Source organism: Xenopus tropicalis, chromosome 2 (genome assembly GCF_000004195.4).
Source record: "Xenopus tropicalis strain Nigerian chromosome 2, UCB_Xtro_10.0, whole genome shotgun sequence".
In the NCBI taxonomy this organism is placed as follows: Eukaryota; Metazoa; Chordata; class Amphibia; order Anura; family Pipidae; genus Xenopus; species Xenopus tropicalis.
Window position 1 is genome coordinate 94,848,596 of NC_030678.2, and position 223,047 is coordinate 95,071,642.

General features: G+C 38.1%; 2 protein-coding genes across 7 annotated transcripts; both read left to right on the plus strand.

Annotated features, from left to right (window-relative positions):
- Positions 1-958: 958 nt before the first annotated feature.
- nhs (NHS actin remodeling regulator) lies at positions 959-118,677 on the plus strand. Of its 3 annotated transcripts, XM_002934358.5 has the most exons (9): positions 960-1,826; positions 99,815-99,967; positions 102,551-102,681; positions 104,088-104,150; positions 108,037-108,226; positions 110,960-111,091; positions 111,826-114,723; positions 115,912-116,035; positions 117,005-118,677. In XM_002934358.5, exons 1-9 carry the CDS (start codon positions 1,400-1,402, stop codon positions 117,570-117,572), a joined length of 4,686 nt encoding a protein of 1,561 aa, XP_002934404.2. In that variant the 5' UTR covers positions 960-1,399; the 3' UTR covers positions 117,573-118,677. The 3 variants fall into 3 exon arrangements, with proteins under 3 accessions (XP_017947089.1, XP_002934404.2, XP_031752822.1); XM_018091600.2 differs by lacking the exon at positions 104,088-104,150 and having other exon boundaries at positions 959-1,826; XM_031896962.1 differs by lacking the exons at positions 960-1,826; positions 99,815-99,967; positions 102,551-102,681; positions 104,088-104,150 and adding an exon at positions 104,267-106,975.
- Positions 118,678-138,028: 19,351 nt separating this feature from the next.
- Positions 138,029-162,476, plus strand: bend2 (BEN domain containing 2). 4 transcript variants are annotated; one of them, XM_002934349.5, is made up of 12 exons: positions 138,029-138,231; positions 141,880-142,002; positions 143,699-143,847; positions 145,780-145,851; positions 153,706-153,780; positions 154,126-154,227; positions 154,401-154,917; positions 156,608-156,796; positions 158,160-158,275; positions 159,138-159,390; positions 160,238-160,441; positions 161,882-162,476. In XM_002934349.5, the coding sequence occupies exons 1-12, from the start codon at positions 138,219-138,221 to the stop codon at positions 162,019-162,021; spliced, it is 1,953 nt and encodes a 650-aa protein (XP_002934395.1). In that variant the 5' UTR covers positions 138,029-138,218; the 3' UTR covers positions 162,022-162,476. The 4 variants fall into 4 exon arrangements, with proteins under 4 accessions (XP_002934395.1, XP_004911717.1, XP_012812942.1 ...); XM_012957488.3 differs by lacking the exon at positions 138,029-138,231 and adding an exon at positions 138,470-138,686; XM_004911660.4 differs by lacking the exon at positions 141,880-142,002 and having other exon boundaries at positions 138,030-138,231.
- Positions 162,477-223,047: the final 60,571 nt, after the last annotated feature.

Sequence of the window (223,047 nt, forward strand, 5' to 3'; positions counted from 1 at the left end):
GCTTTATTGAAAGTGGAAACCCACTGCAATATACAGTATTTATTGTCTTTAACAGTGAAGAGACTTTCAGACTCTCAGGGTAGAATGCATTTTGCTTATGTTGAAGCCAGGGCAGAAAATATGCATTGGGAGTTTGGAACCACAGAACTGTGAGGTTTAATGGACTTATCAGGAGTGGCGTCATACCTTTGACTAAAGCCTTAAATCAATTCAAAACCCTTTTTCAATTTCCAATACCCTGAAATATTTTTTTTAAAAGGATCCAACATCAATTGCAAAAAAGTTATGTTTATAAAGATATAGTAACCATATATGTTAAAGACCAACTGAAGTTAGATCCCAATATTTTATTTAAAAAGGTACACTTATGGGTGAGTGGCTAGTATTATAACAATAAGTTACTGTTAATATCCTCCACAAATCAACGTGTAGACCTATGAACCACAATTAGTAAGTAGTAGCTATAAACTGTTTAAAAAAACCCCAATAATTTTGGTTTGAATTAAATGTTTAGTGTATACTATCAGGCAAGGACGCCTTTGCACACCGCACCCAGATGTGCACCCCCTGACAGACTATATGACTTTTGACGAAAACCTGTTCAACAGTAGCTGGAATGCTACTGCAGGTATGCAAGTCTGATGTAAAACATTTACATCTCTCAGTATTTATAGAATTTTGACTACTGTAACTAAGATCATTTTCTGGTCTTTGAGGCAAGGAATTCACAGTAGATTCGCTTTCTGCCCAAAGTCAGCCCTAGATACGGGCTATGGCAATAGGGTTTGTGAAATTGCTGAATGGCAATTTGCTGCAGCACATCTTGCAATGAAATTGGGTCCTTCAGTGACTCCATGTGGTTAAAAAAGGCAGCAGCGTCTTGTGTGAAAAATCCTGATTCCTCCCCTTGCCTCCTCAGCACCTCCTCCCATCCCTTTCTGATTCCTCCTCTCTATTCAAACAACTCGCTGAATTCCTGCCTCCTGGTTTTCAGTCTGCCTCACTGTGGCATGGTGAAAGCAGAGAGAGGCAGAGAAAAGCTCTCCAAAAAGCAACTGGATGAACAGAGGGAAGCGAGGATCCAGGGAGGCGGTGCAGGGCTGCAGCACTTCCAAAGTCAGAGCTGCACATTGTCCCACATGGAGTGGAAACCATGGATATAACAATCATCAGCTACCAACAATTAGGAACTGCAAGGCATTAAAGGGAAAGCAGTGGATTGAAATATGAAACAGGGATAAGACCTGCCCAGGAGTGGCACACTGCTCTGTGGATTGCAGCAGTAATTTGCTTTCCATTTTGGAGAGGATTATCTTTTTTCGTGGAATTTTAATGTGGTTTTCTTAGGATTGGATAGCCAAGGCTTTATTGTGCACTGACGTGAAGGGGGGGATCTGCAATGCCCTTTGCCAAGAGGATTGTTGAGCCCCAGTGGCTGTGCAGGCATGCCATCACCCTTCAAGAGGGTAGCTGCTGCCGGGATCAGGGAGAAGAGCACAGGCAGCAGCACCCCCGGGGCAACTCCAGGGAAGAATTGTCAGGGGTGGTGGCACCTTCAGTGCAGGTGCCCTCTGATGAAAGGGAAACAGTGCCCGGTGATGGAAAAGATAAAGATGTGGCGCCACTGGATTTGGGCGCATTCAACAACGTCGCCTTGTCACGGATTTTGCGTCAGTTGTCGGACATGGCCCGGCATGCCTGCTCCCTTTTCCATGAGATTGAGGTGGATATACAGGTGATCGGTCGGCGGGTGAGAACATTGCAAGGGAAAATCAGCAATGTCCAGCAGGTTGTGACCAGTCTGGATCCAAAACAGGAGACAGTCCGTGAGTACCAGCTCTGTGATGTGCTATCAATGTCCTGCAATAGTCAGCAGCATCACCCAGCCTTTCCTTTCTGTGCATGACTAGAGAGCAAAGCAGTATTAGGCAGGCCATGCCTGCACAGTAGGGGGATTTTTGTATAAACAATCAATTGTAGTGAAGATGTTAATTTCCTTTTTCTCCCCTTCCAACCTCACTACATTGATAGCATGGCTTATCTTATGCTAATAGGTGCCCAAATGTGTCATTATCCCTCTCCAGCAGACAGCTAGGAAAGGCAGAGAAAATCTGCATTGCTACTCCGGCAGCAAAAGGAGTCAACAGCTGGTGTATGCAATGGGCAAGGAGGGGGAGGGGTGGGCTTTTTTTGTTATTTAAAACTTGTCCTTTTTTTTTCTTTGTCAAAAAAGCAAAAACAGATGAGATTTTTCAGGTGCAATTTGATGATAATTATAAAAAAGTTGAAAAGGGAAAGTGGGTATTCCCAAGCACATCAATTTGGAATTCCCACCCTACTAGCTCTTTGCAGTAGTCAGAGCTTGCAGCATTTACATTACAGTTGTGTTTAGTGTAATAATGCCTGCAGACTTGCAAATATGATAAAATATGATGATCATGAACGCCTGTGTTTATGTGTGCACATACTGTATGCCCATAACACCATAAAGATATTTCTAGGGGTTGAACGCCAAGATGAAGACACAATAAGAAATAGGCTAGCTTGCCCAAATCCTGCACAAAATCCCTGATCCAGCAGTACCCAGTACAGGGCAGTAATGATGTGCTTAGTGCTATGAGAGAGGATGATGGTAGTGTTGCCATGCTAGGTGTGCAGAGCTGCTGCCCTCGTGTTACTCGTATCTCTCTGCAGTATCTGGCGTCTGCCTACTTATACGTACATATGCCTTGCCAGTCGTATTTACCCATGCATAGAATATGCCCAGCATAGGGCGAGTACTACAATTGCCAGATTTGATTTGTACTTTACAACGTTGATTTTGAAATCAGCCAGCTGAAGTAACCACTTCCATACCAGACTGGAGAGCTCATCTGACCTCTGCTAGTTAGACTTTATTATAGCCTGTATCAAATGAACCAGAGCTGTCTCGTGACCCAGCACACCACCTGCTCTCTCATTCTCACATACATTCACAGTGTCACATAATACAGCTATGGTGCTAAAAAGATCTATTATCCTGCGCGTAGTATGTTTTAGGGGCACCCTTTGTCATCATATTGTTGGGACTAAGAGCAGTTTGCGCAACCTGACCCATTTCGTGTTGTTGTACTGAGCTGATGTCAGTGGTTTGTGACTTACATAAGGAGCTTTTCCTTGGCTTCTGATATTACGTATACACTGGGCAGATGCTGTGAACTGAAATCTCAGCAACACTAAGGCAGCAGCGCTAAATGATCATTCATGCTCCTAAGCAACAGGAAGGAAGAAGGTATGGTTTACATGATGATAGGCTGCTGATAGCCAATCAGAAATCGTTGCAATTATGGTAATTTTGATATTAAAAGCAGTAGCTGGACAATACAACATTTTGGTTATTATGGAGAATAATGAAAGAATAGCCCAATGTGGTTTACATTTGGTCACGTTTGTTACATAAGGGTACTGTTAATGACCTGAAAATGATTTAACACCGTCATTTGGGAGAGATACCTTTTGAGATATTTGCTGGCTATGCTTGCAGGTGACCTGAATAATGATTATTCTGTTTCAAGACTGCATTCAGATGCTTAGTACTGCTATCACTGGCTAAACGCAAAGACAGGAAGGATTATGGGAGAACAAACAACACCCTATTGAGGCTTTGCTTGTCTAGTCTCTGGTTCCTCTTCACCAGGATAGCCTTTGTATGAGGAATATCTGCTGCAGATTTAAGGCTAAGGTCCTTAATGGGGGAAACAGGCGTTTGCCTTCCTGTGCCACTTTAGCATGACCTTGGATAAGTTATGTAAGCTGGTTTTGTGTGGCTGCCTTGCATTGCAGTAGAAATGACTGCCCTCATTACATGAGTTTCTAGTATAGCTGAAATGTGGGGGCCATTACACTTGCCCCTGGGCAGACAAGCATGGAATGCTGTGACATCAGCAGGTCACTACTGATAACTGATTACAGTCTAAGGTTAAGACTGATTATAACTTACAAAACTATACAGCAAGCTTGCCAAAACTGTCCAGCAGTCCAGATCTTAGGGTCTGTTTCCCAGCATTCCTTGTAGACGGATTAAATAATAGGCATAGATAATGTTTTTTAATAAGCTTATTTCAATTAAAAACACATATATCAGTTCCTAAATATATGGACCGTTACCTCAAAAAATGTATGGCTTATCTGTTAACCATTTAACTACCACCTGGGCCAACAAGTTACAGAATGCAAATAAAGTAGATTTGTATGGGAATAAAAGTCTGTGACTCAGGGGAACCTCGGCTTGACTCTCAGCAGATAACTGCTGCATCATCTTCTTGTGGCCTCTGATTAATCAGCAGGTTAATCTACCTGTGCCTCAGGCACCAGAAACTTAGACTGCAAGCTCCTTGGGGCAGGAAATCATTGTGCCTGGAAACTTGTTTTAAGGTGAGCTGTCAGAAACAAAATGTAAGATAAGTTTTATCTCATGGAAATAAGGATTTTCTTTTAATATAATCAGTAAAATGAAGTTATTCCCCCTGTACCTGTGTCTCTTCATGCAGGAGTTGAAGTCAGATTCGGACAGTTAAGGTGGCCATACATGGGCAGATTTCAGCTGCCAATTCAGGTCCTTCAGACCAATTCAGCAGCTTATCTGACTGTGTATGGGCACCCCCGATGGGCCTACTCGAGCAACATCTGGCCTAAAATTATCCCACATCTGCTGAACGGGGCTTTATGTTAGACACCCCTTCTTTTATTTTAGGGCTAGGATGCCTTTAAAAATCTGTTGTCATGTCTGAGGTTGAAGTTAAACATCTTTTAAGTATTGCACAACAGCCTTTTGTGCAATGAGGAAGAATGAAAAATATAAACAGTGTGAAAATACTGAGTGGAATGTAGTTTCCTACTGACTCGCCGCACAACAAGCACCGTGCCCAGTACATAAAAAGAACCTGAGAGATGCTGAGCAGTGCAGAAGGTCAAAGAGCACTTTTTTCTGCACACGCCCTACTCTGTTTTTTTTTCCACTTAGCATGTGGGACATTTCATTTCAGAGCCTCCAAGCCCAGATTTTCTCATACATCTATCTCCTTCCAAAAATAAGATATGGCTCTATTGTTCCCAGCTGCATCAACATATCCAGCTCCGAGGCAGCACATTCACAGACAGCTTTGATTTATTTTCAAATACATTTAAAAATTACTTTTTAAAAAGAATTCTACGGGATTTTTCTTGTTTTTTTCACTAGGGTGGGGTATAGAGCTGGAGATGGAATTAGTCCATTTACTGCACACAAGGGCTGTGCACGTTACCTAAATTGTTATCCAGGGATGTCTTTATAATTGGCATTCAAAACATCGTTTAGAGAGTGTTTAATTAACACTTTACAGAGTGTTGTTTTTGTAAACTGAGTTGCATTAGTTAAAGCGCTGGAAAAGTAATTTTATATGGTTGGGAAGCATATGTTCCCATGCTATGTTACTGTCGAATCTGAGGCAACTTTGGAGGATGAAAAAAATGTTTAAATATACTGGCAATGCACATCTAAATGTGCTAACCTTATCTAGGCTTTGTGTGTGAGGTGAGTGAGGGTTAATTGCGAGGAACATCAGGCTTACCTCTTAGCTGTGCCATTATTTCTGGAATAGTCCCAAATTATCAACCAAAAAATTATGTGGGTTTCACCAGGGAGCTAGGGAAGGGGTCATTCACCTGGAGAGGAATACTGTGGATTAGGGCATGAACTGACCACATTAATAGCGTTGGCACAAACTACTTGAATTTTCACACTGGGCAGGTATGTTGTGAGGGAATATGTGATCAATGTGCCCTCTAGTTTACTAACCTACTGCAGTGGAAGATCTCCATTCATACTAACGGTTCGTATTGTAGGAAATTACATAGTGAAAAACCAAGGGACAGCTTGCAAAGGTGTCTTCTGGGTACTCCTTATAAACTTAACTATAGGGTGATGGGCACCTTAAATTGGAAGCTTTACTGGGGCAGGCACTGATGCATAATCTCTGTAAAGCATTGTGGGAAAAAATGGCACAATACAAATTAATCATTTTAAGTAGTTGTGCTTCTTTAGTTTGCAAACCTGGCAAACCCACTTAGGCAAGGTCAGATAGGTGTGTCGGAACATTGCAAGATAACTTGGTCACCTTTCTTTATACTCCTCTTTAAATGCTCGGAGCACAATTTTATAACTACTAAAACTGGCTACTCATAATGTGAAATGATTCAGGTATAAAGTAGTTTTTATGTTGGAATTTAGACAAATATTATATGCCTTTCTTAAACACACACACATAGCAGCAGTTAGCAAATAGAGAGAACACCTGACACTTATGAGAGAGAGCAGTGCCTATACTGCTCGAAACTCCAATGCCGTTGGACCATGGGTTTAAGGTATATGCGTAAGACACCAAGTGAAAGATGTACACACATAAATGTGACTGACTGCATGGTCTAATGGAAATGACACGTTGGGGCTGCTTGGGTTCTTTCAGCGCTGCTTTTTCTTACATAGCCGAAAAACAGGACACCAATGCATCCAAAACTATCCCTCCATAAACTTGTATTAAAAGTGCAGTAGTGACTTTGGGTATTTTTTGACAATGTTTCATAAAGGTGTGGGATGCTTTGTTAAGCTGCTCCATATGTGTCTGTAGCATTCTGCTAACTTCAGATTTAGTTAAATCTTTAGCCCTCTAGCCGCTAAATGTCAGCCATTGCTGGAGGGCAATGGTTTAGGCATTCCTGTTAAATGACTTTAGTGATTATAAACCAAAACACAAACAAGCCCATCCCCCCACCATAAAAAACTAAATGTAAAAGTAAATGATGATTTTTTAAATGTCTTTAGTAACCTAAGTCTAGATTTTACCAAATTATATGGCTAAAAATCTATTCATGTTGATTGGTTAGACTTGCAGACTCACAGCAGGGGCCATGTACAGCATTTGTTGTAGTTAACATTTGCTGGAATAGACACCTGTGCCTGCAAGTCATGAATAAAAGAAAAGCATGGGCTTTTTGGTTGGAGGCCCCCTGGGGTTCCTCGCACTGTTTATTTGTCTTGACAAATGTCTTTCATTCTAAGTTTTAACCATAGTTGCTAATTAATGGGTACTGGCAAAGGAAATCCAGAACTTGTTTTTAAAGTTCAAAATTTGTTAAAAAATATTTATTATTATTATTTCCATTTCTGTTTTGTAAGTAAATAAATTATTTACCAAGAAGCCAACTATGAATCATTCACTTTAGGATTGTCGCCAACATACCTTAAGCCAATGGACTGTACCTTGTGGCTCAGTAATTAATTAACTTATCTGAAGGGGTTTGCAGTAATTCATCTAGATGCTTATCTTACTCAGCCCCCAAAACCTAATGCAAAGAAAGTTCACTTTGACCACACCAATCTGTACTTTCCTTGGAGGCTGGTCTGTTTTTTTAAAGGCGTCAAAAATGGCACATGTGATGGCTCAGACTAACCATTTGCAGCTAGAGCAGAGTAAATAAAAACAGTGGAATGTGGCGCTTGCCACACTAGTGTTTCAAAGACAAAAGGGCAAGAGCAAGAGCGTGTCAGAATTCTACAGAAAAGAAAAGATGGAAAAACAAACAGGGGAAGGACTTGAGGATTAAACTCTGTCAGTAGTTTATCACTGAAAAATCACCACTCCTAATTATTTTGTTCTATATTACCATTACTGGGCCAAAGGGGGGATTAGTAAATAACAAAGGAGAACTTTAAAGGGAAAACAAATATCTGGGTAAGAAGGTAAACAAGAATATATTAATCAATTAGAAAGGACCCAAGCATCTAGCAAAGAGTGCTGTTAGGCCTAACCCTGCTAAAAATACTCATGATTTCTTAAGGCAATTCACAATACTTTCTTAGGCTAATGTTTTACTAATCACTCAAAATGGAACAATTAAGTAAACTAAGTAAAGCTGGCCATATATGTATAGATATGCTTGTTTGGTCAGGTGGTCAAACAAGCAGAACTTTAGGCAGGTGGTAGGGCACATTTGTCTGATGTGTTCTTTTCCCTGACAGGCCAATCGTGGCCAAGTTAACAAACCAATGACTACCTATGTTTGGGCATGCAAGACTCATGCAAGTATGTGTCAGGCGTTCAGCAGACAGACAAGCTCAACAATGTCTCCGACTGAATGCAGTGAAACCTGGACATCTAGGGCTCACAGTCACTTGGACATACATAGTGTCATGTAGTGTCATGTCACATGAATCAGGGTAAAACACCTTATAAAGATATTAAACGTCACCTTGCGGTTTCTAGAACACTATAGAAGCACTTTTATTGTTGCCATTTGGCAGGAGAAGGTTATTTTATCCCATGTTGTTACATTTATCTGTTGTGCAGTTTTCAGGGAAGGCCAATATAGAAAGTTAACTAAATAAAAGAATAAGACAGATTTGCCAGCATGATTAGCAGTTTACTGCTTACCATCAAGAAACATGTAATCATAAATCAAGTAGAAGAGGCATGGTGGGTGTTTCAACAAAGGACATACATACAGCATTTACTTTATTCAACTGTATTAGGAGTAAGGAGAAAGCTATTATAAATAAATATTCACTTTGTCATTTTTTCTTTCATGTTGTTCAGGACATTCATGCACCTGGGCAACCACAAAATGCCCCCTAATTTTACTAAAAATGTTTTCTTGTACTATGTAGCTCCTGTTTGAAATACTTCAACTGCTAGCTGAGTCCCTAGGGCATAGTATTCGTGGGTCTGACTTCTCTAAACCCACAGATAGTGTGCATAATGATAGAATGTGACATCTGGCATTGGACTGGTTGTTTGATGTACTGAAGGTTAATTCTGCATTACATGGGTGAATAGTAAGAGTCACTGGCCATATCTTACTAGAAAATATAGACATACTGAAGTCAGGAGAGTGTGTAATGCAATTATTTGTTCTTTTTTAAAATATAGGACAGTTATGGGACCTTTTATCCAGAATGCTCTGGACCTGGGGCTTTACAGATAAGGATTATATATATCTTAGTTGGGAGAAAGTTCAAATGACTGTTGTATTATTATTATTTTTATTATTATAAGAGAAAAAAAGGAAATTATTTGATTAAAATGAGAGATGGCCTACCTGCCATTCGAAGCTGGATAATGGGTTTACAGATAACAGATGCCATACCTGTACTTTCATTGGCACTGGATCTAACAAAAGTGAAACAAACTCCCATGGGCCATATACTGTGGAATTAAAAAAAACATTATATGGGGAGTTAGGAAATATTTTCTTTGTACTGATTTTTTTAATATATTCTTTATAATGATTTTAACATTTTTAACATACAAGTAAGTCATCTTAGCTTACTCGGACTAAAGCAAAATAACAGATTTGCATCCATAGTACATATCAAAATAGAGCTACAGGAAATTTTTACATTTAAGTAATAATGTACCAATAAGCTTATGACTTTGTATGTAAATGTATAGTAAGCTATAATGCTATGCTATAATGCTATGCAAACAAAGAGATTCTGTTAATGAGCGTATGAAAGCAAAAGTATATTTAGGTCTATATGGCTGCAGATATGAGTTATAATACTGTATTAAGGATATTCAAAAATGAAACAATACGTGTATGTAGAAAAAAGAGAGAATAAAAAAAGGAAAATAAAACAACACTCACTCAGCTGGCCCATTTTCTTCAATAATATACATTCAGAAAAAAAAGGAAGGGAAATAAATATACATTAAGCTCCTAGTCCAGTTACAGTGCTTTATATTGGTCAGATTCTAGAAATACTACCCAGGCAGCCAAGGTTTCTGATTTGTACTGATTTTATTGTTGAATAAAACCAAGGTACCAAGCCAAAAGTTATTGTTCTGTAAACCAAAGCAAGCATTCTCCATAATATATTGGCCACATATGGTTGCCAATCCTTTCAGGCAGGGGATTTATGTTCACTTTGGCTGTCTTGTTGATTAAGGATGGGGCACACCAAATTTCCCAATATTACCCTTATTGTTGCATGGTATTTCCTGCATGCACAGAATCAACTTGTCTGTCATTATATGTATAATATTTAAAATAAATGACTAATTAAAAGGATAGCTCTTGCTACCTCTCTGAATTAATAAAAATATGGGATAAATAAGGCCCCTTCGGCACATTAGAAAAACTAAATGTAAGCTTTAAACTCTCTCTTTAACACATTTAAAGTGTATTGTATGTACACTTGGTTGGTTCAACATCCCCTGTAACTATTTTCCAATAAAAATGTATGTAATGTTTCCATTAAGTTTAGTTTAACAGTTCTGGCACAGCCTCACTTTAATTATGTGCATTTTGTTCATGGGAAACCTACAGAGCATTTCCACAAATTAGTGACTGAGATTCAAGCGTCTGGCTTGAGAGCGGCATTAGCTATCTTAGTGGTTTACACTAATGCTCCCAGTTTTATGGCAAACCTTTGTTAAGTTTATGCTCCGTTCAATCTTGTGATGTATATTTTTGCAGAGGACGTGAGAACTGTAATCACCGTAAAAATAATAAGAGCAGAAGGAATGTGGAAATGGGAAGATTTATCAAGTGGCGACAACTTTTATTGGCCGTGTGCTCTCTCTCAGTGAAGTTGGCGTGGTCATGATGGAATGAACTTGCTATGAACTTGAGAGAGAGATGTCGGCTTAGCACTTGTACTTTTTACGTTTGGAGCACGCTATGTCTTCCTGTAGTTGTTGAATGGGCAGTAGAGCTGTTATAAGACACACATATATTTTTTGTAAACTTATTGGTTTCTTTTTTTTCCTCCTGTCAACGTGGAAGTTATGGGACTCTGTCAGATCTGCCCTAAGTCTTAAGGCACACCTAATGATCTTTGGTACTTTGAGTTTGCAACAGTTCCAGTGCTTGCCATCAAAATGATGTTTGTGCATGATATTTTTTTTGCTGTGCCTATTGGTGCTGAGGCAATCCTGGAATTACAACTGCATTCAATGCAGTACCTGCACTTGTGCTCGATTCCTCAGAAGTGGTGGGGCATATGCACTGGTCCTGAGCTCAACTGCACCCAAAGGTAATGAGCATGTTTAGAAGCAAGTAACCTTAATGAATGGTGTCAATGCACACAATTGCTTCCATTTTAGTGCAACCACACCGCTACTGTGTTCATAAATGAGCCCTTATGTTTCTCACCCTTGCCCTGATTTCCTATGTGTGCCTATTAGTGGCCAGTCTGAAGGGTCACCCATTTACCACTGAAATCAGGGCTTTCTATTAAATATGCAGCCTGGCTTATATTTAGGACGAGGGCACACAGTACATATATATATATGCTTCTCTCAGTCCGAATCAAGGCTGTATCAAGGCTCACTTGTATCAAGGCTCACTTGTTTCTTAGGGCTAGGGCACATGGTGTGTGTATCTGTGTTTTTCAGCCAGGCTGAGAGAAGTGGATCTGCTTGCCTATGCTCCTCTGTGTGCCTGCATTAAAAACTATGGCAACTGCCCCAGTGTGGGCATCAGGTAGGATTGCTTTGGGTTACTGGGCAAAACATTATGCTTGGAAAATTCTCCCCGAAGTTATTCCTAATATCTTGTATATGGGAGGAATCGAGAGCTGAGAGGTGTGACCATTACTTCATATATGCATTGTTTCTTTAGGCTAGAGGAAGCAAAGTTTCTGTTCTTGTCATACTTACTAGTCAAGAGCTTGTCATTCATCATGGGAAGCAGTGCAGGAACTGATAATTCCAAATAAAACTACTTCATCCACTTGCCCTCAAACAACAAATGAAGTGTAGATTTACTCCTATATTTATATGAATAGCTGTTCAAACTGATACTAAAAAAAAACAATTCATGTTTAATTAACATGCCCTTTTAAGCAACAGGGTTTTTCACATGAGAAACCATATTACCCAGGTTATTTTTTTATGTATAGTACCAAAATTTTTAAGGGAAATGTGCACCCTTGCTATTATTCTGTGTAGTAAAAGCCTGTGTCAAAGCCTTTTTTTGTCTGTGATCCAGATTAAATGTGAAATTCTGCCTGCCTACCCACAACTGTTTAATTACCAAATCTTCCTATAATTATTATTATCTGTTGCAAAAGAATATTTTACTGCATTACAAAGGATCATTGTGCCCCATCCTGAACACCATGAAGACCCAACCTTGGGTACCATCCTATAGGTTAAAAAACACTACTGTACAGTTTTGTTTTATTATAATGGAAAAGCAACAAGTATTACAAAAGAAAATCTACAAACTGTTTTACAACCTACAAAATCAGTTTGCATACTTTAGCACTTTGTCTTTAAATGCATAATTACCACCAAATGGTGCCCTTGATGTTAGAAGGCATTGGAGTGTTGTGGCAGTCTGCTGAAATGGGATCTGTTTGGATAGGATTTGACAGTATCTTTGCACAGTGGTGCGGTTGTTTAAATCATTGAGCTTTGACCTTATAAAAATCTGTGTTTCAAATCATATGCAATCTCCATGTAATCGATGTTCCCCAGAGCTCCAAGACTGACTCTTTTGGAATTGTTAGAACCATTAGTTATTCGCTGTCTTTCAATGATCAGAGGTTTTGAAGACTTGTGGCTCTTTGCATAAAAATCAGAGAGCTCTTATATGGTTATTTATCTTTTTTCAAAGAATAAAATCAAGGGTCCGTCAAGCTATCTGGATTAGGTTTCTTGTGGTACAAGCATGGTGCCCCTTGCTAATACAGAAATGTGAGTTCTCTATTTATAATATCCATGTTATGGTTCCTGTGATGAGAAAAAGCAGTGTGCTCACTAGTAGACTACTATTTAATAGTAGGTTAAATCTTGTGAGGTGAGCAGAGCATTGCTTGTAGGCGGTGGTACATTAGCAAATGGAAAGCCCCAACCTGTATTAGAATACAAATTAACCTGTGTTGACTATTTCATAGTGGAATGAAATACAGGTCAATATGTCAGATTACAGCATGATAGCATCAGATAAATTGCTTAGATAAAAACAGAAAAAACACTTTAATAGAATGACTTTAAACCAGATATTTGCATTAGAAAAATTAGTATTATTAACTTTAAGCATTCCAATGTTGTTCCCCTATGGAATGTATAGACACTAGCTAAAGCTCTCCATGCACAGAATGTCCATTTATAAGGGTTGGGAGGTCTTGGGTAGAAATTTTAATGAAATATTTTGTGCTTCTGGTTGATATAAGTTGGTCTTTCAAGACTGAAATTTGGTCTGTAGTGCCTTCCATCAGGGCATGAGTGAGAAGACTGGCTGACATAGAGAGCTTTTCTCACAGCTGAAAAAAGCAGATCATTGTAATCTGGCTTGTTTGTGTGTCCATCTTAAATAATATACTGGTTCAACTGGACAATTAATAGCAGTATATCATTATGTATACAGCTCTAATGCCACCATAAACCTCTCGGTATAATATACAGCTTGCATGCTCACTGAAGCCACTCCCAAGGAAGGAGAAATATCTTACGAGAAAGAGGGAATCAGAATTATTATATTTACAATTATGTACACCACTATGCACTGATAGATTGTCAGCAATTTTAAAGGGAAAACTTGGTTATTTTAGAACTTAGGTGTAGAAATAAAACAATTGTATGTTGAATTGACATCAGTTAATGATCACATGTATAAAATAGTTAATTAGTATTTGCCTGGCTAATGCTTGCCATACGTTGTCTGAGTTCTCTGATATCTGGAGAATCAGTTTAATGACTTGGTGGAAGTCACACATGACATGAACTTCCAGGTCAGTCAATGACCCATATACATAAATTTATGTTAATCACAAGCCACGAGTTACCCTCTGTCTTTTGAATTAATGTTATAGTGACCCACAGCAAATAGCAGGGTTTTGCTTGCCTTTAGAAGTATCAGACATCAAAACATCCAATGTGCCATATCCCTTAAAAATGTTTCCTAACAGAACTTTGAGTCCACAAATCAGTTCAAACAAATTCACCTCTAGGCAAATTATTATCAGGTGCTTTCAGAGTTTAATTTTTATGGGGGGTCAAACTTAGAAACAGAGCAGCCCTTTTTTCTTATTTGTATTCAAAAGAAGATATATTATTGCAGCAGCCAGTTAATTCAGGCAGATCGGCCACCCAAGCTGCACTGAGTGTGTATCTGACCCCAGCCAAGGGAGGAAAGTGCAAGATAAACATATATCCTCCCTTACTGAGCCATTTAAAGACTGCTGATTTTATTTTGCATTTATGCAACCTGAAGCACAGTATGGAAAAGGGACATTTTAGTTTTTAGGACCGAACAATAGTGATGACCAAATCTGACCCAACAAATCTCAAAACGGCAAAAATTTGTGAAATGGTTTAAAGTCAATGGATGATTTTTGCAGCACTTTTTTTGATACTGTGTTTTTTTTTACTGCATGACCTTTTTTTGCAGCCATTTGAGTCTACGGGCATTTTTTTTTGCTCTGAAACCTGCCAAAAGATTTTGTTCATCACTACAGTGAACCACACTACAAATTGCTACCAGAAATTACACATAATTTGACCTTAAGTCACAAAATATTCCTTCAGACTGTAAGCACTTGTCACTTATTCCATTTCTATTCTGTAACCCTTGTTTGTCATTGTAAGATCCCTGTATTTCATAAATTCATGTAAAGTGCTGTGGAACTTGCAGGCTCTGTGTAAAAATAATATTATGATGATTTATGCAGTACATCAAATATACTTTCATGTATAAGTGTGCATTGTTTGTGATAGATTACATCTGTATCAGTTTATAAATGAGTAAGATATAATGCATGCAGTTTGATCAGTATGTATCTCTAAATATTATTTTGATTATGATTATTTTCTAATGTATAAAGCACCAGCAATGGGAAGCAGAAAAGCATTGGAATTTATTATCTATCACCTTGCAATGGTCTAGTGCAGTTATCTGAAACCAAATGTTGGGCAGAATCCTATGGCCACTGCTGATTTTCAGGTCAGAATTGTTATTATCCTTTATTTATAGCACTGACATAGTCACAAAGAATAGTAGAGCATACAGTCTAAGGACCACTGCATACATCTCACACACTGGGGTCAGATTCATCAGAAGTCAATTACCCTGCATGTATGTTTTTGGACTGCAAGAGGGAACCCACACAGACAGCAGCTAGTGCTCTGGTCAAAATCAAACTAAGGACCACAGTGCTGAAAGGCTCAAAGTGTTAACCACCGAGCCACTGTGCCCCCTATAATTTTATGTAAATCATCCATGTTTGCATTTTTTGTGACTCCCATTAACCTAAATGGCATGGTATGTTTTTATATAAATAAACAATATAAAAACGAGGTGGTCAAAACTCGCTTTTCTGTCTTTGATTATGGCGGCTTCAATTCTATCTGTCTTTACCAGTCTGTAGGACTATATGGAGAGTGAGGTGGTCAAAATCTGGACCAGACTTTATTGTCCCAAATGAAAACCAAGGTTGAACATTGCTACCCTCTTTCCTTCTCATTAAAACTCTCAGGTGATGGCTGACATAAGATGCTGAGAGTTGTAGTTTGCTGCAGCCTCAGGGCTTATAGCAACTTAAATTCCTTGCTCAAACTAAAATCTTCTATTATGGGAATTTATAAGCAAAAATGTTAATGCCTGGAGTCTCTGTATCTTTCTTTGGAACAATAATAGTGATTCATCTCGTCTGGGGAATTTCCAGTACTGACTGGGATGCATTATTAGTAAATGCAAAATATCACTGTGTTTACAATTCCTGCTGTCATCTTCCCAACATACAGTATACGCTCCATATTTAGTAACAGTAGTAGTTCCCAGACTCCTACCCCCAGCCAGCTTGACAGACCTGTTTCTGTCACTCATACAGAGGCTTCTTATTTTTTGGCAAAGCAATTTTTTATTTTCGGATAACAGAAACAGTGAGTAGGTAAGAAAAATACATTATTTATAATACAAGCATTTCCAGCAGGTAGCTTTTCTAGATCTGAACATGTATTGACATTCACCTAAGATTTTTCAATTTTTAATGCAGATGTTTGCAGTGAAAGCCTTATTATAATAGACGGTATTCAATGCCCCAATACTAAATATAGGGGGGCAATGTTTGTGAAATTCTACAGTTTCCATATTTTTCTATACACTCTTTTAAAACACTAGTTAACTTATTCATACTGTATATATGAGTGGAGCTGCAAATACTTCAACTGCTTCCAATTAGGTCTTGCTCCATAGAGAGATGTCGGTGACTTTGAATGCATGGATGAAGTTTCTTTAAATGCAATATGTTATGAACCTTAGCACTGGGCCATGCTGGCTGGACACCCTAGGCAACACAATCAAAAAGACAAGATATCAATACAGGTTGCAAGGAGGAAATTACACCAAACACAATATGTTATAAACATTGCTGGGCCAAGCCATCCAGACTCTCTAGGCAACCTGGCTGGCCACCTCTCCCCCAGACATATGCGACTAAATGCACACATCCACATGTTGACAGGGTGGGAGGGGTCACTAATGAGTGGGCAGTGGGGGAATGGGGGCCTGGAGTAGGGGTGTGCAAAAGAATAGATATGGGCTCTCCCCTCCCCCAAACTATTGTGCCCTAAGCAGATGCCTCTTCTGCCTGCCTCTAGTTCCAGCCTTGATAAACATTACAGGTAAGGATACTAGTTGGGTATTTCCTTTATTATTTCTTTTGCATACAAGAGCAATAAGAAAACGAATATTATTAAGGAAGCCATAGGGAAGGAGACTATGAATGACATAAATATAGATATGTATCCCACCTCTTAGTAATCAAAGGGAGATATAAAACCTGTAGTGGATGTAGTTCGGGTGGCCTTTCCGCTTTCATAATTAAGTTGTAGCATCACCATAGTCATTATTGCAGCCAGCCCTGATTTGGCATGGTTGCCTGTTCCTCCATAACAGGACAAAGCATTTTTTGACTTAGTCCCTTATCCCTAGTCTAAATCCGATGTGCGTGAGAGATCTTGCTTACTTTTCTAAAGCTTCAGTGGATCAGCATAATAGCTTGAACTGATGAATAAAGAAATCCTAAATTAAGCTTGTTTATGTGACGTCCTTGGTCTTCTAATTACCAGGATGAATCTTTGTCTATGCCTGGCTCCAGTGTTATCTTCCAGAAAAGAGATAAGTCAAACTTAAATCTAAAAATGAGTACTTTTGAACTATGTATTTAAATCTTATGTAACATATTTACTATTGTAGTAGTATGTAGTTTGCATGACATTTAGGTATTAATTGTCTGTTAAATACAACTACAATGTAGTAGAAACCAAACTTGTAGATAGAATTCATCCAAGCTGATTTCCAGTTGTGCCTTTATATAAACGGTGTGTGTTTACCACGTGCATTTGCTAATTACAGTCCTATGATCTGTGAGGATCCTGGCTATGTTGTTATTTCTGACTGAAAAGATAAGGTGTGCATGGGATGTAAATTTGGCTTAATGCGAGAGTACTCTGCAGAATGTTACGCTTTGTAGTTACCAAATATTTACTCTGCGTCGCTCAGTCCTGCGCTAATGCAGCATTTCACAGAAATCCCAAAGACATTACAACGTGGTCCGAAAGTGCAGCAGAATTTTGACATCTTGACTAATAACATTTGAAAGATGTTTTTCAATTAGTCTGGAAGACAGGGGAAAAACACCCAAGTCAGCTTTGTACTACAGAACTAGCACTGTCTGCTAATGCTGAAGCTGAAGATGACGGGTGAATGTAGCTTTATTATTCTGCTAGTTTATTGCTGAACAGAGCTTAGAATCTGCTTATGAGCAAGAGTGGGGTGCTGATAACAGCAGCCGTGTTAAAGTATGAAGGCCCATGAAGGTGCTCCTTTTTATAAGACAGATTGTTACAAAGATTCTTTCTGCCAGCATCCATTCAGATATGTATCCAATAAAAAAACTAATATGCTCCAAAACTTGCCAGTTCAAATATATGTCATATGTCATGAATTATTCCAGAAACATAAAAACATAAATCCTCTTCGATGGGGAAAACTTGTTTGGGGAAAAATGTTTTCTATGTCCTTCACCGACAGTGATGTACTCCTATATTCTTTTTTATAGGGCATTAATGTTACCTATATAATGCAGGGGAGCCAAGACTTTACTGATTACCACATTATGTTTTACTCCCAACAGATGTTACGCTAGCACATAATGTAAAATCATTGCATTTCACTGATAATAACACCCATTTCTAGTCATCATTTGAAACATACCAACATACACCAGTACCAACATATTCTGAAGTGCAGTTCAGTGAATGACAGTATTCATTGAACATATGTAGAACAATACAAAGAAAAAAACAATACCTGTTACAATAAATCAAGATGGCCCTGTCCAACAGATCTTACAATCTAAATGTAGATCACATTGTTCCTTTTGGGCACTCCTAATGTAATGGCATGTCCTTGGTGCCTAATTATTAGTGAACCAATGGTTATATTAAACACTGGTGAACAAGTGCACCAATCTGTCATTGCCTAAAAGTATCCTGTTGCATTGGTTTTATTATAGGACACAGCCAATGCTGGGATAGTTCAGAAACTTTATTTTACTAAAGAGAGCAACAAATAGCTCAGTATAAGTTTTATTCCTTGTTCAGTTTAAATTTTATAACTACAAGTATTAGCAGAAAATCCAGAATGCTTGGCTCCTAAAAGTTTTGAGTAAGACTCATACCTTTGAGTAAGACTCATACCTTAAGTCTGCTAAAAAAAACCTTACAAAAAATCCAATCCAACATGGTGCATAGTTTCCATTTATTCCAAGGTACTGAAAAATCATTAGAAAAATATGTTTGCTCACAATGGACACTATGGGTAATGGCATTCCTTATTTCACAGCTTTCTGAATATATTTCCAAATAATAAACCCCTGTACAAAAATAATCTTTCATTGAAAGGAATTTTGTATAGCAATGCCTGCGAACCTTTGCAATAGGTGTGTGCAGTGTATATCCTCCATTCTTCAAATGGTCTTTTACTGCCTTCAAATAAAATGTGCACTTCAAAAGAGGTATTTATGAGCCCATTTAATGCAGTTACCTGACACTGAATGTGTGTAAATTGAAATTGAAATTCTGGGTAAGCAATTGCTTTGCATCATCCAACCAGTTTTATATCAAAGACTCTTTGGGGGCCCCTTCTAGGATTTGATTCATGAATGAGCCCTGGAGACCTTATTATGCACTTTATAAAAACTCCAGGGCCCTGCTTGAAGAGAGAGAGTTGGGTTTTTACAGAAACATTAGGGCAATGACAGACAGACCAAGCATTACCATCTTGTAAATAATGTCATGGTATGTTACAACATAGATATATATGTGTGGACCGCATTCATTTAAAAAGGGTGTATAAACTAGCCTACAGATACTCTCAACCATATTGCTTTCTCTGTATGGGAATGAAGTACATTTGCCAATTAAGCCACTGTCCTAGGATCACACAAATTTGACCTAGGAAGTGAGCTAGTCTTTCCTGTTTCCAGGTCACTGTTTTACCCATTTAATTAACTCTTTACAGCTAATGTTACATATACATATTACTACAGTGTTGTCTGCAGAATATACCCCAATTTAGAATGACTACCCCAGCATTTATTTTACAATGAAGGTTTGCAGAATTGCAATTAAATGTGCACACATGAGCCTACATCACCATGAATTTAGAAAGAAAGTTATCTTTAGATGACCAGAAACATTCCATTTCATTAAAAAGAGTGGTGTAACCCAAAACTTACAACTATCTGTTTCAACTGATTTGTTTATGTATTAAAAAAAACTTTGTGTATGTTTTATTCTAGGTGACTTTAGGCTACGGCCACATGGGGCTAATTCTAGGCCTGTGGAAATCCACTCTAGCTTTTCCATGTGCCTGCATCTGGAGCCACTGCATAGGGATGGGTGCGGGCACATGGAAAGGCTGTTTGGAGCATAGGGGCTGATTTTCAGCCTGTGTTTATCCACAGGCTGAGAATCACCCCAATATATGTTACATATATATATACATATACAACCATTACTTCCCACGAGTAAATAAATCTCCATTATCTAGATTTTTAAGCTCTACAGGGATCCAAAATTCTTCATATAAAATCAAATCAAATGTGTTTCAAATGTGTTTGAAACAAAAATCAAGAATATCAAATGTGTTTTGCTTTACAATTGTATCTGCTTTTGTAAGGTGTGTTATTGTTTCACCACTCACAGGAATTTACCCCAGGGTGGTTCATTGGAGGCATGCAGGGGGGAGGTATCTATCTTATGATCAGGAATATTTATGAGAGAGGACTTGTGTTGTCTTTTTTGGGTGTTCGTATATTTATACTACTTATGTGATAATGGCCTTAAAGCATCCAGTTCATTTAAATGTTTTGCTTGAGACAGAAGATCTGAAATAGGACTTTGTTTTTTTAGCTGGGGCTCCATGTGAGGGTTTCGTCTGTAGGCAAAGCAAGGCCATGAACCCACACAGATCATTTCAATTTTTATCATTTTAATCAATGTTGTGCATTATATAGTGTACTTGAACTAGGTAATTATGTCTTTTTAAAGAGGTCAGAGGCAGTAAAATAGTAGAGCTCCATCTGTTTTAAACTACAATTCCCATCACAGATGGCTGCAGTCTAGCACCAGCTAAAAAGCCATAGGTCAGCCTCCAGAGAGGTTTGATAAATGGAATAATAATAATGTTTCTCATCAAACAAAGGGTGTCCTTATAGCTGACCACTAGAGTTTCCATTGTGGATGTTGGACTAAGCCCAATATGTGAAGTCAGGATGTTTTGTTTCCCAGTTATAATTACATTTCTCACATTACTAGAATTTCAGTATTTTTTTTTACAGGGGAGACAAAATCACAAAGGTGTGACTAACAAAACAACCTTTTGTCAATGTCCTGACCTTATCATTGCATAACATAATGAGCTAGGATAACCCTTCTTTTTTGCATTTTGATGTCTTTTTCTGTATATTGTACTTTCTGAGAACCTAAATCACAAATGTTACAGAACAACCTGACTGCATGGTCCCATAGGTTTGCTCTCCCTCTATATGTCTCTCTAGAAGGGACTCGCTGATCGAAGTTCAGAGCAAAAACTTTTTTAAATCATATCCAGGCAACATTCTTGCTGAAAATGCCTGGAGGATCAAAACTCACTGAAGTGTTCCATGATCTTAATTCAAGATTTTGCACTGAACATAGATTTGTGTATGCCTTTTTTTGGATATATATATTTTATTGGTAAGCACCTAGATTGCATGATGTCCAAAGAAAAAAATAGGGCATCATGCTGAGAATACACTATTAAAAGCATTAAGATTGAACATGATGAACTAATGTCTTTTATAACTCTAACTCACTACACAATATCTAGCAGAATTAAGTCTAATACAACTGGACTTTTCTGAGTTTTCTTGAAAACATTTCACCACTCATTCGTGGCTTCTTCAGTTCAGTTTGGAGTGGTGAAACGTTTTCAAGAAAACTCAGAAAAGTCCAGTTGCTTTAGACTTAATTCTACTAGATACTGTATGTTATGACCTGGATGAATGAGAATCTAGTCTAACTCACTATGTTACTAAACATATAGTCAATACAAACTCTGTATAACAGGCTTCTGTTAAACAATGGTACAGGTATGCGATTTGTTATCCGGAAACCCCGTATCCATCAAGCTCCAAATTACCACAAACCCATCTCCTTTTAAATCAAATAATTAGAATTTAAAAAATGGTTTTCTTTTTCTCTGTAGTAATAAAACTGTACCTTGTACTTGATCCTTACTATGATATAATTAATCCTTATTGGAGGCAAAACAATTTTATTGGGTTTATTAAATATTTAAATTATATTTAATAGACTAAAGTTATGGAGATCCAAATTACAGAAAGATGCCTTATCTGGAAAACCCCAGGTCCCGAGCATTCTGGATAACAGGTCCCATACATTTAGATGTTTGCCACTATGATACGTTCCTGAAATGAGGTGAAAAACACAGTTTGCAGAGCTTAACAGTAAGAAAGGGAACAGCTGCTATATGTGCTACCATTTCTCAGTTCCCATGCACATTAACTGATTGTATTTTGGTTCATAGGAAGGAAACTGGTTTTGTTACAATGTTTATTTAATTCTTCACATTTTCTGATAGTTTAACAAAAACAGTAATGTAATGCTTCAGCGACGTGCCTCAATAGACTAAGACAACTGTATGCTTTACTAAATGCCAAGGCTTTTACATTTTTCCTCCACAATCCTCAGAGTTAAAGAGCTTGCGTGATAGCATTACAGAAAGTTTGATAAGAAGAAGAGCTGAGAAAATCAATCCTATGGTACAGCAATAAGGCACAAATACAATCTGCACCCACACTAAATCAAACAAATTTTTAGCAAGAAACCCAGTTTCCTGTTTTCCTGGCACCTAACATAAATGTGCCTGAATGCAGTACATTTTACTGTATCTCTACCAGCTATGATGGAGGCTTGGAGATATGGCCTTTGGCATTTCATTCTAAATGGGAGATTGTCAGGGAGACTACATTACGGATGCAGCAGCTTCAGTGTCATTCTTGCCCCTAATTAGTTGTGCTTGGTTGGGCATGTGTATCTCTGGGCTCAAATCATGTGTCTATAAACAGCTTTTAAAAGTTCATTGCTACAGCAACAGGAAGATGCAAAAGAAAATGTGTTTAAGACATGTGCAATCTAGTTCGGAGAACTCACATCAGCTTTAATGAATAAATTAACTTGCTGATGGAACTTGAGGTTGAATGGGAACATGACGTTGTGTTTTTCTTGCTGGTTGCTCAGTTAGCCAACTTCAGAGGTGGCCACTGGTAAGTAGTTGATTAGTGATTGATTAACCACCAAACTGCACTGTGCCATGAAAGTCTGCTTGTGCTTGTGCAGCTTCACAGTTTTCTTTGTAAAACCCCTGGGCATGTCAAGTAATATTCTTTGGCAACTGGTTGTGCTAAAGCCTAATGTGTAAGGGGCCATTGTTGTCCGGTGTATTATGGACAGATTGTCCATGCCAGTTCTAATGACCCTGACTATATTGTTGTATTTTATTAATTCTAGTTTATAGCCAACATTAAACATTAAAAAATGACTTGCAGTTGGTCAGTTTTTAGAACCCCATTATTAGGTCCATATATATATATATTCCCATCATGCCTTACATTTGCCTTTTTTTAATCTATAAATAACCTTAGGGGAGTGAGCAGGTTGTCTAGGAATTATTTTTGGCTTGTCTGAATCAGTTTGTGGATGAAGGTGCTAGAGTCACCATAGGTGCTTTTCATATTAGCAAAAGATGAAGAAAGTTTTCTGTTCCCTGTCCCCTGCAATTATCATCATCAAGGAACAGAAGGCAGAGTAAAGCTAATGGGCATGTTACATAAAAAGTTTTTGCTCATCTCATTGACTTGTTTCAGCTTGCCATGGAAGCTGCACATTACATATGTGTAAGATGACATAAGGCTAAATTGAATGATATACTTTTCTTACATAATTTGTGTATATAGTATGCGTTATTAATATTTATTAGTGTTTCCAGTTTCCCTGTGGCACATTACATGAATGCTAGGACTGTGAACTGACAAAGGATTGGCCTGTTGGATCAAGTATCTGTTCTGTCAAGATTCCGTTTGTATTTTAGCAAGAGTTTTTATTGTCTCACTAACAATTTTGCTTACATTTTCTAACTGGTGCCAAACTAATCAAAACTAAGTGCCGATGGGTTGCTTTGGGCAACTGCACACGTGCAACATAGCACTGATGTTAGTAAACCATTCAACCATTGCCGATACAATTTGTGCCTACGCTGCTAATGCAGGCAAACCATAATATTACACAATCCTCCTTCTCTGATATGTAAAACTTGGACTGCTGTGCTTTTTCTTACCGGAATGAGATGTGTGCTTCCAGCAAAGCCTTCTTTTAGGGCATGCTCAAACATATGTTCCCCAGGAGGGGCCTGTCTTACAGACCTGTTTCCCAGACTCAAAGACAAGGTCCAGATGTTTTTATGGTACAAGGAGGCCTGGAGTGCAATAAAAATATATAACACTGAGAATGCCAAAATGTCACTAGGATCTGAGGAATTTGCTTATTTGACATTAACACAATACACTGTAATAATGGGAATAATTTTGGCTACAAGAATTACTGTTGTAAGAATTCCTAATTAAAAAATAAAAGCACAGCTGGTTTAGTGTTTTGAGAGTTATAGTTCCTAAACAGGTGGATGGATACAGGTTGCAGATCTCTACACTGAGCATAGGACAGCATCTAGCAGAATGATTCCACAGGATAGATGCTTCCAGTAAGGGAAAATCTGCTTGGTAGGTTGCTGATTTTAACCATTCCATGCAAAGTTTGAGTCAAGTGTATTATGCTGCTAAACAACTAAATTTGTGCAAAATCATAGTAAGGTAACTACTTCCTTCACCTTAATCTATACCGAGACCCCTGTCACACTCAGGTTGCTACTTGACATGTCATCATTCTTTCTGCTAACCAGCTGTGATTTCTTCAGATTCTGTTGTCCTAAAACATATCTTGTATGTGGTGCAGACATTCTTCATTTTGTTGTTCCCTGCTGGTTGTATTTACATGATTGTGGGTGAGGAATGACTGGTTGCAAGCAGCCAGTAATACTACTTTATTGATACATAGTGCTTACTCAAGCAGAACAAATGTGTGGCCATGAGTGTCAGGTGATTTTAGGCTTTTCTGTCTGTATCTAAATAACATTGTCTGCAAGGTATTTGCATGTCCTTGGGAACACAATAATCAGTAAAACAGTTGACACACAGTGCTAGATTGTAAAACCCTTGGTTCTAAATTGTTCTTTCCATAAAATGATAAAAACAGACTGTATTAATGGCATTTGGCACCAGGCTGGTTGCTCAAGTGCCTGCTGCTTTTGTGCCTTTGTATACTCATTTTCATGTTTTCGACTTCATGTTTGTCTCCCTGTTTTGCAACAGTTTTATTATCATTGTTAATAAATATATATCGCCCACACTATGTCTTGCTATAATCTATAAAAATGTTACATGAAGAAACCAAAACAAATTATACATATAACAGTGCTTTCCTGTACCTCATAGTGATCACTTGTAGCTCCAAGGATGAGAGCCCTGTGCATACAATAAGCTGTGTCTTCATAATTTCTTCAACAATGTAAGTGTAAAAATATGGAATTAAAAAAACAGTAGTGCATGTTTCACTTTGGCAAAAAAACACAAATTTACACCAAGTCCCCAAGTCATGGTTTATAAGGCACTAAGTTTGCCATAGCAACCAATCAGCAGGTAGAATTTACTGGTCACCTGTTTAAAAGCAAACATCTTATTGGTTGATATGGGTTACTGCTACCAGGCAAACCTAGTACCTTGTATTACATATGGGGGTAAGAATATAAATTAAGAATATATTCCATTAATCCACGCAGACGAACTGTAATTATTTAGGGAGCCATAGCATTTTAGTTAAGACATTGCGCTGCTATGCTAACCTCTGAGCTCTGCTTATGATTAAGTGTGAAAAATCATATTATGACTTTCTTTTGGAGTTTAGTGTTTTTTCAATGTTTATATTGTTTGTATATTAATGAATTTCAGTTTTAAGTCACTTGGATTCATTTTTAACCACTGGCTGCATCTGTTGCTTGAACTTGATTTAACATTGCTCCGGGCCCTCTGATTTTGGATAAATCCTCATTTGTCTTTTTTTGTGGTTTATAGCACATTTGATTGGAAGCTTGAGGCCTTGAAGATGTAAGAATAGCTATACCAAATCTGTACCACTGTATTAAATAGATTAGATATTTTATATAAATAAGGGGCTATTATTTCTCACCACGGAGTTAAGGTCCTTATTTGTGCTAATAACTCATACTTAACTGTATTAAACCCCCCTCTTCTGCTGCCCATGTAAGACATAGTTAAGTAGTTACATTGGGTTGAAAAAAGACCTTCAAGTTCAACCCTTCCAAGGGAACCCAGCACACACAAACCTATACTGACCTACTGTATCTATACACTCACACATAAACCATATATACCAACATCAGTACTAACTGTTGATATTAGTATCACAGTAGCCTTGGATATTCTGCTTGTTCAAGAACTCATCCAATCTGATCTCAAAGGCATTAACAGAATCTGCCATCACAACATCACTAGGAAGGGCATTCCACAACCTCACATGAGCTTGCAGTGTACTCCATCACCAATAAGTGAGGCTTTTGAAAATGTACCTCTGGAGCATTTGTATCACTCCTGCTTGGGAGCTTCTCCTGTTAACTAAGTAATAATGGTAACATAGAAAGTTGTTTATTAGGAACAGAGCTTTCTATAGGGAGGGTTGAATTCCAGCGACTGTTAAGGTCCCCATACATGGGCCGATTCTAGCTGCCGATATCGGTCCCTTAGATCGATTCGGCAGCTAATCGGCCCGTGTATGGGCACTACCGACGGGCCTGCCCGACCGATATCTGGCCTGAAATCAGCCAGATCTCGATCGGGCAGGTTAGAAAATATAGTCAGATTGGGGACCGCATCGACTCGTTGATGCGGTCCCGGACCGACTTTGCCTATGCCTATCAGTATAACGATCGAATTAGCATGGATTCTCCCGATGTCGCCCACCCGTAGGTGAGGGATATCGGTAGAAGATCCGCTCGCTTGGCCACATCGCCAAGCGAGCGGATCTTAAGGTGTTTGGGCACCTTAAGCCCAGAAACTAGTCAGATCAATATATTGCTGTTGATTTTTAGAGTTGGAAATTACAAGAAACTGCCCCTGAACTTCCCAAGCTTTAATTAATGAGCAGCAATCTCAGAAAAGGTGGCAAGGTTTACATTTTGCTTAGTTGTAAAATAACAGATTACCACTTGCTTTGATTACCCTCTATGTGCCTCCGAGCCTGGGCTGGAGCAGATTGCAATGTTTATCAAAGGCTTCGGGCTCCCTTGTTTTTAAAATGCCATGGGTGGTAATCATGTATATCGTAAATTCAAGGGAGGACAAAAAAAACCTTCAGAATGTCAAGTACAAATATACTATATTTAATCTAAAGGGGTGACATATTGAACAGGTTCTTGGTTATCAGTAGCTTTAGGTTCACTCAAATTCTTTCTTTCTTAATTTAGCCCAGTATAGCATAGATTTCTTTATTTCTACATTTGTATTGTTTCTGCCTAAGTGAAACATGCTTGAACAGATTTACTGCATTTCCCTACAAGGGCATCAGTTTATGCAGCATTAGATTTTTTTTCATAGTTGCTCTCAGAAAAGACAGTAATTACAAAGGTTGGAAACAGCTGTTATTTAAATATAACACAGTCATCTAACCACATAAAGGGGTTTTTGTGGGAATTGACATATTTATGGGAACTATTGCCGTGTATTGTCTCATGTCTGCAAGCTACTGCCATTTACATGAGCTGGTCTTGGTGGATGGTGTAAGCTACTAATGCATAACATGTACACTCTGAGATAAAACAAAGCATCTCGCACCCACAGCCACTCCTATTTTCCCTCATTTAAATGTATCTGTTATAATTGGCACATTCATGCCAATTCCCAGCCTTTGTAAAGTGCAGAACTTCTTATTATATTGTTATATAATATTACCTTAAATTGTTCAGTGAAGTAAGGCCCCTACCTTCTATGTCCAATAATAAGTGGCACTTAATATTTGAAATTGTATTTATTTATTTTAAAATATTTGCTCTCCCTGTCTGTACTATTAGGGGCATATTTATTATAGTGTATAAGCTAACATCGCTCTTGATGTTGCCCATAGCAACCAATCAGATGTTTGCTTTTGTTTTCTAAAGTGTAGGTGACTGTTCAATTCTAATTGCTAATGTTGGCTTACACACTATAATGTATTGTAAAAATATACAGCTCAGCATATACAAGTAGCATATATATAAATATATATATAATATATATACCAGATGCTTTATATTCGTTAACTTTGTATATAATGTAAAAAAACAATTGGATATGTGAATTTGGCTAAGTAGTGACATGATTACAGTATGTTCATATCATCAATGCATATTTGACACCTCTTTGTTGGCATTATCCACTGGTAAGTGTTCATTTGATGAAAACCCATCATATATTTTTCAACAATGATGCCTACAAGGAATTATATTATAATATTTGGGGATACTATAGATAACTTCCGTTAACTTTCTTTAATAATTATAAAGAATGGCTCCAGAAGCTGTAAAGAAGAAGCTCTGTTACTGCCACCCTATACAGCTAGATCTATGGCTTGTAGCTGAACTGGCTGTACTACCAAAATCACTCCCTGCACTGGTCCATACTCTGGACTGTGTTTCATAGTGCCTACCCTGATAATGTTGATTCAAGGTAATGGGCTCTTGTTTTGTGTGTTAGTGTGTGTTTTATTACAGTAGACTTGACTATTGTGCATGATATGGCCTTTATTCCACACTATACTGAACCAGGCCACCAAAGATTCAGTCTAAAGGAGATAGTGGCCATCTCAGAGTATTGTCCACACTGGGATTCCAGCTACTGAGCAGGAGCTGTCTGCTATGGTGTATCTGATGTTTACTTGTGTACATAGAAATTAGATTCAGGGGCACATGTCTAGTGTGACTATGTCTCATAGTATGAATTCCAATGGTAAAACTTATGAATCACATCACTGCTGGAATTTGCCTTCTTTTGGTTTTTACTGATTGCTATTCATGCTGACACTAATGCTAAAGATATTTTCAGTATATTTGTCACCCACATGTAACACAGATTTCTCTGAGTAAAAGTCTAGAAGGGAGATTGACGGTTGCCTGTAGCCTGGAGACTGCCCCCCAAAACCTCTTGTTAGTTCAGCACTCATATTGCCCTGATTTGGATATACTTTTTTACTGGTGTTTATTTTGCTTTGGTTTCCAGTGAACACTTTTAAACTGAACATGAATTAAAGGGTTCAAAATCCAGGAAAAGGAAAGAATTCAAAGTAGTGGGCCAAAGGCTTTGTCTCTGTTAATAACGAAACACACTCCAAAAGGGAGTCCATCAGTTCTGTCAAATAGGGTTTTTCTTGGCCAATTTCTCTGAAGGTTTAATATAACTCTTTTGTACTAAGAGCTAGAAAGCCTAACTGAACAGAATAGTTCTGATTTATTTCCTTTTCCATTTGGTGCAAAAGGTTTGAGGCCTAAGAAAAATACATGAAGCAATTCAACAAAATACAAGAAAATATTGCATTGCTGGCAGATTGGTACCGCTTATAGTCTGAGAGGAAGTGAATGTACAAACAGGCATTATATTGGAAATGAGATATTGGATTTACATTTTTTAAAAGGCACTCTGTACTGATTCATGATTAAAAACACATTTAATTTTGTGGCCAATGCAGTTCTGCCCATTCGCAAACTCATATGATTCAGCTCATATTTCCTAGGTAGGCTAGTTTTGCTATTTAATGAGCACATGTGAGTCCCATTATTTCACGGGCTCTAGCATTTATTTTGCAGATATCTTGGGAAATCAGTAAAACTTTTTTATTTGTGTATCTCACATGATGAGGTGCAGGTGTATTAAAAGAACAACATTTCTGAGTGAAATGCCAATATCCTGGCACCACTATTAGACATATGTCAGTGGAACTGCAATTCATACTTGCACTTTTGAAACAAAACAAAAAAAACCCCATAATCATCATTCTTATATTTATAAATAGCCAATAACATAGTTTGCAGTCATAACTAAAATCCTTCTCCTGGTTGGCTCTAAAGTTTAATAAGTGCAAAAAAACCCAAAACTGTAATAATTGGACATCTAAAAGCTTGCAAGTAAATGGGAGTAAATGGGCAACTCAAAAAATTCAAGGTATTCAAGTTTTTTATTTGAACAAGTTTTCCTTATTAATGAATAAGCTAGCATTTGATATGTGAGTTTATTAGATTTAGAAAAACAAACTTGGATTCACAAAGTCGAAAACTGATAAATAAACCCATTGGATTCACAAGCTCACCAACAACCTACCCCCAACCCCCACAAACTAAATATTGTTGCGGCAGGGAGGCATGCCGCCCCCTACATTTCTGCCGCCTTAGGCACGGGCCTTTGTGGCCTCTCCACAAATTCGGGCCTGAGCATTTGCGTATGTTTGCTTTGAGTGCCTCTCTATTTCACACTGTGTGCAAACATACTAATTAAGTTGTGCAGACTATTTTGATATGATCAATCAAAGATTTGGGGATTAAATTATTAAAAGAGTGTAATGTAAATGGTTTACATACATCTGCCCCCTTTGCCCTCTGTGCACTATTGTAAACCTCTGCCAGATATGGGTCTTAAGAGTTTACTAAGCGGCTCACTAATTACTAATTATTTGTAAGCCGTGTCCATTATAGTACCTAGTTTGTCAGTTGCTTAGAATGCTGGTCTGGTGTAGCTACTAAAGAAAAATGCTTAGGTCAGATGTGCAGGGTGAATTGTGCAGGAAGCACCCATACACCACCTTCTGTGATGGTGAGGAAATAGGAAGCAAGGCACAAGCAAAGCACACATGGAATGCTTAATCATGAAGAAAAAGTATGAATGGAGAGCTAAGTGCTAAATTAAATGAGCCATGTCAAAGTCAAACTATTGGGCTCTTGTGAAACTTCCTAAGAAGATATGTTTTTCAGGAAGCTTACAGCCTCAGTTGCCCTGTAGGCGAACAAAGCAGCAGGCATCTGCAAAGAAACAGAAGCAGTAGCCACAGTGATTGGCAGTCTCTGCCTTCAATGAAACAACGTGTTATTCCTTTAGACCTCTTTCAACTTGTAAATACCTGCTTCTAATTTTTATCCCCTGAAATTTTTGCTGTAGAAGGGTAAAGCAGCGCATGCTATTTAATATAATATGAATTAAAGCCATCCTTTAGGCATTGCATGTAGAAAGCTAATATGTTGCATGTTTTCTAATTCTGACTGCTGTCAGTTACATAGTTACATAGTTACATAGTTACATAGGGTTGAAAAAAGACCAGTGTCCATCAAGTTCAACCCATCCAAGTAAACCCAGCACACTTAACCCACACCTACCAATCTATACACTCACATACATCAATATATATACAACCACTAGTACTAACTGTAGATATTAGTATCACAATAGCCTTGGATATTCTGATTGATCAAGAACTCATCCAGGCCCCTCTTAAAGGCATTAACAGAATCTGCCATTACCACATCACTAGGAAGGGCATTCCATAACCTCACTGCCCTCACCGTGAGGGCAGTGAGTGCTGGCAATATATTAATACTGTATGTTTAATGTGCATGAATATGGTTCCAAGCATAATGTAATATACTATAGTGCGTATCACATTGTAATGTGCTGGCCAAATAAATAATTTGGGGAATCTACAAAGTGTTACATCCAGGCAAAGAGCCTTCAATCCAGTAAATTCTGTGCAAGACCACGCAACAGATGTGTATTATCTGAAGTGAAATTCTGGGAAGTTTCTAGGCTCAGAGCCATGTCTTAGGGATTAAAAGGGCACCTTTCCAACGGCATTAATGAGAAAAACACAAGCCTGTATATGTCTTTATATATATATATATATATATATATATATGTACACACACGCCCATGCATACACACATGCACAAAGATTTGCTTCTCTTTAATTGCCTTTCTTATAACAGTTCAGAAGATATATAAACACTAAACACCCAACTGTCATGAGAATAGAAACAGATGATACATTTTCTTTTTAGTGATTTAAGTAGTCAGGGAAATGATTCAACTTGTTCTAGAAGTCGGGACAAAAAGTCACCATTTAACTTTATTTAGATATGAATTAACAGCTCTGGCCATGAACCAAAAAATAAAAATATTTAAATTCTAAGGTTATTATCTTTTATTTATATTGCACTGACATATCCTGCAACCCTTTGGAAAGATTATACATCATTCACATCAGTCCCTGCCCCAGTGCAGCTTAAACGGGTGGTTCACCTTCAAGTTAACTTTTAGTATGTTGTAGAATTGCCTATTCCTAGCAACTTTTTAATTGGTCTTCATTTTTATTTTTTATAGTTTTTTTTTTATTTATTTGCCTTCTTCTGTATGTTTCCAGTTTTAAGATGGGGGTCACTGATCCTGGCAGCCAAAAAATATTGTTCAGTGAGGCTACAATTTTTTTTATTACTTATGTTTCTATTCAGACCCATTTTTTATTCATCATCCAGTGTCTCAAACACTGGCTCGTTGCTAGGGAAAATTGGACCCTAACAACCAGATATCTGCCAAAATTCTAAACTAGAGAGCTGCTAAACAAAAATGAAATCATTTTAAAACCACAACAGATAAAAAATCAAGACCAATTGCAAATTGTCTCATAATATCACCGTCTACATCACACTAAAAGATAATTAAAAAGTTGAGCTAGGGTATAGGGTCCCTATCACTATCACACACACTATGGTCAGTTTTATCAGGAACCAGTTAACCAGTCTTTATGTTTCTGGGATACCTTAAGGAACCCATACAGATATGGGAAGAATGTGTATTACATTTGTGAATTATTAAAGCATTTTTTCTGTAAAGGCCTGCATAATAAGTTAATTATATACACTGTATAAAAATGAGAAACCTAATGAAATGTCCAGAGTGAATCAGGGTAATGGTCAAGTGAACTGATTTTTGAGGTATGCATCTATTTATTAGAGAAGGAATGGCAAATCTTTTCCATAAGTCTGAGCATTTGCTGGTCCCAGTATACTGTCTGTATTTATGCTCTTAACTGATATCTATATAGAGATGCAGTTGAATATTGCAAGCACCATACGTCTTTGCCCCACAAAGCTTACACTCTAAGCTTGACATGAAAAAATAATGAACTGTTCCAAGCCCTAAGCAGCTGACAGAAGAATTACTTTCAGGCCTCTATGATTTATAGTCATGTAACGTAACCCATAACGCCTAATTTCTACTTTCATGTAGATATATGTACCTGTAAATAATATACAAACAGTCAAGCATCATCTTTGATTACAGCCGAAATGCATGGGTATGTGAAGAGCTGATTGATGGACATTCCAAATTTTGTGAGATAATATTAGGTAACACAATGTAACTTGTCGACTCTACTTGAACAATGGCATTGTATAGTAACTGCATGTATTTTCCTATACATTTATTTCTGTTGTCATAACATGTGGCCCATGAATTCCTTTGGCCTCTTTTCTTTTTGTTTGATCAATCATCACCAAAAGCCACAGTCTGTAAAACAAACCTTCTCCCTGCTGGTATAAAGCTTTATTGCACATGCTCATGTTCCTTCCATTAATTATATCACTTAGCAATAATGACATACATCCAGCCGTGCTGAAAGGCTTCGCGTTGCATTTCACGATTCTGGCTTTGGTGCTGTGCATGGGTTGAACAGTTTGTGGATGATTTGAATGTTAAAGCAGATTCCTAAAATGGGAGTAGCTGTCTAGTTCCTGGGAAAAGGCATCTCTAGCCAAAGATGGAATGCTTCCTTGCTTGCTCCAGACACTCTGAGCAGAAGAATCCAATGCACAGCAGGCTAAATAGCTCACTAGGGTCAGTCAGGGCCAATTAATAGGCTTCTTGCAACATTCAAAAGTGAGAGAAAGAACAGGCTGGAGTGGTTTCTGGCTCTCCAAATACTATAGTCTGTACAGGGAAACTTGAAGAGCAAATTCAAAAGCAGAATTATTATAATACCCTGTCTCTAGGTACTTCATGGGCCATGATTAAAAGCTCATGAATGATGTCACTACCAAATGCTGCTCTGTAGCAGTGTGTCATGGGCGAGGTTTCCAGTAAGAATAGAATAAACAAAATTCAATTATATATACAATAATAAGAAGATGATTTTGAAATCTTTAATTAACAATGTAATTAACTTTTTGCTTTGACTTTGTTGATAGATTACTTTTAACAACTAAAATGTAGTGTCCTGTAAATAAATAACCCTAATGTGCATGCATTAAAAAAAAAATTCTAATATATGGAAAAGTGTTTGTTCACCAGCCTTGGTATTAAAGGTTGGTGAAAGCTACTTGGAGAAAATGGGTCTTGCACAAAGGAAACTTTTCGTTTTCTCTTGTCTGCTGCTTTATTTCAATATACACCATTCCATTTTTCTTCTCTGTCCTCTTCTGAGGGCTTATGGGATTGCAGAAATGGAGCATATAATGTTTCTGAACTTATTTACAGAATATTGCCCAAGGCTCTTCTGCAGTACCAGAACGGATTCAAGGCTTTGATGCATGGTTACAAAAGAAAGTTCAGTCACAGTCATTTCCCTCTGCTTTGCCTGTACTTTGGGTTTGAAGTTGTTCAGCTATGTATCTTTTAACGTAACAAGCTCTTGTGTAGAAAAAAAGGAAAATTTCACACATCATAAAATGACTGTGCTTTTTTTTTTTAAATACTATGTAGCAAAAATATGTTCTCACTTCCCCTACATGTTTAGAACAAGTTCCAGCAGTCTGTTATCTTCTTTCCAGGAATCATAATGAATGAGAAAATGCATTTTTACACACTGACAGTGTCCGACTAAGGATCCTGGGGCACACCATACACATAGATGCACCCCTAGCTGCTGCCATGCATCACCCATTATATACATGGTTGATCAGAGCACCTCAACAAATGAATGAATGAAGCTTTTAGCCCAAATAAATGCACAGAGAATAGCACAGTACCAACATCTTTAGGCCCTTTGCCACGCCTTTGGCTATAAATTACCCAGACTGGGGCCCACTGGGCTTTTTAGGAGATCCAGTCGGGCCAGTCCATTCCCTCATACTGAGACAGCAGGCCTCAAACAAGTGCTATAATGTCACAGTGTTATAGCACTAACCACGTTGGTGTTTGATATTAACTTTTGACTTAGGAGTTGTTATAAATAGTCTACAGTAACCAATCAGCTGGCATCATATACTGGTCAGCTGTGTAAAAACAAACCTCTGATTGGAGTCTGTGGGTTACTAGACCTGGGCAAACATTGCAATTTATCACCCGATTAGAGCCCCACAGCAAGTCAGGTTGCCATTATATGTATGTTAAAATAACTACCATACACTTACAAATGCTATCATCCTTTTTAATATCTTTCACATGTAGCAGACTAGCAGACTGTCAAATGTTACAACATATTTTATTTTTTTTTAAATATATGCAACTTGTACTTTAGCATTACTATAGCTTTCAGTGTACAAACAGAAAAAATATCAAGGAAACTATAAAAATAGCTGGAAATGAGTGAAATCAGGTTAGTGATATTAGCAAGTGCAGAGATATAATAATGTTTAGGCAGTAACTGCTGTACAACTCCAGTCATGCAAAATTTCTTGTGGAGAGAAAGTTTGTCTGATCTTGGTATTAATAGTGTTTTTAGATTAATCTATGGGTTGAATGAGGGGCCTCAATAGAGTCTTTATACCCAATGTCCTGAGCTTATGCAAGAGTGTGTTATAATTGTTCCTTTTGTATGTTTTTGCTGAATCCCACCAGCTGTCAGCTTGCAATAAAGTTAAGTCCGAGTCAATAGCTCCCAATGGGATGACAAGTAGGTTGTGTACAGTTGAATAGGATGCTGTGAGCCCTCCATTGATCCTTCTGGCGTGGGTCTGGATTTAGGCCATAACTACACAATAAATAAGGGATAATGCTGTTCCTGTTAGAGAGGCTGAGGCACAGGCATTTGTGTGCAGAAGCCAGACAAACAGTTGCAGAACTAGACAGATTTGCCCAGTACAGCTTATTTGTTTAATCTAAGAATGATAATCGCATGCAGGACTGGAAAAACCAGTTTTCCTTAATAAAGTATTAGCTTTTCTTCTCATTAGTGTGGTGCATATGTGAGTACTGTGCTCCCTGATTATAGCGGAAACATTATTTCAGTATCCCTTATCACAGCACCATGATTGAAAATGATTTCTGAACAAACATATATTGTGCTTTTATTCCAAAATGTCCAGGGCCATTGTGTCACTTCGGGTGCAGGCATATGGAGCGGATTTTGGCTGCATTTAACTGCAGGCTGAGAATCAGTCTTGTGTGGCATTAGCCTTAGGGGGAAAATTTATTAAAAATCGTGATTTCTTCCGGGAAGTTGCAGCAAAAATGGAGGAGTTTTTCAAAACAACCTTTTGAGACAGCAGTAACTACTGCAAGAATGTGCTAACTGTGAGAATGAATATGCCCTACAAAAAGTTATACTGAGGGACAGAATTATATAAATATATAAATTACTACTTTCACTTTTTCCTCAGCTTCTTACTGCCATTACTTTCTTACAGCTTTGGCCATATGCCCACTTTCCACTTTCTTCTAGCTACCTGTTGTTAGAATTTTATGTGAAATTTCAACTTCTGTGTATTTGGATTACCAAGTTGGCTTCGTTGATGTGACTTGATTTAGTGAGTAGTTAAAGCCTTTAAAACAAGGTATTTTCCTGTATCCGCTGGAACACTGTGAGAAATGTGGCTCATGAAAATTAGGTTTGCTTTAATGCAAAGCTGAGCACTGACTATAACAGCTACCTATTCTCATAACCAGAAGGTTTCATTTTATTTTACACACAAGGTTTAGTCACTGGTTGGCACAGCAAACGTCTATATTTATTGCCTTTATACACATAGACACAATATATCTATATATCTAAACATACACAAAACTCCAACTGAACTGTGAGCAGTATAAATCACTTACTAGAGCGGATTATACACTATATGACCAAATGTACAATAATCTTCCTTTTAAATCACATGTTCCCCGAGTCTGTTATTGTTCAAAGGGAGAACCCTCCTTGGTTTCAGAAACAGACTTTGAACATGCAGGTAAAATAATGTTTTGAACAAAAAAATAAAACAAAACAAAATGTCCACATTAAGCAAGATTCTGGGGAGTTCTTTTTTTTTTTTTTATAAAAATTTTATTTTGATTTTCATTACTTGTTGGGTTCAATTATTCATCATTATCTGGCGGCACATCCTTATTCTACAAATATCATATAATCCTCATATATCTATATATATTTATCATATATGACAATTATGTCTTGTTTATCTGAATACATCTCGACGTAACAGACAAAGCAAACATGTCTGGCTTATAGCCTTTAAATGGTCTTTGTTCCCCATGTATGTGTAGTGAAGTGAACAAAAGAAAACATCTAGTAAACTTGTGCACATATTCCAGGAAAGTTAAATAGAGAAAGTTATCGCTGAACAAACAGTGCAGTAGATCTCAGGCAGCACCTGCACTTCTGTCTTGCCTTTTATTGTAATCTAAAACCTGTGAAAGGGTGGTGTATGGTTCTGGGTGTCATAAGGTTCAGTTCATTTTCTATAAACCCAAGGAAAGCTAAAGGGGGGTAATACTGTGGTAAATCACCCCTATGCAATGTTTGTCTTTCCCCTCTACTATTGATCGCTGAACATGTCATGCCTCTACTGTCATCTCTTTAGATAGTGTTGAGGTGGCGTGTCCATAAAAATGGAGGTAAGTTTCCTCATAGGTATATCTGTGTAGAGAAAGGGAACATTAGTAAAATATATGGAAGTAATATCCCCTCTACGTTAAGGATAATCAAATATACAAAGGAAATGACATGACAATATAAAGGCACAAAGCCACAGAGCCAGTTCTTTGATACAGGTCATAGAAGTCAAGGGTGTCTTTTAGTTTAAGTATGGTGCACATATTATTTTATAAGATAAGTTTATAACATGCTATATTTTTACTTTTTCAGTACAATTCTACCACTAAAATCTTACTCTTCAGTTTTACTTTTCTGTTCACAGTACACCACAGAGTAAAGATAAAAGGATATCTGTGATTTGAAATTGCTTTTATCATAAAGGACACTACAAAAAAAAACATGTTTTCCTTTAACCCGTGGCCTTGTTTTACTTTAATGGAATACCAAATGATAGGAAACAGGACATATTGGCATGGAGCAGGATAAAAGCATGTCATAGGCAGCCGGCCCCAATGGCTATGCACTACATATAGTCAATAAATTCAGCTTGTCATACAATGCATTTATTTAAGTAGAAAAGTGTCCAGGGAGTGTTTGCTTTTAGGTTTAACATCTTGATCTGCTTGGCTTCAAAATCACCTCATTTACTAGAAGATAATAACAATAGCAAGGCAATAAAGGCATATGGAAATGATTGGGTGTTGGTCTTGAGCAAAATATGCACTCGGACAAAGTCCCTCCATCCATCAGGTGCTGTGAGAATGGGTAGGTGAGAGTGAAAGGAGCAGGGTGAATGGTTACCATAATGATAAGAGTAATTTGATATTACAGGTAAGCAATCAAGCCAAGCCTGCATATTGTATAGATCTAGTTTGTAAACACATTTTGTAGTTGGTAAACATGCAATGACTGAAGCTTTATTTCAGTTAGATAGAAAAAAGGAAAGCATTATGAGGTTTATAATCATTTATACAAAATGTAGTAAAAAAAGGGCTGTAGTTGATATATAAGCTATTCTTATGATGGCAGATACAGATACATGTACAGTATGCTGCATTTCCTACCATCACAGTACTTAAAAGGATACCATCATCCTTCTGCAGTGCTTTGCTTCTCCTGGTGTGTCTTCTTGTGTATCATGAGAGGAAGTAGCAAAGCCATTGGATGCCCCTGTCTTGTATATAGGAGCTTTGTGTTAATAAATGAGCATGCTACTGCATACTGACTTGGTATTGTAGGTGTTGTAGGGAAGAGGATGCTGCAGTGCAACATTTATGGAATATTTTATAAGAAGATCATAGGAAAGGAAGGCATGTATAACTGCACCTTTCATTAAGCGATAGCATCATGGTTAGCATTTTATTTTTTTCAAAATTATATATATTTTATTAAAATACTTTAAATTTGCAAAATACTGCACTATTGTGCAACTATACAGTTCAAATCTGTTCTAACAAGGTGGGGAGCAGCACAGTCCTAATATATGAGCAGTAACTAAAGAAATATCAGTAAGGAGAGGACTTGACATACTTTTAAATATAATGTACTGTTAGGCTACACTTGTAAAAATGTTTTCTTTGCTTCAGGAGTTGAAATATATTTTATAGAAGTAAGTGCCTTTGCAGCTGTTGCGGTTGGCATGCTGGGTTTGGTTTTGATAATTCATTTTATGTTGTTTTCTTACTGAAGTTGTAAGATTTGTATAAACACAGAGAGGTAACATCTTATTTATGGTTGTCTGCTCCTAAAATTTGGATGCAGTTAAACTAGCCACACACACCATTTTTTAACATAGTTTGATCAATCTCCAGCCAAACTATATGATTTTCTATGTATGTGTGGGCCACCGTCCTAACCAACCTCCGTTGTGATTGCACCACAGTTGATCTACTGAAGCAGAAAATTGGCCTGAGCGCTGAATTGATTTGGCATATGTACTGAAAGTCAGTCAGTCATATAAGCACCATTTGCCTATTAACATGTGAGACAACTGGTTGGATAACATTCTCCTTGCCTATGTCTGCTCAGCTTTTGGGGGGCTCTTTTTATTTACGGTTCCTCACATTGCAGAAATATTTTTTTTTGTATCATTAGTAGACAAAATGTAAAGAATTAATTTGACTTGTCATTTAAATTATTCCTGCATTTTACCATGTAAATAATTTTTACAGTATTTGCTGATTTTACTATAGTTGTTTATCTGCTCTGATGTCTTCAGAGATCATTGAACTGTAGTTTTAATATACCCTACCAATTAAGGCTTATTTATTATAAGTATGCATTAATTAAAGCCCTATTAACTTAGCATGCATCTACTTGCTCTCCCCTAGGAGAAGGAACTTGCTGCTTTGCTGTCTTAGTAGCATGGGATATTTGCAGGGAGCATTGTATTTATTATCTACCTTGAGCAGATGTTAAGTATACGACAATTGGTAGTATTTCTAGTCACCTACTTTCTAGCTTTTACCCCACCTAGTAAACTATCCAGGGTCAGAGCATAGTCCCAAATCAATATATATCCTAGTAGTTTTATCAAAACTACAACTAGTTTCTACTGTGTGTGCTATACAAATTCTTTCTTTGGGAGATATAGGAGTGTGTCTTTTATTGTAATATAATAGCTGCTTTACAAATATGTTCTGCAGTCTTTGGGACCACCACATATGTATCCTTTTTTTCTGGTTAAATTGTATGTTGAGCCTTCAGACTCCTTGGTTGCAGCTGTTCCTCATTATTAAGTTGCGGTAATGATTATGCAGAATGAAGTGATTTCTCAATTAGTTTTTTATGTGCCACCATGAGATAACTGGGGGCTAATTACCCTTGACAATGTATTTGTTGGTTTACCCCACAAATCATGGCAAATTAAAGTATTCACATGTAAATGTCTAGATTCTGTGTGTCCATAAAAATAAACTATGTTATGAGTTTTTTTTAGCAATTTGGGATTTTGGTACCAACTGTATTTGTAAAGGGAGGGGAACAACCCTTTCCCCTTCTTTTCCATAAATATTTCTTGACATTGTAAGTTGTTGCGTAAAGTCTTTTTCCCTATTAAAACATCAATAGTTATTTGACACTCTGCTTTCCAGAGAATCTATGCACCCAAAGTCCCAGAATCAATGATTTCAATATGGAAGAAGGCAAGGGAAGGGTTGAATGTCCCTGTCATCCTCAGTCATTAATCATTAAATTCTCCTATTCTGAGGAACCAGGAATATCTGTGTAAAAAAACATAAATATAAATTTGTTTTTGGAAGTTCAGATAGTGTTTAATGACAAATAAATGAACTCATGTGAAAGGGGGGTATTTTTTTCCTTTAAGCTGGCCACATAAGTGTGGTCTAGTAGTCAGGATAGCGCAGCCATAGCAAGCATTTCTTTTACCATAGTTTGGTCAGCTTCATGCTTGCACATTTTATACTTAATATGTAAAAGCACAAAGAGGACAAACTAATAACACCATGCTCTACTGGCTGCTCTACTGGCTTCCCTACTCATGACAGGGTTAATTTAGTTAACAAATAATCTTCGTCCCTGCCCAAAGGACTCGTGTTTTGTTTTTTTGTCAAGTACTTTTCTTGAGAAATATGTCAACAATGTGTAAAATGGCTCCTTAAGAAACAATATGGTTAATAGGGCCTGGGTGGAGCAGTGCTTTCTGTTAGTCTAAGTGATGTAAACATTTTCCCATGATTTGCTTTTGATTTTAGGTTGTATTTTATTTCCCTTCTGAACAGTTTCTTGGAACATGAAAACAAAATGTGGGTTATATGAGAAGATAACTGGTTATTATTGGGTTTTCCCAGACCTGAATCATCAGAAGATATTTCTCTGTGGGGAATATGATTATAGATTTGTTTAGCTTCATTGCTGTTTCTAAGTATTCTGACAAAGTAAAATTACTATGTTTAAGCATTCTGCCTCTGTTCCATCATTTAGCTAGAACTTCCATCCACTGTTTACTATTCATAAGGGGGTATAAAAGTCAAAGTTTACCATCTACTAACCGATAGGAACCAACAAGCAATTACTTGCCAGTTTTAAGAAAACATCTGATTGGTTGCTATGAGTTACTAGACCTGGTACAAATGTTTGAATTGTATTAGCTACCCTATTTACAATGGGAGCACTAAATAGATAAAGTGGGCAATATCTTAGGGAGATGTCAGAGGGGGCACTTCACTGCCCGGCAAGAAATCTCCTCTCCTGTGGGCAATCAAGGTCCTGACAATACCTGCCCCTTCACTTCTGTTTGAATTGCTGCATGTAAAATACATTACATTATTCTTCAGCAGGCTAGAAGGCCTCCTGGCGCTAGTCAACAGTCAATCAAAGTGCTGCTATTGCAACCTCCTGTTTAGTTTGTCTTACCTATCTAGATTCAAAACACAGTAGTAGAGAGCAATAGCCTAGTAGACTGACTAGTAACTGCTCTGCAACCTATTTGTGGTGTAAGGATGCCCTTACCCCTTTTTTGGAGAGACTTTATATTTGCTGTCAATGCATAAACACAGGATTTTAAACAGGCCTGAAATAAGAGCTGCACCAACAGACCTGCAAGTTTTTTTCCATAAGGGTAACTAATTTTCTGCATAAAAGGCGCATGACTTAAATATGTATATCTTATCTAGGAAAATATTTGAAAGAAACTCTAGAATCAGTAATCCTTACTCTAATGCTAATGCTTTATTACCATGAGCATTTTACAGAACTGAGACAGCACATGGACTATTAAACAACGGGGAAGGCTTAAAACAGTCCTGGTCTCCATTCTTTGTAACAAAGGCTACAGTATCATTAGTTTAGGAATCCCAATAAATCAGAGAGACTCTTGGCAGTATCGCCTTCACCTTTGTTGCTTGCCCCAAAAAACAATATGCCAGTTGGAGTTACACTACAGAGCAGATTCCCACGGTCTAGTCAATATGACATGCCATGGTTCTGGATGACCTCTCTCTGTTCTGTTGAAGATTTATAAGCGCAAGAGGAATGTTTGAAAAGCACTGATGGAAGCTTGTGGTGTGACACCAGATACTGTACTAGACAGAAATGTCTGTTTATTACTAAACAGGTGAATATATTCAAGAGACCAAAAAAAGAATGTTTACAAGACTATAAAAAGCTCCAGCCACGTTTCTATGCGCTTTTTGATCATGTGCTCAGAACAAAAATTTACATTTATTCATTCATTGAGGAGATATTTAAGCTCTTTTGGGCAGGGCTCTCTTCACCTCTTGTATCGGTTACTGATTGCTTTATATGTTACTCTGTATGTCCAATATATGAAACCCACTTATTGTACAGCGCTGCGGAATATGTTGGCGCTTTATAAATAAATGTTAATAATAATAATATTTATTTATTGAGATAATATTCATTCATGGTTAGTTGTGGGCCACAACTCTAATCAATTATATATTACTTCTATTATATAACAATGCTAAATATTTCTAATGTTTATTACCGAAAATGCAAATTACTGTCTTAATTATATTGCTATCTAGGTTGGGATACACTGAACTATATCTGTGAGCCTTCCTTGATGATGCTATAGCTACTAATTACAAGCTCTACCTCCATCCTCTTGTGTCTTTGATTCTTAACTTGTTGCAACTGTTACTGTATCTTGTATTTATTGTATACTTTGTATTTATCTATTATTATCTTAAAAAACCCCTGTATTTATTAATGTATTCTACTGTACAGCGCTGCGTACATAAGCTTTATAAATAAAGATATACATGCTGAGGCTGGGCTCCACTGGGCTGCTTAGTTTCAGAGCTTCTGTCAGTATCAGAACCCACACATATACATTAACACATATTAAGATAGTATGTTGTAGAACAGTTCTATAGCAAATTTGGTTGGATATAGGAAATTATGTATAAACAATCTCCAAATGAAACACCAACACACTTCATAAATCAAAGTATAATAAAATCAAAAAGGCTGAAAGGTGGAGAAAATAAAAGATGTATTAAAGACATCCTATAATCATAGACTTTCCCTTCTTGAAATATTTTGATTATGCAAGGAATGGGGTTATTTCCCAGAGTCACTGCACTCCAGTCATCTCTGCCATATACATTACTGCTAATGTGAAAGTAAGAGTCAATACAATTGATGACTCCAACTCTTTAAGTCAAAGACTAGGAGTTACAGGGACCTACTATTTCCCGTAGACCTGTATTTCCTGTAGACATCCTTCAAACCCTTGTTGAAAATTATCTGTGCACATTTATTGAAATAGTCTACAGTCTGGCCCTAGAGTTGCCATGTGGCTAGTATTTTACCAGTAAAAATGATGCTTGATGCAAATTCAATTAATAGGGAAGATGGTTAAAAATGTAGAAAGGTATTTTTTTTTTCTGGAAAATGTGGCAATCTTAACTGCCCCCCTACTGAGACATCAATACTTCTGCCCCCTGGCCACCCAATGCAACTGGATGTGCTGTGTCTATTCAGACAGTCTGCAGTGCTGGGCAGTGGTATACTTCTCCTGTGATAGATGATAGATCTGTTCCTTGATAAGTCAGGAATGGCAGGAAAGCCACACAAGGGAGTAATTGTTTATGCAATTCCACAGGGGAAAGATAATTATACAGTATGCTTATATATTTAAACTAATTATCCTGTAAGGGCAAAAATGTCACCAGCTGAATGGGGTAAAAGTATTTATATCAATATATATGTATTTGTATAGATAGTTCACCTTTTAACTAAAAGCATATAGGCCATGTAGAACGGCACACCCAAGAATCTGGCGAAATCCATTGTTTATTCCTCAACCACTCCGTCAGTGTTTGTTTACTTCCTGTCACTTATGCGACAATGCCAGCAAGCAATCCTTCTTGACCGGGGTGGGGGGGGGACCCCTACATCAATTTAAATGGCATTTAAACCCTTTTTATGTGTACACACTTGCATGTGCCTTGTGCTACTCCAATGTAAGGGTAACCTTTAATGGTAAAATATGACCATTTGAAAAAAGAACCTCCTTGCATCCTAGCAACAGATCAATTACGCCCCTTCCCCCTTTCAGGTTTTATAGAAAACCATGGTGTAAATGATCCAGAGCCTGGAGGTTTTTCACATCACACCCTTCACCCTTTGCGTTCAATAGAGGATCATAAATCACAATAGCAAATAAAAACCTAGGGCAGTGGTAAGCAAGGCACACCAAAGAATGTAAATATGTGCAGCCTGACCCATCTAAAAGTTTTCTTTTAAGACAGTTGTATCCAGAGCAGCAATAAACTGATTTCTTCTTAACATCACTTAATGCTGGTACACATCCACTATTCTGTTTAATAGCTCTGTTAACAGCGTTTAGCAATTCAACTCATGCATGTTCATTGTGCTTCTCTCCCCCTCCTGATCAATACTTTGAAGGTCAATGTGAGTGCTGTAAATAAAACGTTGTTTTCAACAATATACATGTAAATATGTAGTCCTGTCCTCTATGAACATGCCTATGGGTACAAAAGTCATAGCTTTCAATCCATGGGCTTTTCTTTAGAAAATCACTTGTTGATATTCTTATTTCTCTTTCCCAGTTGGCAACATTATATGGTACCTGTGATTTTAAAATAGTCAATACCTCACTTTTTCCAGCGGGACATGGGTTTGTGCTGGGTGCAGCTATTCACTGGCACAGTTTAGAGGATACAATTAGAGCTTTAAACAACTTTTATTATATGTATTAAGCACAGGCTTGTGCCCTTGGTATCATGACATATGTTATTCATCAGCAAATTTGAGATAAAGGTATTCCTGGACTAAAAACAATACCGCAGAATATAAAAACAAAGCTTTGAGCAAATGCTATTTATGAAGCATCATTATCTGACATTAAGAGAATAAAAATGTCTTCTCCTGCTTTATAGGTGTGCATACAGTGGTGTTGGAGGAAAAGCCAATAAAATATAACAGGAATGCAGTGCTTGTGTTGCCAGATTTGTGGAAGCACTGGTGTTTGGCACAATTACAACCTATTTGCTAGATTTATATCTGTTAGTAGTGTTAATGATCTCCAGTGCTAGAGTCTTGTATTTATCTGCCCACAAAAGGCGGAAAAGCTTATGTTTGGGGTTGGTAATGAGCCATTCCTGGGAAAAGCATGTGTCATCAATCTGAGATAGCATCTCACAGCACTATGTTAAGTGCTGATAGCCAAGTGTCCTATCTACCATAACATCTCATGCTACAGCATATGGGTAGCATCTCCTGACCTGAACAGCATTCCTTTCAGTTCTTAATATGAAGGGCTACAATGTAGGTGCATTGCTGGATTAGTTTTGTTATTCCTACTCAAAGTGCCAACATAATCCTACAGAACTGAACAACACAAGGGAATATACATATTACATACAGAAGGTAAAGAGGTCCTACACATTAAAAGAATATATTTTGTTTTCAACCTTCTGTAGTATAAGTAATATTACAGTATTGCAAACACAGCATTAAAAAGAGGATAAACAGAATTTTCTTATGTTGCAAGAATGGTAGGTACATAGTAAATACATAGTAAAGTACATTTCTTCATTTTTGCCTTTTGAAATATTATTAATATAGGCATATAGGCATCAATTCACACAGCTTTACAAAGTAAAGGTTTACAAATACACGACCAAACAGTTAACATATACAAACATTTCTCTGAAAATGGTTCACAGTTACATTTTGATATAGGGGGAGGGCCCTGCTCTCAAGAGCTTACATTCTAAGAGGGTGAGCGATAGAGACATAAGGTGAGGGTAACCAGTGTGGCGGTAGAGTTCCTGTTGTTTTGTAAAGTGATGGAAAGTACAGAGTAAGATGGTAACCAGTGGTTAGTGAGCGTGTGAGCAAAAAGATGGGAGGTTTAGTGGGTTATCTAGTTGCCGAGGGCTTAGATTATAGGTTTGAATGAAAAGGTGACCATTTAAAAGCATGGAGACTCTAAAAGTGGCACGGGGTGTTCCAGAGGATCGGTGCAGCAAGTGAGAAGTCCTGGATGTGAGAGAAAGTAATGAGTGAGGAGGAGGTCATGAGCAGACTGAAGGTTACGGGGGGGGGGAAGTTGTACTTGGGAGTTAGGGTGGTTATACAGGTTAGTTAGGCACTGGTGAGTACTTTGTAGGTAAGTACAAGAACCTTAAATTGAATTGTATCTTCCCTTTATTCCTTTATAATCAGTGTCAGAGTGGGTCGAGGGGGGTTGCATTGCTAGTGCAGAGTATAATAACTCTCTCTGCACTAAAAGAGCCAAAATTCTGGTTTAACAACTGAAGTTTTGGCTCTCAAAGTTACCAGGATTGGCTTATTGCCACCTGGGGTGAAATTCTCAAATTGTTTTATGACTGCAGCACCCTTGAGTAAAATGTGGGAAATACTATAATGCATTGCTCAACTGCAGCAATATACCAGTGACAACATTGTTTAAATATTGGTGCCACTGCTGCGCTCAGAAGCAGTCAAATCAACTTGTTTCCAAGGGGTACTTTGTGGGATGCAGCCTTTTTACCACTGATAGAGCCCTAACACTCTGTGCCTCTATTATATCAGCTTGTGACTCCCTGAGCAAAAGTTGTAAAAGACAGCTCTATCACTAGCCAGCTTTCATGTGCAGATAAGCAGTTTTATAATCCCCCAGAAAACCCTGTCAAATCTTGTGTTAAAATATGACCTGTTATGGCTCACGTATTTGTAATGGACTTTCTTATCTGAAGTATTTTAGGCATTTTTTAAAAGATCTTTCCAATTAGTCACTTTTCCACAAGTGGTGATTTAGTTAATTATGTAAATCATCTTGGGAGGTCAATTATCCCTCTAAAATATACATCACGCTGGATGTCATGCTCTTTGTTTGGGGGTGGAGAGGGTCTCCTTGTTCACCAACCCCCTATTGTACACAGTTCTGTATAAGGTCATGCAAAGTTGTCATTTATACAAGTGACCCCTGGCTTTTTAATGGAGTGTCCAGGACAGAGGAAGAAGACGTTTCACATCAAGAAAGATTTTTAACTTTTACATTTGAACATACAAAAAATATGGTTAAATGTAGGGAAACTAAACTTTAATATGAGTATTTGAGTAAACTGTAAAATAGTTTAAATATTGTTGAGAAATTATACTTTGCCTTCGAGGAAGTAATAGTGTAAAAACTTTGAACAAAACAATATTGCCTTCAAACAAAACTCAGTTCTTTGTTGTCCATTTAAAACAACAATCCCAGTCTGAAAGGTAAACACTTTAACTATGGGCAACACTATCTTTAGATACAGCTATGAAAACAGTCTGCTTCCTTCAGGTTATGTCATTCCTTTGTTATTATCTCCTGTATCTAATATAACAAAGCAACAATCTCCCACTGATAGAGATAAGACCTCTTTTCCTATAGTGCTGATATTCTCTTGTCTGTAGTGTCTGGAGTTTGTAAAAAATCCCATGATGATATATTTATATATAGTACATAAAAATTTATAGGGAATAATGTCCCCCCCATTGTAAAATATAAAGGCTTTTGATACAGGTCATGGAACTCTGACCTCAAATTTACAATAGAGGGTACATTATTTTTTATAATACACAAGTTTAGTGAGTCAGTAGTGATCATGGCTTATAACATCACTAAGTACCATTTAAAAAAATATAATTTACAAAATATGTAGGGCACTTGTTACCTATATATTTTCATCTACACCTTGCATTGATAGCCTTTGTGGTAGTACCAACATGTCCACTACTCATGTCCTTCTATTCCCTGGAACTACATATCAAATGAAAATAAAATATTTAGCTTCTTATGTTAGTTAAATATGTATGTTAAGGGCTGTGGCAGACCCACCAGTGAAAGTTTAAATCACTGGTGGGATGGCATACGCGGTGCCGCGATTTCCCCCGAAATTGCGGGAGTTGCCTTGCGGGCAGATAAGTCGCCCGCGACAAGGGGGCTAGTCTCCCCATGTGCCACAGACCTTAAGAAGCTGTCATATTACCATTGTAAAAAGAACAAAGTGGGACAGCTAGAAGCTTGAAAATACAGAGAGACAGGAGGGGAATTTCCTCAGTATAAACAACTGTACAAGACCCTTTATTCCAACTTGAAGAGTGCCAAAATATAAAATGAAAGAGGTTTGGTTGTAAGAAGTAAAGTTTGCCTTGGTCGGTCTCATTATTGTAACTGAAAAAGACATATTCAATGATACTTCAAGTTATGTATGGTTACATCAATAAATTATACAGTTGTTAATCAAGTATAATTCTTATGAGTCATTTTTTAGGGGGAAGGAAAAAAAGGGTGGGGGGGGGTGGGAGGGAGGGTTGTGCAAGTCGGGGTCTTGTTTTCTCAAAGTCCCGACTTGCTGGAAGGTAGAAAATGAAAGTAAAAAAATTGATAAAAAGGAGAAAATTAGTGTTATAGTTGGCTGAACTGAAACCAAACCAAACCGGGTGGGGTGCCTCTCTTAACTCCTCTCCGGGATCCGAGTTTGACTACATGAATAATTTATTCAACCAATTTGGTATTCATGTCTCCCTTAAACTTATTACTAGTAGTTTGCTCTTGTCCACCCAAGGGTAATGTCACACCAGTTTATTTGTCTAAGATATAATAATAGAGTATTGGGCAATATGTAATAATGGTAATCATCTTTTGTGTGGATTTTTGTGCACAAATGTGATATTTTGGTTGCCAGTATTTTGAGGTGACAGCTTTATTCAGTGTGATTCTACTTTACCTTTATTTTGAAAAAGTAACAGCAAAACAGATATTTCGCCTGGAGAGAACATACCACTTGTTTTTTTTTTCATACCGATGCTCCCATACTCAAGGTGTGAAACAGTATACCAAGATGATGGCCCAAATCTCAGGGTTTCCTGGGTTCATATTCTCAAGATTTTATGGAAATATGAAAGTTCAAACTGTAAGAGGGTAAAAACAAGTCATTCAAGTCATGTTTGGTTGCAAGCAGATCCCACACCCAACACCTATGTAATTTAACACAACTGGCTTTTTAGGATCTGTGTTAAACAGGTTTGCCCTTGAGTTTAATTTGTGGGAGAGAAGAAAAAACATTTTTTTTTTACTTTGCCTGAAACACAGTTCTCATCTTTCTCTCAGAGCAAATGATAGCTCCACAGGGAATCCTGGTATGAATTCACATATCCCTGTCTGGTACACTCTAAGATAACCTTTACCCAGCCTTTTCCTAATCCGTTGTATGCTGTAGCAGGCACTCCATTGAGAACTCCCCCATGGGGTTTTGGATTGCTGTGATACCTTCCAGAGAGCCAGGGGATTCTGGTTAAATTAACTCTGCTGCCTAGTGCTCTATATCGTTTGTTTTTGTTATAAGTGTTAGGAAATGTTAATTTACCTAGGCTTTGTATGGGAAAAGAAAGCAGAAATTAATAGACCACCTACCATCAGGGTTCATTCTGCCATTACTAGGTTTGTAGAAACAGATTCAGAGCAGAAGTCTCAAAGCCTGTGATGGAAAGATTTAATATTTTCTGCCTTTTAAAAATTCAAGCCATCCATTGTTTAATTTTATGGTGGCTCGGTGGTTAGTACTGCAGTTTTAGGTTTTTAATTTTGATCAATGGGCACTATCTGCCAGGAGTTTGTATATTCTCCCTGTGTTGGTGTAGTTTTCTTTCCAAACTCTTAAAAAAAATATAAGGTAAACTTTAACTGTAAGCTCTACTGAGAAAGAGATCAACACTGTACATTTGTAAACCAAGAGCAATTTGAGTTCTGAATATGGGCAATGAGTACTGTGGATATTGTACTGAAGAATCTACATCTACATCTGCCGCATGATAATGTGTATAGTGGTACTGCAATAATGTCCAGTATTTGGGGTGAACACATTAGTAGCTGAGGTCTAAAAAAGAATTCTGCATGCAGTGCTAATTGCATAGCAGCCATCTGTAAACCAGATAAATCTAAATAATTTCACTAATTGCAGACAGGCACCTTTAGTTATGGTGAGGAGAGTTACGCTTTTATAATTGCACTGATGAGAAGAAACTGTGGAGATGTTTAGTCTTTCAACGAAAAAGCCACCTGCTGTGTTTTAGCTTGTGTGCTTGTGCAAGGAATGGAATGCCAAAGCCTAAAGTGGATTAAACGTCTTGTTTTAATCTTAGCTCTAAGTTTACCCAGCCAAATATGAATTGTAGGTATGTGGGGTTCGAGGTTTGTTGGTGCTATATAAATAAAGAATAATAATATAGTGTTTGCACAAATTATCATTGCATTGAATTCAAAGCTTCTCTGAGTCTGTTTGCCAACTGTAAAAAGGCCTTATCAATTCTAAATTCTTGGGGGCCCATCCATAAATCGTATCAAGCTTTGCAATAATGATTCAGGCGTCTACAGTGACCTCATAAAACTTCAAATAATTTAAGAAGGCTAAATTATATCATAGTTAGCTGAGTCTCATGACTGCTGATTGTAAATTTTACACATCAAATGATTTCAGTTCAGCTAGTCAGGAACATATGCATATGTACTTTCCAAGTGTCCCCCTTTACATACTATTGTTGTTTGCAGAAATAAGAAAAAGGGTTGTATTGAAATTCCAACAGACAGTGCCCCCTTGATCGATCAGTTAATATTGGATGTGCTTTTATGGCTGTATATGCACTTAGCAGCATTTAAGCTTGTTTCACACTAATGTGACGCAAATACTGTGCTTCTGCATGCTTATAACCATATAGTTGTGCTAAGAACCATTGAATTTGTCCTGCATTTTCTGCCCCTGATAACACTGTGGAACCTAGAGCTACTGCTGCCCTGAACGTGACACCAATTGTCAGCGGCGAGGGGGAAGCACATGATGCAATTGCGCCCAAAGCATTAAAATGCAATTGCACTTGCCCTTTATTGGCAAGTCAGACACAGTTGTACTAAAAAATTTCAGGAGTCAGGATTGTGCTATGGTGTCAAAATTACACGTACACATGATTTTTCAGCTTCAAGTACAATGTGCCTATTGATGCTGCTTCCACTTTAAATGTGTCATGCAAGGTTCTCCAGCATCAGTAGCCATACTTGCACACAATTTACGATAAGAGGCAGGATAGCACCAGTGAGTGCAACTACCTTTAATAAATGGCACGAAATTGAGTAACAACTGTATCAATTTTTGCACAACCACAACTGTGGTTTTAACTGAGCCCTATTGGCTGTTGTGAAGAAGATCATCAGTAGCCAATCACCAAGCCAGTCATTTTGGTATTTACTTTGGCTAACTATTCAGACAGTTGCGGTATAAATGTTTGTAGAAAGACATAATAACCCAAGTTTATTATGTTTATTACCTAAAACATCATGTTACCCCACTTAATGAGAAATATATCTCTCTACACGTGTGGCTGATTTGCCTCATAGCAGCAGAGTTTTACCAGACACGTCACAGTGATCCAGTCAGGGCTGTATTTATTTCGGCTGGCTATGTCAAAATATACATTAGGGGATAAAATGTAAAAAATGTTGAGAATAATTGGTGTTGTAGTTTAACAAGAACTAGGCAGCCACATGGAGAAATAATTGGCAGTTCCTTTAGAGAAACAGTCTAAAAATGATGGGATTTGGGGCTTAGCTGGAGCTAGAAAGGCGCAGGCTGTGTATATACATCTGTCTTTGGTGAAGCTGTTGGCTGGCATGGATGGGATTTTTATATACCAAACTAATGATAAGCTGCATTTTCTTTAATAATATGTTTTCTGTCCAACTGGCATTCTCATAACTGGAGAGGTTGGACAGCTCAACATTAATATATCCATGATTTTTGTGGAAATATGGATGTAATTATAAAGTTTTTTGACCATAAGAAACTCATCTCTGCCCCAGTCCCAGGATTTTATTCTGTACTTGTGGTAAGCTTTCCTTGCTTTAAACAAATAGAAAGAATGATGAATATAGTACCTTCCAACTGTCCTCAGTGTGGTTTGGCAGTGCCAAATTCCAATGTCCAAAGGGGAGATGATCTACCAGTAGGGAAAGAGTGTTAGATCAGTAGACACTGTACCGAGAGAAGAGAGACCAAAATCATATTATTTTCTCATAATAAAAATTGGAGCTAGGAAAATGGAAAGAGAGTCAGTGATGCGTTAGGATAATGAATATAGAGGAAAGGTCCACAGATTTTAAGAACTATCATATTTCATGCCTTTTATAAAGAATAATGAGGTGGTCTGCTGTAGTACTTGCATTTTATACCCATTACTTTTTAACAGGGAAAATCCTGCTGAAATACAAAGTGCACCACTGACACACTTGGCTATCCCACCCATAGATTTGATAGGCTAGTCAGTGGTATTGTTCCATGGGTCAGCTTATGATCCCAAATATGCAGTTAATTTGCTTACTGGTTGGTCTGTTTTATTTTTTGCAGGCTTCAGTTTACTATGCAATACATCAGAATATTCCCATAACATTTAAGAGTAAACCACAAAGGCCCTTTTTCATATCCAATTGACACTAAATGCCCCAATGAAGCACCCTTTTGATCCTATATAATCATGCCTCTCTTTTGTGCCATGAGAAATTAGAGGCCTTGATTCTTTGATATTCTAAGTTTCATGTTTGAGAACAGAATGTTTGAAAATGTCAGGATGTTTATTGCAAGCGGAATAACAACACAAGGCACTAGACTAGGCTAACCAGTGCTGTGAGCAACTGCAAATCTCTATTTCTAATAGTTTCCCTGTGTTTTTATGTTTTCAGTGTTTAACAGTGGAAATGACATTAATCTGTTTAAATTATATCACTCTTCTTTATTTTATATATTTATGTCTATACTTAAAACTGTACAGTCACTGCAACTGAATGGACAAATATGAATTAAAAAAATAAATTAAAAGTTATTAAAAATTAAAGTTATGCTAATTGCTCCAGTATAGTTGGAATCTTCAATTCCGGAACATATAATACTTTAAATTGTTCCTTTATAAAATGTACTTGGTTAGGAAACGACTGGCAAACTGTCCCTCCTATAGAAGATGTTAGGACCCAGAGGGATAACTTCCCCTATCATTTGGAAATTCCTTACTTAATAATGCCCTCTATTTCTAAGTCCCAGTATCTTTATCCATAGTTACATGGTTGGGATGGTTTATTTCCCATGACTACTTCATGTAGTACAGGTATGGGACCTGTTATCCAGAAAGCTTGGGACGTTGAATTTTCTGAATAATTTGAATCTCCATACTTTTCTTTCTAAGTCTACTATAAAATAATTTAAACATTAGATAAACCCAATAACGTTGCCTCCAGTAAGGATTAATTAGATCTTAGTTGGGATCAAGCCATTTAAGATGGCCATTGCTATGATTTACAAATATTTGCTGTCAGATTAAATTAGCTCCCATGCCTTACATCATTTATTTTTCTACTTACCAGATATAATCTACCTCTAATCTGCCGCTTTTCCATAGATGAAGCAGTATGTTATGCTAAACTTGAGTCCCATTACATAATACAGGATCTCTGCTGCATGAGTGACTCGGCAGGGTTGAAAGTGCTGGACAGAAAAAACCCACAACCTTATCAAAAGGGCAATCACTCACGCATCTATAGTGGTGTGAAGGCTTTCCCTGGGGGTAAGCTAAATACGGCTACTACTCGGCTCCACACATGCCAACCAAACACTGAGTGCACTTTTCAAAGGTGAAATGGAGGACAAAGTGGCTCGTGCCTTAACTGCGACCACAAGACTTGCCGGAATAGTTACTTCACCTTCTCCCCCCCCCCCCCCAATAGTTTTCAATCTACATGTTATTGTGGCACATGAGTTGCACTGCTGATCGAAGACAGAGATGTTGTACAGGAAATTGCTTGATGAAAAGTCTTACAGTGAACCTAATATAGTACAGGTGTTCTCCGAGTCTGCGCTTTTATACTCACTATAAATTGCCAGAGCATAGTCTGTTTACCAGGTTATTTACAGGCTGAATGTTGAATAAATTGAAGTGGATGCAAAATTACACACCTGATTATTTCTTTTTTTTATTAAGTGCTTTGTTAGTTTTACTGATATAGAGCAGTGGTTCCCAAACTGTGTGCTGGCTTCCTTGCCAAGCTTTCATATATTTATAAACTTTGTAAGCTAAGGGGGCCCAAGTAAATGTTCAATCACAAAGAGGGGCCCAGCTGAAATATTAGAACTGGTTGAATTATAACTTCAAAACATGGCAGAATGTGCATTTTTTTTATTAAAGCAGGCACTTATTTCACTGCACGGGGATATGCTTCTTCTATTTCTGGATATGTTGGACTTAGGCCCAGATTTTTGGCAAGGCCCAAAGGGCCGGGCCAAGGGCAGCAGGACTTCAGGGGCAGCATGCTGCCTAGCTGCATCTAAATTGAGTCCAGAGCATGGAGGAAATGTAGGAGACCTGCGCACAGATCCCCAGTGATCCACACCCGACAATGGAAATTTGCACATGTCTGCGCAAGAAGGGGAGGGGTGACATGCCGAGACAGGGGCCTAGGGGTCCCAATATGCAAATCTGGGCCTGGACTTGGACTGTTATATACTATAATATTAAATATTGAGCGCAAATAGCTACAAGCCTCTAAGCTCTGTTTTGCTATTTGAATGGAACATGCCCATGTGGGTGGAAGCAAGTAGGCATCCTCCCCTTCCTTTGCCTACCCCTACTTTGCAAGTCATTTGCAAGAACAAGTAAGAGAGCGGAAGGAAATGCAGCTTGCATGGAGGCCCTGTCCTTACGTGCCTGCCTTACCCTCTCTCATTCAGAGAGCAACAAGAGAAATTTTTGTTCAATGAGCACTAAGCCCACCTTAGGGGCAATCTTGCACCCCTTTGTGCTCTTGAACTTGCACCCCTTGGGGTTGCAATTATCATTTAAATTATAATTCAAAAAAGTATTACACTACTCAAGGGTGTGGATTAGAGCAGTTTTGTGGTAAGGTCACAATTGTGAATCAACATCAGCCCCCACTTTTAGACTTCCCTCCCTTTCTCTAACCCAGCGTTTTTCAACCACTGTTCCGCGGCACACTAGTGTGCTGCGAGATGTCGCCTGGTGTGCCGTAGGCAGGGCACCAATGTACTAGGGGGGCACTGCTCTTGGCACCAATGTACTAGGGGGGCACTGCTGCTGGGCACCAATGTACTAGGGGGCACTGCTGCTGGGCACAGAGTTAAATTTTTTAACATTTTCTAATGGTGGTGTGCCTCGTGATTTTTTTCATGAAACAAGTGTGCCTTTGCCCAAAAAAGGTTGAAAAACACTGCTCTAACCCAACATACATGAGGGGCCTAATGCTTGCTGAGGCATCATGGGAGTAGGGTAAAAAAAAGCCTGCAAGCCTCAGTAATTATTCTAACAGGCATTTGGACCAAAAGCATCATATAACGTGGCAGTACATTCCACCATGTGGCTTGACAAGACTGCCAGTCTCAAGGTTTGCCTGCAAGAGTCGGTATTTATTTTTATATTTGATCTAATCATATAGCCTTCCTATAAAATTCCATAAGACTTGGGCTGAACTCTCTATAGCACCATAATAGGTAAAGAGTTAACATGCAATAAGGACATAGAAGTTGTGAGAATTTATACTCTGCAAGGTGGATAAGCAATATTTAACTTCCTTTATTATAATTCTTTCCTATTCTTTGTCTTCAAATTCTGGAATCATAGCAGCCGCTTGCTGTTACTTTTGGTCTGTGATTAAATACTAAAAATATGACACATCCCCAGGCTGCCAAGAAAGAGTTCAAAATCCATAAAAATGATTCAGTGCTTGAAAGTGAATTACCTGTTGCCATGCATACATTCATGCTAGCGTAATGGTATTCCAAATGTCATATTATTAAGTGAAGAAAAGTGAGCACTTCCAAACACATGCAGTTTGTCTAGAGAAATAATTTCCTTGTGCATGCTTGAGAAATAAGTTTTAAGGTGGTCTAGAGCATTAGCTTTATTGAAAATCTTTATATACTGAATGTGTTCCAGAAGGTTTATTTATTTTAAGACGTAAGGAGGATGTTTAAACATGAACTGCATGCCTGGGTGAAGGATCAATATAAAGTGCACTTACAGAAAAGCTGTAGCAACAGAACTTTGCTTGTGGCACATGTTACATAGTTACATAGTTACATAGGGTTGAAAAAAGACCAGTGTCCATCAAGTTCAACCCATCCAAGTAAACCCAGCACACCTAACCCACACCTACCAATCTATACACTCACATACATAAACTATAAATACAACCACTAGTACTAACTGTAGATATTAGTATCACAATAGCCTTGGATATTCTGATTGTTCAAGAACTCATCCAGGCCCCTCTTAAAGGCATTAACAGAATCTGCCATTACCACATCACTAGGAAGGGCATTCCATAACCTCACTGCCCTCACCGTGTGTGTTTGTGAAGAATTGTACACTAACACAGGGGGTCATATACAAAGTGCATGGGTATAGGCAAAGTGAAAAGAACAGTCACAATCTCCCCACCCTGAATTCCTGAATATGTGCAGTTGTCTGTGCTCCAAAATGAAGCACAGTGACCCACGTGTGACTCATGAATACAGTGTTGCAGCACTGCATTCATGAAGCGTGGAGGAAGGTACATAAGGTCTGGTGCAGGACTGGTTCCTGCTGGTGTGATGATTACCCCCTCCCTCCAAAACGTTTTTCACGGGAGCGAAAAGGTTTAAAATTTTAAGAAAATGTAATTGCAATTTTTAAATGAATTGAAAAAATACATTATTTCTAGGTTATGCATCCAAGAGTAATTCAGCAGACGTAACAACAGGTATGGGTTGGGTGAAAGGTCTGCTGATCAAAATGTAACATGGTAGTAAAAAATCTATGTAAAATACTGATAGCCTACACACTCAGATGATGTCAAAAGGATTATGAGGATTTGGGGATGTTTTGTTGAACTGAAGGACAGCAATAGTACAATGACAAGCATAGTGAGACTGAGATACAGACTGATTATTTGGTTAAGCATTTTCCCTGAAACATCAGTCAGGGACACAAAAGGAAAGCTGCCACTAGCACATTAATAGAGGTGAGCTAAGATCACAGTACATCACTGCCATGGAAAAAGCAATGAAAAAAATGCCAGGAAAATTATCATCCTCTGCCCTAGACAACAGAATTAGAAGGGTTTATACTCGCTAAACAACTATAATAAGCACCCTTTCTTATTTACAAGAAATAGTTAGCTTGTGCATTCAAAGCATGAGAAATATATATTCAAATTACTACTCAGGGAGCAATTGCAGGGAGCAATCTTGGCTGGAAAGGCTAGACAGGTAAATTATAGGCCTCGGAAAACCAAAAACGTTCTTTTTTTCCATTTGGTAAGTACCATTATTTAAATGTAAAACACATACAATTCTTATAAATGAAGTTAGAGAAATTTAAACCCATATAACATATTTGTATGCATGTAGAAGTATAACATTATATAGGGTTAATATAACACAACAAATATCTGAGAATACTAATCCTTCAGAGTTATTTTCTCCTGACGATCTTCTTACAGTCTCCCGGCTGAATATGAAACTTCACAACACTAAAACAGATCAGCGCGTATGGCAACAGAGAAACCAGGAACTAATAAAGTAGTAATTTCAATCACTTAAACTGGCACCCAGTGTTATAAGTAAAAAATATTTAGAGGTGTATTTGCCCTTTAAATCCTAGAATAGTGCATAAATTCAGATGTGTTTAGGTTCATGCAATATGAAGACACTGATGTTCAATCCAATAACCTCCACCATTCGGCAGAAGTGCTTGCTTATAGACCAATGGTCCTAAATATTGCCTGTAGTAATCAATCAAGTGGTCTCTCACTACTTCCAATGTGTCTGAAGATTTCATTAAAAAGTATAGAAAGCCTAATGGTATAATATTGTTTGATGTGAATCAAATTTAAAACCTTATATTGTACTGACATTTAGTTTCTTGAGATCAGTCACATATAAGTATATTAAGTCGCAGAGTCCCAGTTCAATTCCAGAGGAGGATCTTGCTGGCATGTATGTACCCCCCTGTGGTTCTGTGTGTGACTGGATGTGACATCACCCCCACCTGATGCATTTCGCTGGACGAATCAGCTTCCTCAGACTAATAAACAGAAGCGAGTCGGGCTCCACCTCACCAGTCCTATAACTTTTTTGGGAGCACAGGCTGCTATGGAGTCTTGTACTTACCCACTGTACTTACCTACTGCAGGTAATAAAGACAGGGCTGCCTTGGGCCACTGGGACTGGACTGTGCACCTAATGTGTGATGTAGAGCGCAGTAAGACCCACAAGATCTTTTTCAGATGCTGCACTAGTGCTAGTCTCTAGTATTCTCTATATTTTCAATTTGGATAAAGATTTAAGAATTAAAGAGAAAAAAATTAGGCTTGATCAAAAGTAAGCGAGTGTTCTGGCGATCCTAATCAGACATTGGCCTCACTGGGCGGACTTTATTCCTAAAGCGAATGCTATATGCAATTGGCATAGCCACAGAAAGAGATCGCTTTCAATGGCAGAACTATTTTCTGGAAAGTGTTTATTTCTTTGTAAGGCTGCATCTATGAATACTTCAGTAGGGTCTCTATAAAACAAATATTTTCTTTGTGTGTGGCACCACAGAGAAAAGGCTGACACCCTATTAATTCCAGCAGATTTTGGTTAAAGTTTCATTACGGGCTATATTTACTCAGGTGCTACGGGGTCACCATTATCACACCTTAAAGCTCAGTAGAGGAAACTTTAATGCGGTTTCAATTATATAAAAATGACATCTGAAAGGCTGCACTAAATCTATTCCTTTGTACCATATCCCATAATCCTTTGCTTTCATTTTTTTTTTGCCTCTGCAGTAAGGAAAGCAAAAATAATGTTATTTTATGTTTAATGTAACAGCCAAGAACAATAAGAATAAAGTAGCTTCAAATATAATCTGCATGGCTATGCACTAAAGAAGTTCTGAGGCCAAAAAAAACAAATTTACTTTTATGGTTTAAATAGAAAAAGAACAAAGATATTTATGTAAACCTTGAAGATGAATATGTAAAAGCTTTCACAAGTTAATAACATGTCAGAAATATGACATGCTGTGTGCTGGGTTTTTATTTAGCAGGCTTTCATACTCTGACCTCCTTTGTGGGCCAAATTACAAAGGCAATGAAGGGTACATTTTTGACCTCTCAAATAAGTTGGTATGTGAGCAATAAAGTAATTATATGAAGGTAGATGTTATTAACCCTAATTATCTCGTTAAATGGCTTGTAGCTCCTCTTATAAAAATATACAAAAATGAAAGTGTTGTAGAGCTTTTTCAGGTGACTGAATTAAATGACCTGCAATTTCTGAGTGAAAAAGTACACATTTATTGAAGATATATTATAGGAACACAGATTTACATGGTTTTAGTTGTTGTACCTCTTCTTTTTTACCATATTAAGGTATACTTGGGGTGGCTTGTGCTACTTTCAGAACCTTATGCTGGCCAGACCCAAACAATAACAATTATTGTATGATATAGTGGGATCTGTGTCACCAGTGATGGGTGTGGTTTAAATTAATTCAAATTGCTGTAAGGAAATGCCACATACTTTTTGTCATATAGTGTATGAATTTCTCAGGGACCATCCTGTCATCCACAAGGACATCAACAGGTACTTTTGGGGGCTCATCTCACGTGATATTCCATGTTACCACAAATCATAAGATATCAGATTTCCTTGATGAAACTGAGCACAACAGCAAGTATATATGATTGCAACATTATAACAAAATGTTATAATGTTATCTTCTCTCTAGGTCCTGATTTCTAGTAAGCATTGAGCACAGAGCATGCTTTCTTTTGGTTCTGTGTTCTTAGCATAGCAATTTGCCACTTTGTGTTATGTATAATCATAATCATATTGGTCATTCTAACTGAAGCACAAGTGTAGGTTAGCTGCAATAAAGAACCTTGGCGTCTTCAAAGTTCTGCATTACTAATAGTACCTCAGCCAAACCATATATTAGTATTCAGTAACCTCTGGAATCCTCCTCCTTAACAACTTACTTTGGGCCAAGATTGTCAACTCTTGGTTTAAACGGCTGCCAAGTTTCTGAAAACATTTTACTGAGGTTTTTCTTAAACCTTATAGCTAACAGAGACAGTGAGAAGGTAAACCAAAAGAACAGAGCCTGCCAAGGTTTAGACTTGGGAGTATCCAAACAAGAGTGAATGTGAGCAGCCCTGAGAAGGAAGTGTTCCGAGATTCTAACTTTTTTTCTGGGGGCAGCATATTTAGGAGAGTTCTCAGCATATGGCCATAAGAAATCTATATACTGTACATATATAAACTTCATAGAAAAAGCAGCTCCAGCCACACCGTCTATCCAAGCTGCACTCCCATATGCTTCTGATGGCATCTTAGTATTGGAGTGCTGGTTCTTTAGGAAAAATTCAAAACAAAAAGTGAGCCACATCTCCAAATATCTCTTAAAACTGCGTCCTTTATTTAGGCTATTAAAATGTATGCAAAGGTCAGGTAAACATCACCTGATGCGTTTTGGACCTTCTTGGTCCTTACTCATTGGCAATAGGCTCACTTTTTGCCTATATATATATATATATATACTGTATAACATTAACACTTTAACAAAAGATCAAAAGATAAATGTTATCTCATGTTTTCTCTATTTCTGGATAAATATTTCATTAAAATGGTGACAAAGTATGTTCCTGGATATGGTACAAGAAAACATTCTGCAGAGGCACATCAAAATACACTGACAGGCCAAGTTTAAAAAATCACAGATAAAAAGGTTAATGGTTTCATAACAATGGAATAGCACACAGTAAATACTCAATTCCAGGCAAACTACAGCAACCCCTCAGTTTGATGTTAGGCCAGGTATGTGTCAAGCATAAATATAATAAGAACATTTTTGTGTGTGTTCTTGTTTTTTTGCTTTGCCCAAATGAAACATTTTGGCCGGGTAGTTTTGCTGATCACAGCTAAACTGACAGACTGCATTACTTGATATAGGGTGCCATAATAAATTATGACAATGAAATAACCTACACAATTTTATAAAGTTATATATTTTAATTTCCCAAGCATATTCACAGTGTGACATATATGGGTGGCAATACTTACTGGATCAAGATTTATATTACCATTGATGTGGTTAAGGTGAGGTGCAGGCATAGTAAGGGAATAACAGGATTGCTTCAGGTTCATTGTAAATTGTGTATATACATAGAAGCATTATAAACATTTTTCCAGACTGCATTAGTATCTAAATACTGAACCGCTTTAGGTACATACAATATTACAGTAAAGCTTAAAAATAAGTCTCAAACATACTATTACAAATATATAGTAGGTGCAGTTTTAAGGCTTGGATTCATAGTATCATCATATAAAGATGCAAACTGCAAGCTTGTACAAGTGATGCCAATTTGATCATCATTATACGCTTTAAACAGCTTTATCTATTATTTTCCTCTTTGTATGGCATAGTACTTGGTCAAGGTCAGTTTTGGCAGGAAACATAGCATGGGTCAGTTTGGGGCTTCCTTTTCCTACCAGCTGTCAGGTTGATTCTGCTTACAGATTGCCTTTGGGAAGACGTCTCTGTAATGGTTGTATCTGTGTTGGCTTCTTCCCTAGAGACTGATGCACTATGGCAGGATGCTTCCACTTTCCTCTTCTTGAGAAGAACATATTTTGATTAACAGAGGAAGTTGAAAGTAGTGATCATTTCTATTTTCCTTGTGTTAAGCTTCTTAGAGATTTCAAAATGACTAAACCTTGTGAACTTTTCTTGTAACTGGAGCGGCAGAGCACAAAAAAACAGATGAAGGACATTTATGAAGAGAAACTGAACTTAGGGCCCCCATTATTATATTCTTTATTTATAGAGCACTAACATATTTCACAATGCTTTACAGAAATTATAAATTATTCACATCAGGGGCCAATTACTTGCATGTATCTTTTTGGCGTGGCAGAGAAAATCAACACAGACATGGGGAGAACATACAAACTCCTTGCAGTAAGTTTCCTGGCTAGAATCAATCCTAGGACACCAGTACTACAAGGCAGCACATAAGAAATTATAGGGCTCCATACTAATTTGTCATTGCCCACCACTTAGAGGCCTGGGATACTAGCTGACTTGGGTTTCCATTTAAATATAATCGTTCTCTGAATAGACCAAATCCCTGGCTTTGCCCCCTGATCTGCCCCATAAATGCTCCATAATCCAGACCATTCTGTGGCAAGCCCCTCCAACTTTACATCTCTCCAGACCACCACCCCCCATTAGATTAGATTAGATTATTTCTAATACAGCAGAATACCAGGGATATAAGTCAGCAATGACTACAAATGGCTAGATATAAATAAATACCTGATAAACAATCTATCATTTAATGTTCTGGGCGTTAAATAAAGTGAGTTTCAAAAGGGGCTAAATTACTTCTGATAACTAAGAAAACCAATCAGAGAGTAGACTCACCATGTCATCTGTTAATTAATAAGCTGTAGAATTTTCTGCCCCAGCTCCGACTGTTATATGATTTAATTATCTTCATGCCAGCAGTAAGTAACATACACTCAATTAATAACTGAAATAGTAATGCATAAAAGAATTTACAGGATTCTATCAGCTGAGGCCTAGGGAGATCTTTTAATTAATCATTAATGTAGGGATTTCTTATTTAACTTGGGAATGTAAATATCTTTAATTACTGGATTTCTTTTCTACAAATTTTGACTTCAGATCTTAAGGTGGCCTTATACTATAAGATCCCCTAATTTGGCAAGGTCACCAAATGAGCAGATCTCAGAGTGGGCAATATCAGAGTGATCCAATCCCCAATCTAATGGGAAAGTTAAACCTGCTGCGGAATCGGTCTGTAGGACCCAAATAGGCAGCTTAAATCTGCCTATGTATTGCATCAGCTTTACCTTGTAAATTATATTTTTTTTATTTAAAGGTGGCTATAATTTAAACAATGTGGAAGGGGTTGTTTATTAGAGGGTAAAGATAATGCACCTGAGGCATGCTTGTCTCTGGCTAGCAGGTTCTCAAACCTTTATGTGACACTGACAGTATGTTACAGTATGACCAATTCTTAGCAACTTTTTAATTGGTCCTCATGAATTTTTTATATACTTTTTGAATTATTTGTCTTCTGATTCTTTACAGCTTTTAAATGGGGGGGGGGGGGGGGTCATTGAACCGGGTAGTCCATAAACTTCTGCTTTGTGAGGTTACAATTTTATTGTTTTTGTTATTTTTATTACATATCTTTATTTATATTCCAGTCTCGCATTGAAAACAGTGCCTGGTTGCTAGGATAATTTGGACCCTAGCAACCCGATTACTGCTGAAATTACAAACTGAAGAGGAGCTAAACAAAAAAAGCTGCATAATTGAAAAACCACAAATGATAAAAAAGTAAAAGTTCATACTAAATCCATTCTCAATGTAATACAAATACTATTTGTTGGATATACTACAGCCTATAAATTTAAGGTGTCAATGTAAAAAGAGTGGGCCCAGTGTCAAACAAGATTATTCCTAATTCATTTGAGATAGAACAAAAGAAAGAGAAAGATAGGCTTTTATAGCAGGGCTTGGGAACAGAAAGGCAGCTGACCTTAAGCTGGCCATACACGTGGCGATCTGACGATGTTTCGTACGACCATCGGTCGCACGAAACATCGTCAGATCCGCCACACACCATTCAGGGCTGAATCGGCAGGTAAGGAGGTAGAAACAATAGGATTTCTACCTCCTTCTGCCGATTCAGCTCTGAAGGGAGAATTTTGGTCAGGCGCCTTCTATGGCGCCCGATCAAAATTTTCTAACCTGGCCGATCGACGAGCCGACCGATTTCAGCAGCTTCCTGCGACATCGGTCGGCTCGCTGACATACCATACACGCACCGATTATCGTAAGAAACGAGGTTTCGTACGATAATATCGGTGCGTGTATGGCCACCTTTAAGAAAAACATTACAGTGTGATATGGATCAGTGTTAACTCACGAGATGTTAGTTAATAAGCCCCAGTCAATACATAGCAAAGAGAATATTGACTAAAGTATCACTGCTTTGGTGGGGCACTGTGCCACAGAGTAGCTGTCATTACAGTAAAACTTTCCCATGTCCCCTTTGTAATATATATGTCAGTTAGCTATTATACATTGAACTCTATTCCAACTGCATTATAAAATTATGCATAACATTAAGAACACAAAAATGTGTAGTATTGACACATTTGCTTTCTTATTATTACAGCCAATTGCCTCACTAATAATTTCTTAACTAATTGACTTCATATGTAATGGTAGGGAGCCAAAGGCTAAAGCAGGATTAGGAACTCCTAAGAATATAGCTTTGATGTGGCTGAAATCCTATTAAAGTTTAGACAGTGGAAGATGGTTGAGGGAAAGCTAGATCTCATCCATAAACACCACATATGGGAAACCTCAACTGAGAGAAAATAAGATCCCTTGTTTACAGCCTGCTTCATGAGCCACAAAATCTGTCAGTAAATGCACCATCATTATAACAAATGGGTTAAAGCCAGGTGACTGCTGTAGGACATTCAGTTACTATTTCATTGTGTGCACTAAATATATTCACAGAATACTATGGGTTAAATGGAGGTGAATATGGATGGATCCTCCTCTTCCTGTGGGTATTTAAACACTTGTTTGTATTTGTACTAATAGGCTTGATAAAGGGCTGGATTGAAGCCTGAAACGTTGCCTTTGGCACTTGAGTAAAGATTCACATTTTTCAAAACAACCGGAGTGCTGCTGTTTTCATTATTTTTGCTGTAGGACATTCAGTTATTATTTAGAATGCTAAACGCATTCTGCTCTGTTTTTCTGGTAAGGATGCAATTCACAATTCATTTCATAATGCTTTGGTTTAAACTATAGCTTTCTGTATCACCATATTCTATTGATGCACATAGATAAATTTGCAGCCTTCTAATCCAACCCAGACAATGGCAGTAAGCCAAAAACCTGCTTACGTTTTGCAGGACTGCGGGGAAATCCCGCCTGACTTCCAAATGTGCCTTTGCAGAGCATGCCAATAGCAATCGCATATTTAATGCCTTTTTACACTTTATGCCCCTTTTTTTTGCAAAAGGCAAGTGAAGGTTTCAAGTGAAATACTAAATGGGACCTTCCAAAGAATAGGAAATATGTGTGTTTTGCTTCCATGAAGTGATACAATGACAATGTATATAGGATTCTATATATTGCCTAAAAGTTTTAACTCTGTCGCTACTTGTGTGGCTTGTGCTCCCCAAACAGACTACACAATAAGGAAAACACACAGACAGCACAGTAAAAGAAATAAACGTGTCACAGAGGCTAGTAACAAACAAAACATCTGGACATTGTCAGTGGATAGGATGAAATGCATACTTACATAGAAATGCATGCTTGTACAGAAATGATCCATTATTATGTTTGAGATATACAGATGCCAAATCATTTTCTTCATTATTAAACAATGCAGGGTGTCTGATTTAGCTGTCGATCCCTATCAGTACTTGAGTTAAGGACTAAAACAGAACTAGTTCAATATGCAGATGCTAAACAATGGAGCATTTCTAAGGAGCATTTCAAATCCTGTATAAAAATTCTTAAATACCAATAACCACACCATAGAAATGAGTGATGCTTTAACAAGATAAAAATGAATCTGTTATTTTTCAAGTAGACCTTATATAAATATGCCCATAAGTAGACCTCTTTGTTAATCTTTTTGTTTCAACATCTTTAACAACATAGGAACAAATAGCTGTAAATATTTTCTGGCCCACCAACCATGATTCAGTCTATGAAACTAGCTATTAAAAAAAGATAAAATAAACTAAATTGCAAAACATCATACATAAAATTTCTAATATTTAGTTATGCCACACAATGCAGTGTGATAACAGTTGCCTAGTCTCTTGGCAGAGTAAAGGACTTTATAGACATTATAGGGCTCAAGTCGTAACATGAACAGTTTGTCTTGATCCAGTAACCCATAGCATCCAACCAGCAGTTAGGTTTCACTGATGACTCTGGTGAAAACTCAATAGCAATTAATTTGTTGCTGTAGGCTACTGACTTCATCAAACTTTAACTTTATTACCAAGTGCGAAAATATTGTGGATCTAGAAAAACTGCTCCCATTTAACTGATTGTGAATGTTCTTGTGCAGTTGAGTAAACTTTCCTGGCATTACAACTAAAGAATAGAGATGTAGCAAACATCGCCGAAAATGTTCGCGAACCCGTTCGTGGACTTTCGCCAAAACTCGCGAATATTTGCGAACTTTGCGAACCCCATAGACTTCAATGGGAAGGCGAACTTTAAAACCTAGAAAAGCCATTTCTGGCCAGAAAACTGATTTTAAAGTTGTTTAAAGGGTGCCACGACCTGGGCAGTGGCATGCAGGAGGGGGATCAAGCAAAAATTTCTCTGAAAAATACTTTGTAAAAAAAACACCAAAAAAAAACGCACAAAAAAAACGCAAAAAAATAACGCCAAAAAAAACCGCCAAAAAATAACGCCAAAAAAAAAAACCGCAAGCTATTCCTATGTATATGCATAGGCGATAAAACGCGGCAGAAAAACCAAGGCGAAAAAACGCGGCGCCAAAAAAAAACGCGGCAAACCCAAAGTGGCGAACATCGGCAAAAGTCCGCGAATTTTCGTGAACGCGAACACCCGATGTTCGCGCGAATTAGTTCGCCGGCGAACAGTTCGCTACATCTCTACTAAAGAAGCACAAAACAATAAGGGTTAACTGAACAGATAAAATATCCCTAAACGGAATGCTTTTAGTATCACATTACATTATGTAATAATATGTATAGAGCCAATAGTCTCTCAATCATGTGCTGAATCTAGCATGCATGCTAATCTGGAACAAAAACAGCAAGGTACTAAGGAGGTTATGTAATAAAAGACACTAAGCTTGCCCAGGAGCAGTAACCCATAGCAACCAATTAGCAGGGAGCAGTTACTAGTCACCTGTTTAAATGCCAACATTTTATTGGTTGCTATGGATTACTGCTCCTGGGCAAACTTAGTGCCTTTGATTACATATGGGGGTAACAAAGTCACTAAATTGCACCAATGCAGTTATCTATAGCTATCAATATTAGCTTTATTTTTCACTCCTAGTAGACTGATTAAAAGTAACTGACGATTGGTTGATACTGGCAGTTGCACCTTAATAAATCAGTCCCACTGTGTTTTACATGTTTTCTTTGATATTTGAGAACCGCTGAGCTCAGGCTTTCGGATGTGTTTTACTGGCTTTTAAGTTAAAGAGGTGAGACTATTTAACAGTGAACACATTAACTTCATTTTGACTTTAACTTGCTAACCACAATACAGTAAGGAAACATCTTAATACCAGACTACACAAGTGTTAGTTTTATTACCTTAAAAAGTTTTTTTCTAATTAGGAGAGACTCTGGAGCCAATAAACAATAGCATATACAGTATAAGTAGAATGCATTTTTATGTCAAATTATCTTAAAAGCATACTGAAGTAAAAAGGGTTTTATGGTCTTTAGTGCCTATAATCTGGCAGATATTATAGTATTATAGTATTTAACAAGCCCATAGGTATCTGGTTTTCTTTGGAATCAGTTAATGTGCCCAGGATATCCATGAAGAAACATGGCCAAACACTAGCCAATTACTGTAATTAATTAATGGTGGCAATTAAAGAACTAAAGAAGAATTAAAGAAGGGGGAAATTGTTTCCCCCACCAGAGATGCAGGTTAATAGAGCCAGAACTCTCATTTGGGAAAACAATACAATTTTACCAAAAAATACTGCTATCAAGCAACAATTTCCCTACGATTGGTGGCCCTTTAGGGGTGGTTCAACTTTAAGTTAACTTATAGTATGTCATAGAATAGCCAATTCAAAGCAACTGTTTAATTTGTATTTCTAATTTACTTTTTTATAGTTTTTTAATTATTTGCCTTTTTCTTCTGACACTTTCAAATGGGGGTCACTGACCCCGGCAGCCAAAAAAACTATTGCTCAGTCGGCTACAATTTTATAGTTATACAATATTATAGTTATTGTTACTTTTACTACTTATCTTCTATTCAGTACCTCTCCTGTTCATATTCCAGACTCTTAATTTAAACCACTCCCTGGTTGCTAAAGTAATTTGGACCCTAGCAACCAGATAGTTGCTGAAATTCCAAACTAGAGAGTTGCTGAACAAAAAGTAAAATAATTAAAAAAAACACAAATAATAAAAAATGAAGACCAATTTCAAATTGTCTCAGAATCTGACTCTCTACACCATACTAAAAGTTAACTCAAAGGTGAAAAACCCCTTTCAGTTAATAGATGTTTAAATGAATGCATACATGTTCTACAGAACCCATAGAAAATAATGAACACGTAGCTCATTAGAAGGTAGGTTGTTGTTTGAAAACCAACATCTGATTGGATGGTATATTTCACTAAACCTTGGAAAACTTTGCACCTTTTATTATAACACCATGTTAAAATACATGCACATTACAGATTATGTCCAGTTCTACTATAAATGTTGTGCCCCCCCCCCCCCCGAATCCCACTTTTTTTAAACTGAGGATGGTAAGATAAAGACATATAAAAATGTTTTGGTTTAATTTTATCAAATAAAGAGTTATGAGTCAATCAGCATTGTAAATTCCCTTTCAATTACAGGGGACAGAAGCTCCTGTTCTGTCTCTAGTTACTTTATATTGCAATTTAGACCTGTTATCACTTTTGTTTACATGGCTGGTTGGCAGCTTTCCATTTCTTAATTGTTAGATGTTTATTTACTGCTGTAAATCGAGAGTCTCCTGCTAACTAGGCTTCATGAAGTATAATTTGCTCCTTAACATGTTAAACCTCATTACTCCTATATATAGTGTATCAGTATAAAACTGCAGGACTGAATGTAACTGTGTTAAATTGAATCATCCAGCAGTTCCATCTAAAGGACCCAATACCTTTGTGCTTAAACATATTTTCCCCAAGCTCTCTATTTTCAGGAGTCACCCATGACACACAGACCTTTTGGTGGTTTGTGGTACAATGGGTCTCTATTTTTGGGCTGATGCAAATATAAACCAGTTTGGAAAAAAATTGTTGCTATACACTGCATATTTGGTAAAGGGGAAGGCCCTATTGCATTACTTATAGATCTGAATTGGAGCTGTCATTCATGCCTTAATGTTATCCATGTGGCTGAACGTCCTTCTTTTCTCTCAAACAGCAGAAATCCTGCTATGCCTTGTTAAGGATTGCCTCTATACACAATAGCAATCCAAATACTGAAGACTGGCCACTGGTGAGGAACCTTTGCTAGTAGCTTGGCATAATGCATACCACAGGCTTGCAAGGATCCTCTGCATTACTAGAAGTGGCACCTTGTATGTATGTACTGTATAAGCACTACTAGGATACGTAGTGCTGTACAATATTACAATATAGAAAAGTACACACAAAGAGACAAACATAATAAAGAACTTAATACATAAATAATAACAAATATGCAGAGATTAAGTTCCATGTGCCAAGAAGGAGGCCCTTGCCCTGCAGAGCTTATTTAACCAAGAATGCATTAACAGTGGGCACAGATTTTTTCTAAAACCCGCTGTATACAAGAATGTACCCCTAGGGGCAGATTTATCATAATGTGAGTTTAGAGCTTAATACATGAGAACACACCCATGTTCTATTCATTCCCATGGGACTTTTAGAAGGGTATTTATCAATGGGTGAATTTAGAACTCACAATTTGATAAATAAGCTTCTAAAAATCCCATAGGAATGAATAGAACATGGGTGAGTTCTTATGTATTAAGCTCTAAACTCACATTATGATAAATTTGCCCCCTAGAGTTACAAACTGTTAAGCTGTATGCATATTTTGTAGATTTTTTTTTTTAGAAAAACAGAAACACTTGAAAACGTTATTTCACAAAATGCCAAGTCTGTTAAATTCAGTTATTGTTTTGTTCTATTTTTCTGGTTACTTTATCAATTAGTCAGCTATCAAAAGAGAAAAATATTACATAAAACACAAGTTGTTTCCACTTTCCTCTTGCCCTGCAGCTCACTCTGACCCCTGGTTCCCACACTAGAATACAATTGTGTGAAGCTCTTAAGAAGAAAATAATAAAGAAGCTTCCTAAATTGGTGTATGGTGCTTACAAACAAAGCCCCCCCCCGGCTGAATCAGTTCTGAATAGGATTTTGTGTTCCCAGCCCAACATGTTTTGCCTATATTCTAGGCTATAGATATCCTCCTCTCATTGGGCTTTGCAGTAATTGCAGCTTCTGGGTTCTTTCTAGATGAACCTTTAATTAGAGCTTCTTCTAAAACTGCTATGTTTACGAACAGTTGGGAACTAGTCCATAATAAAGGAGTCAGACAAATGTTAGGGTACAGAAATCATGGGCTTATGGGCGTTATGGTGCAAAGTAAATTAATTAAGTGCTCACATTGTTGAGATAAGAATGTTAAGACATCATTAAAACTCAGTAGTAATAAATGGCAGCATTAAATTGGGGATACTGTGGGACTTATTTGCGAAAATCTTTCTGCACATGCTAAGCAAACCCTGGAAGTAACGCCTCCTCAGGACATGTGTTACTTCCAGTTCTAATGTATCCCCGTGGCCCATACCTTACACCTTGCAATGTGGCAGCTAAAATTTCAGGGAACATTAGGACTTAATGAATTAAAAACTATTCTTTGTTAATAGTATTAAGGCATGTGCAAAATTGCATATTATTGCACTTTGCACTTGTGTTTGTGTTAACAAATGAGCTATTACTCGTTACCTTTAAAGGGAGCTTAAAAGTAGCTATTAATAATCAATACTAAGCAGCTGCATTTGATGTACCTGATACTAGTAGTCTGCAATTTGCCGTGAAATTTTTAAGCTAAGGCATATGTCTACAACCTATTAAATCAAGATGTAATTTATGGCCATTTGTTAAAAAAAACCCTTACTTCCAATGACACATGAAATTGTATCATAGCGATGACAACACTGTTGTTAGTCTATTAAAAAGCTGCTGTTTTACCAGGGCTCTGAGATTCCCTGGCCTGCATAAACCTGTGCCCTGGTGAAACAGGATATCCTTATTGTAATATTTAAAAAGCAGCATGCTATAAACCCTGTGCTTTCAAGTTTGTCAATGGGGATTCCAGACAGTGCTTTGCCATCCTCCTAAAGGTCTTTGGAACATATGATTGTTTATGGATTTATGAGGAACACTTTTCCTTGTTTGCTAGTTTATTTGTTAACTTGCAGAACCTGCTAGAGCTATTTTTTTAAGTGTTACCCAGCTAAAGGCTATCAGAGATCCTGAGAGGTGTAGCTCAGCCATTGCTCAAAGCCGAAAGAAGGGTTTGATTTCGAAGTGAACCCTATTTCTAATTGTGCAGTTTTTTGTTTATAAGCAACATTTAACCCTGCAGAGGCACAGTAAAACTGTGAAACTGAACACATAAGGTATCACCATATTTGTATTCCCAAATTGTATGACTGAGACTTACAGCTTCTGTCGAGCCTGCGTTTCAAAAGAAATTTGTTATTTTGACTTTGAAGCAAATTTCTTCCTGTTTTGTCTTTGGCAATCGCAGACTGTCTACCTTCGTCAGTAATGAAAAGCAGAGCCCCTTTCACAGACTGATTTTTCCAAAAGTGCTTACAGCATTGTATCATATCAGTTATGATTCCTTTAAAATAATGTGTTTATCCTTCTAAAATGGTTCTATTTTTACACAGCACCATCCACATAATTGTTCAGGCAATGTGTGTCCCCAAGGCATAGGGGAGGAAAAAATGCATCGCTGTCTTTAAACTGAGCCTAGACCAATCTACTTTTTTATTACAAATGAACATAATTTATATCTCACAAACCATATGACATTGAAGGTTTTGAAGGTGAATGCTGCAACAGCACATACATAAATATTCATAAAGAGTTACCCAGCTTTACCCCAACCAGCCATATAGGTTTAGAAAGTTTGATGTACCTAGGAAAAATGGGCTTATTTCAGATATATTTAGCTCTTATGAGTTGCTAAAACAGGTACTGATACATTTATGATACTTGACAGTTTATATAGATGAACTGTGTTTATACAGTTTAGGGTTCATATCCTGATCCGTTACTGCTCACTTCATAAGCACTAGGGCCAAGAGGGAATGCTGCACTCTCCACCAAGCACTCAGTGCAAAAAGCAGAGTCAGGGGGCACAGGACAGCCCTGTCTTTACAACTAAGTGCTGTTGTGTCCTGCAATTTGTCTTGTAGGCCTCAGTTGTGTTTTTTGTTCTTTGAATTGCCAGCGCCGTGACTGTAGTTGAACAAGTATTATGTGGCATTATCTAGTATACACAGTGTTCAAACTTATGTTTCCTAAAGCTTACATTGGAAGAATCATTCTGGAGCGCAATATGTTTTTCCTTATTGTTGAGCTTCTGTGTGCCAAACTCTATGCCAGGTTTATTGCTGGCAGACAGTTCTAAAACAGTTCTAAGAAATGTTTGACTTTCATTTACGAATGAAAATGTATTACTATTACATGTGCCAATACTGCTCATAAGGTCATATTTATGACACAACTAAGTGGGAATACTCCAAAAAATACACACTAAATACTCCAAAACCCACTGTATTTGTGTGTATGAAGAATGTCAGTATAATTTAAATCATCTACTTTACAGCTATGGACATTGTGGCAAAGGCTTAAATAAGTGGGCTGCTGGGGTTGCAACTGTAACCCGGGCCTTGAGTCCAATAGGACTCCTACACAGTGGCGCAACTAAGAAGCGGGACTCAGGAGGGCCAATAAGGACCAGCATAGCAGTTAGGGTCAGACCTGTGTGCGAACACATAGGTCATGTGTTTGGTTGTGTCCCTAAGCATGTACAGTGGTGTGAAAAACTATTTGCCCCCTTCCTGGTTTCTTATTCTTTTGCATGTTTGTCACACAAAATGTTTCTGATCATCAAACACATTTAACTATTAGTCAAAGATAACACAAGTAAACACAAAATGCAGTTTTTAAATGAGGGTTTTTATTATTTAGGGAGAAAAAAAATCCAAACCTACATGGCCCTGTGTGAAAAAGTAATTGCCCCCTGAACCTAATAACTGGTTGGGCCACCCTTAGCAGCAATAACTGCAATCAAGCGTTTGCGATAACTTGCAACGAGTCTTTTACAGCGCTCTGGAGGAATTTTGGCCCACTCATCTTTGCAGAATTGTTGTAATTCAGCTTTATTTGAGGGTTTTCTAGCATGAACCGCCTTTTTAAGGTCATGCCACAACATCTCAATAGGATTCAGGTCAGGACTTTGACTAGGCCACTCCAAAGTCTTCATTTTGTTTTTCTTCAGCCATTCAGAGGTGGATTTGCTGGTGTGTTTTGGGTCATTGTCCTGCTGCAGCACCCAAGATCGCTTCAGCTTGAGTTGACAAACAGATGGCCGGACATTCTCCTTCGGGATTTTTTAGTAGACAGTAGAATTCATGGTTCCATCTAACACAGCAAGCCTTCCAGGTCCTGAAGCAGCAAAACAACCCCAGACCATCACACTACCACCACCATATTTTACTGTTGGTATGATGTTCTTTTTCTGAAATACTGTGTTACTTTTACGCCAGATGTAACAGGACATGCACCTTCCAAAAAGTTCAACTTTTGTCTCGTCGGTCCACAAGGTATTTTCCCAAAAGTCTTGGCAATCATTGAGATGTTTTTTAGCAAAATTGAGACGAGCCTTAATGTTCTTTTTGCTTAAAAGTGGTTTGCGCCTTGGAAATCTGCCATGCAGGCCGTTTTTGCCCAGTCTCTTTCTTATGGTGGAGTCGTGAACACTGACCTTAATTGAGGCAAGTGAGGTCTGCAGTTCTTTAGATGTTGTCCTGGGGTCTTTTGTGGCCTCTCCGATGAGTTGTCTCTGCGCTCTTGGAGTAATTTTGGTCGGCCGGCCACTCCTGGGAAGGTACACCACTGTTCCATGTTTTTGCCATTTGTGGATAATGGCTCTCACTGTGGTTCGCTGGAGTCCCAAAGCTTTAGAAATGGCTTTATAACCTTTACCAGACTGATAGATCTCAATTACTTTTGTTCTCATTTGTTCCTCAATTTCTTTGGATCTTGGCATGATGTCTAGCTTTTGAGGTGCTTTTGGTCTACTTCTCTGTGTCAGGTAGCTCCTATTTAAGTGATTTCTTGATTGAAACAGGTGTGGCAGTAATCAGGCCTGGGGGTGACTACAGAAATTGATATTGAAATTGAAAATTGAAATTGATAAACCACAGTTAAGTTATTTTTTAACAAGGGGGGCAATCACTTTTTCACACAGGGCCATGTAGATTTGGAGTTTTTTTTCTCCCTTAATAACGTAAACCTTCATTTAAAAACTGCATTTTGTGTTCAATTATTTTATCTTTGACTAATAGTTAACGGTTTTTGATGAGCAGAAACATTTAAGTGTGACAAACATGCAAAAGAATAAGAAATTAGGAAGGGGGCAAATAGTTTTTCACACCACTGTACATGGAGTTTAGTGGCCAGTTTCACAAGACATATATTGGTAAATACTTCTATGAAAATACTTGCTTATAAATATGAAACATGTATTTTTCTAGACTGTTGTGAAAAAATAAATTGGTACTGATTTCTGTTCATATTTGATATGGAACAAGAAACCCATTGATTTTAAAGTGTTCAAGCAAACTTGTTGCTAATTCTTTGTAGTTAGGAGTGTCGAGTGGCTGTAATGTACTAGAAGAAATGCCTTTTGTTTTGTTTTTTTCTTACTTATTCCTTTTTGTTAATAATAAAAACAGCTTGTCAGAGAAATCCAGTTAATGAGGTTAAGGTTAACAGCTATTAGCTCTGATCTTTTTTTCCTTGGTACTTTAATCAGAGAAAGGAAGCCATATTGAAACATGAACCAAAGGTCATAGATCAGAGGTCAGAACCTTAAGCTTGGGACTAATAACCCAGGTGTAACTAAGGATGCTAGTTAAAAACAGTTGTCACCATGTAAACCAAAAATATAGTCTGAATTTATCCAGCTGACATTAGAAGGACAGGTTTCATGGTGTTATGTATATTCTCTGAAATATGAGCAAATGTAGGATATTTTTCTGCTGATATTATTCTATCCATGTCTGTGCAAGAAGCCAAATTATAACCGGGACCTTAGATTGCAAGCTCTGCTGGGGCAGGGACTGATAAGTGCTGTGTAAATGTGGCGGCACTATATAAACACCAGGAAAAAGAAATAATAATAGGCTTATGGGATGAGGTAACTATGGGATGAGGTAACTAAGGTCAGAAGACAATAGAGTTTGATTTAAGGCTGACACAAACAAACAAAAAGAAGGGGAGGCAAAGCAAGTGGAACAGAATGGTTGTACATTTACCTCTCAATATTTCCATTGGGCAAATATGAGGGATAATTAAAATATGCAAGTACAGGTATGGGATCCCTTATCCGGAAACCCGTTATCCAGAAAGTTCCAAATTACAGAAAGCCCATCTCCCATAGACTCCATTATAAGCAAATAATTCTAATTTTTAAAAATGATTTCCTTTTTCTCTGTAATAATAAAACAGTACCTTGTACTTGATCCCAAATAAGTTATAATTAATCCTTATTGGAGGCAAAACAATCCTATTGGGTTTAATTAATATTCAAATGATTTTTAGCAGACTTAAGTTATGGAGATCCAAATTACGGAAAGATCCCTTATCTGGAAATACCCAGGTCCCGAGCATTCGGGATAACAGGTCCCATACCTGTGTATTGGTGACCAATCAGCATACCTAGAGCCAGGGAGGTGGATCTCCTAGAAAAGCATTTTGGTTTAGGAGGGACATTCTTATTCCTATGCAAAGCAGAGGGAATTCTGGGAAGGAAGCCCAGCATTGCACCTAAAATTCCCATTTACATGAAATACCCTTAAGACTGAACCTCACCCACTGGATTTGAGTATATCAGAATGAATAAGGCATTTTATAAGATACATTTCTTTTTCTTTTCTACAATCTAATATTGTTTATTCCTTGACAATCCTTTTACTTTTGCTAAGTGCCATATGTTTGCAAACCCTTCAGCTGTTCTCACAATTTCCTGAGACCCTGGCATCCAAATGTAGGGTACTGAAAATATGGTACACTGGAGCAAGCTTTATTGCTTTTATTTTCTTTTGTGCCCTATGTTTTCCCATAAATATCCAGGTTTAATGGCTAATTATATGTTTACACAGGGCTTTTTAAAAGAGACAATTTGATTAATTACGTTCCCGTAGGGGAGCTTAACTAAGCAGTGTTCTGAGTCAGAACATTTTTGCCCTCTGCTGGTAATTATTATAATCTGCATTGCTTTGCTGCTCTGGTCAAAAAAGCTTACCATATAATATATTGTATTTATTATCTCCACTAAAGGGGTTAAAAAAATATCACCATGCTATTTTACTGCATGTTTCACTTATTAGTGAAAAACATTTTATTGCTTTGTGACTATATGAATAAAATGCCTTTGATTTTATTTGGTCCATTTTTAGAAATTCTAAGACAGACCATGATTTTCTGTTTTGTTGCATGGTTTGCATAATTTTCTATCTTTACTTTTAACTCTGATAACAGTCTGGTAGTGTTTTGCACGGATGTTCACATTTTCAGTGCTTGACCTGTGCTTTTCAGATTTCAGTATGAAACTGATTAAGTAACCTCAAGCTATGCCACAGATGTTTGTTCTGTAACAGCTTATTGAGAACATAAAGTATCTCAGCTCTCCCTGTGCAGGTGGTGCCTGGTGCTTTGACAAGCTCAAACACCAGCAGATGCCCAGACTGAGTGGAAATAATCACGCAGGAACTGTTAATGAACCTTAACCATATGGTCAACCTCTGTATAAGGCCATCGAAAACCTTACAATTACTAAGTGAGGAAGACTTCCTGTCCCTTCTTGGGCCTTGTAATCCTAATCACACAGTTAATTTAATACCAACTACACATTAATTAACCAGATACACAAACAAATGAAATATTTGATCTATGTTAAGTTTACTAAATTATATGAAGGTTAACTGCCACTTTAGAAATTAGTTGCAGCAGTATGCAGACCTGGGTAATAAGTAGGGATGCACTGAATCCGGGATTCGGTTAGGTCTTTGGCCAGTTTTGGCTGAATTCACGGTCCTGGCTGAACCGAATCCGAATCCTAATTGTCATAAATTAGCAAATGCTAATTAGCATCCGGAAGGGTTAATTCCTGGGGGGAAAAAACATTTTAGCCGTGCGTGCAGCTTCCCGATTTGGATTCAGCTAAACCCAAAAAAGTGGGTTCGGTGCATCCCTAGTAATAAGCAAAAGGAGCATATAGCCAGAATCCACCAACTACCTTTTCAACTGCAATAACTTGTAAATACTGTATCTCCAGAAAGTGAGTTTCTACAACACATCTTTCAATATATACTTCTTAAAGAAAGCACCAAGCACCTGCAGGGAGGGATGGGTAAAATGTTCTCCCTCCTAGTATCATGTGTTATTTACATAGCTCTTTGCAAAGAATGTTTAATCATTCACTTTAGTCCCAGCTCCAGTGGTGCTTACAATCTACTTCCCTAACTGCATATAAACCCTTGAGGCGATTTCATCAGAAGCCAGTTAACCTTTGGACTGTAAGAAGCAGCTCATCCAGACTCAGTGTTAATATGACAAACCCTACATAGTACCTTGGACAGAAAAGGACCCAAGACACCAGTAGCAGAAGGCAACAAGTCGGTGCCATTGAACCATACCTGGATTTACTAACAGACAGGCCTAATTTATCTCTGTGTTATTGTTCTCAAGTGTGTGATAGAAGTTTAGAGCAGAGTAGTCTTAAACTATGGGACTGCCCACCAGGCTGACAAATAACTGGGGGACCCAACAGGGAGCCATACAATAAAATGTAGGATAAGGCCAATAAGGTAAATATCTGTAATAAATATTGACTTACTGAGCTTCATATTTTTGGAAGATAATGATAAAGAGAATGTTTTCATATATTAGTATCCTGCTTGTGAGTTATAGGGTGACCCTGACCAACAAATGCACCACAAAAAAGAAGTATAATGGAAACACCACTGGGGTAATGTAATAAAAGACACTAAACATGCCCAGGAGCAGTATCCCATAGCAACCAATTTGCAGGTAGCATTTACTGATCGCCTGTTTAAAAACAAACTTATTGGTTGCTATGGGTTACTGCTCCTGGGCATATTTAGTGTCTTTTATTACATATGGGGGTATGTGTGGGGCATATGTGTATTAGCCCTTAAATATTTTTAGTCCTTAAAGATTACCTAATAATGATCAATGATCACCCCTGTGGACATGTTGGTGAATGTCTTGCTTGTATTAGATGTTGGCATAAGTGCCCATTTATGATAATTTAACTAGCAATTATTACTTAGTAATGATTATTTTATGCTTGGCTAGTTACATATTGGGATTCAAAAACAAATCTTATAATAAATCAATATAAAGGCAAGGCTAGTTCTGCAAAACTGAGATATTACATTGCTGGGGAGGATTATAGATCAAAGAAATGCCAGGCAGTAGTTCCCTGATGAAAGCTACTCAACTCAAAGCCATTTCTTTAAATTTCATTTTGGGGAATTACAGACCTAAGACTTACACCCACTTACCATCTGTTCTTTAGCTGACTTATCCTGTCCAGACCAAAGTAGCACAAGGAAAAGTCCATTGTTATGCAAATATATACTGTGATGTGTGTGTATATGTGAGAGAGATATAATTAACCCAACGAGTACCAGCAAGTTATGTGAAGCTGTAAAAACTAAAGACTGCCACAGATTATTAATCAGGGCTAACAGAAGCTGTGAATTGTGAAAAGGTCTGCCAAGTCTGATACAGCAGGTGTTACTAGTGTCTATATTGTGCTTAAGCTGGAGGTTTTGTTTATTCTATGTCAGTATTATGTTTCAGCATTATTATTATTTTATTATTAACATTTATTTATAAAGCGCCAACATATTCCGCAGCGCTGTACAATAAGTGGGTTTCATACATTGGACATACAGAGTAACATATAAAGCAATCAATAACCGATACAAGAGGTGAAGAGGGCCCTGCCCAAAAGAGCTTATAATCTACAAGGAGAAAGGGTTGAGACACAGGGTGTGGGAATGGGCATGGCCAGAATTTTGAGAGGTGTGGCACAGGTTATTGCTTTTAACAGCACACTGAGGTTCTCTAAATAAATGCGTTTTTAGAGATCTCTTGAAGGCAGAGAGATTGGGAGAAAGTCTGATAGTTTGTGGGAGCGAATTCCAGAGAAGGGGGGCAGCCCTTGCAAAGTCTTGAATACGAGCGTGTGAGGAGGGAATGAGAGAGGAGTTAAGGAGCAGGTCAGTAGAGGAGTGTAACAATCGGGTTGGATGGTACCTAGAGATGAGTTCAGAGATGTAGGGTGGGGCAGAGTTATGAACTGCTTTGAATGTAAGAGTCATTAGTTTGAATTTTATCCTGGATGGTAGGAAAAGCCAGTGCAGGGATTGGCAGAGTGGCATGGCAGAGGAGGAGCGGTTGGAGAGGTGTATGAGCCTGGCAGCAGTATTCATTATGGACTGGAGTGGGGACAGTCTTTGGAGGGGAAGGCCAATTTGTGCAGTATTTTTCTTACAATAGTTGCCATGTTTCCTTACTCAAGCAAAATCAAACCTTCATCTATATTGTTCTTATATAAGTTCTTATATTGAATATTTATTAAATGTTTAAATAGATATTTTCTTTTACATTCATATCTTCTTATTGGAGCAACCGTGAATTGATCAGCATTTGGTCAAGTGTAGCTGGCATCCTATAAGGGCTGTGCAGGTATAGAGCATGCACTGGGCAAAAGCTATGCGGTGGGGGGCAGACCGTCAGAGAGGTGCATGGAGGTAAAGGAGGCATGGTAGGAGATCTACAATGTTATTGTCACAGGGTTGCTCTAGCTCCTGTCACACACAGCAGCAATACAGTTTCAGAAGCTAAAGCAGAGCAGGCCAGTTTTCATATGTGTATCATGTGCATTTTTTTATATTGGTTTATCACTGAGATAATCAGGAACATTTGAGTTTTGGAAAATAACATTTATTCTTATTATGCCATGTTTAAGGAACAAGTACCCTTAAGAAGGATATATGTACTTCCTCACAAACTTTCCATGACAGTATATAATTGTTTTAATTTTTACTACACAAATATCATGCAACAGGCAGAGATGGGCACAGAACAGCATCTTTCCCCTCCTTAAGAGAAAACAGAGCAAGCCAAGCACACCTATTGCTATGGATCAAAGACTACACAATACTGGCAGGGACAACAACTGTGAAAATTACTAGAGCTTTTTCCTACATGTGCAAGGGAGGGCAGGCATTTAATGACTGTATGATGCGGTGGATCTGCAAATGTTTGAAGAAGAGAAATGGGTTAGGTATGGGCTAGTTGAGCTGTACCATTTCTAAATCATATACTAAAATTTCAGGTCAGGTAAGCCTTTAGTCTAGTGAGTTCAATGTAGTAGGGCTAAAAGAAAGAAATCACTGAGGGTTTTAGTTCCCTTGCAGCATAGTATACATTGCATGGAATCAGGTCAGAATCACATAAGAGAGGGCCCTACAAATGCATCTGGGGAGTGGGGGTGCATAAACCAGGGATGCCAAATTTGTAGCCCTCCAGCTATTGTTGCTTCACAAAACTCGCAGCAATACAGCATCCAAAGGCAATTGGAGGGCTACAATTCCTTACTTGCTTTACTGTGATTATGTATTTATTAAAGACATTTTGGGGTTGCATCAGATTAGCCTTTTCTACCATATAAAGCATATGCACCTAAACAGACATTACCTGAACACTTTATCCCCATTCTGTGCTGAGCAAGCCAGACAGTGGCTGTTGTTTAGCATCAATCATTTATGTGCACGGTGCTTCAGGGCACAACATTAAGGAAACACACATTCCCAGTAAACCTGACGATGGCATTTCACCCAGCTTTTTACTCTGTGGAATAAAACAGGTCAGTTGTAAATATTAACTGAAGCGCTTGGCTACTCTCCAAAACTGACATGGCCTATTTAAGATTAATTTTCTAAAAAGAGACGTGGTTTCACGCTACTAAATAAAGAACATGTAGTTTAAGGCATGTATTATTTTTGTCTAACACCTCACTTTAAGAATATATAGAAAAAAATACTCTTTTTGAGGATATATTTAATAAATGCATTAGAAAATTGCATACATTTGCTTTTTGCTGGCACTAGTCTGCAATGAATTAGGTGCAAGTCATATGTACATAACTACAAGGGAGCCCTAACAAGAACACCTTGCAGCAAAACAGGTGCACCCAGAATTTTAGCACAAGGCACAAGTATGGATATGTGTTTATAGATTCAAGTATCTTTTTGAATAGCAAAAGTGCTTTGCGTCTGTGCTTGTGTTAGTAAATGAGTTTCACAATAGTGGAACTGCTATTACATTAACGGCAAAAATTAGAGGATGCAGGCCAGATTTTTAAAATAAATATTGCAAAATGATACAACCAGCAAAAAAAAGACTCTATTACTGATCTTAGCTTTGCTTAAAGGGGTGGTTCACCTTCAGGTTAACTTTTAGTATGTTATAGAAAGGCCTATATTTAGCAACTTTTCAATTGGTCTTCATTTTTTATTTTGTGTAGTTTTTTTTTTTGCCTCCCTCTTTTGATTCCAAAAAACTGCTCCACTGTGAGGCTACAGTTATTTTTATTGTTACTTTTTATTACTTATCCTTCTATCTTGCTCTATTCATATACCTTTTTCTCTTTCAACCACTGCCTTGTTGCTAGGTTAAACTGGTCCCTAGCAACCAGACAGCTGCAGAAATTTCAAACTAGAGAGCTGCTGAAAAAATGCTAAATAATTTTAAAAAATTGCAAATAAAAAATGAAAACCAATTGCAAATTGTCTCAGAATAGCACTCTCTACATCATAATAAAGTTTATTTAAAGGTGAACAACCCCTTCGAGGCTGAAATGCCAGCGCAAGGCACATATCAATTTACACAAGAGCTAGCCAAATAGACTATATGTGTAGGGCTCTATATTATACATCATGATGTAAATCATAAATCCCTTTTACATAGCCTAGTAATCTGTGTTATTGCCACAAAATTGCAGATATGTAGTTATGTTTGAAGTAATAGTGTTGATATACATTGCATGACACAAATGTATAATGATACATTTAGGACACATACAAAAGCCTTGAGGCATTTGCATTGTAAGGAATCTTTCAGGATAGGCCTTCTTAGTTAGTATCACATTATTCAACATAATAGTCATTTTATGTAAAAGCAGAAAAAGCTGAATGGATTCTCATTCTTTGTTCTCAACGTTAATGGAAAAGGTGGCATATAACCAGCACTGTGAGCTACTTTTCACTAATGGACTTGGTAGCAATGGAGAATGTTATCCATTAGCCTGTACACAAATTAAAGCTTTCCTGCTTCATTAAATCTGACATTTTGTTGTTGACAGATTCTATTGTAGTTCGTTTACTTGGTAGCAGTTTATAAAAACATTATTTTATCACTACCACCCACACAGTACAGTTCCTTCCAAACCTTATACATTTACTAAATAACCAAATTCTGTAAAGCAAATAGTGAGTTATAAGGCAAGTATACTACAGAGATACATCATCATCCTTAAGTGAACATGATGTCTGTACAGAGCATATTTTATAATAAAATAAATGACAGGCCTTAATTGAAGGGCATGATTTATCAGTCTCAGGCCACCAGGAAGTGTGTGTTTGTGTGGCTTAGGTCACACAGTGTGTCTGTGTAGGTTTTGGTGACTATTACAGTTGGAGGTATAACTCAGTGGGCCTCAACCTTTTTTACACCAAGGACCGGTTTCAAGCAAGACAATTTTTCCAAGGACCAGGAGTGTGGGGGGGTGGGAGGGGGTGGCGCAAATAGTGCATAGTATATAATTTAATTATTACATATAAAATGTAAATGTAATTATTTAATTTTATATTATGAGCTTTATTTTTATTATTACTACATTATAAAATATAATACAGCTAATCATAATACAAAATCTGTAGGAGACCTGAGCTTGTTTCCCTAAAACTAGATGTGCCCATCCCCTTTGCTCTTATTACTCCTACCTAAGTGGTGACATCCCCTGCCGGTTAGTATGGAGCTTTAAGTACTTTGGTCCTTGTCACAATCAGTAGAAAGCTCCCTGGGCTTTGCATAGCTGTTGTCATGGCTGTGTAACACATCGGAGAGTTGGGACCAGAGGTTGCCCTATTCAGCACAGCCCGCGGCCCGGCGGTTGGGGACCCCTGGTATAACTCATATAATTTTTTGTACATGTTAATGATCTTGGGAAGGGTTTTCTTTAGGTAGTTTAAAACTGTCTACAGTATTCTGTAGTCATCTTAAACAGGATGCTTATAAACACAGAAGGGACACTATCATTGAACTGATTGGTGATTTGCACTCAAAGCACTTTAGAAAATTCCATTCTCCCATCATTTCTCTACTGACCCCATGGTTCCCTACTGAACCTACAAAGTACAGCAGTGAGTTAATAGTGCTCTGTGATTGACTGTAAAAGCTCTGGGATTATCACTCAGTACTCTGATTTACCATTCTGTTGGACTGCAAGAGATTAGAAAAAACAAATTCTTGGGATAAACCATCTGGATGTCTGGCAGGGGTTTCACTAAGGCTAGCAGATGTTTAGATATATAGATAAAATGCCAGTTGCCACAGGAAAATTCTCTTGACCGCTTTTTTCATTTAGAACAGTTCAGATTTGCTTTGCATAGACCGAATCCCAGAATTTGTGCATATTATGGGCAAAACAGAAGATGTCTGTATCAAAATGCTTTCCACAAAGATATAGCTGAGATCTCTGCTATGGATTTTGGTTGCTGTTTGCTAAGGAATAGAGGTAACACAATTTTTCTATACCTTACTTTAGTGTTTTGTTAGAATGACGATAGATATTGAACAGAAAAACATTTATGCCATAGTATATGATAGCTAAAAGCAGTGTATATAAATGTTTTATAATTCAACAACAACAAATACAGGATAGTTTTTATGGGGTATTTTGCTAGCATTTTACTGACTGTTATAACAAGTATTTAAAAAAACACACACACTGCAAAAACAGAAATGTAATATATTAACATCTTGAAGGATGACATTTTTCTTTTTACTGATCCTTGCAATATTTGGGGGCTATAAATAACTTGGTAGTCTAGGCTTTTTGTATTATTCTATCTAGTATAGCTATGATTTCTTTAACCAAGTTCAGATTCCTGTAGTAATATAGGATGCATACTACGTACAGTAGAAGTATATTGCCAATCTAGTGTTTGTAATATGGGTGCTGTTAGCCAAGGTGGATTGTAACTAACCACATATAGTAATCATCTTTGGCAAAGGCTTGTTAGCAAATATACTGGGGCTTCTCCTTTCAATGCCCTCTTGCTTTGTCTCATTGCTTTGCTTACGTTTATATGTCTAGTTTTTATTCATGCCAAAGAGGTCATTTGCCAAGGCACAGGTACAAAGTATTATTTTTAGATGCAAATAACAGAGTTGTGTCTGCTGCAACTGCATGTTGTGCCAAAACCAATGCTATTGCACATGTGCATTTTGTTAGTATCTAATTTACTAATAGCAAGCCTGTTTTACTAATAGCAACCTGCTATGGGTACCCTGGAATTAGCTCTGCTGACTCCTTCACTGCCTACCCATACAGTCTGAACTATGACAAATTTTGTGCTGAAGAATCAAGCTTTCAATTGAAGTTCTTACATTATAGAGTAATATTTGAATTTGGGCAGCTGTTTCTTTCAGTTCTAGACCCCTGTGCTAATAGCAATTATACAAGTGAATACATACACTTATGCTGAAGTACATCAACTAAACTTGCATTTATTTCTAAGACTTTTAAAGCAGTTACTTTACTTTATATCTTCACTACATTGATATTTAACCCCAAAGAACATGGCTTTATGAATTGGCTGTATGATGTCACAGGATGCAGGCCTAACTATCGCTTTGCACATTCTACTTAAATGAGTCACAGGAACATCAAAAACATATGACATAAAAGAAACATGAATGAAGGTCTCAGATCTAGAGGATAATTAAAGACATAACAATTTTAATGTGATAATGCAGCAAAACCTTTTAGTGTATCACATTTCTGACAGAACTATTTGTCTCCCTGCAGCATGCATTTACCTTTGATGGAAGTTGAACATGGTACTGGCTGTTGATGTGGTCTTATCTACTTAATTCCTTAAATTCCTTTTTAAACAGGTGCTGAACAAGTCAACAAAGTAATATAAATAGACTAGGGAACTACTCAAGGCAAGAGAACATTTAGTCTAAGGTCTATGGAACATGTAACATGTAGCTGATTAATACTTCTCTGTGCAGATGAATGAAAACCACCTGTAACCACTAGGAACACTATCAAATGTACCAGTAAAAAGCTGCACAGATGGGTATCCAGCTTTTCTCCACCAGCTGAAATACACAGTGCCATCATATCATTACAAATTGAACTGGAAAAGGGTAAAATCATAAAATAAACTCAGAGTCAAGTGGAAAATGAAAATGTTTCAAAGTAGATTTTCCATATAAAATGTTATCTTATTATTACTAGTGTAAAGAGGATGACGGAAAACTCAATAGCAAGCTTAAAAATAAGGGGACAAAAGAGTGTGAATAACATTAATAGAGTGTAATTGCTGGATCTGACAACTTAACACACACTCAGTCAGGAAATTGGTCTGGGAGCAGTAAGAATGTGTGGGCCTCACACTGCAGGGTATCATTTCTTTATGTGATATAGTAGCTGTAATCCTAAAACAGAAATTATATTTTGTCTGGTTTGTGAGACAAAAATCCATGATTCAGCATCTCTGACTCTCTGCAGATTTGTGGCAAACCGCAAAGATTAAGTCAGAGCAAAATGAAAATAAACAACAATATAAATGGAACGTGCCACCAGAAACAGCTCTGAATATATATACATTTTATTTATTAATCTATATATCGCATGTGTCTATTTGATACAACTTTCACTATAGCACCAGAACACATACTGTATTTATACAAAATTAAGGATCTTCCAAATATTCCAGACAGTTGTTGTACATAAAGATTCTTTATTGGCCATGCAGGGACCTACATGGATGCTTATGGTGGGGCCTATAAGAAAACTTTGTATGATACTGGCAATGTTCTACAGTTCAAATGGTTTGATTTATAAGATACATTTTATGCTACTACAATTCAACTTGCACTTACAATAATCTGCCATTGTTGATTTATGACTAAAATTAGGCTAAAATATAATTCATTCATTACTCAGCATCTTTTAGATCCCACTTTGATTACAGTGTGATTACTAACAAAGTGCAATGATTAATATTCTATGTCCATTTAACCGAAATGAAGCTGGCCATACAAAAACTCAGTTTTCCAAATGACCTTTGCAGTTTGGTTGCTTGCATGTCAGGCCAAACTTGGCCAGTTTGCTTATTGGGCTCTGGGGCTACTTAATGCAAAGAACAGATATGTACTAACATTGTATAGAAATCTACAAAACTGATTTGTTATGAAGAAAAGCTGTGCCATGTCTTTATTCTGGCCATTGAACTCCTCTTAGCATATCCAGCATATCAAATCCTATACATTAAAAATAAATCTGGCATGGAATAAAGGCAGAACAGGAATCAAGGTGAGGAGTTAAAGAACATTTAGGGATGACTGTGGGGTGAATATAACTTGTATGTTACAATTAAACTGTAGGAGAGATTTAAAAACACCTGAAAGCCTAAGGCTATTATTATGATCTAATATCCTGAATATGCACTTTAGAGAATCCACAGACAATACCACCCCTGAGTCTGTAATCCCAGACTTTATATCTGTTTCATACAATGGCTTAGAATATCAAAATAATGAAAAATGAATATTGGCAAGAATCAAGCGCATTGCAAAAATAGGGCAGCTACATAATAAAAAAAAAGATTTAATGGTGTGACAGCAATAGTGATTTAACTGTTCTGTAAAAATAAATAGACACCCTTAATTTAAGGCAATGTGCAAAGTACATTACGGTGTGCATGCCAAAATGGCAATATTTTCTAATTAACTGAGAGTAAGTCTGTAGCGCCCATTGGTGCAATCTGCTATGGGAAACCTCTAGGGTGACAGTAGCTCTGGCACTCCCCAGTTTCAATAGATGCACCATTTATCAGAAGAGATTGTAACCACTTAGATTGTAAGCTCTACGGGGCAGGGACCTCCTTCCTACTATGTCTCATACCACATGGCACTTATTCCCTGTGCATTTATATATTGTACAGCGCTGCGTACCCTTGTGGCGCTTTATAAATAAAGTTATACATACATACATACATACATACATACAAGAGGCAGAAAAGATACTTTGATGCTTAGTGCAACACACCCGCACCCAGTATTGTTTGTGTATTCTCTAAAACCAGTGCATATTCATGATATTAGATCATAATAATTGCCTTGGGCTTTACTTACAAATGTTCCTTTCTATCGTGGCAATTCAGCATAATGTTGCACCCACCCATGACCAGTAGTGCATCTAAGCAGTACATTGCAGGGAATCTTCATATGCAGGAGCAGTACACTGTTAGTGTATTAGTGCCCCTGCATCCCCACAGAACAGTGTATTGGTTCAGCAGCCTGTCCCTAGCCTTAGGACCACAGTCACGGAAGACAAAGGGGGTGTAAGGTGATAGATTTAAAACTGAGCATGCTGTATATTCACAATAATTTCCCAGCTACTGAAGCTCTGGGCCCAGCACCCTTGGGAATACAGTTGGACTATTTTCAGCCTTCAGGAAATAAAGGACAGTCAGCAGTAGCATACTATTAAGAAGTGGACGCGCATACATTTGGAAACGAGAGTGGCTATACAGAAAGCCCCCCTGACACCCAGGCCCAACGTGACCACAGGGTCTGCTTCCTCTATAGTTACACCACTGATAGTCAGTGCTTTGGTTCTACGGTATTCAGAACAGAAAAGCTTGATTTTCAAAGGCTTAGAAAAAGTACCAATAAAGTGTGTGTGGCTTTAGACTATGTTTTTTTATGTGGCATAGATTACAGCTGGCCCATTTGACGAAAGAGCTGAGGTTTTTAGACTCAGACCAACATAACAACTTAAAGTATAGACCGCATGGGGAAAATTAAAAGCATAAAATGCCTGGCTCCCACACGCTGCTCTTTCTGACTGCCTTTGACATGCCAAGCGCCTGAATTCTCTGATCACTGGGAAGCTGGACAGAGCTTTAAACAACACGGGGACATTCCACAGCTTCACTTCTGGCCTTAGAAGGAAGCAGATCATTTCCAAGTCTGTCTGGAGGCAGTACAGAGAAATCTGTGTCCATGCTACTGTATTCTTCAAAGATGGACAGCTGCTGAAAAATCAAGGGAATCTGAAACCATTCCATCTGGCACAGTCCTTATTTTAGTACATATCTGTCTAAATTGCTTTTGTTCATTGCACGATATGAAGCTACTAAGCTACTTTTCTGATGAGTCATAGTAAAAGTTATTTTTCAGAATAAGTTTATTTCTTAACCTAAGAAATGCAAGTTTTTAATTGCTTACTTTAAGGTAAAGTCAACCTGCTGCATTTTAGCTGTTGAGGTGGGTGCAGGAGGGTTGAGCCAGCTTGTAAAATAGATGGGGTTGCAATAAAAAGGGGAACAGATAGGAGGTATAGATGAGTAGGCATGGTTAAGTTATTGTAAGGATAGAAGAGAGCAGATTGGGGCCTCATCCATGGCTGGTAAAATACCAGCCATGTGACAACCCTTATGTTAGCCTCCCATTTATGCAGTAACCTCTTGAAAACCTCAGGGGTGTTTTTGTTATGAGGCTAGTTGAAAAACGTACTGAAAATGTATTTACTTCCATACACTATTTAAGTGGGTCATCATTAGACAAACTCTCTCTTTTCTCTCCTCACCCACCCTGTGTCAGCTGTGTCTGCCACAGTGGGTGTGCATTTACCTTGGTTGTCAAAGCTTCTTGGCCTGCTCTGTAAGTAAAGGCTAGTAATAACAGTATATATTAAAATAAAAAGGCACCAGCATACTCTGCAGTACTATACATTGAACTGGGAGAAAATGCAAACCAAATAATTGGTAACAATGTAACAAGTATAAATAACACAAGAAATGAACTGCAATTTTCCTTCCATGAACATGCCATACAGAAAATATAAGCATAATGCTAATTAGTCCTTAGCAATCTTTTTGCCTAGCACCCCTACGCCATAGAATCAGCTTTTATAAATGAGGAACAGCCATATAGGTGCAAGGATGCCCTTTACTTATTAAGTGCCATAAATTATTTTGCATCAGCTATAAAAGCAGATTGCCCATGTCACACTCCCATTGACACACATGTATTTTGTATGTGGCTTTACAGTGGAATGCAGTCTCAAATGCTGACAGCTATATGTAGCAACTGCCACATAAATCCCTGGCATGATAAATAACTAATTAGGTATCTGTTAGCAATGGCTGGAGTGAAGACTGCATTCTGTGCATTCTGGTGATGTTTCACTAGGTAAAATTGTAAATAGGGAGTCTGTTATCTAGTTTCTTACTCATTACAGTAAATCAGCAACCTGGGTTAATGAACGTATAATTTCTTGTAAGAATGTACACATTGTACTTCTAATTTTTTTAATCAGTAAAATATGTTCAATAGCTGTACCTTTATTTTTCTTTCCTCAAACTGAATGATGTTCATTGGTAAACATGTTTATGGCAGATGTTTGGTAGCCATCCACAGCTTCCATTTTGAGATTTTATTGGGTACACTGTGAACATTTTGTGGGGGTCATATGTTTTTAATGCTTTTCAATAGGATCAAAAGAGAGAATTTAAGAATTAGATTAATAGTCATCTATTTCAGAGCAAAAAAACAATTTTACATATGCGAAAGAAACAAGAATCTGCCTAGCAGTCAAGTGTTCCAGATAGACTGGATAGAGGATAAACACACTAAGAAATTGTTTGAGGTTTTGGATTTTAAAACTAAACCTGTGAATTCTAGGACATGGTTTGGTACTTTGAGAGACAGGTAACAGGCGATCCTTCAATTATGATACATTAATATGGCTGTAAAAAGGCAATGTAAGTCATACCACTAAAGGAAAAGATTCATTTAAAAAAATTACACCTTCTGTGGTCAGCTACAAGCTCTCAATAGTATGCATTACAATGGTTCAACAATATAACAAAAAAAGTATGCTTGGTAAGCTCAATATAGCAAGACAGATACCATAGACTAGACATGGCATCACATTTAATCAGTCTCTAATTGTTACTTCAAATTAAATCTCATGCTAACAACAAGGTACCTTTCTAGCACAAATAAATGAATACAACCCTGAGTGTTTCAATGCAGCCAGATATCCTTGCTAAGCAGAACCTCCTGTGTGAAATAAATAAATAAATATATATATATATATATATATATATCTTCAATGCTGCAACAGGCACTCACGAAAAAGCAAACAACATTGCCTGGGTGCAGACCAAAAGTAGCAGTAATGTATACAAAAATGAAAGGTACCGCACTCACAGGACTTAAGAAGATCAAAGTTTTGAGAAAGGCTGCAGTGGCAGCCGAAACGTTAGATACAACTCTGTAAGTAAAATAAAACTTTGATCTTCTTAAGTCCTGTGAGTGCGGTACCTTTCATTTTTATATATATATATATATATATCTCTATACACACATTACAGAAACATAACCCTTCTAATTATACTGTATTGTCTCCAGGAGTGATTATTAAATGCTCAGCAAAGGCTCAATTGACTATTTATGTCCTTTCTTGCTGAGTGACCCAAGGGTGATACCATGCCTATTTCAAAAGGTTGTTTTATAGAATCAAGTCAACATACTACAGTTGCACATAATCATTGTGGCACATTTTCATTACATTAAGCATTAATTGAGAAAAGTGCACTCTACAATAAACCAAAGGGAAATAATGTGCATGGTATAAACAATAATTAATTAGCATATGGAAAAATAGAACTTGGTGAAATCAAAGTACAAGTACAACTTGTTTAGCTGTGCTCCATCCCTAAGTATTTTGTTAGGCATGAGAATACTCCTCACAGTCCTATTATGTGCCATTAATGTTCATTCATTATAGAATTCAGTGGCAAGGTGCAATTTGTTGGATATCCTTTTTTCTGCATGATAACTTAATTATACCTTTATTATAACCTGTAAAAGAAGGGTAATTTAGCAGGAAAAGCAGTTTGTAAAACATTTCAACTTTGCTTCAGATTTGTGCCAGCTCAGTTTTAGATCCTTGTAAAACCCACACAAATGACAAAGCAGCTAAAAATCCCTGTGCTGATACTGGTAAATGGCTGAGCTGTTATGCAAAAGCTCTTGGGTAGCAGCTACTTCAAAGTTACTGCCTTTATTTTGGCCTTTTAATATGTTGTTAATTACAATAAATAAGACTTTTTGTGCAGCATAGCCTATGCAAATATTTACTAAATATTTATAGATAAATAACACTTGGGGGCAGATTTATCAAAATGTGAGTTTAGAGCTTAATACATACAAACTCACCCATGTTCTATTTATTCCTATCGGATTCTAAGAAGTGTATTTATCAAATGGTGAACTTTAACCAATTAATATATAAACTTCTACAAATACATTAGTAATGAATAGAACATGGGTGAGTTTTATATGTTAAAAGTGTAAAAGTGTAAAAAACTAACTAAAATATAATGTGCTGCTGCCCTGCACTGGTAAAAGTTGTGTGTTTACTTCAGAAAGTCTTCTATAATTTATATAAATAAGCTGCTGTGTAGCCATGGGGGCAGCCATTCAAAGGAGAAAAGGCACAGGCACATAGCAGAAAACAGATAAAACACTATTGTATTCTACAGAACTTATCTGTTATCTGCAATGTAACCTGTGCCTTTTCTCCTTTTTTCCAGCTTGAGTGGCTGCCCCCGTGGCTACACAGCAGCTTATTATATAAATTATAGTAGTGTTACTGTAGCAAACACACCAATTTTACCAGTGCAGGGCAACAGTGCATTATATTTTCATTACTTTAAAGCTCTTTTATTTTTTGGTGTTACTGTTCCTTTAAAAAGGCTGCATTTGATTTGCCCTCTCTAAACAGAAGCATTATTTTGCTGCCTGTTAGCTCTTTTTGTTACCTATTTTAACCCTTATGCTGCTGTGAACTGTAGAGGCCTACTTTTATATTATGGAAGGCAATGGGAGGCTTACTATGCAAACGTCACTGGTACTGGGGAAGACTAGAGATGACTTGTACTAAGACATTATGAGCAAGGACAGAGGTTAGAAATTAATGGATGAGGGTCTCCTTAGCAACCAGCTGCCCAGCAGGCTTTGGTGTGTAGAAAGCAGCTCCTCCTCTGTGCGTCTGCAGGCTCCAGCAAGCGCAGCTCTGAGTCAGAGGTGACATTTATTTTTAGACTCCTCTCCTCGTCAGCAGCAGCAGCAGCAGCAGGAAGAATGAACGACTCTCCTTTGAGGGGAGGGTGTTACTAACGTGTGTGGGAAGAGCTTTTATTTCTACTCTACTGGTTGTAGAGTGCTACTGAATTTCATTAAGCAGAGAAGTGTCATTTAGTATGTATTTGTATATACAGATATGTGTGTATGTGTTCATGTAATATCAAATAAACAAGGGATAGACAGCTATTTGTTAAACCCTTGCCCCAATGTTGGCTTTCCTATTTACACTACAAGCAGTGGCATAAGTAGAAGAAACAGCAAAATCTTTTTATTGCCCACCTAAGCTTTGGAAATAGGACATTACAGCTTGTCAGTGCCCTCCTGTGCCCCCCAGCAGTGGCAAGGCCTGCTTTCTTTATTGTTATGCCCCTGGTTACAAGAGCAGGTGGTATTCTCTTTGTTAGACAAGTGATTTTGTAATGCTTAACAAGGACTAATACCATGCCACCCAATGATCATTCTTTCAGGTTCTTAAAAGCTGTGCTGTACACAGAAACTGTTTATAAAGCTTATCTATCACATCATCACCCACAGTGATGTTCCATTTAGATTAATGGCACCATTAGCTGAATATGCTAGGAATTTGCATTTACGACAGCTTAAACTGGCAGCATGAGATCTCAGGTGTCAAGGATTGAAGGAAACAAACATACTTGCTTTTTTTTTTACCCTTGTTTAGCACAGAAACAGATTAATATACCCTTTACTCTCTGGGCATTTTCTGTGTGATTAAAATTACTTGCTTCATGAACTAGAGGTTTTTATTTTTTCTCTATGAAAGAGCTCTCAAAAAAGCCTATATGTACATAAAGATATTGGAATATATTTAATAACAAACATTCTATTGTATAACAAAAGATGTTTTCAGATGTAAGAGAATATTATACATGACATTGATAGGATTCCTATTACTCAGATTCTGTGTAGCCAGGTAGAGACCCCTTAGACCAGGGTACGCAAGAATCAAAGGGGCTGATTTACTAAGACACGAATTCCGACCGAATTGGAAAAATTTCGATTGGAAAACGAACATTTTGCGACTTTTTCGTATTTTTTGCGATTTTTTTCGGCGCCTTTACGACTTTTCGGAAATTATCGCGACTTTTTCGTTACCAATACGATTTGCGCGAAAAAACGCGAGTTTTTCGTAGCCATTCCGAAAGTTGCGATTTTTTCGTAGCGTTAAACTTGCGCGAAAAGTTGCGCTTTTTTCGTAGCGTTAAAACTTAAAAGGCGCGATGTTTTGCGCAAGTTTTAACACTACGAAAAAATCGAAACTTTTTGCGCAACTTTTTGCGCAAGTTTTAACGCTACGAAAAAAATCGCAACTTTCGGAATGGCTACGAAAAACTCGCGTTTTTCCGCAAAAATCGTATTGGTAACGAAAAAGTCGCGATAATTTTCCGAAAAAATCGCAAAATACCGATCATTACGAAAAAAACGCAATCGGACGCATTCGGCCCGTTCGTGAGTAAGTAAATGGGCCCCAAAGAGTTTAAAAGGCGATGCTTTCACTCAGACATTCTAGAATTCTTTGGTGGCACACAATGGTGATAGTCATGGTGGTGAGGGGTAGGAATTTGATTTTCCCATTATTATTATTAACATTTATTTATAAAGCGCTAACATTGCTTTTAATCTATAAAAATGACCTTACTGTAGCTACAGAAGGAATGGACAATTATTTTGGCTTGTTCTGTTTCCATATGCTGTGCTTGTGCAACTATTGTAATACCCTGTATTTTGAGCTGATCTGGTAGGCCTTGTAAATGTTATGCTACATTGAAATTTGATTTATATTTAACTGGAAGCAAAACAAAGAAAGCAGGTCTCCACTTGGCAGCATTTAACACAGAAGAAAATAGGCTGCACACAGATTTATGTCTGGTACCTCAAAGCCCAGTTCTTTCCTACATTTCTTATTTTACAAATTCGGACTAAACACTTTTTCTCTATTAAGACACTAACAGTAGAGGCACAATAATTTCTGATGAAATAAACTAGTTATAAATATACATGCAGACCCACATCTGTGTGCACACATGTTCATGCACTCTGGGTCTACCTGATATCGTCTTCGGCAGGGCATTCAATCTTTTTCTTCTCCATTTAGACAGCAATCCTAGTTTGATTATAATCTGTTAATTCACTGGAAATAATACAAGGCTTGTTGCTGGGATACAGATGATTGTAGGTTATGAGGATGTGTCTGTAATTTGAATACTAATTGCCGGCTGTGGTTTATCTGGACTCTTCCAATAGGCTCTGATGACATGAGTAATCGAAGGCTTGTTTTCATGCTACTTTTCTGGTAGGTGACAAAGATGTAGCCTCTGTTTTTATGAATTAAGCTGGGACATACTAATCAATTACAGCAAAGATATATGCCTTGCTTTGCTATGCAGACTTCCAGAATGGATTGGATAACATTCTTATCAGGTCATTGCACAAAGGGCATGCTTTACTCCTCAACTTTAGTGCAAACACAACTGAAGTTGATTTTTGTAATGATGATTACCAGATATAAATCTCCCCATTGTGGCAAAAACAACCCCTTGTGTTATTTTGATTCCATTACAAAGCACCATATAATTCCTTTACATATGTATATTGTTTAGCAAAGAGAAGTTGTTAAATATTAAAAATGTCAGTGATATGATCAATGTAATGTAAACAGGAATTTTGCAGGCATTGGTTTATTTACCCAACCTTCATAATTCACCTTCCAAATCTTTTTTAACTACAATTGTTTTAAAAAAACATAAAAAATAGTTACTTTTAGTTGCACTCTGTTTTGTGTATTTTATTACCATTTTCCTATTTTGAAGATACATTTGCTTCATTTTTTTCTGATATCTCCCAGCAGCAGCTCTGTAAGGCAAGTTACGTTTTGTTTTTTGTTTGTTTAATTTACATCACTTCTCTGAAATATCAGTGGAATGTCAGCAACAAATTAATTATTTATAACAGTTGACTACAGCAAAGCTCTGGGAGCATGCTCAGTGGGGCTGAAATTATTTCTTAGGCAATAAATCCAGATGTTAAGTGCATTGCTAGCAGCTAGCAGCAGAGGTGATGCAAGGATTGGCCTATTGGCCACATTAGTTACCTGACAGTAGTTATTACAAACTGGCTGTGCAGCTAGTGTAGAAAAAAATATTTAATTTAACAGTTTATAAGATTAGGAGAAGTCTTCATTGCCAGGCTACAGGCCTCTGAGTCTAGCAAAAACTTTCATGTTGGATATGCCTGTTGTTTGATGGAAAAATGTGACTTGAGTTTGTAACAAGCAGTCTGGATTGAGTTTAATATGTCGCCTACCAATAAAATGTTTCTCTCCCCTCCATTAGTAACATCTCTAGTTTTGCTTTAGTGCTTAGTAAGCTGCATGCTTGAATGCATTTCCTGCTGAGGAGTTGCATTGTGCTGAGGAAAACTCCCAAGCTGAGCATGCATTATTGAAAGCCTCTGATTTTTAAATTAATAGCCAAGCATGGAGTGTTCTTCCGTGCTCCCTGTCACATTGCATTAGAAAAGACAGGATAGCACTGGAGTTGTGAAGCACATGGGGCAAAGGAAGAGGCTTAAAAAGAAATGACATTGCTGCTAGGGGTTTTGTTTTGAAGAAAAAATGCCATTTGGACCCATTTGAAAAATGGACCAAACTGATAAAATTATTTGCTACGAAAAGCCTTCAGTCTGTATAAGAACCATAGAGAAGCACTCCCTAAACTAATGTCGCAACCTGCCTGGGTGCTGGTAAAAATGTTAAATAGAAAAGTATAGGATATATATAAATCAAAAGAAATATAACAAATACAAATACATTTTATTGAAAAGCCAAGGACATTAGATCCGGTCCCTCACAGTGACCTTCATCAGGAGCCTATATATATATATAAAATATAATTCATCACATCACAGTATTCGTGAAAAAATATTTATTAAGCCAATGTTTTGGTCTCTACAGAGACTTTTTTCTCGACAGGTTTAATAAATATTGTTTTTATATATATATCTACACATCAGAAATATATATATATGGTATAAATATATATATCACATGATCAAAATTGCTATAAATATAGATCATATTTAGAGTTCAGGGGTGTCAAATGTCCAAGGAATTTTATTTTTCAAATTGCTAGACTGCATCTAAATAAGAGTAACTGCTTTCAGGAAAAAATGGTGTTGAAACATCACAAATAAGCATAAAGCTAACCAGACCCAGCTGTGGGGGAAATCCTGAAAATACAGCAAAATAAATAGAGCATAAAGAGCCTTGGCCTCTGTAACGTAATTATTAGAATGAACATGCCTGAATGAGCTAAGAAGCAACTCTACCTTCCAGAATTCTAATACACTTGAAGCACAGCAGGCTACAGTGAACTGATGCCTTTACTAACAGGACAAACCTTATCATTGTATTGGAAATTATTATACTATAGGTATGGGGCCTGTTATCCAGGATGCTCAGGACCTGGGGTTTTTCGGATAAGAGGTCTTCCCATAATTTGGATCTCCAAGGCAATTTATATATTTTATATATATATATATATATATATATATATATATATATATATTAATTATATCTTAGTTGGGATAAAGTACAAGCTACTGTTTTATTATTACAGAGAAATTCAAAAATTAGAATTATTTGCTTGGAGTCTCTCATAGATCTCCTATAACCTTCCTGAATTCCAGAACTTTCTGCATAACATGTTTCCAGATAACAGATCCCATACCTGTACCATGCGCAATGATATATTTATTCTACTTTTGTTTTTATGAAGATGAAGCAGAAATAAAAGGATAAAGGTATTAATCGGGGCATAGTTCAATCCAATACTATTTGTGCTTGCATTGCTATCATCACAGTTACCATCTCTACATTTTTTTTGAGCTCTATCACTAATATCAGCAGTGTCGGACTGGCCCACCAGGATACCGGAAAAAATCCCGGTTGGCCCAGGTGTCAGTGGGTCCTCCTGCTCCTCCCCATTTGGCCTGTTTCAAAGTCATTCCTTATTTCTGAATGGGAACAAAGAGGAGAATTAGATGGAAAAATAGATACTAGCATGTAAATAAAAAAGACTAGGAGAATAATAGTTTGGAGAGTGGGCCTAGAGTCTAAGGTTTTCTGGTGGGCCCCTGGGGTCCCAGTCCGACACTAAATATCAGCCAATGTGTCTTTATTGCAAGAACGTTAAAGTACTGGATCTGGGTGAAAAAGTATACAATGTACAAGGACAACAGGGATCTGTGGTGTTATAGACAAGAGAAACATACATAGTAAGAGTCAATTTAACTTCAAGGTGCCTGCTAAGTGCAGCATATTCTTTAAAGATATGGCTGGGCAGTCCTAAAAAAAAGGAATTAGCCACCCCAAACTTCCCTCCCTTGGGTGTTAATGAGGCATGATAGTTAGAGAAAGCCAGAATGGATTAGTATAATAATTGACATGTCACACTGTAATGCAGGAAAAGTTAATCCGTTTCAACTTTCAAATATGCTGAGGTGATCGTGACCATTTTACACTGAACACAAGAACAAAGCGTTGGTTAATTGTTTACAACTCAAAAAGCAAAGGACGCAGTGGGGTGAAACAAGCATAAAATGTTCAGGGATGTAATATCTAAGCAGTGAAGTAAGCAATAAAAAGGCTCACTACAGGGATGTCCATCACACAGAATGTAAGTTAAATATACAGTATATATATCTACAGTCCACAGATATATGTATGTGGCTGTGAGGCTGGAGGGCAATGCATGCAAAAATGCAAACTGGCTGGCTTGTTTTGTTATTGGCTCTGGTAGTGGCATTCTAAACCAGCAGAGAAAAAAACAGAAAACATAAACACATAAGGGCATGAAGCAGAAATGTCTATGACTTCCCTAGCATACTGCATTTGATTCCTAACTTGCACTTGCAATTCAATTTATGCTACATAATAAAGCCTAACTCATTCAAGCTCACTTAATTATCACCAAATGAGAATGATGAAACTGAATGGTAAACACTATCATTTATCAATATCATGTATTCTTCATACAACCTGTCAACTGGCACCTGCAAGTAGAATGGATTTACATATTTACCATGCCGACCATATCAGTAATAGGTAGAAAGAAACAGAAATTAAACAATATTTTTCCATCTTATTTAACTTGTTTACATTTGCCATGTTGAACATATTTTGCTGTAGGAGTAATGTAGAAGCAATAATTCAGAAAAACCATTCTCCCATATGTTTAGTCTGGGCAATTTATGAGACAAACCAACTGGAGATATGACTATGAAGATTTTCAGTGTAATATTTATAAAAATAATAAAAATGTTATAAAAATAAAAAAGTATCTGTCATATAAATATATTAATCATTGTTATGATCCAATAGTTTATGTTATTTGCAAAAGCATAGTCTCATTATTACTCAAGGATTAGGCATTGCAGAAGACTTTTTTCATTGAAAAGAATTTCTTTATGGTTGCCCTGACAAGTCAAGTATGGAAAAGGTGCCAGAATATCTATACCATGCTATACCATTATTTTGTCTTTTATCTTTGCAGCGGTCTCAAACCTGGATGAAGAAAGCAAACTGGAAGTGTACTACAAGGCCAACTGGCACCAGCAGAGGAATATTTTCCTGCCAAACACGAGGCCCCCGTGTGTGGAAGAGTTGCACCGCCATGCCAAGCAGAGTCTGCGTTCAATACGGAGAGGTAAGATATATTACACACATGCGTCATTATTACTAAAGTATTTGGGTTATGAAGTACTGTTTCCCTCTTCTGTGTCCTTTATATATACAGGTCCTTTTAAAAAAATTAGCATATTGTGATAAAGTTCATTATTTTCTGTAATATACTGATAAACATTAGACTTTCATATATTTTAGATTCATTACACACAACTGAAGTAGTTCAAGCCTTTTATTGTTTTAATATTGATGATTGTGGCATACAGCTCATGAAAACCCAAAATTCCTATCTCAAAAAATTAGCATATTTCATCCGACCAATAAAAGAAAAGTGTTTTTAATACAAAAAAAGTCAACCTTCAAATAATTATGTTCAGTTATGCACTCAATACTTGGTCGGGAATCCTTTTGCAGAAATGACTGCTTCAATGTGGCGTGGCATGGAGGCAATCAGCCTGTGGCACTGCTGAGGTGTTATGGAGGCCAAGGATGCTTTGATAGCGGCCTTAAACTCATCCAGAGTGTTGGGTCTTGTGTCTCTCAACTTTCTCTTCACAATATCCCACAGATTCTCTATGGGGTTCAGGTCAGGAGAGTTGGCAGGCCAATTGAGCACAGTAATACCATGGTCAGTAAACCATTTACCAGTGGTTTTGGCACTGTGAGCAGGTGCCAGGTCGTGCTGAAAAATGAAATCTTCATCTCCATAAAGCTTTTCAGCAGATGGAAGCATGAAGTGCTCCAAAATCTCCTGATAGCTAGCTGCATTGACCCTGCCCTTGATAAAACACAGTGGACCAACACCAGCAGCTGACATGGCACCCCAGACCATCACTGACTGTGGGTACTTGACACTGGACTTCAGGCATTATGGCATTTCCCTCTCCCCAGTCTTCCTCTAGACTCTGGCACCTTGATTTCCGAATGACATACTTTGGACCACTGAGCAACAGTCCAGTGCTGCTTCTCTGTAGCCCAGGTCAGGTGCTTCTGCCGCTGTTTCTGGTTCAAAAGTGGCTTGACCTGGGGAATGCGGCACCTGTAGCCCATTTCCTGCACACGCCTGTACACAGTGGCTCTGGATGTTTCTACTCCAGACTCAGTCCACTGCTTCCGCAGGTCCCCCAAGGTCAGGAATCGGTTCTTCTCCACAATCTTCCTGTGTCTTACCCTCTTGCTTGAGGGTGTCAATGATGGCCTTCTGGACAGCAGTCAGGTCGGCAGTCTTACCCATGATTGCGGTTTTGAGTAATGAACCAGGCTGGGAGTTTTTAAAAGCCTCAGGAATCTTTTGCAGGTGTTTAGAGTTAATTAGTTGATTCAGATGATTAGGTTAATAGCTCGTTTAGAGAACCTTTTCATGATATGCTAATTTTTTGAGATAGGAATTTTGGGTTTTCATGAGCTGTATGCCACAATCATCAATATTAAAACAAGAAAAAGCTTGAACTACTTAAGTTGTGTGTAATGAATCTAAAATATATGAAAGTCTAATGTTTATCAGTACATTACAGAAAATAATGAACTTTATCACAATATGCTAATTTTTTGAAAAGGACCTGTACAACCGACAAGCAGTTAGGCAACACAAGAGGATTTTCTTATGTTTATTAAACTGACTCAAGTTCAAAGCAAGGGCTTATATTATTAAAGGTTATTAATATACCCACATCTTTTTCTGAATCACTTTCATTTTCACCCATTTGTAGAAAAGCATACAAAACCTGTACCTTCTGATTTCTGTTTGTCTAATATATTCCTTAATTATAAATTAAATAATTAACTTTATTACATAGAATGTAAATCAAAGAATATGTTGCAACACAATCATAATCAAAAGGTACTGTGGATAAAATATTGCCAATAAGACGATGGCCACCAGATGTCACCCATGCACTCCAATTTATAAAACCACACACAACTATTAAAATGATTACATTTATTGTATACATTTCCCCTCTGTGAATTATTAATATGGCTCATTGGTAGGAATTGGTATGCATCAATTAGTTATTGTGAGGAGTAATTCATAATGATATTTTTCCCCTTATCCCACTGTTCTGCAGTTGCTAAAGATCAGGATGACACTATTAAATGGCAACGTGATAGTCCAAATAAACTTAAGAAATAAAACTGTCTTAAAGTAAGGTAGAGTTTAGTGTTATAGGAGTAACCTTAGGCAGGTCCCTGCATTAAATAAATAATGGAAAAGACATAATTATAGTTTCCAAGTAAATAAGCCTTTGGCTGTTATGAGTGTTTTTTTCCAGCTGAATGAGGCATATAAGGCATTGCTTCTTACTTACAATTCTCAGATGGTGTCTATACACTAGGAATTAGATGTATTATAAATAATAAAGTGCAAGTCATTTGAAAGAGATAAATAAAGCTTTTCTGCCATCTTGTGGAAAACAGTATAATGGACATTTTAGGAAACAGAAGATAATTGTCAAGTGCCAAGGACAAAAAACTGGGAAGTCTGCAACCAGTAAAAATGTTTTCTTATTCCTAAAAGTTTTTTAACATTGCTCATATATATTACATGCAAAGTTTGACATTTTTGACTTTGGACTGTATTAAATTCATTTCTCTCTTTGACTAACAGAGCAACGGATCCGGGCAGATAATAGAGAAAGAAGGTTTCAGGGCTCGATATTTACAGCCCCACCGCTTCCCACATACCCAGCAGTTCACAGTTTGAAGAGACGAGAAGTCAAAGAGCACCATATTGTACAAGTAAGCCTTTGGTTATAGGTTTTCAACAATTATATATTGTAGTTAGTCATACAAGCACAATATCCTTGGATGGGCAGATATTTCTTGAAAGGGGCGGTATACCCCCTTGTTCAACATGAGCTGAATGAATAGTGCTTGTGCTGAACCTACTTTTTTTACCTTTTGTTTTAATCACAAGAAAGTCTATGGTTTTTGTTATTTCTTCAGCTATAAACAGTAGCTATATATAAAGGGTAAAACTGGTCCTTGTTGGTCCTTGTGGGGTATATAATTAGATTCCGAGTGCACAAATAATCCCCTTGCATAATGGACTCCTGCTTATCTTTGAATTAAAACAGTTACAACAAAGGGAGGGGGTTATTTGCAGGTAGTCTAATTATCTACCTCACAAGGACAAAGCATGCTTTTTTTCTGCCCTCTTGCCAGCATATACTATCACTGAAGGTCCCCATACACTATAAGATCCGCTCGCTTGGCGATGTCGCCAAGCGAGCGGATCTTTACCCGATATCCCCACCTACGGGTGGGCGATATCGGGTAGCAAGTTGCTTTAAAAAAAATAATCCGATCGTTTGGCCCCAGGGCCATGGGGCAGTCGCGGCCATGGGGCAGTCGGTTCGGGGACCGCATCAACGAGCCGATGCGGTCCCCGATCCGACTGGATTTTCTAACCTGGCCGATCGATATCTGGCCAATTTCAGGCCAGATATCGGTGGGCCAGGCCGCTCATTTCTGTCCATACAGGGGCCGATTAGCTGCCGAATCGGTCCAAGGGACCAATATCGGCAGCTTCTATTGGCCCGTGTATGGGGGCCTTAAGGGTCTAGTTTCCACAAGGCAGATTGTCAGCCTGCATATAAGTGCATACAGTATGCCAGTCCACAGAACTGCTTGTTTCTATGAACTAGATGTTTAGCCTGATACAAACAATACATATCAAAGAAAACTTAAATCTATATAACACAGTTTACTGTGCATCAGTGTTTTTCAGAGGTAAACATGAATAGCAGACAATGTGAGTTCTATAAAAGCAAAGGCTATGGAATATATTTAGAATTACTAATCTATTATTTAAATTTTCTGCATTGTAAGGAATTTTATGACATAATTTATAGATATCATTTATACAATGCATTTAATTCATGGAATTGAAAGTATGTAGTACAGCATTTCTCAATATTTTCATTTGCCCTGGGCAACCCCAGAACCTCAGGGACCTGGACTGAGCTTGCCACTGATCATTACAACTCCATAGACTAGTAGCTGAAAAACACTGCACATTATTTTACTTACAGTTTGTCAGTCATTTTTATTTTAACATTGCCATCATACATGTGAGTAGTATACTTCACCATTTTTTTCATGTTTGCATGTTTTAATGTATTTTCCACATTTAATGTTCTTAGTTTAACAGAACCCGTTCGCACTCCCCCACTGAATGTTGCCATTTGACCCCATGGAGTAGAAAGGTATTGAAAACCAAGCAAAATTAATTGTTGCTCTGTCTAACTATTATTACTAAAACAATCTATCCTTTTCTGTACATAACCTATACCTTTATTTTCTTTTCTTAATTCTTCTTTCTTAATTCAGCACTTTACTTTCATATTAATAAACAAAGCAAGAATGCTTTAAGTATAGATTGAGGCTATAATCAATGTTGCCATCAAGGCCCTATCTGTAGTAACTTTGTATTAGGCAGTATTTTAGCAGGGGCAGCAATAACCTGCCCCTGTTTGCTCTAAGCAGAATTTTCACTCTTTGCACTAGTGAACTGATCCCAAAAAAAATAGATGAGTGTGGCGGGAAGCATTAAGCAAAAGGGCCAAAAGCACCCATGATTTCCATGCTTTAAAGGCACAGTATACCCTCCTGTTCAGCTTGTGCCAAACATACTGTTTGCCAATTGTTTATGAAGATTTCTATCAATCCAGGTCATGATATACAGAAGTAAGTCTAAAGCAACATTTCACACGCATCAGAGTGGCTTCATCAGTTGTTTTAATCATAAAAAATGCATTTATTGTGTTATATGTGTTTATTTCTTGAACTAAACATGGCAAACAGGGAAACCAAAGTTACTCCATGTTTATTTCTTGTGAGGTAGATAAATTAGCAATACACAGAGATAATGCCCTGCATAATGGACTCCTGCTAACAAATGGAGGGGGTTGTATACTAGAAATCCAATTACTTACAATCCAATCCAAGCATGGAGTGGCTGCAATTTTCTTGTTTATGCTTTTTGGCACAAAAAATAGCAAAAACTATGAATTTTGTTAAAACAATAAACAACAATTGTACAAGCCATATTCAGTGACCTTATGCTAAACCAAGGGGTATACTACTTTGAACCACTTTGAACCACTATAGTCCAACCAATCATTAGCAGTCTAATGCAGCTATTGGTGGGATCAGTCCAGGATTCGGCAATCCAGTTAAAAAAAATAAATATACAGAAAAACATTAACACTAGTCTTTGCTCCTAAAATACATTAAAATACATATTAAGATATGTTACCATTGTAAAGTAATTTAAAGTAAAGATTATTTAATTGTAAATGTGTATCATTCAGGAAAGGGGTTCAGAAATGAAAGCATACAGAATACAACTAGTGCTAATGCATTTACTTTAAAAGCTGCCCATAACAAATTTTGGTGTGAGCCCCAAGAAAGACCTGGAATGACTGTATGTTGATGTCATTCAGTTCTTAGTACATTATTCAGTTGTGTAGATAATTATGAAGGATTTTGTTAAAATGAACTGTTTTTTAAAAATGAAATATGCATTTAGAAGTTGAATATGCCTATAAATCTGATCCTCATGTCAACATGATACAGCCACCCTCCCCCTCTAATCTCCGGGGCCAAGAGCACAGTATAAAATACCTAGATATTACTATTACATTGCATACAATGTGGGAAATAGATCAGGATGCAAACAGCACTGAACTGCAACGTATAATGAACACATACATAAATAAATCAAAAAGGTCCAGCTACCACTGGAACCCATGTCACCGATATTGTTACTATTTAATATGTAAATGAAAAACCGATAAATAAAGAGATTATAAAAAAAAAGGTCCAGCTACATGCCTTCACTTACACCCAAGCTGCTGAATGTAATAGGCTATAGGTTATGTGTCAACTGACCCCACATTTTGATCATTAAAAACTTGATGACACACTTTCAGAAATGTAAACAAATTAGTTGAAGACAATTCATAAGCAATGATAATGAATTTCCTCTCACCAAACGAGACCATGGGTGGCTATTCACTGGCCATTCCTGTGTATGGAATTTAACATATCACCCTGTTGACAAAACAGATGAATACTGCAAGGAGGGACTTTCATTTTATAGTCACCATTTTATTGTTCCATTTGTTCAGGCTGCCAGCTTGAATGAGCAGGAACTAAAGAGGAGCTACGGCACTGGTCGACATGGTGCATGATGATGGCAGAAGAAATTTTTAAACATGCTGAACAGCTAATGCCTGGTTCGGATTATTTGGTCAGCATATTTGTACCAAAAATTGTATCATATGGCCACCTTAAATTGTACACGTATGGCCACCTTAACTTTTAAAATCACGCTGCCTTAGTTTGCCATACACATGGAGACCAAGCCAAACTGTTTTTTCATTTATTTTTTTGGCTGTTCACACTCACCAACCTCAGTGAGTTGAATTTGAACCAACATAAAGCAAAGTGATTGAGCAGACTCTAGGGTTGATCAACCCATAGAGAACGATTGAGGGGTTACAAAGCTTTTTCAGACAATACATACAACAGAGACTGAAACAGCATTTGAAGCCTCGTTTTTATAGAAACTGAAAGAAGCATGTAAAACAGGCTACAGATGGAAGCACTGGAAGCTCAAAATACTTATGCTTGAATATATGTATATACATCATCACCTTACGTTTACATTGCCTTACAATGTACTACAAAGGTATTTATACTGACTATGTATAAGTAAAGCTTATTTTTGCAGATACACTTACTCATTCATTGACCAGCAGTCTATTGTTATTCAGGGAAGGAACTGGCAACAAAATAGAGCCTTTCCCCCCTAGAAGCATGCAGAAAACTTTCTTTCCTACATGTTACCTAGGAAACAAAGTCTTTTGTGCTTCATGTTGGTATGAGCTATTCATGTCTGCTGGGAAATGAACACAAAAGCTGCAAATATAGAAAGAAAAAAGATCTAGACTTTGTTCAGCAAAGTTACATTTCAAATGCCTTTTTATTTGGAATATCTTTTCTATGACCAGAAAATGCTGAAGAGGTAAGAACCACAATTCACTTTTCTTTTTAATTTGCTTCGGGAGATAATGTTGAGGGTAGCCATGATTGCCAGGATGCCAAAAAAAAGAATACTAGCGTTATGGTACTAAAAAACAAACCTACCACATGCTAAATGGCAAGATGTCCTAAATGTGACAGAAGGCAGTGTAAGAAGAAGGCAAAACCATCAATTTTTTACTTAGGTGGGGTGAAGCTTCCATAGCACTGGAACAGAATACATTCTGTTGTTTATTTCCTTTAGGGTAGCTTTTTTGGGTGTGAATGGTTAAGCTGCTTTCTATTTAACAATGGCAAACAAGGAAGACATTGCAGGATATAGCTCAACCTCTCCTACAGGCTAAATGTGTCTTTTTCTGCCTTCTATTTTTTCCTTGTGTATTTGTTTTTCTACTGGCTAATTTTCCATGCTTAACCACTAACAAAATTGTGCTGAATCATGTCACTGTGTGCTGTTATTTTCAGATCTGTGTAAACAAGATGTATCAGTGCAAATATGTTAAACATATGCCCTGTTAGCTGTTGAACTCCAGCTCACAGAACCCCTTAGCAAATAAATCAAAGTATGATGGGAGTTGTAGTTCAGCAATAGCTAGAGAGACAGCATCTTAGACATTATTCCAGATTAAATTACGATTCTTAAATATTGGTAGAGCACCGCTGACAAAAATGTAACTTGGAAAAGATTAGAACAAATATTTCATTAAATCTGTGTTGATGTGTGGTGCAAGAATCTGCTGAACAAAATGAGTGCATTTTGTATTTCATAAATAATTCACTTGAGATTTCTCAGCTTCAGGCTAGACTTCAAAAAAACTAGAACACATCGATGTTAGCCCTTTGATGGGCGCAGAGATTATTTATTAAGACATTCAAAGCACAATGCTGCTTCCAAGAAAATATTGCTACTGAAGTCACCCCCACCTTTTTTCTTTATTATTTCATGCGCTAGTGTTAGTGGATTAGATGTGTGCAGCTTTTTAAGCCAAAAGCACTGTTAGATCCTGAAGACCTTTTTTTTAATGAAATGTGTTTGTTATACAGGCTCATCCACCTCAGGAGGAAGATGATATCACTTTAGGACAAAGGCCGAAAAACCCTATTCCCAATGTTCCATCTACACTGGATAAGCAAACCAACTGGAACAAGGCTTTACCTCTCCCCACTCCTGAGGAGAAGATGAAACAGGAGTCCCAAGTGATTACTTCTTGCATTATACCCATCAATGTTACTGGTATAGTACAGACATTACATCTTCATTTTATTTTATATATATATATATATATATATATGTGTGTGTGTGTGTGTGTGTATAATACGTATAAAAACAGTTATGCAGTATTAATGTGGCAGTGCTATGATTGTGCATAATTCAAGGGTATTCTATATCTTATTTAACAAATATACATTTTATTGGTTTGCCTTAACAAGAAGGGATATTAGGGAATACCCTGCTTAGGCATTCTTCATGGTTCCTAAGGGATGATTACCACTTAGACATTAAGGGGCAGATTTTTCAAAATGTAAGATTAGAGTTCACCATAGAAAAATTTACCCAGCATATGTATCAAATGGTGAACTCTAACTTTCACCCACTGATAAGTTCTGATAAATTTTTAGGAATTAATAGGTGATGTTTTTAGTTATAAGCTCTACTCTCACATTTTGATAAATCTGTCCCTAGTATGTTGTTACATTGAATTGCTTCAGGTGACACAAGCAATATAGCATCTCCATAGTCATATGTCAAAGAATAGACATGTTTCATACATACAGTATGTAGTACCCTGAAACACAACACACTGCATGAAGGAAAAACTTACACTGAAAATAGTGGTGAGTGGAATGAGGAAAAAGTTGTGATGGCATCAAAAAACTTTTTGTGAATTTTTCAGCAGTTTCACAAGTTTTTCAGCAACGGGACAGATTCAATCATCACTAATTGAAATAAACCTTACTAATGAATAAAAGATTTTTCATATTAGATATTGGAGCATAAGCCACTTTCCAATATGCATTTACTGAATATTTTTAGTGGCTTTAGTTATTTGTAAATAGAATTGCAGTTGAAAGAAGTGCTTATCTCTGCTGTCTTTTCTCTGGATTTGACAATGTTACAGAAGTCAGTTCCCCTCCAGGTCTTTTAATATGCTGGTTTGCAAGATTGTCTGGGTCAGAGCCAGGAATTCAGAGAATGCATACAATTAGAAAAATCCATACCAATTTACATTATATAACTTTAAAACCACAAAAAATGTATAATTAATGTATATTAGAAAGTTGCTTAGAATTATACTTTCTATCATTCTGCATAAACAGTTTTTCGGAGGAGTCTGACTTGCATAAAAAGCAACCGAGGGCACACACAATTGTAGATTATAAGTCTCTAACACACTAGAGTTATTTATAGATTGCTTACTACATATAGAATAAAATTCAGGATGTTACTATTAGTTGAATTATTTTATTTTCAATTTGGATTTTTATGACATGATATGTAAATTTGAGTTGTTATTTGCAACAAAATGCCTAAATGCAACACTGAAAAAAAAAAAACAAAAGCACTCTTTGAGAGGAGAAATAATAGATAGTTAGTGTAGAAAATCATCTGATCGTCACATGGAAGACTGATCCAGTACTACACTATTTGGATGGTAAATTTACTGATCTATAAAACAGTTTGGTCCCAAAGAACAATTCTACTTACATTTATTCCAAGGTACGTGTTACCACTACCGTCTATGTACTGTGAAAAGATTTTTCATAATTTCCTTTCACACTATCCAAAACACAGGCAACATAAGCAGGGCTAAAGCCTTTCCATGCACAGCTCACAGCCTGCTAAAAAAATGCCAGCTCAAGATTTGCACAGGAGACTGAGTTAGTTACTGAACATAACAATGTATTTCTGTCTTACATAGTGATAAACCAAATCTAAGATATGTACTTTGTCTAGAATAGGAAATATGATTTACCATTGCTTTTAACAGTAATTCACTATTGTTATTTAGAAATGTTCATCATATATATTTCTATTTATGTATATATATTTTAAATTATCTTTGTGAAAGAACATGAACATTTATTGTATATGTTTCTGTGAAATGTATGTATGTATGTGTGCCTACCATCAATGCAGTGTAGGTGAGCACTTAGCACTATATTCACCTCACAAATTGTGCCTGCTTGTATACTATTCACTTACTGGCGCACACCTTTGGCTGCACATATTTGCATCTGATAGGTGCAGGCTCAATTATGAGAGCTTGCTGAAAGAAAATGGTACAGTTGTGGATTGTGCTTTAATTACCTTTTAACAAAAACAGTACTGTTTTTGTCATATGAAAATGGTCACTGGGTTGAACTGGGTTCAGGTTGGGTTCAGGTTGTTTAATACATACACCCTTTAAAGAGAATGTCAAACATGAGGGCAAAGTGTTTCAAGTATACTGAATATTCATTCACTACATTCTTGTATGTATACAAATGAACAAGTGCTGTCAGTCTTGCTTACTTCTGCCTAGGCGTTCTTTATGGACCTCACCAACTATAAATTAATAAAGAGTGCTAAACAGATGATGTCATTCTAGAGAAATCAATCAACAGTGCAACAGATGGCCCGGTCAGTTTGGCATCAAATGCAAAAATGCAGTGAAGGAATGTGAAGTGTGCAGCTATCTTTAATTCAGTCTATAGCGCTGGACTCTGACCTGGATTCTCATTTGGTTTCAAATCCTTGCACAGGTCACTCCATCTTAGAAACTTACAAGACAGATACAAGAAAGGGCTATTATATTAGTAGGGTTTATTTTTACATAAATTCAGTTCATCTGATGTTGTATAGTTAGTATATAGATCTATGTATAAAGTGACGTAGATTGAGTAGTATATGAAATTATACCAATGATGATAAATTGGTAGAAAGAAATCTATGCAAACAATAACAACAATTTTCTGACGGTTACAGGGGTTGGATTTGATAGAGAGGCGAGCATACGCTGTTCACTTGTTCATTCACAATCTGTACTGCAGCGTAGACGGAAACTGAGAAGAAGGAAAACTATATCAGGAATTCCCAGAAGAGTTCAACAAGAAATAGGTTTGCCTTGCTTCAATATTTAATATTTATTGTTGTGTAGAAGTTTATTGTAAAAAATACATCTTACTCTATCAGTCTTTATGTATTTATACCTCCTGATTTAACTTTAACAGCATTTGTCATCATTTCCACTCCTGTAATACAACTGCTCCTGTCCTCCTCAATCTAAAATAGTAGCGTGTCCAAAATGTAAATAAACACAATATGGTAAAATAAAAATAGGGTCAAATAAAATAAAGTTATAAAGAATTAAAAAGAAAATATTGAAAATAAAAAAACAAAAAGAAGACTGGTAAGTAAAGAAAAAGAGGCAGGAAGAATACGTATATAATCATCACATAAAGCTAGCTACTTTGGGACATGGTTTCTGCATTTGGGTTGGCATTAGAGGTAGGGTCTGTAATATTAGCAACAATGTTATGGTTGTTCATCTCTAATACCTTCCCCCAAGGCAATTTTTATGCACAGCTTCAGTCTCAAATAAATGCTTCATGTGTGACCCCCAACCTTAGCCTTAAATAATAAACAGATACAGATATACAGCCAAATATATAGAGTTGCACACTGCTATAGTTATTCATTAGTAAACACAGGAAAAATGGGTAAAATGCCATACCTTGGCAAATTGGAAATCGTTTTTGTAAACAAAATTTATTTTAAACAATGCCCAAATGAGTACTTACTTTTTAAAATTTATGATGAAAAAACTTCTTTTTCTTATATGTGTATTGCAGATTCTGATGAATCCCCAGTTGCAAGAGAGCGTAATGTTATAGTTCACACCAACCCTGAACTTGCCAGCTCTGCAAACAGGAGATCTGGTACACGTGATACAGAGTGCCAAACAGATGATATACTCATTACTGCTCCATCTCGTAGAAGAATTAGAGCTCAAAGGGGCCAGGGAGTTGCAGCATCTCTCTCTCATTCTGCTGGTAACATTGCAGCCCTAACAGAGAGTGGTGACCAGATGTTTAAAACCACAGTATCCAGTCGCATTCGATCAAGGAGTCTTCCTAGAGAAGGTGTTAGAGCAAGCAATGATCATGATTGTTGCACACAGTCATCAACATATGAAGAAGACTGCTATATGCCCTGCACTGAGAGGACACTAAAGAAGGATAAAGACAGATTAACTAGTCAGGAGTCTCCAGACCACCAGCCATTAGGCTTATCCTATTCCCAACACCGACACAGCCCGCCGTTAAATTTGAATGAAAGGGGGAGATCAAGGCTATCAAGAATGGCAGATTCAGGGAGCTGTGATATCTCTTCAAATTCAGATACATTTGGAAGCCCTGTTCACTCAATTTCAGCAGCAGGTGTGTTGTTGAGCACACACATTGATCAAAAAGATGACCATCAGTCGTCTAGTGGAAACTGGAGCGGAAGTAGCTCAACCTGTCCCTCCCAGACATCAGAAACAATCCCTCCAGCTGCATCTCCTCCACTAACTGGTTCTTCCCACTGTGATTCTGAATTATCCTTGAACACAGCTCCCCACGCTGGTGAAGATTCTAATGTTTTTATGATTGAACAATACAGTGATGACCACATAGATAGCATAAGAGGTCACAGAGCCAGTTCCTTTACATCTACAGTTGCTGACCTGCTTGACGATCCAAACAACAGTAATACTAGTGACAGCGAATGGAATTACCTTCACCATCACCATGATGCATCATGTCATCAAGATTTTAGTCCACCGCACTTAAAGACAGATCGCCTAGCATGCCCTAGTTTTACCAGTATGGGCACTTATGACAGTTTTCTTGAAAAACCTGCATCTGAAAAAGCAGATTCAGTTTCATATTATTCTGTAGACACTGAAGGATATTATACCTCCATGCATTTTGACTGTGGTCTGAATACTAGTAGGAGTTATATTTGTAACTATGCACCAACAGGGTCAGAAAGTGATCAAGGTCCTGGTGTTTCTTCTGTGAATACCGATAATCCTTGGCAGTGTTATATGGATCAAGGCAATGAAGGAAACCAGAACATCTCATTTAAGAAACCAAAGGCAAAGCCTACACCACCAAAACGTTGTTCATCTTTAAGGAAATCTGACAACAACACAGATATTCCTGAGAAGAAAGAACCAAAGATAGTATGTGGTCAGCAAGTGAATCACTCTTCCAGGGAAATGAAGCTGCCACTTGAGATTTCTAATGTTCCTTTAAGAGTGGAAAACTTTGCTACACAACATCAACAGGAAATACCATGGGCTAACCAGGATGACACTGAGTTAAAGAACACTCAATTTTTAACCACAGATATTACTTCTTTTAAAGATGAGAGTGGAGAGCAGTCTCACTATGCAGATCTGTGGCTCCTCAATGACTTGAAAACAAGTGATCCTTATAGGTCATTATCAAACTCAAGCACTGCCACAGGTACTACAGTTATAGAATGCATTAAGTCACCAGAAAGTTCAGAGTCACAGACATCACAGTCTGAATCCAGAGCAACGTCGCCATCTCTTCCTTCTGTGGAAAATGAGTTCAAGTTGTCTTCTCCAGAAAAGCTTGCTGGCTTAGCATCACCATCAAGTGGTTACTCTAGCCAGTCAGAAACCCCTACATCCTCCTTTCCCATACCTTTCTTTTCTGGGCCCCTGTCACCTGGTGGTAGCAAACGAAAGCCAAAAGTTCCAGAAAGAAAATCGTCCTTGCAACATCCTTCTGCAAAATGTGGAAGAGAACTGGAGCTTCCAACTATACCTCCGACCCATCTTGACCTAAGTGCTCTTCATGTTTTACATAAACCATTACCTTACAGACCACAGATGCATGCTTTCAGTCATAATAATCAGAATATGTCAGAAGATCAGATTGACTCAAATTCTTCACCAGCTCTTGCCATAACACCATCTGTACTTAAATCTGTCCATCTCAGATCTGTCAACAAGCAACATAAAAAGTCAAAGCAAAGAGAAACCTGTAATCTTGTGTGCTTGCAGGATCCTACAATAACAGTGGATACCTATACCCCAGAAAAGGCAATTGTGACATCAGCCAGAAAATCAATTTTGCGTCAGTTTTCTACAGAGGAAACCATCCTACCATATAAGGATTCCTCACCAGTTGACACCAGTCCAGAAAGTATGTTTTTTGACAAGTGTGCACTATTCACTGGTCATGGAATATACAGAGAAGAGAAAGGTACAAATATATTTGGAGTCACTAAAGAACCTTGGACTAATGAAATTGTGCAAGAAACTGTGTTTTTAGTACAGCCAGAGACCACAACAACAACTTTTCAAGAGTACTACGAGAAAAAGAACTGTGGCCATGCTCAAGATGATCAACTTAAGATGACACCAGACTTACATATACAGGATGATGTAATGACTATACCAGAGCCTGTAACAGGAACAACTACTGGGTACACATTGCAAGACAATGCTGCTGGGACATCTTTAATGCCTAACTATGAGCCAGACTTGAGCAACAATGATAAAGTGCCTGGAAACACTCTCAGCTTTGAATCAGAGCTCCCCACTGTATATTCACTCAGCGATGAATGTCCAGAGCAGGAATCTGAATCTGTATCAGGAATTCCAACCAAAAGTGCCTCAGCGGACAAAATTAATGATTCATCTGACAACATGGAAGACACCTTCTGCAAAGGTATAATTATTGTATTATCAAAATTTAACCGTAAATACACTAAAATCAAAGGGAATGATTTACTATTGGTCAGTACTTTGGGTCTGTTGTGTTAATCCCCATTTGCAGCTTGCATCAGAGATTCACAATTCAGCAGGAATTAGGCATGCCACTGAGCTCTAACATTCCATCCCTCTTCAAAAAATGAACCAGCCCAGGCTACTGTTTTCTGAGCACTGCACCACCATATTTTTAATTTCCCCAGGTGTCCTCTGTGGCAAGAGGAGAGCATATGTCCAGTACATCTTGGAAAATTTTCTGTACTGCACATGCACTTGCCAAGCATTTACAAGACTGTGGTATTAATTCATACCAAAGAGTCAACAGATAAATTGGCCTAAGACACACCTACCCTTTAATTAAAATCAACCCCCAGAAGAGAAATCACCAGAAAAGAAAGCTATACTCTCCTTTTCTCTAAACAAACTTACTTTTTCAAGACCCCTTAAGACTCATTTACACAATGACACAAATATCACAATGGCAACCTCAAAGTTGGTGGTAGCTCAAGGGTTCCCAAAGCAGTCAATTGATGCAGCATACTTGCACCTAGAATCATGTGCATAAGTCATTTTGATGGCAAGCACTGGTAGAAACACCAGACAACACCTCCTGGTGGAAGAGTGATGCTGGAAGTAGAGAAAGGCTGCTAAATTGTGTATAAAAATATCATCTTTTTATTGTGTGCATAAAGGAGCTCCTCTAAGGGCTCTGGCACACGGGGAGATTAGTCGCCCGCGACAAAACTCCCTGTTCGCAGGCGACTAATCTCCCCGAGTTGCCGCCAGTTGCCATCCCACCGGCGACAATGTAAGTCGCCGGTGGGATGGCACACGTGGCGGCGCGATTTCGGGAAATCGCCAAAGTTGCCACGCGAGGCTTTTTCGGCGATTTCCCGAAATCGCGCCGCCGCGTGTGCCATCCCACCGGCGACTTATATTGTCGCCGGTGGGATGGCAACTCGGGGAGATTAGTCGCCCGCGAACAGGGAGTTTTGTCGCGAGCGACTAATCTCCCCGTGTGCCAGAGCCCTAAATTAGCCCACTTCTAATCTCCTTATTTCTTTTAAGTAGACTGCCTTTAAGATAACCATTAGGTACCAGTTTTTACATTTGAATTATGCAATTTTGCTTTGTTTTCCTCACACAGAATCATCTCAGAGTGAGGACTACCTAATTTCACCAATGAGTGAGGACTCGGCAGACACAGATGATGTGTTTGTGTCCCCTAACAAACCTCGTACAACAGAGGATCTTTTTGCAGCCATTCACAGGTGACTTACATTTCTGAAATATTCATCCAGATATTAGCTACATTTAAAATTAAATATGTGGCTCTCCAGCAATCTTAATTGATACCCATTTGATTTATAACATTTTTAAAAAGCATTGTGTTTTCTTCCTCCTAGAAGGGTACATATGTCAATTTAATGTGAAAGGAGATTATCTCTCATTAAGGGTTTCCCTAAAAATATATAGTATATTCTAGTCATAAATAATAACAAAACAATAAACAAAACAATTCCATATCTATTTTAAATACCCACAGACATCAAAGGAGAGGAATTAAAAAATATAAACCAAGTGGTAAAGTTGCTACTTAGGGGCAGGTTGGGAAAATTCCTTTCTTTTCACACTGAAACACCAGTTAAAGGTTGGTATATGTTCCTAGCATTTGACAGCTTTGATCACATTGGTGAAAATTCAATGGTGAAGTGGGGAACAACAATTTTGATAAATTTGCCCATAAACTTTCTTTTTAGGTAACCATACATATAGCAAACTCACATCTTAAAAGGGAAGCAACAATAACATTTCATTTAATATTTTATCTGTCTTAACATTACAAGAAATTAAGTTCCAAGAGTAAGGTAAAGCTGGCAGATTTTTTTTGACCTAACTTCTTACCAGCCAAATTTCAGACTGGAATCTGTTTGCAATCTAGAAGATTATGTTGATAGATTTTTGCTAGTAAGCAATCAGCTTTGACACCAGTTTTTTTCTATTTGTCCACTAGTTCAAGTCACTGCCAAATAAGCAGACAATTTGGTTACCATGTTTGCCAATATTTTGGCCTGTTTGGTTGCTAAGCTTTAAATGCCAAAAATGTTGATCTACGCAACTAGTTACTTATTATAACAAGGTATTTTATTTGAGCATTAATATGGTTGTTTGACTGATTTCTGGTTCTAATTTATTAGCACATCCTGACATAATTTTTTGATATTTTCTACCTTATACAGATCCAAACGAAAAGTACTTGGAAGAAAAGAAGCTGGGGACAACTCTGTGAAAAACAAATCAAAACCAATAACTGGGAGCAGTGGGGCCTCTGCTAGCTCTCAAAAGTCTCCTGGTCTCATCTATAGGAGTGCTAAAAAATCCAATACATCCAATGAAGAATTTAAGTTGCTGCTTTTGAAAAAGGGCAGCAGGTCAGATACCAGCTACCGCATGTCTGCTACTGAGATTCTGAAGAGTCCAGTAACACCTAAATCCCTTGGTGATCTAGCACTTGACTCCTCATCAAGCTCTGAAGAGGGTGGTCAGTTATCACCTGGAAGTGATGCATTTTCGCCTTTATCCCCTTGTTCTCCTCGTGTTATATCTGAGGGGTTTTCTCCAAAAAGTGGAACTATGTCTGCTGCCTCAAGAGTGGGAAGGTCCAGAGTGCCTCCTGCTGCAAGCAGCAGCCGTTACAGTGTCAGGTGCCGTTTTTACAATGCTCCAATGCAGGCCATATCAGAAGGAGAAACAGAAAACTCGGATGGTAGCCCTCATGATGACAGGTCCTCTCAGAGCTCAATGTAGGAGATATATTTCCTGCCTTGCGTTATATTTTTGCCAGCCCACATTGATTATAGTACAATATTCCTCATTGAAAATATTAAACATAACATGTCCCAGAATTATTTGGGAAAACACAGGTTAATGGTATGTACTGCTTTTCCACCAGAATTCTGTTTTCTGATGAACTATTTCATTTGCCACATATAAGAGTGATTGAAGAATCTGGATCAGACAACAAACTGCCAAAGGCACATAAATAATCACATCAAGGATTTAAGAAAACTAGTGAGCAAACAACAGCAACAAATAGACTGTGATTATATTAGTGCAATTATTTGTCAACTAAAAATCCCACCAATAAGATCACATTCTGTTTTAATAACTTTTTTTAACTTCAGATACTTGGTATTAACTACATATATAAATCCACTTTAAGGGAGTGAACAAGAAAAATATTATTATGGAAACAATGCTTATATAAGTGTAAAAACATATATTGCTAAAGTGCTTCCCTGAAAATCAAATAGATTGAAAACAGTAAATAAACCTTGAATATACATATTTTTGTACAAATTCAGGAAAAAAAAACTAATGTGGATTTTAAAGAAGCTAAGATAAAAACTGTAAATACCATATTTTTGATAAACTGTAAATAGGAATATGTAATTTAAAGTGTATATGCAGCCAATAAATAAGGCATTAGAATTTCTAAAGAGTGTTTACTCTACCAGTGCTATATAACCTGTTAAAGCACTAAAAACGTTAAACAAAACAAACAAAAAAAGTTAATGTTGATGAAAATGAATGATAAATGAATTGTATTCTGTGAATACCACTGTCATAATCCGCATCACAGTAAATCATGCCCATTACTAACAAAGAATTATTATGAGCCTCAAATTTGTTTTTGTAAAGTTTCAGAAAACTGTGGCCTGCTTTTTAAGGTGTTAATATATAAAACATATTTGACAGTACTGTAACATTGTCTTTTCATTTAAAATCATGTTGCTGCTTAACAAAAACAAGCAGAATACCAATGCAGTGCCATCATGGATGTTTTAAGCACTTCCTTGCTATCTAGTAGTAAATGATGTCAAAATAAAGTGATTAATCCCTGTGAAAACAACTGATAATCAAATACAACTTATTTATTGGTGATCTGCCCACCACACAAGTGGGAGGCCAAATTGCACTGATCCTGCACATACCACAGAGGGACTATGGTAGAATGCTGGCAATCAACCCTTACATGCACTAATGAGAAGTACTGGCAGATCAAATTTTCAATCCAGATAAACTACCTGAAACCCTGATGGGAAAGGGCAACGGTTTGCCAAAATTCCACCTAACATGCACCAACAAATGGTAAAGAAATGTAGGTAAAACATCATTGTTTAAAGCTTAAGCATGTGTAACAGCTTTTAGTATAAGGTGAACGCAAAAGGACTGATTTTAAAGGGGACCTGTCACCCAGACATAAAAACTATATAACTATGAAAGTAATTTGCAAATTAAACATGAAACACAAATTATTTTTTTATAAAGGTATTTAAAAATCCCAGCTGTCAATCATATACTGGCAAGCAGGCAAACATTTTCACTTTCCATTCTGCATTTCCTAGATGTCACTGCACTTCTCTCATTCCCCCACCCTCCTCATGGTCTAATATTTTGTATCTTGTGCAAGTTATTAGGCATCAGGTCTCTATTGTAGCACATAAACAAGATTTTGGGTTGATACACAGCTTGTCTGCACAAAATGGCAACTGTCTGCTTGCTGTGCATAGGAATATTGAAGGAAACAAGATTTAAAAAAATTATATAGTGTTACTAAAGTTTATTTTGCTTGCCATACTCTATAGAAAAGTATTTGGAATTATTTCTTAGGGTGACAGGTCCCCTTTAAGGGCAATGGCATACAAAAACGTTGTCACCTATGGGAAATCATGCAGTATAGAGGGAAGATTTTTAGTGCAATTATGTGATTGAAGCAGTTTATACACGTGGATTCCTGTGTCCTGTAATGTACAAGTTTGGACACTTTGTTGACCACAGGGAGTGCAAATACTACTGGGTAACAAAGTGGCGTGTGTTCAGAAGCAGCAACTGTATTACTGTCTGTGTGAGCACACATCTGTGCAGCCTTTTTGTTAATATAAAAAGTTGTCAATAGAACAAATATGAAGATCCTCTTTCACCTGTTCTGTGTCAATAGGCGCTTTTGGATATACAATTTTTTATACATAATATATGTAACAGACATATGGACACATATATTTATGTATAAAAACTATGTGTGCCTCTTATTGATCAGTCTTAGGTTAGGCTCATGTAGCTGGGTTCAGGTACACTGGCGTCTGATAAAAACTGGATGACACAAGGATACAGAATGAGGTAATGTGATCCGTGATGCACTAAAGCCATGAAAGGAAAATCAAATGGGGTGACATGATATAATTTTCTGACAAGATTAGCACTAAAGTTCACCATTTTTAAAATACCACAAGGTTGAAAATACAGCTGAAAAAGCCAAAGTGGGTTAGCCATGTCTGAACTGAGATTTAAAATAAGCCCTGGCATTTCAAGTATAATGAGATGAAGAGTCCCCCACTGGGCTATTAAAGAGTGACTGCTTATGGCATTTGCCAGATTATACAGATGGCCAGTCCAGGCTTAGCTTTACATAAGAGGAAGTTTAAGATCTCAAGGTAGCTAACATCTGGGCAGTGGCTCCTGAAGGCTACTTTTTATTTATTTTTATTAAGTATTAATAAATGAATTCCAGAGAGGATGGTGATTTTAAGAGTGCATACATAACTGGAAGTAGAGATAGATTTTAGGAACAACCTCTAGAAGTGCCATTAAATTAAAGAAAAGCTGTGATACACTGCTAAGAGCACAACTGAATTAAAAGATGCACATAAAAACACTTACGATAATACACAGGTAACTTTTTAAAATACCCAGTAAACCTTAAAACATACAAAAGGAATTTTACAACACTAAAAATATATAACTGTATACCAGCACAGTTGCCTTCATGTATAAGAAACTGTTGCTCATAAAGTTGTTATAATATGTGGGTTATGCTAACAAACATCTGCTTGACTGAAACTGATGCACAGAATTTTAGCCCCTATTTTTACTAAAAGATATTTCAAATTGTGGTTTATAACAAAATGTTTCATGTTTTCCACAACTTAATTTTCTTTCAGTTCATGCCAGCACAATCAAAAGAAATCAGCAGTGAGGAATCCACTGAGAAGCCCTCAGTATAAACAAATTCCTCCAGCCTCCAAATGCAGCCTGTTAGGCTGTAAGTCTAAAGCCACACCATGCGTATGGCGTATATTTTTGACAAGCCGAAAAACGCATGCCTGCACCCAAAGGTATGGAATACGCTCAGGTGCACGCACATGTAGTTGAAATACGCATAAAAATGCGACACTTTGGAGCGTATTTTCAGCAAGCTGTTTTCAGCTTGCCAAAAAATATACGTCATATACATGATGTGGCTATAGCCTTACAGCCTAACAGGCTGCAGTTGGAGGCTGGAGGAATTTGTTTATACTGAGGGCTTCTCAGTGGATTGCGCTGGCATGAACCGAAAGAAGATTGTGACTTTTAATTTCAGATTTTGCCCTGTTTAATTTAAGAAATAACACTTTTTCTAATTAACACAATAGGCAAAAAGTATGTTCATCACAAGGCCTACTTATTGAGCTAATGCTTAAAAAGCATTACAAATAAAATACATTTTCCCATGTTTAAACAAACTGAACACTCTACTACAGCTTTCTACAGCTGTGTGTTTTAGCCAGCTATTACACACTAAACAGAAATTTGGTGCATTTAAGGAAGGCTGAGTAGGCCACACTATGAAGTGCCACACTTTTGCAATAAAGCATTTGGTTGTTTGTTCTTAAAGAATTATCAGCTGTTAAATACTGCTGAAAAGGTTATTTTAACAGCACAGTTAATATTGTGTAGGTTAAGCAATATTATGAGGGCGCAAAAAGGCTGCCTAATACATAATTTACTTTCAGAACTCCTGGAAACTGGAGGAGAGGTTTGTTTTAATGATCCAACTAAATTTTGCAAAAGGATAAATGTAATTTCGCTTAAGTAACAGTACATTTGCATGTAAATATTGCAGCTGTGAAAAATCCAAATTCTCATAACACAATTTTTTCAAATAATATCAGCCTGTATTTTCTTAACTGTAATTAGAGTATCAAAAATTCAAACGTGTCTGCTTGCAAAAAATGTTGATATTTTGATGATGATAACTAATTGCTTAAGAAAGTGTAGCAGTTTGTTTAAAGCAGTTAAATAAATAATGATTGGAAGGCCATGAATGTGCACTTGGCAAGTAATAGCAGTGACATCTGACATCATTGAAATCTGATTTTCTTGATATCTGTCTTTTGCGTGTCCTAGAAAGTTGTTGTAATTTGCACTTTAATGAAGGTTAAGGCCTGTGGCATAAAAAGCATAGAAGGAATACTGACAAATGTTTACATTTCATAGGTTAATAGAATAGAAACACATGAAAGCAAAATGTAAGTTACGAAGGTGGTAATTAAAGGTTTAACACAGAAAAAACATTTTATGGTAATAGAAAAGATATATAAGGAGCTATTTATACAGACATGTCTACAAGGAAAAAAAATTAGCATCAGTGGAAAATTTCATGCATAGCTACAATTAAGTTAGCTGTATGACTAACAACTGCATACAGTATAAAACCAAACTACAAACAGTATAAACCAATCCTATTCATAGTATAAAGTATATAAAAGCAATGATCTGTGGTCACCCTAAGCTATTTAAGTCAGCAAAGCCACAATAATCGATTAACAGTTACACCACATTCAATTCTGCAGGCAAAAACTTTAATAAGCTTTTGATCCTTAATTAAAAAATAGAACAAAGTTACTTAATTTCAGTGATGTGTCTGAGAATGTATGTGTCGTTGTGAATTCAGCTTTATAAGTGTTTTAAGGAATGTGCTGTAATGCCGAGGAAGTTTTCTTCTTATTGTGTTGCATACAATGTAGTGTCCATCTATGAGTTTGTTTGGAATTAAATGAGGAGGGTTGGGTGGTGTTCTCAAAATCATTAAGGATTGTGGATCCCTGTACTGAATTTATTGTTTCCAAATTTGTCTTTATATTTAAAACATAGCACAATCAATTGCACACTAGTTGTGGATTTCATTGCAAATGAGTTGGCAAGTAGCTGATCTTTCACATCAAGATTGCTCTTAAAGTGTTAGTTATTAGTAAAAATATAAAAGTTTTTTCCAAAATGGTCACTTAAATGTATATAAAATTATTGAAATAATGTGGCTTTGACTTGACTCAATAGGGTAGATTTATCAAAATGTGAGATTAGACCTTACCACAGAAATAGTCACCCACTTTCTATTAATTCTTATGGGATTTTTAGAAGCATATTTATCAATGAGTGAACTCTAAGGGGCCCATTTACTAACAATCATATTATTCCCCCCAAGATTTGGGGTATTTTTTTCGTTAAAAAAGCACATTTTTCACCATTTATTATGAGACAAAATCACGAATGTAAAAATACGCCATCTAAAACCTGTCAAGGTCATTTCAATGTCAATCTGAGCTGTCCTAGGCAATACTTTAACAATCCACATTTTTAAGTTGTGCTGTTTTAAAAAGTGAGTTTACTCATGGTAGAAAAAATCTAAAATTACAAAAATTCTAAAATTGATAAATGGGCCTCTGACCGATAAATACGCTTCCAAAAATTTTATTGGAATTATTAGAAAGTAGGTGAATTTTTCTGTGGTGAGCTCTAATCTCACATTTTGATAAATTGGCCCCACTGTGTAAGACTTGATAAAGGTTTTTAATTTATTTAATAGTTAAGGTTTACATGTCCTTCTTAAGACCTTCTGCCAAATCTTACAGCAAATAAGTAATTCCATATAAAAAGGATATCCGACCTGTGGTTCTCCAGCTGTTAACAAACTACAAAATCCAGCAGCCACACAATGTGCAATTAACTCTTTTTAGTGCAGTACTCCAGCAGGCTATTACTTACCAGCAGGCTGGTGGATGCTTGTACTATTGTCAATAGAGTTTAAGTGCATGCAAAATAGCACCCTGTTTTGCTGGTGGATTGCTGACGGTAGTGAGCGTAAGTTGACAATTTCAGAAATGGCACAGAATTTTTAATGGATTATATTTAGGAGTGTTCTTATTTCTATGAGATGAAACATTATTTGCCTATGACAACTCCCGTTGACTTCTATAGAAACTCTCAAGCTTTAACATGGCAAATTTTTACATTAGAGCTTTTTTGCACTTAATAATACCAGACATTCGAGTTTTTGAACCATAACTTGAATTCAGGTTTTTTAAGCACAAAAAAACTGGAATGGAGAAAAAAAATCAAACTCGACCGTTGATAAATCGCCCCCTAAATTTTCATTTTTACAATAGTTCCCCTTTAAGGACGGTAAGCAATTCCAATTGCAATATCACAAATACTGTATTATATTACCTTATGAAGACAATATTATAATAATGAATGAATCCCAATGTACTCACAGTTTTTTTTCTAGTTCTCATGGAACAAGCAAGAAAAAAAATGGGTGCAGTAATAGACCCTTTTCAACTATGGAACATAATAGATATACAATTCATATAATTACTACATTACACATAAATTTAGATAGTTGGTGAATTTCATGAAGTCAAATTCTTAAGTCAAATGTCTCTTAAATCAATGTAAATATAGTCATACATATAAAATATTTCATTTTCATGGACAATTTAAGCTACTCTGACAAAATATATTTACCTTTTTTGAAAATATTTTTATAAAGTAGCAATATAATCCACAGTGCTATACATTGGAATAGAAGAAAACCGTACAACAAACACAATCAAACCACAAAACAGTGAAATGAGCATAAACAAACCAAGATATAAGTGTGGATGGTCCTGCCTATAAGACTCATTGTTCAATGTTTTCGTCTCCTGGTATTTTAGCAAGAGAATACAGCACCATTACTGGTGATTTTTAGCCTGCAAATGCTCACTTGCCTAAAAAACAACAGCACTGACATTTCCTCTTGTAAGCTAATAGGCAATGTTAGTTTCAGGGTATTCTTCATTGGCTTAAATAGTTGTGTGTAGACAATGGCCAATGTACCATCAGCTTAATACCTTAAAATTTAGGGAGTCATATATAAAGCTTCTAATTAAAAAAATTTTGAATACATGATTTACTTAGCAATACATCTCTGTAAGGTTTACTTTTAAGATCACAATTAGCAATTCTTTATACAATTCAATAAAAAGCTTTTAATCACCTTAACCAGTAGTTTTTACTTGATAATTAAATATTTTTTTATCATAGAGTGTGTTGGACTGCTAAAATCTTTCAGCTGCTCCCTTGTTTTGTATGCTTTAAACTGGCTAAAATGGACTGATGCCCTCAGGCAGCCCAAGAGGCTACTCAGTGGCAATTAGGACTATGGATGGCCTTTCTGTAGGTGTTATCCATACATATTTGTTGTCTTAAAACATATATGGTTATTTTGGTTCTAGACTCACAGAGAAAAGTAAATGGACAGCTAACAATTCCAGCTTTTAAGTGGACAACAAAATTTGTTTCATTGTGCCTTTTGATTAATTACTTGCAGCATACATTATGCCATGATTGTGAGCCTGAATCCCAAACTGACAATCACAGTGTTTACCATGAAACGATTGTTCATATACAGTATGATAGTTAAACTAGCTGAAAAATGTTCACTTATATTTTCACTCATATATCAATAAAGTACTTCCATTCTGCTACTTATGGCACTGTGAATACACAAATATAACTCACTTATGCAGCAAACCAATTTTGTATGGCCTTGTAGAAAAGAAGATGTATCCTATTGTATCCTATTACACTATCTGAAAATGTGTTTGGTTCCTGCATTTCAAATAACAGAACAACAGCAGTGGCATTAAAATGTTGATTCACAGTGATTCAGAGCATTTATAACACAGGGTAATGTTTCCTTTGGGCAGGTTTAAAAAGTGCACTGTAGAAACTTGCTTGGCAGCATTATATATTCAGTTATTTACTGATCGTTTTAATTAAAAAATCACGGTATAACCTATTTGGTTATTCTGGCATTAGAAAAGTCACGAAAACTGATAAAAAAGTTGGTGGGCTAAGTGCCCGCATGTAGTGCCATGATCATTTTTGCATGTGAGATATCTGGAAATATTACGACATTTAAATAAAAGCTTTTTGTACTATAGCTTCTACCTAATTGTGCTGAAATGGTCTCAGAAACCCATACTGATAAATACTACCACAAAATTTCACATAATCACTACACAGCTTTAAGAATGTCCTTATTTATAGTTATCCTCATTACTACTTTTTAAAGATATTAGAAGTGACAGGTATTCATTCGGTGACCCCACAAAATAATGAGGCCACGCACCTCCTTAAAAAGCAAGTATATTTTCTGATATAAAACACATTGTATTCAGTGACAAAAGTGAAATATTTAATAAATATATCTATTCAGTGACATACTTAAATACTCACCTGCATTTCCATTTATACCCTGATGTTATACACTCTGATTTCAAAGCTTTATCTTACAGAACTGGCACCTCTTTTTTGTACAAAAGAGTTGGGCACTTGGTTTCTTACTGTAGCAATATGGAGGAACCATAATGTTTCGGCTGCAGAGGTGTTGCAACACACAGTATGCACAGTGTAAAAGAGCTACATATGCAGAATTATAGCAGAGATACCAGTAAAGAAAGGAAAAATTATACTTTGAGATAGCAAATATTGATGTGGATAACCTAAATAGGCCACTATGTTACAATCTAACATGGAGCATACAATTTATAACAGTTTTGTTTACAGCAGCTTGCAGCTGTGCAATATACATATAAAGTATGTCATTGTATTTATTGTTTACTCAAGGAGTACTACTAAACCTTGCTAGATGAATCCATGCTTATGTTCCTTGTGCCTGGTCCAACCACATTATAAAAAAATGTAGCATGAAATAGTAAAGTAAGTAAATCTTGAGTATAGTTGCAGAACTAAAAGCTATTCAACCCACTAAAAATCACAGATACCACTAGTTTTATACAATTAATGAGCTTATATTGTTATGTAGTGATGTAGGCAAAGTGTCCCACATCACAGTTCATCATGCTGCACTAGACAAGTGAAAGCTGCTGATTAAATTTTATGGGCTGGTAAAGAACGGCATACTTTGCCTATGTGTCAACAACCTGGAGTTACAAAACTGGCCAAACTGCCCACAAGCAGGCAGCAATGACATTCAGTAAATGTTATCATTCAGTGCCCTCAGGCAATCAGTAAAACCAACTGATTAATATTTTACTAACACTCAGTAACTTTATTTAAAAGGTTATAATATCATCCTTCCAAACTAAGGTTCTGTTTGCACTGACGTAATATTTTTATTAAAAAACTAGATTTTTTCTCTTCTTGTTTTTCTTTTTTTAAGTTCATATTTAAGCATGTAGCTAAAAGGAAATCATGAATACAAGTGTATTTTATACTATAACCTTTGTAGTATGACAGACTGTTGCTTTGGTTACTGTAGTGGCAAATAATCTTAACCTTTTTTTTGCCAAGTTAATCAGCATTGCATTGTGATACAATGTGCTGATGGCCTTTCAGCAACTAATCATGAAAGGATTATTTTGCAGTCACTGCTATAAAGAATTATGTGCTGCAAAATAACAAACAACAAACTGTGGTCAGAGTATTATTAATTGTGGTAACAATACTCGGCAGAAAAAAACAATGGTTAATGGGCTTGCATCCATTTTGTATTTTTGTAATATCTGTAAATATTGACTTTTTAAATTTAAATTGTTGCAAATATGATTTCTTTTGTAAAATGTTTTCAGAGTTTACATGAATTCTAAGCCTTTGTATATTTTAGAGCTGTGCAACACTTTAAGTCTTGTATTTATTTTTTAGTAAAATGGTGACAATTTCTTTTGTGAACCCCTCTAAAATGTGTCAAAGAAGTTTGAGTTCATGGAAAGTGTGTACAGAAGCTGCAAATAAACGTGACTGCAATTAAACCAGGTGTTTGGTATTGTATTCATTTCATGATATTCATCGTTAGAGGTAAAATAAATTCAGTATATAACACCTAATATCCCTTACTGTGCGCCAGAATGCATATATATAAATACATTTTTCCTGAATAAAACAATAGGCAGGAACTATGTTTAGCACTAGCCCTATTCATTGCATTTATGTTGAACAATGGAGTATACTGTCCCTTTACAAGGATCAATACCAGAAAACAGTTTTTTGCTTTATGAAAAAAAATCACATACATTTTTGTAAGCAAGACATCGTCATTTTATTATAATTTGGTCCCTGGACGTGTGACAATTATCCAATATATAGGAAAAATCTAAATAGTATGTACACTTTAGACCAGGGTTGGGCAAACATTTTTGCTCAGGGGCCACATTGACTTTTAAAATTTGACAGACGGGTTGGGTCTCCGCTCATCAGTCCCCTAAGTTTTGTGTTGAGGCGCTTACATGCAGTCTTGACGCCAAGTATCGCTTGATAAGACTTGCGGAGTCAGGATTTTCTGTAAGACAGAAGCATGAGGTTTGCTGTTAACTTTTCTGAAGGCATGAGTAGCGATCTGGGACTGGGACTCTGTTAGGAAAAGCGAGACACACCAATCGTCAGCAGGCCAGACGTGGCCCGCGGGCCATAGTTTGCCCACCCCTGCTTCAGACAAACATTTTCAGAGGCAAATTTATCACCTGTGCATTAACAGTGTGCACAGAGCATTTTAAAAGAAAAGTCTTAGGTGCTACGTTCGTATAGAGCAACAGACAATGGTCTGTGCCTGTCCAAACACAGACAAAGCACTTCTTGTACTACAGGTATAGGAGCTGGTATACAGAATGCTGGGGTTTACCGGATAAGGTGTCTTCCGGTAATTTCCATTACTGTGCCTTAAGTCTAATAAAACATAATGATCTTTTGCTGGAATCAAGTAATACGACTGTTTTATTATTACAGACAAAAAGAAAATGTAAAAAACATTGAATTACTTGCTTAAAATGGAGTCTGTGGGAAATATCCTTCCCATGATTCAGATTTAATTTATTTCTAATGCAGCTATCTAGATTGGGCAAGTGGATTCCTGGTTTGCTATTATATTCATTTTAGATTCTTTCCTTTTGCCTTCAGTCATTTATTAAATTGCACTTAAAAGAGAAGCAAAGTAGAAAATTGGTATAATTATCACTGAAATTATTTTTTCATTAGTAAAGCAGTACACCAAAGCTTAACAAAGAGTGTCTCCCTGGAAGGACAAGTAGCATGAAAAAATTGAGTCACTCATTGAACCACCACCCCCCCCCCCCCCCAGTTTCTCCTTCCCCTGTATGTTGTTTCCATAGCTCTTCCACAAATAAAACACCACATGACAATGCAACAATTTTATTAAAGCATTTATTAAAGTCTTACAAACCTCTTAACGGAGAAGGAAAGGTAAAAACTAAGTAAGTTAAATATAAGAAAGGTCTATGTAAATACAGTCAAAAACACTTACAGAACTGCTGCTCTGAGTCCTCAGTGGAAAGAAACACCACATTTCTTTCATTTTATTCTGTATACATGATCTTCTGTGTCAGATTTCCTGCTCTCAGAAAAATCCTTCAGAGAATGGCACGAGTCTGCTCAGTTTGCTCCCCTCTCCACCTCCCATATCTGCTCTCTCCCTTCCCCTTTCTGCTGTAATCTGAGCTACCAGCAGCCAGAGCTGCAGCACTGAAGTTACTGGGACCAAACAAAAATGGCAGGTGCTATCTTAAACAGAGGGAGCTTAAATGGCTGTTTACTTAGGTATGGTTAAGCATTCTGCAGAATAAATATAGCATTATGATACTAGGGAAGCCCTAGTGATGCTAGTCACATACTGCTTCTCTTCTTTAACAAATGCACCACATTACCATTTTGTTCTGCTGGCCCAAGCAGCCTCTGCATATACTGAAGCTGGCTGCATGTAAAGTACAAAAATCTGTATTGTGCATGTGCTTGCTCAATTGAACAATAGGGAGGTAAGGCACATACAAGAAAAGTGCCCTGGGCCAATGAACCTTTTGAAGAGGCACACTGACCCAGGATAAGAATATTCTACCTATATTGCAAAATATCCAAGCTGTCCAAAAAAGTCACCCCTGGTCTGCCCAGTCATATATTAATCTCTACCTGATTTATTAAGGAATCTACTATTTCATTATGCAAATTTACAAGAACTACATATATCTGCAACTTGCTTTTCCAAGGTTAAAACTCCAAAACAGATGGGAGCTACAACATGGCGTAGATACTCCCACTACACTCACTAACATATGAATAACAAGAGGGTGCACTCCAGTACAGGATAATTATCATTTAAAAGCTTAATCTGGAAAACAGAGAATACATATAAGTTTACTAAGGCACATCTTCAAAACTATAAAGGACATGTCAACCCCAAAAATATTTTTTTGCCTAATAAAAGAAAACAATTCTAAGTAACTTTCCAATATCAATTTGTTAGAAATTATTAGTGCTTTAAAAGTTATTTGTAAATATAGTTGCTATAGAAAGCAGCATTTGCTGAACTCCTGGTTGTTACTTTTTAAACAATGTTGAAAGTGCTCCTCCAGTCAGACAGGTCTGGCGTTTGTTATATTTTGCCACCAGGGCAGAGAATAGAAAGGACAGGCAAACACTGCTTTTAAATTGTATATATACAAATATGAAAAAACCATTACAAATATGTAATGAATGTATATTGCAAAGTTGATTAGAATTAAGTTTTCTTTTATTAGGCAAAAAATAATTTTTGGGGTTTAAGTGCATATCAAAGAGGCATCAAAAAACAGAAATAAAACCAATTAAAACACATTCTAAGAAGTAAATCTGCTGAGAGTACACCAGCATAATAAACAAAGTCACATTGTTAGCTATATTCTACATTGTATATACTCAACAACAGGTCCGAACTGGAATATAAAATAGGCCCTGGCATTCCTAGTAAACAGAGGCCCGAACAGTCCTCCACTAGCCCAATAAATAATGATTGTCTATGGCATCTTAAGCAGCCAGTCTAGACAGTGCTGAAATGCCTCATGAAAACACTGAGGGACTGTGGGAGCCAGCCGGGGCTCAATTCCCTCCAGCACATGAGAAACTTGCTCAGCTACTGGGCGGGAAAGAAAGACTCATTACTCACCACCTCCCCTTATGTCTGTCAGCTGTCTCTGCAGCAGCGTCTCACCCCTGCAACAAGGAGCGGCATCTCCCTCCCCCCCTCCCTGTTTAAGTGCATTTAGCTAGGGAACTATAGGCCTGTAATTTTGCTCAATTTACAAGTTTTATGTTTTCTTTTCAGGTTCTATTTATTGTGATAGTCCTTGGCCATTTAATTTCTGGTGTTGTTTGGTGGTTTCCACATGCCCACTGCGTTTGCAGTGGCCGGCATTCTTTATAAAACAGCTGAAAAGTTTGTTGTGATGTTTGGTAAAGTTTGAAATACATGGCAAGGACTATTTCTGATGTTGGACTCTTTAATAAAGCTGTGGCCGAACTCCACCCACAAAACGGTGTCAGTGTGTTTTTCTTGTGTCATGTGGTTATATTTGGGGATAAGGTTGGAAGGGAGGGAATAAGTCTCCGTAGTCTGGCATATGCCAAAATACACAGATTGCCAATATGGGCCTGCTCAACATCAAAACTGCTATAACTAACAGAATAAGTGCTTATCAACTTAGACATCAGGTCAAAATAAAGTCACAGTCCATAATCAGAGAGAGTGGTATCTAGCTAATTCTGATGCTTTAGCCATTCTCCATTAAGCACATGATATTAGACCAAGTTACAGAGCATGCATAAAAGAAGAGAAATACTCAGCACTTCTTGTGGTCTTCGTAAAGTGTGTATAATCTGTGTTGATTGTGAGCAGCCTCTTCTCAACGACTCCCCTTTGACTGGGTATTCAAAGATCTCCAAACAATGTGCATTGGAAGCGCATAAAAATAAAGAACATGAAATTATGGTGTAATATTTCTTAAAATAAATAAATAAATAAAACACCCACAAGTGCAAGCTTGAAAAATGTGACTATAAATAAATTAATTAATTAATTTTGTCCACCAGTGAGAAATGGTGAGCTGATGCACTCACCAGATGTAAAATACAGCAAGGCAAAGTAAATCTCCAGATTCTTGATGGTAGTGATAAAGTGGGCAACTCAAATTATGATAAAATGAGAGAAAACAAACATAGTGCAATACTATTTATTATAAATAAAACCTGCCCATATACAGGATACTCACAGGATTGTAGTACAAATCAGCAAAAGCAAGAACAAGCTCTCCGCGTTTTGCGTGATTCCGTCACGCTTCCTCAGGAGCCGGATCATAATGCCCCCTGATACCATAATGTACTTATATACCTGTTTAATTGACTTAATTAAACAGGTGCCCTTCAACCCTAAGCAAATACTCGGTTTGTCAATACGGCCCCATACTTTGGAAGGGGCTAGCATGTTGTTAAGTGTTCTCGATTTTTTAAAATGTACATATGGTTTACCTGTGATGGAGTCTTTTAATACTGGGTCAATTTTTAGCACATTCCGATGGCTACATATGATATTTTTAATGTTATGGGCCGCCACATTGTATTTAGTGAAGAATTTGAACCCAAAAGATGATTGTTTAGATGTGGGTTTATTCCTCAACGAACTAGCCCTATTGACCAACAAAGTGGACTCTTTCGCCTCTGAGATCTACGTATGATTATATCCTTTCTCTGAAAATCTTTTCTCTAGGGTGGCACATTCTTTTTAAAAATCCTCGTTTTTACAGCAGTTCCTTTTGGCCCTTAGAAATTGTCCCTGAGGTAAATTCCTAATGCAGACGTTATGATGACTACTTGATGCATGTAAAAGTCCATTGCGATCAGTCGGTTTGCAGAATAATTTAGTTTCTATTGTATTACCCTCTTTAAATAAAGTTAGGTCCAAATAATTAATAGTATGTTCCTTTATCTCAGCCGTGAATCGGAGATTATGTGTGTTATTATTGATGTGCATAATAAATTTCTCTCGGCCCATCCCAAATGAGAAGTAAATCATCAATATAGCATGTGTAGAAAACAATGTGCTCACGAAATCTATGTGATCCCCATATATATTCATCCTCCCATCCCGCCATATACAAATTGGCATAAGAGGGGGCAAATTTGCTACCCATGGCGGTGCCCTGTTTTTGTAAGAAGAAAACCTCATTAAAAATGAAGTATTTGTCCGTGAGAATGAAAGATATGCCATCTACAATTAAGTTTTGGAGGGACTCTGTGATGTCGCTGGCAGAAAGTAATTTGTCTCTGATAGCATTAATGCCCTTACTATGTACTGTATACAGGTGTATAAGGATGCAACATCACATGTTACCTACAAATAAAAATCTTTCCAAAATATTTTTTGTAGTTTGTTAATTAAATCCCTGGTGTCCTTTAGATAAGCTTTTTGTTTAACCACAATATCTTGTAGATGATAATCCACAAATTCAGACAGAGGACTGGTGAGTGAATCTATACCTGATATGATGGGTCTCCCAGGTGGAGTATGGGAATCCTTATGGATTTTCGATAAAAGATAATAAAGAGCTATCCGTGGGTGGGTGGGTGGTCATAAGAAATTTAGCTTCATTCTCCTGTAAGGTGCCTGCCCTTTTGGCATCTGTAATGAAACGGTTTAATTCCTTAACAAATATAGGGGTGGGGTCAGCAGTAAGTTTTTCATAGGTGTCAACATCCTCAAGGATTCTCCAAGCTTCGGACATATAATCCTCCCTATTTTGGATGACAATACCACCCCCCCTTATCGGCCTGTTTGATGATTATAGAGTGATCACCCATCAGGGACTGTAAAGAATCTCTCTCATAGCATGTTAGATTATTTTTTTTGACAAATAGGTTGTCAAAATCATGTTGCACTAATGTTTGATACAGTTTGATATGATCCCCTTGTGATTCTCTAGGGAAATAGTTAGACTTTTTGTAACACTTAAAACTATTTCTAATGATATCGCCTCCCATACTGGGTTGTAAAAGCGCATCTTCACTAGATCTCCTTAACAAACTGTGTCTTTTGACGTATACATTTTTGTAAATCAATGTGTATAATTCAAACTTATTAGGATGACTACTTGGGGCAAATTTTAGTTCTTTGTTCAATACTCTGATTTCATTAGGTGTAAGTGTTCTGGAAGAAAGGTTGTAAATAGCAGACTGATCTATTTCATGAAGTTTCTTTTTCTGTATCCTCTGTCCAGCACAGGTTCCTCGATATGATCCATACCTCTCTTTATGTCCCTCGGTACAGGGAAAAGATGAAAATCCCTAGATTCACTCCTGGGGGTGGATGTATCACTGCTGGCCCCCCTATGGGGTGGATTGGGTATGGGTCGTTCTAAGGAACTGAGTGGACCGAATCGGTTGGTGGAAATAGGTGGTATACGTGGTTGTGAAATTTGGGGTCTCCCTAAGTTGACCTTAGGGTGATTAGATGAAGCCCTGTGATGACTTCTGAATGTCCTATTATTAAGTGGACTCCCAGATGATGTTTTTTTATGAGTGGACCTATTGTATTTACCCCCTTCATAATCTTTATAATCACGTGCTAATTTACTCTTTTTCCTATTAATCAATGTTTTTTCATGAGACTCACACAGTGATATGATATTGAGATTCAACTTCTTACAGGCCTCGTCCTCACTGTGTACAGTGAGTGTGTCCTGTAAATCAGAAATCTCCTTACCAACTTTGGCTAAACGCCTTTCCCTATAACTAATAAGGATATCCATTAGTTTAAATGAGCAGTCATTAAGTGTAATCTCCCATTCAGTGGTTAATTCACTGTCCCCATACATATTAGATGGTTTATCAACCCTCAAACCCCTAGGGATGATTTTATTCGCCAAATAATGGTGCATGTATTTTCTATCATACCAATCATTGACTTCTTTAATTAACAACCTCTCTAGTTGTTTGAGCATATCTAGGGGCTCCCCACTCTCTTACAGAGCATGCATAGTGGCTGCTCTTAGCAGTTAAGCATCACATAAAGCAACATACTTTCTCAAGCATGGCGTTATAGAAGAATAATAAGAAATTATTCATAAAGAATTTTATCTCCATATAAACACAGAAATTACTCAATAAAATAACTCTAATAAGTGTATATATATAATCCGTGCAATCAAAATATAGATTCTTGGACCGTATAGTATAAATATCATTCCACCATAGAGACCATTATTACTATGACTACTGGGAAATATAGACCATTTAGTAACAGTGCAAAAATATCCTAGTGAATTATTTTCAATAGTGAAAATGTATTTTTAAGTGTTATATCTGCTTAACTATAACCCACTGAATATTATAAATCAAATAACAATGTTCTTCCTTGATACAATGTCATTTGTCCTTTAAACCTTTCACTGCCAGCCATTTTGGTCAAAGCGGAACTTGTATTGCCAGACAGTTTTTGAACATTTTTTCACTTTAGGGGCTTTTCCTGCTCCAAAGTACCAAGCTGTAAAGCTTTCCTACGTTTGCAGATTTTTATGACATTTGAGAAAATCACATAAAAATGTTGCAATTTGCTGCATTTATCTCTCACAATTTCTTAATAAAGATCAGATAAAGGCAAATCACCCCAAATAGGAACACCTAAGTTCTACTGAACAGTTTGATGCCCAATATGCATAGATATACCAAAGTCTGTGGTATAAACTGACTCCAAAATGAAAATAACGCATATGGATTTCTCGCCTGCCAACAGCTTTTGCACACAGAGCCCCCTGTCAGTGTATTATGTGCCGTAACCCCCCTAACTATACAGAGACCCCCAGAAAACCGTATATTTTTGGAAAGTACACATTCTGATTGATTCAAAATAGGTAAAGTTATCTTTGTACACCAAAGTTACACACGGCAAAGCTACGCTAAAAACAGATCAGGAACACTTATACAGGGATAAAAATGCAATAAAACCACAAAAATTGTGCAAATCAGTGAAACGACAAAATAAGTCACACGACAGTGTAAATAGTGGTCAGAATATCTGATCCAATAGTCATGCTGTCAAAATAAACAGTTTTTAGGGAAAAGAAACTAAAAACAAAGTGGTAAAATGAAAAAAAAAGTGTATGTGTGTACATGTGTAAAAGTTGTGTGACAGTGTGTAAGTGTGTATATAAGTGTGCAAAATGAAAGAGAAAAAAAAAAGAAAAACTGCTAAATTGTGTGCTGTAAGTGTGTGTTAAACTGTGTAAGTGCAAAAAAAAAAACATCTTACCTGTCCTGAAGCAGGACTGAGAGAAGACGTCAGGTACATGTTTACAAACAAGGAGACACAAAATTCTGTGTTTCTTTTGATAGAGTGCAGCTTTTCTGTGAGTGCTTATGGCTGTATTTACATAGACCTTTCTGATAAAGCTTACTTAGTTTTTACCTTTCCTTCTCCTTTAAGGATAACGTCCCATCATCTTAACCTAATAGTAATTTGAATCAGTTAATCTAAATAAATAATTTAGTTAAACTAGAACATGAAATTGGCCAGTGCAAAAATGAAAGTTGTGCTCACCACTATCTGAATAAGGCAGGGAGGAGGTGCAATGAGGATGTGACTACAACATTTGCAATACTTGCCATCAAATTGCCATCTATAGCTTTGAATGCCAATACCTTTAATTAATGTTCTAAATTGTGCAATGACTGCATCCAGTTTTCAATATATTGTCATAAATGAGCCCTTTAAAGTTGTGTCCAAAACACAAAACTTAAGGCTTGGGCTATAATTCAAAATTGCCCCTGACATTTCAAATACACAGAGGCCCAAACAATGCCAACCAGCCCAGAAAAAATAAGTGACTGCCCATAGCATCTTAAATCAGTCCCCATGGCATCTTATATCAGTCCCCATGGCATCTTATATCAGTCCCCATGGCATCTTATATCAGTCCCCATGGCATCTTATATCAGTCCCCATGGCATCTTATATCAGTCCCCATGGCATCTTATAGCAGTCCCCATGGCATCTTATAGCAGTCCCCATGGCATCTTATAGCAGTCCCCATGGCATCTTATAGCAGTCCCCATGGCATCTTATAGCAGTCCCCATGGCATCTTATAGCAGTCCCCATGGCATCTTATAGCAGTCCCCATGGCATCTTATAGCAGTCCCCATAGCATCTTATAGCAGTCCCCATGGCATCTTATAGCAGTCCCCATGGCATCTTATATCAGTCCCCATGGCATCTTATAGCAGTCCCCATAGCATCTTATAGCAGTCCCCATGGCATCTTATATCAGTCCCCATGGCATCTTATATCAGTCCCCATGGCATCTTATAGCAGTCCCCATGGCATCTTATAGAAGTCCCCATGGCATCTTATAGCAGTCCCCATGGCATCTTATAGCAGTCCCCATGGCATCTTATATCAGTCCCCATGGCATCTTATATCAGTCCCCATGGCATCTTATAGCAGTCCCCATGGCATCTTATAGCAGTCCCCATAGCATCTTATAGCAGTCCCCATGGCATCTTATATCAGTCCCCATGGCATCTTATATAAGTCCCCATGGCATCTTATAGCAGTCCCTGTGGCATTTGCCAGAATGACAACACATTGGATCCACATTATGTACCAACTACTACATACCTCCCGACATTTTGAAAATGGAAAGAGGGACAAAACTAAATGCTGCGCACAGCGCGGCAAATTTTTTTGCCATGTTGATTTTACGACCACGCCCCCTAAATAGCACTCCCATTTGACTAAATTTGACAGGTTATTTAAAGTTTGAACACATTTCTGGGGGTTTTGGGGTCTTGTTTTATGTTATTACAGTTTTGCTCAAAAAGGTGAAATTGCCCTTTAAGCTGCAAGTCTCAGATCCCCCAAGAGACCTGTTTAGCTTATTAGTTACAACTGTATCTTTTTACCTTTCTGGGCTCTCTGCCAAAAGCCCACTTATTTAATTAAAAGTGAGAAACAATGTTTCTAAGAGCAGGTGCTGTTTGTTAAGATTTCTGGGCTCTCTGCCAAAAGCTACTTTTAGTTCAATTTGTATCTTTTTTAGCTTCAGTGCAGGAGATCAAAGGGAAATGAGGGACTTTTCAGTAAGAATCCGGGACTGGGGTTTAGCTGTCAAAAGAAAATCAGGAAAGTTGGGAGGTATGTAAGATGTTTCATGGGAGTGCACTGCCAGTCAGCAGGAATACTATCTGCGTGCTTCCTACGTCCTCTTAATGGGAGTAACTCACTTCCGCTACTTTTAATAAACATCCGGTGCAAAACAGCCCATAACAGTGAGTTGAGCACCGCTACCTGATCACCATTTATAAATATAAACTGTAGCAAAATCTCATTCCTTCTTTCCAAAGCGATATCCAATGTATTTTTTTTAGCCTTCACTCTGGACACGCCCCCTTTTCTGTACGTTTCGCGCTTGCGTGGTGGGACACAAAACACTGGGAAACGTGTGTGCATTAGAAAGCGTTCGTGGAGTTCTATCAACATGAATGAGGAAGGTAAACAGTTTAATATTGACTTGTAGCCTTGGCACCAGGGACAGGCACAAAGCAAACGCTAAAACCCAGGAAATTGGAGGTGAAATACCTAACATTTAACTAAAGAGTCCGGAAACGGCAAGTAGTGTTCTCAAACGCCATTGAATTCTCCCCCACGTGATTAGTTGTCGGGCTATGGCGTTTGTTTGATTGGTTGGGGCGGTGCCGCTAGTTATGGCGTCTGCGTCTTCTCCCGTTTTTCGTTCTTGTCATAATGGCGTTACGTTTGCAAAGGTTGATTGGATTTGCCGGGATGGTGATGCCGTTTGGCGTGTTCCCAGTTTAATCAAACAGAAAGTTTATAAGTCCATGATGGTACAAGGTGTTTTAGCACATATATTCATAGATGGCAGCTGGCTAACTAAACACTCTCCTTGGCTTTCCTGTTTCATTTAACACTAGCAAACTGTGCAACGGTAAAGTATATACTGTGGTGACTGATGAATATCTTCATGCCTGAGAGATTTTTAATTAAGAAAAGTCGTAATACCATCTGGTGCAAATATGTTACCAAAAGTTAATTCTAACAATTCTATTTATTAATAGTGCAATGGCAGCAATGCCAACTAAGCCTGTGGCAACAGGGCAATAATGACAATCCTTCCTGTTTTGTTTTCTTTTTAAACCTAATTTCTCTTCACACAACTGTGAATAAAGTCTTAAATATGCCTGCAGGGGATAACTGGCACCCTAATGACATGGGTGTAACACTTGTTTGGCTAGGATATGGCAAAACCCAGGCTAGTAATTGGTACAGAGCATGTGTTACATGCGACCTTAATACACAGGAGTGGGCCTCCGCTAAGTGGGAGGTATTAATGGAGCTGAGGGTGTAGTTGAACTACAACTAGATAAGCTTGTGTGGTGCAGATAGAATAATGGACGCCAGAAAGGTTCTTGCTGATGAACTATAGTACAGATTTATTGGACAAGCACAACTTAAATAGTGCAGCAGGGTATATACTCACAGACACAACAGTATAGCACTATGTCACAATGGATAGTAGCAGATGTGACACTTAGGAACAGTATAACCCACTTGGAGGATGTGCAGAGTATTAGCTGGATACCTGAGATGAAGACCTTTCAGTAGGGAGTGTTCCAGTCGACTATGGTCCAGGGGCACAGCACCTAACCTGGTACCTGCGTCTAAACCGGTCCCTAAAGAACGACAACAGAGCCGGGGTAGGCTAAACCCTTTACAACTCCTTGATGGGGCTATTAACTGCCCTTTCTAAATAGACCAACTATGCTCACCACTCCTAGAGGGTGCTATTAATAAGACTGACTGTTCTGACTTTACCTCGTTCACGGGGCCCTGTCCCCGACTTATCACTAGGGTAGGGTCCCCTAGGGCACAAAATGGCTTCTGGGCCTATGTCCGGTCCAGGCTCAGTTGGAGCTCTGCTCAGGACACAGCATGCAGCCAAAAGAGGAAAACACTCCTCCTTGCAAGACACTATATAGTCTTCAAGGGGAGTGGTCAACCTGGGCTAAACCTATTGGGAATAGCTAAACAACTGTAACCTGAGTATAGAGGGCTCTGCCCTATAACAGTACAGATAAGATTAGATAGGGAAGTAAAGCCATAGGGAGCTTAACCCTATGGGTCCCTACATGGGGTTGGCTTACATCTTTCTAAAGATTCCACTCAAGCATTTTCCAGCTCAACAATGGGACAAAATTTGCTTGGGATCACCTTCCATTAAGGAGTCAAGAAGGTTTATTTGGAAAGCAAGCGCAAAGTGAAAACTTCAGACATAAATCGCCATGTTAGTTGACCACAGTGCAGTGTTTTTTTCCTAGTACACTAGTGCCATGCAAACAAGCATCTGTTTAAGTAAACTGCATGCCAATTGCAACATACATTTTTCTGAGCCTCCAATTTACTGCACTCAAGTTGTGTATGTAGATGCAGCCCCTTTAGAGCAGTGATCCCCAACCAGTGGCTCGTGAGCAGCATGTTGCTCCCAGTGTCCTCAAAGCAGGTGCTTATTTTTTTAATTCCTGGCTTTTGGGCAAGTTTTGGTTGCATAGAAACAAGATGTACTACCAAATAAAGCCTCCTGTAAGCTGATAGTGTGCATAGAGGCTACCTAATAGCCAATCTTAGCCCTTATTTGGCACCTCCATGAACTTTTATGGGCTTGTGTTGCTCCCCAAGTCTTTTTACATTTGACTGTGGCTCACGTGCTAGAAAGGTTGGAGACCCCTGCTTTAGAATTTTAGCATGTAAAAAGGAATGTAACATCATAAGACACCATAGTTTCTTCTGTGCCCAGTAGTAACCCATGGGAGTTCTGGATATGATGCTCTATATTTCTAACCAAAGGGGATGTTGGCTTGGTATTTTGCCTCGTTGTAGGTCAATTAGTTAATGCTGCTGATAATTGGTCTGAGGGGCCCCTTTCTTGTGTAGTCATGAAGTCCATATATACACAAAGAGGTTTCACCAGGGTAGAGCCGGAGATACATGCTTTTGCTTTTTGTGGTGGTCTATGACCTTTTTGTTGTAATTGTTTGTTGGTACCTTCTTAGAGCTTCATATGTGGTGTTGTCGCTCAGAAGTGTAGTCACTTTTGCACTGTAGTCTGATGTACAACTGTGTATATTTCTTTATCAGTGGGCAAGTTGGTGATATTCAAGTCTTTTTTTGAGAGATGTCACAGCCTTCTTTTCCTGTAATGTCAGGTTTGATGGAGGTTGTTGGGCACTTGCTAGGGCTACAGACACTAATATAATTAACACGTTACCTCTATGAGGTCTCTGACCCCATACTGGTTATGCTAAACAGATTATGCTGATTGGAGCAAGATGCCAGGGCATTTAACTCCAAAAAGATCTTTGTACAAGTGATCCTGAATTGAGAATACCAGTCAGATGACTAGCGAATCATCTTCAGGAAAACAAAATTAATATGTTGATTTGACTTATTACTATAAATATACATTGACCTTGATAAATGGGAATCTTCACAAAGTTTAATGATCCGCTCTCTGGTGTATTAGTCTAGTTGCTCAATAATCCAGGGGCATACTCTGAACTGATAACATTTCTCAGCAGCATGTGTAGTATGTGTGTCAGTTTTAAGGGCTGCCTTTAAATAAACTCAGAAATTATTCCCAGCAGGGCAAAAGATATGAAATGCATCAACTAATCAATTAGAATAGTTTACAGAGTCGGTCACCCCCTCCCTTTCAAAAACTTTAAACTTCAGTATTAGAGTAACAGTCACAAAATACAAAACAACTGAAAATCTCTTTATTTCTGGTGTACCGTCTGAAAACAACTGAACTGAGCAACCTCTATTCTTGGGCTTATTATTTTTTTACACCTACAGTGCACACACCTATAATTATGGCATCTGTCATTCTGAATACTTTGGACCTGGGTTTTTTTTTTTAAAGTAAAAATTGTCACTGAGGATTCAGAAGTAATGTAAAGGGTACAGAGATTACACTGGATTGGGGCCAGAGCCGTAATAACAAGGAAGCCTAGATTGTTTCTTAGCTTTTCATTTGAGTGTAAATAATAGTGTTAATATGTGTACACATTTAATGATTACCATTTTGCAAGTTGTGCTTGATTAATGCACATATTGCTTTGTAGGTGATTTGAATTTTAAAATGGAAGTGGACTATGATGAGGAGCCAGTGGTTATTAAAAACAGCTCAGCTGCTGGTGCTCAAAGTGAAATGTTTACTTTGCCAATAGAAGAGATCCATCAAGAGGGTAATGAAATTTGTTATTCGCCATATGGTATTGCATTTTTCTCTGGCATTACTTTCATTATTTTATATTTATCTTTATCTAGCTTTCTTAACTATACAATCTGTAAAACATTTCTTGTTTAGAAATACAAGCAGGTACATTGGTCAAGTTTTTATGTGCAGCAGTGACTCAGATGTATATATACAGGCTCTGTTAAACATTCTCTATTGTTTTGCTCACCAAAAAAATATCTTTCAAATGAAAAGGTTCATGAGTTAACGGTACTAGCACACCAGGAGATTTGGCATCTGCGATCAGTCTTTGCTACCATGGGTGACTTATCTTCCCACTAACAATAATGTAAGTTGCTGGTGGGAAAACATATGCATGCTTTGTATTCCCGAAATCGTTTGAAGCTTCCTTGTGAGGCAGCGCCTGCAGTAGCAAAGATATATCATGGGTGACCAATGTCCTAGTATGCCAGTGCCCTGTCTTTGGTCCACAAGGCATTTGACCACTGTAGAGCTCTCTCAAGAAACCACTGTGGTAAAATCTAATGAATGGAATCACTTTGCTTGTGAAAGAAGCAGGTGATTTCTGGCTGGAATCAGTCTAGAATTTTGAAGTAAGCCATTAAGAGTGGTCCACACGTCACAATGATTCAGCCTTCCCAAACAAATCAATAGGAAAGGTATTCCCTTATCTTTTTAATGGGAAACTGACAGTCAAAGGAGAGCACTTGGCAATCAAAATGCCACGTTTGCAGTAATACTAAAGATTCAATAATACATTTCCTGATAAGGTCACTAGTTGGTCACTGCAGTACATTATTGTCAAAAATATCATTCAGTATCCAATAACTTTGGATATTAGTGTTGCTTATTTAAATATAAAACTATCTAACTATATGTCTTTCCCTTTGACTTTAATGCCAGTTGCTTTTTCCAATTTGTTTAGGTGGATTTTAGCCAAAAAGTGCACAATGGTGCCAACTTCTGTTGATTTAAATGGCAGTTGCCTGCCACCACTTGTTCAGGTGGATTTCAACCTGAAAATTCACACTTGGCACTTTACTTTATACGTCATTGGTGCATGACATGCATTTGCCAACATTTTTCAGCCCTTCACAGGCATGCATTCTCATGTATTTCTACAACTTCAAGGGCATGCATTCATGAGCATTTTTACAACACTTGAAATGTTAGCCCCTGATGTGCTAATGTAACTAAACACATACGCCAAGTTTGCTGCTCCCTGAACTAATTTATTTGATTTCTAAAGACAGTCATGCAGAGTTTGACCTGGGGTCTTTACATCAGGTATATATTGTGTGATTTGACCATTAAGAGATATTTACTACAATGCCATGCTTATAAAAGGTAGTGGCAAATTGGAAAGACTGACTGCAGTCCAGTTGTATCTACTATTTCACATGTGTGGGAAAACAAAATTTATAATACAGTGATGTCATACAGAAATAAAGGCTGTGGTTATATTGGGAGTGCTGTGAGGGCCGTTAATGCCCTGAATTAGGGCAGCTACAAAAAACTTATGACCACCTGAAAATATTTCTGACTGATTGTCCAGATTGTCCAACTGCTCTTGGGTGTCTTTTGCATTATAAATTCTGATAATGGTTAACACAACAATGATCTGTGGATTCTGATTTTCCTTTATGATATCTTTATAAAATGAAAAAATATATTTTTATTTTTAGAGAATGATTGCCTGCCATGTTTATCAAGATCTGCAGTAACCCATAATCAGCATGCCAATTTTAAGACCGAAGGCAATATAACTGAAGAAATGGAATATGAATTTCCTCATAAAAGGAGGAGAACTGCACCAATGACATCAAACAATTTAGTATGTATTTTGAACAGCAGGCTTGCAAATTTAATTTTTATGCAAATTTTAGGGTAGGTTCTTCTCCGTTACTTGCTTTGGTATGCTTCTTATATTGGAAATCATGTTATTTGCTTTTAAATATGCAATGCCAATATGGCCTTTACTTTACATAATGGGGCCGATTCACTAAAGTGCGATAAAAATTATCGCATGCTTTTTTGCGGTAAATAAGTCGCGATAATTAGCGTGCGATTCACCATAGTATTATCGCGTGCATTAAGTCGCCATTTTCGCTTGCGGTATATTTCGCGCTAGTTTTAACGCATGCGTTAATTTCCGCGCTGAAAAGAATACGATCGCATGATTCACTATCACTTAGGCGCGCTAAATATCGCATTCGGCTATGCGAAAATTAACACCTACTACAGGCAGGCGAAAAATTATAGAAAAGTACAGTAAATGAGTTTTTGCCAATAAAATATGACTTACAGTGTTATTTATTCAAGTATGTGTCTTTTTACTCAATTTTACTAAAGTCTTGGCATGTATGGAATTTCACTACTAATATACAGTACTATAGCGGTAAAAATTTAGTCGCCAAAATATACAGTACAATAGTGGTAAATATTTAGTCGCGATATTATACAGTACAATAGCGGTAAATCTTTAGTCGCACAAAATACATTGCTAGGTATAATAATTATAGAAAAGTACAGTAAATGAGCTTTTGCCAATAAAATATGGACTTTGCAGTGCTATTTATTCAAGTATGTGTTTCCCCTAGAGTGACGCAGCCGCCAGTTTGCAGGGAAATGGTGATTTTTAATACAGTAATTTTACGAAAGTATTGGCGTGTATGGCTAACATGGCGTGCGTTCATTTGCACAACATTTATATGCGGCTACAAGTGATGAAATGTTTCGCCAGGCATGGATTCGCAGTGAATTTTTGGACGTGCGGCGAATTGTTCCGCAGCAAATTTTTTCATGCGTTTCGCAAAACAATCCACCAATGGCAAAACGCATAAAAAAATTCGCCACGCGAAAATTCCCGCACATCCAAAAATTGACACAGGCTTCAAAAAATAATAGTCGCGGGCAACAATTTTTTTGCCCGCACAACATTTTTGCCGTTTCGGGGATCTTTCAAAATTAGTACTTAGCGTATTTTCTGCCAAGTGTGATAACTCTAGCACTTATTTTTTTTTCTTACTTATATTTTTATTGGTTTTTGGTTTTTTTTTTTTTGCAAATAAACATTTATACAGCACCTCTCTAGCACTCTGTGCTCTCGAAGGGCAAAATGTCGCCAGTTTTATGCTGCCGATTGTCGCGTGCGTAATGTCGCGACAATTAGCGCATGTGATAAATAGCGTGCATGCGAAAAATACCGCGCACGCTATTTATTGCGACAAAAGTATCGCATGAAATACCACGCGTAAAATAGCGCAAGTATGCTTATAGTGAATCATGCGAAAAGTCGCGGAAATTAAGACGCGATAAAATTTTTAACGCACACTATAAATAGCGCACGTTTTATCGCACTTTAGTGAATTGGCCCCAATATGTTTTATTCTTATTGTAGTCTAGCTGACTAAGAAAGATTTTAAAAAGCATACCAAGAATGTCAGAAGCATCTGAGTTTTAGAACTGTTATTTTACGTAGCTAGACTAGTTTAAATGAAATATAATATTGCTGTTCAGTTACTGTATATTAGGGCTTATTTACTAATACAGATGCTTACTTGCACAAGTGCAGTTGGCAGCTGTAATTGCTTTCATTTCCATTTCATAGTAAACTGTTAAGAACTAATTGCTGGTTAGCTGCTATTGGCAACTGCGCTTAGGCAATTTATTACTTATACTAGTAAATCAGCCACATTCTCTGTTATCAAAAATCCATGCATCATTTTCTGAATCTTGGAGCCTTTTTTATACTATATCTTTACAGATGAGCATCCAGGATCAGGATTATGATGATGACCCGAATATAATATATGATTATGAAGCAGCGTATGATGCTGTAAGTAGTATTTGTTCATAACAAATTTTTAAGCAGTATTGTAATTGATATTTTAAGGTGGAGCTTCCTTACAAATAGAAATAAACCATACTGCAATGGGACATTATATTTTGTTCAGTTAGGGGAGACTTACCCCTGCCTTTTAGGCAATGGCACAATGGCAATGTGTCATGTGTAGGAAATCATCAGTCCCACAGGCAGGCCTGGATCTGTGAGAAAGCCACAAAGGCCTGTGCCTAGGGCAGTGCGATTTTAGAAGCAATATGCCACCCAGCTGCACTTGTTTTTTCCTGGAGCACTGAGGACGTAGTTTAAAGGAGACATTTTATATAAAGTTCATATTCAGTTATAATATTCATCCTCCCTCAAAATGTGAAATGATGCAGAAAGAAAGATGTTTTGAAAACATTTTACCTCCTAAAACTGTCATTATATGAGAGCTGCATACACAACCTCTCAAGTCTGAAGCCAGAGTGAAATGAAACATGGGAGTTGCTTCAGTCTCCCACAGGAAGTGGTCACAGCACTGACTGACGGGTGGGGGGGGGAGAGATGCGAGTAGAGCAGGAACCAACTGCCTGTGACATTGCAAAGCCCCACCCACTCTATGCATATTCACTGCACTTTAAGTAGGTCTGCCTTGTTGCTGAAGTCTATCTGAAGAGTCTAAACCGGAAGCTGGCAAAAGGTCTGGGTAAGAGCACAGTTTTCTCTGGCAGGTGTCTGTGGGACACAGGGGCCTTGGGGTATAGCATCCACCAGCAGGAGCAGGACACTAGAAAGTGGAAGAAGAGGAAGCCAGCCCCTCCTCCCTGCTGCTATACCCCCTTGCACTTCCTGCTAACATCAGTTTTTTCTAGTGTGCCTCAAGGAGACAGAACCTTTTTTCTTCCTCCCGGATTTATTCAGACATTGAGAGATTACTCAGCAGCCAGACTAAGTCTGGCACCGGGGGCTGACCTTTGGACCTCCATGAGGGGGAATCCTGATAGGGCTTCCCCCTTCGTGGGACAAAAGGCTATGGGGCCACTAAGCCTTCCTGGAAGCGGGCCACAGCAGATTCCCTGCCCCCGCTACACAGGTGCATAAGCTGCCCAGATACCTTACCAAGTACCTTCCAGGGTCGGTTGCTGCTTGCCTGCCTATCCTCCCCTCAGTAGCTCTCCCTCAACTTCCCTCCCGACAGCATACCTTCCTACTGCGGCTCTGCGCTCCCCATGCGTTCCACGCCATTTTGTTTTCAGGAGCGGGCTTTTCCCTTACAAAATTGCGCGAGATTTCGCCTCCTCTTCTGCGTGCTTCCCGTCGCGCCATTTAACTCTACCCTCCCCGGCCGCGCAGACCACGCTGATCTTCCCGGACCTCAAGGGACTTCACAGCGATCGCCATCCTAAAGGGTGACACTGTGTCCCACAGCTCCACTAGCAGAGCGACCACAGTAAGAGGGAAGGAGGAAGTTAGGAGAGAGTTATCCCTAGGGAGGGAGGGTACCCAGGTGGGTCCCTACAGGACTATTCAGGTCTCAGGCTCAGCACAATTAGCCACTACAAAGGCAGATTCTGTTATTAAAAATAAAGAAGTTACGAAAAAAAAAAAAAGATTTTCATTCTTTCTCTGCTTTAGTCAGTCTATCTACCCTGACTACCCTTAAGGGCAGCGCTTCTCCATAGCACAGACCCTAATTACCTGTTCTACTGTTGGCTGACTGTACTGCCACAGAAAATTACTCATTGTCCAGCGCTACACTCCTAGCATGGCAGAGGGCAATTCGGACGGCCCCTTCTCCAGGGGGGCCCCTTCCTCCTCCAGGGTCAAATACCTGGCATGCGCTAAATGCTGCAAACGCCTACCCTCAGGTAGGAAGGAGCCCTTGTGCTCCTCCTGTTCGAAACCTCCCCCAGTGGCCTCTTCCCAGGTCCAGGAATTGCCAGCCTCCGCTTCCTCTGAGCGTCCAAGCCTGCCACCCAATGTCCCTGCTACTGGAGGCTCCCACTCCGGCCTCTACATCCGCGGCAGAACCACCCCAGTGGGCCCTTCAGCTCTCCACGGGAATCTCTAAACTGGCTGAATGCCTGGGCAAGCTACTAGATAAGCTGGACCAAGACTGCACCAAGGTGCGTTCCACGCACCTCAAATGCCCGAATCCTCATCAGTCAGAGGATTACTCTGACCCTGAATCACCACACGCAACAGCGGACTGGGAACACTATTCGCTTAGCGAGGGCGAGATCTCATCAGATGAGGCCGCAGATGCGGAAGAACCTTCCCAACACTCAACGGAAGCCATAGATTCCTTGATTTCAGAGGTCATCTCCTACTTGGACCTTAAGGCCCCAGACTCCAGCCAGGAATCTTCTCAGTCACTGTTTAAGCGACAAAAGAAGTCATCAGCCGTTTTTCTCTCCCATCAACAACTGGACCAGATCATCCAGTCAGAATGGGACCATCCCGAAAAGTGGTTTCAAGCCAACTGCCGCTTCCAGCAATTCTACCCCTTTCCACAGGAATTCCGAGAGAGGCTCGCCACTACTCCCTCTATTGATGCTCCGGTGTCCAGACTCTCCAAGAACATGGCTCTCTCTGTTCTGGATTCCTCATCCTTCACAGACCCCATGGTTAAGAAGCTAGAAGGCTTTCTTAGATCCATCTTCACATGTGCGGGTGAGAGCATGAGACCGGTTTTAGCCGTGGCCTGGGTCTCCCGAGCTACCCAGTCCTGGACGGACATGCTCATTGAAGCCATCAATTCCGGTACCCCTCGACATGAACTAGCAACTATGGCCGCACAGATCAAGAGCGCCAGTGATTACCTATGCGAAGCCTCTCTGGATGCGACCCAAGCAATTAGCCGCACGTCAGCCCTCTCAGTGGCCACTTGCGGATCCTTATGGCTAAAGATGTGGTCGGCAGACCTTTCCTCCAAAAAGTCCCTCACTATTCTACCATTCAAAGGGAAGCTTCTCTTGGGCCCGGAGCTGGATAAGATTATCATCCAAGCCACGGGGGAAAAAGCACCCTCCTCCCACAGCCCAAGAATCATACTCCACGTCCTCCTCAAGAGATTTCTCCTCACAGGGCCCCTCCAACAGACCCCGGTTCCAGAACCGGTCAAAATATTTCTGGCAGAACAAGCGCCCACAGTCCAAGCCTGCAGATAAGTCCTCATCGCAATGACTATCCATCGGCATAACAGGATCCGGTAGGGGGGCGACTGCAGCTCTTCCTGGACACCTGGTTACAACTCACCTCAGACCCATGGGTCCACAAGCTCATCTCTTTGGGTTATCGCCTAGAATTCTCCTCAGCACCTCCAGCCCGATTCTTCATGTCTCAACTGCCGGCAGAACCCCGTAAACAAGAGGCCCTCCTGCCCATCGTCCAAGGCCTCCTCGAGGACAAGGTGATTGTACCAGTGCCAGCAAACAACATATTCCGAGTTTTCTACTCCAACCTCTTCATCGCCCCCGAAAAAGGACAGATCCCTCAGACCTGTCTTAGACCTAAAGCACCTCAACACCTTTCTCCGCCTCTCTCGTTTCAAGATGGAGTCTCTCAGATCGGTCATCGCTGGCATGTCTCTAAACGAATTCCTGGTGACCCTAGACATAAGGGACGCCTACTTCCATGTTCCAAGTTCTTGCACTTTGCATTCAAGAATCAACACTTCCAATTCACCTCCCTCCCATTCAGACTGATGTCGGCACCCAGGATCTTCACTAAGATCATGACAGCAGCAGCAGCAGTAGCGGCACTAAGATCCAAGGGAGTATCAATTACACCCTACCTCAATGGTCTTCTTCAGGCACCTACGCTCTCACCTTGACCAGTCTGGGGTGGAAGATCAACACCACCAAGTCCTGCTTGATCCCCGCCCAACATGCATGATCTTCGACACAAGCCTGCACAAGGTTTTTCTACCACCGGTGAAGGTCACCAGAACACAAGACATGATACGACTTCTTCGCACGCCCTTTCCTCCCATTCAGCTCGCCATGCAGGTGCTGGGGTTAATGGTCTCAACCATAGAGGCCGTCCCTTTTGCTCAATTCCATCTGCGTGCATTACAGTGGAATATCCTGGATCAATGGAATTGAACAGGTCTGTCACAAGGAATCCATCTCCTTCCCAGGACCAGAACCACCCAGACATGGTGGCTCAACTCCACACACCTATCCAAGGGACGCACACTTCTAGAGCCGCAGTGGCTTCTGCTGACAACGGACGCCAGCCTAAAGGGCTGGGGAGCAGTCTTACACCAGCACACAGCACAGGGTACATGGTCTGCCTCAGAGACTCATCTTCCCATCAACATCCTGGAGATCAGAGTGGTGCGCCTAGCCTTGTTGCACTGGCAGACCTGGCTCGAGGGCCGAGCCATCAAGATCCAGTTGGACAACGCCACCTCCGTAACCTACCTCAACCATCAGGGGGCACAAGGAGCCGACAAGCCCTGAAGGAAGTCAGCCTGATCTTATCCTGGGCAGAGTCAAGGGAGGTACAACTATCAGCAGTATACATCCCCGGCCTCGAAAACTGGCAAGCTGATTATCTCAGCAGACAGCAACTTGACCCAGGGGAATGGGCCCTAAATCCCAAGGTATTTCAGGAAATCATAGACAGATGGAGACTACAGGAGCTGGACCTCATGGCTTCACGAACGAATCGCCAAGTGTCTCAGTTCATGGCCAGATGCCGAGATCCAATAGCAATAGCTGCAGATGCCAGCAGAATGGAACTTCTCTCTGGCTTGCGTCTTCCCTCCTCTTCTAATCATCCCAAAAGTCCTCCGGAAGATCAGGAGAGAAGACTGCCAAGTAATCCTGATAGCTCCTCACTGGCCCAAGAGGGCATGGTTCACCTACCTATTGTCCCTCAGCTGAGACGACCCATGGCGCCTCCCTCTACTGCCAGACCTTCTCACACAAGGTCCGATTCGACACCTTAATCCATCATTCCTGATTTGATGGCATGGCTCTTTAGTCGCTAGTCCTCAGCCACAAGGGGTTCTCTACAGAGGTTATTCAGACTATGATGGCAGCCAGAAGACCGGTATCAGCTAAAACTTACCACCGAGTCTGGAGAATCTACCAGGAATGGTGTCACTCCTATGGACACCCCTTCCAGGACTTCTTGGTTCCACGGTTACTGTCCTTTTCTGCAGTCAGGCCTCGACAAGGGCCTCTCGCTGGGCTCCTTAAAGTCTCAGATCTCCACCCTCTCCGTACTTTTCCAACAACGAATAGCTTCTCTCCCAGACGTGATAACATTCCTACAGGGGGTATCCCGCCTACATCCCCTTTTCTGTGATCCCATGCCTCCGTGGGACCTTAATCTGGTCCTGAACGCTCTGCAAACAGCACCGTTTGAACCCTTGGCCACCATCCCTATAGCCTGGGTAACATGGAAGACCTTTTTTCTCCTAGCCATCGCATCAGCCCACAGAGTTTCCAGCTCCCTTTCTTGCCAACTGAGTTACCTCATTTTCCACGAAGACCGTGTGGTACTAAGAACGATCCCTTCCTTCACCCCATAGGTGACCTCCGCCTTCCACATTACCCAAGACATCACCATGCCCTCATCCTATGTCTCCAAAGGAAGTGGCATTGCATTCTCTCGAGCCAGTTTGGGCCCTCAAGTTTTACCTACACTGTACCAAGGACTTTCGTACTACCAACTCCTTGTTCATTCTACACACAGGTCCCCAAATGGGATCTCCAGCTTTCAAGACCACTGTCTCACTGTGCATAAAAGACTTAATTCGCAGAGCCTACATTGCAAGAGGAAAATCGCCACCTCTGCGCATTCAAACCGACTCCACTAGGGGCATAGGTACTTCCTGTTCCTTCAGGAACAAAGCCTCAGCAGAACAGGTTTGCAAAGCTGCAACCTGGTCATCCATACACTCTTTCACAAAATTTTACAGCTTTGAGGTGTTTGCAGCATCTGACACTCACTTTGGAAGGAAGGTACCTCAGGCTGCAGTCTGTTAACCTAGCAGTCATCTGCTTCCACCCTCCCTAATGCTCAGTGGGACAGCTTTGGTATGTCCCCAAGGTCCCTGTGTCCCACAGACACCTGCCAGAGAAAAGGAGATTTTGTGATACTTCCCGTTAAATCCTTTTGTCACAGGAGGTCTGTGGGACACAGGTCTTCCCCCCCCCTGAAAGCGGCCATCTTAGACCTTCTCTGCCTAATGTACATAGTTCACAGTTCCTAGTTATCTTGTTGACAAAACTGATATTAGCAGGAAGTGCAAGGGGGTATAGCAGCAGGGAGGAGGGGCTGGCTTCCTCTTCTTCCTCTATCTAGTGTCCTGCTCCTGCTGGTGGATGCTATACCCCTAGGTGCCTGTGTCTCACAGACCTGAGAGAAAAGGATTTAACAGTGAGTATCACAAAATCTCCTTTTCAAGCAGTTATGGACATAGTTGAACCCAAAGGTATTAAAATAAAAGCACTTACTTCTATTTAACATTATTTTACATGGTTTAGTGCACTGTAAACATTTATGGTGTATATCCCCTTTAACTCCCCTGCGCACCAATTCCTCAGTGCTCTGGGACCAGAGGAGAACTGCAAGCAATGAGGGGCAGTGGCGAAGCGTAGGAGAGGAGCTACTGTGCCCTCTTACATATTTTCTCTAGTATGCATGCAGTCAAGTGTTTCTGGCCACTAAGCCGCCTGAGGCGACTCCTCCAATGCCACCCCCCCGCACTTACCTTTACAACACCTGAGGGGTCCAGTGGGGCAATTGCGCTCTCTGCACTAGCAGAGTCGGATTTCTGTTTTAAAAATCGGAAATTCGGCTCTTAAAGTTACCAGGAGCAGCTTTTTGTGCCCCAGAGGGCAGTTTCTCAGGATTACCCAGCATTGCCACGTGTAAAGTATTTTACATGCAGCAATTTTAATGAATCTGATTGGAAAGGTATTTTCAGGTTAGTAGCAAAGATTTCCCATGGAAGACAAATTTTTTTGTTTACCACTTCCCTGAACAGAGGATCACAGCACTTTCTAAGGGACCAGTTTCCCATAGCTAGCACACATTTGTTTTGTCACTGTGAGACTGTGTATATATCTTTTTAAGGCAATCTTGAAACTAAGGTAACATAATAAAATGTCACCCTGTGACTAAGACTTAAATAAAAATACAGCAGAAAAGAGACTGTGTTTGATAAGCATGCATTACTTATGAAAGTAATAATAAACTAATTAGCCTCATGTGGATTCAATTTCAATGGACATATTTGCCAAAGGGTGAAATTAGGGTTCACCAATGTTCACCAGACAGCAGCTCCACAGCTCTGTTCCATTATATATAACATTTGTGAACTGTATTTAATATATGCCCAATATGCTTCATGGTAAAATGTGATATTAAAGGAGAAGGAAAGGCAAAGTCACTTGGGGGTGCCAAAATGTTAGGCACCCCCAAGTGACTTTAATCGCTTACCTTGTACCCCGGGCTGGTGCCCCTGTTCGGAGAAAACAGCACCAGCCCGGGGTACTTGTAGCGGAGTGCTTCCTGCTTCCTTTTCCTAAAATGCCAGCGGTCGGTGCATGTGCAGTAGAGTGAAAAGCCGGCTTTCCTGTTAAAGTTCGGCTTTTAACTCTACTTCGCATGCGCGCGCACGAGAAAGAGGAAGCAGGAAGCACTGCTGCTACCCCGGGCTGGTGCACCAGCCCGGGGTAAAAGGTAGGCGTTTTAAGTCACTTGGGGGTGCCTAACATTTTAGCACCCCCAAGTGACTTTGCCTTTCTTTCTCCTTTTAAGGACAGTTTTAATCTTGCAGTTAACTCATTAGACACCTAAAGTATTACAAAATATTTTGCATACTTTTTCTGTTCTATTCATTAGGCAAGCGTTACATCTGAAGGATCCTACTTAGGAGATCAGCCGAGTATACTTACAGAAGTTCTCAGCTATTGTCAGGTAGTATATATAATAAGGTCTGTAACACAAAAATATATATGCATAATGGCCACTTGCCCTGCTCTTTTTTTTAATTTTGCAGAAAACTTATTTTTATTGAAAGATTTTTGAATATGTAAAATATAATTCTTTTTTACATCTTTGCATCTAAAACTGAGTAGGGGTTGTATTTTATGTATAAAACATCTCATCATGACATCACTTCCATCAATGCCACTGAGCATAAGCCAATGGGTACACAGAGGTCCATTGCCTATGAGAATCAATCTCCTTACTACCAGCCTTGCAGTAATTCACAAGTATAAATTGCTTGAAAGTATATAAGTTCTTTAACTTTTATGACAGGCAATGTATGACATGGTCCAAAAACTGGATAAAAAGATGGATTCGATTCAAAGGAAAGTTACTGAGCTACACTATGACCGTGTGAAGCCACATTTTAAACCTGTGAGTACATGTTAAAATGTTACCAAATATAGGCAGTTATTTTTATGGCACCTTTTTGTAAACTAGGTGTGCGGTTTGTTTTGTTTATCTATGTACATGTTGTTAGAATTTAAATTTTATGGAGTGGCTGAAATGTTAATGTTTAATTTAGCTGTCTTTTTTTTATTATCCAGAGACCAGGGAGTTTTCCAAAAAGAAGTTCTCATGCTTTACCTCAAGGAAAACTAATGTTGCAGAAGATAAACCCTAGATTTTCAAGTTCACACATACTTCCAACTTCCCAAGATTCATTAAGTCTTTCAGAAAGGATAAAAGAAAATAATCAGCAACGTCAAACACACGTATTAAGAAGGCCTGTTTCTTCTGTTTCACTTTCAAGAGTTCAAAGGCAGAGTCCTCCCTTGCCTACTATCATATCCACACGTTCCTTGCAGCATTCCGTTAGTGTGACAGATGCAAAGATGGCAGAATGTAAGCCATCTCAAACTGCTGTGGAGACCTTTCCCAATTGTAATTCTATTTCAGCCCCAAATGTAAGTGCAGTCTCAACATCTGAACCAGTTAGACTTTCAACACCAGAAACAACAATTCAAGAAAATTGCCCTAACACTACCTTAGATGTCACTTCTCAAAAAATCATTGTTAGTGATGAGATACTGTCATCCACAGTTTCTACTGATCTAGACTACGGTAAGTAATTCTCAATAAACGTTCTGTTAAATGTTTTATTACTCTTTGTAGGTGCAGTTTCACACTAGTGACACTGGCCCACTGTGTCAATTCTTTTTTGACTTTAAGTATTGTTGATGTTTTGGTTCGGGCCAGCAAAGGAGGCAGGGAAGTCCATGGAAAGTAAAATGTTTTGTTTTTTTCTGGCTGTGATTGTTTACCCCACAAGTAACTGTGGCTTAGTATGTCTTCTTATATGTAATTAAGTTTCATGTGTAGAGGAAAATAAATCTTAGGGCTCTGGCACACGGGGGAGATTAGTCGCCCGCGATAAAACTCCCTGTTCGCGGGCGACTAATCTCCCCCGTGTACCAGAGCCCTTAAAGAATACAGATACATTGTCTGTTGTCATCATCCTGTCTGTACACACCTCTGCTGTGTGTATTACTTCTTTGTGTATACAGGAGGTAAAAACACCCAGTAAACATTTTTCATCTTCTCTTTGGCACATACAGTACATCATCCTATCATTTTTGCGTATGATGGCCACTTTTAAAATGCCATAATGACATCTGAATCCAATTACAGGCAATGATTGCTTCTTCTGTCTGGTATCTTTAATTGAATTAGAGTAGGTCTGCGATTGTTTACTATCCTTAAACTGGCTGTAAAGGACAGACATGAGTGCGCTGCAACCTAAATACAATTTCACTTAGGTGGCCTGACCCCCCCCCCCTTAACAGAGCTTGCCTACTGACTGATGCACCAGTTACAGAAGTTACAGAAGACAAAAATGGTATGGTGTATGCTTACTCCCACCCACCAGACACATGTCTTTTCTGCCTACCCCTAGTTCTACTTGTTCTGTTCCAGTCCAAGAGGTTAATTGTATTGTTTTTGTTTTTATTTTTTTTTATCTTCCTAAAAAGGTACTGTTAGGTTATTGTTCTGAGTTACAGGCAATGATTCTTGTTTGGAGCAAGAAAAAGACTCTTCTTTAGGAGATCACCCATGATTCCACCCCCAAATATCCTTGAGTATGACAGTCATGGTAGCTTGCATTCAGTTTGGGAGAATAAGGTTTCTTTAAGCTTAAACATTTCACTATAGTTTATGTTTCATAGTTTCAAGACAAACTGTTAGAGTCTACTGATGTCAAAGACATGCTGGGGAAGTTCAGTCTAATGGTCCTCATACACGTTGGGATTTGCTCACTTGGCGAGATCGCCAAGTGAGTGGATCTTCACCCGATATCTCTACCTACAGGTGGGCGATATCGGGGAGCTTGTAGGTAAAAAAAAAAAAATAATTATAATAATAAATAATTATATTGGCGGCAATTGGGCAGGCGGTTCGGGGACTGCATCTATGAGCCGATGTGGTCCCCGATCCGACTGAATTTTCTAACCTGGCCGATCGATATCTGGCCAATTTTAGGCCAGATATCGGTCAGGCAGGCCCCTCGTTTCTGCCCCTTCACGGCCCGATAAACTGACGTGTATGGGGACCTTTACAGATACATTCCAAATTGGCATCCATTATCTGCCTTGAGTAGATTGTAAAGCCGTTTTTAAATCTGCACACAAATTGGTTTATTTCAATAAAAATAAGAAAAAAATGTACACTATACAAGTAGCAGTTTCTTTTTAATACCCCTGTAACAATTTTTGTGGTAAATTTATTTCTGGTGTGTTTGTTTTTTCAATAACAGCCTATTTGGGAGACCCAAGCAGAAATGTTAAAATTCCTGGAACCAGTTTAATGAAAGCAAAACAAAAGACAAAGCCAGTATATGCAGCTCGTTACCTGTTTCATGTCTTGTTCAGTAAAAACAGTTCTGTGGAGAATGAAGCACCGAGTATGAAAACACTTGATTCGAACCAAGTTTCAGCAATAAGAGGTATGTTGAATATATTTTTGGAGTATATTTTTATGTTTACAGTATTGTATTCAAAAGGGCGGCAGAGGCATACTCAGCTTACAAAGTAAGGCCACACTCACACTGTTTTGTAGGTATGTGGAAAGAAGTGGCTCTGATCCCATCCACAGCTTTGTACAAGCATAGTGTTGGACTGGGTGAAGCTACACAGAGTAGAGATGAGCTTGAAAATGCCAACTTAACTTAAAGGAGAAGGAAAGGCAAAGTCAAAATGTTAGGCAACCCCAAGTGACTTAAATCGCTTACCTTCTACCCCGGGCTGGTGCCCCTGTTCGGAGAAAACCGCACCAGCCCGGGGTACCTGCAGCGCTTCCTTCTTCCATCTTCTGTCACGCGCATGCGCAGTAGAGTGAAAAGCCGAACATTAACAGAGAAGTCGGCTTTTCACTCTACTGCGTATTTGCCTGTCCTTAGTCCTTTCAAAAGTGAAGGAGGAAGAGCTGCGCTACAGGTACCCCGGGCTGGTGCTGTTTTCTGCTAACAGGGGCACCAGCCCGGGGTACAAGGTAAGCAATTTAAGTCACTTTGGGGTGCCTAACATTTTGGCACCCCCAAACTTTCCTTGTCCTTTAATGTGCACTGCTTTGTGCAGATTGCTGCAGGTCTCTGTATTCTGTTTTGGAGGCAACTGCATTTTCCTTCATGAATATAGCTGCTGACTGCGTTAGTATTATATTGTTGAGGGGTGGGGGGCATAGTTCAGACGCAAGTTAAGAAGGAGCAGGAGGTGTAGCCCGCAACAGCCTGCCCTATTGACTTTAAATCAAGCATCAGTATAGAAACACAGGTTACCCAGAGCACAAGCGCACTAAGAAACGTGCTATAACAGCTGACTACTGCTTTATTTGTGGGGAAGCCGTAGGTCCCTGCACTCATAAAAGGAGCACAATGGCCTACAGCAGTACTAGAAAGGAAGGACACAGTGTGCTAAGTGCAAACAATTGACTAATTGTGGTCTTTTTTGCATTTTGCATACTGCCTTCTTCATAGTAAATTATTCCTTTGGGAGACTTACTTTCAAGGATGTGTTCTTAGTGCATGCACTGTAATATTAAATACTTTGATGAAAAAATTTAATGTACTAAAGATACAAATTGAGGTTTTTCTCTGAATTGTGCATTGAGACTGAATATTTGATGTTGACATTGCAATTTAATGAGGGTTTCTTTTTATATCAACTCAGCTCATTTAAGTTGCAGAAGCACTAACAGTGTTGGACAGGTGACAGAAGAAATATGTTATTGTTCTTTATTAGATAAATGTTAATCATTATATGTTATACTGGATACTTGACTGTGTTTTAAGGACCCCTGATTTTCTGCAGAATTTCTGGAATCTTCATTCCCAGCCTATGATCTTAGCGAATCTGGAAAAGAATGGAAAAAGTGTGCCAACATTATTAAGAATATGTTCACTTTCCAAGCAATAACAAATACTATGGTAAGACTGAACCCATGCCTTTTGTTTTATTTTTTGTTACGGTTACGTTCTGAAGTCAATAGCTGCACAATAAAGAATTGGCCATTAGACTAGTGGCACAGTGGAATATTAGATGCCCGTAATAAATCTTCGCTACCGTGGTGACTAATCTCCCCGGAATGCCTTACCACTGGCAAGAATGTGAATCGCCTGTGGGAAGGTATACATATCTCTTCAGTTTTTCAAAGTCGCCATAAGTTTCCATCCCGATTCACGTTCTTGACTGTGGTAAGGCATTTCAGGGAGATTAGTTGCCCGTGGTAGTGAAGATTTATTGCGGGCACTTATCGTCCCATGTGCCACCAGCCTTTGTGATGATGCTTTCTCTGACGAGCTGCTACATGATAGTCTATACTCTATGTTGGCTACATCCTCACAAACTCTCTCGCAACATTTACTGTGGTATACTTTGTTTCTGACTCGCCGGTCGGCTTCTGTGTTTAGTTTTGTATTTATTTTTGCTATCCTTTGTATTATTTGGTCTATTTCATTGTGCTGGTTGCCTAGGAACAACATTGACGCCAACTCAGGCTTTTAAGTGTCTGTAGTTCACTTTAGTGTTTGTGTCCCTAATGAAAGTTCCAATCAGGAACTGAAACGTTGGACTGAATAAAGATCCTCACTTTTTTTTTCATGTATCGCTTTTGTGTGATATATAATATAGCTAGGAACTGGCATGGTCCAGGGGTGTTCTAACTGCTGTTAACATTGAAGTAGGTGTTTAATGTCACTGATTGAAATTGCTTTTATATCTTCTGATATATTTTTTACAAAATTTAACAACAATGCTAATACAATAAATATATGTTTTCATTTTTCACAGGCTAAAATTAATCATAATCAGTCTCATTCTCAAATTCATGAAACCTTAATATGTGTAGATTCTGATCATTCTGAGGATGAGAAAGTAAAATCTCCTTGGCAGACAGCCAGCTCAGAAACTGCTGCTCCAGTAATCCAGCAGAAGGATAACCAGAACAGATCAGAACATCATTTTCTGAGGTCCACGGGCCAGAATGAGTCCGTACCTCATTTACTGACATCCACAGGAACACAACCATCTACAGATACAATAGGTAATGTTACTTATACCAGTGTTTTTCAACCTTTTTTGGGCAAAGGCACACTTGTTTCATGAAAAAAATCACGAGGCACACCACCATTAGAAAATGTTAAAAAATTTAACTCTGTGCCCAGCAGCAGTGCCCCCCTAGTACACTGGTGCCCAGCAGCAGTGCCCCCCTAGTACATTGGTGCCAAGAGCAGTGCCCCCCTAGTACATTGGTGCCCAGCAGCAGTGCCCCCCTAGTACATTGGTGCCAAGAGCAGTGCCCCCCTAGTACATTGGTGCCAAGAGCAGTGCCCCCCTAGTACATTGGTGCCAAGAGCAGTGCCCCCCTAGTACATTGGTGCCCTGCCTACGGCACACCAGGCAACATCTCGCGGCACACTAGTGTGCCGCGGAACAGTGGTTGAAAAACGCTGACTTATACACATGGTTTCTGTTGTAAGTTTGTGTTATAGGGTTTTCCCTGGGCATGACTATAGAAAAAGAACACCCTGTGTCTGCTGGGAGGGCCCAGTGGGGCACTTAATTTTATTTTGCAGTTAATTTAACTGCAATCAGTTGCAATGTGTGTATCCCAGAAAACTGCATTTTGATAGGTAAAACAGTGACATGGTAAGGGTAATTTATTTGATTTAAATGAAGATTATAATAAAATACACTTAGATCTCTCCTTAACTATGTCAGATTTTCTCCTTATAAAAAATACTAGCCAGATTGCTTATCAGTAATCCGTGCAAATGCATGCTGTTGGCTGTCAGTGCATGTCTACATAGAAACCAGTATAGTCTGTAGTATGCATAATAGAGGTTGAGGAAAGTATGTTTATTTATTGTATCTCCTCTTTTATTCTGTAGATTATTTTGGAGAGAAGTCAAGAAATGTAAAACTTTCGACTATGATTATGTTTAAGGGGAAAGAGAAATCTCGCCCTGAGCTGGCTGCAAGATTCCTTATAAAACAAATCTTCCCAGATGATGTACTAGTTATAAGCAATGTGTATGGTAGCCCAGATCGTGGTGTGCCGCCTTTAGACCCCAACAAGATCGGGGCCTTAAGAGGTATTTTTATTACTTTAATAAAGGGTCAATCTTTTGAATTTCCTACAGATTTGTGTTTACTACAGGGAACTAGATATGCTAGCATAGTTTTACAATATTTTTCAGCCATATTTGTCTACGCATACCCCCAGCAATATACCATGCCCTGTGTACGCATGATTCTAAACATGCTTCTCGCACCCATGCCTCTTTATGCAAAGCGCCATTGTGGCTTTCCAGTCTGTACGGATAAATCTCACATATGTGCACCTGTTAATCTAGGGAAACCCTGGAGTTACTGCCAGGGCTGTGGAGTCAGTAGATAAATTCTCTGATTCCAACTCAGTTTCTGATATTTCCAAATCCACGACTCCGACTCCTCTGTTTTTAATATGCTAATGTATTTTATACATTCATTGAAGGAAAGGAAGGAGACATACATGTCATTTAACCACAGAACTACTGGCTAGGAAGCCAACACTCCACTGTATTGCCCAATTAAAGCAAAAGACAAACACAATGAGTTTTTCAAATGTTTTAAAGCTTCAGTCTTAAACTATTGACTATCCATTCCCTTCACGTATACAAGTATTTCTAGTCCTGCAAATTTTTTTTACTTAATTAGTTATCAGTGAGAGTTAGGCTAGGTTCCCAGTGGGCATTGTGTTCCCAGGAACAGAGGAATACGACGCAGTCGAGCTGCCGCACCTTAACTGTGCATTACGTCCCATTTAGTGAAGCATACAGTCAATGAAAAGCATGCTTCATGGTCACTCAACGTGTTCGTTTATGCACTGTGTGCATTGGGCTTTATTCTTATAGCAGAGAAGTAATTAATTATGACTGTTTGTGAATTGGGACTTTTAAAGTTGCTTTATTTTTTTTTTTATTCCCATTTAAATTTAGTAGGAGTCGGAGTCGGTTCATTTTTTGCAGACTCCGACTCCAGGTACCCAAAATTGCCTCCGACTCCACAGCCCTGGTTACTGCCACCTTGAAGGTGGTGGTTCTTGGGTTCATACTGGGTTGCTGTGTCAATACATGCAGTAGACTTGCATAAAAAAAATAACGTGCAGATATTGACTACATGTTGAAAGATACAAAATGCATCAGGTTTGATGTGAAATAAAGCTTTCTTAACCACTTCCATTGGTGAGTACGCAGAAATTGTGCTTATGACTGCAAAGTCTATACTCCCAATACCTTATGGAGTTAGTTAAACTGTCCTATATATACTTACTGAATTGTACTTTTACAATCTTACTTTATTTCTGTGTTTTCAGTTTGTATGTTACTGTTCTGTACTTCATGAATATGGGGTACATACTAAAACCTTGCCCTCTACCCTCTATGTTACTTTCTTGTGTTGTACTTTTTCCTGATTTGTGAATAAACAACACGCTTTAAAGTATTTGAAAGTGTGGTTAACTGAAAATTGTAACAGAAGTTATTTCTGTTTAGATTTTCTTCAAGAAAACTACCCAACATTTGACTTAAAGGAATCTGGGCAAGACTGGAAGGCTTGTGTAGCTGCAATCAACAGTTCCATACGGAGTCTACGCCATGAGCGGAAAAATAACCAAGGACGAAAAAAAACCTAACTTACCAGATAAAAACTAACAAAACCTTGCAACTTTAACACTCAGTACCTCCTTGACTGCCAAAAATAGCTTTCAATATAAGATGTATTCTCTAAATAGGTATTCCAGAAAAAATCTCCTCTGTTTTAGACCGTCTTTTTTTGTAGCTAACTTTTTTTTTTTTTTTTTTAAATAAAACAGGAGAAATTTTAGTTACAGGTTAATTATTTTAAGAACTGATGAACTTCATAAACATATATTAACTAATAGGGAATTAGACAATGCAGCATTTATTATCTTCGCAGGATGCAAAATGACACTTTAGTTGGAGTGTGTATATATATTTATATGTAGAATACTATTTTTCTTTAGTTCTGTCCAATATCGATAATGAATTATTTCAGACTATTTACCCAGTGTCATGTTCATTTTGTCTGCAGTGTTTTGAAATAAAACAGTGCCTATTCATGATTTTAGATGCTTATCACGCCTGTTCCATATCTTGTGTAAAATGCAGGTGAAAAAGATTACAGTACCTAATTGTCTTTAAGATTTTGTATAGATATTTTTGGGGCAGGCACTCCAAAGGATCACTCTGGCCAGCCACCTTGCACTCCATCCCCCAACCCTACTTTTCCACCTCTATGAGTATGCGCTTGGAGTAACGGTGGTGGTGCAAAGTGACAAGCGGTGGTGGAGGGACATCAAGTAGATAATGCGTTGGATGGATAGTGAAGCAGGATTAAGGGCCCAGACTAGGGGTAGGCAAAAAGAGGTGGGTGGCTAGCGCTTCCCCCCCCCCCTGCCAGTTTTGCAACCTAGTCACTTGCCTCTTTTGCCTACCCCTAGTTCAGGCCCTGCATAGATCCTACAAGCCTGGATTTGAGTGCCTGTCAAGTATTTTTATATCGTTTATCTACCTCCTTATGGTGTAGGCTCAGGACAGGGCAACTGGGTTCTCCATTTTACTGGTGCGTTACTGTTAAGCCACAGTTATTCCAAATGTTACTAGTGCACACAAAGCCTAAATGAATAGTAAAAAAAATAGACAGGAAGACTCATTTATGCAAGTTCACTAGTGCTAAAATTAGGCAACACTGAGCACACAATTATGCCTTTTGTGTTAGTACATGTGTTCTATGCATCCAAATTAGTGTTGTGGCAACCACAATGGCATTGGAATTCTTGAAAAAATCAGTATTATGTATAAAAAAAAAATAGAGATTTGTGCCTAAAAAATGACCTTGCACCATGCTGTGGGAATATAAATGAGCCTTAGTATATTTAAAAGAGCATTTCTACATTCCCTGCTAGTATACAAATATGCACCTTCTGCTGCTTATCCATAATATCCTATAAACATGTAGCTTTCCTGTACCTCCTCTGAATATATTTTAGTTCTGGCTTTTGTGCACATGACATTTGGGGTGATAATGCAATATTCCCCAATGTTTTGTATGAGTTCCTGTTTTATTGGGAATCTTCAGACTCGATACCTGAATAGCTATAACACAGAGATGCCACATGGCTACATACAAAAAGATGCATGATGCATCTAAAGTGGTTTGGTTCACATATTTTCGTATTTTGTGAAATCTTTGTTATTCAGCAGAATTTAAAAAATGCCTACTAATAAGAACAGAAAGTTAGAGAGGAAAACAGAATGTGCAAAGAAATCACACTGGCACCAGAAAGAACTCAATCATTGCATAAACATATCTGAGGAAAGATTTTGTTTCCTTAAATTTGTAACTTTTTATTCCACTTTTATTACATTTCCTAGCGTTGTAAACTGAGAAGAGCAGGATATCTGAGAGAAAGCTGTATGACACACTAACAAATACTCAAGTAGTACATAACTATGACTTCATAAAATAGCAATAGATTTAAAAAAAAGTAAGGTAATGGGTAATATTCAATGCAGTATATGCAAGAAGATGTGAAAGGGTAATGTTTGCAAGAATGGATTCTATTTGCTTCAAGTGGAATGTTGGGATTGCATTTAAGTTGTAACTTCAAGTTTATTTTATTATTTGCCAGTAGGGGTCACTATAAGAACTGAAATGATTAAATCCTTTCGTGGAGTAATCACAGAACAAAAACTGTAGTACCGTGTTAGCCAGTGTAAAAAAAAAACCACATAAAATATACAAGATGATTGTAGAAATGATACCTATATTGGCTAACAATAAAAATGCATTGCAAGCTTTCAAGCTTTAAGGCCCCTTTATCAGGCAGTATTTTGCTTGATGAAGGGGGCCTTAGAGCTCCAAAAGCTTGCAATGTATTTTTATTGTTAGCCAGTATAGGTATCATTTCTACAATACACTTTTATTTGTATTTTTTTTTATTATTTGTGGAGTAAGAAATCTTTGAAGCGCAGTGCTTACTCATTTTCATACTTTTTTTTTTCTGATTGCAACCTACTTAACCCTTTCCATGACAGTTCTATTTATTGGAGGCACAATGCATAATGCCAGTAAACAACGGGCACAGCATACATCAAAGAGATATTGGAAGGGTTAGCAAACTGGTTCTTTAGTGTTGGCACCTTCCATGTTGCCCAGCATATACATGGTTAAAAACCTCACCATCACAACAAAAAATGAAGCTTCATAAATCACTATAGAGTTCTGAGACAGTTTCCATAATTGTTAATATGTCTGTGAAAGTTGAGAGAGAGGTCAACTGCAAAGTGGACCAAATATGACATGTTGCTAATGATTATGTTCCTTTTAAAAGGTTTTCAGCGCATATTAACTGCCATGAACAAATAGGTCTTTTGATGGTAGGTGAAAGCTGCACATTTGCAGCCAACCTTAAAGTAAGTGCTGAAAATCAGAATATATTCTTAGATTTTATTTCCTTTTATGTGGTAGTATATGCTAGCAAGTAAAGGTGGCCATACACTCGCTGACCCTGCACAGCATCTGATTGCCCGCACCCCTGCAATAAACTATTTTGTGCAGCTAATTCAGAATTCAAGAGATACATTCCTTGCAGCACAATAAAACAAGCAAGCCTCCAACACTGGTTGAGTCAAAAGGAATAAATGGACAAATATCACATGTCTTTACTTGTATCTTTATTTTGATAAAGAGATGGATATTTTACATAGACACTACTAGAATATATATTGCAATATTCTGTATTTCACTACCTGTTCAACTTTAAGTGATCATGCAGTCACTATGCAAAAGGGGCACAGTTACAGCTAAACTACATGGGAGATTTCGTTGGATGGTGTAGGATAGACGGTAGGCATACTACACATTGGATTTAGTTGCATTGGTCAGAATATAATGGGACTAATAGAAAAATCTCACGTGAAAACTACATGGAAGATCTTCCATTTAACACAACATGCCTGTTTGAGGAGAATGCTGCAAGCTGTGTCTGCATCCAACAAGATAAAAGCTGATGGTGTCTGACAGACTTTTTTTTTTCTTATTGAGATAGAGATACATAGCCTGTCAGATGTAGATGCAGGAACAAAACAACATTATCTGATCTGACTTATATTACAGCTGTGGGGATCAGATTTTGTAGGGTCTTACAAAATCTCTTGCTGTTTTGTTGTGTTTCAGTGTAACCCTTAGGAGAAGAGTATTCAATCTGATTTTTGTAACAGACCGGTTTAAAGGAGGCAGCGCAAGCAAGAACTGTGGTAAATGGGGTAAGTATAAAAAAAAAAAATTTTAAGTGCAGCAGGTTTGTGCATCTGACCAAATCAGAATTTGGCATCCAGTCATGGTCTGCCTGCTCTTCCATTGCTGTTTTGACTTCGGTGCCACAACTGCACAAAAGCAGCCATGATACAGGAGAGAAAAAGCTTAACCTAGAAGTCAAAAATTGCACTCTCAGTAAAAAAGGGGATGAGGTGCTGACTCCATGGGGTTAACCCACTTGACAACACCAAAAGTCCAAGTCTTTAAAAGTGCCATGCAAAATGCCACTGGGGTAATTTTTCTGTTGTTTGTTTTTTTTCTTAATTGTTTCTGTTTTCTTTCCTCTGTTTTGAGGCATTCAGCCTTAAGATATTGTTATTGTTAGCTGAAATAAGTATTTTTCATAACCTCTCTGTATATTTCCCTCCTGAGTTATTTAAACTGCAGCTGAATGGAGTTGGCAGCAACCATGAGGTTGTGGGGTTGTGAAGTTTCCAAGAAAGGGTGTTCCTGATTAAATCATTTTGTTCACAAGCACAAGTTTATATGGAACTACACTACTTAAGAAAATAACTGTTAGTTTGCCTTTTTTTGTTGCCTTTGTATCTTCCCCTATGTGATAGCCAGTGGTCAATTGTAAGGAATTAGTAAGTATGCTGAAACATTGAGTTGAAATCTAGAAAAATGTATGTATTTTAATATATTCACATAAGCTGGTTTAGAATGTCTCATGATTAGTATTGTTTAATTATACAATTATTTGGGAGGTGGGGGGGGGTTAATGAAAAAGTGTTAGCAAGGGATTGATATTTCTTGGTTTATATATTTAATTTGTGGAAAGCATATATCCCAGTACACTTTGGTTTGGTTATTTACTGTGGCTATATCATTCCTCCCACAACACACCTACAGCCACACCTACAGTTGTATCGGCTACAGTTTCATTGGACGACAAAAGTCATCTGAGTTTCCATAATGTAAGGCTATCTAAACATGGCACCAACAGCATTTCAAAATTAAAAAAAAAATTCAGGTGTGGGGTCATGATGGATAGTGGTCTTTTCCATTTATTAGTAATGTCCACACGTGTAATCAGTTGCCACCAATATATTGATTTTGGTGGCAACTGATATATTGATTTAATATGATATCTAATAAGCAACTAGTAACAGTAACTAATGAGGAATAATTTCTACGCATAGATGCTATAACCTTGTAGCTTGGTAATATCCTGAAAAGTATTACATTCTTTAGAATGATAATACAGCAGCAATAACTAAGCGAGTTTATTCAGGTTTTTAAAAAAATATATTTTAAGTCTTTCCAAATGGTCCTAAAACAATACATACTATGGTTACTGCTGCAGACTATGAATTATCTACATAAAGTGATGTAATTATGTATAGAAAGCTAATTTTTCAACTAATACAGTAGTACTGTAGTAAGCGTGTAACAGGAAACATTAACAGATTTTTAAAGAAATAATTATAAAATCTAGATGGGATAGGATTAGAGCATTTTAGCTGTTTGTGAAAAAGAGGGGTGGATTTTGGAAGTATTGCGTAGAAGAAGTGACAAGTTTTGACAGTGGCATTATTACAGTTAGTGTGGTGGAAATTCTCTTGGTTATCTGAAACAGAAAACCTGTGCCTAGAAAGCTAGAAGCACGGTAAAAACATACTGCATCTACTAGAGGTCTGTACATACTCCAAGAGATAAGCATGTCTGGCCTGATATCTAAGGCTGATGCCAGACGAGGCGTAGGGCGGATTTTTTCGGCAAGTGGCAAAGTCTCACGTTTTCATGCGTATATCGGCTACATGTGCCTGCACCCGAGCGTACTCCATTCATTCCGGTGCAGGCACATGTAGGAGGCGTAGGGCGGAATTTTCAGCAAGCGATTTTCCGCTTGCTGAAAAAATCCGTCCTACACCTCGTCTGGCATCAGCCTAAGGCATGTGCATAAGTAGCGTACGGAGCAGAAAGACATGGGTATGGGTTTGGTGTGGCAACATTTTGTGGGTTAGGGTCGGGACCAGGTTGAGTTTTTCCTGACCTGCACATCACTAGTGTGTAGTCATTGCCCTGAGGGCACAAGTGATTTTATTACTTTTTATGTTTGTATTCCGAGATGGGCCTGTGTTTCTGTAAACTGCAATTAAACTGAAGAAAGTAGGGCTACTTTACCTTTGCAGACGCATTGTTTAGAGTGCAATTTCAAACGCAGTCACCATGTTTCGTAATTGCTGATTCTTTAGGCCATGCCTGAACTCCTAATCTGTGGCAGAGGGGTGTTGTAGTCTGCCATATTCATTATATAGTGGGCTGGTGGGGGAACTGATTTTTGGGCCTCTGTGTAATTGAAATGCCAGGGCCTATTTTCAATCATACTCTGGGCCTGCTGTAGCCATAATTGTTCTGTGCCTAGTGATTCAGAGCGCAAGGGAACCCTGGAGCTACTTTCTGGTCAGGGGGTGGCAGTAGCTCCAGGGTTTCCATGCCTCAATAGCACCCAAATCCAAAGGCAGGAAGGACTGAGCGTCATAGAGTGCATCTATGCATAGCGCTTTTTTTTTTTTGTTGCAAGGAGTGCATTTTGCCCAAGTAGCTTTAATGAATGTTTTTTACATTCAACTCAATGCAGGGAAAGCACAAGTTGCCCACTGTAATTACCAACATAAAAGGGCCCTAGTATCTATTATGGATCCCATTACAATATGTAATGGTGCAGTGCTTTGTCTTGTACTAACACTGATGATGCTAGTGGGGAATGTCGGGTACTACATACATATTCCATTTTGTGAGATATTAATGCTGCAGTACAAATGTATACCTGTATCCATGGAAACTCTAGAATGCAAAATACTAAAATGATTTTGCTCATAGTACTTTGTGCTGCACCTGAGCACTTAAGAGGCCTGTGACCATTACAAAGAACTTGAGGAAAATAACTTTTTTTCATGACTCTTTTTAGTGAAAGAAGATTGTTGAGGGATTTCTTATACCCAAAGCTGATTAGAAGTTAATGACGTGTGCTCTGATGGAAAGTTTAATAAACACAGCGTTTATATGGTGTTGACTAAAAGTTTATTTCCTCTGGAAAATACATAAAATGCTTTGGTCAGCAGGAAGCTGTGCCCTTCATGAATACAAAGAAAAAAAAACAAATCTACTGCATAAATATTTGCATAAATGGCAACATGGTTTCTAATGCTTGGTTATATTTAGACAGAGAGGACATTGCATGCAACAAAATAATTGATCGGCAAATATGATCTCAGGTATCCAGTTCCATTGGAATAGGTAGTGTTCAGAGTGAAAAAGAATCATGATACATTGTCAGTAGATAGGGCTTATAATGCATAGGCTCCTAACATGTAGTGCAAGTTCTTCCCTGCAGTTCAAAATTAATCACCCAGTTTTTACATACTTGGGTGACATTACTTCCACTGAATACTTGATCCCAGAGACCAAAGTTAGACCATGCACACTGTAATACAGTCTGAACATATGGAGGGGTTATGAACATGCATGTGCAGAGGGAAAAGTTGGCCACCTTGTAGGCATCAACAAACCAGGAAGGCGCTGTGAAGGCATACGTAGTCACTATTGTTGAGAAACCAATTACTGACAAAGTAAAGGTGGCCATACACTGTAGAGGTGGCCATACACACTAAGATCCGCTCGCTTGGTGAGGTCGCCAAACGAGTGGATCTTCTCCCGATATCCCCACCTACAGGTGGGTGATATCGGGCTAATTCAGTCGTTTGGCCCTGATTTCAGGCCAGATGTCGGTTGGCAAGGTCCATCGTTAGTGCCCATACATGGGCCAATAAGCTGCTGAATCGGTCTAAGGGACCGATTCGGCAAACCCCTGATATACCTATCACTGGAATCTATTTCTACAAAAAGTATGAATAAATATTTTTATATGCTGAAATCCAGTTGGAAAACAATTCTTCTCTTTATGCATCATTGGAAAGGCAGGAAGGAGAGACTAAACCATTGATGTTACACAGCTTACGGACAGTATGTAGGAACTACATAATCCACAATGCATTGCACTGTGATGCCCTTTTGCTTATTGACATCACGTGTGCAGGGAATTGTGGGATTTGGATGATGCAGGCTGAGTACAGTTGACAACCGTTACATTTTTTTTGAGTCTCAAAGTAGTCAGCCAGATCAGCAGGAGTACAAGGGGCCAGGCTTAGGCTACTGTTCCAAACCATATTATTACATTAAAAATCAGGAAAAGGCTGTATACTTTGATGTCTATTGCAAAGTTGCTTGAAAAGTGTTTGGGTAGTGTTCCCCTTTAAGCTTTCTTCTTCAAGGTAGTGGTTTCCCATCTCTGGGACTGGCCACCCCTGTGGGGTCCAAAAAGTGGTAGAGAAGCAAGGCAGTAAGTTTGTTTTTATGTTCATCGGTAACACTGTTACAAGCCACAGGGAGGCCTAAACAAATGTTGGATCACAAAAGGGGAGCTTAAATCCAAAAAGTCTGAGCACATCTGCTCTAAGGAGAGCAAATAAGCACAGTGAATTAAGATGAAAAAGCCCAATGAATAATAAGTTTTTAAAAAATACATTTTCCAGTGGTTTCCGGCACATTATAGTAATTGGATATTGTTAGAGAATATGTCTGAATATAAAACTTTGTAATTGTATTTAGCCCTTATAGAAAGAGTTTTAGGCCTTCAGATCAATAGTGGCCACTATTACTCCTATGTGTAAAACAACATGGCAGTACATTCTGCTGCACATTCATATATTCAATCTATTAATCAGATATGGTTATGGGAAAAAGTTAATTTAGAAAAGAACTCCTAATGATTCTGTATAAACTGGTCTAAAATGTGTATTACATTGTAAAATTGATATATGTGATTTTTGAGTTTCTTCCGAATGATCACATTGCCTGGTGTCATTTTAGTGCATGTATAGGACCTGTTATCCAGAATACTTGGGACCTGGATAAGGGTTCTTTCCATAATTTGGATCTACATACATTAAATGTACTAAAAATTTATTAAAAAACATTAAACTAATTGGATTGTTTTGCCTCCAATAAGTATTAGTTATATCTTATACTTATACTGTTTTATTATTACAGAAAAAGAAAATAATTTTTAAAAATTTGAATTATTCCAGAGCTTTCTGTATAATGGGTCTATGGATAACAGATCCCATACCTGTACTAAGAAACCCATGACATGCATCATGTTATTTCTAGAGAAGCATGCCAAACAATCTCTAGTGTCTTTCTGGTATGTGAGGCAGCTATTAGAGCAGCAGTTGCAGATGCTGATAGTCCGTCACCAGGTTTTTGGGGATATTCTGCCATTTTATTGGATTCTGAACTCCTGCTGAACTCATTTGTTCATATATTACTTGTACTCACTTTCTAAGACTGTAAAGGTGGTCATACACGGGCCGATTCTAGCTGCTGATATCAGTCCCTTAGACCGATTCAGCAGCTTAACGACGGGCAGATCTCGAACTGGCAGGTTTGAAATTTAGTTGAATCTGGGACCATATTGGCTTGTTGACGGGGTCCCCGAACCGACGGATGCCTATACTCGTTGTTCTAATTCGATTGTTTGGTCCCAGGGCCAAATGACCGAATTAGCCAGATATCGCCCACCTGTAGAATCTTAGCATGTATGGCCACCTTAACTCTTGTATTCATTGCAATGTGTGTATTTAAACAGTGGTTATCTATGTATTGCAGCCACTGCCAGTAAGAAATATTAGAGATACACCGGATCCACATAAAGTAAGGAAGTGGAGGAATCCTCTTGGGTAGCACATGGAGAAAATTTAGCAATTTCCTCAGTCATGTGACCTAATAAATGAATTACTACATCATGGAAGGGAAGGGAAAAGAAGACTGTCGATAGACATCATGAAACAAAGGAAGTTTAGGGAAGGTTGATACTGCAGACGAGACTGGTACACCTAAATCATAGCTGGTGGAGAAGAAAAGAACCATAACTATACATTAAATATTCCCATTAAAAAGGTACAGAGGAAAAAATAAGGTAGAGAGTGAAAGAGGGGTCCTTCAATGTATTCTAAAAATCTAGGAATATATGAACATTGCAGAAATAACTTCTTTAATAACTTGTTTTTCTGACCAAATACTCTGAGTTGACAGCCTACTAGCAAGAGAATAAAAGAGTCTATTGTTTTAACCCAGTTGTACAGAAAAAATAATGAATTTATGTTGTTCTGTTTAATTTTTATTTTATAATAGCAAACAAAGTGCCCAGGTCTGCAATACTGTCCAGTTCTTGCACAACCTACTATACCATTTTTTTCTTTATGGTAAACCCTTTCCATGAAGCACTCTTAAGTGCAATTGTAGCCTCAGTATACTATGTGACAAACCCTAGGTTGGGAAATGCTGCCTGTATTACATTTGGTAAAGGCCACAATCAGGCACTCTTTATTGATCCTAATTTGTGTATATAGAGCTGAATTATTATACAGATCTATTATATTATACATCAACCTGCCCCTTATGAATAATTTTCCTATTGCTTACACAAAAGATGGGAACAGTTCTTTATGAAAGCCAATTAGTCTACCAGTATATTTTTTTGGGATATTGTAGGAAACCAATGCAAATACAAGGAGAGCTTGCTACCTTCATACAAACAGTCACCAGACTGTGGCCCCAGCACTGAGAGGCAATCGTGCTAACCAGTACACTGCCATGCTGATAATTATTTACGATTCACTTACAACCAAATTATTTATAATGCAGGAAATGCAATCTAAGAAGCATAAGGAGTGCAGATGTAACTTAACGTTTTACAAGGGGACTAGTAACAAGTGACAAGGGGTTAACTAGTACAAACCTACATATAAAGCTGCAGCTCCCTCTTTCCAAGTGGGTAAAGCTTTGTGTGAACTTAAATGCATGTGTATAGTAATGCACTTTGTGCTTGTGTTGTTCATTGCTGGTGAAACCACAACCAATTGCTTCTTTACCATTGGCAAGGGTTTCTGAAGGTTTAATCCTACCTAAGTATTTTAATTTCCCAGCATTACATTATTGAATATAAAATTTGATGTGATGATGAGTTTGTTTGACATATCATTTGCAGAAGTTCATCTTACATAACCCACATATATATTGTAGTTATTGAAAACATACACTGAAAAGTATTATCTTGTTTTCATTTTCTGGCAATGTGTCAAGGCTCTGGGATAACTTTCTTCTGAGTACTCCTGTACCTTCATGTGCACATTTTACCAAATCCACCAACACCTGAAAAGGATATTTGTACTATGACCTCTGATCATTGACCTGCTATACACGCAGTAAATCTAAATCTAAGTGGTGGCAGTTGGTTTCCAGAATGAATGGCGGGATTATACAGCACACATATGGGTTGCTGAGGTAAATATGCTAGTGTTGTAACTCATGTTTAGAAACGCCAGTCTTTTCTTGCACGCACACAGTTTTATTTTAGAAGAGGTACAAGTACTTGTATGGGAAATAGTACTGGTAATTTGTAATTATTCACCTATTCTTAAAGACGTTTGCTTTTTATAGCTGGAAACAGTCGTTTTCACTTAGCTATATCATAAATTGTAACACTGTTTCGAAACCAATTTCTGGGTAGTAAAGATAATATGTTGAATCTTTATTTGGGTCCCCCCAAAAAATGCTTAATGGGCACTGCTTTAAATGATTCTGGGACTCTTTGGTGGCATCTAATATCCTTAAAAATTACATTAATAAGTACATTTACTATTTACTCATCCGCAATGTTTGCTGTAGTTTCCCTTTAATCTGTTAGGTTTGCATCTGTCAGTTTCATGCCATGCATAAAGCTGCAGAGTAGTCATCATGCTAATATATAATTTCATTTGTTGGAGCACAGTGAATATTTGGCTGACAAATCTAATGTCATTATCGGCACCAAATTGATATAATTAATGCTAATTAGGCTCATTCTTCATGCAGGGAACAAATAGCACACATTAAGCTTCAAAAATGACTACCACCATTCTTGGCAGAACTAATTTAAATCTGCATAAAAGAAAGTAACCTTTTCCCAATTTATGACAGTAATGATTCATGGAGTGTATTAGAGCTGATTGGTCCCAGCAGGGTCCATAGGCACCAGTGACGGTCATTGCAAGAACCTACATTGTAAGCATTACTTGTTTTTGCTTATTTTGATACATACTTCAGTTGTATTAGTTCTTTACAATTACAAGGTAAATATTCTATGCAGACAGTTAAATTTGTATTGCTGGAAAGGGAGGATGAAGGATGTTTCTAAGTATTTTAAGTATTAGAAGGATTTAGGTCAGTAAGAAAAATAAAGGATAGTAACATTAGATTATGATATTGTCATTAGCTTTGAAATTCAGTTATCCCGGTTTGTTATACCTGGGGAATAAACCTGAAGCCTTAGGTTGCAGTGCGTGTGTTTAGTTTCCCCTCTGAATCCCCTCTGGAATCTATTTGTATTAGGCACCAGGCTGTATGTCATTTCAAAGAAAACATTGTGTGTGCCACAGATTTTTCATTTTATAGTAGTCGCTTAGGTGCCAGCGAAGTGCTTAATTCCACTAGAACTAGTATGCAGTAGCATTCTATTGTCTGTATAAGCCTAAAGGGATGCTGTTTTTTATTCTCACAGCTTCCATTGTTCCTACTTGTAGTGTGGACTTGGGCACAACACTGGATCTAGGTCCCTGTTTTGTTCTTATTTTAAGTAAAAGAGTTTCACTTCATATATTCGGCTCTGATATTTAATTTCAGTCCCAGAGAAACATAGAATAGCTTTGAGTATGAGCATTTACAGTCCCATGGGTGCCCAAAAAATTAAAGCGTACCAAAATAATTAATATATTATGTGCTGTTGCCCTGCACTGGTAAAGGTATGTGTTTGTTACAAAAACACTACTATAGTTTATATAAACAAAGTTGCTGAGTATCTACGGGGGGCAGCCATTTAGGGCTCTGGCACACGGGGAGATTGGTCGCCCGCAACAAAACTCCCTGTTCGCGGGGGACTAATCTCCCAGAGTTGCCTTCCCCTGCCATCCCACCGGCGAAAATGTAAGTTGCCGGTGGGATGGCACACGCGGCGGCGCGATTTCGCGCAAATCGCCGAAGTTGCCTCGCGAGGAACAGGGAGTTTTGTCGCGGGCGACTAATCTCCCCGTGTGCCAGAGCCCTTACATTGAAAAAAGGAGAAAAGGCACAGGTTGCATAACAGATAAGCTGTGTAGATTCCCATTGCATTCTACAGAACTTATCTGTTATCTGTTATGCAACCTGTGCCTTTTCTCCTTTTTTCCAGTTTAAATGGCTGCCCCCTGTGGATACACAGCAAGCTATAGTAGGGTTTCTGAACCAACACAAAACTGTTACTAGTGCAGGGCAACAGTACCTACATTGTTCAGGTGTATAGTTTTATTTTAATCACTGCAAACTACACCATTTTTTGACATGGAAGAGGGAAGTTGTGCCAAATCCCAGTGCTGTTTTCATAATTCAACTGAATCCTTCTGGTTTGGGTTCAGTTCAGAAGCTCATGTCATGTGACAACTGAATTCAGCATTTTTTTCACAAATGATGTGTTTTATCTCAATTTGGAAATTTAAATTAGGGTTCAGATTCAATTTGCTATTCTGGCAAATAATTAATGGAAGATTCAGTATTTGCAGAGCTGGGCCAAAAGGTACTTGCACCCAAGGCAAATACTTTCTGTCCCTTTAACTTCCACTTACCACCTCCTTACTCACCTGCCCACTTGCCACAATAGCCCTCCTTTCCACTTTCTACCCCACACCCCCACACTCGCTGCTGCTTGCTCCTATCAGGAACTTAGATTAAGCCGGGGGGGGGGGGGGGGGGGGGGCTCAGGGGAGTAGGAAAAAGGGTTATCATGTAGTATAAGATGTTTTTTGGAATTGCACACTGCCCTCAAAAGTTGTGTCCTAGATAGCTGCCTATTCTGCCTTCTCCTAGTTCTGATGCTGGGTATTTGGCCAAGTCTAAAGCTAGGAATTTAGTGAATTCCTAATATGAATTACTGAATATGTATCTGCTAAGACTGAAAAATCCCCATAGCTCCTATTTCCACTAACGCAATATAGCAAGTGAATTCTTGACATTAACAGATGCACAGAAGAACGCTAAAGGTCAGATATAACCCATCTGCCAGTCTTGTGACATTTTGCTTGAAGGGTATTAAAGTGTTAATGGCACCGGAATTCTGTCAAAATGTCTTCCCCATATAGCATAACTGTCAGTGCTATTAGCACACATCTAAATTGTAGTTGATTTTTAATAATTCCTTTCCACAAATTGGTTTTATTATACAGTATTTGCCTGCAGTTTCTAAGAAGTGTGCTTTCTCTGGCTTCCAAAGGCAAATCAGGCAAACATGCACTTTTGGGCTATATGTTGCTAGTTGATATTCACCCTGTTATCTGTCATTGACAATATATTTTGGGTGAAGATTTTCTATAGCTTCTATAGTGACAACAAACCTACTTGACTTATAAATAAATGGTTTTGTTGCTCTTGCACCCTTTGGATGACTTTAGGTTAATGCCACACGAGGTTCATTTTCTTTTTTTTAAGGTAAGATTTTTATTTGTTTTATATCCAATTCAAGTGAATCCTCTAATTTAATTCCAGATTTTCCCTTAGGGCAAGGGCACACTAAGCAGATTCACCAGTTTCTTCTGTAGCTCCATTGACAGGCAGTGTGGAGCTACACGGAGCACATATTGGCACAAAAACACAAATGTATGCATTTTCATGCTGATATGCACTCCGTGTAGCTTCACACAGGCTGACACCAGCTTGCCAGTGTCCACAAAAAATATCCACTTTCCTCCATGTCTATAAAAAAAGCTTGAGGGGGAAGCCAGTGAATCCACTTAGTGTGCCCTTGCCCTTAGAGTCAGTTGCAATTCAATAAGGAAAACTTATCTCTGAATCTGAATTATTTTCTCCTCAAATTGAATCTCAAAACTTTAGAGTCCCTTTACCAGTGCTACCAAGATTTTACCAAAATATCCATAGAAAATGTAATGTAATTAACTAGATGAATTCTCTATAACTAAAAATGGGTTGTTCTTGCCTAAATACAACATGTAATATGTGTAAAGTGGTATAGTTTAAAGATTGAAATTAAAAATTACGTCATGGTTTTTATGTCGTACTTTTTATTTCTAAATTGCACTGTTTGCAAATAATTCACTCTATCATTTCAAATTTTATTCTTGAACCAACAAATGTATTTTTTAGCTGTAATATTGGTGAGTAGGCAGCCATCTCAGTGCATTGTGCCTGAGTCTGAGCTTTCAGAAGGAGCCAGCGCTACACATTAGAACTGCTTTTAGGTAACCTATTGTTTCTCCTACTCCCATGTTACTGGACGGGGCCAGACTTTTTTTTTACTATTAAGTACAATTCTAATATCCACCACTTTTAGCAATACAGGTGTCAGAAAGCTTCTATTTTACTACCTTCCCATTGTTCTGCTGATCGGTTGCTGGGGGGGGGAGGGAGGGGGGTGATACTTACAGCACAGCAGTAAAGAGTGACTGAAGTTTATCAGAGCACAAGTCACATGGCCATGGCACCACCTCATGACAGTATTCCTTTAATTAAATGTATTTACTTTTAGAGAATGATTTGAATTCACATTCTACCTCTTGGTCACTCTTGCCCTATAATATTTCTGTGTAAACAACCATTGAAATAAATAGTTACGTTTTGTATCTGTAATTTAAAAGAAATGTATCCTATTAGACCTCGATCCTATTAGACCAACCAGTGGCTCCCAAGCAGTACATTGCTCACTAACACCTTGGATGTTGCTCCCAGAGGCCCTTAAGAGATGCTTATTTTAAAATTCCTGGTGTGGAGGCAAGTATTGTTTGCATAAAAAACACTCGTACTGCCAGGAAGAGCCTTGCGTAGGCTGCCTGCCCATATAGGGCCTTCCAAATGGCTAATTACAGCCCTATTTTGGCTTCATGGGAACAGGTTGTGTGTATCCCAACTCTTTTTTACATTTGAGTGGTGCTCACAGCAAAATGTTGGGGACTCCTGATTTAGCTCATTAATTTAATCAAATGCATATTCCACATTAATGCAATTTCTGAGCATACCAAGTAACAGGCTACAGGTACATTCTTTTATTATTTAACTTTTTCAGTTGCCCCCTCTCCATGTTAAATTAATAAGTCATGAAAAAAATCACTGGCACACACAGGAGCCTCCATGGCTTTGTTGTATGGCCTAAAAGTCACAGTGTAGAGAAGCATGCACCTCTCTGTGAGGTTATACATATAAAAACTTAATAAACCTCTAAATGGGACCTTGGGTGCAGGCTCAGTGTACTTTTCTGTCAACACGTGGGGACACGCAGGGATATTGTTTACATTATGCACCAAATTCCAGTCACTGATGAGGTATTTAAAGGCAAAAAGACTTAACATTAAAAGACTATAAAGACAACTGTTTAAATCTGTGTGGCGATGTAGGCCTCCCAGGGTCTCTAGGCAAACTATAATAACTGGGGTGGACAGAGACTGGGGTACACAGATTACTGGGCTCCTCAACTGCTTGGTATGCTACTTTAAAAGAAATCCCATCTAATGGAATCTGAGTTAAAGAAGCTCTTAAATTAACCCATCAACATAGCCATGGATTCCAGTGATCAGGATAGCCCTGGACTCAGTAAGTTACCCAGTGCTCATTTGGTCCTTCCAAGGTAGATAATTATATTACCAGTGGATAAATAACCTGCACAATGGACTTCTGTTAACAAAACAGTACCAATAAAGGGTGAAGGGGGGGGTTGTGTATTTTTTTGCACCTGTTCATCACATGTAACTTAAAGGGAAAATGTGCCAATTTTGACACCACAGCTTCCGAAAAGGTAAAAGAAAAGAAACACAATTAATCTTACTGGAAATTATGAGTGTAATGTTTCAAAAAGTTTCAGTGCATTGAGATCCCAGGGACCTATAGTTCTCACTGCTCATTATGGCGCATAAACCCTAATATGTACTTTGTCACTGAATTAAGTCATCTCTTCCATTGCTAACTGATGAAAGAACTGCGTAAGCTTAACAAAGTCTGGGATGAAACGTTCAGTTATTTTTCTGTTCTAATGTTAAAATGTGTTTTCATTTACCAGCACATCTTCATATTATTAGGTGGGATTAGCATGATCTGCATAAAGGAATTTTACAATGGGAATAATATGCTAAATCCTGTATTTATTATTTTCCTTTTATTTGCATCTAGAATATGAAAATTGTGGTTAGGATTGCCAAAATAAAAAGTAATAAAATGACTGTAATTGGACATAGTGGTATTTCCCAGTGTCCCATACACCGTATAATGTAAAAATAATAACTAAATAAACAATATCAATATAACAAGGAGTGATTAAGCAGCTGTAATAATTATAACTCTCCATGTGTAGATATTAAGGTTTCCCAAGGACAATATGCCATTATACTTATAGTTTAGTTTCCTGTATGTACAGCATATATACTTATGTAGTGCTCCTCTGTATTCAGTACAGTATAGTTTTACTATACACCAATAGTGCAATTATAGTGGAATGATAGTGGAATACAGAATCTTTTTCCTGTGGTTTTACATTCTATATGCATACCCTTCATTGTGTTGTGCAGTAGTCTACCTACATATAGTCATGGGGTTGCAATGGGGGAACAGTCACAAACTGAGCAACATATGAAGCATATTCAGAATCTGCCAAACCTCAAAACAACCTTGCTGTTTCTTTCTTTACCCATTAGCCTCTTAAGAATGCTATAAATTCAAAAACCAGGAAGGTAAATAGAAGCTCCAATAAAATGAAGGCAAATGAACATGCCATAAAATGTTTTTATTTTTACCCTGAATTCTTTTGTTCCATTAATGACCAGAATCCTGATCAATACTGGTTTCATGGTATAGCATATATAAATGAAAACTAATTTAGGTTTACCCATCACATTTTGACTCGGCTTTTAAGAGCTGCCATAAAACTATTTACAATGTTTCCTTTTTTCTGCTTTTTTTTTTTACAACAGCAAAAATGCAGTTTTACCTAATTTCGAACCACTTTGAATGCTGAAATTTATTGTCCCTTCTTTTGAACCCACTTTCTTGTGTTGGGAGTTTGGTGTCCTGAAATTGACACCCAGACTGATGTTATGGGCTATAGTTTAAAAAGAAAATAAATGTAGAGTTTTTATATGCTCTTTTTAGGTGCTGGAAATATTCAGGGCCAACAGTTTACAGTGATTACTACATTTCCCCATGTTATAGCAAGATTATCCACTATAGTGCATGCTGGATTATACCAAAAATATGTTGCTATACAATTAAGTTATTTTATAAAGCCCTTGGATATATAAATGTCTTGGACAGCCATATTCACTTGAGATATATAGTCCTGGTCTGGTCCATTGCCTACTGTTTAGATGCTGGATTAGATATGGTTGCGACCCAGCAGGCCTAGACTAGCAGTCTGTGGATTTTGCCAAATGCCAGAGGGGCTGCTGTAAGATTCCACTATGTGGGGACTATTTGACCCTCTGTGAACTTAAAATGCCAAGGCCTATTTTGAATTCCTTGTTTGGACCTGCCACCCAACCGGTATTTGATCGGCCTAACCAATAAATCACATGCTAGGGTCTGGGCCAATACAGCAAATTTACTTGCTGTGACTCCATCCCATCCCTGTCCTGCTCTGCTGCTCAATTCCTAGGGGCCCCCACACCCCCTCAGTGGCTCCCGCTGCCCACTCGTTCACCCTCCACCAGTTTAATCTCATCCCAGTCTGCAACAAAACAAGCAGCAAAATATTGTTTTTATAGTATGGTAGTTATCTTACAGGCCAATCAGAGGCCAATGTTAAGGAAGTACAAGGATGTAATCATATCACTTATTGATTTTGGTGACAAAATTAATCTTTCAAGATCGTTTTCTCTTCAGGAAATCAAGCCGCTTGTTGTTTTGTCTGTCGTCTAATCCACAATCAATGCTCCACGTTAATCATTCTCTGGGAGAGTTATGTCTTTGTTTACTTTCATTGCAGCGCTCTACAAATTAACTTCAATCCAGATTGCCACGAAATCATTAAATGATAGCAAAATATATTTCATTAAAACTACACTATATTTTGTTACCCTTCCCGCTGACCTTTCTAGGAGACATCTTGCTTTCATTATAAATGCAACAGACAAGGATTGTAAAATCTCTTGCAAAGGATTCAGCATCTTTTTTCTGACATATATAACAAGTTAAAAATGAAAAGGCAAATAAGATGGCAACATGAATCTGTTAACTTTGGTGCATTATTTATTGCTAGTTTAAATTGTATTAACAATCTGTTCCTTATGGGGATTGAAATTTGCTTTCAATGAAAATTTAATTGCATGCATTCTATAGAAAAATATGGCTTTATAGCTGTCTGATTGAATAGCAAAGTCATCCAGCTTGCACAGATTGCTATGATTTGCATTGTTCTGCAAGCAATTAATAGCAATGTAAAGAAGCATAGCATTTTCTGGGGGGTTTTGTACTTAATTTAGAGTTGTTAGTTGTTCTCAGTTTTAATAAATTTAGGAAGGCCTGTAATTTTTACTTTATTAAATTCCATTCATATTTCTTATTGTACCATGTGTCTGCCATTTGCTTTCTTTGTTTTAAGTTAACAATGGAAGTGTATTCGGCTTAGAGAACAACAAAATCAATATATAATAATCAATATATGATTATGATATGATATAACCAATATAAGACGCTCTTACAGGACTTTCTCAAAGGCTGTTGCTACAGCCAAAACGTCAGTTCCTCTGGTTCATTAAATATCTTCTGAAGTCCTGAGAGAGTGGCTTCTATTTGTTACATTGTTTATTGAAATACTTTGAGGACTGCACCCAGGCATTTCTACTTGCAAGTGACGGGTGTGCCGGCATTTTCACTATACATACATATATATATATATATATATATAGTCTGAGAGTTGAGTTGGGGATTGTGAGAGACAATTTAGTGGGAGGAGGGCAAAAAAATGTGTGGGATAAGCCCTGAACCCTTTAGTTACACCACTGCCAGTGAAAATCAAAGGGCCCTTGGAACTTCTGAATCACAAAAGTCTCTCTTTGTAGCAACGTTCCTGACCAATCACCTCTACCAACTCTGTGAAACATAAAGTGGGTCATGTGTGTCCCTTTTCTAAATAATGCTTCAAAAGAAGAATGCCTGCTTCTCATTAAAGCCATTCTCAGGGCTCCTCATATGATCCCTTAGGGTATTTTTTTTTGTTTGTGTTTTCTTGCATTGGCGGTCTGAGGACATTCAAATATTCTCCCTCTACTATTTCCCCACATGCTTTTTTTTTTTACTTACTATTTAAGGTAAGATACTAGGGGTTAAGTTATCCTTCACATCTGCAGGCAGCACAAAACCTCTCTTGCTATGCCTAATCATATAGCTGTGGCTCCGCCTCTTTCACTCAGTTCCCTCTTTCACTCAGTTCTTTTGTCCTGCTTATAAGCTAGAAGAGCGACCTAATGCTCGAACATAGAGGCTGCTGAGCAGCCCTTATTCACTCACACAGGCTAGCTGAATGGCCTATACTGCACACTGCCCTATGAATTAATCTACCAGAACAGCAGCCCAGTGGAGCAGTTCTTAGGATTCCTGTGCTACATAGTAGTATCACTATTAAATGCTTCATTTTTGGAACAAGAACAACAAGAGCTTATCTCAGTGGATTGCAATTATAGTAGGTAAGAGCCCACAGAGTCATGGGATCTCAGTAAGGTTTCAGTCAAGCCTCTTTATACTCAAAGTGGTTATCATGGAAGGTAGTTTTTAGCACTAATTTGTAGCGATAACATCAGTTAGACAGGTAGTCTGAGACAGGTGCCCTGTCATTTAAGGAGCCCTGGTTAGTTCTACATCAGGACAAGGTGGTTTTAAGAATGATACCATCATTCCTACCCAAAGTAGTATCCCAGTTCCACATTAACCAGGACATTGTCTCACCATCCTTCTGTCTCAGATCTAACACTCAGACAGAAGAGGCATTCCACCAGTTTAATGTTGTGAGGGTGAATATATAATATCTTCACAGATCAACAGCCTACAGTCAGATGGCCTGTTTGTGACGTATAGACCATATCACACTGGGAAGGCTGCTTCCAAGAGGACAGATGGCTACTTAATACTCTCCAGTTTCCATACTCTCTGTCGGGTATATTGACTCTGTTCAGTACCATTCCTCTAGACCCACCAGTAGATCATGGATATTAAGTAATGCAGCCTCCCCAGAACAGATCTGACAAGCAGCCACATGGGCATCAATTTGCACTTTCGCAAAATTCTATAGCTTGCAGATTGTTTCTTAAGCACAAACGGCTTATGGTCAGGAATTGCTACAGGCTGCAATAGAGGACAGATTTTGGATGTCCCCTTGCATCTGCATTGTCAGGAAGGGCCACTAGAAATAAATGGATTTTGGACCAGAGAATTCTTTTCTTGTAGGCCTGGATAAGAGAATTAATTAGATATACCATGTGATTGGAGCTGCACATCCTCTATCTCTTACTATATTCTCTATCTCTACTTACAACTGTGCTTACAATGAACTGAAGAAAAGAGGTGGAGCCACAGATACAGGTATGGGATCCCTTATCCGGAAACCCGATATCCAGAAAGCTCCGAATTACGGAAAGCCTCCCATTATAAGCAAATAATTCAGATTTTAAAAATTGATTTCCTTTTTCTCTTTAAAAATAAAACAGTGCTTTGTATTTGATCCAAACTAAGATATAATTAATCCTTACTGGATGCAAAATAATCTTATTGAGTTTAATTAATGTTTTATTGATTTTTTAATAGACTTAAGGTATGAAGATCCAAATTACGGAAAGACCCCTTATCCGGAATACCCTTGGTCCCGGGCAGTCTGGATAACGGGTCCTATACCTGTATATGAAAAAGAAGAGCTAGAGAAGTTGTTTTCTCCTGCCTCCAGAGGTGAAGGATAACTAGCATCTGCACAGACTGCATATACGAGAAAAGGATTATCTGGTAATTTTCCAAAATCCCCAAATTGCTCAAATTATGCAAGACAGCACTTTATTTGCTTTAGTAGTCACTGGCTGACACTGTCTAGCGTTACACCATTTGTTATCCACAAAGTCCCCAAATCTTTCTCAAAACGTTACCATTAGGGGGCAGATTTGTTAAAGTTTGAGATTAGAGCTTACCACAATAAAATTCACCCACTTGCTAATTATTCCTAAGGGATTTTTAGAAGCATATTTATCAATGGGTAAAAGAGTTTGATAAATACATTTCTAAGAATCCCATAGGAATGAATGATAATTCTGCCCCTTAGCATATAACTCACATTTATGTTTTTCAGCTGAAGTGCATAAACCTATTTTGCCAATTTGCTTCCAAGTTCTTTTATTTATTCACTGCAAAGAACATCTTGCATAGAACAGTTTTGCACAGTTTAGTTTCATCAGCAAATATAGAGACAGTACTTAAATAAACGTCAAGGTCACACATAAAGTCAATTGGTGGACCATTATAGGAAGCAGAGGCTTTGAAAATTGAATACACTGCTCCAATACCATAATCATGAGGTATTATAATGTATAAAATTATATCTAGATTTGCAAAGATCACATTCTCATGGGGTAAAACTAAATCAGAAATCAATTTAAAAAAATGTGGAGTATAAGCTAAATAATAAGATAGTGAGCTAACAAAATCCTGCTAAAAGAAGTCAAGAAAAAATCCATCTGCACAAATACATTGGTATTGGTGCATTTAGGAGACATGGAACCAGCGCCGGATTTGTACTCAGTGAGCCCCTAGGCCGCCCCTCCCCTCTTCCCCGAGCGCGCATGCGCGAACGCTCAACACCCCCCCCCTTCCCCCCCGCGAGGTCCCCATTGCTTCGTATGGGGGCAAAATTTAAAATTTTAGTTGCAGCGGGGAGGCATGCCGCCCTAGGCCTGGGCCTTTGTGGCTTCTCCACAAATCCGGGCCTGCATGTAACTTTTCAAATCAGACTTCATATAGAAAACAACTGGACATTCCAGTGTATTTAATACACTTTTATGCACTTCAGTCAGACAGCATAAAACAGGGGAATTTGGGCACTAAGTTTTTGTATTCTGTGGTTTTATCTTAATTTAATTTAGAGTGCTTGTTCAGGTTTCTGTCCTGATACCTGATTTAGATTCAGGTTCTACCATGTTTCTAACATTTCAGTTTGAATACTGTCTCCTTTCTGAGTATCTACAGTAGTGCGGGTGACTCCTGTTTGATCCTTATCCTTGAAGAAGTTTCCCTGCACAACTCAGATTTCCAGTGCTCACTGAAGAGGTTGTCTACCTGACTGTTCATTTGCTTTTACAATTAAAATAATTCACCACCTGTTTTAGATGACACCAAAAAAGCCATGGATTCTATAATGCAGTTAACCAAAAAGGCAGCATTACTATCCTCTGATACTCCGTTATGGGGAAACAGTAACCTTTCACATTTTGCAACCTTCCCAGAAGCAGAAACTTGGACTAGGCTGCGGAGTGAAATGCATCAACCATCTATACACAAATGGAGAACTACACACGCTGCCTTTTCTACAATAAACTATCTTTCTACCGGACTTGTCAGAATTCAGATATGCACAGATTACACACTTTTTTTTACAGTTAGCACAAATAAAGCATTTTGATCTAGAATGCCGTATAGCCCACCCAATCAAATCAATGCTACTCTCAAATACTTACAAACATTTAATTACCAAAAGGTATGACCCACAGCCTAGGGTGAAATACAAATGGAAAACCAATGGGATACAAATAGATCCCGACGACTGGGAAGAAATTATAGACAGTCTATAGTAGGGATCCCCAACCACATTCAAATGGAAAAAGAGTTGGGGAGCAACACAAGCATGGAAAAAAGTTCCTTGGGATGCAAATAAAAGCTATAATTGGCTATTTGGTTGCCCCTATGTGGACTGGCAGCCTATAGTAGACTCTGTTTGGCTTTACACTGGCTTTTTATGCAATCAAAAACATGCCTCCCAACCAGAAATTAAAAAATGAGCACCTACTTTGAGGCCACTGGGAGCAACATCCAAGGGGTTGGTGAGCAACATGTTGATCACGAACCACTGGTTGGGGATTACTCATCTATAGCAACCCCTAGTAAGTACAAGAGATAAATGTATACAAATTAAAATCACTTACCAAACCTACCTCACTTAACAAAAATTGCACATCATGGGAAGAAGCAATTCTCCCAACTGCCTGAGGTGTAAGGCCCATACAGCTAACTTTATGCATTTAATGTGGGATTGCCCTGAAGTACAGCTGTTTTGGCAACAAGTCATGGATTTCATAGGCACAGAACTGGCCTTACCACATGTACTTAACCCAGCCACATGCTTGTTGGGCCTCCTTGACTCCCTGGTACCCAGAATAAATACTAGACAACTAATAAGACTGTTCATTTTCTATGCAAAAGTATTGCCTTACAACTGGAACTGTATAAGCTTACCTATTACCTACCTGGATAGAGGATGCCTGAAGAAATTTAAAAATATCTGGTCTCCTTGGCTAGAATCACCTGCTACATATACACAGTGACTCTTTTACTCTCCAGCCCCTTTTCATTTTCCTCTCCCTTTTTCCTACATTTTTTCTCTGTCAATAATAAAATAATCCAGCATTAATAATTCAGCATTTGAAAAAAGTTCAATCATATCTGCACTGTTTTCATTCTACTCATAAACACCATTTTTTTCCAAATAAGGAGTAACTAAAGTGTTTGGGGCTGATTCTTCAAAGTACGAGTTCAAATGGGTAAAATTTGGATTAGATACGATAATTTCTGATGATCGGAAATGTCACAAATATGCTTATGAAAAAATCGTAATAGTCACAATAATATCGTATTGGCGATCCAAAAGTCACAAAATTTTCGTATCCGAACAGTTCTAAATGGCGGGAAAACCTTTTTTACTTTGATCCTTCTGTCCATGTTATTGGAAGCCTCCCATAGGACTCAATGGCACTCTGCAGCTCCAACCTGGCCCAAGGAAAGTCACCAAAACTCGGCGTGACAGTATGATTTTGTTGCATAATTTTTGCTGCACATTAAGAAAAAGTTGCACAAATTAGCGGAAAACGTAGAAAAAAAACAATTGTACGTTAATAAATATCATTGTTATGTAGAGTTTCTAAGAACCAACCCAAAGTGTGTCTGTGTTTTTTGACAAGGGTTGTTTCTGCAGAAATGTGCAAAGACATTTGGAACTTGTGCTTTCAGATTTCATTTGTCGTCGTATCAAGACAAAGCAACACCTGAAAATAAAATTTGGTGGAATAGATTTTAAACTTCAGGGTCAGAAGTAGGGATAAGCAGCAAAAGCAGTGACCTAAGACACAAGAGAAAAAGGGCACACTTCCTGGGGATTAAGTCTGTACAAACTGTGGGAGCAAACAAAAGACCGGCAGTGAGTTGGTGGTGAAGGGAGAAACTTATTTTGCAGCATTTGATGGAGAGCGAGAGGGTGCCAAAACAGGTTTGTTTAAAGGGCTTGTGGAAGACATTGTACTCAATTGTCCTCACCAGTAACAACCAAAATGCTAATGTTCTATTTCCATTATTTAAAGACACCTATCACGTCAAATTGTTTTCTCCAGTAATAAAAAAACTTTCTTTTGAGGGGGAATCAATATTGACTACAGGGTGACCAGACAGGGTTTTGCATAGAGCTGTGAAGTTCCCCCTGGTCAATTGGACCCTTAGATCATACATATTTATAACCTCTCCAGAAGTAGAAACCTTAGGTGTTTGATTTTTTTTTTAAACAATTTATTTATGTTTTATTACAATATAAACAAAATAACGTAATTCAACCAATTGCTAAAATAAAAAAAGAAAAGAGGAATAAAGGGAAAACAAAAACAACGCATACAGGTTGTTAAGAATTTAGGCTCTGGGATCAGTTACTGCTTTACCAATCCTGTTGAAGAGGATGTTAGCTCCAACAAAATTAGTCCTATAGCTACATGGTTAGAGTTATTGATGAGTGAATTGTTTTGTCAGTCATGAATTGGCTGCAAAATTCCACATTTAAACCATTGGCAAATTTTTTTTTTAAACTGCCACAAAAATTCCCAAGGGAGGAAAAAGTCACAGTCGCGTCAGAAATATGTGAATACAGGTATGGGACCCATTATCCAGAATGCTCGGGACCAAGGGTATTCCGGATAAGGGGTCTTTCCGTAATTTGGATCTCAATACCTTAAGTCTACTAAAAAATCAATAAAACATTAATTAAACCAAATAGGATTGTTTTGCATCCAATAAGGATTAATTATATCTTAGTTGGAATCAATTACAAGGTTCTGTTTTATTTCTACATAGAAAAAGGAAATCGGTTTCAAAATTCTGAATTATTTGATTAAAATGGAGTCTATGGGAGACGGGCATTCCGTAATTCGGAGCTTTCTGGATAACGGGTTTCCGGATAAGGGGTCCGATACCTGTATAAGGCTGAAATGGCTTTGCAGAAGCCCTTAGGTGTTTGTTTTTATATAAAAATGTCAAGCTATATAAAAAGCACAAGTATAAGTATACAAAAGTAGTGCTCTCTCTCTCTCTCTCTCTCTCTATATATATATATATATATATATATAAAGTATATATATATATTCAGGTATATACATACATACATACATACATACATACATACATACATACATAGTTTAATCTCCTAAAATGTTTGAGACCAAGCCATGATTTATTTACACATATTTTATCCCTGAGATTATTTGCACCAAATTTCTTTTTTACCACATATTAAATCTATCTACTCATTTATGATGTGCATGTATGTATGTATGAAAACATTTTTTATAAAGTGCTACAAGGACATGCAGCGATGTACAATCTTACAATATACAAAATTACACACAGGGAGGACAAGTGTTATAATAAATACAATAAACAAGTATAAATACACAGGGAGTAAGTGCCATGTGGTATGAGACACTGTAGGAAGGAGGTCCCTGCCCTATAGAGCTAACAATCTAAGAGATCAGTTAACATAGAGGCACAAATCGGAAGGTATTTACTACCCACTTTCTGGGCTAAAGTGAATTTCCATTTAAATTAGACTCCTTATAGGTTTCAGATCAACATTCATTGAGCCCTTAATCTGATGGAGGTGACAAAATGCAAATAATTGCAAAGACGTATATTAATTCTGCAGAATCATAATTTGTACACAAGCACATTCTTCCAAACTTTCATGCACATTTAGATACAACATTATTGTGAAGGGAAAGTTCCACCTTACTTCCATTTGATAAGCTTTACATCATGTTATTTGCTCTACCTTATTTTTCAGTTTCTACATCAATCTCAGTAAATGGGTGCCACAATCTTTACTTTTAGATCCCTAAAATAAGTGTAACTTTTACACTGAATATTGTGGGGAAATCAGGGATGTCCTGGTGAGAAGTCACTTGTAGCAAATAAAAGGCACAGTTACCCTGGGAAACTGAGTACGGACAATGAGGTTGTGGGTAGAAAAGACCATCTGTATAAAAAAAAGGTTGAAGACGCTGAACAGCAGGGAATAGCTATCATAACTACTAGGGAAGCAAAACATCTGGACATTAAATTGGGCAAAAATCTGAAAGAAAAAGAAAACGTCTTGATTACTGTTAATGTCTCCAGAGGGAAAAGCAAGTCATAAATAAAGGAAAATCTGTCTATATCTCCTGTCTCTGTGTGAGAAAAGCACTCCAGTTTAGAACCCCTCTGTAAATTCTGAGCAGGGCTATTGGCACCCCTATAGAATTACTAAATTAACCCTATTTATGGACAGTGATACCAACTCATCAAAGGCCAGGATAAGTTATGGGTGTAGAAAAAAAATCAGTGTATGTATATCAGGAGAGTATTTAGCTCTTGTCTTATCATAAAATGCGGGGGGGACAGGGATTGGTATAATTCTTGTTGTGATGGCTTTCAGTAGGCCACAAGAGGTAGGTTTGTGTGATGGCTTTCAGTAGGCCACAAGAGGTAGGTTTGTGTGATGGCTTTCAGTAGGCCACAAGAGGTAGGTTTGTGTGATGGCTTTCAGTAGGCCACAAGAGGTAGGTTTGTATGATGGCTTTCAGTAGGCCACAAGAGGTAGGTTTGTTATGGCTTTCATAAAATGTCGGTAAAATGTTGTTTAAAAGACAAAATCTGAAAACTGTCTGTTTAAGAGACAAATTCAAAAAAGTGGAGATAGAGGTTTGTATATATCAATATCACCACTTCTGTGAATTCCCCCCAAGAAGTGTGGGAGCAGCAGGAAAGAAGAACTTTGGTGCTAGTGTTTTGCTTGTGCAAATGTAGGTGAGGTCTGCACAGATCTTGATAGCATGTTTGGAGTTAAAGGGTTACTCCCTGGGCATATTTCAGTGATTATTTCGTACAATATTATCGGTGCGTGTATGGCCAGCTTAAGGGTTTAGTCACAGGCTATTGCAGCACGCTATACAAGCTTTCTAAATAGCGCCTTATTGGCTTTAAATAGACATCCAAAAAGTAGGCAAATCAGGGTTTAACAAAAGTTCAGTGGCAGGGAATGACTCTTGGAATTTTATCTTTGCTGTTTGCAGTAAGAATCTGGCTGCAGGCACTTCCCCCTTTCTGTCTACCACCTATATACAAACTTTCAGCCTTGGTGTTTTACCATGAAGCAAACTTCAATCATAGTGCTTAACTATTATTTTATCCTAGGTCAGCCCATTAGGTTCAAGCCTATTAAGTGTTGCCACCACTTAAACAACACTTTAAAAGGGGCAGATTTATCAAAATGTGAAATTAGTGCTCACCACAGAAAAATTCACATATTTTTTGATTAAGTGAAAAAAACCATAAATTCTGCATTTAAAAGCTTGTGAAGTCATGTAGAAGCTAATGGGAGCTGTCCTAGACAAAACTATAACTATTAAGTAAATTCAGGTTTTCAAGGTTTTTGATTTTTTTCAAGCTTTGCAACCCATTAAAAGTGATGTGAAAATTACAAACTTGAGGTATTTGATTTTTTTCATTTGTTTCACTCATGTTTCTTTTATTTGAATTTTTTGATAAAGTAACATTCACGTTTTTTTTACAATTCTGAGGTTATTCGAAGGAGAAAAAAAATATGACAATTACACAAATATCAGATATCTCACTGCAGTGTATTATTAATGTAAAATATTTCTAAAATAAAGACTAAAGTACACAAACAGTTAATTTTCTACAATCCTTGAAAAAGCCTCGGCTGAATGACATTGAAAGGAAATACAGTCTCTTGAATATATGTTTTAAATTGCCTTTATAATATGCTTTTATTATATGAGAGAACAAATGTATTACTTTAAAGCACAAATCAAGGTCTCACGGTTCCCTTCCAGACACTGCTTTCACAAACTATTCTCCTTTCTACATGTGTATGCAAATCATTGTCTAATTTATCCCCAAATGGATGTTTAATTAGCCATTCTATGCATGAACCCAATTAGTGTGAATGCATTGGAGATAAGAGGCCATGTGCATCTAATCATGGCTCAGCATGTCTCTGCACAGTGACCATATTCTCTGTCTGTACCATTCTGTACAGTAGGTAAATTCCGTTAAAATGAGATTGAGATCCAAATCCCTGAGTGCCAAGAGAGGTACCCTTTTACATCCTGTTTTGGGAGGGGGGATTTATGTTACCTCTACCTACTTATTTTATATCCTGTACATCCTGCAATGCCTTATCTCACTTAGAGAATTCATAGGTATTCTCTGGTATTAGACTGTTGTATAGAATAATATGTAATGCAGTGTATTCATTATCATCCAAGCAATTTGTGATGCAGATCATAAGTAAAAAGATATAAGGGAATGGGGCAGTAATTTCATAGAACCATATACAAACAGTGTCGAACTGACCCACCGGGATACCAGAAAAACTCCCTGTGGGCCCTCCTACTCCTGACCATTTGGCCTGTTTCATGGTCATTTCCTATTTCTGAATGGGAAGAATGAATAGATGCTAGCATGTATATAGAAGAGACTAGGAGAATAAAGAGGTTGGGTGAGGAAAGGAGTAATAATATTTTGGAAAGCAAGCCTATGGTCCAAGGTTTTCTGGTGGGCCCCTGGGTTTCCAGTCCGATACTGTATACAAAAATATTTAGCTTATTGTGTATTGTGTCCTCAGATCCTTTGCAACATCTTGTGTGGGGGAAGTAGTGTGTGCCTGGTATGGTTAGAGGCAATATGTAAAGAAAGAAAATATTGAACCCTGTCCACAACCAGGGGTTTTCCTCTCTGACTCTTAAAGACCAACAGAATAAAAAAACAAACAAACAAAAAAATATATACAGTATATATATATATTATTTTATTTTTTTTAGGGGTAGAAACAAGCCTAACCTGTAATATCCCACCACCAAGTTGCAAACAGAGTTCCATTTCATTATTTCATGGTGTGCTTGTGCCTAAACTTGACAAGTAATAAAAATAAATGTGTTTCTCTGGTTAAGTCTGTTCCACATTGAAAATTTTTGAACCTTTCTTTGCTCAAATCAATAAAAAGAAAGAAAAATAATAACAAGGCAAATCCCCCACAACAGGATAAATACAATAAATGTTTAATATCCTTTTTATTGTATAATAACTAAAAAAATTCTAATCTTGAAAAAAAACTGAACATCAAGCACACAAAACCAGATCTGAAGCCACTTGCATATATCAGAGTGCCTGTGGCCCATTACTGCCAAAGTAAGCAGTAGGAATAATTTAATTTCTGAAAGACCTCTTGCTTTATTCACAGTTCTCATACTGAAGAAAATTACCCACTTGATAGGGTAGGCTTTCACTATCTAATCACCTCATTATGGGGCATTCAGGGACAAGTCAAATGAATGTCCTGGTGATTCTATTACAGCACGTTAGCTCCTGCGGTGTGGCTATTTTAAAATCATCAAGTTAGACACATTTACTAATTGTAATCAGCCAACAGAAGAATTGGCCCTGCTGTTGCAAATATCTTTTGATCATGGCACTGACATCGGCTCTATAGCTCTTAATAAATTAGACCAAAAATAAAATACTTGAAAGGTTTTTTTTTTGCTTGAGAAGTCTATTGTATGAAGAATTTCAATAATGCACAGCATGAAACATAAAAATTGTTCTTAATAATGTTTCAGATATGTGATACGGTTTGCATAAAGTGAGGGTGGTCCTTAAACATGTTTGGTCTAGGTGGCCCAGGACCAGTGATTTTCTATTACTTATAAAGTAGTACTACTAAAGCTGGACACTCACAGGTTAAATGAATGTTGAGCAAAATTGAGCAGTCACTCAAGAAAAAACACCTTTATTGTATAAGTAGACTATTATTAAATGCTTTGCGGCACAAAATGCATAAATAAGGCGTTTATGGACATGTAAACTTTAAGATAAACTTTTTAATTTAGTTGAACCGTCAGTTTTGCTGAAAATGGTATGATCCACTCCCGCTGACTGTAGTCTTGGGGTTAGGAACCCAAATAAAACATTTCTACTGGTCTTCACACCTTGCATCTATGGGGTTAGATTGAGTGTGGTTGGGAATAACTAGGGGGCCGATTCATTAAAACACGAGGTCGAATCTCGAATGAGAATAATTCGGATTGGATACGATAATTTCTGAAGATCGCAAATATCACGAAAATGCTTACGAAAAATTTGTATTAGTCACGATAATATCGTATTGGCGATCCGAAAGTCACGAAATTTTCGTACCAAACGATTGTAAACAGCGGCAGAACCTTTCCGAATTTTTCGCACAAGCGTACGGAAAAGTCGTGCAGGCGTACGAAAAAGTCGCGCAAGCACAAAAAAAATGGCAAATATACGCTCGGAGCGTTCGTGTCTTAATAAATCTCCCCCTAGGTGTTGCTGAGTAAATGGTTCCTGACCTAATATGTCAATATTACCATTTAAAACATTGGAAGAACATCTATAGGGCCACCTATCTATTCTAAATGTCTAGTCTTCTGACCACATTGATTTCACTGGTATAGGTCCCAAATTACTGGCTCACTCAATAGGCAACATAGAACAGACAGATAGCGGGAATACTTTTCCACACAGAAAAGAACAAAGGAACAAAGGGCAAGAATGTGCTCCTTTAGACTGGAGGAACAGAACACTCACTTGAAGTGGTTCTTCACTATAAAAGAAAATGTAATTCAAAGCAACTTTCAAATATAAATAAATTACACATTTTAAGTGGTTTTAAAGTTATTTTAAAACGTATATTTTTGGGGTCCCTCTTTTTTCAGGTCCGCCACACAAAATCTGTGGTGATCCGTGACACATGCAAAATCACTGTAACCCACAATGTCACATGCAGTACAAGTACCCAGCACAAAATCACCAAAAACTTCCCTTTGCCCCTTTGCCTACGTGGTCTATACCCTCTATAGTTACACAACAAGCAGTATTTATCCGAGGGTGAATACAGATGGGGAGATTAGTTGCCGCGATTTTTAAAAATCTGATTGCAGTGACTAATCACAGTGTGTGGCAAGTCCCATACATTAACGTGCAAGTTGCCACGTGTACAGTTTGCTGTATGGTACAAATTGCTATTGTTATAGCTGTCGCAATTAGTCTCTACATCGGATTTTTAAAAGTCGTGGCGACTAAACAACTCTTCTGTCTTAGGGCAGTGACACGGGGAGATTAGTCCTCTTAAGGCAACTTCGGCAACTTCAGCAAATTGCAGCACCGCATATGCCATCCCACCGGCAATTTACATTCTAGCCGGTGGGATGGCATTGCGGGGAGATTAGTCGCCCGCGACAAGGGAGATTTGTCGCTGCATGTACCCCTGCCCTTACTGTTTACATTCTCCGCACCCACTTGATGCGGTAGGCTTTTACTATCTAATCACCTCATAATAGCGGATTGGGGGTTGTACAAAAGGCCAAAATATAAGGTGTAGCATGTCTAGCTTATTTGTCTATTGAGCTTATGTCCTCCTTTAAAATATGATAATCTTTTCTAATCTTTACACACACTGTACTGGAGCAGTGAAGATATTAGGGTTGATTCACTAAAGTGCTATAAAACGAGCACTATTTATAGCATGTGTTAAAAATTTTATCGTGTCTTATTTTTCGCGTCTTAACGCACGATTCGCTAATTAACGCAGCGCACTACTTGTCGCACACGCTAATTAACGCACCTGCACTACTTATTGCACGCACGCCATATTAGTCATACATAATGCGATATTTATCGCTTCTAAGTGTTTGTGAAACATGCGTTAGTATTATTTCTGTGTGAGAATTACCACAATGCGGTAAAATTAACGCATGAGGTTGCGCGATATTTAATGCACGCAATGTGTGACTTAACACATGCGATAATACTTTAGCGAATCGCACGTTTTTTTGTGCGTCAATTTTAATGCAAAAAAGCATGCGATAAGCTTTATCGCACTTTAGTGAATCAACCCTATTGTTTGATCCCTGGGGTCTCTAGCAGGAGAGGAAGGAAAAAGTGCAGCAGAGAATTACCTGAAGAAATACATAAATTAAGGGGCCTATTAATCTAAACTGTGCACAGTTATTCACACTGGAAAAATGTTATAAAAAGTGAAGTAAAGTATCTGTAAAGGTGTGCATTCTCTTTCATACCATCCAAATGTTATCATTATTTTACACCACTTTACACTTCATAAGACATTAATGGCAACGGGAAAAATTCAGATGGAGTGATGTCTGGCGATCAGAACGCAATGTGTATTGTATTTTGTCACCCCTTTTTTCCAAGAAAAGAAATATATACTGGAAAGCAGAGTCATACTGTATTCTTCTTAGGCTAATACTTCAATTACGTATGATGCTCTTCTTAAATGATTTTCTACATGCAAGTTTTTAAATGACTGTAGAGACATATACTGAGTTAGTGTGGGCAGGAGTGGGCAAGTGGTGGTTGTGATAAAGAGCTAGGTCTGTTTTAATGTTTTGGTGTGGTGTCATTTGATGTCTCCCAACCCTTTGGTAAGAGTCTTTGCTTTAGGGTGAGCACAATGCAAGAATCAACACCGCTGTGACTGTATAGGCAATCCACTTTCATTAGACCATCTTTACCTTTCTTACTTGAATTCATGTGTGAAAGGTAAGCTTCGGTGCATGGAGCTGACATCCTTTATTTCTTGTCTCTGCTTGGAATGCTTCCTAAGACAGCCAGGGCTTACTTGACCTATTGTGAACATTTTATTTAGTTTGAAATCTGACTGGCAAGTAGATTGGGAAAGGTCACTGAATGCAAAGCAACCTCACAATAGGCACTGCATTCCCTCTTTGTTAGAGTGAAATCTTCAATCTGAAATTATTCATCTCAGCTATCATAAACAGCCACTCCACTGTTTATTTTCTCTCATGCAGTGCATTTATCTTTCATGTTTATACATGAACTGGTTTTGCTAGGCTTTTCATCTACCTTTTCTACTGTCTGGGCCACAAGCATTGATGCGCTTTTTTCTAGTGATTGATGACCCAGTTATAATACCCAAGCGGTCTCCTCCAACATGTTCGTACTACAAATCTCTGGGGAAACCGAAGAGGGCCACCTCTGAATATGCAATATCCTCTGGCAATGATAACATATGCCGACTATGCTAACTAGCCACACCACATAGGCACAATGAATTGTAGCTACATTTGGTTTTTATATTTGTAAACCTACCAAGGATAAAAACACAAAAGATTAAAGAGGAATAACACAACATCATTTTAATTTAAATTTATTCTAAAGATTCCATACCTTTTTAATTTCATGTTTAGGAAAAAAAATAAAAATGATTAATTATTGTGTTTGACAAGGGTTTTTTTCAGAACCCTTACCCCTCACAGGTCAAAATCTTGGGTTAAATGGTAAAATATGTGAAATTATACAGTGGTTGCTCATCAAAATTTAGAACCAATCTTTTATTATTTAAACAGCATGTGTGTAGGTCTGTTGTGGGCATACGTGCAACCCATCCATGCTAGGTCTGTTGTGGGCATACGTGCAACCCATGCATGCTACCTTTATTTGGCACCTTCTGTTATTATAAGCAAGCTAGGCAAATTGAGAGCTAGGCATACATTGGGATGAGTTCAAGTAAATACAAATTCTTTTGTAAATAGTTTGTACATGTATTACACTCGATTTTGCTTTTGCTCTTGTGTAAAAGTAATACTTTAGCAATATTAAGCAGTTTTTCTCTATGTGCAAAGCAAAGTGATTGGCTGCTATGGTTCACTATACATTGTGCAAACAATATGATGATAGATACTACCCTATAAGGCCATATTGTGAGGTTACCTGGTCCCTACCCCCTCCTTCCATGGGCGCCGCTCTGTAACTGCGACATGTAACCACACACTATTTTTCACTGCCCAACATAGGTCTATTCTAGACAGTTCCTGGATGTGCTGCATGTCTCATTTACTGTTTTTTGACCCTTGCCTGTCCTTGATAATTCTTATTTTTCTGCCTAGGCCGACCATTGTCTATTTTCTGACCATGCCTCTGGTTCCTGATTCTGTAACATGCTTATTGGTTTGACCCCAGCTGGCTTTTTCCTTGTTACTCCATTCACATGTTCCAGTTCCCTTGCTTGCCTAGAACCCTCACCTTGGTTCTCCCACTTTAAGACCTGGGGGCATCTGAGTAGGGAAGGTCTCCTCCGTCGTGAAAGAAGGCTGTTACAGGTAGAAGCAAGAGCTGTGACCGGAGCATTGGGATCTTTTCTGGGTTTGGGATACTGAACGTGACACATATTAGTTTTGTATTTTATATATATAGATAATATGTAGAAGTGACTAAGTCAGGCTGGCAAATTTCACATAAGGCATTATATGGCAGAAGAGGTTACACGTATTATTCTTTCCTTAGCACATGTAACTTATAGGGCTAAACTTCATGATTTTAAATATAATATTCAGCTCTTGTAGCACCGAAGAGCACGATGTACACTAGCAAAACCCTGTGACAGATGGCTATAGAATTTGGATACCAGTAGATGGGAGGTGCCTACAATCACATAGAATAAACATAAAATATTTTAGTATGTTACATGATAAAAAGGATTCTTTCCCACATTTTTTTTGCTGCTATATAGTGACTAAGGTTTTTTATTAGATGAAACAATTTAATTAAATAGCCACACAAAATGACAAAGTGTCTCTCACCCCTGGAAGCGGAATGTAAATGTGTACTGTGTGCTCTGTGTGACTATTTACATTGAGTGGTTTTAAAATTGCTTATGAACCTAAATCCTTATAAATGAGATAGATGATTGAGGTTCTCTTCATAGTCATCTGTTAAGGGATATCCTGTCATATGCAATATAAGGCAATAATTGCCTATTTAATTGCTTTTCTGTGTGAGTGACAGGCAGTGATTCAGCGACAGAATGGCTTTCTAAGCAATAGATTGGTATCAGGTGTGGCCAAGATGCATTCGGAGGAGACAGGGCTTTAGAGATCATCTGTGTGAAAGTCCCAGCACTCAGGAGAATATTGCTTTTATTTATTTGCAACTGCATTAACAGACTACATAAATAGCACATAATAAAGACCAAAGCGCATTCACTCCAACTGGGGGTGAAGGCAAAGCTTTCACAAATATTTATAATTAGCATGTATTAGTTCATTTCATGTACAGGCTGAAAACTAGACATTTGTAACCACTGGGGAATTAATTAACCAAGTCCAAATGTCTACAAAACATATAAAAGAACTAGCATAGTTATTTAAATAAAACAAAAATAATTATTTGATACCAAGGCTAATAATAGCGCAGCATTTCAATTAGTTCTGATTTTGAGAATATGGAAATTGCAGGAAATATATCCAAATGTAAGATTAAATACATATAATATGTGCAGACATTACATTAACATTTATTTATAAAGCGCCAACATATTCCGCAGCGCTGTACAATAAGTGGGTTACATACATTGGACATACAGAGTAACATATAAAGCAATCAGTAACCTATACAAGAGGTGAAGAGAGCCCTGCCCAAAAGAGCTTACAATCTACAGACACACAAACACCCACATACACACATTAAGGGCAATGGCACATGGGGAAATGTAGGGCACTTTGCCTGCTGAGTTTTTGGTTAGCCCAAAGTGGCATCAAAACACTAGTGATTACCCCATGTGCAATTGCCCTAACCAGGTCCATACTGGCATCTGTGGATTGTGGCAAATGCCAGAGGAGCTGCTGTAAAATGCCATAGACATTCACTATTTATTGGTTGGTGAGGTGGTGTTTGGGATTCTGTTTGCTTGAAATGCCAGGGCCTATTCTTAATCCTGGTCCAGGCGTGGCCCTAACAAAGGAGGAACAGTGTTTATCTTATTGCAGCCTGCTTTCAACTTCCAGAAACCTTCTTCTCTACATTAGCTATAAAAGAATATAAATGTTATCGATATAATGTCAGCGTCATTTTGCAGAAAAAGTCAACAGGACAGAATAATTGCAGAGAATTTGCAGAGGATTTAAGGTTCAAATTCAGACATGTGACTCATGATTAGATTCAGGGCTGCACCAAATACATTTAATTTGCAGTGTAATCACATGATAGTCAATGAAGGTTCTTTACAGTAATCTGGGCCATATCCACTGCATCACAGAGACAGAGCACTATATGTAGGGACATATTTATTAAAGAGTTCACCCTGTGCATAAGAATCCTATACAAGTGAACAGAGAGGGGTTAGCCCTATGGCGGGCTGTGGGGAACTCTACTTTTACATCAATATGCCCCTATTTGTCCAGTGCAGAATTACTAGAATTGACTACAGTGTGTGGAACAAAACAGTGTTGGTCCTCTTATTTGACATTATTGTTGAAATTAAAATATAGCATTCTTAGGGGCACATTTACTTACTCACGAACGGGCCGAATGCGCCCGATTGCGTTTTTTTCGTAATGATCGGTATTTGGCGATCTTTCGGAAAATTGTCGCAACTTTTTCGTTGCCATTCCGAATGTTGCGCAAAATCTGGCAGTTTTTTCGTAGCGTTACTACTTGCGCGAAAAGTTGCGACTTTTTCGTAGCCTTCGCGCCGAGTACGAAAGATTCGGATTCATTCAAGCTTCAGTATGGTGACTTTTCTTGGGCCAGGTTGGAGCTGCAGGGTGCCATTGAGTCCTATGGGAGGCTTCCAAAATCATGCTAAGTCTGAAAGTTTCGCCCGCCGCTTACGAGCGCTCAATACGGAAAAGTCGTGACAAGATATGAGCGCATCGTAATGGCTACGAAAAACTCGCGTTTTTTCACGCAAATCGTATTGGTAACGAAAAAGTCGCGACAATTTCCGAAAAGTCGTAAAGGCGCCGAAAAAAATCGCAAAAAATACGAAAAAGTCGCAAAATGTTCGTTTTCCAATCAGAATTTTTCCAATTCGGATTCGGGGGTTAGTAAATGTGCCCCATAGAATAACATATAACTACATAAAAAGAAAGATGATGTACTATTCCAATCCAGCCATAGAAAGTGAAGAAAGAAACCATTTCACCTCCTTGAGGCACTTAGCACATATGTACTATGTATGTGTGCCCAGTGTATTCTGTACAGAATATGATGTTTTCAGGCAGATTCACAATGTAAACTTTGTTTTCTACATCCCCAGTATACATATTATGGGGATGCTCCAAATCCATCATCATTTGAATTTGAACAAAGAAATTCTTTAAGATTCAGATGAGGACCTAACCAAACCTAAACTCTAATTTGCATATTTGTTTAAAAAATATAGGAAAATGGTATTGTGTATATTTGTGTCTTTTACTTGTTCACGTGTGCTCATGACTCAGGGTTTAGATTCGGTTTGGAACTAAGGATTCGGCCAAATCCTAATAGTGCAACAGCAGATTGGGAGTACAGGTATGGGATCCATTATCCAGTAACCCATTATCCAGTAGGCTCCGCATTATAGGAAGGTCATCTCTGATCAAATAATTCTTAAACAAATAATTCCAATTTCTAAAAATAATTTCCTTTTTCTCCGTTATAATAAAAGGTTACCTCGAACTTGATCCCAATTAAGATATAATTATTCTTACTGGAAGCACAACCGTTTGGGTTTATTTATTTTTAAGTTATTTTGTTAGTAGACTGAAATTACGGAGATCCAAATTACAGCAAGATCCCTTATCCGGAAACCCCCCCAGATACCAAGTATTCTGGATAACAGGTCCCATACCTTTACAAGCAAACTCAAGTGTCACATTTATCATGATGCAAGGTGCATTAATGTTTGGGGTTGTATCTGTGAAAATGCATTTACTCCTCTGTAAACTATAATGCTTAATCTCTAAATGTACCCAAGATGAAGGGCAATATGTGCTTAAACCAAGGCCTATAAATAAAATGACTCCTCTACTTCTAATTCCATATAACAGTTTCAGCTTCTTACTCCTCTACTTCTAATCCCATATAACAGTTTCAGGTTCAATGGACATTGCGGCAAAGCAATCCTTTTATTGCAAGAAATGATGGAAAATTGTATTTACTGTGACAGAATACCCTTGATGGAAATAGATTCTGCTTTAATGTTCAAAACATTGTGTGCATGGCTAATGCAGAAAGTGTCTACATTTGTGTCACTGAATCCATTGATCATTTTTTTACAATAATTATTAGTATCAAAATGTGACTAAAAAGTAACTTTTTACTTGAACAAACTAAATGATATATTTAGGTGCTTAGTGTTGAGAATCCCCATTAGCTGTTGTATGCTAGTTTGGTTTACATGCTCCTGTGTCCTTAGATTATATGTTAGCATTATAGGGAAGTCTTGTCTGTGATACTTAGGACTCATTCTCCTGACTAGTGCCGGGGTGACTGTATAGGGTGATGATAGGATAGTACACACAAATATATCTATACAGTCCACATAGGGGCTACCAAATATCTAGCCACAGAATAAATTTGGCATTCCAGAAACTTTTTCCATGCTTTTTTTTGCTCTCCAATTTTTTTTCATATTTGAATGTGGCTCACAGGTAAAAAAAAAAAAAAAGATTGGGGATTCCTGCTGTAGGTGGTAATTGTATGTTTCACCTCACTGAATGGAGCATTGCCTGTGTTTAGCAGTGCTGCATTCAGAGTGGCTAATGGGCATCCCTTGGGGAGCCCTATATTTACAATCTCTTTTGTGAGATACCTGTGGTAGGTGTATAGAACAGAGCATCCTTACACCTGATTGTGTTGTATTTAGGCAAAGACGACTGCCCCAGGTGCAAATTGTACATACATTGGCCTAAGGGAGTCAATGGTAAATAAATACTTACATCTCCTAAATGGGTTGCTGTTTTATTGGTGGGTTCTGCATTCCTCTGGATAGAAAGAGAGTTAACTCTTTCAGTGCAACCCATTGCCATGTAAGTTGTAAAAAAATACATGCAGCATATGTAGTTGTGGGACCTGTTATCCAGAATGCTTGGGATCTGGGGTTTTCCGGATAATAGCTCTTTCTGTAATTTGAATCTCCTTATCTAAAGTCTACTGAAAAATCATGTAAACATTAATTAAACCCAATAGGATTGTTCTTCCTCCATTAAGGACTAATTATCTCTTAGTTGGTATCAAATACAAGGCACTCTTTATTATTACAGAGGAAAAAAAGGAAATCATTTTTAAAAATTATAATTATTTGCTTATAATGGAGTCTATGGGAGATGGTCTTTCCGTAATCTGGATAACAGGTTTCTGGATCCCATACCTGTATCAAACCTGTGGTGCTATTTATAGTACCGACACTATAGTGTTATTATGTGGGGTATCACAGAGTACACATAATTGTTTAAATATGCCCATTTTGTGTAGTGTAAACCATGATCCCTGTAGGCATTTATTCAATATCAAAGCATTTGCTTAAACAGCCCAGTTCAGACTTTACTCGCTTTGTTAGCTGTTAGTAAATGAGCATTTGCAAAAGAACACTAAAAGAACATACCTAATGCAGTGCTCTCTTGTATTCTATCTCTATCTCAAAGCAGTGTTTTTAGCTTCTGGGAAGCAATGTTGCTCTGTGGCTTTTATGTCTGATGATAATCTTCAAACAGTTGTTGGATTTTTTTTCCCCCAAAACCGATTACCAAAGCCAGACTGTGGTCTTGTTTCCTCAATTTAAACACTGTGATTCAAGAGGATTTCAGTGCCATTAATAACATTTTAAAGTGTTATCACACAAGCGTTTTACAGAGCTTTGCTTCAACCATACAACTAAGTTGCTGCCTTTAATAGACATTTGTCCCATGGGTTTTTCCACCATTAGGCTAGATTAAGTGACTCTTCTAAAGCACAATAGCAGATTGTGCCCTGCGGTTTAGCTGCTGGCTGTGGTTGACTGATATCCAACCCTGTGAATCCCTGCTGAGTACATAAGCTTTGTGAGCTCCACTAAATGCATTTAATCTGCATAAATGTATGTGAACTGTGTGCAGACGCCTACTGTAACCTCTCTCCATGCAGATCTGAACTGTTTCACTAGGTCTGGCTCATCGTAGGTGTAACATTAATTAGTGTTACATACTCGTTTTTTATCTTTGAACTACTTTTTTTTTTTTACTTAAATATGTAGCTAACATTGCTAGGGTACATCCCACACAACAGTTCTCTGGTTCTGTCTTATCAGGGCAACATTAATTCTTACCGATGGCACTTTAGCTATAATATAGTATGAAAGTCAAGCAAGATGTTTCCTGCTGTGCAATGTTGTTATTTATTTGATGTTTTCTAAGGGGCAAAGGGCATTAGATCATTCATTCTGTATTTCTGCAATACTGAACAATAGGCAAATATTTACATTCATTCAAATTAATTAATTAACAAAGATTATTATGTTGTCATTTATGTTATTCATGTTAAGTTTGAATTCTGAGAATCCCATAACGACTTTACTAAAAAGTTGGATTTCAGCCCTGAATTTCTTCTTGGCTAAGAAACGATGCTAAGTCATGCTTATTAAAAGTATTAATACTAAACCTGGGGCACTCTCCCTTTTTATTCCAGAAACCCCAGTATGTTTATGCAGAGCAGCAGGTATGTGAATTGCACCTAATACACAACAAGCACATCCTGTACAAAATGAGAATTGAATTTGGATTTGCAGGAACACATGGTGATCTATGATGTGATGAACACAGCAATACAGCATATTAAGGCACTTCAAAGACACAGCTAAGAAGGACAAAACCAGAAGAATGAATATTTAAGACAGCGCTGACTAATGAAACCCTTGCTGGGAGAAGAAACTGCATTCAAATAGAACATTCTGACCTGGGTAAGACCTGAAGCCTCCCTCCCTTTGTATAAATAAACACAAGCATGCAATCATGCACACATACACACACACATTTCTTTCTCGAAACAAGGCCTTAGCTTTATTAAATAATATCAACAACCAGATGATCTTGGCAGGCCGCCTGACACCTCAGTAGAACTGAGGCCGCTAGAAGTCTGTGCCAGCAGATGTTACACTGATAAAGGGAATGTTGGGCTTTACCAAACGGCTTTAAAAGGAACAAAATCTACAATGTAGGATGCTCTTTTTTGTAAAAGATGCTTCAAAATCAGTATGCTTAAAATTAATTTGTTACCTCAGAAAAGTCATTGGTATCAGTTCAGAAGTGCAGGACATTCATACTAAAAGTGAACTACCCCATTAAAGGAGAAGGAAAGGTAAAAACTAAGTAAGCTTTATCAGAAAGTTCTATGTAAATATAGCCATAAGCACTTTCAAAAGAAACACATGATTTCTTGTCTCTTTTTTTTGTAAACATGATGTTCCAGTGTCTGACTTCCTCTCCCAGAAACATCCTTAATTCCTGGGGCCAGAGTCTGCGCAGTTCTCTCCCCTCTCTTGCCCCCCTGTCCCATAACATACATTCATTCATAAAACTCACTCCCTCCTCCCTTAGGAATGTGTAATCTCAGCTATAACAGCTAGAGCTGCAGCAGGAAGCAACTTAAAATGGCAGCTGCTGTCTTAAGCAAACGGAGAGAGTTTCTAAAGCTGTTTACTCAGGTATGTTAATGGTTTCTGCAGAATAAATATATTGTTCTAGGTGGCACTAATGTGGTGAATCTATTAGCAGTAAAATGCTAAAATAACTTTCCTTCTCCTTTAATTAACACACAATAATTGTGAAAATCCAGGAGAGAGTTGAATATTTAAATATGATGGTTACACATTCCAGGTCTTTATGGGAATGCATTGATATTAATTATTCTGTTGCTGTTCTATATTTTAAAAACAAAACTCTTGCCATTCACTACATCTAAATCCTTGGGGAATATTACATATTCGAACAAAGTACAATTTTGGACACAAATTTTGGAAACCATGTTTTTTTATCCACAATGCAGCATTTTTCCATAATTCCAGCCTCACTGTGGCCACTTTTAGGAGGAGCAATTGCCTTGGTACAGGGCTAGTGTGCCTGATTGCACAACTGTGTTAAAAATGTTTGTAATCAGCTTTGTGCCATTTCAACAACAAAATCATGTCTGCTATTTATTCTTTTTGTGCAAGTCTGCTGCATCAATTCATGCTGCCTATCAAGGAAACACTGGAGCTACCATTCGGTGTTTGTAACTACCAGGTTCCCAGCATCAGTGGGAGAACTTGTGTATAATTTGACCTGAGTGCAGGGTGCTACTGCAATAGGCAAAGTGGAAAGTTCATCATCGTTTATTTATATAGTGCCAGCAAACTACCCATTCCGCAGAGGAGTTGCGGTCCCTAGAAGACGCCAACTATGTAGAAGCGCTTTGAATGCAAGTATTAAATGGCTTCAATTAATGCAACTGCTGTATTCATTTTTACATGACTGCAACTGCTGTTGTGGAAATTAAGCCCTATAGTGAAAGTGTACTGCAAGTGGGACCACTGCTACTACTCTTGGTCTTTCAGAAGCCTCTTGTACTGCTGGCTCTATTTTTAAACCCCTGATTTAATGATTTTGTAGATATTGGGTAAGAGAAACAGTGACATAGTTTGGCTTTAGGCTACTGGATCACAGAAAAATGTGCCTAATAAAAGATATATATATGTTAGAATATTTCTAATATTCACTGGTTTTAAAGTTGTTTTTATTAAAAACAGTATTAGTCTGTCCCTTTCTGCACTCCTGCTACTGACAGAAGTAAGCTCATCCAGCCAACACTTCCCTTCTTACAAGGTCTTCATGCTTCTTTACAAATCTGTTACTCAAGGTGGCCACACTCGTGGCGATTTCTGATCTTTCGAGCGACCATCAGCCGCACGAACCTTCAGGGCTGAAACAGCAGATAAGGAGGTAGAAACAATAGGATTTCTACCTCCTTTTGTCGATTCAGCCCTGACGGCAGATTTTGATCAGGGGCCTTCTATGGCGCCCAATCAAAATCTTTTAACCTGGCTGATCTGCGAGTCGACCGATATCAGCAGCCTCCTGCGATATCAGCCGACTTGCCATACACGCACCGAATATCGTACGAAACGGGGTTTTGTACGATATTATCGGTGCGTATATGGCCAGTTTTAGTACCACACTCCTTACTCCATTTCTTGTGAAAAGACGAAATCCTAAAGTAAGTAACTGCCATTAAAGTAAGGCATGACACAGATATGGCTTAGACTAGTAAAGGTAAAGGTAGTATCCCTCTTGTTCAACATGAGTGCAAAGGATAGGTCACTATTCCTTGAAATAAACAGAAATTGAAGCTACTCTATGTTCAGTCCTTAGGAGGTAGAAAGATCCCCAGTGCAAAGATAATCCTCCTGCATAATGAACTCCTAATAACAATAATAACAAAACAGTGGTAACAATAGTTACCACAATAGTAATAGTAAAGCAGTACCATGTACTTGATCTGAACTGCAATCCTTATTGGAGGCAAAACAATTCTATTGGGTTTAATTAATTTTTAAATACATTTTTAGAAGATTTAAGGTATGGTGATCCAAATTAGGGAAAGATGTTTTATCCAGAAAACCCAAGGTCACAAGCATTCTGGATAACAGATCCCATACCTGTATTGTCTCACAAGGATCAAAAATGAAGTAGCTTCAGTTTTCCATTTTGCCTGTTTAGCTGAAGAAATAACAAAACCCATTGATTTTTTTATGATTAAAACAACTGGCAGACAGTTCAGCACAAACCCAATTTACTGAACTTGGGTTGAACAAGGGGTTATACTGGCCCTTTAAGACAGATTCATGTGTACCCTTTCAGCAATACTGTGTATTGTTAGGACATGTATTATAGTGGCCTCATTTGTCTGCTTTCTTCAGTTTTTAATTAAAAACAAAACCTGCATCCTGTTATACTGTAAGAATGTAGCTAACTATAAGATTATCCAGGGGGAACCAAGTCCTGCCAAGAACTGCAATGTAAACAAAAATGGCTGCTTGCTGAAACGTGCAAACATACTTTTATTGGGGCAGGATGAACACATTAAACAAGGGCACTGTCAACGTATTGTAGTCAGTTCATAACGTACTTTTTGAAAATATTTTTTTATATTAAAGGAGAAAGAAAGGTAAAAACTAAGTAATCTTTATCAGAAAGGTCTATGTAAATACAGCCATAAGCACTCACAGAAACGCCGCACTGAGTTTTCTTTCAGAAGGAACACAGGATTTCTTGTCTGTTTGTTTTCCTCTGCCAGAGACACACAGCTCTCTGCTCTCTCCCCTCTCCTGTTCCCCCCTCTCTCACGAATGCTAAGAACTCACTCCCCACCCCCTTAGGAATGTGGATCTGAGCCAATCAGCAGGAAGCTGACTCATAGTCTTACAAACTGAGCATTTACTTGTCTTGGTACAGGAGTGAGGCATTATGGGAACTTTCTTTACACAACTCAGTGTTTTTTCTTCCTCTTTGGCTTCTGATCATCTGAACAGGTAAAATATGGGGAGACTTAAGGGCACAATTGAGACAACTGAAGGTATGCCTGCAGCTTGAGATTAACTCTTTATTAGCCTTTCCTTCTCCTTTAATATCAGCTTTCTCATCTGTCAGCTCAAATTATTAATATAAAAATGAATGTGTTTCTATATAACAAATTGTAAAGTGTCATTTAGCTTGATAACAGGCATTTTATAAGCACTGACTATATTGATACACTAGTGAAGATTTTATTAGTAAAATAAGTATCATTACAATGGGAATCCTATTTGCAGTTCCATTGCTAGAGACATCAGTTCATTGCAGTCCAAGGCCCCAGTCGTACTGATCCAGAGACGAAAATTAATTGAAGTTCCAATTTAGCCTCAAGCTGGAAAGTTAATGCCTTAATATGCAGTAATAAGATTTCTCCATGGAAAAGTCTCCAGTTATTTATCTTCAATGGGGAGAATATGATTATTCTTTAAATCATTTGCTGATTTAACATGACTTGCAGTAGGAATGTGTTTTCAGTGAAATTTTTAATTTGATCAGTGTTCACAATAGGTCGCTAACATGTTGCTGAAAATGGAATGGGCTATAATACTGGAACCCAAATTTCTGCATCTACTCTTAGGGGCTGATTTACTAAGACACGAATTCGTATCCGAATTGGAAAAATTCCGATTGGAAAACGAACATTTTGCGACTTTTTCGTATTTTTGCGATTTTTTCGGCGCCTTTACGACTTTTCGGAAATTGTCGTGACTTTTTCGTTACCAATACGATTTTCGCGAAAAAACGCGAGTTTTTCGTAGCCATTACAATTCGCTCATATCTTGTCGCGACTTTTTCGTATTGAGCGCTCGTACGCGGCGGCCGAAACTTTCAGACTTAGCATGATTTTGGAAGCCTCCCATAGGACTCAATGGCACCCTGCAGCTCCAACCTGGCCCAAGGAAAGTCTCCCATAGGACTCAATGGCACCCTGCAGCTCCAACCTGGCCCAAGAAAAGTCACCATACTGAAGCTTGAATGAATCCGAACGCTACGAAAAAATCGCAACATTTTGCGCAACTTTCGGAATGGCTACGAAAAAGGCGCGACTTTTCGCGCAAGTTTTAACGCTACGAAAAAATCGCCAGATTTTGCGCAACATTCGGAATGGCAACGAAAAAGTCGCGATAATTTTCCAAAAAATCGCCAAATACCGATCATTACGAAAAAAACGCAATCGGACGCATTCGGCCCATTCGTGGGTAAGTAAATGTGCCCCTTAGTGCTGTAGTGCTGCACCCTAAGAAATGTCTCACCCTGCTTTGGGCTTTCTCTTTCTTTCTCATGTTCAGGGTATCAGTGTGTGTACAAATACACATATATAACTATGATTTGTTTCACGAAACATTTTATTGGCTACACAATTAGATTTTAACTTAATTTTACAAGGACTTTCATTATACAGCTTTTTATGTCTAGGTGACAGGTCCCCTTTAACTCAACAAAAAGGAGGCTTTGTCTATATTATATCAACTAGGGGATGCAGCAAAATACAATAAGAGAAATAACAGCATAACGGGGGGGGGAGGGGGACTCTGTAGTTACACTATTAATTGGACCTCTGATAAAAGCTGCCAATTACTTTTATGGTAGGTATTTTTTCCCCCAGTCTATTATATTTTCAGCCACCTTGCCTCTCAGAATGTGGTATCCTATCAGTGCTGTCCAACTTGTGGTCAGTGGGCAGCATCCGCCCCACCCCCCACCATGTGCCCCCCCCCCCACCTGTCTGGCTGCTTTGATGGCTTACCTTTGTGTAACCTTTAAATGATATCAGTACCGAGATTAACTGGCCCCCTGCATTGTTCTCACCTCAGATTCAGGCTGTAAATCCATGTATTATTTACCCCTGCATTGTTCACACCTTTAATCACCTGAATTGTTCACAACTCCTGCTCAGACTGTAGGCACCCACATTGTTCACCTGTTCACATCTCAGACAGCCAGCATTGTGTCACTGTATGTAGTGCCTTTCCTAAGCTGCCTGTGTGCCATACTCTGCCTGCCTATGCTGCCTGTGTCTGACATACACTGCCTGCCCTATGCTGCCTGTGTTAGTCATACTCTGCCTGACCTACGATGAAAAATTTCGTCCCTCAGTGCCACAGAAGTTGGACAGCACTGCTGTAGATCATAGATTGTCTGACTTTTTAAGTCCGAGTTGCCCTTGGAGGTCCAGCCTTCACCATGGTCCCCTTAGCCCTCAACATTGTTAAGTTATAGCAAATAAGGAAACGTTGTGCTAACCACTAAACAATTTTAAACAGAGGATCATATTCTGCTCTGGCGCTGCCCTAGGCACCAGATCACTAAGCAGCCTTCAGCAAATGTGTGATGATGTCAATGAAAGTGACATAACACCGAAATAAACATGAGCCCCCTACCACCCCCCTGCTGCCGGATTTTATAGGGAAGTATCAGGGAAGGGGCTTTTTGTTGCTGAAATTTGTATTTACCATATAGGCATCTGATCGTCGGCCCCCCTAATGTTGCCACTTTAGGTACAGGCCCTTGAGTACTGTACCTATATGGTAAATATGCCCCTGATTAGACAGGGGTTAAAAAAAACAGGTATTGGTTTTCTATATTATTATATAGAATAATATTTATATAATTATATCTATTATATATATAATATATCTATTAATATAGAATAATAATTATATTATAACTATTACAATATATTCAAGCTGGCCAAAATCATCCCTGGTCTTTATTAAGTATTCTACTGCTTCATTACACATATTTACAGGAACTAAGTTGTTGGTATATCAGTCAGCCAACCATAGTTCAAGGAAAATCTAGGCCAGAAATTAATTTTCAATTCTCACCCTAAATAACCTTAAAGCTGAGTTGTCGGTATTTCTAGGAGATCAAGTCTTACCCTTATTAGCCTTTAGGCTGAGCTCCTCCCACCCCTGCCGCTGCTCTAAGCCTCCACAGTGTTGAGAACAACTGCAATAGACAGTTTGTGACTTAGTACTATTTATTTAAACATAGTGTACCAGGATACCTGTTATAAATTGCAAATAAAAACATAAATAACATTTAAGATGTATCCATTTAACACTCAAGGTACTGCCTGTCTCCCTAGCATAAAGACAAGCAGATATGTCTAGGGTATAAAATGTCCCGCCATTTGGGAATGAAGTGGAGTAAGTTGTACAGTTAGCTTTGCAGATATATAACTTGTTTAAGAAAGAAGTTTTATTATACTAAACAGGACCCTAAACATAGTGATGATCTATTTTTGGGTTCCTATCCATAGGTTAAAAACCTCTACCCAGTGTAGTGGGCCAGAAAATGATACGTTTCCTTTAGCAACAGAAGGGAAATCGCCAGAATGTGAGAAGCAGTAATGAACAGGCTTATCTGGATTTACTTAGATGTCAGAAAACCAATGAAAAAATACACATTTTAATGAAGAATCACTGGGGTGGTATAAATAAAAGAAACAACTGGTTATAAAGGGTTGTAGGAGAAAAGACAATCACGTCAACAGAGAGAACTGTGGACACGCAGATTAAGCTTGATTTTATAACTGGCTTGAGTTAAGAAAATGAAAGTAATCTTAGTATAAGGGGGAACAGAAAAACTTACAAAAGCAATTTTACACTTTGGTGCTCTGTTTCAGCCTTGAGCTTATCCAAATGATAACATTGAAAACTGGAGAGAATGTAATTATCCTTATTATGGGATATCCTGCTATAAACAAAGAATGCTGTTTCATCGTCCCTTTCCTGATAAGTGTAGCACAGGCAGAACTAAAACCTTATACAGTACATATACCATTTCTGCACACAAGAATTAGTACAATAGCTCTAAATATATATATTTACATATACAGTACATGCTCCTGTCGATAATGGCAGCTACTTCTGTTCTGATGAACGTGTCTTGGATAATAGATTCAAATCATGTTTAATCTGTTTGATTACATCCCCACATTATAGCTGGTAAATTATCTGTTGGTCACACAGATTTATTTTGAATCAATGTCAATGAGTTTTTAGATTTGGATATGGTTTCCACCTTTGTGCGCCATTAATACTGGCCTTCAAGATAAGGGGCAGGCACTGACAATACTTTGGGGTGGGTTGGTGACGTAACAGGGCAGGAAAATGGGCCAGATGCAGGCTTCTAGTTAAAAGGGGGACAATTGCTAGGTCAGGGAAGGAAGGGATCCATGGGTTGCTGCCATTACAAATTTACAGGAAACTATAGTTCTGTTATGATGGATTCCCATCATAATATTAATTAATTCACAATTTAACAGCTTTTTGCACCTTTCAGGTGAAGCCATCAAAATATTTTGTACTCTTTGCTAGTTAATGAAAATGGACTAGTACATGAAAGGCATTGGAGTGAAGCAGAAGGTGAAACAACATTGTGGTAAAGGTGGTTTTAGCTCTACAATAGCAATATGCATTGCCCTTCATTGTTTGAGAGGCTCTTTTCCACTATGCTACAACTGTTATCATACAAAAACGGCTCCCATGTTGCCTATTTCTTCTAAACATGGTGGCAACTTCTCCAACAATAACATACTGTCAGAATTTCTCATTTAGAGCTTTGTTTTAAGTGTGAGTAAATGTATTATTGTATAAAAATCAAAGTAAGAAAGGGCTCTACAAGTATAATGAACTAGGGGTCAAAATATCAACTAGGGTATGAAAAACTGTATGTATTTATATTTAATCTACTATATTGTTTCTGAAAGTGCTTAGTGTGTAAAGTGGGAGCAAGTCACTATTGTTCTATTCAGTGCCTGGATATGATTTATATTTGCATAATGCAAACTGATGTCTAAGACACAAAGCTTAATACTTGGCTCATGATTTTTTTAGCTACTTTAATAGCAATGAAATAAATTATGTGATCTTTAGTATCACATATTGTTACGTTTAATCCCATCCAGTATATTCCAACTTTCCATGCTATTTATAATTGTGCCTTAAAAGTATTTTCCCAATGCTTTTACATTCCCTATCTGATCCCACATGTTCCTCTATAAGGGGGCGGCCATATTTGTGCTGCAGCAGTCCATTAGCATTAGAAGTTATTACTGACAGGCTGAGAGGGGACAGTCAGGTTAGTAAAACAGTCAGGTTTAGGAACTTCAAGTAACAATTGCTTATAAAAGCAGCCCTATCAGCGAAACAATCAACATGACATATAGTTAACTTTTAATGGACATACATATTTTGAGTAGAGTAGTTTTTAAGTGTCAGTATCACTTTAAAATTCCACTGTAAAAAGCAGTGGCCACACATTCTAATGTAATTTTTTAATCTGATTTTAAGTTTACTTGCTTGATGACTATGAAGATTTTCATTGATCCAGGTTATGGTATATCTAGTATAAATAAATCTAAAGCAACTGGACGTGTTAAGTAATCATTAAAGATGTTTCAATACTCATCTGAGCAGCTTCTTCAGTTCAACTGACTGGTATGGGAAGTCCTCAGCATATGTACTCTTCCACTAATCCAATCACAATGGCACATTGTAACTCTCCAGAGAGGCGACACCTAAAACTCACAGAGATGTGAATGCTGTGCAGTTAGAGTTGCATGAATGGATGTGTAAAGAGTTCTGAAACTACCAGGGTACAGATGTTAGAACAGCATTGTATGTAGCACACAGATGCTGTTGAAGGCCCCCGCCTCTATTTAGGGATGGTTTATCCACATTAGCCTCTTTTACACCTCTTTCAAACCAGCGGTCTTCTTTGTCCAAAATTTGTACATTGCTATTTTCAAAGTAGTGTCCTTTATCTTTTAGGTGTAGAAATACAGCAGAGTCCTGGCCTGTAGAGTTTGCTCTCCTATGTTGAGCCATTCACTTGGAGAGCAGTGAAAAACACAGGGATGTGCTGTTTGTTGAAAATTCTTACCTTAACAAGTCCAGTTGCTTTAGATTTATTTATACTAGATTTACTTGCTTGAATTTTCCACATTGGCATTATTAACTGATGCTAATAACTGGTGAGAACATATACATCTTTATAAATATGCCACTTTTAAGTTTTGGATTTTTTTTTTTTGGAGTAAGTAATCATCAATAGGCCCCATGTGTCTCGGACCCACTCCTCCTTTGAGATTATAAGCTCTAATGTGCATGGTCCCCTGGAACTATGGGTAGGCAAAAGAAGAACCTGCCTAGAGCTCAACGATGGGGCACTAGGCAGGTACTTATTCTTCTTACCCCTAGTCCAGATTCTCTTGCCCCTGCCACCACTGTTCTCCCCCCTATGCAACATCACCGTGTATATGTGCATGTGTGTGCAGGGGAAGGAGGGGGCGAGGAGACCGGCCGGGTTGCCTAGGGTGCCTGGCCGGCTTAACCCACCTCTAGTCAGTATTTTGATATAGTTTGATATATATACCCTTCTATTGTGCAGTGCCTGGAATATGTTGGTGCTTTATTAATACTTGACGATAATGCAATAATAAAGACAAGAATTTACAGCAGAATATTTGTTCATATTGCACAAAAAATAGTCCCCCTGTTTTATTTTACTGTGTTTTTTTAGCCATTTTGTATGTAAAAAAAACCTATATAGTTGCTATAATAGCTATATAGTTCTGAATTTGTAATCAACAAAAGAATAAAATAGCTTGGTGATATTTGCATCATCTATTTTTGTGATGGAATACTGTCTTTAAAAAAAGACATAAGATTGGGTTAGATTTATTAAGGTTGGTTATCCCTTTCTGATAATCTACAGGTATAAAGGTGAATTATTGTATGTGAATACCATTAATGAATAAGATGGAGTCTCGAGAATGTCCAGAAATAGCCTCACAAATCTTCTTCTGACCTTTTTTCCCAGTAAGCACCAGTTAACCACATGTGTTTCCACTGAGCTGCACTATGTATGATTTATCTACAATCAGTTCCCATATATTCATATTAATATTGGTACCAGATGCCTGAAGCAAAGAAAACCTCCACTGAGAAAAGTGATTGTGCATGGAGATGATGGGGTTGGGGTCATGTTCTGCAAAGTGTTTGCCTTAACACATTTAGCAGTTAACATTCCTAGCCAATTTTGGGGTACCAGACCCCATGTTTATCCCCTCTGTTTTATACTGTAGAATCTGCAAAATGTAGTAATGTTTCCGTTTCTAAAAAAAAAAGTCAAAGCAAAAGCTCAAAAATAAACAATTTTTATGGTGAACAGATTAAAACAGATGAAAAAAGATTTAAGACATATGCAGCAGTACAAATAGTATTTGGAAGACTTAATAAGGTTTCAGAGAAAAAAAGCCAGTTTGGTTATAGGTGGATTTCATCTAACAGCATCTATTGTTAGCACCCAACAGGTTACAACAGTGCTGTAACTAAATGTGCTATGCACCCTCCATGAAAATCTGGGTTTTAGAAAGATAAATTATTTTGTATGCATATACAGGAATGGGAACTGTTATCCAGAATGCCCAGGGCCAGGGGCTTTCCAGATAAGGAGTCATTTAAACATTATATAAACTACTATATACTATAAACTAGGTACTACTCCATTATTATATTGATATATATTTTAAATTATTTGATTAAAATAAAGTGTACGGTAGATGATCATCCCATAATGCTAAGCTTTCTGTATAACAGGTTTTCTGATAATGGATTCTATACCTGTACTGATAAGACAATTGGTTGTGATGCTCACAGGTCCGCTATACTTTTGGCAATCCAGCAGCTAATGTTTTCTCGTTATTATTACTCTTCTGAATCTGGGGATATCTGCATGTGCTTCTCTCTTGTAGGTCATCACTAGCATCACCAGTTTGCAAAAACTCTTTAAATAATTGGGAAGTGCCTAATTGTTTTGCTCTTAGGCTAATGGCACATGGGGCACCTGCATTTCCATAATAAGGCCCGTATTATAACTGTTTATGGGAATGGGTAATTTATCTTTTTTTATGACAATGGCTCTGATCCTGACACTATACCCAGAAACCCTGCCACAAAGCACACCCGGACCTGTTGCTTGACAGAAAGGAACCTGAAAAAGAATCACATATTGTAAGTACCATATTACAAGCGTAAACACAGATAATAACAGATTTTCCAAAAATGACACTAGTCCACATACTATTACACCTTGGTTTAAGGCAAAAACAAAAGCATCCCTTCAATTGTTCATTATTATGCTTTGTATCATCCTATGGTTTCTTTATGGTTATGCAATTTTTCTACGTTACCACATTATAACAAAGATGAAGACCCCCCAGGAACTCAGCAAGAGTAACTTGAGGTCTTTATCTTTGTCTTCATCAGTTCTCTCCATGACATTGGCCCTGAATAAGGTCTAGTCATTATTCTAGTTCATAGCAAATGATAAACTGGACTCTCTGTTAATGCCATTTATATTTATCCCTTGGGGATTTGTCAGGGGGATACTGGGAGTAACAATTCGCATCACTAACATTAAAAAATATGCTTCTGTCTGCAGTTCTATTTTTTGTGCAGATTTTCTGCAACAGGAACACATCAAAAAAAGCCTCTATTTACAAGGCAGTGTTCTTTAAATATGAATTTGTAACAGAGAAAGATGAGACAAATGAAAAATATCAGAGGCCATCTGTTCCCCTTGCACCTTTCTCTTAGAGAAAATGCAGGAGATCACTCATGATTACAGTGCATTAACCCAAGTTACCAAGATGTACAGATCTTTTATTTTAAAAAACAGCTTATTGTATGTGGTATACATACACACACACATACACACACACACATATATATATATATATATATAAATAATTTTTATTTTTTTATGCATATGACCTGACAATTGGAAAAAAGTTGCTTTACCCTGTTAATTGACTTCAAATGAATAGAAAGAGCTCTTTGGTAAGTAGAAACAATCCAGATGCTGCACATGTGATAGCCCTAAAACCCTGCCCTACACCTTTTTTTGGCCTTTACTATCTCCATGGACATTTGGAACATATAGGAGCTGATCTCCAGCATAGCATAGTGTGTTGGCACTTTGGTTTGGGCAGCCACATGTAGTGGAGAGCTAAGCAAGGACAAAGAGATTTTTATACAGCACTGGGCAGACTTACTGACCCTTTTATAGAAAAAGTAGTTCAACAAAAGCTGAAGAGCCAAAGTACAAAAGAGCACAATGCTCTGGCTCTCCAGTTGTTGCTAAACCCAAGTGCCAAGAATCATCTAGCAGCTAATGGAGTCAAATGATGGCAGGCATTCAGAAACAGCTGGATTTCCCAGGATTGTGCACTGTGCACAGATTTGTTCAGGAATATTCAATGTATTTCTGAATTCAACTAGAAGCTAGGCAGGTTATATATAGGCATTATAGGTGAAAGTGATGGACGTATGTCTTTTTTCAAACTAACTTACTATCTTACTATTACCCACCCTTCTAACGACAGCTCACTTACCCCTCTGCCACCTAAGGTTGTATGAATTACCTATTGCTGCAATTTATTAACATCTTTTCCTGATATGTATCCTGCAGCAGGGTAAGGAATGGGCCCTTTCAGTGGTCCCCAGAAATGTCAACAGCACTGTTCAACATACTGTCATGCTGTGCATGCTACTCAGTTTGCCTCACAGTCTGTACCATTGTAGAGTTTTAATGCAATATGCCTGCCCCTAAGAGATGAGAGGCAAATCAAGAAATATGCAAGCAGTACCCTATATGCTGTGGACAGGTAATATTGCTGGTTGTTAGGGTGGTTTGGTTAGCAAAATATGTAGCATTTCTGACCCCAACAAGGGTTGGTATTCCATTTGAGATATAAAGGCAGTAGAAAAATACGGTAAGTGGTAAAAATAACACATATGTAGCTTATACTATGGTTGCTGTGGTTCTTTAGGAAGATAAAAGCATTTTCCATTCTGGAAAATGGGTCCTGTGCTGCCCTGTGGCATACTGCATTGTCAGTAGTAGGTATAGAAAAATCAGCATTATTGAGAGCTTTATGAAAATACAGAGTGCCAGAGGGCAGTGCATTTTCCATTTATCACAATAGAAAGCAGATAATCAGTGCAGTGAGGAAGAACTACACTTTTACCTGTGGTTTCCATGGACAACAATATGTCCTTTTTGCCATTCCACTTAAAAAGACAAAAAACACACAATAATATCTTTTGGAAAGAGCATATCCTTTAGTCTATGTTAGTGGCCCATTTTGTGCTTTGTGGTATGGAGGTGCTCTCCTGCATTCTTACAGTGAGAGTGAAGGTGTGTTCTAAAGAGTAATTCTAAATTACAATGATTTTTGGTTATGTCCCAACTTTTGTACAAATCATGTCAGTAAAGGCATTTCTATAAAATACAAAACTAAAATTTCACACACAAAAACCTCCCTCTGTGTCCTATCTAGTACAGGTTTGTCATGTCATCCAGAAGCCTAAATCCAGAAAGCTTTGTATAATAGGAAGGCCATCTCACATAAGGGTTAATTCACTAAAGGTTGATAAGCGTTATCGCATGCTTTTTTGGGTTAAAATTGACGTGAAAAAAACACGTGATTCACTAAAGTATTATCGCATGCGTTAAGTCGCATATCGCATGCGTTAAATAGCGTGCAACCGAATGCATTCATTTTACCGCATTGCGTTAATTCTCGCGCAGAAATGATACTAACGCTTGATTCACAAACACTTAGGGGCTGATTTACTAACCCACGAACGGGTCGAAATGAGTCCGATTGCGTTTTTTTCGTAAAGATCGGTATTTTGCGATTTTTTCGTATGTTTTGCGATTTTTTCGGCGTCTTTACGAATTTTTCGTTACCAATACGATTTTTGCGTAAAAACGCGAGTTTTTCGTAGCCTTTACGAAAGTTGCGTAAAATCTTGCGATTTTTCCGTAGCGTTAAAACTTAGGCGAAAAGTTGCGCCTTTTTCGTAGCGTTAAAACTTAAAAGGTGCGAAGTTTTGCGTAAGTTTTAACGCTACGAAAAAAGCGCAACTTTTTGCGCAAGTTTTAACGCTACGGAAAAATCGCAAGATTTTACGCAACTTTCGTAAAGGCTACGAAAAACTCGCGTTTTTACGCAAAAATCGTATTGGTAACGAAAAATTCGTAAAGACGCCGAAAAAATCGCAAAACATACGAAAAAGTCGCAAAATGTTCGTTTTCAAGTCGGAACTTTTCCAATTCGGGTCGGATTTGTGGGTTAGTAAATCAGCCCCTTAGACATGCTAAATATCGCATTAGTCGGTGCGAAAATTAACACCTACTTGGGGCAGGCGGTAATTATAGAAAAATACAGTTCATGATCTTTTGGCAACACAATATGGACTTTTCAGTATGTGTTTGCCCTAGAGTGATACAACCTCCAGTTTGCAGGGAAATGGTCATTTTCAATAGAGTAGTTTTCTGAAAGTAATGGTGTGTATGGCTAATATGGTGTACATATTCTTTGCACGCGGCGACAGTTTGTGCGCGCTGCGTTAATTAGTGTGCATTGCTTCAAATACTACACGAAGATAGTCTTTGCGACTTAACGCAAACAGCATCACATCTAAAGTAACACAAGTATCCTTTTAGTGAATTGTGCGATAAGATGCGAAAAATAAGACGCGATAAAATTTTTAACGCATGCTATAAATAGCGCTCGTTTTATCTCACTTTAGTGAATCAACCATATAGAGTCAATTTTAAGCAAATAATTCAAAATTTTAAAAAGTTTTCTTTTATCTCTGTAACAATAAAAATGTACCTTGTACTTAATGGTCATTAAGCTGAACAAATCCATATTCAAGACAAAACGATCCTTTTACGTTTAATGTTGTTGGATGGAGAAGGATCTGGGGTTTTTTGTAGATAATAAGTTGTCTAATTCCTGGCAGTGTCATTCTGTGGCTACTAAAGCAAATAAAGTGCTGTCTTGTATAAAAAAGAGCATTGACTCAAGGGAAGAAAACATAATTGTACCTCTTTATAGGTCCCTGGTAAGGCCTCACCTTGAGTATGCAGTGCAGTTTTGGGCTCCAGTCCTTAAGAAGGAGCTGGAGAGAGTGCAGAGACATGCATCTAAACTGGTAAAGGGGATGGAAGATTTAAGCTATAAGGTTAGACTGTCGAGATTGGGGTTGTTTTCTCTGGAAAAGAGGCGCTTGCGAGAGGACATGATTACTCTGTTCAAGTACATTAGAGGGGATTATAGGCAGATAAGGGGTGTTCATTTTTCCCATAAAAACAATCAACGCACCAGAGGCCCTAACAGAATCTGCCATCACAACATCACTGCCCTCACCATGAAAAACCACTTATGCTGCTTCAAATGAAAGGGGGGGCCTCTCGTGTCTGATGGTTTTTATTGGAAAAAAAAAAACCTTCCCCTATCTGTCTATAATCCCCTCTAAATGATCCTGTCCCCTTGCAAGCGCCTTTTTTCCAAAGAAAATAACCCCAAACTTGACAGTCTAACCTCATAGTTTAAATATTCCATCCCCTTTACCAGTTTAGTTGCACATCTCTGCACTCTCTCCAGCTCATTAATATCTTTCTTAAGGACTGGAGCCCAAAACTGCACTGCATACTCAAGGTGAGGCCTTACCAGGGACCTATAAAGAGGCAAAATTATATTTTCATCCCTTGAGTCAATGTCCTTTTTTATAGAATTCAGCACTTTATTTGCTTCAGTAGCCACTGAATTACATTGCCTGGAATTAGACTTGTTATCAATCATATATATATATGTATATATATATTTCCAGTAATTATGCCCACTCCATCCTCCGTCAATTAACTTTATAGTAATTTACTACATGATTAAAAGATCAATATGTATATTACCGTGTTTTCCCGAAAATAAGGCATCCTCCAAAAGTAAGGCACCCCCCCTTTTTCACCCCCCCCCGGAAAGTAAGGCACCCCCCGAAAATAAGACACCCACCTGGAAGCCGTCTAGCGATGCGACTTCCTGTTTCCCCTGTGCGCTGCCTGCGTGGTCTCTCTGGCGCCGTTGCGCCGTCATAACGCATTGAGTGGTGACGTTGCGACGGCGCGAGAGAGACAAGCAGGCAGCGCACAGGGGAAACAGGAAGTCGCATCGCTTAGACAGCTTCCATGGTGACAGCGCGACGGCGCGAGAGAGACCAAGGCGCAGGTACTGGCAAGAACAAGAATGTTACACAGGAGAATCAGAGGACACAGAAATAACAGAAGGGGCAATAAAAAAAAGGCACACGAGGATCAAAGGGGGGAATAAAAAAAAGGCACATGAGGATCAAAAAATAAGACATCCCCTGAAAATAAGACCTAGTGCATATTTTGGAGCTTAAAAAAATATAAGACAGTGTCTTATTTTCGGGAAAACACGGTATATGTATATATAATTGTGCAAACTGGAGTGGAGCTAACGTACCAGTCTGAAGACCTAGTCCGAAATACATATAGACCTAGTCCGGACAATACATATAGAAAGAAACAAAAAGTTCCCGACTTATTTAAATGAAAAAAAGAAAATTCTTTACTGCACTGTGCAGAACAATTGCATTACAATGTTTCGAGGCTCCCGCTCTTGCTACTTGATAAAGAGGCGGGAGCTTTGAAACGTTGTAATGCAATTGTTCTGCATGGTGCAGTAAAGAATTTTCTTTTTTTCATTTAAATAAGTCTGGACCTTTTTGTTTCTTTATATATATATATATATATATATATATATATATATATTACACAGGAGCCATAAATCTTCTTTTAATTGTATCCTAAAAAAGTGTGCTTAGCGATGTCATCTGTGTTTAACATGACTCATTGAAACTTTTTAAACTAAAAACACTCCCCAACACCTTGGAGTTCCGGGAGCTGTATATTAGCACTTGACCTTTGGCCTTTATATTGTCATGAAAATCCTCAGTCACTTATAATAACCTTATGTTTCACTATAAAATATACAGTGTGGTAATTTTTTATTACCCAATACTGTAAATTATATAGAGAATAATGTATCCCCTATTGTAAAATATAAGTCCAAGTCTTTATGCCAAAGGCCTTTTTTTATTGATGCACCAACTGCCACCTCTACTCACTGCTCCCACCCCCACTCTTTTTCATCTTACCTACACACCTGCTGCCCGTTTCATTTCCATGTACATTATAGCTGCCTCCAATGACATCTGCTATAGGCAGGCCAGACCTTTACATGAGATGCAGTTGTATGCACCAGAGCGCTGGAGCATGAGACATTCCTTTTCATTACCTAGGACAGTTTCTGCAATATTGCATTAGCATTTCCTAATACCATCAGCAATATATTGGTGTGCTGTGTTTCATAGGTGGGCGATCAAAATAATACCAACACAAGGGGGCTGATTTACTAATCCACGAATCCGAATCCCGAATGGGAAAAAAATCGCATTGGAAACAAACATTTTGCGATTTTTCGTAAATTGTCGCAACATTTTCGTAGCCATTACGACTTGCTCGTAAATTGTCGCGACTTTTTCATAGCCATTACGACTTGATCGTATATTGTCGCAACTTTTTTGTATTGAGCGCTCGTAAACGGCGGGCAAACCTTTGCGACTTTGCATGATTTTGGAAGCCTCCCATAGGACTCAATGGCACTCTACAGCTCCAACCTGGCCCAAGGAAAGTCACGATACTGAAGCTTGAATGAATCCGAAACTTTTGTACGCGGCACGACGGCTACGAAAAAGTCGCTACAATTTACGAGCAAGTAGTAATGGCTACGAAAAAGTCGAGACAATTTACGAGCAAGTCGTAATGGCTACGAAAAAGTCGTAACAATTTACGAAAAAATCGCAAAATACCGATCATTACGAAAAAAAGGCATTCGGATGCTTTTCGGACGTTCGCGGATTATTAAATGTGCCCCAAGGAGTCTCTGATAACCCAAAGCCAGCCCAATCCTTTGATCCGACCATGTCAGATCTGACCATGTTTTCCCTTACAATACTCGGGCACTGCCGCTCTGGCATGACTGACAGCTACATGCTTCCTCCTACTGTGCTCATAAAAGTGCAGGTCATTGTGCTCCAAAAAGGAGCACTAAGGCTCATGTCCAGGGTGCAAAGTGTGGGGCAGGGTGAAAAATTGTTTTCACCCAATTGCTGCACTTTGCATGGTTGCTTTTCTAGGTCAAATTAATAAAATGGCTGCAACTTATAAACCATTATTCAATACAGCAGACATTAAAAAGTTTTTCCACTAAAAGAGGCTATAAAAATCAGAATAAATGTAAATTATTGTAAGAAACGAAAATGCATTGAGAGAGAGAACACATGTATGTCTGTTTAGTAGCATGTGTAAGTATACCTGTACGTGTGTAATTGTGTATTTAT

Coding starts and splice junctions, on each gene's coding strand:
- nhs (XM_002934358.5), top strand. CDS start 1,400: ATGCCCTTTGCCAAGAGGATTGTTGAGCCCCAGTGGCTGTGCAGGCAT. Junction 102,682..104,087: donor AAGAGCACCATATTGTACAA/GTAAGCCTTTGG, acceptor TAATGTTCTTAG/TTTAACAGAACCCGTTCGCA. Junction 108,227..110,959: donor TATACCCATCAATGTTACTG/GTATAGTACAGA, acceptor TGACGGTTACAG/GGGTTGGATTTGATAGAGAG.
- bend2 (XM_002934349.5), top strand. Junction 142,003..143,698: donor AGAAGAGATCCATCAAGAGG/GTAATGAAATTT, acceptor TTTTATTTTTAG/AGAATGATTGCCTGCCATGT. Junction 156,797..158,159: donor CCAAGTTTCAGCAATAAGAG/GTATGTTGAATA, acceptor GATTTTCTGCAG/AATTTCTGGAATCTTCATTC.